At 44.5% G+C, this 288,358-nt stretch overlaps 1 protein-coding gene across 4 annotated transcripts; it reads right to left on the reverse strand.

Moving 5' to 3' along the window:
- Nucleotides 1–18,007: 18,007 nt before the first annotated feature.
- Nucleotides 18,008–220,239, reverse strand: NLK (nemo like kinase). Of its 4 annotated transcripts, none has more exons than XR_012228902.1 (12): nt 218,997–220,239; nt 112,908–113,037; nt 96,132–96,187; nt 85,032–85,138; nt 75,911–75,996; nt 74,676–74,885; nt 65,729–65,830; nt 36,126–36,212; nt 29,248–29,446; nt 23,298–23,391; nt 19,163–19,341; nt 18,008–18,208 (listed from the first exon to the last, which is right to left on the reverse strand). XR_012228902.1 is itself a non-coding variant. In XM_073565610.1 (11 exons), exons 1-11 carry the CDS (start codon nt 219,464–219,466, stop codon nt 19,773–19,775), a joined length of 1,596 nt encoding a protein of 531 aa, XP_073421711.1. In that variant the 5' UTR covers nt 219,467–220,239; the 3' UTR covers nt 19,468–19,772. The 4 variants fall into 4 exon arrangements, 2 of the variants coding, with proteins under 2 accessions (XP_073421711.1, XP_073421712.1); XR_012228903.1 differs by lacking the exon at nt 18,008–18,208 and adding an exon at nt 19,692–19,827 and having other exon boundaries at nt 19,255–19,341; XM_073565610.1 differs by lacking the exons at nt 18,008–18,208; nt 19,163–19,341 and adding an exon at nt 19,468–19,827.
- Nucleotides 220,240–288,358: the final 68,119 nt, after the last annotated feature.

Raw genomic sequence — 288,358 nt, forward strand, 5'->3', positions numbered from 1 at the left:
GGGTTTCAGCTGCAGCATGCACGGGTGAGTCACTCTGCGGAACACCATTTCACCAGTGAGTGAGTCTCCACGCGTAATGTGTGTGCTGTGCGGTGTTGCCTTGCTTTGAGAACTTAAACATGGCCAGCGTTACTCTTCCACTTCTACGCCTACTTGAAAAACCGCTTTAGGTGATGGTTGATGTGGTGGTTACACAGTAGGAACAGGGACCATTCGTAACATTGTTAGAAATCCAACCCCTGGCTCGGAAGGTGGGATTCTGTACCAACAGTGGCCAAGTAAACAACTGTCCAGCCAGTGGACAGTTTTAGAGGATGACGAGGAACAGTGTTAATCATCATTCACAGCAGATGGCTCAGAATGGGTGACATATCCTGAACGATTCACCAAAGTACGATCCCCTGAGCTACAGTTAATTAAACTAAGCCTACCTTCCAGACAAAAGTCACCAGGTGTTTGCTACCTTATCTGAGAGTAGCATCATGTAGGGGGAAGAGACTCTGACCTCAACTTCATGTGTACACTGTGCATAGACAGAAAGCAGCCAATCAGTGGTGGGGGCAGGGCTACACAGAGCTCATGAATATGGAGGACTATGTGGCAGCAGGTTTACTAGTCCTCTAGTGATAAAATACTGATTTTATCAGATTATCAAAGCAGTAAAAAGCTTAGTAAGTGACATCACTGGAATCAGGGTCCATCTTTACATTATGCTGCCCTCAGAATAGGTGGAAAAACACAGTGCCAGATTCCCTTTAAAACTCATCTGTAGCTGTATTTCATGGCATGATATTTATCAGCTGAAAGTCTTACTCCTCCAATCAGTGACTTCAGCTATATTGTCAATGTAAAACCATACATTTTAAAGGGAATCTATCCATAGATTCACATCTGTACTCTGTATCTCCCTCACCTCATTGTAGATTGTACGCTCTCACGAGCAGGGTCGTCTTATTTCGTCTTATTTTGCTTTAATTATTGTATTGTTAGCGTTGTTACTTATGACTTGTGTTTTGAAACTGTTAAACTGTAAAACGCTGTGGAATATGTTGGCGCTATATAAATAAAGATTATTATTATTATTATAGAATCTACCATCCTAAGCAGTCTATATGAGCATGCAGATCATAGAAAGTTGAAAAAAAAAAAAAAATGATACCTTGACCTCAGAACTTGTTGTTCAATTTCACCCGAGCATGTGGATACCCCATTATGAGGAAAACTTATGAATGGGTCACTAAGGAGGGTGGCAGGAACAGGCTAAGCCACCAGAAGACCAGAGAGGTTGGTAACTAAGTGGATTGCAGACCCACACAACTAGCAGTAGCCGTGGAGCGTTCCTACGTTGCCCTAAACGCTTCGTCACAGCCGGAGGACTAACTAAGCCTAAAGACAGAAAGATGAAACCTAAACTGCCCCGAAGCAGATCCCCAAAGGAATAGACAGCCCCCCAAACATATATTATCGGTGAGACAAGATGAGACACAAACACAGGCAGAGAACAGACTGAGCAAACGGTGGGGTCCAAGCTGTCTAGACAGGATAGGACAGAAAAGATACTGTCTGCAATCACGCACAAAACCCTGAAGAAGTCCAACACTACTGATATACAAAAACCTGAGGCCACACGACCTCACCCCCGCTAGATCAGCACTCTGGTATAAACTGGCAGCAAAGCAAAAAGATACTAACATAACAGGGGACTGAACAAGCTGCGACATATGAAGCAGGGCTCAGCATTGCCCCCAGCAGGGAGCACGCTGAACCCTAGCAGCAAGACAAAGCAAAAAAAAAAAAAAAAAAAAGACAACCAGATTAGATACAAAGAATTAGCAAAAAGAATCACTTAGCTGAACCATACAGATCAGGCAGGGGACAAAAGAACTCCAAGTGCACACAGAGGAAATCACCAGCAACCTCCAAGAGCAGCCAGCTCAATTATATGCTCCCAGCCAGTAATCCCAGGTTCCCAATTATTGTCAGGTGGCGAACTTCCATCCACCTGGCCAGCTCCACTACTCTCAGTAACCACCAGAGGGAGCTTCAGCTCAGAACTTCAAGCAAGGGAATTCACAACAGAAAACTGTTTGGGCCATGCGAGGGTTCAGAAGGGAAGGAGCAGTTTGTCTTTTAGAACTCAAAATGAGCTGGAAACAATAGACCCCCATGTAACATTTGCAGAGCCCCTGATGTGCCTAAAACAGTAGAAATACCACCCTCCACACCCCCAAGTAACCCCAATTTGGAAACTAGACAGAAGGAATTTATTTAAATGTGTTGTGAGCATCTTCAGTCCCCCAGGTGCTTCACAGAATTGTATGTTACACAGCTCCATCATACTCACCCGGCCTCCGCTCCCACACCGCAGCCTCTCTCCACCCGACGGCCATGGCGGTCACCTCTGACGGGCGCGCGGCCGACGCCATCTTTGCATGCAATGCGCATGCGCCACAGGCCGCGTCTCCCTTCTGCTTCTTGTGCTCCGACTGTGCCCTGACCCGGAAGCACCTTCGGACCAATGGCAGACCAGACAGGGCCCATATCAGGCCGCTTCCCAGAGGGAGGCGCCTGATCGTTGTGTTACCTTGCACACTGGGCCTTGCTTCCTCCTGTGTTCTCTGCAGCCTCTCGGTTCTGTCCGCGGTGTTTCCTGCAGCAGACTTGCAGCCCTGTCTCTCGTGTTCCCTGCATTATACTCCAGATCTGCTCCAGCATTCCTGTTGCTTCCTACTCCAGTCCTGTTCCTGTGTTCCATTTACATCCTACTCCAGTCCTGCTCCAGCGTTCCTGTTCCATCCTACTCCAGTCCTGCCTCCGGTGTTCCTGCTCCATCCAGCTAGCCATAATCCTACAGTCCTACTTCAGTCCTGTCTCCTGTGTTCTGCTCCGGCCATCTCTCCATATTCCAGCCTTACAGTCTACGCTTCAGTCCCGCACTCCTACTCCAGTCCAATCTGAGCCGCCCCTCTCGGTACCAGCTACCATGGTACTTGAACCCCTGGGCCTGCTCCTACGGTCCCTGTATAGGGGTTGGTTCCACCTGGCAGCTCACCCAGGGCCCCTCGGTGCCACGGTCCAGAGGGTCCACTCCTGGAGATTCCGGCTCCTGACCATCCACGCTAATAATACGATCAGGCCATGGACTCCGCCGGTACTACGGCTGCTACTCAGAAAGAGTTGCTCTTCCTGCGGGAGAATCAGGGACGCATTATGTCGGTCATGAAGTCTATGGACACCCGTTTGTCGGCCCTGCAGGTGGCAAATCCTGGAAATGCCACTCAGCTGGCCAGTCTCCAACAGGAGCTGGGTCAGCAACAAGATACTCAAGCCCACATTTTGTCCTACATGGCCTCCTTGACATTCGCTTGTCGACCCTCCAGGCTGCCACTGCAGCCCCGACTCCTCCCCCGTGTCTACAGCTCTCCCGACACCCCGCCTCGCTTCACCGGGGATCCCTAGCTCTGTAGGGGGTTCTTAAATCAGTGTAGCCTCCACTTTGAATGGTTGCCGCAGCAATATCCCTCGGACCGGGCCAAGGTGGCCTTCATCATCTCCCATCTGGAAGGAGGCCCTGTCTTGGTTGAATCCTCTCTGGGAACGTGACGACCCTGTAGTCTTGAGTCTCCCGGTTTTCCTGGATACTTTTCGTAGGGTCTTTGATGAGCTGGGCCGGTTAGCCTCTCTCACTGAGTCACTCTAACTTACATCAGGGTTCTCTCACGGTCGCACAGTACGCTATTCGCACTATCTCCTCCGAGCTCGGCTGGAATAACGCGGCTTTGTTAGGGGCATTCTGGCGTGGTCTTTCAGGCAGAATAGAAGATGAACTCGCAGGTTGCGATACCCTGTCCACCTTAGAGGACCTTATCTCGCTGGCTACCCGCATTGACTTACGCTTCCTGGAACGTGCTCGGGAGTCAGCGAGACAGGAGGTCCACCTGGCCACTTCCCCTTTTCACCCATTCTACCAGCTCCCGTTCGTTCTCCTCCCTCTTCGGTCGAGTCCATGCAGATAGACCGTCTCAAGTTGGCAGAGTTGCGTCAGAGAGGCAGGCACAAGGTCTGTGCCTCTATTGCAGTGATTCTTTACACTATATCCGCACCTGTCCTAAGAGACAGGGAAACTTCTCCACCTAGGTCAGGTAAGAGAGGCCTCCCAAGGTGATGATGATCCCTCTCAACCCCTTACGATTTCTGTGCTTTTGGTTTCAGGGGAGACGTGGGTCCGAGGTGGCCTACGTGGATTCGGGCTTGGCAGGTAACTTCATTCGGCCTGAAGAGGTGGACAAATACCAAATTCCCATGATTACTCTATCACACCTGTGGCAAACCGCTACAGGTGACCGTCACCTTGGTCACTGAAGAAGTGGAGTTGCACGTCGGAGCCTTACACCGAGAAGATAGCCTTTTACGTTTTGCCTAAGCTCTCTCACGTCATTCTACTCGGTCTTCCATGGTTAAGAACTCATCAGCCTGTTCTCGACTGGTCTTCTGGGGAGATACTCCACTGGGGTCACCCATACCAAGCCCACTGTCTGACTCCTGTCCGCCTGGCGGCCGCTCCTTGTTCACCTCCAGGCCTTCCGGGACTTCCTTCAGCCTACGCCGATGTTTTTGATAAGGAAGCGGAGGTCCTTCCTCCACACCGGCCGTTTGACTGCCCAATTGAACTTGTTCCCGGTTCAACCCCTCCAAGGGATAGAATTTACCCTCTGTCTCCCGCAGAGACCACCGCCATGTCCGAGTACGTCCGAGAGAACCTCGCCAAAGGCTTTATACGGAAATCCTCTTCGCCCGCGGGAGCCGGGTTATTCTTCGTCAAAAAGGACGGAACTCTACGGCCGTGCATTGACTATAGGGGCTTGAATGAAATTACCATCAAGAACAGGTACCCTCTTACACTCATTCCAGAGCTGTTTAAACGTCTCAGAGGGGCTCGGGTCTTCTCCAAGCTGGACCTCAGAGGAGCCCATAATCTGGTCCGTATCCGTGCAGGTGACGAGTGGAAGACCGCTTTCAACACTCGAGACGGCCATTACGAGTACCTGGTCACGCCCTTTGGTCTCTGCAATGCTCCTGCGGTGTTTCAAGAGTTCGTCAATGAGATCTTCCGGGATCCCTTGTGCTCCTGAGTGGTCGTGTACTTAGACGACATCCTCGTCTTCTCGCCGGACCTCTCGTCCCAAAGAAAGAGAGTGTCCGCCAGGTGCTACAGCGTCTTTGGGAGAACTGCCTGTATGCGAAGATAGAGAAAAGTCTCTTCGAACAGACCTCTCTGCCGTTTCTGGGATACATTATCTCCAACGCTGGACTAAGGATGGACCCCGAGAAGTTGTCTGCCAATCTCAAATGGCCTCGGATTCGCCAATTATTACCGGCAATTTGTCTCCCACTTCTCCGCGATCACAAGACCTATTTCTACTCTCACCCGTAAAGGGACTACCCCCAAAGATTGGACTCCTCTGAGGCGGAGGAGGCCTTTCTGACCCTAAAACGGGCTTTCTCCACAGCTCCGGTCCTGCATCGCCCTGAGAGCAATTGACCTTTTGTACTCGAGGTGGACGCTTCCTCAACAGGTGCCGGGACAGTATTATCCCAGAGAACCACCTCCGGTCGCCTGCACCCTTGTGGCTTCTTCTCAAAGGCCTTTTCTCCATCCAAGTGTAACTACTCGATCGGCGACCAGGAACTCCTGGCCATCAAGTTGGCCCTGGAGGAGTGGCGTCACCTCCTTAAAGGAGCTGTCCATCCCTTTGTCATCTTCTCGGACCACAAGAATCTGGCCTATCTCCAGTCTGCCCAGAGACTCAACCCTCGTCAGGCCAGATGGTCCTTATTTTTCGCCCGATTTGACTTCGAGCTCCGTTTTCATCCTGGCAACAAGAATACCAAAGCAGACGCCCTGTCCAGGGTCTTACAGCCACACGAAACCACGGAGGAACCTTCGCACATCATTGATCCCACTAGGATTATCACAGTGGCTCCAGTGAACTGGCTTACTCCTCCTCCAGGCAAGACGCTTGTGCCTGAGATCCTCAAGTGAAAGGTCCTCCTATGGGGGCACTCCTCCAAACTGGCCGGCCATGCAGGAACAAAGACGACCCTTGACCTTATCACGCGTCACTACTGGTGGCCCACGCTTCGCCAAGATGTACTCGACTTTGTGGCTTCTTGTCCATCTTGTGCTAAAAACAAAGTGCCACTAAGACCTCCGTCCGGCTTGTTGCTTCCGTTTCCTGTCCCTGCGGTTCCTTGGGAAAACATCGCCATGGATTTCATCACTGACCTACCCCGATCTTCGGGCTGCAGTCATTTTGGTGGTGGATCGTTTTTCCAAGATGGCCCACTTCGTCCCTCTGCCCGGTCTTCCCTCGGCGCCAGAGCTGGCCAAAGTTTTCATTCACCAAATCTTCAGACTCCATGGACTACCTCAACGCATTGTGTCTGATCGAGGGGTTCAGTTTACCTCCAAGTTCTGGCGATCAATTTGTAAGCTCATGAACGTTTCCCTCGACTTCTCCTCGGCCTACCATCCACAGTCCAACGGACAGGTAGAGCATACCAACCAGATGTTGATGGGGTACCTACGTCACTTCTCCAACGCCCACCAGAAAGACTGGGTCAACTTACTCCCCTGGGCAGAGTTCGCTTATACCATGCTGGCGAGTCCTCGGCCAAGTCTCCGTTCTTCATTGTTTTTGGCAGACATCCTGATGTTCCCCTTCCGATAACCCCTGCCTCCGAGGTACCCGCGGCCAACGCCTTGTCCTCTGAATTTTCCAAGATTTGGGCCGAGACCAATACGTCACTCAAGAGGTCCACTGATCAGATGATGAATTATGCCGACAAAAAGATTGGATCCTCCACCATATAGTGTTGGGGACAAAGTCTGGCTCTCCTCCAAATTCATCCGGTTGAAACTGCCCTCCTACAAGTTGGAACCACGCTACATCGGTCCGTTTGAAATTCTTGGACGTATCAACGAAGTCGCCTACAAATTGAGGTTGCCTGCTTCGCTCCAGGTCCCGGACACCTTCCACATCTCCCTCCTGAAACCTGTGGTGCTGAATCTCTTCCATTCCTTGCCTGATCCTGGTCCTCAGCCGGTGGGTGCCGATGATGTCTTTGAAGTGCAAGACATTCTCGCTATGAAGAGGGTTAGAGGTAGGACATTCTTTCTTGTTGATTGGAAGGGCTTTGGTCCCGAGGACAGATCCTGGGAGCCTCGGGAGAATATCAATGCTCCCCGCATCCTCAAGAGATTTCTTGCTAATCTCCAGGGAGGGTGGCTTAGGGGAGGGGGTACTGTTACACGGCTCCATCATACTCACCCGGCCTCCGCTCCCACACCGCACACCTCCGACGGGCGCGCAGCCGACGCCATCTCTGCATGCAATTCCGCATGCGCCATAGGCCGCGTCTCTCTTCTGCTTCTTGTGCTCCGGCTGTGCCCTGACCCGGAAGCATCTTTGGACCAATGGCAGACCAGACGGAGGCGCCTGATCGGTGTTACCTTGCACACTGGGCCCTGCTTCCTCCTGTGCTCTCTGCAGCCTCTCGGTTCCATCTGCGTTTCCTGCAGCAGCCTCACAGCCCTATCTCTCGTGTTCCCTGCATTATACTCCAGACCTGCTCCAGCGTTCCTGTTCCTTCCTACTCCAGTCTTGTTCCTGTGCTCCAATTCCATCCTACTCCAGCGTTCCTGTTCCTTCGTTCCAGTTCCATCCTACTCCAGCATTCCTGTTCCATCCTACTCCAGTCCTGTACCAGCGTTCCTGTTCCATCCTACTCCAGTCCTGCACCAGCGTTCCTGTTCCATCCTACTCCAGTCCTGCTCCAGCGGTCCTGTTCCATCCTACTCCAGTCCTGCTCCAGCGGTCCTGTTCCATCCTACTCCAGTCCTGCACCAGCGGTCCTGTTCCATCCTACTCCAGTCCTGCACCAGCGGTCCTGTTCCATCCTACTCCAGTCCTGCACCAGCGGTCCTGTTCCATCCTACTCCAGTCCTGCCTCCGGTGTTCCTGCTCCATCCAGCTATCCATACTCCTACAGTCCTACTTCAGTCCTGTCTCCTGTGTTCCGCTCCAGCCACCTCTCCATATCTCAGCCTTACAGTCTACGCTTCAGTCCCGCACTCCTACTCCAGTCCATTCTGAGCCACACCTCTCAGTACCGGCTGCCATGGTATTTGAACCCCTGGGCCTGCTCCCAACGGTCCCTGTATAGGGGTCGGTTCCACCTGGCAGCTCGCCCGGGGTGCCACGGTCCAGAGGGTCCACTCCTGGAGATTCCGGCTCCTGACCATCCACGCTAACAAAAATATTGAGCTGTAAAAATGAAAAATACAAAAATGTTGCTTCAGCCCCATATTCATCTTCATAAGGGTAACAAAAGAAAATGGTCCTTACAATTTGTTGTGCAATTTGTCCTGAGTACGCAGATACCTTATGGTGGAAAACTGTTTGGGCGCACGACAGGGCTCGGAAGGGAAGGAGCGCTATATAGCAGTCGCCATGTCCCATTTGGAGAGCCCCTGATGTGCCTAAAGAGTGGAAACCTCCCACAAGTGACACCATTTTTGAAACTACACCCCTCAATGAGTTTATCTAGAGGTGTAGTGAGCATCTTGAACTCACAGGTGCTTTGCAGAATTGTTTTTTCCCCCCAGAAATGTTGTTTTGTTTTAGCACCATTTTTTTCATTTTCACTAATGTAAAAAGAGGATGGACCTCAAAATTTGTTACGCAATATCTCTGGAGTACGACAATGCCACATATGTGATCAAAAAGCCGGATTACTTACCGGTAATGCTCTTTTAATGAGTCCACGACAGCACCCACTGGAGGTATCGGATCCGCCCATTTGGAACAGGAAACCCTACAGGAAAGATAAAAGGGGCGGTCCGCCTTTCCTCCTCAGTTTTACGTTTCAGAGTACCAGAAGGACCGCCAAGGATTAGGCAATGTTCTCTTATTTTAACATCTTTCTTATCCATTATTTGGTTGATATACTTTAACTATTGATATCTTTAGGGAGGGAAGTGAGCGGGTGCTGTCGTGGACTCATTAAAAGAGCATTACCGGTAAGTAATCCGGCTTTTTACTCTTCGCCACGACAGCACCCACTGGAGAGATTCCAGAGACCATCACCTGGGTGGGACCACCGTGCCAAGGACAGTCCTGCCAAAGCTTAAGTCAGAGGTTGATGAAAGATCAAGTCTATAGTGGTTATAGAAGGTAGAAGGGGATGACCAAACTGCCGCCTTACATATAGTTTCAATCGGAACATCTCCCTTTTCCGCCCAAGAAGTTGCCATTGCCCTGGTGGAATGCGCCCTGATGTTCCCTGGAGGATCTTCGTTTTTTGCGGAGTAGGCTAAACGAATGGCCTCTCTGATCCACCGGGAAATGGTGCTCTTTGTGACTCCATACCCCTTCTTACAGCCCTGAAATGAAACAAATAGGGCCCTACTCTGCCTCCAACTGTTGGACCTCTCAATATATTTTAGGACAGTTCTTTTGACGTCCAGAGTATGGAACTTCTGCTCTTCCGGAGTAGAGGGATTTTTATAGAAGGTTGGGAGGAGTATCTCCTGAGATCTATGGTATTTTGTTGCCACTTTTGGCAGGTAGGCAGGGTCTGGTTTTAATACCAATCTGTCTTGGTATTCTTGAAAAAAAGGTGGATCTATTGACAAGGCCTGGATATCACCCACTCTTCTAGCTGAGGTCAGTGCTACCAAGAGGGCCATTTTAAGTGCTAAGTATTTGAAGGGTATTGTGTCGATCGGCTCAAAGGGGTCTACCGTTAGGGCGTCTAAGACCAGATTTAGATCCCATGTAGGGACGGAGGGTATGTGGATTGGAGCTATTCGTTCACATGCTGTAATGAATCGAGTTATCCACTTGTTGCCTGCTATATTATTGCCATATAGTGCTCCTAATGCTGATATTTGTACTCTTAGCGTATTTACTGCTAAGCCTAAGTCTTTCCCTTTCTGCAGAAATTCCAAGATTGGGATTATCGGAATTTCTGCTGTATGAGGTACTGTATGGAATTGAAGAAATTTTTTCCATATTCTAGTGTAAATTTGGGTTGTGGACGGTTTTCTACTTTGTAGTAGTGTAGTAATTAAAGACTCAGAGAATCCTCTTGTCCTCAATAACTGCCTCTCAAATTCCATGCCGTCAAGTGCAAGCTGACCACTTGAGTGTGGAAAAAGGGGCCTTGGGAGAGTAGGTTGGGAGTCGAAGGAAGGACCCAAGGATCTGTTATTGACATAATTTGCAGCCACGAAAACCACGGTCTTTTTGGCCAGAACGGTGCTATTAAGATTATCCTTGCTTTGTCGTCTCTGATCTTCCGAATTACTTGAGGTAGGAGGATCAATGGAGGGAACGCATACGCCAGGTTGAAATTCCATGGAGCTAGAAGGGCGTCTAGTATGTCTGGGTGATCTGATGGAGATAGGGAGGCAAATGTTTTTATCTGCCTGTTCTCCTTTGTGGCGAAAAGGTCCACCTCGGGTTGTCCCCATAGGGCTACTATGTCCCTGAAGACCTTCTGATTGAGGCACCACTCTCCTTGCCGTAGAGTGTGTCGGCTTAGGAAGTCTGCCTTTTGATTGCTCTCGCCTCTGATATGAAGGGCCGAGAGGGACAAAAAATAGTTTTCTGCTAAGTTTAAAATTCTTGCCGCTGAAGACATCAGAGTCTCTGATCGAGTTCCTCCTTGTCTGTTTATATAGGCCACTGTGGTGGTGTTGTCCGATAGGATCCTGACATGCTTCTGTTGGAGCTGCGGAAGGAAGTTGTATAGAGCATAGAACACTGCAGTCAGTTCTTTTAAATTGGATGAGTACTCGCATTCCTCTCTATACCACCTTCCCTGATGAAACCCATTCTCCATGTGGGCTCCCCAGCCCTGGGGACTGGCATCGGTGGTTACGATACAGGATGGGACTATAACCCATGGAACTCCTGAACATAAATGGTCATCATCTAACCACCACTCTAGAGAAGTCAAGACTTCTTGTGACAGGGTTATTTTGCTCTGTAAATGACCACTATGTCGCTTATCCTCTTGGAGGATCTGGTGTTGTAGTGTACGGACATGGTACTGGGCCCACCGGACTGCCGGGGTGCAAGAATTTAGTGATCCTAATAGTGACATTGCTCCTCTCAAGGACACCCGTGGTCTATCTATAGCTGCTCGTATTTTTTGTTTCGTGAGGGTGATTTTTACCTGAGGTAATAGACATCTCTGGGTCAAGGAATCTAGTTGAAATCCTAGAAATGTCTGGAGAGATTGTGGATCGAGTCTGGACTTTTGGATATTGATGATCCAGCCAAGGCTCTGAAAAGAGGAGATTGCGTCAGTCACGCGTTTGGTACATTGTTTGACTGAATTCCCAATTATTAGGAAGTCGTCTAAATACGGCACGATCAGTGTGTCCTTTTGGCGAAGGTAGGCCATCACTTCTGCCATCACCTTGGTAAATATTCTTGGTGCCGTGGAAAGCCCGAAGGGCATGGCCGCGTATTGGAAATGACGAATCCTGCCCTCGACTTCCACTGCGACTCTTAGGTATTTCTGGAATCTATTGTGAATAGGGAGATGATAATAAGCATCTTTTAAATCAATCCCTGCCATTACGCAATTTGGGAAAAGAAGCTTTATAGTGGATCTAATTGATTCCATTTTGAAGTTATAATTTTTTATAAATGAATTAAGCTTCTTTAAATCAATAATGGTTCTAAACGTACCGTCTGGTTTAGAAACCAAAAACAGGGGAGAGTAAAAGCCTCTACCCTCTTGTTCCTCAGGGACGTCAACTAAAACTTTTTTAGCTAGTAGGACTCGAATCTCGTCTTCGAGAGCCTTTTGCTGAACTGAGGAATTAAGGCGAGTTATAACAAAGAATTCATAAGGGATCTGAAGGAATTCAATCTTTATTCCTTCCTTGATTATGTTCAAAATCCATGGGCTTAACGTAATTTGTTCCCATTTGGTAACAAAAAATTTTAATCTACCCCCAACTGGTGGGTTTAAACTCTTAATTTTTATCTCTCCTATATGTTGGCCCTCTGAAGATGGTACCCTTCTGCTTTTCGTCTTTCGTGGCCCATCTATTCGTTCTGTCCGACTGTCTTCTCCCGAATGGCCGTCTCTTAAAGGTTTTCCTATAAAACGGAATGGGAGAATCACTGAAGGCCTTTTTCCTCTCTTTTGCCTTGGCGAGAATTTCGTCTAAGGCTTTCCCGAAGAGGAACTCACCCTCGCATGGGGTTGCACTAATTTTGGATTTTGATTGTGCGTCCCCTTTCCAGCTTTTTATCCACAGCGCGCGTCTGGCGTTATTCACCAGGGCTGCCGACCTCGCTGCCAGTCTTAGGGTGTCCGCTGAAGCATCTGCCATAAAGGCAGCTGCACCTCTTATCAACGGGATGGCTGCACGCAGTTTCTCCCTTGACACTCTTTGCTCGATCTGCTGGTCTAATTGATCTAGCCATACCAGCATTGATCTAGCAGTACATGTGCTGGCTATTGCAGGTTTGAATACCCCGGTGGTGGACTCCCAGGACCTTTTGAGCGAAGATTCTGCCTTTCGGTGTAATGGGTCTGCTAACAATCCTGCGTCCTCGACCGGGATCGAGGTCTGTTTGGAAGTGGAGGCTATGACGGCATCCACCTTTGGTATTTTTGTCCATTTCAATAGGTCTTCATCAGTGAACGGATACTTCCGTTTTGAGGCTGATGGGAGAAAACCCCTCTGGTCGTGTTTTTCCCACTCTCTTTTGATGAGGTCCTTAATTGCCGGTATCACCGGAAATGATCTCTTTTTTTCTGCCAATCCCGCAAACATAATGTCCTGCGCGGTTTGGGCTCCCCTTTCCTCTTCACACCCCATAGTATTTCTAACCGCTTTTACTAGGTTATCTACGCTGTCCAGTGGAAAACATGCGCGTCCTTCCATCTCTGAGGATGACGATGAGGACGTGAATGCGGAGCCTGAATTTAACTCCTGTTCTTCCTCTGACTCTGAACTAACAACGACCTGTTTCTTATGACTGGACTCTGAGGGAGTGCTGGCGCGGTTGATGGCTTGTATCTCCTCCCTAATTATGGCTCGGATATCTTTAGAAGATATCGTCGACCCCTGCCTGGTTTCTTTCATGCATTGTTTGCAGAGTTTTTTGGGGTAGGAGTCAGGGAGAGGCTCTGAACATAATGCGCATTCTTTATGTTTAGTTTTTTCTTTGACTGAAGTGGGAGGTCAAAGGTAAAGAGGGGGGGGAGGAGGTTAGATTAATAGGTAGAGTATATACTTTGCACACTCACCCAGTGAAGCTTAATACCGGGTCGGATGGCTGAGACGGTCTGGATCTGGTTTCTGCTGCCTTGCTCCTGCGGGCAGTCTCTGTCCTGGCGCTGCGGTCCCTGGTGGAATTGCCCCCAGCTGAATCCCCTGCTGGGGCCTGCGACTCCGTGGGGGACGACATGGTTCCATCGTTGCAGCGCTGTTTTATCTTCACTCCTGTCGTGCCCCCGGAAGTCGCCCTGTGTCAGGGCGCATGCGCCGCGTCATCGCCATCCTACCCCGGAAGTTCAACCATTACTTCCGGGGTATAGGAGCGTCGGGCGCCGGCCGGCTCCTGCGCCACCGCCTCACACGCGCGGTTCGCGCGCTCATGGCTTCACCTCCCACGCTGTTTCTCCACCGATGGGGGGGTGTTCTGCCTCCGGATGCCAGACCGGCCCGCTCCCTGGTAAGACCGGGCGGCCCTCCCCGGACCCGGTCATCACCGTTATGCCACCAGACGAGGGGGGAACCGTCAAACGGAATCTCCCCCGACGCTGCTTCCGGACCGCAGCCCCTGCCGTTCCCGAGGAGACCGCACAGGCGGATGCATGGCCCGGGTAAGATCCTGCAGGATCCTGCTCCATTTGGAACAGGAAACCAAAACTGAGGAGGAAAGGCGGACCGCCCCTTTTATCTTTCCTGTAGGGTTTCCTGTTCCAAATGGGTGGATCCGATACCTCCAGTGGGTGCTGTCGTGGCGAAGAGTAAAAACAACTTTTTAGGCACAGAAGGAATGGAGCACCATATCAGAGTTCAGATTTTGCTGGTGCCAAGTCACATTGGAACGCCTTGGAGGTGTCAGGACAGCAGTACCCCCATTTTATACATTACACCTCTTAATTAAATCATCTAGGGATGCAGTGATCATATTGACTCCACATGTGTTTCAGAAAATTTTATACCAAGGAGAGGTGAAAAACAAACCAACATTGTTACCACTATAATGTGGTTTTATCCCCAGATTTTACATTTTCACAGAAATAGGTAAAAATGACCACATAATTTGTTACACAATTTCTCATGAATGAGGCTATACCCCATATGTGGCTGTACTCTACTGTTTGGCCACACGGTGCGACTTGGGAGGGAAGGAGTGCTATTTGACTCTTGGAGAATACATTTTTGTAGAATATGTTGCGGACTCCATATACAGAGCCCCTGTGCCAGAAGAGCAGAATCCCCCTCAACTGACCAAAATTTTGAAATTACACATCTCTTGAAATTTACGTACAGGTAGAGTGATCATTTTTAACCCCTTCACAACCTTGGATTTTTCAGTTTCCCTTTTTTTGAATTTTCATATTTTTGCTCTGTCTTCCCAGAGCCATAACTTATTTTATTTGGCCATGTGAGGGCTTGGTTTTTGAAGGACGAATGGTACTTTTGAACACCACCATTGGTTTTACTATTTCTTGTACTGGAAAACAGGAAAAAACTCAAAGTGCAGTGAAATTGCAAAAAAGTGCAATTCCACAATTTTTTTTTTACCATGTCCACTAAATGCTAAAACTGTACTGACTTTATGATTCCCCAGGTCATTACGAGTTTGCAGATACCAAACATGTATAGGTGCTTTAAGTGGTAAAAAAAAAAAATCCTGTAGCTTCTCCATTTTGGGGATATGAGGCTGGGTGAAGGCTTATTTTTTGCTATCTACGCTGACTTTTTTATCTATACCATTTTAGGATAGATACGATGTTTGGATCACCTGTTATTGCAATGTTGCGGCAACCAAAAACTTAATTTTGGAGTTTTGATTTTTTTTCCCTTGGTACACTGTTTACTGATTAATTCTTTTTATAGATTGATAGATCGGGCGTTTGAATGAGACAATAAAAATTTTTTTTGATCATTTTATTTTGAATGGGGCAAAAGGGGGGCGATGTTAACTTTTGTATTTGAAATTTTTTTTTTTTTTTCACTTTTCACTGGCTTCAATAGTCTCATGGCAGACTTGAAGCTGCGATCATCCGTTCGCCCGTACTAGCTAAAATGATCACCTCTACTTGGAGCGCCAGGCATAGGGCCACGCTCATAGCATTCCAGCAATGACAACCACATGGGTCTCCTGCAAACCCCGGGTTGTCATGCCAACCACTCATCGGCGACCAGTGGTCTTGTGACACAGACATCGATGGGCTGGATTAGTGACACGCTTTCAGCGCAGCCATGTTAAATGCTGCTGTCGGAGATTGACAGCGGCATTTAACATGTTAACAGCTGAGGGTGGATCGCAATTCCACCCGTGGCTGTTAGAAACACATGACAGCTGATGAGATCAGCGGTCATGTACAGGATGCCGACTCAGCACTGGAGCCTACATGGAATGCTAGGGACATGACGTATGATGTACCTATACGGCATAGCTTGTGAAGGGGGTTAATCCATGGGTGTTTTCCAAAAGCGAGCAACAATACATGTTGTTAAAGTGAACCAGTCATCAGGATTTTGCCAAGTAAACTACAGACACTATCAACTTGGTGCTGTTACACTGATTAAAATGATACCTTGGGTTGATGAAATCCATCTTGTGGTTGTCGTTTAATCTGTTTTTAGTTAGGCTGGGATCACACTACGGTGTGATGCGAGAAACTCGCACGAGTCTCTCGCATCAACATCCAGCACTGCCACTGGCACTCGGACCGGAGCTGCAGCTGCATGTATTTCTATGCAGCCGCAGCTCCGGTCCTGAGTGCTGGCGGTAGCACCGGGTGTTGATGTGAGAGACTTGTGTGAGTTTTTCGCATCACACACGGTAGTGTGATCGTGGCCTTACTGAGATTCTCGTGCTGCGGGGCTTTGTTTGGTGCTTTGGCTCATTGTCATCCTTGTGGGCATAAATGAAATATCATTGAACTTTCAGTGACTTGCCTCCTATTTTAAATATTGTTACAGTTAATATTATGGCGCCATTTTGCTGTAGTTACATTTTTTGTACTATGTGACAAATAATGCAATGTAATAGATTTTATATAGGCCAAGGGTTCTCATCTTCTAGAATATACATTGTACTAAACACAATATTGCCATTTTTATGTGTGGTTCTACCATGAGCCCACAGCATCCTGGCCGCTGTCTTGGGGTGTTATTTGACTCAGATCTTACCTTCATTCCTTATATCCGCTCTATCATTCGCTCACTCATGATATCATAAAGATCTCTAGAATTCAAAATTTTCTTACCTTTGACTCTGTAAAAACATTTGCTGCTTTTCTTATTCATTCTCGTCTGGAATGCTTCCAACTCTCTACTAATTGATCTGCCCCTCTTGATCCTGAATGTAGCAACCAACATTATATTTCTATCCAGCAGTTACACCAATGCCTCCACTCTTTGCCAGTCATTGCATTGGTTGCCCATCCGCTACGGAGTATAATATAAAATTATCATTCTCAACCACAAATCTCCTCACAGTTCTGCACTGCCCTACATTTCCTCCCTCATCTTCTCATCTCCATCTACCTTTCCACCCTCGCTCTCAACCCAGCATACGAGGCAAGACTAACATCTCCTGGCACAGTAAAGGAAAAAAAGATGTTGACCTCACAATGCCGGATCTGCGTATGATGTTTCTGTCAACTGCTGACTTGCAGTACAGTGTGAACTATACAAATGAAATTGGCACATCTACTTGTAGGTTAAATTTAACTTTTATTGTTAATCCATTAAAATGTTACTTCTGTTGTCTTAGTATACACATCTAACATTTCTGTTGTTTATTCCACCCTTTGTGATAGAGATAGGACAAATATGATCAGACTAACAACCTCTATAATCAGAACCTCCCATTCCAGTCTCCAGGAATTCACTTGTACTGCGCCAGTTCTGCACTACCTTGAAAAATCAGTTTTAAGTGTACTCAAAAATATTTCTTTAGACTAACCTATCGCTGCACTTCAATAAATAACTATTCCCTGCTCTCCTTTCCTACCATTATCTGAGAATCTGGTACCTCCCATCATGTTTCTACACCCTCCGTGAACTCTGGAAGCTTTTTGAGCAGGGCCTTCACTTTTCTTGGTATGTGTTGAATTATGTTTTACTTTGTAAAGTCTTATCTTGTTTGAACATGTCCCCTGGAATATGCAAACGCTATAGAAACAAAAAATGATCGTGAAATAAAAAATAAAGCAATTTTATGGTCTTAAGAATATATATTAAAAAAATTACAACTGCTATGCAGAACTGTATGTTTTATGATAGCAGGCCACAATTTATTCTGATATCATATTGTCATTCATCTGTCTCTTGCTTTTTGCTAACCTTCCAAATGTTTGTTAGCAAGTATTAGATGACATATGGGACAAGAATGACTGCAGAACTGGACAACTCAGGGTTTGTCTATGTGCATAAGAGTCTTAGGGAGGAGACAGACTACTGTATAACTGACGAGGATCGCAACGGAATACTCAGACTGGCCGCTGGCGCTCCTGACCAGAGCAGGACAGCATGAATTTCTATGCAGATATCACACTTGTGTAGGGAGAGCCAACAGTCAGAGCATTGCGATTCTTGTCCAAGTTATAGAGCCATCTAACTCTTCTTTTACACTTGCTAATAAAATGGTTTCCCATACACCAAACTTGACAAAAAAAAAAAAAAAGTATAAAACTGCTGTCAATAAATTAAAGAGAGAAACAAAGGTTTTTATTTTCACATTTAATGTTTTCACCACTTTACTTCAAATCTACATTTTACAAAGTGACCATCGAGTGTCTCATATGGCCATTATCTTAAGATATGGCCTTTTAGGTTTTCAGCTCCATCCATTGATTCATTTTGTTGTTGGTAAACTGTCTCAGACGTCCTTGATGAAATGCTTCATTTGGAGCTTATTTGGAGCCACTTTAGAAAGAGAAAAAAAAAAAAAAAAAAAAAAGAAAAAACAAAAAGTAGAAAAAGATTCCATACCATCTCTTAAAATTTGGAATTCCAATATACAGTCTTTCACAGCAAGTTACTTCATTGAAGTTAAAACTTCCCATAAGGTTAAAAACCCAAAAAAACAAATAAAAACATTTTAGTCTCCTCCTATTACAATCCAGCTCATTTTGGATAAAAATATTATTCTAAAAGATAAATTACAATAACTTTAACAATTAATAGACCATTACAAATACCTCTGTCTTCCCCTCAAAACAATAATTATTGGATTCATACAAGGCTAGTCCATCAAAATGTCTTGATCTAGGTGAAAGCAATCTTCTGTTTTATTGTAATGTTTACATATAAAAGTTGGAAGGAACATTCAAGTTTTAAAGTCTGCACACTGAACCTAAAAATAATTTGGAGTGAAACAAGCTGAGCTGTAAACTCCAGGAGGTAGAGGCCATCAGTTTGTATGTACATATACACAGAAAATTCAGTGTTTTTAAAGAAACAAAAATGGGAGAAAAAAAAAATTGTACTGTGACATTTCAACACGTCCACATCCAACTTCTCTTCCCTAAGTACAGATTACAATTATATTCGATTCTAGCTTGTTTTTTTTCTGTCCTTCCTCATGTTTGAACTGTCCAGTGCAAGGGGGAGGAAAAAAAAAGTTCACAAAAACAACTAAAATGTGCCAGCTAGCGCACCTTTATACAGCGGGACATGAAAAGGACCTTTACAAAGAAGCCCATCAATGGAATTATTTACATAGATGAATAATGACGCATGCCCGTGACAGAAAAGGTAAGAAAGAAAAGAAGTCTAAGAAAAATAGATTAAATATATATTTTATATATTTATATAGGGAAAGGTATCCTAGTGTACCCATCCCCTCTAGTCACAGATGCACGCATTCTAACCACAAACCTTCGATCTTCACTATATCAAAATAGCAACACGCTCCTCTTAGCACAGTGCTGCAAAGAAGCCATCAAGTGTCGGAGACTGGACACCGGGTGACATCACCGTCCTGTGGTCAGCTCCTGTTTTTGGGAAGTACTTCATGATTGGTCTCCAAACAATGTCTGTATTCTTCCTTGCAATTGCTTGTATCAACATAAAATGAGGATTTAGGAATGGCTCAGTATAAAAATGCTTTGCACAGTCTTTCATTAAAATATAAATAGAACAAAATACTTAAATTTAAAAGCAACCTCTAAGAGAAACAAACAAAAAAAAAAATCATTTATTATTTCACAATTTGGGGAAAATGTCAATTTGTTCTGAGCCTTCAAACTGCTTTAAATTACTAAAAAAATAACCAATGTGGGTTTAAATTATCTCAAAATACAACCACTTTGTCGGAGTGAAAGTCACTAGAACGCCATTTTGCTTTAAATATTATATAGATTTTACATTTAGTGGATAAGTTAAATCTGAATTAAGAAAATATTACAAGCATGATCAAGCTTCAAGATTGCAATTCCCAGACTCCAGTGGAAAGCTACAGGACACCTTCAGTAGTAAGTCTTCCAAACTATTCCCAAACCAGTGGAGATGGAGGCATCTCAGATGGCTGAGCAACAGTGGAACTGCAATGGTTAAAGAGAGCACAAAAGTTAAACGATAATGACCATAGTTTTAGACATGCAAATATTAAAATTATCAGAATGATTATTACCTAAAGAAATGAGATTTATGAAATTTGACCTGAAGAACCCCTTTAAAAACCTTTACATTGGAGTGCATCCAGCCATACTGACTGACACCCGTCTTGTTACCTGGTGATCAGAGACCAAGTCCTGTCCCCGCAAGTGTCATCACTTACAGGTGCAGATTGCGTCTCTGCTGGGGTTTTTCCCCCTTACAATGCGCACTGATAGTATGCTCTTGCTAGCTTGTCATGACTCATCACAGCCAGCAAGGGAGCGCACTGTCACTGTGCATTAAAAGAGACTCTTGTACAGTGACCCGATCCTACTGAGCATCCATCAGCATTATCAACTGACACATGCTCAGAAGAGCAGGGACTAGCCCAGCTCCTGAAATAGAGGTCACTTATGATGCCTTGTTGCGGGGTGGGAGCAGAGGCTGCAGCAGCAGCTTCTGCCTCTTGATGACGGTCTCATTTGAGTATCCCAGCATGCACTGCGGATTGTCAAACAAAGCTTCAAACAGGAAGTAGGTAACAAATAAAACAGTGTAGCGAGTGAAGGATAGGGACTTTTTAATTAAAGTATATCATTAAAGAGATTAGATTATTACATTAAATATACACAGTCATTTAGGATTAAAATAAATGTTCATTTCAGACCACCCCTGAAACTGGCCACCACTCTCACTCCAAGAGATGTGCCTATTCCCCAGTAACAAGGAAGTAAGGAGACTGCGGAGCTTTGTGCTGCTCAAGACACAGTTTGAGAATAACCTTTTAAGGGTTCCTTTCAGTGGAACCAAAGCAGCTAGGCCAACCTGTGGAAAAAGAAGCCCTACAGTATGATCCCTTCTCCATGAAGCATTACTTTCGGCCTAATGTAGCCAGGCAGGCAACACTCTTGACATACGTCAAACCCAGACTAGAGTATCAGGGGGATATCCACCACTCCGTGGGATAATTGGCATAGAGCTTGGTGATACAAGAGTTGCATGCAGCTGCTCTGCCATGGAAACCCATGCCATGAAGCTCCAGGGTGCACTGCTTTTGGGCCGAGGGTAATGTCAGAGGCTTAGACTCTGCTGTATGGAGACAGCAGTATGTTGGCAACTTAGGTACTATGCGTCTCAGGAATCTGTGACCCCGCTCTGTAACCTTATGTGGTCTCCAATTTGTAGCGGAGATGCTGTGGTTCTTAAACACTTCCCTCCTAAATATTCCACTATCACCTATGAGTGGCATTATTGAAGTGGGAGAGATTTAATCCAATTACTGGACCGTGTTGGTATCGGTGACATCTATAGAAAGCCATTCTGACACAAATGTTAGTAAAAGCGGATGGCATGGAGAGGGGCTGGATATTATACACATGGGGCAATGGGACAGAATGAATTTAATGAGTAAGATACAAGTCCTAATACTTCTTTCCATACAGTGTATATGCTTATTACAGGCCATTAATGAGCGACCAGTGTGTGTCTGATATTCAATAGCCCATAATCAGCAAAGCAGCCCATAAAACCTCACCTAAATAAAACTATTAATGTGAAATCCCATCAATTATTCACTTTACACTGGTGTTTAACTGTTGCATTTTTTGTGGAATTACATAATGCACAACATTTTGTAACACCAGCTCCGACAATTTTCTGAAAAGTGAGTGTAGCTTAGCAGAAGAGTAGTAAGCCTACAACAGCTGAACAGATTCACTGTGAAAATGCCAAAAATGCAGTAAATTATAAAAGAAATGTATTCTAGCTCATGACTGGAAAATTTTTTCTGACCCTGGCAGCCTGGAAGATGGGCCATGCAAAAGAGAACCTGAGTCAGTGCTATATGTCAAACAAGATATAAATTTTGTTCAAAATAGATAATTATTACACACAACACAAAAACATGTTTCAGAGCAGACAGTAGAATAAAACATGACTATAGTGGTTAGTGACGACAAACCCAAAATAACCATGAGTGTCAGGTAAAAACAGCAAAACACAAACGGTTAAGTAAAGGCAAGTAATACTGACATGTTGCCAAAAATCACTATCTCGGATAGTCAATCACCTATCTAATTGCAGGGCCTATCCAGTGATAAGTAAAGCACCAGATGGGGGTAGTGTATGGCTTCCAATTAAATTACCTGAATAAATATCCTCATAGGAGCCAATACCTCCCTTGTACCATACCTAGATATAACAAATCCCACCAGGCTGTATATCATTAGTGATGCATAAGTGATTCAGTAAAAGGCAGCACCTTAAAATAGTAGGATAAAGACATTAGTACCAGTCATTATGAGCCGTGGTGTCTGGTGCTTTACTTATCTCTGGATAGGCCCTGCAATTAGGCTACTTTCACACATCAGGTTTTTTCCGACAGGCAGGATCCGGCCATTTGCTAAAAAACCGGATCTGGCGTAAATTTTGGAGAACTGAAGTGGATCCATTTTTCTGCCGGATACGTTTAGCAGGTTTATATCTGTCTCCTGGGGGCTGACCAATTGAATCTGAGCATGTGCAGACTTAAAAAACCGGATCCGGTGGCCAGATCCGGCGCATTCCAGGGCCCATAGGCTTCTATTATAGCAAAAAAACGGAAGCGCCGGATTCGGCGCTGTCCGGTTTTTCGCTGCAGACAAAAAACGTTACTAGAGATGTTTTTTCCAGAAGCCGGAATGAAACCTGAAGAAAAGGAAGGCCATGCGGCACGATCCGGCGCTAATACAATTCAATGAAACTGGATCCGGCAGCAGCTTTCGCCGGATCTGGTTTTTTAACAAATAGCCAGATCCTGCCTGTCGGAAAAAACCTGATGTGTGAAAGTAGACTTAGATAGGTGATTGACTATCCGAGATAGTGATTTTTGGCAACATGTCAGTATTACTTGCCTTTACTTAACTGGTTGTGTTATGCCGTTTGTACCTGACACTCATTGTTATTTTGGGTTTGTCGTCACTAACCACTATAGTCATGTCTTATTCTACTGTCTGCTCTGAAACATGTTTTGTATTGTGTGTAATAATTATCTATTTTGAATAAAATTTATATATCTTGTCTGACATATAGCACTGACTCAGGTTTTCTTTTGTATGGTATATTGTAATGAGTCGCTATTTTTCATATGCAGTTGGCATATAGATGCAAATTCAGGCATCATTGAATTGTGATATGATGTTTTGGAGAATATATGTGCCAGCCTGAAAGATGGGCCAGATTAAAATAAATGGTGAGCACCTCTTAATGAATTTGACAGACCTTACTCCTTTTGGTCAAGACAGGAGTAGGAAATGACACGTCTTTTCAAATTTTCTCTTTTATGGGGGGTACAAGACTCCTCAGATAACAAGGATGACTAGCACAATGTCAGATATAAGCAGAAGCCTTACTGATAGAGTACAAGGAGTACACATACCTTATAAAGCTTTTAAAAGCAGCAGACTGAGGGTTAATGCAGAGAGGCACTCTGTTCCCTTTTTGCTGCTCCAAAATGAACTGATGGATGATTTCTGCACAAAAAAAAAGATAAAAAGCAAAAAAAGAAAGTAATGTTACAATGAACTTATTGTAATTGTCAATAATATTAGCTACATAAGCATTCTGCATCTTTGTGGCAAACTCTCAATAATGTATTTCTGATTTTTCCTTAAAGAAGCACTCCTCCTCCCATCAAAATTTGTATCCCGCTAATATATTGCAGTCACCATATTATACAGCACTGTGTACTTACAATTGCTCATTTTGCCTTTCTACGCAGGTAATTTTTCTGTTCTTTAGGTCTATGGACATCATGTGATTGAAACTGACTAGCTGAATCCTTCTAAGCTCTATGTAGAAACAGGAAGTCAATTTTCCTTGTATGACTCATAAGTCACTGAGAAAAAGTCTCTGGTAGTGGAAGGAGGAAGCAGCTGGGTCAGGAGTTGAAGAGGGAAATAAGTGAAGGGACAAGAGAGTTCCTGTTTCTACATAAAGAGAAGAGAAGAATTAGCTGGGTAGAAAGGCAAAATTAGCAACTTATGAAATGTTTATAATTGTACTTCAGCAACCATAGAAATAAGTTTTATATACAAATTCTAATATATATGAATATATATATATATATATATATATATATATATATATATATATATATATATATATATATATTTTTTTTTTTTTTTTTTTTTGGATGTGCCTATCCACTTTTTCTTGTTGCCATTTTTGTTGGTCAGCAGTTTTGGAATGGCGCTCCCGAGGATAAAGACGGGGGTTTCTTCAATGTGAGTCCGAGGGGATGTTTTTCCTTTTCTAACCATAGAAATAGGTAATACATCTAAAAATACTGAAGATGGCCATGGCTTTGACAAAGATCGTTCAGATCGAATCGCGTTGCCGTGTCCGTGATTATGGCACACACTATGGAGAGTTCTTTGTATTTTAAATGGTGAAATAAAGAAGTGATTTTACGCAGCTGGAACAAAATAACCTCATTTTGATCAGAAAATGAATACAGGCATGAAGATCGCAGACGTATAACCTCCATCCTCTAACATATGTATAAATCATTTTTCCATGTTAAAATTGTTCCATAAAGTACATACACTGTGTTCCAAATTATTATTCAAAAAATATTTCCTCATATTTTCTCTAAATTACCTATATGATTTGCAGTCATTGTTATTTTCCAGTCATCTAATATTCTAGTATAATTGCAATGTTTTTGAACAAACTGCCTATGAAAACAGTATATTTTTAAAAAGAATAAAACACTCAAAATGCATGTTCCAAATTATTATGCACAGCAGAGTTTTCAACCTTTTTATTTTGAACAAAAAAATGATCCATTGTGAAATTATAAGCATTATCAGCTTATTACAAAATGAAATCAAACTGTTTTCAAGTCAAAACTTTCATCTAGGTGATGTTACATTTGCACATAGGACCCCTTGTTCGAAAGAAGCTTCTGAACTCTCTCGTCTATTGAATTTGCCAGTTTTTGGATGGTTTGTGCTTCAATTGTTTTGCATGTGGACAGAATACCCTCCCAGAGCTGTTGCTTAGATGTGAACTGCCTCCCACCATCATAGACACTCCTTTTGATGATGCTCCAGAGGTTCTCAATGGGGTTGAGGTCAGGGGAAGATGGTGGCCACACCATAAGTTTGTCCTCTTTTATGCCCATAGCAGCCAGAGATGCAGATGTGTTATTTGCAGCATGAGACAGTGCATTATCATGCATGAAAATGATCTTGCTGCGGAAAGCACGGTTCTTCCTCTTGAACCATGGCAGGAAGTGCTGTTTTAGAAACTCCACATAGATTATGGAGTTCATCTTTACCCCTTCAGGGATCCTAAAGGGGCCGACAATCTCTCTCCCCATGATTCCAGCCCAAAACATTACTCCACCTCCTCCTTGTTGGCGCCTTAGCCGTGTTTTCATGGGGTGTCCATCAACCAGCCATCCTCCACTCCATCCATCTGGACAATCGAGCGTTGCACGGCACTCATCGGTGAACAAAACAGTTTGGAAGTCAGTCTTCATGTATCGTTTGGCCCACTGGAGCCGTTTCTGCTTGTGTGCAGTGGATAGAGGTGGTCGACAGGATGGCTTACGCACAGTTGCAAACCTCTGAAGGACCCTGCATCTTGTGGTTCGGGGGACGTTGGAGGCACCAGCAGCTTCAAAAACTTGTCTGCTGCTATGACAAGGCATTTTTGCAGCTGCTCTTTTAACCTGACGCAATTGCCTGTTGGAAAGAGTCCTCAATTTTTCCTTATCAGCACGCACACGTGTGTGCTGGGAATCAGCTACATACTTCTTGATTGTGCGATGATCACGATGAAGTGTCTTGGCAATGTTGATTGTAGTCATGCCTTGACCCAAATACTCCACAATTTGTTGCTTCTCAGCAGCCGACACATCCTTTTTCTTTCTCATTTTGGCAAAAAATGTAGGCTGCTTAATAATGTGGAACAGCCTTCTTAAGTAGTCTTGCCTTTATTTGGACACACCTGCCAAACTAATTTGCACAGGTATCTGCAATTGCTTTCAGTGATATAAAGAGCCCTGACACACATCACCATCAATGAGTTTAAATGACAAACAAAAAAATTCTAACCTTATCACTCCTAAACTCTTTTTGCATAATAATTTGGAACACAGTTTAATGAATCTATTACATGGGCGGACATAACCCGACTGCAGGATAACAGTAATCTAATATACGAGTATAAAGCTCAATGTGGGTGTGTGGGTGTGTGTGTGTGTGTGTGTGTGTATGTCCGGGATTGGCATCTGCACCGTCGCAACTACAGCCACAAAATTTTGCACAGTCACACGTCTGGACCCCGAGAGCGTCATAGGCTATGTTGTGAGGCGAAATTTTAACCCCGCGCGTTCCAATTCACCAAACAATTTTGCCCCTATCTACATAATGGGGAAAAAGTGAAAGGAAAGTGTTGGGAGGCAAATTGACAGCTGCCAGATGTGAACAAGGGGGACTTAAAGAATGAGAGCGATGGTGCCAAAGAGTATATACCGTACAGTTGCTAAGGTGGGGCCCTGACACGGGATACTCACCACACACAGGGATATGAACACACACAAAATGCGCCACACACTACCACGTGCTTCAACACATATACCACCCTCAGCACACGTCTCCATACATACACCAACCTCGCCACATAAAAGTCGAAACACAAAAGTCACCACTCAAAACTTGCCACGCTGTCCCAGAGCTGTTTAAAAGATGAAAAATGAGCTGTGATTGGTTGCTATCAGCAACAGTTTTCTTTGTAGACAGTTGTGGTAACTGAGGCCTATTATTCTTATAATTTCTATGGTGTTATCGTCCTTCTGTAAAGCTGGAAATAACACAATTTATTACCGTGCCAACACAGACCACCCTCTGACACAGACTGCAGGGGGAACCCAGTATCACACAGGATAGGATTAGATACACGGCTCAGCAGGCAGTATCACACAGGATCGGATTAGATACACGGCTCAGCAGCCAGTATCACACAGGATAGGATTAGATACACAGCTCAGCAGCCAGTATCACACAGGATATGAATAGATACACGGCTCAGCAGACAGTATCACACAGGATATGAATAGATACACGGCTCAGCACACAGTATCACACAGAATAGTATTAGATACACAGCTCAGCAGACAGTATCACACAGAATAGGATTAGATACACGGCTCAGCAGTCAGTATCACACAGGGTAGGATTAGATGCACAGTTTTTATGTGCAATATAATCATTATAATTTGTTATAACTAACCACAGTTGGATACTATGCCCGGGCAAGGCTGGGCTCTTCAGCTAGTAAATGTAGAATAAGATTCCAGTGATTGTGAAATGATCAACTGCCATTATTTCTCATAATAACTTTGGGAAAAGTAAATTCTTTCTATGTGACAGTTGCCTGGGTATCGGTGGCCTGGGTATAGTCTCTCAAGCACTCACTGTCACTTTAAAGCGAATCTGTCACCTCATTTTTGGCATATGAGATGCGGCCACCGCCATCAGAGGCATTCTGTTAAGCTGTACATAAGCCCCTGAAAGAGAAGAAAAACGAGGCACTCTATACCTCAGCTACTTAGATAATTTACTTAATGGATATTACAATTCATCCTTCTCACTGCACCTGCATGTTACAGATAAGTGACTGCACATTACTCTCTATTTTGATCAGTTCCAGCAGTTCGGTAGCATTGCTATTACTGCTTCTTAGTTGGATGTTACATGCATTTGTGGAATACCCTATTTGGGGCCATGCGCCATTGTGTCTAGACGTAGAAGCCAGATGTGGTTGGCAAAGTATTAATTGCTTTTATAAGTGTGTATATAGCGAGTGATAAAATTTTACACAAAATTATATATTCTCCCATTACAGGTGTACGCACGGGTTTGTGTGTTGCCCATTGTACATGTACAAGTGATAAATTCTCGCACATATTTAGCACCCTGCGGTGGAATTTGACCAGTGTTGCTTCGGACTAGCATAGTCGGCAGAGATATTCTTACCTTCAAAAACTAAAGAACTGAAACCTGATTATGTCAATGGGATCTATCAGGATTCATTTGTTTCTGTCTGAAAACAGATTCAAAGCAACAGTCATTGCCCTATTAAAGGGGTTGTCTGGTAGAAATTGATAAGTCTGTAGTCACTGGCTGCGAGGATTTGCCAGTTTAGACCCAGGACCGGAGGGGATGTATGGGATATACATACCCCGACCAGTAGGCGTGGCCTTGCTCCTTTCACTTGCATTGACGCAGCCATCTAGTGTACGGAACGAGGGGGTGCCCACTGTCCGGGAGTATGTAACTCTTACATACCCTCTTGGTTTCAGATCTAAAATCTGCAAAACCCTGCAGCACACTGAGTGACTGCAGACTTGTCAATTCGGATCCGACAACCCCTTTAATAGTGAAAGCCATAAAAATGTGAAAAATTTTTTATCTGGAGATGGACCTCATCTTATTTGAAAAATATTAGGCAGAGCTTAAAACGAACCTGTCAGCAGTTTTGGCCAATATAAGATACGGCCACCGCCTTTCAGGTCTTATTTACAGCGTTGTATAATGCTGTAGATAAACCCCCGATCCGACCTGAAAGATAAGAAAAACAAGTTTTATTATACTCACCCGTGGGGCGGTCCAGTCTGATGGGTGTTGCAGGTCCGGGTCCGGCGCCTCCCATCTTCTTGTGATGCCGCCCTCCTGCTCCTGCACAGGCATACTTCTCTGCCCTGTTGAGGACAGAGCAAAGTACTGCAGTGGGCAGGCGCCAGGAAATGTCAGAGGCCCAGCACCTACACACTGCAGTACTTTGCTCAACCCTCAACAGGGCAGAGAAGTACGCCTGTGCAGGAACGCGATGCCGGGGAGCCATGAAGCAAGCAGGAGGGCGGCATTGCAAGAAGATGGGAGGCGCCAGACCAAGACCTGCGACACCCATCTGACTGGACCGCCCCCCGGGTGAGTATAATTAAACTCATTTTTCTTATGTTTCAGGTCGGATCAGGGGCTTACCTACAGCATTATTAGAATGCTGTAGATAAGCCCTGAAAGGCAGTGGCCGCATCTTATATCGGTGAAAACTGCTGACAGGTTCCCTTTAAGAAAAAAAAAAAAGTTCTGCTAAAAAGGCTTAGACTATTCCAGGCGATATGCCAAGATATTCTGATTGGAAAAGATCCGACAACTGGGACCCCCATCCATCCCCCAAACAGAGCAGTGCAGCACATTTTAATGAGTCCATATTACATTTTCTAGCTAGGTGGGTGCCTAAAAGGTGCAGACATGGTTTATACACCCCACCCCTTGATCCAAGCATATCTCCACTCTACAGAAGACACCACTTACCCTTCACCTGCCGTACAGAACTAAGGTTCTTTTCAAAAGTGTCATCAAATTTTGGATTTGTGATTGGCTCAAAGTCACTGGTGTAGACCCTGCCCGTAGAGGTGGAGAAACAACATTTGCACATGCAGGTATGATATCGCAGACGTCCTTCATCCAGGTAGGGGTGAGCCAATGCATCTTTAGCAGATATCCGTTTGGACTGTAGCAAATAAAGATGTGCATGATTAGTTCTCTTCTGGTGTTAATAAACCAAAAACATTCTGACTTAAGGGGTTTAAAAAGCTGTTTCCGCTTCTTGCGGAATTCAGCCAAAAGCTGTAATGCACCAAAGACTTGAGAACAGGAGCCATTCTTATATATTGCAGCTTTTCCTTTTGTCTCAAATAGGGGTGTCCCTGTGATGTGCAGATGCTCTATTAGGGTATATGGACAGGGGACTAAAATTTTGTATCACACTTTCTAGTAGACCTAAGTCTCTGTATAGTTCAATGACATAGTCCTTGGATGTGCTTGGGGTAAAGCAGCCATGGGCCGAGACTAAACATAGAATACGATATACCACCTCCTCCATAAGTGACAGGTCACATAAATGTCAAGTTTAGTCCTATTCACGTTAGTCCATGACGGAAACATCCAGGGTGTAAGCAGAGCATTTTATTCTAATGTATAGCAGAAAATATCACAGTTCCACATTTTATAAATTCTAAGACAGGAGACTGTTCACTAGAGCCCTTCTAGGACCTTTCACATAGTTGAGCAATCTGTTGATTCTATGGTGGTACAATTAGAAGCATCTCATACATCAATTAGTAACAAAGTCCAAACCAGGAGACTGACGGACCAAGCATGAAAATTTCGCATAGGAAATAATGAAGTGTTTCAGGTTCAAAGCTCAGCTAAGTGACTGCAGAAGAGGAGTCAGGCGCATTGGGAACTGTTCATTTAAGGTCTGATATGTTAATAGACTTCCTATGAGCATGCGTGCTCCACTGGTATAGTGAAATTAAAGTGAAATTAAAGTGAAAAATTCCCAATAACAGACAAAGCAAGTGGAAATAAGTATTGAACACATCACTAATTTGTATATTTCTAAAGGTGCTATTGACACAAAATTCTCACCAGATGTCGGTAACAACCCATCCAATCCACACAGGCAAAAAAATCTTATAGATGTCCATAAATTAAGTTCTGTGCAATAATGAGAACTGGCACAGGTAAAAAGTATTGACCATGCTTAATAAAATGTAATACTTCATGCAAAAGCCTTTGTTGCTGATGACCCCTTCAAGACGCCTCCTGTATGGAGAAACTAGTCAATGCATTGCTCAGGTGTGATTTTGGTCCATTTTTCCACACAAACACTCTTAAAGTCCTGAAGCTCCAGTGGGCTTCAATGAACTCTGAGCTTTAGTTCCTTCCATACATCTTCTATTGGATACAGGTCTGGTGATTGGCTCTGCCATTCTAGCAACTTTATTTTCTCTCTCTGAAACCAACTGAGAGTTTCATAGAATGTTAGAGTTGGAAGGGACGTCAAAAGGTCATCGTGTCCAACGCCCTGCCCAATGCAGGATTCACTAAACATATCAGACAGATATCTGTCCGGCCTCTGTTTGAAGACTTCCATTGGAGGAGAACTCACCACCTCTCATGGCAGCCTGTTCTACTCATTGATCACCCTCACTGTCAAAATTTTTTTCTAATATCTAATCTGTATCTTCTCTCAGTCTCATGTATCCATGTGCAAATAAGAATAAAGGATGATCCCTCTACACTGTGATATCCCTTCAGATATTTGTAGACAGCTAATAAGTCTCCACTTAGCCTTCTTTTTTGCAAGCTAAACATTCCTAGATCCTTTAACCATTCCTGGTCTGGCATGATTTGCTTGCTACAAAGACATGCTGTCTATGGTTAATTACTATCCAAGTACTTGCATACATGTAGTTTAATAATTTATTCTAAGATCTTTGCTGGTATAGAAGTAAGGCTCACTGGCATGTAATTTCTTGGCTCCATCTTCTTTCCTTTTTTGAAGATAGCAACAACATTTGCCCTTCTCCAATGTTCTGGGACTTCTTTTCTCCAGGATTATTTCAAAGATTTTGGCTAGTGGTTCTGCCATTTCCTCTGCTAATGCTTTCAGTACCCTAGGATGTAATTCAACTGTACCAGGAGATTTAAACTCATGTAAATTAGCTAAGTTTTCCCTCACCATCTCTCTGTTTATAGAGTGGATTCTTTTATTCTTTGATGGCACCATGAAGATCAGTGGATGTTACTTACAATTGCGAGCACAAATGCAAAATAGGAATTTAAGTTTGTCATTCTCAAGAACATTTTTGAGCACTTCACCCTTTTCATCATGTAAAAATCCTAGATTATCTTTGACATTTCTTTTGTTCTTGACATACCCCCAAAATCCTTTTTTTTTTTTTTTTTTTTTTAACTGCTTTTGATCTCAGTGGCAAGCCTCACTTCATTACTGGCTTTAGCTCTTCTTTCCTTGGCTGGTAGATGGCAGCAAATTTTTATCAAGAGTCTCTCGGTACATTTTTACATTCATCCTTCCTTCAATAATATGAAATTTGCCAGTGCCGTATGCTGAAAAACAGCCCCACACCATGATGTCCCCACCTCCAAACTTCACTGTTGGTATGGTGTTTTTGGGCTGATATGCACTACCTTTTGGCTTCCAAACGTGGTGTATATTATAGTGTAGGGACTCGCAAGTATGAGGACCTTTGACAGATTGCGAGCTTGCCTATTTTGGCCAAAATATTGACCAATATCGTTCATAGACATATTTTTTGCCCGTTATATGTTTATTCAGGGTGCAGCCAAGCCCATCAATGTTGGCCTTGTAAACTAGGGTGTATGTCATCATGGGGTGCACTTCGATAGATTAGGCAGGCTGTCCAGCACATTACACTGTGTGTGACCAGCACCCTATGCAAGCCTATTTTGTGTGCAATTTTAAATACTAAGCCATTGCCCCATCCATGAATTGGTAGGTTCTGAGTGGTTGTCTCATCAGTATTTTGCAATTTTGCATCTGTGTTGCCTTCATCTTTATTAAGTAGGTATGCTGCATCCTGATGCATTAGTTTTGGGTCCTCGGCAGCTAAATACTGTTGCTCTTTTTTCTGGGTTAATTAATAAATGGTGTGTATTATGGCATCCAAAGAATTCAATTTTGGTCTCATCTGACCAGGCTATATTCTCCCCATATTTCACAGGCTTGTCTAAATGTCGTTCAATAAACTTTAAACGTACTTGAACATGCTTTTTGTTGAGCAATGGAGTTTAGCGTGATGAGTGTGTACATACAGGCCATCTAGGTTGAGACATTAGTTATGGTTTTCTTTGAAAAAATTTACTTGCTGATCCAGGTCTTTGTGTAGCTCTACACAAGTGGTTTTTGGCTCTTGGACAACTCTTCTGATAATTCTTTTCACTCCTCTGTCTGAAATCTTCCGGGGAGCACCTGGTCGTAGTCCGTTTATGGTGAAATTATGTTATTTGCACTTCCGAAATATTGCCTCAACAGTGCTCACTGGAACCTTCAGTAGTTTAAAAATTCTTCTGTGACCAATGCCATCAGTATGTTTGGCAACAATAAGGTTGTGAATGTCTTGAGACTGCTCTCTGAATTTGCCCATGAGATGTTTCTTATGTGGCATTTGCTAATGAAACCTTTTTATAGTCCATCAGCTGAACCAGCTGAAATTATTTTTCACAAAGTTCCAGGATTTATTTCAAATTACTGGCAGATTTCAGCTGGTGTAATGATTTTCCATGGAGTTTTGCACCTCTCTCTCTCTGCATTATGGACATCTATTTTTTGCTTTCTTTGTCCGTGTGGATTGCATGGGTTGTTACCGTATATAATAGAATATAAGCCGAGATTTTCAGCCCGTTTTTTTGGGCTGAAAGTCCCCCTCTCGGCTTATATTTGAGTCATATACACCGGGGGGTCAGAGGGGGAGGGGGGGCGGGGGTGTCAGGTCATACTTACCCATCCTGACGCTGTGTCTTGAGCCCCCAGCTTCTCCCCGTGCTCTCTCTTCCTGCCTTCAGCGGTCACGTGGTGCCGCTCATTAAAACTCATGAATATGCGTATATTCATGAGTTTTAATGAGCGGTACCACATGACCGCTGAAGGCAGGAAGAGAGAGCGCGGAGAAGCTGGGGGCTCAAGACACAGCGTCAGGACGGGTAAGTATAGCGATACTCCCCTGTCCTGCGTCCATGGCTGCTTGCTGCTGTCTGTCATCGGTCAGTGACTTCAGACAGCAGAGGGCGCGGTGACGTGATTAGTGCGCGCCGTGCCCCCTGCAGTCTGAACGTCACTGACTGATGACGTGGCAGATAGCGGTGAGCAGCCATGGACGCAGGACAGGTGAGTATCTGACACCTAGCGACGGAGAGGTGAGTATGTCATTTTTTTTATTTTTACATGCTGCAGCAGCAGCAGCACATGGGGAAATAATCTTAAGGAGCTTCTAATGGGGGCAGCACATGGGGGAATAATCTATGGAGCTTCTAATGGGGGCAGTATATGGGGGAACAATATGGAGCTTCTTATGGGGGCAGCATATGGGGGAACAATATGGAGCTTCTTATGGGGGAACAATCTATGGAGCTTCTTATGGGGGCAGCATATGGGGGAATAATCTATGGAGCATTTCCCACCCTAGGCTTATACTCGAGTCAATAAGTTTTCCCAGTTTTTTGTGGCAAAATTAGGGGGTCGGCTTATACTCGGGTTGGCTTATACTCGAGTATATACGGTACTTAGAAAATTGATGACTTCTTTCCCCTGCTGTATATAAATAACCCCCAGTCTCTATCATATTGGAACTTCAATGGATGATTAATAAACAGATGACATTGTTCACTGCTGAAGAGCTTACATTAATGGCACAAACCACAAGGGGGTGCTCAATCCACACAAAACCAGCATTACATAATGAGAATTTAGCCCGTCATGCTGTGGCCCCGTTTAATAAAAAAATTAAGTGTGCCCCTAGGAGGACGATGATGTCCACAGGCTGTTCTATAGGGAACAATTCCTAGCTTGTGTCTCTTAGATTCTCCTAACTGGACTAATGGTTAGCAATTTACACTGCATGGAGGATAATGCACATGACCCTTGTACACCGGGCTAAGCGTTACTTTACATAGCACAGGGACGTCAGAGAATACACTGGTCTTCTAGCACTTCAGTGACCGGCTGAACACACAATTTCTACCATTTTATATGTCAATACAGCAGTCTATTTCTATAGGTAGACTATCTAAGTAAAAGCAGCGTCACCACACCATAAAGGCTGCTATATACTAATGTCCAGGGTGTCACTAAACTGGCGTTTCAGGATGTTCTCCAGTCATTTGGTTTAAATTCTCAGAAATATCTAATTACAAAAGCCAGAGATGCAAAATCCATTAGTGGCTGGCGCCATCCTCCTCCACTTCTTAAAGAGGCCCTGTCGCTTAGCCAAAAGTGGCCAATTTTGCTCTTAATTTATTCCCAACACCTCCCTGAGTATACAAATTTTATAGTAATTACCAAAGGGATGGTGCTCAGAGGTGAATAATGCAGAATAGCTTAAAGACACCCCCTAAAGAATCCAGAAAAGAACATCCAAATTAGCACAAAATAAAAAGGCCCATATCCATGGATCCATATGGCTGACGTAAAAACAAGAGACTGAATACTCAGGTGAGCAGAAGGAATAAAATTAGAGAAAAAACTACCCACTTTAGACCCAGTAACCAGTACTCTTTAAAAGTGGGTACAATTTTTTTTTTTTTTTTTTTTAGAAAAAAGTCAAATTTTGTGACACAATTTTTAGTAAGCTAAAATCTGGATTTTTGTCATTTAATTTTTTTTTTTTTTTTTACAAAAACACTAACACCACATATGGGGATTCAGTAGAACGATGCAATATACTATTACTAGTTTGAACTTCTGCCTGTATTAATAATCACATCACTGTTTCTTATTGTTGTCAGAACCCCTCGTGTAGTTTTGTGGGATGGTCTGTTCCACAAGGATGCAGTCATTTGGTAAAGATGTGACCTGTGTGCTCTGGAGCAAACCACTGCACACAGATAATAGAGGGGTTCAGACTACACTAAAACATTTTAGTGAAAGTACTGAAGATTTTTCTCGGTTCGGTCATTGGAGTGCATGACAACAAAAGCTTGATCTGCAGCACAGTATATATTACCCAATGTGGTGTAAAAAGAGGATTATACATTCAAAAGGGAACGTCACCAAATATGTCATCTGTGTCTAATGTTCAAAGGAAACCTGTCAAAAATACCATTCCTAAACTGCCACCATAACAGTAATAGTTTCCTACATAAGTCTCACTCGGAAATAGATCTTAGATCAAATCGGGAAAATATAAGGCTATAAGGTAGTGCATGCCAGCGGTAAGAGTCCATGAGGCGGTCCCAGGCTCCTACTGATAATGCAGTTCCCCGATGTTACAAGGCAGTCCAAGTGCCATCCGGCACATGCATAGGCTGCGGCACATGCATGCATTGGCTGCAGCTTCTCCTGTTGTACGCCGCATACGGCAGATGCCACTGGAGCTGACAGGTATCAGTACTTAATGGCTCAATGGGAGACTGCAACAGCCCCTTTATCCTTTACAGGTAGTGCCCCCTACTTTATAAGAGGTCTCCAATTTTGAAAGGGAACAGGTTTATAATGCTTTAGTCAATATGCAGAACACTATATAGCGGTGTTTAGGGATGGTATATTTGACGACTTTACATTACGACCATGCATCAATTAAAAAAGTTCATAAAGCGACCACTTACAAGCCGATCAATGATCTGTAGTGCGCTGCAAAAATACTTACTGGATCAAAGACCAACATCCTGCAGAGCAGATGAACAGCTTCATGAGTGGCCTGGCTGGACAGTGTATACAAGACCGGAAGAGATGGCTGCAAGAACAAAAGCAAAACACAAGAGATGTAACATGTCAGACTAGTGCAGGAAAAGTGCTGAGTTGCTTCTGAGCCCTGGAGTTATGCAAGCAGACTGAAATTACCAATTTGGGTGATAGATGCCTGGAGTCAGCCAGCACTGCAGTTCTGTCTGCTCAGTTTAATGTCAGCCCAGCGCAGTATCACACTGAGGATCTTGCCACTCGGAAGGAAATCTGCCCTTGAAAAGAACTACTTTTACTTTAGGTAATATTTACACTGCTGCGACTACAGTAAAATTGGGCCAATGCCTGGCACTGATTTTTTGCACAGGGTGGGCTGTCAGCACTTTGTGCCCCTGGTGATGCATGGCTGGTACATATAGCGGACAAGCTGCCAGCATATTTGCTGAACCCACTTAATCACCAGAGTCTGTAGTGTGACAATTACCACACAGTAAACAGACTGCTGGAATAATGTCACCACTTAGAGAACGTGGTGAGAATTAGAAAAACATGCCCGTTTCCAGGGCTGTGGAGTTGGGAGTCCATTATGGTGGAGTCACAGTCATTATAGAGGTCAGACTCCTATAATAAATTGGGTACAGTAGTACAATGCAGGATATGATGTAATTTTTTCACAAGAAAGTTTTGAAATGTCCTTTAAATGTTTGTTCTGTTCCTGATCTAAGGATCTCAGCTCTTAGTTGATTGAGATGAATCTGTGCTGCACTTTATGTCCATGCTCAGTAGTGACCAGTGCTGTGGGGCCACAGATGAGATGAATCTGTGCTGCACTTTATGTCCATGCTCAGTAGTGACCAGTGATGTGGGGTCATAGATGAGATGAATCTGGGCTGCACTTTACGTACATGCTCAGTAGTGGTCAGTGCTGTGGGGTCATAGATGAGATGAATCTGTGCTGCACTTTATGTCCATGCTCAGTAGTGATCAGTGCTGTGGAGTCAGATGAGATGAATCTGTGCTGCACTTTACGTACAAGCTCAGTAGTGACCAGCGCTGTGGGGTCATAGATGAGATGAATCTGGGCTGCACATTATGTACATGCTCAGTAGTGACCAGTGCTGTGGAGTCATAGATGAGATAAATCTGTGCTGCACTATATGTCCATGCTCCATAGTGATCAGTGCTGTGGGGTCATAGATGAGATGAATCTGTGCTGCACTTCACGTACATGCTCAGTAGTGACCAGTGCTGTGGAGTCATAGATGAGATGAATCTGTGCTGCACTTTACGTACATGCTCAGTAGTGATCAGTGCTGTGGAGTCATAGATGAGATGAATCTGTGCTGCACTTTACGTACATGCTCAGTAGTGACCAGTGCTGTGGAGTCATAGATGAGATGAATCTGTGCTGCACTTTATGTACATGCTCAGTAGTGATCAGTGCTGTGGAGTCATAGATGAGATGAATCTGTGCTGCACTTTATGTACATGCTCAGTAGTGACCAATGCTGTGGAGTCATAGATGAGATGAATCTGTGCTGCACTTTACGTACATGCTCAGTAGTGACCAATGCTGTGGAGTCATAGATATAGTGCAGCACAGATTCATCTCATCTATGACCCCACAGCTCTGGTCACTACTGAGCATGTACGTAAAGTGCAGCACAGATTCATCTCATCTATGACCACACAGCACTGGTCACTACTGAGCATGGACATATAGTGCAGCACAGATTCATCTTATGTCCATGCTCAGTAGTGACCAGTGCTGTGTGGTCATAGATGAGATGAATCTGTGCTGCACTTTACGTACATGCTCAGTAGTGACCAGAGCTGTGGGGTCATAGATGAGATGAATCTGTGCTGCACATTATGTACATGCTCAGTAGTGACCAGTGCTGTGGAGTCATAGATGAGATGAGATGAATCTGGGCTGCACTTTACATACATGCTCAGTAGTGATCAGTGCTGTGGAGTCATAGATGAGATGAATCTGTGCTGCACTTTATGTCCATGCTCAGTAGTGACCAGTGCTGTGGAGTCATAGATGAGATGAATCTGTGCTGCACTTTATGTACATGCTCAGCAGTGACCAGTGCTGTGGAGTCATAGATGAGATGAATCTGTGCTGCACTTTACGTACATGCTCAGTAGTGACCAATGCTGTGGAGTCATAGATAAGATGAATCTGTGCTGCACTATATGTCCATGCTCAGTAGTGACCAGTGCTGTGTGGTCATAGATGAGATGAATCTGTGCTGCACTTTACGTACATGCTCAGTAGTGACCAGAGCTGTGGGGTCATAGATGAGATGAATCTGTGCTGCACATTATGTACATGCTCAGTAGTGACCAGTGCTGTGGAGTCATAGATGAGATGAGATGAATCTGGGCTGCACTTTACATACATGCTCAGTAGTGATCAGTGCTGTGGAGTCATAGATGAGATGAATCTGTGCTGCACTTTATGTCCATGCTCAGTAGTGACCAGTGCTGTGGAGTCATAGATGAGATGAATCTGTGCTGCACTATATGTCCATGCTCAGTAGTGACCAGTGCTGTGTGGTCATAGATGAGATGAATCTGTGCTGCACTTTACGTACATGCTCAGTAGTGACCAGAGCTGTGGGGTCATAGATGAGATGAATCTGTGCTGCACTATATGTCCATGCTCAGTAGTGACCAGTGCTGTGGGGTCATAGATGAGATGAATCTGTGCTGCACTTTACGTACATGCTCAGTAGTGACCAGAGCTGTGGGGTCATAGATGAGATGAATCTGTGCTGCACATTATGTACATGCTCAGTAGTGACCAGTGCTGTGGAGTCATAGATGAGATGAGATGAATCTGGGCTGCACTTTACATACATGCTCAGTAGTGATCAGTGCTGTGGAGTCATAGATGAGATGAATCTGTGCTGCACTTTATGTCCATGCTCAGTAGTGAGGCAGGGATGTGGGGTCAGGAGTCAGGGAAATTGAAGAAAGAGAGGTTTGGCTTACTGACTCCACAGTCCTGCTGCTTTCTGCCTACAGATTGTGCCTGGTACTGCAGCTTAGCTCCATTAACATGAATGGGATGAAGCAGTGAAACCACACAAAACATGCAGAGAACTGTGGTGCTGGTTTAATGGACAACCCCTTTATAAAAGCATTCCAGCTAAGCTAGAGCTGACCAGGGCCAGTGATACCACATCTACTAATACTACTAATACCTGCTGAGGTGCATGCATAATCAGAAGGTATTGTGCACCTGTCCAGGAATCTGGTTCTGCTCTACATGAGGAGGCGAGTGAAGCCGGTGACCGTGTCTACAGATACCTGGTTGTTTGCTAATCGGCAGGTTTCACCCAACAGTCCTGGAGTATGACACCTTCCAACTGCACATGCGACTCAGCTGATGTGATGTCAGAGCCCAGCTCACCTCCTGATGCCGGTCTAAATACACCGAAAAACTAATTTATAATTTAAAAGTGGATTTTTCATGAAGCCATTTGCCACCAGTAGTTGAAGGAAGACGTACAAAGACACAATGCGGCAGTAGATAAGCTTTCCTGACTGGCACTTTAGGAGGCCGTTTTGTAGGTTTGTCCCTTCCATCTCAGTTTTATAATGCAACAACATTTAGGAGCAAGAAGAAGACAGCCTTTTAGAAATGAAAACCAACTTTCCTCTGTCTCAGCCATAATTCAAGACCAATGTCATAAAAGAACTCAGCCGATATGTGAAAGTACAAGCAGTGTGTAGAGGAGCACAGGCTGCACTTTATCTAGCCACTGATTGCCAGAGCCAGGCGGAAATGATGAGTGGTTTGTGATGGGAGAGAAATGACATCTCAAATCTCACATCATTCCGCATTCTCAGTCCAAAATAATAGAGTTGGCAAGTTAAAAAAGAAAAACTCCAGCAGGGGAACACAATGTTCCCTGCCGTTTTAAAAGACTTCCTAATGGTCAAAAGCAATAATTACCAGAAACAGCATCAGCACATCTACTGTAGTTTCCTAAAGGTGTAGCTGTGTGTGTGTGTGTGTGTGTGTGTGTGTGTGTGTGTGTGTGTGTGTGTGTGTGTGTGTGTGTGTGTGTGTATATGTGTGTATGTATGTATGTGTGTATATGTATGTATGTATGTGTGTGTGTATGTGTATGATTTATATATATATACAGTGCCTACAAGTAGTATTCAACCCCCTGCAGATTTAGCAGGTTTGATAAGATGCAAATAAGTTAGAGCCTTCAAACTTCACACAAGAGCAGGATTTATTAACAGATGCATAAATCTTACAAACCAAAAAGTTATGTTGCTCAGTTAAATTTTAATAAATTTTAAACATACAAGTGTGGGTCAATTATTATTCAACCCCTAGGTTTAATATTTTGTGGAATAACCCTTGTTTGCAATTACAGCTAATAATCGTCTTTTATAAGACCTGATCAGGCCGGCACAGGTCTCTTGAGTTATCTTGGCCCACCCCTCCATGCAGATCTTCTCCAAGTTATCTAGGTTCTTTGGGTGTCTCATGTAGACTTTAATCTTGAGCTCCTTCCACAAGTTTTCAATTGGGTTAAGGTCAGGAGACTGACTAGGCCACTCCAACACCTTGATTTTTTGCCTCTTGAACCAGGCCTTGGTTTTCTTGGCTGTGTGCTTTGGGTCGTTGTCTTGTTGGAAGATGAAATGACGACCCATCTTAAGATCCTTGATGGAGGAGCTGAGGTTCTTGGCCAAAATCTCCAGGTAGGCCGTGCTATCCATCTTCCCATGGATGCGGACCAGATGGCCAGGCCCCTTGGCTGAGAAACAGCCCCACAGCATGATGCTGCCACCACCATGCTTGACTGTAGGGATGGTATTCTTGGGGTCGTATGCAGTGCCATCCAGTCTCCAAACGTCACGTGTGTGGTTGGCACCAAAGATCTCGATCTTGGTCTCATCAGACCAGAGAACCTTGAACCAGTCTGTCTCAGAGTCCTCCAAGTGATCACGAGCCTTGACATGACGCTTTGAAAGTAAAGGTACCTTACGGGCTCGTCTGGAACGGAGACCATTGCGGTGGAGTACGTTACTTATGGTATTGACTGAAACCAATGTCCCCACTGCCATGAGATCTTCCCGGAGCTCCTTCCTTGTTGTCCTTGGGTTAGCCTTGACTCTTCGGACAAGCCTGGCCTCGGCACGGGAGGAAACTTTCAAAGGCTGTCCAGGCCGTGGAAGGCTAACAGTAGTTCCATAAGCCTTCCACTTCCGGATGATGCTCCCAACAGTGGAGACAGGTAGGCCCAACTCCTTGGAAAGGGTTTTGTACCCCTTGCCAGCCTTGTGACCCTCCACGATCTTGTCTCTGATGGCCTTGGAATGCTCCTTTGTCTTTCCCATGTTGACCATGTATGAATGCTGTTCACAAGTTTGGGGAGGGTCTTAAATAGTCAGAAAAGGCTGGAAAAAGAGATAATTAATCCAAACATGTGAAGCTCATTGTTCTTTGTGCCTGAAATACTTCTTAATACTTTAGGGGAACCAAACAGAATTCTGGTGGTTTGAGGGGTTGAATAATAAATGACCCTCTGAATAAACTTTTCACAATTTAAAAAAAAATTAAACAAAGAAATAACATTCTTTTTTGCTGCAGTGCATTTCACACTTCCAGGCTGATCTACAGTCCAAGTGTCACAATGCCAAGTTAATTCCGAATGTGTAAACCTGCTAAATCTGCAGGGGGTTGAATACTACTTGTAGCCACTGTGTATATATATATATATATATATATATATATATATATATATATATATTATATTATTATTATATTATTATATTATATATATTATTTATAATATATTATACATAATAATACTCAGTTTCTTCCTGAAAATGATTGCAAACACAAATTCTTTGGTATTATTATCCTCATTTAATTTGTCTTGAATGAAAAAACACAAAAAGAATTGTCCTAAAGCCAAATTAATATAATTCCACACCAAACATAAAAGAGGGTGGACAAAAGTATTGGCACCGTTCGAAAAATCATGTGATGCATCTCTAATTTGTGTAATTAACAGCACCTGTAACTTACCTGTGGCACCTAACAGGTGTTGGCAATAACTAAATCACACTTGCAGCCAGTTGACATGGATTAAAGTTGACTCAACCTCTGTCCTGTGTGCTTGTGTGTACCACATTGAGCATGGAGAAAAGAAAGAAGACCAAAGAACTGTCTGAGGACTTGAGAAACCAAATTGTGAGGAAGCATGAGCAATCTCAAGGCTACAAGTCCATCTCCAAAGACCAGAATGTTCCTGTGTCTACCGTGCGCAGTGTCATCAAGAAGTTTAAAGCCCATGGCACTGTGGCTAACCTCCCTAGATGTGGACGGAAAAGAAAAATTGACAAGAGATTTCAAGGCAAGATTGTGCGGATGTTGGATAAAGAACCTCGACTAACATCCAAACCAGTTCAAGCTGCCCTGCAGTCCGAGGGTACAACAGTGTCAACCCGTACTATCCGTCAGCATCTGATTGAAAAGGGACTGTATGGTAGGAGACCCAGGAAGACCCCACTTCTTACCCCGAGACATAAAAAAGCCAGGCTGGAGTTTGACAAAACTTACCTGAAAAAGCCTAAAACGTTTTAGAAGAATGTTCTCTGGTCAGATGAGACAAAAGTAGAGCTTTTTGGGCAAAGGCATCAACAGAGTTTACAGGAGAAAAAAAAGAGGCATTCAAAGAAAAAAACACGGTCCCTACAGTCAAACATGGCAGAGGTTCCCTGATGTTTTGGGGTTGCTTTGCTGCCTCTGGCACTGGACTGCTTGACCGTGTGCATGGCATTATGAAGTCTGAAAACTTCCAACAAATTTTGCAGCATAATGTAGGGCCCAGTGTGAGAAAGCTGGGTCTCCCTCAGAGGTCATGGGTCTTCCAGCAGGACAATGACCCAAAACACACTTCAAAAAGCACTAGAAAATGGTTTGAGAGAAAGCACTGGAGACTTCTAAGGTGGCCAGCAATGAGTCCAGACCTGAATCCCATAGAACACCTGTGGAGAGATCTAAAAATGGCAGTTTGTAGAAGGCACCCTTCAAATATCAGGGACCTGGAGCAGTTTGCCAAAGAAGAATGGTCTAAAATTCCAGCAGAGCATTGTAAGAAACTCATTCATGGTTACCGGAAGCGGTTGGTCGCAGTTATTTTGGCTAAAGGTTGTGCAACCAAGTATTAGGCTGAGGGTGCTAATACTTTTGTCAATGTTTTGCTTTTTGCTTCATTCTCTTTTGTGTTTTTTTCATTTAAGACAAATTAAATGAAGATAATACCAAAGAATTTGTGTTTGCAATCATTTTCAGGAAGAAACTGAGTATTATCTGACAGAATTGCAGGGGTGTCAATACTTTTGGCCACAACTGTATGTGTGTGTAATTGTATGTATAAAATACACACACACACACACACACCATACATATATACACAGACACACACATATATATACTAGATGTTGGCCCGATTCTAACGCATTGGGTATTCTAGAATATATGCAGTTTATTTTTGAAGATTTAATAATAATACAATAATGAACCCCCCAATCCTGATATGCATGGTCCCCTCACCCCCCCAATCCTGGTATGCATGGTCCCCTCACCCCCCCAATCCTGGTATGCATGGTCCCCTCACCCCCCTAATCCTGGTATGCATGGTCCCCTCACCCCCCTATCCTAGTATGCATGGTCCCCTCACCCCCCCTATCCTGGTATGCATGGTCCCCTCACCCCCCCAATCCTGGTATGCATGGTCCCCTCACCCCCCCAATCCTGGTATGCATGGTCTCCTGACCCCCCAATCCTGGAATGCATGGTCCTCTCACACCTCTTTCCTGGTATGGTATGCATGGTCCTCTTACCCCCCTTTCGGGGTATGCATGGTCCCCTCACCCCCCAATCCTGGTATGCATGGTCCTCTCACCCCCCAATCCTGGTATGCATGGTCCCCTCACCCCCCTTTCTTGGTATGCATGGTCCCCTCTCCCCCCTTTGCTGGTATGCATGGTCCTCTCACACCCCAATTCTGGTATGTATGCTCACCGTCACCCCCCTTTCCTGGTATGTATGGTCCCCTCACCCCCCAATCCTGGTATGCATGGTATCCTCACCCCCCTTTCCTGGTATGCATGGTCCCCTCACCCCCTCTATCCTGGTATGCATGGTCCCCTCACCCCCCAATCCTGGTATGCATGGTCCTCTTACCCTCCTTTTGGGGTATGCATGGTCCCCTCACTCCCCAGTCCTGGTATGCATGGTCCTCTCACCCCCCAATCCTGGTATGCATGGTCCCTTCACCCCCCTTTCTTGGTATGCATGGTCCTCTCTCACCCCAATCCTGGTATGCTCACTGTCACCCCCCTTTCCTGGTATGTATGGTCCCCTCATCCCCCAATCCTGGTATGCATGGTCCCCTCACCCCCCAAATCCTGGCATGCATGGTCCCCTCACCCCCCTTTGCTGGTATGTATGCTCACCGTCACCCCCCTTTCCTGGTATGTATGGTCCCCTCACCCCTCAATCCTGGTATGCATGGTATCCTCACCCCCCTTTCCTGGTATGCATGGTCCCCTCACCCCCCAATCCTGGTATGCATGGTCCTCTTACCCTCCTTTTGGGGTATGCATGGTCCCCTCACCCCCCAGTCCTGGTATGCATGGTCCTCTCACCCCCCAAATCCTGGTATGCATGGTCCCTTCTCCCCCCTTTCTTGGTATGCATGGATGGTCCTCTCACACCCCAATCCTGGTATGCTCACCGTCACCCCCCTTTCCTGGTATGTATGGTCCCCTCATCCCCCAATCCTGGTATGCATGGTCCCCTCACCCCCCTATCCTAGTATGCATGGTCGCCTCACCCTCCTATCCTGGTATGCATGGTCTCCTGCCCCCCCAATCCTGGAATGCATGGTCCCCTCCCCTGTCTTTCCTGGTATGGTATGCATGGTCCTCTTACCCCCCAATCCTGGTATGCATGGTCCTCTCACCCCCCAATCCTGGTATGCATGGTCCCCTCACCCCCCTTTGATGGTATGCATGGTCCTCTCACACCCCAATGCTGGTATGTATGCTCACCGTCACCCCCCTTTCCTGGTATGTATGGTCCCCTCACCCCCCAATCCTGGTATGCATGGTATCCTCACCCCCCTTTCCTGGTATGCATGGTCCCCTCACCCCCTCTATCCTGGTATGCATGGTCCCCTCACCCCCCAATCCTGGTATGCATGGTCCTCTTACCCTCCTTTTGGGGTATGCATGGTCCCCTCACCCCCCAGTCCTGGTATGCATGGTCCTCTCACCCCCCAATCCTGGTATGCATGGTCCTCTCACCCCCCAATCCTGGTATGCATGGTCCCTTCACCCCCCTTTCTTGGTATGCATGGTCCTCTCACACCCCAATCCTGGTATGCTCAGTCACCCCCCTTTCCTGGTATGTATGGTCCCCTCATCCCCCAATCCTGGTATGCATGGTCCCCTCACCCCCCAAATCCTGGCATGCATGGTCCCCTCACCCCCCTTTGCTGGTATGTATGCTCACCGTCACCCCCCTTTCCTGGTATGTATGGTCCCCTCACCCCTCAATCCTGGTATGCATGGTATCCTCACCCCCCTTTCCTGGTATGCATGGTCCCCTCACCCCCCAATCCTGGTATGCATGGTCCTCTTACCCTCCTTTTGGGGTATGCATGGTCCCCTCACCCCCCAGTCCTGGTATGCATGGTCCTCTCACCCCCCAAATCCTGGTATGCATGGTCCCTTCTCCCCCCTTTCTTGGTATGCATGGATGGTCCTCTCACACCCCAATCCTGGTATGCTCACCGTCACCCCCCTTTCCTGGTATGTATGGTCCCCTCATCCCCCAATCCTGGTATGCATGGTCCCCTCACCCCCCTATCCTAGTATGCATGGTCGCCTCACCCTCCTATCCTGGTATGCATGGTCTCCTGCCCCCCCAATCCTGGAATGCATGGTCCCCTCCCCTGTCTTTCCTGGTATGGTATGCATGGTCCTCTTACCCCCCAATCCTGGTATGCATGGTCCTCTCACCCCCCAATCCTGGTATGCATGGTCCCCTCACCCCCCTTTGATGGTATGCATGGTCCTCTCACACCCCAATGCTGGTATGTATGCTCACCGTCACCCCCCTTTCCTGGTATGTATGGTCCCCTCACCCCCCAATCCTGGTATGCATGGTATCCTCACCCCCCTTTCCTGGTATGCATGGTCCCCTCACCCCCTCTATCCTGGTATGCATGGTCCCCTCACCCCCCAATCCTGGTATGCATGGTCCTCTTACCCTCCTTTTGGGGTATGCATGGTCCCCTCACCCCCCAGTCCTGGTATGCATGGTCCTCTCACCCCCCAATCCTGGTATGCATGGTCCTCTCACCCCCCAATCCTGGTATGCATGGTCCCTTCACCCCCCTTTCTTGGTATGCATGGTCCTCTCACACCCCAATCCTGGTATGCTCAGTCACCCCCCTTTCCTGGTATGTATGGTCCCCTCATCCCCCAATCCTGGTATGCATGGTCCCCTCACCCCCCAAATCCTGGCATGCATGGTCCCCTCACCCCCCTTTCTTGGTATGCATGGTCCCCTCACCCCCCTTTGCTGGTATGTATGCTCACCGTCACCCCACTTTCCTGGTATGTATGGTCCCCTCACCCCCCAATCCTGGTATGCATGGTATCCTCACCCCCTTTCCTGGTATGCATGGTCCCCTCACCCCCCAATCCTGGTATGCATGGTCCTCTTACCCTACTTTTGGGGTATGCATGGTCCCCTCACCCCCCTTTCTTGGTATGCATGGATGGTCCTCTCACACCCCAATCCTGGTATGCTCACCGTCACCCCCCTTTCCTGGTATGTATGGTCCCCTCATCCCCCAATCCTGGTATGCATGGTCCCTTCACCCCCCTTTCTTGGTATGCACGGACGGTCCTCTCACACCCCAATCCTGGTATGCTCACCGTCACCCCCCTTTCCTGGTATGTATGGTCCCCTCACCCCCCCCCAATCCTGGTATGCATGGTCCCCTCACCCCCCCCCCCCCCAATCCTGGTATGCATGGTCCCCTCGCCCCCCCCCCAATCCTGGTATGCATGGTCCCCTCACACCCCCCCCCCAATCCTGGTATGCATGGTCCCCTCACCCCCCCCCCCAATCCTGGTATGCATGGACCCCTCGCCCCTCCCCCCCAATCCTGGTATGCATGGACCCCTCGCCCCCCCCCCCAATCCTGGTATGCATGGACCCCTCGCCCCCCCCCCAATCCTGGTATGCATGGTCCCCTCACCCCCCCCCCCATCCTGGCATGCATGGTCCCCTCGCCCCCCTTTCTTGGTATGCATGGTCCCCTCACCCCCCTTTGCTGGTATGTATGCTCACTGTCACCCCACTTTCCTGGTATGTATGGTCCCCTCACCCCCCAATCCTGGTATGCATGGTATCCTCACCCCCTTTCCTGGTATGCATGGTCCCCTCACCCCCCAATCCTGGTATGCATGGTCCTCTTACCCTACTTTTGGGGTATGCATGGTCCCCTCACCCCCCTTTCTTGGTATGCATGGATGGTCCTCTCACACCCCAATCCTGGTATGCTCACCGTCACCCCCCTTTCCTGGTATGTATGGTCCCCTCATCCCCCAATCCTGGTATGCATGGTCCCTTCACCCCCCTTTCTTGGTATGCACGGACGGTCCTCTCACACCCCAATCCTGGTATGCTCACAGTCACCCCCCTTTCCTGGTATGTATGGTCCCCTCATCCCCCAATCCTGGTATGCATGGTCCCTTCACCCCCCTTTCTTGGTATGCATGGTCCCTTCACCCCCCTTTCTTGGTATGCATGGTCCTCTCACACCCCATTCCTGGTATGCTCACCGTCACCCCCCTTTCCTGGTATGTATGGTCCCCTCACCCCCCCCCCCAATCCTGGTATGCATGGTCCCCTCACCCCCCCCCCAATCCTGGTATGCATGGTCCCCTCGCCCCCCCCCAATCCTGGTATGCATGGTCCCCTCACCCCCCCCCCAATCCTGGTATGCATGGTCCCCTCACCCCCCCCCAATCCTGGTATGCATGGACCCCTCGCCCCCCCCCCCCAATCCTGGTATGCATGGACCCCTCGCCCCCCCCCCAATCCTGGTATGCATGGTCCCCTCGCCCCCCCCCAATCCTGGTATGCATGGTCCCCTCACCCCCCCCCATCCTGGTATGCATGGTCCCCTCACCCCCCCCCTATCCTGGTATGCATGGTCCCCTCACCCCCCCATATCCTGGTATGCATGGTGGGGTGAGGACCCCACCTATCCTGGTATGCATGGTTCCCTCACCCCCCCCTTTCCTGGTATGCATGGTTCCCTTACCCCCCTTTCCTGGTATGCATGGTCCCCTCACCCCCCCCCCCCAATCCTAGTATGCATGGTCCCCTCACCCCCCCCCCAATCCTGGTATGCATGGTCCCCTCACCCCCCCCCCAATCCTGGTATGCATGGTCCCCTCACCCCCCCCCCCTATCCTGGTATGCATGGTGGGGTGAGGACCCCACCTATCCTGGTATGCATGGTTCCCTCACCCCCCCCTTTCCTGGTATGCATGGTTCCCTCACCCCCCTTTCCTGGTATGCATGGTCCCCTCACCCCCCTTTCCTGGTATGCATGGTCCCCTCACCCCCCTTTCCTGGTATGCATGGTCCCCTCACCCCCCCTTTCCGTGTAGCCGCGACCAATCAGCAACGCGGCCCTGTAGCCGCGACTAATCACTGCCGTGGCCCTATACAAAAATATTTAAAAATAAAGAATTCTCACCTTCCGACGGCCTCCTGACTTCTTTCCACGCGCCCGGCCTCGCGTTCCAAGTAATGCTTTGCGGCTAAGACCGTTGATGACGTCGGTCTTCTTTCTCGCTCTCGCGAGTGTGACGTCATCAGCGGTCTAAGCCGCAAAGCATTACTGGGAACGCGAGGCCGGGTGTGTGGAAAGAAGACAGGAGGCCGTCGGAAGGTGAGAATAACTTTTTTTTTTATTTTAATTCTCTCTTTTTTTTTTTTTTTTACAGATTAAGGTCTGCGCCTGCTGCTGATTAGCGGCAGGCGCAGCTTACCGTTACAAACAGCTGCGCCTGTCGCTGATTGGTCGCGGCCGCCAAGCCATCAAACAAAGGAGAACTGCTTACATTTTTGTACTCGGAGTGGCATAAGGTCACCCAAAAGCAGTGTGAAAGACTGGTGGAAAGCATGCCAAGACGCATGAAAGCTGTGATTAACAATCATGGTTATTCCACAAAATACTGATTTCTGAACTCTTCCGGAGTTAAAACATTAGTATTGTTGCTTCTAAATGATTATGAACTTGTTTTCTTAGCATTATTTGAGGTCTGCAAGGACTGCATTTTTTTTTTTTGTTATTTTGACCATTTCTCATTTTCTGAAAAAAAATACAAAATTTAGCGCTTGGAAATTGGCAGACATGCTGTCCGTAGTTTATACTACATATACAGTCACAGACTGTCACCAATATATAGTCTCAACATTAGAGTCTGATCTATCAGTCTATGAGGGGAAAATAAATAAAAAAAATATCCAGAGTCTAAAGTATACACGTGACAGAGCCTTGAGAATGGAGGGTTTGGATAGCAGTATATTTCCTCTTGAGTGTTACATATTTCTGCAGCTCACAGTGATTTGCAGGACAGCTCAAGTGCTCTGGATGTAAGATGTGACTTCAATGGAGTCGTGGAAATGTATAGCTGTCTAGTCACAGCCGTCCCACTAATGTTTCATTCTACTAGTTTTTAATACTTCCACCGCTTCCCTCAGTATATAACCACCCAACAATCCTTGTGCAAAAGAAATATATCTCTCCGTCCATGTGAAATATCAATGACTACAGTCGTGGCCAAATATTTTGAGACTGACACAAATTTTTCTTTTTCCCAAAGTTTGCTGCTTCAGTGTTTGTAGATCTATAAGTCAGATATTTCCATGAAGTTCAATTAGCATTCTATATATTTTAAAACTTTTATTGACCAATACATGAAGTTTGTGCAAAGCCTCAATGTTTACAGAGTTGACTTATTTTTCAGAACTTCTACAGTGGGCAGCTGGATATCAGCTTCTGGGCCAGATCCTGACTAATGGCTGCACATTGTAGCCTAAATCAGTGCTTGAAGTGTTTGTCCATCCACTCTGAAAACTGACAATAGCTTTTTTGTGAAAAAAAAAAAAAAAAATCTTCATCATACTCTGCCAGCAAGATGAATGAGATTTCGGTAATCTTGTACAGATTTTTCTTTTTACATATTTTAACAAATTAGGTTTTTTTTTGTTATTTTTAAATTTTCAGCAAGTCAATTCTTTTAGTGTTTTTCACCCATTCAGATGAATGCAACAAAAAAGTCAAAATGCAGCAGTGTGAAGCAGGACGGGGTGTTAGGCAGCATGCGAGCCAACAGGCTACAGCAGGGACAGGGGGAAGATGATGTGTGATCTTCTCCTGTCTCTTTGTAAGAATATATGTGTATAAAACCAGCAAAGGAAAACAAAAAAGTGTAGAAATCAAGGCAAAGGAAGAAAAAAAAAAAAAAAAAAAAAAAGATTATTTCAATTATTTCACATGATTTTATTTTAAAGTCCCTTATTATTGGAAAAATAATAACACAGATTTGGTATTGTCACGAACAACCAAACCATAAAAAACCCTTCACCTAGATTTTGCAATGAACACCACAAAAAAGCCAGAATCCATGAAGGTCCCAAACTATGAAATGAGGACACTCACAACAAGTAAACGCCATAAAAAGAAACAAAGCTAGAATTACTGTTTTATGATCACTAAAAATTTTAATTAAAAAATTAAAATAATGTCTCATTAACCCCAAAATACTAATACTACAATTCATCATGCAACAAACAAGTCCTTGCACAGTGGAGTCCAAGAAAAATAAGTGTTACAAGTTTCTTGTTTAAAAAAAAAAAAAAAAAAAAAAAAAGTGTCTACACATTTAATATCACTGTGTTGGTAACAACTCCAACTATATAATGAGTGTAGTTTCCAGACTGGGGTCACTTCTGGGGAGGAAAGTTCGCTCTATGATTATCTCATGGGCTCTCCAAATGCAATACGGCGTATGAAAATCAATGCAGCATAATTTGCATTGATTTCTTGGGGAAAACAATTTGACAATCTATTGCTATTCTTGTTTAAAACATTTGTTCTTAAAGGGAAAGCACATTTACCTGCAGATATGGGGTTAATCTTCAGGTCAATAGCGCCCTGAAGTTGTGCAGCTACTGCACTGAGAGCCCCGCTGCCAGGAGGAAAATAACTGACATTCCCAGCAGCCTTGGGCTTTCAATCATAGGTGCACGGGTTCAGTCACCGCTTAGTAGTCCGTGAGCGGTGGCTGTAACAGCACCCTGGTACTAACTTGACAGCCAGATCAGCAGTATATCAATACACAGCCGGCTGTCAGTCAGGGCTGGACAGTGGTTACAGCTGCTGCTCACCATGTACTGAGCGGTGACTGTAGCCGTGCCATTATGACAAAGCCAGAACCTATTGGGAAGATTAATGTTCATTTCCTCCCGGCAGTGGGGCTCTCAGCGCTGTGGCCGCACGGCTTAAGAACACTATTAACCCCATATATAAGGATTAATAGCTTTTTTTCTCTCCTTTACTAAAGAAAAAGTAAAGAACCTGATGAGATCTGTGTAGAGAGATGCTGGCATCTCTGTAGGACACATCTCACTGCTTTACCTCCCTGGTTTTCGATTTAAAAGCAGTGATGCAGAGAATTCCTGATGATCCGGTTTGACCATTTATTTTCCTGGCTTATATACAGTAGACCATGGATGGAAGAGGCATACATCGTAAGGCTTCTTTTACCCTTACCAGGTTTTTTGCATCCTGTTATTGCGGGCCGTATCGCTGTAATTTTCACGGTCTGCCGCATTAACTGACCGCAAAAAACTTGCGGATCGCCATTTTTCGGGTTTCCAATACTATGGCAAAAGTATTGGAAAAAAAAGCTGCCTTCCGCAAAACTGTAAGTCGCGGTGCACCGCAAAAACAAACTTCCGTTGTTTTTACGGGTCCATTGATTTTCAATGGGGGCCGTGTCCATAAGCCGTGAAAAAGATCGAGCAGGCTCCATTGTTTTTCACAACCGTAAATACGGCCCTCAATCAATTGAGGTCACAAAAAGGGGACGCAAAATCACGGTAACAACTAAAATAAAGAGGGAAACTGAAGTGTAGACTTCCCTTTCCAACAACTTCTGATAGTCGCAGTTAGCGACACCTGCCATCAGAGAGGCTTTTAAATCAAACGGGGTAATCCGGTGTTGACAATACATTTTGTATTGTTCATCCTAATATAGATTGTGTTACATATTTTGCATTACTATAGCTATACAGTACTGTCACTATCATCATCATTCAGGGGCAGAGGACGCCCACATCACTAGCATCTCGAAATAAATAAAGTGGATTCTTAAGGCCCCGTCACACATGGCGATCTCGCTAGCGAGATCGCTGCTGAGTCACAAGTTTTGTAACACAACAGCAATCTCACCAGCGATCGGCCCCCCTGCCGGTATCGCTGATCGCTCTTGGAAACCTCTGGACAGTTCTTCCATCGCTGGTCTCCCGCTGGCCAGCAAGCATCGCTGCGTGTGACTGACGGGAGACCAGCGATCAGCTGGTAACTAACATACACATCGGGTATCTAGGGACGCACGTCGCTGTGCTGATCGCTGGTGAAGCTGTCTGTTTGACAGCTCACCAGCGATCATGTAGCGACTTACCAGCGATCCGGACACGTTGATATCGTTGTCAGGATCGCTTGTGAGTCGCTATGTGTGACTCCAGCTTTAGAGCAAAGTTCTCACATCACACATGTGCACAAGTGCAGGACTTTTACATGGAGCCGATAGTATGCCAAATTATGGAGAGCATAGAACGCATCCGGTGCAATAGACAACTGGGCTATTCACATTTTTCCTTGGTACGGAGCTGCCTTCTTCATGAGATAAACGAGCGCTTCACTTTCCATCAGGCTCTATTTCACTCATCCTGTAATGGAGGCAGGCACAGTATAAGTGACAGCTTGGCAAACACAGGGAGCAATCATGTCCCCGATGTCACATCAAGTCTAAGGATTCTGCCGTCATGACATCCCAACAAGACTGAATGTTAGAGATGTGTGGAGGCGTTCCAGGAATCTGCAGTGGAGCGTGCCCTTTGGCTCAAAAACATAGAAAAAGGCAACCCTGAACAAAGATCACAACATCAATAGACGACCGGCTCTATAAAAATGAGACATTTTCTGTTTCCTTATTAGACTTGGACTTGAGTCTCCTGCAGTATGTGACCTTGCTCTACAAATGGGATCTACCACTGGGTTTGTCCCAACTCAAGTTAAAGGGTTTTTCCACATGCTTTAAAAAAAATGCTCATACAAAAAAAAAACACAAATGTCCCATTAAGGATGTGTGCACACGCTGTGGAATGCTCTGCGGATCTTTCCGCGCAGATTTAGTGAAATCCGCAGGTAAATTCGCAGGTCAGAAGACCTGCGGTTTATCTGCGGGTTTGCCCTGCGGTTTATCATCTCTACAATGGAGCAGATGGCAAACCACAGCGGAAATCCACAGAAAGAATTGACATGTCAATTCTTTCTGCGGATTTGAAACCGCAGCAAATCCGCACGGAAAATTCCACACCATCTGCACTGCGGTTTTCATTTTGCATAGAAAATAAAGGTACTGTACAACACAGCAGAAACTGCTGCGGATCCGCAGGGCCAAATCCGCTGCGGATCCGCAGCAGAATCCGCAGGGCCAAATCCGCTGCGGATCCGCAGCAGAATCCGCAGCGTGTGCACACAGCCTAAATCTCCCCCCTTGTAGCACTGTATCAGGTCCCCCTGCCAGTACTCTGCTTAGCTGGTTGCTGCATCTCACCACTGACCTCAGGCGTCTCGTGCCTTACATCACGCAGACCAGTGACTGGCGGCTGCAACCACGGGAGGTGTAAGAGGTCTCCACTGCCGCCAGGTACACTGAAGACTATCAGAGAGGACTGGTGACATAGCAGGGATTAAATGGGCAAGCATGCATTTGTTGTTTCAGTTACTTTCACCTGTATTGGATCGTGTGAAATGTTTTGAAGAACATAAAAAAAACCTTTGACTGTCATTCATATTAAATGGCGAAATACTTATTAAAACTGGTGCAAATTAATAGCAGAAGAAGCCAGATTTACATTTGTTCAAAATCCCATTGAAAATGTATGAAGCAACCCAAGAGGATGCTATGAGCATAGTCTCCATTTCACAATTGCATCAGGTCAGATAAATGTAGGTATGGCAACCTATGCGTTGAGGACAGGGGTTATCACCCTGCTTTCCCAGGATTCAGACTATCAATATGCCAGTGTGCGATATGAGGGAAGCGGTGTAACTCTGCAGCCCAGCTACAGTACGGGAATGAAGGCACACATCCAGCGGATCGGCATGTCGGGCTGGATTGATCAGTAATGACTTATACTCCCCTTTCTCCCTGCTGTCGGTTTTATGACCTGTTAATATTGCAGAGCAGCCATAACGCTCCACTTCAATTTGGAAGTATAATAGACCTTTTTTTCTTTTCATTGGCTTCAATAATCTCCTAAAGTAGCAGACCAATCCTGCGCGCCTGGAAAAACTAACTGGCTTATTGAATTTCTACTTTCTTGTGCTTACTGATTAAATTGTCGGAATTGCTGTCCTGGATGACGCGTTTTCTGCTCTAATGGCTTCACTGAACCTCTCCCTTCACCAAGGGTTTCTCCTGCAGCTCGGGAGCTTCTCAGCGCTGACAGATGGGAACCGTGGCTTAGGGGTTAGCAATACTCTGGGCTTCTTTGCCTTCTGGGAAATGGATTTCTCTTATTTTCTTTCCTCCATGGAACTATGCTTTTGTTTGCAGAATGACCCATGCTTGGCTTATGACAAGGCTTCTGGTTACATGGCAGGGATATTGTGGTTTGGGCATGGTGCCAAACTGATGCCCTGCATTATCTGTCCTGTCGGGGAATTAATGGAATCAGATCACAATAAATGGAAGTGACAGCACGATGCATTCCACAGTGAAGCACAACTGGGTCAGCGGAAAACAACGCCAGAATAACGCTCTGCACACCCGTGAACACAAGACCACCCTCTTTACAGATTCAGGTTTTCGTTAAGGAGAAAACACCCTTTTACAAATTGCAAATGTCAATTTCTTGGCAGCCGCTTCCCTAATGCAATAATGGATTTACCCCTTCTTAACCAAAACCCACTTTTTTTCAAATCTGGAGAGTTTTCTGACCAGACCCGGGATGTATGAAATCAGAGTCATTCTTCTGAACTCAAAAGCAGCCAATATGGGAATCTGGATGAAAAGTGCTTTGAAGAGGCTGAGTGAAAAAGCTTCTAAAAAGCCTGAATGCCGGAGGAGCGTCTAACAGAAGCCATTAGCTGGCTCACTATGCAAATAAACAACAGTGACCCAGCTATGGCATAATCTGCTTTTTAACATTTGGAGAGAGAACAAATACATACTACGGGGGAAGAAAAAAATTAAAACATGGATGGCAAGCATTTACAATTATGCATCACACGCTACTAACTGAACCCTTACTATGCAGATATTACAGATTATCTATGAGAAGTGACGCATCCATTTATTTCGGTGTCATAGCTGGAAATTTTGAAGGGTTTGAAGGCACAGAATGAATATTTACAGCAGATGAGTGACATGCTGTGCAGAAGACTGTGCGCTCATGACCGTCAGTCACATCTGGCCTGCAGCGACTGTCATATCAGTGTCCCGCTTCCACTGATCTGATGACATACATGTCCCCGAAGTAGCTGTGCCGAGGATTAAAGGCAGCAAAACTACACCTAATAGCCACTGCGCAAGTATTCGACAGCTGCCCGGTCAGGCCGCCATATGTTCGCCTCTGATGCAATTTGTTGTGCACATTGCCCGTAATCAGGTTTACAATAATACTTGGTCATAGATTTTTATTTCTATGCTCTGCTAATATATAAAGCAAGAGAGATGTAGGAAGAATAGTAAATTTCTATAAATCCTCCGCCTATAGAAATTCAGATCTCTTGGGATAGTAGCATACTATATCTTGAGGAGAGACGGACAGTTTCTGGACAGAAATTAAATTTTCTTTTTCTGTGTGCAAGATCATCGAATATACACTATGTCCAGGTTAGGCTTATACATAATGGAGATTTAGGAGTACGGCTACTCCATCTTTCTGGAACAATTCCATCAAGAAGAAGGTGGTTTTTACCAAACGCTGTATGTATTCAGGCCCCTGATATTTTTACCATTACAACAGTTGTAGTTTGTGGCATTTTATCTCTTATCGAGTGGTACGGATTTATAAAGCCTTGTTACTGGTAAGGAATATTGGGGGTGAGAATTCAGTGGCGGCAGTCTTACAGGGGCTTTAGGGTGGACATTTTGCTTCTGCAGCCTTTCTTAGAGCCTCCTGAGCGGTCCCTCTAATTTATTCACAACTAGTCCACCAATGGTTTTACCGTTACAGGCAGCCTGTCAGCACACATTGCCTATGGAAGTAAAAATAATGTGGCTGTATAGCCACTTGTTCCCCCAATAAAAATTCCTTTTTTTTGTAGATAACCAACTTCAAATCATGCTTGAAGTGCACCGGGGTAGTCAATGAATTTGGACGGCTTATTCCAAATGCACGGACACGCCCCCAATGCACTTATAGCTTCATTTGCATATGACTTTTACACTAGATTTATCATGACAGGCACATCTCATCGCTACACAGAAAAAAAAAATAAAACAAATGCTTCACCATCGTAAACTTTGGATATTTACACTAAATGGGTTATGCCTACAAAAACAAGAATGTACCGCGCACCCCCCTCAAAAAAAAAGAAAAAAACAGCACCACACTTGTCCGCAGACTGTGCGATATTGCTGATCGGCAAGCTAAGCCACATTACCAATGTACAGTGGTTAAAGGGGTTGTCAGTGTCTTTTGTTGATATTAATACCGTGAGGTCCAGAAATTTGGGACAGTGGCAGAATCTTTGTGATTTGGGTTCTGCATTCCGCCATTTTTTTTTATCTATGTAATGTAAAATGTCTATAAAGTATGATGTTTGTAGAACCTTCTAGAAATCTCCCACTTCACTCTGATGAGAAATTCAGCCTGTCAGCTCCTACAGCTTCCCTCCTTCCCCCTCCTAACAGCCTGTATCCGCACTGGTAATAGGACACTTCCCCTATAGCATTTGGCCCATCTCCACCGAAAGGAATGTTAGTTAAGCTAAAGTCCTTTGTTTTCTGGGACATGTGTCTGAAATAAAACTATGAGAGATATTAAAATAGGCTAGCATGGGCTCCAATTGCGACAGAAAAACGAAATAGACATTTCTGTGATCTGCGCGGACCCGACTTCCCTACGGTGGCTCTTGCAAAGTTCTATCACCGCCAGAACCTGAGATATGGATTGCTCCCAAACGGAGTGTCCTAACTATGGCATGTCTGATGCTGCTTTATTGCATTCGATGAACTACAACCTGTGAGGCCCTCAGTGTGTTGATACGAGCTTCCCTTGTTGAGATATGGTTATCATAAGTTATTCTAAGTTTTGTAGCCAAATCATAACTTAGAGAAAGGGGGGTTGGACCTCACCAGATCACCCATTTCGTGAGGTCACAGACCCTAGGCTATAGGTATTCCCTACCAAATTCCAGTCAGTTCAGCTGGAGTCCTCCTGCCAGAGAGACATGCCGATGAGTGGGGACGTTTGGTTAAGCGCCCCTCCCCCAGCCACATGGTCTGCCTAATACCAACTACACACATGTGAGTGTTACTTTCTGTTCTTTCATCCACTTTGTTTTATATTTGTACATATGTAATGTCTCAACTTTACAGCGACTTATCTATGTAATCACTGCCCGCATTCTTTTGGGAGTAAATGATAAAATCTATTAGCTCTGTCTCCATGCTCTAAGAAACAAACTATGCGCCTTTTTTAGATCATCGCTACTAATTTCAGGGGTTTGCCGCAGACCCTCTTAATTAACTCTGATTAAGTAAAGCGTGGCTGGTGGCAGCGTGGAGTGCGCGGCTGGCGAGGCTAGCTGGCAGTACAGAAGGGTCTTATATTGCCGAATGAGTGGTTGAGGCCACAGCATTGATAATTCCCTTACTGCAGTAGTCTAATTGACCGTGCACAACAAGCAGCCCGTCCAGGGACTAATTATCCTAGGTGCAGTTCCCTGACCTGAGGGTAAGGGGGGCGCTGGAGAGCTGCGAGTTCCAAAGTGGAACTGAGAAAGTGGGATATACATAAATCCCCACAGTTCTTGGAAGGTTGTTAGCAGTGGTGGGGCAACCAAAATACCCCCCTGCGATAAATTGTTAGAGCAAGCTTAGCTTGCTGTGTTTTTGCCACATGGTGCCAGTGGTGGGATAACTAAGATAAGCCCCCACTGTACCTGTGATAGCCGTGTGCCGGCAGTGCGTCACATCCCTCCATCCACTGACAAACCCGTGTCGGTGGTGGGATCGTGACCTATTGGTGGCACAGGGTCCGCTGTCCGTCACAATTTGGCGGCAGCCGTCCGCCGTTCCTCACATATTGGTGGCAGCAGTGGGATGTTCCTCACACTCTAAAATGAAACAACAGAGTTGCAGTTGAAGGGGAGACTTTCAAGTTTAATTAAAAAGAGTTAGATAAAAAAAATATCCCATGAAATATTTAGAAATTGGAACCCCTTTTTCTACAACACCTCCTCATTCCAGGGGCTCATAAATAATTGAACAAATTAAACTTTAAAATAAATAAAATGTTCATTTTGAATACTTAGTAGAGAATCCTTTGCAGGTAAAGACTGCCTGAAGTCTGGAAGCCACTGACGTCACCAAACGCTGGGTTTCCTCCATTGTGATGCTTTATCAGGCCTTTACTCCTGTTGACTTCAGTTGTTTCTTGTTTGTAGGTCTTTCTGCTTTAAGTTTTCTCTTAAGCATATGAAATGCTGCTTGATAGGGTTGAGATCTGGTGACTCGGCCATTGCAGAATATTCCACTTCTTTGCTTTCATATGTTTTTGGTCATTTTCCACATGTACTGTGAAGCGTCGTCCAATCAACCTTGCCGCATTTGGTTGAATCTGAGCAGAAAGTCTCGCCCTGTACACTTCAGAATTCATCCGGCTGCTTCGGTCTTCAGTCACTTCATCAATAAACACTAGTGACTCAGTGCCACTGGATGCCATGTATGCCCATGCCATTACACTGCCTCCACCATGTTTTACGGAGGATGTGGTTGGTGTGCTGTGAATCGTGAGTCATTCCAGGTCTTCTCCATACTTTCTTCTTCCCAGCATTCTGGTTCAGGTTGATCTTCGTTTCATCTTCTTTTCGTAAACTGGACAGCTTTTTTGGATGTTTTTCGGAAAAGTCTAATATGGCCTTTCTACTTCTAAGGCTGATTGATGGTTTGGACCTTGTTTTGAACGCTCTGTATTTACCCTCATTAAGTCTTCTCTTTACAGTAGACTTAGATACTGAAACCCCAACTTCCTGGAGAGTGTTCTTCACTTGAATGGATGTTGTGAAGGGGTTTTACTTCACCAAGAAAAGTATTCTGCAATCATCCACCACTGCTGACGGGATAGTACGTCACAGCGATCAGCGGCGCCCACATGGTGAGCGCCGCTGATCGCGGCCGGGTGTCAGCTAATTATCACAGCTGACACCTGGCACTATGTGTCAGGGGCCGTCACGGACTGCCCCGACACGTTAATCCCTTGCACACCACGATCAAACACGATCGCGGTGTACCGTGTGTTAAAGGGAAGCATCGGCAGGGAGGGGGCTCCCTCCGTGCTTCCCTGAGCCCCCCACCGCAGCACAATGTGCAGCGCTGCTGCGGGGGTCTCTTTCCCTACAGGTCCCCGGATCCAAGATGGCGACGGGGACCTTCGGGGGCCTGTAGGGAGCGGACTTCCTCAGTGCCTGCAAAGCGCAGGCATGAGGAAGTCTGCATCTATGCCTGTGACAGATCGCTGATCTGTCACAGGACAGTGATGTCCCCCCTGGGACAACCTAATAAAGTTAAAAAAAAAAAAAAAGTGTAAAAATAATTTTAAAAAAAATCGCTAAATTAGAAAAAAAAAATATTCCACAATAAACTCATTTTTTGGAAATAAAAAAAGAAAAAAAACAATAGAAGTACACATTTTGTATCGCCGCGTCTGACGACCTGCCCTATGAGGCTAAGTGCACACGTACCGGAACTCTCGCGGAAATTACCGCGAGAATTCTGGAATTCCAGTCCGCGGGAAAATCGCATTTTAAATTCCCGCGATTTTCCCACGGAAAAACTAACATTTTACAAGCGTAATTAGCTTGCAAAATGCTAGCGTTCTCCAAGCGATCTGTGGCATCGCTTGGAGAACTGATTGACAGGTTGGTCACACTCGTCAAACATAGTGTTTGACAAGTGTGACCAACTTTTTACTACTGAGGCCGCCTATGCGGCATCAATAGTAAAAGATAGAATGTAAAAAAAAAAAAAAAAAAAAAAAAAAATAGTGTTATTCTTACCCTCCGACGTCCCGCGCAGGCGTTCCCAGTAATCCTTTGCGAAAATGCCAGCGATGACGTCAGTTCTCGCGGGATCGCGACATCTCGCGGTAATTCGCGATGACGTCGCGCGAATGACCGCGAGACTTCGCGATCCCACGAGAATGGACGCCATCGCGGGCATTTTCGCAAAGGACTACTGGGAACGAGAGCGTGAAGAGAAGCAGGAAGACTGCGCGGGACGCCAGAAGGTAAGAATAACAATATTTTTTATTTTTAAATTCTATTTTTTACAGGGATATGGTACCCACAGCCCGGAGGACAGTCTCCTCTACTCCGGACCGTGGGTACCATCCGCAAATGTTCTGCTTACTTTCCGCATGGTGGGCACAGCCACTTGCGGGAAGTAAGCGGAACAATGCATTCCTATGGGTGCGGGATCGCCGCGATTCCGCAAATTAATGAGCATGCTGCGGTTTTTACCGCAAAGCGATTCCGCCGCGGTAAAAACCGCAGCATTAGTACAGCATTGCGGAATCCCATAGGAATGCATGGGATGCTTATTTTTCGCGTTTTCGCGGCAAAATCGCGCGGTTAAAACCGCCGCGGAAACACGAAAAAAACGCCACGTGTGAACTCAGCCTAAAACTGTCCCATTAGTTAACCCCTTTAGCGAACCTTTAAAAAATAAAAAACGAAGCAAAAAATAATGATTCATTATCATACCGCCGAACAAAAAGTGCAATAACGCGCGATCAAAAAGACACATATAAATATCCATGGTACCGCTGAAAACATCATCTTGTCCCGCAAACAACGAGCCGCCATACAGCGTCATCAGCGAAAAAATAAAAAAGTTATAGCTCGCAGAATAAAGCGATGCAAAAATAATTTTTTATATAAAATAGTTTTCATTGCATAAAACCGCCAAAACATAAAAGACCTAAATGAGGTATCGCTGTAACCGTACTGACCCAGAGAATAAAACCGCCTTATCAATTTCACCGCACGCGGAACGGTGTAAACGCATCCCCCAAACGAAATTCATGAAATGCTGGTTTTCATTCTGCGTCCCAAAAATCGGAATAAAAAGCGATCAAAAAATGTCACGTGCCCGAACATGGTACCAATAAAAACGTCAACTCGTCCCGCAAAAAATAAGACCTCCCATGACTCGGTGGGTCAAAATATGGAAAAATTATAGCTCTCAATATGTGGTGATGCAAAAACTATTTTTACAATAAAAACAGTCTTTTAGCCTATGACAGCTGCCAAACATAAAAACCCACAATAAATAATAAATCAAACCCCCCGTTATCACCCCATTAGTTAGGGAAAATAAAATTAAAAGAAAATGTATTTATTTCCATTTTCCCATTAGAGTTAGGGCTAGGGTTAGGGCCAGGGCTAGGGTTAGGGCTGAGATTAGGGTTAGGGGTGTGTAGGGGTTCGGGTTGGAGATAGAATTGGGGGTTTCCGCTGTTAGGGCACATCAGGTGCTCTCCAAATGCAACATGGCGTCGGATCTCAATTCCAGCCAATTCTGCGTTGAAAAAGGTCAAATGGTGCTCCGTCCCTTCCAAGCACTGCCGTGCGCCCAAACAGTGTTTTACCCCCACATATAGGGTATCAGCCTACTCAGGACAAATTGCAAAACAACTTTTGGGGTCCAATTTCTCCTGTTACCCTTAGGAAAATAAAAAATTGGGGGCAAAAATATCATTTTTGTGGAAAAAAATGATTTTTTTTATTTTCACGCCCGGGCGTTATAAACTTCTGCGAATCACTTGGGGGTTCAAAGTGCTCACCACACATCTAGATAAGTTCCTTAGGGGGTCTAGTTTCCAAAATGGGGTCACTTGTGGGGGGTTTCCACTGTTTAGGTACATCAGGGGCTCTCCAAAAGCAACATGACACCCGCAGACCATTTCATCAAAGTCTACATTCCAAAACGTCACTACTTCCCTTCCGAGCCCTGACGTGTGCCCATACAGTAGTTTTCTCCCACATATGAGGTATAAACGTACTCAGGACAAATTGGACAACATCGTTTGGGGTCCAATTTCTCCTGTTACCTTTGGGAAAATAAAAAAATTGGTGACTAAAAGATCATGTTTGTGGAAAAAATACGATTTCTTTTATTTTCACGCCCAGGCATTATAAACTTCTGTGAAGCACTGGGGGGTTCAAAGTTCTCACCACACATCTAGATAAGTTCCTTGGGGGGTCTAGTTACCAAAATGGTGTCATTTGTGGGGGGTTTCTACTGTTTTGGTACATCAGGGGCTTTCCAAACGCGACATGGTGTCCGATCTCAATTCCAGCCAAAAACGTCAAATGGCGCTGCTTCCCTTCCGAGCTCTGCCATGCGCCCAAATAGTGGTTTACCCCCACAAGTGGGGTATCAGCGTACTCAGGACAAATTGCACAATAACTTTGTGTCCTGTTACCCTGGGAAAAATAAAAATTGGGGGTGAAAAGATCATTTTTGTGGAAAAAATATTTTTTAATTGTACCGTTGCACGTTATAAACTTCTGTGAAGCCCTTGTGGGTTCAAAGTTCTCACACCACATATCTAGATAAGTTCCTTGGGGGGTCTAGTTTCCAAAATGGGGTCACTTGTGGGGGGTTTCCACTGTTTAGGTACATCAGGGGCTCTCCAAACGCGACATGGCATCCGATCTGAATTCCAGCCAATTTTGCATTGAAAAAGTCAAACGGCGCTCCTTCCCTTCTGAGCTCTGCCATGCACTGAAACAGTGCACATATCAGGTATCAGCATACTTAGGACAAATTGCCCAATAACTTTTGCAGTCCAATTTCTCCTGTTACCCTTGGTAAAATAAAAAAATTGAACCTGAAGTATTTTTTTTGTGAAAAAAAGTTAAATGTTCATTTTTTTTTTAAATATTTAAAAAACTCCTGTGACGCACCTAAAGGGTTAATAAACTTCTTGAATGTGGCTTTGAGCACCTTAAGGGGTGCAGTTTTTAGAATGGTGTCACTTTTGGGTATTTTCTATCATATAGACCCCGCAAAGTGGCTTCAAATGTGATGTGGTCCGTAAAAATAAAATGGTGATGCAAAAATGAGAAATCGCTGGTCAATTTTTAACCCTTATAACTTCCGAACAAAAAGAAAATTTTGGTTCCAAAATTGTGCTGATGTAAAGTAAACATGTGGGAAATGTTACTTATCAAGTTTTTTGTGTGCCGTATCTCTGTGATTTAAGGGCATAAAAATTCAAAGTTGGAAAATTGCGAAATTTTCGCCAAATTTCCGTTTTTTTTTTTCACAAATAAACGCAAGTTATTTGAATTAAATTTTACCACTAACATGAAGTACAATATGTCACGAGAAAACAATGTCAGAATCACCGGGATCCATGGAAGCGTTTCAGAGTTATTACCTCATAAAGGGACAATGGTCAGAATTGTAAAAATTGGCCCGGTCATGAACGTGCAAACCACCCTTGGGGCATAAGGGGTTAAAGAGCTTTTCAGATAACTCTCCAAGTACTTTTGCTCCCTTTAAAAAGAGACAGCTACAGGTTAAAGAGCTGTAAAAACTTACTTAAGACGTGAATACCTCAAATTAAAGATGAGAGTCTGCACTTTAATACCATATTGATTATATAACTGATAAAATGATAAAACTTGTGTCACTGTGCAAATATTTTTGAACCTAACTGTACTTACTAACCTGGGACTCCCTGAAATAAACAATTCATCTCCATAGGCAATTTGGACACATACATTAAATAGAGACAAGACCCATGCTTGAGACATTGTTAGCCAGAGCAAGAGGAAAGAGCACCTACTGCTCTGGAGGGTCAGACTGCATGTCCGTCCATCTTTGTAGTTGTGCACAGAAGAAGGGCCCACAAAGTGTTCTTATAAATGAACACACAGTTGTTGCTATGTTCCTCTGCCGGATAATCGCCTGCCTGTATGACAATTTTGGCCCAGATGGTGAGAACATTTTCAACACATTCTGTAACGTGTAAGGTGAGTGGTAATGATAGGGTTGAAGATTTGAGACAAGAGTAACTGCACTTATTTTGGCCCCGGCAATAACGCGCTTCTTTGGACATCAAGACCGAATCAACTGTTTTGATTACAAATCAAAGTACATTGGGTGCCAATCCGAGGTGCCTGCTAAGGCCTCTTTCACACTTCAGTTTTTTGCATCAGTCAAAGTCCGCCAAAAGGACGGATGGCGGATCCGTTTTAGTACTGATGACAACGGATGCCACCTGTCCGTTTTTTTGACGGATCCGCAAAATGAAGAATTTTAAAGGGGAGAGAGAGAGAGAGAGAGAGAGAGAGAGAGAGAGAGAGAGAGAGAGAGAGAGAGAGAGAGAGAGAGAGAGAGAGAGAGAGAGAGTGAGTGAGTGAGAGAGAGAGTCCGGCACCCAGAAAGAATTTAAATCAGTGTCTGGAGGATCCGCCAGAGGAAAAAACGTTGCAAGCTCCGTTTTGAAATGTTTGAGGATGGTGACGGACAGCAACTTTTGGCGGATCCTCAAAAAAAACGGATGCAACGGACGGCTATCCGTCACAATCCGCCATTAATGAAAGTCAATGGGGGAAAAAGACGGATCCTCAAAAGAAAATTGAGGATCTGTTTTTTTCAAAACCTGGCGGATTGTGACTGATTGTAAAAAACTGAAGTGTGAAAGAGGCCTAAGGGATTTGACTGATACATGTTGGCATCTTACTCGTTGTAATTTTCAGCTGAAATTTTATCATTGAGAACTTGGCCACAAAGAATATAAGTTGAAGTGGTAATTTTTTATTTTGTCATTTTTTTTTCTTTATTTCACACCCACATTGACTCGTCTTTTTTTTGACAATATGAATATGCACCATTTCTAATCATTATTAATATTTTGGACAAAAAAAGAAAGATCCGAGTTACCTGTTTATGAGGACCCCTGAGTATATGTGCCTTGGCGCCTTCACAAGCTGTCCTCATTGCTTCAAGTGACGGTGTACCCAACAAATCTGTGATTAAGTCCAACTGCAGAATCAAGGAAAACACGAGACGTCATTAGTTTGCAAAACGGTTGGTACAGAAGAGTCAGAAAAAGAATCAACACAAAAAGTTAGGAACTTCAACACCTACCAACTACAGAGATACCCCATGCTCAGGTAAAGGCTTCAGACTGATTAGATATCACGTACAAGTGTATGATTATCGGCTAGTGTAGACGTGTAGAGATTGCATGACCAACGTGCGACTGCTAGCTGGTCTGTCACAATCTTTTATGAATGTCAAAAACTTGATTTGCCGGGTGACACCCACTCATGTAAACGCGCATTGGCCGGGGACATAAGATGGCGAGGAAGAAGGAAGAGCTGTGATCAAGAGCCGCAAAAAACATGACTACTGCATAAAGATGCATCATTATATAGAGGATCAGCAGTCGCTCCAGGTCACATATTACACCATTAACCCCCTGTGAAACTGTCCAGTGCTAATTATTTTAGCTTGAACTGCATTATTTCCAACTCTTCTTCTGTGAGTGAAGCTTTAACATCTCTTGACTGAACACTTGCCAACCAACACTAAGGAGAAATAATCAGTAGTAAACTGCATTCACTGTGTGGTGGACTTCATGTCTGACTTCAATGGTCCCTGTACATTCAGACAACTTGATTTAATTTGCTAGCTAATATGATAGACAATCTGCAAATCACTACTTATAAAAAATAAAATACAAATATGAGTAATATAATAAAATTATTAAAATAAAATATTAATGTTATTTTACACCCAAAAATCACTCAATTCCTTGCCGCTTGTTGTCTCCCTTCTGTGTAATTTGTTATCCACGGCCTGTTATGAAGTGACCCAGTCTCTAGCAGCAGAGTTACCAAGACGGATTACTGGAAGTGGGGACAAGTCTTCAGATCTCTGTTCCTACTTTATCAAAGACAAGCTTTATGTTCAGAGATGGCAAGCCAATGGACAATGACATGTGTAAAGCATGCTGGGAAATTAGAATTCCAGCGCATATAGTACTGGCAGAATTGCTGATTAAGATGAATAACCTACTCGCAAGTTACAAAACAGGAGAAATGAGCCAATCCTGGGGCATATTAAACTAGTGTGTGTACCAAAGCAGCGCTAATTTGAGGAGAATGAGGACAGCATCCATGCTTTTCTGAAGGTTTGTGTGAAACATGTATCCTTTAAGTTTTACCTTAATGTCTTAAAAATTCCTTAAGCACCTACCATCTATGCAGTTGTCCTATGGCAAAAATGCCAAGGTAGAGGGTGTTAGGCATGTTGCCAGGTAAATCTCCTTTCCTGTACACTGTGGGAATATGTTGAGGGGTTGTCCACTACTAGGACCACCCCTTCTTACGCTAAATGTTGACCTCCTGTGCCATTCCAGTGATGTCGGCACTTGCTCTCCGAGGCGCTGTGATGTGGTGTTGTGACACGTGATGCCCGGTGCCCAATCAGCGCTGGCATCACTGTCTCTGTCTTTGGACAAACTGAACATGAAGAGGGAGTCTGGGATCAGCTGCAATCCTGGCTTCCTCTAGGTGCTCAGTTTGTCCAAAGGCAGAGACAGTGATGCCAGCGCTGATTGGGCACCGGCGTCACAACAAAGCATCACATCCCCAGGGAGAGCGAATGCAGACACCGCAGGAGCAGAGCCAGTACGGGGAGGAGAGGGTTCCATGACAATTGTGTACAAGATAATTGTGTACGGACAATTGTGTACGGACAATTGTGTACAGGCCAATTGTGTCCAAGGACAATTGTGTCCAAGGACAATTGTGTACAAGGACAATTGTGTCCAAGGACAATTGTGTACAAGGACAATTGTGTACAAGGACAATTGTGTACAAGGACAATTGTGTACAGGGCAATCGCCTTGTACACAATTGCCTTGTACACAATTGTCGTTGTACACAATTGGCCTGTACACAATAGTCCGTACACAATTATCTTGTACACAATTGTCCTGTCACCGGAGGGGAGAATAGGCTTTTTTTTTTTTTTTTTTTTATTAATCAGGGACGAACATTAAGTTTAAGAAGGAGTTGTTCTAGGATTGGACAACCCCTTTAAAGGGAAATTGTCATGTTGTAAATGGTTTATGAACTACAGGCAGGATGTTATAAAGCAGGAAAAGATTACCAGATTGATATACACTTATGAGAAACAATTCAGTAAAACTTGTGCTTTATTTAGTGAAATTCTTCTGGCTTTAATGCACACGTGTCCAGTGGGCGGTCCTATTCTGTGTATGCAAATATAGCTGTCCATCACAAGTAGGACCACCCACTGGACTCCAACACGTGCAAACACCAGGGTTTACAATGACTAAAATACAAGTTATACTGCTTTTTTTATACAACGAACTTGTATATCGCTCTGCTCAGTTTCTTCTCTATAAGATACCACCCACAGAATGGACTGTACAAACATCACAGCTAGATAACACTCAAACAGCAAAATGTGCCAAGTATATGAGACTGGTGCGCTTTAAGACATCAGAGTGAAAAATATAAGGCAAAGCATTTTTCCTAGGTGCCAAAATGAATCCAAGGCTGCCTCTATAAAACACAAAAGCTTCTCTATAAAAAGATCTCGGGCAGCATGTTACTAGGTGGAAGGTGTGTCGGATGAGTCACAGTGCAGGCAGCGCAGAGTTAAAGCGTTCAGTAGGCAAATATACCTGTCAAGTAAAGAAAAGGGTATAATTCAACCTTTATCAGTAGGGGTTTGTGCACCTGGTCCTCAGAGCTTGCCAAAGGATTGTTGTGAATGCTGCAGCTGAAGTAGTAATCGGAACAAATTCTCCCCCGGGAACGGTAATTGCTACAAAACTGTTGGTGCGTCGTTGCTTAGGAGAAAGAGGCACCTGGGTATCATGTTCTTTTGAAGGGCTAAAGAAAATTAATAACATTTGTGACGCAGAATTGCCTTATTCCTGCTTAGAGACCTTTTTATGCTTGGGCACTTCCAGTGCATCGATGTCACCTACTAACAAGCTCTGAGACTGACACAGGATTGTTGCACGAAAGCTAGATCTGCATTATGCAAAATAAAGCAATTGTCGCACCAAATCTGCCAGGGAAAACCCACAGCTCTGATTATACTGGGGTCTAGACAGCCACCCATGGTAGGGAAAATATTCTGTATGTGAACACTCAAAAAAAGAAACACCTTGTAGATTCTCTTTAATATAGTTTTTAATGGTTAGATCAACCCTCCTAATCCGTCTATACGGCCATGCAGGTCACAGGAAGCTAAATGAAATGATACCTTGATGTCTGATCAGATGTCTTAATCCAGAGAAAGACAATATTTTTTTCATAAAAATAAGCTGTTAAGATCTATGTGCCGGACACTGATCTAAATGAGAATCTGCCTCCAGTGCTTACGTTACATAACATGGGATGTTACCAGTGTGAGACATGTAGATCAGGAGGGAAGGCAGTCAGACATTACATGTCTCATAGGTAACGCCCACTTATGTAAAATAAGCTGTGGAGGCAGATTCTCGGGGAGATCTATGTAGGGCCCATAGATCTTAACAGCTCATTTACATATTGAAAACAATGTGGATTTTTCTGGAACAAGATACCAGATCGCAGATACAAAAAGTATCATTTTATTCAGCTTCCTATGATTTACAGGCCCATATAGTCGGCTTAGGACACAGACTCCATTTAAGTGTAACTCCTGGAGGCTATTTGCATAAGGAGCTAAATTTCCAAAGTAAAAGAAGGACTTCAATAAAAAGCTTTTTTTAAAAAAAATAAAAAACATGAACAAAACAACTTATGTCAGTCACAGAATACACCTCCCATGAGTGATATCACTTACATGGCCACTGTACTTTCAGACAACTTGATCTAATTTAATTCTATAGTGTGCTAAACAGAATCTGCAAATGTCTTACCACTGGACTATCACTAAGGCTGGAGTCACACTTGCAACTGCAATGCGAGAAACTCACGCAAGTCTCTCGCCTCGATACCCGGCACTGCCGCCGGCGGTTCGGACTGATGCGTTCAGCTGCATAGAAATACATGCAGCCACACACTCCGGTCCCCAGTGTCGGTGGCAGTGCGGGCTATTGAGACGCGAGTTTCTCGCATTGCAGTTGCAAGTGTGACCCCAGCCTAAAGCACATGTCAAACTCTGGCCTTGAAGGTGAGTATATTTAGCTTGAGACGCCGGTTAGGTCCCCAGCCCCGCATTTCACTTTGCTGAAAGCAATGATGGAGGAAGGAGTGTCAAGTGATGCTCCCTCTCCCATCATTCCCCCTCTGCGTCTGACGTCTCAGCGCACCGGCTGTACTGAGATGTGCAGCGGAACAGAAGACACCATGAAGAGACTGGAGCATGGGGGCGAATGGGCAGAGATATTTATTTTAATGTGGGGGCCATTATACTGCATGGAGCACTATGTGGGGGCCATTATACTGCATGGAGCACTATGTGGGGGCCATTATACTGCAAGGAGCACTATGTGGGGGCCATTGCACTATATGGAGCACTGTGTGGGGGCCATTATACTGCATGGAGCACTGTGTGGGGGCCATTATACTGCATGGAGCACTGTGTGGGGGCCATTATACTGCATGGAGCACTGTGTGGGGGCCATTATACTGCATGGAGCACTATGTGGGGGCCATTATACTGCATGGAGCACTATGTGGGGGCCATTATACTGCATGGAGCACTATGTGGAGGCCATTATACTGCATGGAGCACTATGTGGGGGCCATTATACTGCATGGAGCACTATGTGGGGGCCATTATACTGCATGGAGCACTATGTGGGGGGCCATTATACTGCATGGAGCACTATGTGGGGGCCATTATACTGCATGGAGCACTATGTGGAGGCCATTATACTGCATGGAGCACTATGTGGGGGCCATTATACTGCATGGAGCACTATGTGGGGGCCATTATACTGCATGGAGCACTATGTGGGGGCCATTATACTGCATGGAGCATTATGTGGGGGCCATTGTACTGCATGGAGCATTATGTGGGGGTCATTATACTGCATGGAGCACTATGTGGGGGCCATTATACTGCATGGAGCACTATGTGGAGGCCATTATACTGCATGGAGCACTATGTGGAGGCCATTATACTGCATGTAGCACTATGTGGAGGCCATTATACTGCAAGGAGCACTGTGTGGGGGCCATTATACTGCAAGGAGCACTGTGTGGGGGCCATTATACTGCAAGGAGCACTGTGTGGGGGCCATTATACTGCAAGGAGCACTGTGTGGGGGCCATTATACTGCAAGGAGCACTGTGTGGGGGCCATTATACTGCAAGGAGCACTGTGTGGGGGCCATTATACTGCAAGGAGCACTGTGTGGGTCCATTGTATTGTATGAAGGGCTGTGTGAGCATCACAGTTGAGGAATCATGGTGTGATGGGGTCACCATACCATGCGTGTGGGGGAACTTTTATTGTCATCATACTTTATTATTCAAGGTTTTCAAGCCTTTGTTTTTACATATTTAAATTAGGCAATGGGACCACATGATTTTTACTGCTCTTACATAACATTATTCTAATATTTTATTTTAAGATCTACCGTAATAACTAAAGTGTACTTTGTGGGACAACCACTTTAAGTTTGTTTCCATATGAAAAGGTTAAATCGCTATATTTGTTAAGGAAAAACTTCTTCAGTTGTAGACTTTTAAAAAGACAAAAAATTAAATAAAAATAAAAGGTTAACCCACGACTTTATCCAGGCTTTTAATATTGGCCCTCTGTGTATTTGAGTTTGACATCCCTGCGTCTAAAGCGTTGGCTACTAGGCATCTCTCCCTTCTGTGTAACTTCCTATTCACTGCCCATTGTCAAGTGTAATCCATCACTAGCAACAAAGACACAGAGATGGATTACAGGAAGAGAAGCAGAGTCCATTTCTCTGGACCTACTATGTCGTCAGTCAAACTGCACAAGATGTAACAGAGGCCTCAGTTCAGGGCAGGTATGATAGTGGTCAATGACAGATGCAAGGACAGTCATGGGGCAGACTGGTAAGTCCAGCAGTTTTAAAAGAGGACCTTTCACCATATTTTTTATGTTTAACTGGATACACAATGTATTAGTGGCTGCAGAGCTTAATAAAAAAAATGTTTTAATTTCACAATGTTCATAGAGGGCATTTTTGTTGTGGCGACTGCCACAAGTGCCATATTGGCAAGTGGAAAGTCATCAATTAACACCACGCTGCCTTTACACGTAGTTTTTGTGTGGTGTTTATGCATGGTGGCTCTGTGTCTAGCCGTGGGTCCTCCAGACCTGGGGCTCAGTGTTTCATATCAATTATGGATAACATCTCAAGGGCAAAAATACACTGACTTCAAAAGAAAAAAGGTGGCTAGAAAACATGAGATCTTGATCAAACCAAAAGGGCATTAGATCAACCAATCAAATGTGGAAAATCAGCTTTAATTAACGTCAAGAGTAGAGCTAATTATCTGTTCTCACCGGATCCCGGCCAATATAACAGGGCCGGTTACCAGTCTGCATGATACAGGCAGTCGGCTCATCAGCAGTCATTCAAGTGGTCCGAGGACGGATCGTTCCCAAGATTTACACTGATGAATTAATTTGCTAATTCCTTCCTCTCCTTCAAAAATGTTTGAGGAGACTAATAAGTTACAGATCAAAAGTACCTGAGGAATTGTACAAATGCCGTCTGAAATCTTTGATCTGGTTTCAAAGCTTCCTTTCCACATATCCAAACAACGGCATGAGGAATCACAAGCGGAATAAATACTTTGCTACTTTGATATGTTAGATCTTAGGTGAAGGAGAGAAACCACCGAAGAAGACGCTAATGAGCAGGTTTTGGAAATCTAATTATTTTTTGATTTGTCAATTTCCTGACACCCTGTATACACGGCAGTCACACTTCAATAGGTAGAGAGGTAGTGCTTTCATATCCATGACATGATAGTGATTATTCTTGCTTAGTCATCTTACATGTCAGGTCAGCGTCACTTCAGGGATGGTGGGTACGGTTTTGTAAGAAACATTTTAGGAGTTAGATATTTCATTTCTGTAGATTACAGTTCAACAATATATTACATGCATAAAAAGAGGTGTAAGGCGTAACATTTCTCCTGGTGCCACGGTAAGGAGGCTTATTTGCCATGAAATGCTTCTCTGGGACAATTGCTTCTTTAAAGAGCTAAATTAGTTCTCATACTTTGCACTGATGAGAGGCAATACACCGAAACAGTGTTTGCAAAGTGATTAAGCTTTTATCTTAAGTCATATTGCAAGGCTCATTAAAGGGTCGATTGTGACTTGCAGGATTGCTGCTTCCAACACATGGTGCTATAGAGTCAAAAAAGTGCTTAAACCTTGCTACACAGTACATTTTGGGGTATTTCTCAAACTGGGTGTTATCTTTTTCATTCTAAGCCTGTATAAAAAGATTGATTGTTTTACAGGGGCTTTTGCCTCTTAAGATATATGAATGTGTAACAAAGCTTGCTTGTAGAACATTGTCGTTACATTTTTGGAAGTCTCCAAAATTTCCAACCCCCACCTAGATTTATAAAATCATTCTTGGAATTAAAAATTCTTGCTTACGTTTGTTACAAAAGGTCATCATCAATAGTTACACAATGTAACACATCATATCACAAGAGTACGTTCATAGATGGTAGAACCGATGCCAAAAAATGGCAGGAATTGAAAATGGTTTCTGCATATCAGAACGGGATTCGGTTATTTAGCAGCCTCTGCATGGAGTTTTATAAACCCCTTAACGGATGGAATACACAAATTTCGGCAACAAACCTAGAGATTCTGGACAACTCAAGAGACAAACCATCAATGCATTATTGGGACAAGAACAAAAGGCGACTCATGGCATGCTGCTGTAAAAAAATCATTTATGACCAATCCAATCCCATAAATGTAAGCACAGACAAAAATCGAACATCAAGGCAGAACTGGATTGGTCGTTTTGCCAGATTTGTCATTTTAGCTTATGTCATACTTGCCAAAGATGGCAACCTATTACAGAGCAAAGCCAGTTCATAGAGGACATGGATCGTTTTTCCCCTTCTACGGGATCATCTTGCACCCATGTCTCATTTATTCTTCTTAGAAAATTTAAGACCTAATCAAAAGATCTTTCACTGAATTGGCTCCGTGAACGTACTCTGCCATTTAGTGCATCTCTTTAAGTTAGCGGATAAGAGGTATTGGTGCAGCCTGCTCCATGACTAAGGCTGGTTTCACATAAGCGTTTTTCAGCGCAGCGCATCATGCGCGTCCATGCGCCCCTATATTTAACATGGCGGGCGCATGGTCTAGCATTTGCACGAGCACGTATGCGTTTTCGTGCACATGCATTTTTTTTGTAGTGTGCGCCTAGGCGTGCCCGACGCAACCTAACTATCCTTAATAGTGTTTTGGAGCCAACAGGTCCAGGTATTTCATTTTTAATAAAAGCTAGTAATATAGTTGTCTGGTTTGCATTGAAAATCCAGTCTGGTTACTCTATATTGCCATTATCCTTGAGGGGAAGGAAAAACCAAAAAGGGCAGACAAACAAATATGTCCAAGTAAGAGTAACAGCGGCGATGATGACTGATCCAGTTTTACAGCCAGAGATAATTACATTTTGTTTCAGATGTAGTTATATATGCCAATATGCCAGATGCTTTCTTCTACCAATAGATGACATTGAGGTACTGCCTGGAGGCGCTATAACCATTTGGCATACAACAGGACCTTACCACAAAAACTGGAAAGTGTAAATGACCATATACACAGTGGACACTCTGCAAAAGTACACTGGCTTTATATATCTTACAGTAATAAAAGTTACCTGCTGTATTGGACTTTGCGCCTGAAATAATATTCTTCGCCCAAGCAGCTCTGCAAAGATGCAACCTACAGACCAGATGTCTATAGCATTAGTGTAATGACGACTCCCCATTAGGATTTCAGGAGCCCGGTAATACTGAGTGACAACTTCCTGAGTCATGTGCCGAGATTCATCAAGCTCTTCTACCCTTGCCAATCCAAAATCACAAATCTAGTAAGGGAGGAAAAAGATTATAAAAAAAAAAAAAAAAAGATTTCACATAACCAACAAATACACTATTATGAAGGAGGCAGTCTGGCAGCAGGAGAGAGAAAGGAGGCGCTGCAGGCCATCAGTGCCGCACACAAGGTGCTACTGCAGTCTGATCACTCCATCGAGGATTTACAAAAGTAAGAAATGTAGGCTCCCAATTCCAGGAAAAGCGGGAGAAGGCTTAGACAGAACTTGTCACCTTTAGTGTTGTGCCAGCTTTTCCTGCCGACGTACCAATATAAAGTTGAGCTGTTTTTCAAAGTTACTACAACTTTATTCACTGCCCTCTGTGTTGTCATTGCAGCATATAACATACATTAGGAAAGGACAATAAGTTATTGGGGGTGATCCTGCACTAGGCTTAGGAGGTCTTGCAGGACTTTTCAAAGAAAAAGGATTGTGGAAAAATTTCTTCATACACAAGTCCAACTCTAACGGTCTTGGACACGAAGTAATGACGCCCGAATGCAGAGGCCACTGACTGGTTACAGTGGTCATATACAGGATGAATAGGATGTAATCCTGTCCATCAGTTACATGACCGCTGCAGTCAATCAGTGGCCTCGGAGGTCAGGTGACTGAATCAGTACATGACTTCCAGTGCCAGTGGAGACCACGGAAGTGAAGTGGCAGGGAATATGTGATGGGTAAGTAACTCATTTGTAATTTTATAACTTTCCCCTCCACAAGCTTTGAAAAAGTCCTGGAAAACTTCTAACATTTGGGCAGAAAGTAACAAAATCAAGATTCACATAAGACAAATCGCTCAGATGCTTACTGCTGCTGCAATCTGATAATGAATAGGGGCTAGGGTGGCTAGATACATACTAATCATAAGCTGGGAGAAATATTCCTTTTTGATCTGATTAACCAGCATTATATTTTACGTAGCCTTGTACAGTGGAGAAGATCACATGAGCAGCGTGTAATATTACAAGACCGGCAATTACATTGGCATTAGAATAATCTAAGAGGAAAATTACCTTGAGCACACAATTGCTATTCACGAGTAGATTCCCTGGTTTAATGTCTCGATGTAAAATGCCAGCTGAATGTAAATACTTCAGACCTAATGTCAAGAGAGGGGTAAAAAAAAAACGAGAAGAAATGCTAAAGTTTTAGGACTGCACTTTGGGTTTCAGTAATGGAGACACTCATTAATTACACAAAAGCCAGCGCCATCCCATGGTGAGGAATTATTTCACCGTAGTGACAGAAGCTGTGGGATGGTGCTGCTGTCACTTACCCTGCATCTATCACCGAACTGATTAAATCTTGCTTCAGGGAAAGAGGCTTTGGTGTCAGAAGCAGGGACTGTGGTGAAGGCCACTGAAGATGAGGGTGGCAGGAATAGCTGTGGTACTAACCCTTGTGAAACAGGACATCAGGGGGTGACAGAAGCTGTGGTAAGATACTGCAGCGCCGTCCCCTGATGATGGCCTGGTTTAGGAGGGGTGACAGAAGCTGCAGAGAAGTGACTGCAGCCCCAGCCTCCCATGAGACGTCACGTTAAAAAAAAACAAAAAAAAAAAAAAACACATATTGGCTTTAGCTGTATAGGGAGGTTTTACAATAAAGGTAATTACAAAAGTGACCAGGGCTTAAAGATAGATATTTATAAAGGGTAATATAGCTCCTGGACAACCCCCTGAAAGGATTGTCCATAAATACCGTCTGCACTACCACCAATCGACCCTACATGGTATTCATGATTGCTCTATGGCAAAGTGTGCCTGGATGGTGCCTCTAAATAATCTCCCCTAAAACAGTTGCCTTTAGGGGAGAGTACCTCCAATATCAGCCACACTGCAGAGAGGACCCTCAGCTAGTGATTGCTAAGCAGCAATTCTAGTGTTAAAATGGGACAAGGAAGTGGAAACTATGAGGCATCGCGGCAACGCTGGAGTAGGATTGGAAGCGGATCGGTAAGGTTATTGCTTTTGATTTCATATTTTCTTTTTTTGCCACTTTGAACCTTTTTTTAATGTGGTGTATGGGTTGTATTTGTGGGATTCGTCAAACAAAATCAGTGCACAATCAGAAAATTATACATGTGGTCAGACAACCATTGCTTAGTTTTCAAGTAAAACGTTGATTGGAACTAATGAACCTCTTATATGTGCAGTATTACAGTCAGGCCTTGCTGTAAGGAGACGTTGCGGCCACCACTGTGATTTATTTCTAGCTTCCTCCAGCACGTCACTTAATAGTAATCGCTATAGTTCCCAGTAACAGGTAATTAAGACCTATTATAGCATGGCCGACTGGTTGTTCCAGATCACTCCCACATTCTCCTCTGTGGCAGGGATTCAGTTTCAATCCTCTAGTCTTACCTAGATTTTTGGTCCTACCCTATAACTACACTGCGGTAACGTTGATAATACCCACTGCACCTCTCCGCCCATGGTGGGACAGTGTACTGGAAATAGTATAATGCTTGCCTAATTTAACTAGACATTCACAGCAATTATTCACTCTGTATTATCCCACACTGTACAATGAACTGGTTAATTTTATTTTAGCCATCTGCGCTGTGGGGAATCACTGAATATTGTATACAGCATATCTGTTGCAATGTAACAGGGAGCTGCCACTGGTGCAGGTGTCCACAGCGTGTAGGTGCAATGTCCCAGCATAGTCAACACACCGGCCTCATGAAATCCACATCAAGGTGAAAGGAGCGCAGGAGGACTGTAGATGAACTTTACATGGTGTCTGCACTGTATAGTCGTCTGCTTAGGAGATACAAACAGCTTGCCTTCACATTTTACAACCTCAAAAATACGATACTATAAAAATGAGAAGAAATAATCCAAAGACTTTAATGATTACGTTGCACAACCCAGGGACAGCAACTGCTCCCACCAAAGACGACCGTGCATAAGGCCTCATTCAGACGTTCATTATTCACTTTTTAAAAATAAAATTGGATTCTATTAGCGAGCTGGATCACATTTGTTTGCTCAATTTTTTTATGTTTATCCAAGACTCTCCTACCCATTACAGTGCTAAAAACCTGACAAAATGCAGATCACACACCATTGGCATGTGTGTGTGCGGTCCGTGATTTCCGCAGACCTCTAGGTCAAAAACAGACAAATCTTGTGACGTTTTTGTACATACAAAGGTCACACACACAAAAAAACATGGATTTTTGTGATAACTCACCGAAAAATCATTTTCTCCGAGACGCTCATTGGGGGACACACACACTGTGGGTGTATGCTTCTGCCGCTAGGAGGCTGACACTAAGTGAAAAAAAGAGGTTAGCTCCTCCTCCTCGTATACCACCTCGCCCCTATTGCGGGCAGAACTCAGTTTGGTGCCAAAAGCAGTAGGACGACAACAAAATCAGCCTTAATACAGGTACAACATGTCCAGAAAAGGACCACCCTTATATCACAAATAAATGCGTATTAAACAAAAACAGAGCCAACTGGCTAATAGGGTGGGTACTGTGTCCCCCAATGAGCGTCTCGGAGAAAAGGATTTTACGGTGAGTTATCACAAAAATCCATGTTTCTCCTTCGCCTCATTGGGGGACACAGATACTGTGGGACGTCCTAAAGCAGCCCCTGGGTGGGAGAATTGACTCACCGATCCAAGCTACATGCACCTCTTGTTTAAAAGGTGCGCCACCGCTGCTTGGAGAATCCTTCTACCCAGGCTCGCATCCGCGGAGGCCTGAGCATGGATATTATAATGTTTGGCAAATGTGTGCAGGTTGGACTAGGTTGCTGCCTTGCAAACCTGTTCCGTCGAAGCCTGGTGCCGAAGCGCCCAAGAGGCGCCCACTGCCCGGGTAGAGTGCGCTCTGATCCCTGCTGGAATCGGCGTGCCTCTAATGCAGCAGGATTCCTGAATAATCAAACGAATCCATCTGGCTATGGTTGATTTTGAGGCAGAGAGTCCCTTCCTGCGCCCTTCGGGGAGCATGAACAGCGAGTCCGTCTGACGAAAGGGTGCGGTCCGCGACACGTACCTCCGGAGGGCTCTTACCAGGTCTAACGTGTGATTTTTTTCGTGTTCCGGCACTGGAACAATGACTCCGTTGTGCTGTAGCGATTTGATAGCTTCCAATAGAGCCCTTGCCTGGGCATCCACTCTGGGAAGCTGGGAAAGAAAAAACCGTCTTGGCGGGCATCTGATAAATTCTATTTTGTAACCTGAGCCCACCAATTCCTTTACCCATGCATCGTGAGCGACATTGGCCCAGACGTGGACAAACCAGAGTAGGCGGCCGCCCACCTTGCCGGTGTCGTCTGGTAAAGGCCTCGAGTCATTTGGCCGACGATCTTTGGGATCTGGATCCCCTCGATCGGGGCTCCTGAGTACGCAATCTCCCCAATGGGTTGGCTCTACATGAGGCCTGCCACTCCCTATCCTGGTTGGGGCGGCCTGAGGCGGCGGAATTGGCGCTGTAGTCCACCCGGTGTTGCGAAAGGCCCGAAAACGTGCCTGAAACGGGTGACGAAAAAGCGGTTTGACCCTTTGTTGAGGGAGAAACCCACCTCTTCCCTCCTGTGGAGTCGCAGATAAGTTGATCCAACTTCTCCCCAAATAGGCGGCCGCACTGATAAGGCAGGGAAGTCAAGGACTTCTTAGAAGAAGAATCGGCTCGCCATGTCCTTAACCATAGGGCCCTTCTGATCGAAATTGCATTAGCGGCAGCAAATGCCGAGTAATTGGCCGCATCCAAAAACGCATTGATTACATAGTCTCCGGCCATCGCCATCTGACCTGCGACCTCCAAAATCAGCAGGTAGCTCCTGCGCGACCCTGTTTAATGTTTCTGACCATGATATCATAGCCTTGGCTACCCAAGTTGCTGCGAACAAGGGAGCGAGTGCTGACCCTGACGCCTCATATACTGAGCGAGCTAAGCTCTCTATAAGGCGATCCGTGGGATCCTTAATTGAGGAACCACTAGGGACGGATAGCAGGGTCTTAGTGGCTAGGCGTGAAACCGGAGGATCTACCATCGGGGATTCCATCCATCTTTTACAGAGGTCCGGAGCAAACTAATACCTTGTTTTGAGTGCCTTTTGACCCGAGAAATGCCTGTCTGGATGTTCTCTGTGCCGCTGCACTATGTCCTCAAACTCTGGGTGAGAGGAAAAAAACTCTGTGCGGGCGCTTCACTCGCTTAAATGCCATTTTATGCTCCGCAGCCGCTGCGGGATCATCCTCAATCCCCAGGGTCTGATTGACGGCTTCTATGAGGCTGTCCACTGTTTCCAGTGACCCTGGAGCATCCAGGTCAAGGGGCTCGTCTGAGTCGCAATCTGATGTCTGCTTGCTATCAACCACTGGTGACGGGGAGTGAAAAGCAGAACTTACGGATGCTAAGGCACCGGATGGACTGGGCGACAACGTGTGGATTAGTTTCCTCTTGGTCTGCCTGGAGAGCGGCCCCAGCAGGCCGGAGGCTTCCTCTAAGGCCGGTGAGCCATTGTCCCTGCCCCTATCTGGGGCTTGAAGGGACGCTATTGCTCTCGTAAGCGACACCATGGACTGTGACAGTGATCGGGCCCACTCCGGGGGATTTGACACATTGGTCACACTCACAGGGGAGGGCTCCTGTGCGCATTCGGATTCGCAGGCTTTGCATAATCGCTTGCTCTGCGCCCGCGGAAACGCAGCCTGACAAATGCATGCAGCGTAAAAGAAAGTGTGCGTCTTTGCCTTTTCGGACATGCTGTATCTGTCCGCTGCTGGGGATGTGGGGAGGAGGTAGCACCTCGTTTTCCCTGTAGCGTGGCCTCTCGGGCAGCACTTACCCCAGTCCTGCGCCCCACCCCCGTCCTGGCTGCTTCCTTCAAATCGCGCGCCACCAGCTGGGAGTGAACCAGCATGTAAAACTGCTCTAGGGGCGGTGTTTCCGTTCTGCAGCCTAGCCGCGCTCCGAAGCCGGGGCCTAAATTTCTTCGCTGCCGCCCAGTGCGGGGCGGGCCGCCGGAAATGACGCGCGGCTCCAGGGGCGGGACTTCCGGCTATTTTTCCCCTACCCGACCGGTACACGTAACGGGTCCAGCCACTCTCAGCCTTGCATGGCTGGTGGCTTCCGTCGCCTGGGGGCTCTAGCCCTGAGATCTTCACAGGAGCCCTCCCAGACCCTCTCCTCACCGATGGATCCTCTTCAGCCTGAGCGCAAGTATGTGAGGGGGTCTTGATGAAATAGGACGGTGCAGGCACCCTAGCTCCATCTAACCCCTTCAGGGGGTGAGGAGAGGGACCATCCGCCACCTTGCAGCACCGCAGTCTGAGCATTAGTGGAGCAGTGGGGGCCGCACAGACTAGTCTTGTGCCTCTGTACAGCCCATAGTTTCAATACCTAGGGGTGGTCAGGGCTAAGTCCGGCATTGTGTCCCACGTCGCGGGAGAGAATACGTGGAGGGACACTCGCACGTGCTCGCCCGTTGTTGGTTTGGGGAAATCAGACCCTTTCAATAGGATCCGTTGCCCCTGTATCATCTTCATAGATTGTAAAAAAAAAAAAAAAAAAAAAAAAAAAGTTCTGGGGAAAACGGCCCAGATATGTCCCACGGTGCGGGAGAGGATACGTGGAGACGATACTCAACACTTGCTCGTCCGTTGATGGTTTGGGGAGATTGGACCCTTTCAATAGGGTCCGTCGCCCATGTCTCATCTTCATGGGGGAAAAAAAAAAAAGTCTGGAGCAAAACCAGACGTGTGTGCCTCCATGGACACTAAACAAAAAACTGAGTTCCACCCGCAATAGGGGCGAGGGTGTATACGACGGAGGAGCTAACCTTTTTTTCACTTTGTGTCAGCCTCCTAGCGGCAGAAGCATACACCCACAGTATCCGTGTCCCCCAATGAGGCGAAGGAGAGAAACCAGACAAGTGAATGGCACCATAGATAATGGGTGCATAGTTGGTCCGAAAAAAATCCAAACAGAACACGAACATGAAAAACGGACGTCTGAATGAGGCCAAAGCATCATTACACGGTCTCATTTAAACTAATGGGCAAACTCTGCAATGCACAGACATGCCACGTAGTGCTGGTGTGAACCAATTCACAGGACCCGGTCCATCGGCCACAGGCGGGGAGGGAGTCCCATCGGCCACAGGCGGGGAGGGAGTCCCATCGGCCACAGGCGGGGAGGGAGTCCCATCGGCCACAGGCGGGGAGGGAGTCCCATCGGCCACAGGCGGGGAGGGAGTCCCATCGGCCACAGGCGGGGAGGGAGTCCCATCGGCCACAGGCGGGGAGGGAGTCCCATCGGCCACAGGCGGGGAGGGAGTCCCATCGGCCACAGGAGGGGAGGGAGTCCCATCGGCCACAGGCGGGGAGGGAGTCCCATTGGCCACAGGCGGGGAGGGAGTCCCATCGGCCACAGGCTAATGTCACAGCAATCAATGATGAAGTCAGTGTCAATGATGCAGTTGTTCTCAGGACTCCCAAAAGTACCGATTACTGACATGGCTGATGTACCTGATTCTGAAAACTGATTTGCACCAATGCTAATGCAGGGTCATCGGGACAGAACTAGCAGCTTTTACATCGGCTAACAGAATTTACCCTAATTGCCTTCATATGCCATATAGCAATAAAAAAACTGAAAATAAACAAAACATAATTGGTAGCTGCTGATAAACTAGGTAATATCTTAGCGTTGCTAATCAATGATGGCCACTTCCTTATGTCTCTGCTGCGCACAAAGAAAGTGTCAGATCTCATTGTAACGGAATCAACCCCATCACACAGGGGGTACTTAAGTTTTTCAATCATCGGTAGATAAGAGAGCAGTATAAAAGTATGATATCTACATACATCTAAGTGATAAGCCGACATGCAGCATACTGCTGATGAGTGTTGCCATATGTACTCTGTATGAACAGTGACACGTGGAATATATAGACCCTGTATAATGGGATCTGCTACACCAGATAGTGTTTAGGCTCCTGCATGTTTCCTTTTTAAAGGAGCGAAGCCAGTTTTTATTTAAATTGATATGATCCGTTTTAGGTGCAAAACATTTTTTTTTTTAAATGTTAAATTTATAGGTTTTAATTGAATGGGTTTATTTTTCCTAAAAGGTCATCAATTTGCAAACCTTTGGTCTGCGATCTAAATCATGTAAAACCCTTTTAATACTGATGGCAAGGTCGAGTCTGGAGTCGTGTAGATTTCGATCCCTTGCATTCAGGTTCCCAACGGTGCTTCTAATGGTTAGAGTATGGGATAAGCTGAGGCAGCTGAGAGGAATACGCGGTCTTACAAAGTACTCCCCCATATGGGACAATCAGCATTTGCCATGTATGAAAACGCTCAGAGGCTTTGCTCACTGGAGGCGGATTGGCATATGGTGGGTGTCGCAGCTGGTGGAGGGAGGGGTTTTTAAAACTTTCGAGCAATTGGGACGGGAATTTCCCCTCCAACGTTCTATGTTTTATCAATATTTGCAGCTGCGTCACGCGTATATGGTGCAGAGCAAAAAAGTTGACCTAACCATACACCACGACGTCCTTATCCATAGGCTTGGTATGCAGGGGTCCACCAGGGGACTGATTTCAATGGTGTATGGTGGCTTACTTGGATAGGTCCTGTCAAGGCATCCTATTAGCGCACTGATAAAGTGGGAACAACAGCTGGGTACGATATCAGCGGAACAGTCGGACTCGACTCTACAGATGATTTCCAGATTATCTCATAGTGAGCTTGGCCGCCTGTCTCAGCTATATGTCCTCTATAGGACATACAGGTCTCCCGAATGGTTGTTCAATAGAGGGTTGCGGTTGGATTCAAGGTGCCCCAAGTGCACGATAGATAATGCGGACATTTTACATATGTTGTGGACATGCTCTTGCCTGCAGATATTTTGGATCGTGGTCCTTGGCCTTATACACTTGGTCAGGGGACAGGATATTCCCAGGGACCCCACGATTTGTGTTCTGGGTTATGTTGATGAGGTGGGAGGGGATCAATACCTTAAAATTGCTGTGGCCAGAATGCTATTTGTGGCCCGAAAGCTGATAGCTAATCACTGGATTTCTGCCAAAATCCCCTCAAGAAAAGAATATATTAATAGGTTGAACCAAATATTATATAGGGAAAAGTCTGTGTACCTTAGGAGGGGTGTGCCGCATATTTTTGGGAAAATATGGGAGGGATGGTTGAAGGTTCCCAGCCTGGCTGCCTCGAATCTTCTGGATTAGTGGGTGGGCCCTGGAGGTGGTCTCCTGTCGGTTGTTGCTCGCCGTTTCTCATATGATATGGTTGTGTGATAGAATTGGGTTTATTCGCTATGTACCAGTCCATGCCATCGGACAAAGGGAGGGGGGTGTTATGGGGGAAGGGAATGTTTGACAACATGTTGTAAGTTGTACATGCCTGTCATTTCCAAAACTTTTAATAAAAACTATCTGATTAAAAAATACTGATGGCAAGACAAGTTTTGTAGACTCCTAGAAATCTACTAGTAACATATCAATTTGACAAATAGTTCATAGAAGACCAAAATCCATGAAGACCACATAGAACATCTTCTAGCAGCTGGCAAGATTCTGGAACTTTGTATGGTTTCTATGATTATGTCCGTTCAGCTCTATTATGGGGTCTGATTGTTAAAGGTACAATATTGCCACCAAGATGGAGCTGATGGAACTTCATAGTATCAAATATATATGGAACGTCTAACAAAGTTTGGGTAAAAGAGAATTGCACATGTTGAATTTCAACATGTCCAATCTTTTGTTCTCACGGGAGATTAGCCACCACTCTTCCTTCCTTCAGAACACATTACATTAAGGTTGTATAGACACCCTAAAACCCTTCATACACAATTGACTATTGTCGGCTGAACCCGCCGATATTGGCAGATGATTGACAGGGGGAGTTACGCATCAGGCATGTCAGATTTCAGACTGCTGATCCTTCTGTTCTCCCTGATACACACCGCAGGTGAGTGCTCCCGTTTATAGGAGATACGGCCAAGATGGCTGAAGCCAAATGATTAGCTGATCTAATCATACGACCAACAGCCATCTAAGGTCTATGAGGGGCTTAAGTCTGTAAAAATCTGATTATTTCTGTTATTAAGTGACATCACAGAATATTGAGAAATTAAAGACTTACCTCTCAAAATCTGATACAAAAAAACCTTGACATGATCGGAGCTGAGCGGCTGAGGGGAGACGATGATCTTATGAAGGTCACTCTGCATTAACTCGGTGACAACATATCTGATCAATCAGTTAAGGTGAACACAGGAGGAAACACATTTACCAGACATTCATCATTCCCCACCTTATATCATTATCACGACTGCAGCTGAAATGTCATGCATATTTATTTAGGTTACAAAACCACAAATTTACTATACATGTTTAGAGATTTCAAATCACCTATTAGCTGATTTTTGCTGTGCAATCTCAGAGAAATATAATGTAGTGGCTGAGACCCTGATTCCAGCAATGTGTCACTTACTAGGCTGCTTGCTGTTTCAGTAAATTCAGTGTTTTATTAGCAGTTTATTGTCAGAGGACTAATTGCCTTGTGCCTCCTGGTCCAAATTAATGAAAAGGGAATGTATTAGCAAAAAACTGACCAGTGTGTTTAAATTAAGCTTTTGTTTCACATGTATTTTTCTTTAATATTTCAATTCTCCATATAACCATCTATATAAAAAAAAATAAAGAGATCTTAAAAATTTCACACTGGCCACTAGGCTTTAAAATAAATGCACACTTCCTATTTTGTGGAACAGACTAAGCAGACGTCTCATAGTAATCCTGTCTGTGATGACAATCAAAGGTAATGCCTTTATATACAGCAGATAACACAGGATTCCCCATTCACAAGAGATGTTACAGCTCACCTCCTCCCTTCACAAGAGATGTTACAGCTCACCTCCTCCTCCTCCCATCACAATGACCCTTGCCCAGATTAGAGCTTGATCAGATAATGTTTCTATAAAATTGCCATCTGAGTCAATCTATTGAGTTTAATACATAGTGACCACTGTGAAAATTGAAAGACATTTTTGTAATTTTCTGCTGACAAATTTGCTTTATGCAAACTAAAAATAAATAAATGCTCTACAAGGATCCCCATCTCAATGATTGCATGCTTCTTAATTATAAAATATGCCCCTGTGGATGAACCCAGTATCCAAACATCTCATGTCAGAAGTTGCCATCAATAACACACGGGTAGTAGTGGAAGGCAAATAAAATCCAGGAAAGGAAATAAGAAATAAACCTAAAGACATTATGTTTGTCAGCAGTGAATACAGATAAGAAAAAAATCCCTGAAAAGAACAGGCAAAAAGAAAAATAATTACTGCATCTGACAGACCATTACGTCGCGGCTCTGATGCAATTAGGTCCAATCAGAAGCCAAAAGCTTCTTTAAAGAAGGGACATAATCAAAAGAAAAATGTTCTGTTTTTTAGTTGGTCAGATGTCAATTACTACAGAAGGACCAAATTGTACAAAAGGGGTAGTATTTTTTTTTTTTTTTTTTTTTTTAATGGGGGACTGAATAAAACTAGCATGCTTTAGACAGCTGGCACAAATATGGCACAATGCATACCCTTTAGTCTTAACAGATATTCACTCAAAGAAAAAAAACAAAACAAAAACAAAAAGCCTCCTTAAGTAAAAGTATGCCCAAACGTTGCAAGGCAGTTGGAATTACATGAAGGGCTAAAGGCACCTGCCCCTCTCCACGCTCGAGCTCCACTAAGTGGCACTCCCCTTGAAAGAGACTTGGAGGTGCCATTGATGCGAGAAGAAGCAATGTGATTGTCTGTGGGTAATTTAATGAGGGCATCAGAATAGGAATGAGTGACGAGTGCGTTTGATGTTCCTGCTTGCTTCTAGATGTGACAGCCTCTCGAACAGATGGTGCCCAAGTGGGTTAAAACTTCCGTTCAAGCCCGCAAATGTGAAAAACAGACAAGAAAGCTGGCATCGTCCTCGCAGCAGATTTCATTCACATGCCCTCGTATTTTATTTAATGGCTGGAGTAACAGGTGACGAGTGAAAATAAATGATCCGTGTTCACAACTTCAGAATTAGATCATTTCTGGGCGCTCTACCCACATATTAATCATAGTTCTGTGAACTTAAAAAAAAAAAAAAAAAAAGGCATTAAAGTTCAACTTGTTCTCGAGGAGAAACGTGGGCCAATTATTTCTGCCGGGGACATATAAAACAAATGGCCGTATACTGCAGAGCAGCGGGGCTTGACGTTTCTTGGGAGAACGAGTACTGGGTGCGCAGTTATTCCGACTGATACCACCGTCAGGTTTTCAACATTTAGAAAATTTGGGGGAACATAAAAAACCCCATGAGAAGAACGAGAGTCTCAAAGTCTGCAATAATCGCCAACTTGTCATTCATTCTTCTTATAGTCCTGTACCTTAGAAATCACCCCAGTTTTAGGTTTAAATTCAAGGTACTTTAAAGAGTTTTTAAAAGGGATTGTTCAGGATTAAACAAAGGATAACGCACTGAGACAATGAACGATATTGTAACTCACCCCATCCACCCTTTCACTAGTCTCAAATGCCCCCTTTAAAAATGTTGTAATTGGATAGATGAAGTTCAGGAGAAGAGGCAACCCTAGACGAACTCCATGAGCTAGGCCACAAAAGTAATCAAGGCAATGGAGCCTTTTTGCACGTGTGCAATCCCCAAAAGGATTGAGAATCTATGTTCTGTTAACAGAATTAGTATGAAAAAAAAAAAAAAGGATAAACCCCAAAGTCTAGGAAGCAATCCCAAGAAAATGTGTCTCTGTAAGGCATTTTACAGTGTTTAGTGTTGACCAAGTATATTATTAATCTACCTATTGATCACCAACCTCTCAGTTTATCAGCCCCATTCCGACCCTCATCCACATGATCATTTCTGAGACTAGCTGGATCACATGGCGTCTAATATATTGGAAGTCGCTATCTCAATGTATTTCTAATAGCGCCTTGATGTGACTTTCATAGGCTACATTCACACATTCATGTGTCACAAGTCTCCTGATCCGAAGTCAACAGCCTCATAGGCATATATTTGGCTTCCAAGTGTGAGTCAGGAGCCCCGCAGCTGGTCCATGCATTGCAGTACTAATCCCAAAACACACGCCTGTGTGAACGTAGCCTTAAGCTGGTCATACACATGAGATTGCCATCAGCCAAACAAAGTTTCCGCCATTCGTTTGGCAGACGTCCATCTCAGCTGACAACTCCCATATTCAAGTGCTCGTGTTCTTTATGAGAGTCGCTATAAAATGAGGTGTAGGTCAAACCTGTCGATGCCAGCGGGTGCGGCCCACGTTAGTCTAATGTGTATGGAAGCCTTTACACCGAAAAAAAGACCGCCACAAAGACGACGAGGTGTAATCTGGCTAGTTTCATAGGCGGTCACGAGGTTTAGAATGGCACTGATAACAGAAGGCTGTAAGCATATTAATACAAGCTCTGTGTGCACAAAGATTAAACAGGGGCAAAGAGAGAAAAATTCATGGGAAAACTTGGATCTTCCCAATTCACCCATAGGCGCAACATTTGTCTTGCTCACTGGGCCGTTGTGCACAAATGTACATACAAGTAATGGATATCGACCGTAATAACGTTGGGGTGCTTTTTTATCTTTTTATTTTTCCTTTCTCCATCCGTATATACAGTTTATACCTGTTAAGTTTTTTTTTTTAGATTTTTTTTATTTTTGGTGCTTGAGGGACAATAGGAAAAACAAGTGATTTGTTTAGTTTTGCATCGCTGCTTTTCTTTCTTATTAGCAATCTGCAGGTTTTTGTGTAACGTAATTAACACCAATGTACACTACGGTCACGCTGTTAGCAGGGTGTGTGATATTTTACTCCGTTCTGCACCACTTGTCAGAGAAGTCTCCTTCAGACAGATGAAATGCATTGATCTCTTTAGAGTAAGGAATAATAAAGTCCGTAAATTCCACCAGAGCATTAACTACACAGGGATTACAACAACTCACTGGATAATGGACATTTACACTAAATGTTAGCTCATCTTATGCTACCAGGACCGACCCTGAAAAATAAACTTTTATCCCTTACAATCGAATACTGCTGTCACTAAACAATTACAAGAGAGCAAGTTTCTGCAGCTGCATCTCCCCTAATTTATTAGCTTTATATTACTGTAGATCAGGGGTGGGCAATTAATTTTCCCGAGGGGTCACATGAAAGACCGTGACTGTTGTGGAGGGCCGAACCAATGGGCGGAAATTAATTATGCTCAATATTAACATAATTATAATTATTTTATAAAAATGTTATCACTTAATATTGAATCATAGAATCGTAGAGTTGGAAGGGACCTCCTGGGCCATCTGGTCCAACCCCCTGCTCAAAGCAGGATTCGCTAAATCATCACAGGTCAGATGTCTGTCCAGCCTCTGTTTGAAGACTTCCATTGAAGGAGAACTCACAACTTCTCGTGGCAGCCTGTTCCACTCATTGATCACTCTAACTGTCAAAAAGTTTTTTTTAATATCTAATCTGTGTCTCCTCCCATTCAGTTTCATCCCATTGCTTCTAGTCTTTCCTTGTGCAAATGAGAATAAAGTTGATCCTTCTACAATGTGACAGCCCTTTAGATATTTGTAGACAGCTATTAAGTCTCCTCTCAGTCTTCTCTTTTGCAAACTAAACATTCCCAAATCCTGCAACCTTTCCTCATAAGACAGGGTTTGAGCAGAATTGAGTACATCAGCCGCCCTGAGCCCCCACAAAGCCCCCAAGATACAGAGAGAAAGTCCCAAATTCCTCTTTCAAGGTCCAGGAATTGTTTGGCAGTATGATTTGAAGCATGGAAGATATTTAATTGTCAGAGGTCTGGGTAGGGGTAACAAATTGTTCAAATGATCGGCACCACCATTTCTTTGTTGGTCCTTAGGACAGGAAATTCAGGAGCCACCAGAGAAAATAAAATATGATTTAATGTCAGTGCCAGTAATTATGGAGTACGCAGAGTATTCTGCCTGAAAATACAGCTGTTAAAGGGAATCTGTCACCCTTTTTTTCGACTATGAGCTGCCGTCACCGACATCAGGGGCTTAGCTACAGCATTCTGTAATGCTGTAGATAAGCTCCAAATGTAACCTGAAAGATAAGAAAATAGAGTTAGATTATACTCACCCCGGCGTTCGGTCTGGTACGATGGGTGTCGCCGTCCGGTGCCTCCCATCTTCATACGATGCCATCCTTTTTTTTACCTTCCCGTCGCGGCTCCGGCGCAGGCGCACTGCCCTGCCCTGTTGAGGGCAGGGTCCTGCAGTGCGCAGGCGCCGGGAGAGGTCTGGTGCCTGCGCACTGCAGTATTCTGCTCTGCCCTCAACAGGGCAGAGCAGTGCACCTGCCCCGGAGCCACGACAGGAAGGAAAGAAGAGGATGTCACCGTTAGAAGATGGGAGGCACCGGACCGCAACACCCATCGGACCGCCCCTGGGTGAGTATAATATAACTCATTTTTCTTTTCTTATCTTTCAGGTTACATTGGGGGCTTATCTACAGCATTACAGAATGCTGTAGCTAAGCACCTGATGTCAGTGGCGGCAGCTCATAGTCGAAAAAAAGGGTGCCAGATTCCCTTTAATGTACTGTACACGGCTGACATCAGATCACAGCCTTACGCTTCAAACGAGCCTATAAATAAAGAGTTTCACCCAGAACAAATAAAATAGGTGATTTTCATCTCAATTGTAATCACCTTCCAATCTTTTTTTAATTCATCAGTAGTTATTAAACATTTTCAAGACCAAATACAGTTTCCTTGTTAAAGAATAGCAATGTAAAAATTGGATGGTATAGGGTTGATCCAGATGTGATACGATTATTTTTTACGCACCCACAAACTTGAATATAGTCTTTACTGACACGGAAGAAACTAGTACATGCTGAGATTTTTGAATGTACAGATTCGGTCCATATAAGAAAAAAAAAAAATAAAAAAAAGGAGAATTTGAACAAGCCCGATGTGAAACTATCACCAACAGCAATCTGACCGAAATTAAAGCTGTGTGAACTTGGCCATCATGTAGTGACAAGGGACTGTGGGCACCTACCCAACTGCTCAAACTAGGGGCACCATAGGCTATCCCTGTCTCCCAGATGGTGGAGATGCCGGGGTCTCGTACCTTGCTATACTCCTATCTTACCCTGATCTGTTCCCTCCCCCACCCAGGGAGGTGTGAGGCCGAAGCGTATCGGCAAACACTAACCAGAGAGGGATAAAAGAAAACTACAACCATACAAATACACCCACAAGGCAACAGAGTGGGAAACAGAGGAAGAATGGGAAAGAAGAAACCAAATGGTAGATCAGGATAAACATGCAACTCAACTACATGCAGAAATCTCCTGAAAAACTCTCCAACCGCCAACTCCAAACACTGAACTCTCTCCTTCAAGTCCAAACCAGGTAGTGGCAACCATCACTGGCAAGGCCAGAAGCAAGGAGGAGGGTTCTTATACCTACAGGGAGTAACAAACTCAGAACAGCTGAGAACGCCAGGAGTCCACCTAAGCAGCACCAAAGCAAAAAAAAAAGCCAGAAGAGGATGGTGAAGCCATTCTAACCACCGCAGGAGTATGTGTCACCAGACGCTGCGATCTTCTGATCCCACTCTGTCGCAGTATCCCCGAGACATTGGCCTTATTCAGAGGAATATTTGGATATTTATTGGGTTCACTCCAGTATTTTTCACAGTGAATCTATACCACATTACCGCCTGCTATTTTCAGCTCATATATTGATTTTACAGCTTGGCTCCATTAGAAATGTGAAGGTCTATTTCACTACTTCTTACCATTAACACCCCATTACACTTGTAGCACAGTAATCAACAGGGAACACGCTTACAACGGATAAAAGGTGGCTTCTAGCTTAAAAGCTGCCAGAGAAAGCCATGACATTAATTCATCAAAGGCTTCACTGGCACTAGAGGGGTCCACCTTGAGGGGAGAGGCTGCACTCACAAGTAAGAAAAACCCAACTTATCTAACTATATCTAATATAGTGATAATATGAAAGTGGAATCTCTCCAGATACCCGAGCTTTGCTTTTCCTACTCTCCGGCAGTGCATTTGTCACCATTGCTAGATACGGCCAAGTTCACACTACATATACAGTGCTGACCCCTGACCACAGCCATTCAATACGAGGCCAACAAAAGTCACTTTGGACTCTGAATGGCCTCAGTCCCACAAGTTCATATGAGGATGCTTGGAGAGGAGATGCTACTGAAGAATAAGAGTTCTTTCTCTGCAGAAAGAAAATGCTGCAAAAAAGCACAGCGCGGACATCAATAGCCTTTTCTCTACTTTTTCTTTAACTGGAAAGCACTTTCACTTTATATTTTCACATTGTCTACAACAACATGGTCAGCCACATTTTTGTGTACAACTCTGAACAGAAAAACACTGCCTGCATGGAGGCTATTTGAAGTCCAAAGTAGACCCTTCAGCCTCATTAGTGAAAGGATTTTTTACGAAAACCCAAAAAAACGCACCAAAATACGCAGCGTTTTAACTGCAGAGAGCAGGTTTTTGCTGTAGAAAAAAACGCTGCATGTGAACATAGCCTAACAGTGGAAATGGAAAAGTTTAATTTAGTAAAGAAAAGTTGCAAAAGGATGGAAAAAAAAATCAATCAAAAAGATGGAAGGGTATGTAATGAGGATCTGTCAGCAGAATAGATTGTCCTATTTAAAGACAGGTACAACTTCCCCACAGACTAGTTACCGAAGGTGCCCAAACCTTGAAAGCGACTGTCCATTTAGTTAGATACTGTTGCATCCAAGTCAGCAATCTTAAGGGCTACACAGCAGTAATCAGGCTCATCTCCGATCAGAGGTTGCAGGGCGTGTCCGCTATATAACACACCCCATATGGCACGTATGAGGCCACTGATTGGCTGCAGAAGTCACATGATTGGTGCCTACAGGAATAGGAGTATTATTTTTTATACTTTATCATTTGTTGCCGGTTTTCATTTTGAACGACGGTCGGCTAGCCGCTCTAAGTAAGAAGACCATATTCCCAGTAATACAGTGCAGATGGTGATTCATGTAGTGTGCAATATTTGCACATTTCACGTGCTATTAACAATCTACATGTAGGCAAATGTGTAAGGAACGGATGTACGGTCACACAATGAATAATCTGCACATGCAAATATTACACATGCAGCGAACGAGGAGCAGCTGAAACGGGAACAGGACAGATTCTACGCTGCACTAAGAAAGCGAATGGCAATTTAATGTTGTTCGTTTCATGTTCCATTAACTCGCTGATGAACCTGACACTGAAGATTCACCATTTACTTTATACTGGAGACAACCCCGCAGTATTCAACATGAAAGACATCAGCTATTTTATACAACATAATTTAGCCATTAAATGGATCTGAAGACTTACTGCTATAAATAAGCATTTCAAGGGGTTTTCCGTAATTACATTTTATTTATTCTATAGGCTTGGGGAGTTAAAAAAAAAATAAAAAAAATTGAAATATTTACCTATCATTGACACAGCGATGCCTCTATGTGAATGGGCCTAGTTGATGTGGCTTCAGCGGTGACACCATGACTATACTGCCAATCACTTGGCTCAGTGATCTCGTGCCGCCTATATCAACGAGACTGCTACTCCTCGCCAACAAAGGCCAGCAGACCAGCATTGCTGGGCCACTATAGTAGATTCTGTTATTTTTGCCCCCATGTGAAACTGGAGAGTCACTCACAGGAAAAAAATTAGTGCAGGTAGACATCGGAGTCCATATATAATATGGACCAGTGGGGTTGACAGCAATTTTTTCGGGCAAAACCAGTAGACAGCGCCATTCAGATCTAGTAATGAAAAAAAGGGCTGCTTTCTATAAAACACGTAAAAAAATCCTAATGCACTAACAATTGTTCAGCTGTACCAAGACTGTCACCACTCACATCAGGGATCACAACTTAATTTCTCTGTCCAAGATACCAAAATACAAGGGTCAGTCTCATTGGAAACCAATCTATCCATTAGAATGTTCTTGGCATCTGGGAAGAAATCATGCAAAACACAGGAGATATGGATGGCATGTGACTATTGCCCTTGGTTTGCTTAAAAACCAAGACCCCAAGTTTAGTAAAAAGCGCTAACCACTGAGCCGTCATGCTGCATGTAATATATCAGGCGTGGATGTAATGCTGCGGACATTAGAACCAGTTACACTAACCCATGACCCAGAATGACTGTCTTTTTGTCATCACCTATAGAATATATTGTTTAGAGAATAACTTAAAGGGAATCTGTCACAACATTTGACCCATCTGAACTATTAATATGGGCATACAGGCTATAGAATGCTGAGGAGAGTAATATCTGTGTCTCACATCAGATGTGGTGTTGTTAAACCTTTTATCACTTTATATAAATGACCTCTTCCAGGCTCTGGGGAGGACGCTGTCTGGAAGATAACTCTGCCTCCAGAGATTATTATACATAAAGGGGAGTTACCAGTGTGAGACAAGTAACTAACACAGAACATGAGAAATGAAATTTGTCTTCATGCGAACATATTTTTTACTTCTCTCTAAGCTCTGCCATATTGTGATAATATTAGAAACCTGTCTGCCTGTGAGATGGAAGCTGAGAGGAACCTGCAGATGTGTCAGGTATAATCACACACAGCTCTGCAGTGAGATCAGGAGAGCGGCCATTACACATCACACTGGTAACTCCCCTTCATGTAGAATAATCTCTGGAGGCAGAGACATCTTCCAGACACAGATATTACTCTCCTCAGCAATCTTAGCCTATATTAATAGTTTAGATAGGTCAAATGTGGTGACAGATTCCCTTTAAGTTATTCTCTAAACAATATATTCTACTTCTAGGTGATGCATTGGAGGAAATTTGACTGCTGAGTCCCCGAATGACCCCTATAAACCAAGGGTCCCAAAGCCCCTTGTGAATGAGGTAGTGCACATACATGGCCACTGCTCACATAGGCAGTGAATGGAATGGTGGTCATGCATGAGCACTAGCCCTGCATACACATCAGTAACAGAGGATCATCTGCTACTACTTGAATGTGAATAGGTACTATGCAACACTATCAGCCAAGTTGTTTTCTGGAGCTTTCAAGAGTTAGCTCTCATAATAAAAAGGTTCTTACTGATGGAAAAGGGGCCCTGGGTATTATCCAAAAAGACTAAAACATATATGTGTGTGTGTGTGTGTGTGTGTGCGTGCGTGCGTGCGTGCGTGCGTGCGTGCGTGCACACATTAGCAATTTCATTACTAGTTTCACCAGTTGCCAGCCAGTCTGCCAATTTCACATGTATTTGACAGACAGAATCAGGTGGCTGATACAATGTGAGGTTGTCACCCCCAAATTGCTAATTAAACCACTTATATGGTCATACAGGAAACGTAGTCCCTATAAAATAAAAAATGAAACCTGCAAGTATAGATCTCACTACTTTGGCACATGTAATTTTTTTTCTGGTAAAATTAAAAGGAGTCTTCGGTGCACCATTGGCCTGGCAAAAGGCTCTGTGCATAACTCCATCACCTCATTTAGCAACCTCCACACTTTTTTGCCTGAATTAAATTCCTGAACTGACCCATCCAGATTGACACTGAAGGAGCCCAAGGAACGGGTGCACACAATGTCCGCGCGGGAGCACACTCATCCCCCTCTCCCTTCTGCAGCGGTCGGTTGCTAATGTGTGCAGTGATCAGCCGCTACAGACAGGAGAGGAGGGATAAGAGTGTGTCTGCACCGACACCATGCAGATCCTGCAGTGTCAGTATTGGGGATTTAATTCAGGCAGCACTAGAAACAAGAACTGTAAATCAGGCTAAGAGGAAGTTGAAGGATTCTAATTGAGCTGGTGGAACGGTGGCCATGATATATACACTATGTAAGCTTAGTGAAATCTATACTGCAGGTGTGATTTTTATAGGGGCTACGTCCCTTACAGGACTGTGTAAGTGTCTTACCTTGCGTTTTAAATGCAAAAGTATAACACCAAACTCAGATTCATAGGCCCTAGGACCATCTGTACGCATACAAAACCTGCACAGCTTTTACTTCTTCCAGTTAATAAAACGAATGCACAAACCTCCAGGAAAGGCTCATTAGATCGGCAGTATTACGAGCTGTACATTTCAGTTAGGCGTAGCAAACGCCTGAAACATAGAGGATACATTTCTTCAAAATAATCAATGTGAGGCGGCTGGAGAATATCAAGTGCAGAGAGGACCTGCAAGGAAGAGAAGACACAGTCACTGGAGCAGCCCTGTGCTACATTATCTTTATTACACAGAGCAGGGTAATAATGCGCAGTGTATTGATCATACAAATAGAACACATATTACACTGCTTTATAAGAGACAAGCAGCAGCAAACTGCCATTGTGCTGCGTGAAAAAGATGGCAAAACATTACAGATCTGTCACTTTAGTATACGGCCTTAATTAAGAAAAGCAAATTACATTGGTCTGCTGGGCTCAATCTTACAATAAAATATGCTTTTTTTTCTTTTTAATAAAAAATACAAAAAACATCAAACTTCTATTGGAGAAGCACAACCATCAAAGTTTTTATCCTTATAATATATTGCAATTATCATATTATATGGCGCTGTGTACTTACAATTGCTCATTTTGCCTTTCTACCTAGCTAATCCTTCTCTGTTCTATGTAGAAACAGGAAGTCTCATGTCCCTGCAGAAATCATTCCCCTCTTCAACTCCTGAACCAGCTGCTCCGCTCCTCCCCTGCCAGGGACTTTTGCAGTAACTCATGACTTGTGCAGAGAAAATGTATCTCCTGTTTCTACATAGCGTTTAAAAGGATTCAGCTAGTCAGGTTTTAATCATATGGTGTCATAGACCTAATGGAAAAGAGAAGAATTAGCTTGGTAGAAGGGCAGAATGAGCAATTGTAACTACACAGTGCTGTATAATATGATAATTACAATATATTAAATTTTGATGGGCGTGCTGGTTTAACTGTAAATAAATAGGAAGCAGAGTACAGTAATGGTCAGTCTCTGGCAGTCCCACCAATGAGGAGAGCGTTGGAGCACACTTGGGACCACTTGTACAATGCACTCTAGAACGCCATTGATAAAACTGCTAACTATCCCCGATGATCAGTGACCCAGCACCTCTCCTGCAGACTTTTAAGCAGAGCTAGCCAACGCGCAGGCTCCGCTGCTCATCAACCTGAAGCCCAGATTCTACAAATCCGAACTAGTCCACTGGACATGGGCGCCACGTATTATTGATGGGTTGAAATCTGAATGAAGTTTGTGAGTTGGTGGGCACAGGGTAGTGGATATTGTTATATTCACACAGTGGATTTTTTTCACATGAAAACATTTGCTGTGTATTTGCACTGATGAGCTTCAACACAAACCAAAGATGCCACAACGATGTCTGTTGTGGATCTGCAATCAGAACTGCTGGGAAAACGTGGAGCGGGGTATATGGCTAAGCTTTACCCTATGGGCTAATCTGCAGGTAGTGTTAGTTACCCATCGTGTCTTCTGGCTAGAAAAACACTTAAATGTATGGTCAATAGCAAACTTTTCTGATCAATAGCAGAAAAATCTGCTATTCACGGAACAGCAATGTGTATTTCAGGAGCACGTTTGTGGGCAAGTTTTGGTGGCAAATACCCTATGGCCTATTTCACACATCCGTATTTTACCATCAGTCAAAATCCGCCGTTTTGCAAAAAAAAAAAAAAAACGGATCCGACATTTAGCTTGGTGGATCCCTTTTTTTTTCCATTGAGTTGCATTACCGGCGGATCTTGACGCTTGGCCATCCGTTGGATCCGTTTTTTTGCGGATCCGCCAAAATTTTGGCGTCCGCCGACATGCCTGGACGGACAATGCAACGTTTTTTCGGGCGGCCGGATCCGCATTTTACATTGCGCATGCCCGGAGGATTTGCTTCGGCCGAAAATTTAACCCTAAACCCTGTTCTGGCGGCTGAAAAAAATTCACTCTCTCTCTCTCTCTTCCCCAGGCAGCAGTTCCTTTAAAATTCTCCCTTCGACGGATCCGTTTAAACAACGGTCCGGTGCCAAACGTTGTGGTCAGTACAGGAACGGATCCGTTGTCCGCCATTTTAGCGGATTTTAACTGACGAAAAAAACTGATGTGTGAAACAGGCCTAAGGTGGGGTGATCATCCCTAGCATTGTAATGCACACAGATACTGCAGCAGTTGTTGCAAAGACGTTAAAGCATCACAAAATAATCTCTGTAGAAAAGTTGTTTGTTATTAAATTAAGTTCATAGAAATAGTAAAAGTTTTCTTCCCATAAGGAATTCCACCAAAAACTTTATATTTGCTTAAAGCAGCAGGCTAGTGTTTTTGTTATATCATCATCTGCCCCTAAATCATAGTTATGTGCACAGTATGTATTAACATACTTATCGATCTCCATCTTCCATTCCCAGCGCTATTCGATCCTCCTCTGCACCACGTGACCATAGATCTGGTTAGTCGGATCAAACAGCGTTTTTCCTGTGGACTGGAAGTCACTTTCTCAATGCAAGTCTAAAGGTCCCGTTACATTTAGGTCCACGATATGACCCGGTCAGGATCGCTGGTGCATCGCTAAATGGTCACGAGTGAGCTGCCAAACAGGCAGACCTCACCAGCAATGCTCGGTGGTCGTTACTCACCTGTCAGACGCGGCGATGATGACTTCTTCCGCCCGCATTCATGGCTCGCTCGTCGGCGCCAGCAGGAAGCAGAGGAGAAATGGACCAGGACAATCTCGCGCGATCACAGATATCCAGCGGGGGGGCCGGTCGGAGGGGAGTGTCACATGTAGCGAGATCGCTGCTGCGTCACAAAATCGGTGACGTTTTAGCGATATCGCTATGTGTAAAAGGACCTTAAAACTCACACCAAGTGCTATTTTATAGTGTTTATGCCAAATACAAATTGTAGATGCAAAAATATCAGTGTTTTATCAGCAGGAGATAATCATTGCTAGACTAGATGCCTGTGTACTTCCTGGTCCAACCAAGCCCCCTCCACTGATAAGCAGCTTACTGCCAATTTACAATGTACTCAGAAAGCTGCTAATCAATGGTGAGTGGGGGGGAAGCTTTCTGAGCTCTGCTACATGCCACATCCAAATACTGGATTGTGTCACAACTGCTGCACCCAGTAAACTGACTAATACATCGATAGAATCAGAGTCTCATTTCCTCCATTATTGTGCTCTCAAATGAGGTAGCAAAAACCTGGTGAGAGATTGCCTTTAAAAACACACATACGTGATACACATAGGTCAAAGGTAGACAGACATTTATCTGCCATCACAGGGTGGCACATGGCAGCTCATTCAGGTATACCAGGTACAGAAACACAGAAGTGTTTCCAGCCACATAAAAGGGGCAAATTATAGTGAGAGACAAGAGATCCTTTTAATTAAAAAGGAAACAACCCAATTTCTAGATTCTGACCTGGCTCATCAGTCACTTAGGGAAAAGTGTTACATCAACAGAATTATGTTAGAAGCAGTTACATTTTTTGCTAGCAGCAAAGAGAAAGCCAAGATAAAAATGAGCAGCTTAAAATGACATCGTTCTTCTTTTTAATCACCAGTCAGTGGATCATTTCCATCATCTAAATAGACAGTTAAAGTCAAGCCATCACCGTCCATGTGCCTGCCGTTAACAAGTCTAGTTACAGGAAAATTCAGATTATTAAACATATTGGATAATAATTTGAAATGTTACCAGTAGGAGCAGTGTCACTATACACAGTTTTATCCATTATTTCCATTTCTTCTTTAAATCCAAAATAGCCTACCGTTTTTTGTCTACAGCACCAATGCAGACCCATGCGTCTCCATGGTTACAGACTACAGTGTGCAGTCTGATCCTGCAGTAAAGTGACACTCCTTGAGAAAGCCACTGGGCGAAACAGTAATTGGAGTCAAAGGAGCCACGGGTTAATGACCACTGGTAGATATTTATGCTATATATGCCTTTTCTTTATGCCTTCCATGCACTTGATATTCAGGCAAGTTTGTCATAAAACGCTTTACACTATATAGTCTATGTATATGGGATTTTTACTATATTGATTATTGGTCAATATTTCCTTACTTTATATGTTTTTAATATGATAATAAAATTTGTTATATTTTATTGACTTCAGTTTTCTCTCGGTTCTGTGTAGGTTTACTATTATTCTCTGTGAATATTCCTATTAATGTTGTCTCATAGTGAGCTTGTCTCACATTAGTTGTTGTAACACTGCATTAATACAAAGAGCACAATGTACAGCCCCTCATGTGCCTCAGACCTACATCTGCGGCTCACTGGCATCTTGCTCAAAATTTGGGATGAATAGTTATTTCTACAAACAAGACAGAAAAATTGGACTTCTAACTCTTAAAAGCAAGTCAGGTGAAAAAAATAAAACAATATTTATAGAGCCATAATATTCAGCAGCACTTTACAATTCAGCAGGTACATGTGCAAATAGTACACATAGACCCTGTTCATTAAAGTTGGTGCCTTGCCCAACAGTCTTCCAGGAGTGAGCCCTCTAGTAAGATGCGCCTCTTCAGCATTTTTTCAGCTCTAGAGTGGTGCTCTTAACCTAAGGTATCTGACCCTAGTTTTGTTTTTTTAAAATTGTAATAAATTTATTGAAATTTTTCTAATTTTACAGGAAGAGAAAAAATAGGAAGTGATGTGGAACGTTATGACCTAGTTATAGCCATCTCATAGGGGTCATAAATTTATCATGGCCCAAAAGGAATCCAAAGGAGACCAAACAAGGTTAAATCGCTCTACAGTATTGTCATTAAGGGCTGCCCGGCATTCAAAGTTCTTGATGCGAGAATGTAGATCCAATTTGGGAAGGTGGAGAGGTTTGCTTCCAATGGTAGGAAACTGAACACCGCTGTCAGCATATGTAAAAGCAATCTAATGGATCTCTTGGATATGGTTTCAGGGAAAATATTTAATAGAAGGAGCTGAGGATTCAATGGGAGATCGACACCAAAAAATTGCTTAGAGTTGGACTATCACCCAGAATGGTTTAATCAATGGACAGCCCCCAAAAATTAGAAAAACAGAACCTCTAGACAGGACGCAACGCCAGGAAAGGGAAGGAATAGATTGGTCCATTTTATGCAAAAATTCTGACCCTAGTTTTAAACTTATCCGCCACTATCTTTACCCCTCCGGTCCCACGGCGCCACCTTGTGAGCACTAAACTATAAGCGCCAATACAAGACTCTCAGACTTGCATCAAAGGGGTTGTCTGGTCCAAATAACTCTCCAGTCAGTCACTCTGTGTGACTGAAGATTCATGAATCCCCCTCAGAGCACACACTGGGGGCATTGTGCGCTGTGGGGATTCGCTGGTTTCTGACCCGGGACCAGAGGGTATGTATGAGTTATACATGCTCCCAACCAGTGGACGAGGCCTCTCTCCATACACTGAATGGCTGCGAGGTCACACCCACTAGACAGGACCTGGCCAGGTGTATGTATAACTCATACATACCCTCCAGTCCCAGGTCAGAAACTGGCGAATCCCCACAGAGCACAGGGCATGCGCTGGGAGAACATAAGTCTGCACTCCCCAACTTACAGGTTGTCCTGTCCAAATCAATAATAGGAGTGGTGGAACCACTGTGCTGTGGTCCAAGTAGAGTCTAGCAGAGTGTGACTAGGTGAGTACCTGACTTCACTAGACCCCCACCTGATGGTGGGGTTAGGCTTGGCTTCCCACGAACACCAGGTACTCCAGGTCAGACCACGGACACATGGCCGCTGACCCCCAAGGGACTGATACCTAGAACGGCCAGGAAGGAGAGGACAGCTGATACAGGCAGGCACTAGCAGGTGCAGACTGGTATGGCTGATATATAGGTTGACATTGGCAGGTGCCGGCGGGTCCGGCTGTTATACAGACTGGCAAGGCAGGTGAAGGCGGGTTCGGCTGCTATACAAATTTGCACAGCAAATAGGAAGGAAGTTCGGGACGGACAGATGATATTAGCAGGACTAGCGGTAACTAGCGGATAGGTACCTGAGAACTAGCAAGCGTGTTTTGGGAACAGACTAACAATGTTGAACAAGCACCACTATGCAGGTGCCTTAAATAACAATTGCCTCCTAGTCATTGGCTGGGGACACTTTAGCACAGCGATCTGGGCGCCGTGCGCATACCCCCTGACAGCAGCCAACGAGGAAGTAGGAGGGAGTCCAGGACAGGGGCCGCGACTGAGTGAGTCAGCGTTCCTGCAGGGGGAGAGAGGTAGTATGCAATGACAGTGGCAATACACACCCCCTTCAAAATGTGACCTCTGGCTCACTCAAGCAAACACTGGAGTGTTTCGGCAGGTTACAATCTATTGAAGATCAACTGAGAGATGCTGATAGAAGGTGAAAATGGTGGCGAGTAAGTATTGGCCACATGTTGTATAAACTCTGCTTACTTTTCCAAAAGTGGGTGGAACTGGATTTCCATACAAATGATAATTTACCATTTTTTGTAAACTTTGAGATGTCACAAGTATTTCTATGCAGCAAGGACAATTTTATAACAGAATTGTGTTCAACAATTCAAACCAAAAAGTGAGAGCCCTGATCACAAGAGCTTACATTCTAAATAGAGGTGACACAAAAGGTAAAACCGTGCTTGTGTTGTGTGGTCCAGACATCTTTATATTGAATGAAAGTATTCAACTGAAGCAGCATGACCCGGTCACCAAATACAAAGTGCTACCAACGGAAGATGAAAAAAAAACAAAAAAAAAAACAAGATCCTGAAGAATCAAAGTTGTCTGAAAATAGTATTCCGGTTTGGGTGGTTGGTATAGTTTCATACATTTGGTAGAGTTGAATTTCAATCTATTTTCATTATTATAGCTTATAAATCAGCCACAACGGGCTCACAAGAGAATCACCAACATGGCCTTCAAAGTAGCTCCACAAATAAGCCTGAGAAATCTATATTCATGTTCCAGGGTTATTAGCACTATTTTTAGAAGATGAGTTGTATTTCAGGTCAACTTCTCTGTTAAGAAATCAATCAATTATATAATTATACTGCAGTGTGTAGTCAGTAATGGGCATTATCATTACACAAACAAGCAGGCTATTAATAGGTGAAGGACTGAATGCAGTTGAGTGTGCTGTTAAGCTTTGGGCTTATGCTAAACCTACACTGAAAGTAGGCAAGTTTCTTTTCCCGAATCTCTCAGACACAAATCTTATTGGGCATTTATATTGGTCAATAAAAGTAAACAAGCTTTCCTAGGAACTCATTTTCCAATTATTGGCCTTTCTAAACAGGACGTCAATCCCTCAACAAACAAGGAAAAACACTTGTTCATAGGGCGAAACCAGTTTTAAAGGGTATGATTTATGAACCACACCACATCTGATCTGAGACACACAGGGAGGACAGTTGGAAAAAGTTGGGAAAAGTGTTCCCTTTATTTTTATGAGCAGTATAGTTTAGATAGCCAAACGTGTTGACAGATAACCTTTAAAGGGGTCGTACATCACTAGGTCAACCCTTACTTAACTAAATGTTTGGCCCCATATACACACACACACATATATATACAGAGCACTAAAACATAAAAATGATTATTGTAAGCTAAAAAATTCCATGTTTGTGCTCCCTTTATTGTTTTGAGCAGTATATCTGTATATAATATATATATATATATATATAGATATATATATATATATATATACATATACACAGTGCCTACAAGTAGTATTCAACCCCCTGCAGATTTAGCAGGTTTACACATTCGGAATTAACTTGGCATTGTGACATTTGGACTGTAGATCAGCCTGGAAGTGTGAAATGCACTGCAGCCAAAAAGAATGTTATTTCTTTGTTTAATTTTTTTTTAAATTGTGAAAAGTTTATTCAGAGGGTCATTTATTATTCAACCCCTCAAACCACCAGAATTCTGTTTGGTTCCCCTAAAGTATTAAGAAGTATTTCAGGCACAAAGAACAATGAGCTTCACATGTTTGGATTAATTATCTCTTTTTCCAGCCTTTTCTGACTATTTAAGACCCTCCCCAAACTTGTGAACAGCACTCATACATGGTCAACATGGGAAAGACAAAGGAGCATTCCAAGGCCATCAGAGACAAGATCGTGGAGGGTCACAAGGCTGGCAAGGGGTACAAAACCCTTTCCAAGGAGTTGGGCCTACCTGTCTCCACTGTTGGGAGCATCATCCGGAAGTGGAAGGCTTATGGAACTACTGTTAGCCTTCCACGGCCTGGACAGCCTTTGAAAGTTTCCTCCCGTGCCGAGGCCAGGCTTGTCCGAAGAGTCAAGGCTAACCCAAGGACAACAAGGAAGGAGCTCCGGGAAGATCTCATGGCAGTGGGGACATTGGTTTCAGTCAATACCATAAGTAACGTACTCCACCGCAATGGTCTCCGTTCCAGACGAGCCCGTAAGGTACCTTTACTTTCAAAGCGTCATGTCAAGGCTCGTCTACAGTTTGCTCATGATCACTTGGAGGACTCTGAGACAGACTGGTTCAAGGTTCTCTGGTCTGATGAGACCAAACTCGAGATCTTTGGTGCCAACCACACACGTGACGTTTGGAGACTGGATGGCAGTGCATACGACCCCAAGAATACCATCCCTACAGTCAAGCATGGTGGTGGCAGCATCATGCTGTGGGGCTGTTTCTCAGCCAAGGGGCCTGGCCATCTGGTCCGCATCCATGGGAAGATGGATAGCACGGCCTACCTGGAGATTTTGGCCAAGAACCTCCGCTCCTCCATCAAGGATCTTAAGATGGGTCGTCATTTCATCTTTCAACAAGACAACGACCCAAAGCACACAGCCAAGAAAACCAAGGCCTGGTTCAAGAGGCAAAAAATCAAGGTGTTGGAGTGGCCTAGTCAGTCTCCTGACCTTAACCCAATTGAAAACTTGTGGAAGGAGCTCAAGATTAAAGTCCACATGAGACACCCAAAGAACCTAGATAACTTGGAGAAGATCTGCATGGAGGAGTGGGCCAAGATAACTCCAGAGACCTGTGCCGGCCTGATCTGGTCTTATAAAAGACGATTATTAGCTGTAATTGCAAACAAGGGTTATTCCACAAAATATTAAACCTAGGGGTTGAATAATAATTGACCCACACTTGTATGTTTAAAATTTATTAAAATTTAACTGAGCAACATAACTTTTTGGTTTGTAAGATTTATGCATCTGTTAATAAATCCTGCTCTTGTGTGAAGTTTGAAGGCTTTAACTTATTTTCATCTTATCAAACCTGCTAAATCTGCAGGGGGTTGAATACTACTTGTAGGCACTGTATATATATATATATATATATATATATATATATATATATATATATATATATATATATATATATATATATATATATATATATACACACACACTCACTGGCCACTTTATTAGGTACACCTGTCCAACTGTGTGTTAAGACTTAATTTCTAATCAGCCAATCACATGGCGGCAACTCAGTGCATTTAGGCATGTAGACATGGTCAAGACAATCTCCTGCAGTTCAAACCGAGCATCAGTATGGGGAAGAAAGGTGATTTGAGTGCCTTTGAACGTGGCATGATTGTTGGTGCCAGAAGGGCTGGTCTGAGTATTTCAGAAACTGCTGATCTACTGGGATTTTCACGCACAACCATCTCTAGGGTTTACAGAGAATGGTCCGAAAAAGAAAAAAAATCCAGTGAGCGGCAGTTCTGTGGCCGGAAATGCCATGTTGATGCCAGAGGTCAGAGGAGAATGGGCAGACTGGTTCGAGCTGATAGAAAGGCAACAGTGACTCAAATTGCCACCCGTTACAACCAAGGTAGGCAGAAGAGCATCTCTGAACGCACAGTGCGTCGAACTTTGAGGCAGATGGGCTACAGCAGCAGAAGACCACACTGGGTACCACTCCTCTCAGCTAAGAACAGGAAACTGAGGCTACAATTTGCACAAGCTCATCGAAATTGGACAGTAGAAGATTGGAAAAACGTTGCCTAGTCTGATGAGTCTCGATTTCTGCTGCGACATTCGGATGGTAGGGTCAGAATTTGGCGTAAACAACATGAAAGCATGGATCCATCCTGCCTTGTATCAACGGTTCAGGCTGGTGGTGGTGGTGTCATGGTGTGGGGAATTTTTTCTGGGCACTCTTTGGGCCCCTTGGTACCAATTGAGCATCGTTGCAACGCCACAGCCTACCTGAGTATTGTTGCTGACCATGTCCATCCCTTTATGACCACAATGTACCCAACATCTGATGGCTACTTTCAGCAGGATAATGCGCCATGTCATAAAGCTCGAATCATCTCAGATTGGTTTCTTGAACATGACAATGAGTTTACTGTACTCAAATGGCCTCCTCAGTCACCAGATCTCAATCCAATAGAGCATCTTTGGGATGTGGTGGAACGGGAGATTCGCATCAGGGATGTGCAGTCGACAAATCTGCGCCAACTGTGTGATGCCATCATGTCAATATGGTCCAAAATCTCTGAGGAATGCTTCCAGCACCTTGTTGAATCTCTGCCACGAAGAATTGAGGCAGTTCTGAAGGCAAAAGGGGGTCCAACCCGTTACTAGCATGGTGTACCTAATAAAGTGGCCAGTGAGTGTATATATATATATATATATATATATATATATATATATATATATATATATATATATATATATATATATAGAGAGAGAGAGAGAGAGAGAGAGAGATACACATACATACACACACTAATGTACACTCTGCACCCCATCTTGACTGAATAAAAACAAATGTAGAGGTTTTTGCAAATTTATTAAAAAACAAAAACTGAAATATGACACGGTCATAAGTATTTAGACTCTTTGCTCAGACACTAATATTTAAGTCACATGCTGTCCACTTCCTTGTGATCCTCCTTGAGATGGTTCTATTCCGTCATTGGAGTGAGTTTAGCTGTGTTTAATTAAACTGATAGCACTTGATTTGTAAAGGCACACACCTGTCTATATAAGACCTCACAGCTCACAGTGCATGCCAGACCAAATGAGAATCATGAGGTCAAAGGAACTGGCCAAGGAGCTCAGAGACAGAACTGTGGCAAGGCACAGATATGGCCAAGGTTACAAAAGAATATCTGCAGCACTTAAAGCTCCTAAGAGCACAGTGGCCTCCATAATCCTTAAATGGAAGACGTTTGGGACCACCAGAAGTCTTACTAGACCTGGCCGTCCAGCCAAATTCAGCAATCGTGGGAGAAGAACCTTGGTGAGAGAGGTAAAGAAGAACCCCAAGATCACTGTGGCTGAGCTCCACAGATGCAGTAGGGAGATGGGAGAAGGTTCCACAAAGTCAACTATCACTGCAGCCCTCCATCTGTTGGACCTTTATGGCAGAGCGGCTCGACGGAAGCCTCTCAGTGCCAGACATATGAAAATCGTAGTTACTTACCGATAACGGTATTTCTCTGATCCCATGACGGCACCACGGAGAGAGAGAGGCATCCGCCCTCAGGGACTGGAAACCTACAGATGATAAAGGTGGTACCTCTCTCCCACATCAGTTGGTTTACAGAGCATTACACAGAACTCTCAGCTGCAACTCAAACTGTTATAAAAAAAATCCAACATTAATCAAATTAAGCTTAACAAAGGCACCGCGTGGCTAAGTACTAAAGCTAACTAACTCACTCTTATGTGCACACCTGTGTGTGTGAAAGGGAGGGGATGTACGGGTGCCGTCATGGGATCAGAGAAATACTGTTATCGGTAAGTAACAACGATTTTCTCTTTCCCCCATGACAGCACCACAGAGAGAATTACAAAGATTGTACATCTAGGGAGGGACCCTGCCTCCAGAAGCCTTTTCCCAATGGTGCGATCTGAAGAGGAGGTCAAGTCTAGACAGTAATGTTTGAAAAATGTAGAGGGGGAAGACCAAGTGGCAGCTCTACATATCTGATCTATTGAAGCGCCTGCTTTCTCTGCCCAGGATGATGCCCCTGCCCTGGTTGAGTGGGCCCTTACGTCCTCCGGTATGGCCGCCCCGCAAGAGTAGGATAGGGTGATGGCTTCTCTTATCCACCTCGCCAGTGTGGCCTTCGATGCTTTTTGACCCTTCCGAGGACCCTGAAAGCAAACTAACAGCCCTATCCTTCCTAAACTCCCTCGTGGTTGTTAAATATTGGACCAGGCATCTTTTTACATCTACGTGCTGTAGGTTCCCCATCAGGGACAGGAAACCAACTGATGTGGGAGAGAGGTACCGTCTTTTTCATCTGTAGGTTTCCTGTCCCTGAGGGCAGATCCCTCTCTCTCTCCGTGGTGCCGTCATGGGGGAAAGAGAAAGAGTTTGCTTATTATGAGAAATAAGATTCTTTGGTCTGATGAGACGAAGATAGAACTTTTTGGTGATAATTCTAAGCAGTATGTGTAGAGAAAACCAGGCACTGCTCATCACCTGCCCAAGAGAATCCCAACAGTGAAAAGTGGTGGTGGCAGCATCATGCTATTGGGGTGATTTTCAGCTGCAGGGACAGAACGACTGGTTGCCATTAAAGGTGACATGAATGTGGCCAAGTACAGAGATATGTATACAAAATAGTCCTTAAACCCCAAAACCAACCATCGGTACATTCCGTAATGACTAATAAACACTAGATGCCAAATACAATAAGTGGCACAAGGAATGTGAAATTCAAATTATAGATATTTTTATTCTTACTGAAATTCATATTACATATAGTGATACATACCATACACACTTCATGGATAGATCACTTGCTCAGATAAATATAGCTGGAATAAAGGTACAATCACTGAATGACATTGTAAAACTATAGCAAGGAAATATATGAGAAATAGGACAGTATTGAGAAAGTCGCACTGGAAACATATATGGAGGAAAAACAAACGACCAAGAATCTCACAAGAAAATATAATAATCAAAATATAATTTATTAAACAATCAATAAGACCAGAGCATATGAAAAACACAGTGGCATGGAAAATCCAAGTCTGCTTGTGCATGCAGAAAATACACCAAAGGACACACATATGTCAGGAAGGGGAAGGAAAAAGTATAAAGCACATATATGGTGCCTGTCAGCAAAGATAGATGTAATTATACCTGCTCATAGCAAAATTGCGCATCCCACAATGAGCCTCATGAAATCCACATCACCAGGCATGTATCCATAATGGATAGTAAAATGTAATAAGAATGTAAGGTGTTAAAGTCATACCTGGTAAGGGTAGGAGGCAACCCGACTGGTGTGTGTCCCCCCCGACGCGCATTTCGGCGTGAAATGCCTTTCTCAAGGGAAATTCAAATTATAGAGGTTTTTATTCTTACTGAAATTCATATTACATATAGTGATACATAGTAGCCTCAAAATATAACAAAAAAAAAAAAATCGCTGGCAGCTTAAGGACAAAAAACACTTACGTATTCACTACATAAAACATTGACCCGTGCAAAAATGGCATAACATACCCACTCAATCAGGGAATAATACCGCTAAAAAATCCATATTATATAAAGCGCCCAAATGACAATTCACATTTTAAACATAGTGCCTGGATTTCTACAAAGCGGACAAAGTCCTATCCGTATGGTGGAAAATGAACCATATAAAAGCTACTGAAACATAGTTCAGCAATACCTGAATGTGAGACCGAGCTGTCACCGCGACCTACCCCGACGCGTGTTTCGCCTGTTCTTTCGGGGGCACGGAATCCTCTTGATAAAGCGGCCTGAGGAGCCACGAAACGCGCGTCGAGGGTGGCATAGCCCGGTCCCCCTGCTCCTCTTTCTCCCGGTAAGCTCCCCTGTGGTCTGTATTTTATGTTACCTCACTGCATTATGCTGCGGTACCCTATTACACTGGCGCACTGTCTGACTTTCACCTTTTGATGTCCAACTTTGGACTTCGTATTTGGGTGCATGTCTTTTACACTTGTATGCGCAGTAAACGGGCCTTCATGGGGATGCGGTCAGGGGCTCATTCTCCATCTTGATAGAGGAGTGAGGTATTTTGGGTTGATACTGTCTCTTTTGTCTGGTCAAGCACAGTGTTACCTTTGTATTAACTATAGTACTTTACCTTAATAAAAAATGATGTTTTTACATGTCAGTTACCGCATGCTCTATTTTGTTCTCCCGGTTCTCCTTGTATATTTTGAGCTTGTGCATTTGGCACTGGTGTTTGAGTTGCTCTTCCCCATCTACAATACGCCACATTATGATCAAGGGATTTTTGTTGCTTTTTCCAATTATACTGTACTTTGTGATAACGTAATCTAGTCTGAAATAAAGGACAGAGTAGGGAATATGACAGAGGATCCGACTACACAGCACCTCTGAGGTCGGTTACCGTGGAGTTGCAGAGGTTTGTATTTAAATATGATCCTGTGCCGGGTGCACATGATCCGTAAGTGGCAGCATTTTGGATGCAGCGCATGTTAACAGCGTCCAAAGAGCTGCCGTCTATTGAACGCAGGGGAATCCACATGTGTTTACAGAACTGTGCTGATTCACTGAGTTCACTACTTTCTATGGGTGAAATTTCTCTTGCGGAGGCTCGTGCAAGAGAAATTGACATGCTGTGCTCTGGAGAGATGCACAGCATGTCCTTCTCCGGATACATGGTGGGCATAGGATTTCTTAAAATCCCATCCACTATGCTGTAACATCGGGATGCTGAAGGTTGGATGCTGCACAAGCACGCAGCGTCCATCCTGCAGCGTTTACTGATCGTGTGCAGATGCTTGGTGCTTCATGTCGAGGCCAATCATTTACATACACGTTCCCACCTGCTTGGGGTTCCCCTCTATCTCTGCTCTTCTCGGGCTCTATGAAGCTAGACCTGTCAAAGAAAGGAGGGTGGAGACACATGGAAAACAAGCAGGCGGGAACGTTTATCTAAGCACCGAGCGGCAGGACATTTTTTTTATTTTAAAATGCACTTGGGGAAAAAAAAAAAAAAAAAAAAAAAAGATTAAAAATTCTGCAGAGGGTGGACATAGCATGGACTATATATATATATATATATATATATATATATATATATATATATATATATATATATATATCATGCCAATGATTGTGGCCAGCCACTAGCCTCTCTGTGCATATAACACACCTTGTTTTCTTTTGCTTAGCCTACTTTGCAATGAATGTATCCCCACAATAGATGAACACAGCAATGACCTCAATAGACTTCAATGCTCGATTAGAAAGCCAGTTCTGATGAAAGGACGGGGCAGCTCCATGCAATCATGTTAGGCATTCTCTCCTATAGATCTTTAGCCTGTTCTCGGAGGCAGAGCTACGGATAATATTATAACAAAACCATTTGCAAATATTTTTATGCAAATGAAGGAACAGCTGGTGCTAGTCAATAATACAAAGCAAAACAGAAGTATCACAAACCTGGGATTCGAGGAGACGGGAAACAAGAAGCAAGAGGCTAAACTATGCCGAAAGCAGATGAATTAAAAATGAGAACACTTGAGGTTAGAGTAAAAGAATAAATGAAAATACTACTGCGAGCATGGAAGCAGTCCCTTTGATCACACAACCTGTTTTACAAGTTATTTTGCACATTTAGAAAGCACAAAACTCAATATTTTCTTGCACAAAAAAAACCAAAACAAAAAACAAACAATAGCCATAAAACCCTACCAAGATACAAAGTGAAAGCAGAGGAGTAACATAGCTGCAACACATACTGTGTTTAGCCCACCGTATTTTTTTCCCACTGGAATCTTACCAGCAATACCAAAGCAGTGTCTTTGTCTCACCAATGACCACAGTCTATTACTCAATCATGAGAAGTGGAAGATATGCGGGTTAAAGTGTATGGCCAGGATTGGAATGAAAGTCTGCAGTCATTTTATGTGACTGCAGACTTCTGAATCTTCACAGCACGCACACTGCGAGAAGTCTCCAGGGTGAGAGCGAGCATCAAAGTATCTGCCATTTGCACACTTATGGCCACATTCCGACTAGATGTCTGCTGCCTCACTCAATACAAGTGAATTTATCGAGGCTGACCCATCTAGTCAGCACGTGACTGCACGTTCACAAAATTGCATATTTGCAGTCATTTGACCGCACACTCTCACAGACACTGGAGACTTGCGACGGTGTGCGTGCTATAAGGATTCAGAAGTCTGCAGTTACATAAAATGACTGCAGACTTTCATCACAAACCTGGAATACCCCATGTAGTAACTAGTGATGAGCGAACGTGCGCGGATAAGGTATTATCTGAGCATGATCATGTACTAACCAAGTGACTTTGGGGTGCTCGAATAGTATGTTTGAGTCCCCGTGCCTGCATCTCTCGCACAGCCGCAACACATGCATGGATTGCCTAACAGTCAGCCAATCCCTGCATGTGTTGTGACTGTCAAACAGCTGTGGGGACTTTAACATATTATTTGAGCACACCGAAGTCACTCGGTTATCAGAGTATGTTCGATCACTAGTGGTAACTTGAGTTAAGAAACTTGCACTAAGTTCCAGACTGCATTCTTTCTTCATTTTCAGACTCCCGAGTTCTCTCATGTGGACCTGTCCCTCCCTGCAGTACATGCTGGATCCAAACCCTGTGTGTCAAGGATGCTGCGGTGCTCACTAGATCTCATGTGTCTGCACAGCTTCATTCCTGTAGGGATTTTTGTTGCTACAACTCAAAGGGTCTCTTCTCTCTTGTGTGGGGACAACACAGAGTGGGATTCATCCCTAACCCCAGAGTGTGATCTTGATGCTATGGGTGCTTCTCTGTTTTCCTCTCTATAGTTGCCTTTGACTACCTGCTGCTACCTCTGAAAAAAATATATGGAATGAAGGGTATTACATAATAAGGGGCAACTTGCTGTACAATCTACAACAGCAGCAAGAGAGACATTTATGTTCAGAAGTTACACATCTTTCTTACTTACATTGTCATGCTTAAAAAAACACAACATCTTCAATTCTCGGAAGACCCTTTTGCAAGAGACTAGATTCTGGAAGACGTTGGGCATCTTTTTGAGAGCAACTCTCTTTCCATCTCGTGGATCTGTTACAGACCTAGAATATATATATAAAAAAAAATTACAACAATGACATTGTCCAGACAGTAATAATGAGCAATAAGAAATGCGCTTTGTTCTTTTGTTCGGTGATGTAACCTTGCTATGCTGTATCATTTTACATAAGACGAGAAAAAAAATGACATTGTAGAGTGTAATTTAAGCAGGTACTAGTATATTCCATAAAAATATATTGCAGTTCTCGGTTTGGAGGTGAATTACTTCCATGCGGGAGACTGGACATTTCGTTTGAAAACGGATCAATTCACAATACAAACTTCATACATTATTACAGTTGTGTGAGAAAGCTTTTCCCCCTTCCTGATTTCCTATTCTTTTGCATGTTTGTCACACTTAAATGTTTCAGATCACCAAACAAATCTAAATATTAAACAAAGATTACTTGTGTTATCACAAAATGCAGTTTTTAAATGAAGGACTTCATTAAGGGAAAACGAAATTCAAACCTACAGGGCCCTGTACGAAAAAGTGATTGCCCCCACCCCACCTTAAAACAAATTACCTGCGGTTTATCACATCTTTTGGGAAGCAGAGTTTAAATTCCCTAGCCACACACAGGCCTGATTACTGCCACAATAAATCACTTAAATAGGACCTGAAGTAAACCAAAAGTCCTCAAAAGCTAGGCATCATGCCGCAATCCAAACAAATTCTGGAACAAATGAGAAACAAAGTAAAGGAGATCTATAAGAAGGTTATAAAGCCATTTCTAAATCTTTGGGACTCCAGTGAATCACAGCGAGCGCCATTATCCAGAAATGGTGAAAACATGGAACAATGGTGAACTTTCCCAGAAGTGGCCAGCCGACCAAAGTTACCTCAAGAGCGCAGCAATGACTCATCCAAGAGGTCACAAAAGACCCCACAACATCATCCAAAGAACTGCAGGCCTCACTAGCCTCAGTTAAGGTAAGCGTTCATGACTCCACCATAAGAAAGAGACCATCTTATGGCTTGCATGGCTAAGACGAAGACCACTGCTGAGCAATAAGAGTACAAAAGATTGCCTCAGTTTCTCCAGAAAACATCTTGATGATCACCAAGACTTTTGTGAGAATACTCTCTGGACTGACAAGACAAAAGTTGAACTCTTTCAAAGGTGTATGTCCCATTACATCTTGCACAGAACTAACAGCAATTCAGAAAAGGAACATCATAACAGTAAAATATGGTGGTGGTAATATGATGGTATGGGGCTGTTTTGCTGCTTCAGGACTTGAAGGACTTGCTGTGGCAAATGAAACCATGAATTCTGCTGTCTACCAAAAATTCCTGAAGGAGAACGTCCGGCCATCTGTTCGTGACCTCAAGCTGAAGCAGCAAGACACTGATCCAAAACACATCACTAAGTCCACCTCTAAATGGCTTAAGAAAAACAAAATTAAGACTTTGGAGTGGCCTAGTCAAAGTCCTGACTTTAATCTGTTTGAGATGCTGTGGCATGACCTTAATAAGGCAGTTCATGCTTGAAAATCCTCCAATGTGGCTGAACTACAACAATTCTGCAAAGATGAGTGGACGAAAATTCCTCCAGAAGGTTGTAAAAGACTCATTGCCAGTTATCGCAAACACTTCATTGCAGTTGCTGCTGCTAAGGGAGGCTCAAACAGTTATTAGGTTATTAAGGGGGGGCAATCACTTCCACACAGGGCCCTGTAGGTTTGGATTTCTTTTTCCCTTAATAAAGACCTTCATTTAAAAATTGCATTTTCTGTTTGTGTCATCTTTGTCTAATATTTTAATTTAGTTTTGGTGATCTGAAACATTTAAGTGTGACAAACATGCAAAAGAGTAGAAAATCAGGAAGTGGGCGAACACTTTCACACAACAGTAAATGCATACCCTGGACATAATGTGACTGATGTATGTACTTTGAAAATATCTGAATTACTGTATATTCCAATATTCAGATGACCATTTTATGAATCCAGCTAATTTCAAGTGTATTCAGTCTCCAGCCACCGAGCCATACTGAGTACTCGGCTCCTCACATACGTACATATCAAAACCAGAAATGCTAGATAAAGAGTTGTTGGTCAGGTCTCATATGTTTCTGGACTTCCTATCTAAAATCCATTGTCGTACACTAATAAATACTAAACTGATAGTTAGTGCTAAATAGCTGGGAAACAAAACAAAACAAAAAAAACAAACAAAAGCTCAGATTTAGACTGGCTATAATAAATAATCCAATTAGTTAGAAAAAACCATTAAGTGAATACATGTTCAATAATAAGACTCAAACTTTTAGTACCTAGACCCCTAGCAAGTGACGCCCAACAATCGGTGGTGAAAATAGGCAGATAGCTCAACTGAATGGATTGTTTTGAACTAGGATATAAAATTTATATTACAGTCTGTTTAATGCAACACTCCAGTATAAAACATCCAAATCCTGCATATGACAAAAGCCCCCCCATACATCTTAGATCAGGAGTGGGCAATTAATTTTTCAAAGAGGTCTCAGAGACTGTGGGGCCAAACTCAATTCTGCCTACCATTTTATATTAATTTGTATTATTTAATATTGAGCAGAATAATAATTGTGCAGGGCTGTGGAGTCGGTAAGCCAAACCACCAACTCAGACTCTTCAATTTCCTCAAACCCACAGTATTATTGGTCATCTCATCTATTATCCCACAGCACTGGTCACTACTGAGCATGTACATAAAGTGCAGCACAGATTCATCTCATCTATGACCCCACAGCACTGATCACTACTGAGCATGGACAAAGTGCAGCACAGATTCATCTCAACTATGACCCCACAGCACTGATCACTACTGAGCATGGACAAAGTGCAGCACAGATTCATCTCATCTATGACTCCACAGCACTGGTCACTACTGAGCATGTACATAAAGTGCAGCACAGATTCATCTCATCTATGACCCCATAGCACTGGTCACTACTGAGCATGGACAAAGTGCAGCACAGATTCATCTCATCTATGACTCCACAGCTCTGATCACTACTGAGCATGGACATAAAGTGCAGCACAGATTCATCTCATCTATGACTCCACAGCACTGGTCACTACTGAGCATGGACAAAGTGCAGCACAGATTCATCTCATCTATGACTCCACAGCACTGATCACTACTAAGCATGGACATAAAGTGCAGCACAGATTCATCTCATCTATGACTCCACAGCACTGGTCACTACTGAGCATGGACAAAGTGCAGCACAGATTCATTTCAACTAAGAGCCAAGATCCTCAGATCAAGAACAGAACGGACATTTATAGAACATTTCAAAAGTTTCCCAAATTCTTATGAAAACATTTACACAGCATCCTACATTGTACTACTGAACCCAATTTATTACATACGGTATTTTAGGAGTCAGTCGGTCTTTTTTATACAGACCTCATTTCCGACTCCACCAAAATGAACACCTCCTCCGACTCCACAGCCCTAGTGCAGACGAGCATATTATCGGTCCTAGTGCAATCCGACAAAACATATACCAATGCTAGTCCATGGAGCCATGCACTTACTGTTTATAATAACGTTTATAATAAGCTGTAAATCATTCTGCTCTGGTTATTCATTCTTGATTAACATCTCCCCCTAAATGGTATGATGCTTCACGGCTTCTCACACACAAGTGATAAGGCCCACCACAATCTGAAAGCCAAACAGCCCTCCATAAGTATGTCCTCCCCACTGCCCAACCACACTGTATGATGCACCCCACAAGTATGTGTCCACAGCCCACCCAAACAGCACGACAGCCCCCTTCCACATACACCACAAAAGTATGATAGCCCCGCAATTTCTCACAAGTACTGACCGAAAAAAAATAAAATATAAAAACACTCAATACATTGCACCCAATGTACTGCTTCTGTGCGATGGGCGGACTAAGGCTCTGGGCAGCTGGCATGATCCCGTGACATGGCGCCTGCAGGGCAGAGATGCAGTTGCACAGGCTGAATGGCAGAAGAGGGAGCCGACAACTAGTCTATGTCACCACTGTTGGCATCCTATGGATTCAGATACTGATGAAATGGATACCCCAGGTGGGTAGAGGCCGCATTTTCTGATGCGCTACTGTTTGCACCAATTTGGTTGTCTTGATCTGTGGGCCGCACAGGAACAGCACAATGGCAGGATGTGGCAGGGGTCAGCCTTAAGTGGCCATTGGGCCAACAATTGTCCAGCCGGCAGCTACCTTGACCATCTCTTCCATACAAAAGCAATTGCTCTGCCTAGTGCTACTGTGTTCTCCATGAGAATGGCTCATCTCGGAGTACAAAACAGGATCAGCAGTCCGTGATCAGACAGGACAGATCTTTACTTCCCCGACATAAGTCAGCCGAGGCCCCCCTTGCGCTTCAGACGGTCAGTTAAACCAGACATTAATCTGCGGGTTCGGCTGACATTAGTCTACACTGTGTTCCAAATTATTATGCAAAAAGAGTTTAGGAGTGATAAGGTTAGAATTTTTTTGTTTGTCATTTAAACTCATTGATGGTGATGTGTGCCAGGGCTCTTTATATCACTGAAAGCAATTGCAGATACCTGTGCAAATTAGTTTGGCAGGTGTGTCCAAATAAAAGCAAGACTACTTAGAAGGCTGTTCCACATTATTAAGCAGCCTAAATTTTTTGCCAAAATGGGAAAGAAAAAGGATGTGTCGGCTGCTGAGAAGCAACAAATTGTGGAGTATTTAGGTCAAGGCATGACTACAATCAACATTGCCATGACACTTCATCGTGATCATCGCACAATCAAGAAGTATGTAGCGGATTCCCAGCACACACGTGTGCGTGCTGATAAGGAAAAATTGAGGACTCTTTCCAACAGGCAATTGCGTCAGGTTAAAAGAGCAGCTGCAAAAATGCCTTGTCATAGCAGCAGACAAGTTTTTGAAGCTGCTGGTGCCTCCAACGTCCCCCGAACAACAAGATGCAGGGTCCTTCAGAGGTTTGCAGCTGTGTGTAAGCCATCCTGTCGACCACCTCTATCCACTGCACACAAGCAGAAACGGCTCCAGTGGGCCAAACGATACATGAAGACTGACTTCCAAAATGTTTTGTTCACCGATGAGTGCCGTGCAACGCTCGATGGTCCAGATGGATGGAGTGGAGGATGGCTGGTTGATGGACACCCCATGAAAACACAGCTAAGGCGCCAACAACGAGGAGGTGGAGTAATATTTTGGGCTGGAATCATGGGGAGAGAGGTTGTCGGCCCCTTTAGGATCCCTGAAGGGGTAAAGATGAACTCCATAATCTATGTGGAGTTTCTAAAACAGCACTTCCTGCCACGGTTCAAGAGGAAGAACCGTGCTTTGCGCAGCAAGATCATTTTCATGCATGATAATGCACTGTCTCATGCTGCAAATAACACATCTGCATATCTGGCTGCTATGGGCATAAAAGAGGACAAACTCATGGTGTGGCCACTGGCCACCATCTTCCCCTGACCTCAACCCCATTGAGAACCTCTGGAGCATCATCAAAAGGAGTGTCTATGATGGCGGGAGGCAGTTCACATCTAAGCAACAGCTCTGGGAGGGTATTCTGTCCACATGCAAAACAATTGAAGCACAAACCATCCAAAAACTGACAAATTCAATGGACGAGAGAGTTCAGAAGCTTCTTTCGAACAAGGGGTCCTATGTGCAAATGTAACATCACCTAGAATAAAGTTATGACTTGAAAACTGTTTGATTTCATTTTGTAATAAGCTGATAATGCTTATAATTTCACAATTGACCTTTTTTTGTTCAAAGTAAAAATAAAAAGGTTGAAAACTCTGCTGTGCATAATAATTTGGAACATGCATTTTGAGTGTTTCTTATTTTTAAAAATATACTGTTTTCATAGGCAGTTTGTTCAAAAACATTGCAATTATACTAGAATATTAGATGACTGGAAAATAACAATGACTGCAATTCATATAGGTAATTTAGAGAAAATATGAGGAAATATTTTTTGCATCATAATTTGGAACACAGTGTATTCTATACGAGAGCTTAGGGTCTATGTGCATGAACCGATCGGCTGTGGTTTAGCGTACTCTGTGTGAACAGACTTTTAAACGATGTGCAGACAATCTAACATGTCGCCCAGTGTGCACAGGCTGCCATTGTTGTCGGCAGCACAAGCACACGATACGAAGCACTGCCGAGAACACGAAGCTTTAAGCCTGCTTATAAGTCAATTTGCCCGACAAAGAAAAAAAAAACATTTTGCTCGTTCATCGGGAGGTCGGCAGCCTATTTGCAGTGCAAGATAATCACGAGAGGAGCGTTTCTACAATCCGTCATTCATGATAATCTTGCAATGTAAATGCACCTCGAGTCTCAGCACTCTACCAATTAACTGATGACTTGTCAAAACTCTTCTTGTGAAACAGCGACCCTTTAAGCCAAATCTAGTCTAGTCTCACAATAATGCCAGAAATGCACATAAAACAGCTGTCAGACGCACACTTCTTTGGCAAAGCGCCATCTCCCCCATAAACATGCAAGTTTAGATCAGCAGACTACAAGGCATTTATATGAGGAAGGAAGGAAAATATCATGACCTCCTAGTACAAATAACATTCTTCCCTAAAAAGGGTCTGCTCAACAAGGGGGCTATTGGTGGCGGCCCCCAGCAGACACTGCGCGCCATTAACCCAAACGCCTACTTCAGTTTTGGCAGAATTCCTGTTCTGTGCATACAATGTTGTTATCACAGATCTACAGCTGACAGGAAACATTTGTGTAATGGGGTAAAAATACTGGAAATCATTTACCACATAAGGGCTCGCTCACACTGGCGTGTAACACGGCCCAGCGTTATCTGATGAACTCTCAGATAACACTCGTCCCCAATGTTATTCTATGGGGCAGCTCAGATCTGCGATTATTTTCTCACGCCAATTTGCACGCTGCAAGTGGCTCCGATATTCGGATCACGTACACAAGTCTATGGGGGCATGTGAAACTGCACTCAAGATGTCATGTAAGTGCAGACCAATGTACGTGCACAGAGACAATGGAGAAATTAAGTTCTCCATCTTTTCTGTACTCGTGATACAATCCTCTCGTATGAGAGAATTGCATCACACGCAGATGACACTAGGATCAAACTCAACAGTTCTAGCAGAGTCATTAATATAAATCGTCCCGTTTCTCTTGAAAGAGAGAACACACGCCAGTGTGAGCAATCCCTAAAAGTGAAGCAAAATTAAGCATGTCCGCAAAATCAAAGGACACCTGGAAATCCATGAAGTTTCCCAATGCAGCTTTGTTGGCAGTATATTTAGTACGCGTGCGCTCCACATTGTAGATGGATTACAGATGTGTATACGGCTCCCGTGCTGTTTATTGTATATAATCTGAGATTAGTACATAGCGATTCCATGCCAAAATATCAGGATCAGGGAATCTATAAATTAAAGGTGTTATTACCATCATTAAATGCTACTTATTCAAAAGGACTGGTGACAAACTTGCGGATCAGTCGGGATCTGACCACTGGGATCTCCAACAATCCTGAGAACAGGGCTCTAAAATGCCCTACAGGAATGAAGCGGCGACCACGCGAGCACACCACGAAACCATTCATTCTCTGAGGGACTACCGGAGATAGTCAAGTACTGAATGCCATCTCTGGCAGTGCTATAGAGAATGAATAGAGCAACCGCTTTATTTCTGTCCTTGTCATCAGATAGGATGGCTGAGAACTTAATGACAACAGTGGTTTAAATACATTTATCCTATTTTTAAGATTAAAAGAAATAATTACAGGAAGCATCCAGTTTTATATAAAAAATATATTAAAAAATATTTTATACTACAGTCTCTGATGTGGAGAGGGAGAACTGTGCAGTAACAGATGGGTGCAGATTTCTCTACAACTCATGCTGTGCCATACTAAACAGAACAGGCTGAAGACACCATTACCTGCACGCACCACAGTGCCAACTCTGGCCTCACTTACCGTTATCAGCCCAAGAGAAAAAAAAATAAGTGATGGATACAAGGAAGCTGGAAACAATAGTGGGCACCATGTCACGTTTGGAGATTCCTAGATGTGCTTAAATAGTGGAAACCCCCCCAACTCTAACTCCAACCCTAACCTCAACCCCTAATCACAACCCCGACCCCACATTAACCCCCACCACCACCCTAACTGCAAAAAATGGAAAAAACACTTATTTTATTATTTTTACCTAAGGTATTTAGATCACTGTGATTGAGTCCATCACAGTGATCAAAATAAACCAATAGGAAAAATCTCCTATTGTTGCAGGGTACCGGCAGGCAGATGTCGTCATTTTCTTCCATGAAGACGGGATGGCCGGAGGACAGAGAAGGTCCGGGGACGTCTGTGGTACCAGAGGGAGGGCTTGGGAGACCCAATCTTTCTCTCCTCTGGTATGCTAGACCATATCAGAGGATAAATGAATGGGAAATTGGACTTTTTTTTAAGTAGCGATCGCCGTTATTCAGTGAATAATGGCGATCACAAGACTGGGGACGGTAAAAACAGACCTGAATCATGTACCCCCGGTAGCCGAGACCCCAGAGATTATCTAACGCTGGGGGGGGGGGGAGCTATTCCCTTATTTCTCATCGTCGTTAAAAAGCGTATCGGCAGCCATTAAGGGGTTAAGTTTACATTAGTGTGGTACATTAGGAGACTCTGCATCCTTAATTATAACTAAAGGCAGCATCGCACTCCACCGTACAGGAATACAGTTGGATGTGTGAGGAAAAAAAATCATCAATATACAGCTCTGGCAAAAATTAAGAGACCACTGCACAGTTTTCTAAAAATCAGCTTCTCTGCATGTTTGACAACCATTCCATTCCAGTGTCAGGTGAATTCCAACCAGAGTACACCTCATTCTACTTAATGTGCTTCTGATTAGGTGATCACCTGAACCAAATCTTATTTAATGAAGGAAAGTATAAAAACCCTGCTGTGGTGTTCACAATCCTCCTGCAATAGGACAAGCTGGATGGCAAAACAAGTGCTAGCAATATCCCAGAAGTAATAGGAATGAAAAAATAACTTTTAAAGGGAATCTGTAACCTTTTTTTTGCCTATCAGCTGCGGCCACCGCCATCAGGGGCTTACCTGAGCCCCCGATGTAACCTGAAAGATAAGAAAAACACGTTAGATTATACTCACCGGAGGGGGCGGCCCTGTTGAGGGCAGAGCAGAGTCCTGCAGTGCGCAGGTATCAGGAGAAGTATGGTGCCTGCACACTACAGTATTCTGCTCTGCCCTCAACAGGGCAGAGCAGTGCGCCTGCGCCGGAGCCACTACAGGAAGGGAAGAAGAGGACGGCATCGTATGAAGATGGGAGGTGCCGGACCGGACTGCGACACCCATCGGACCGGACCGCCCCCCCCCGGGTGAGTATAATCTAACTTGTTTTTCTTATCTTTCAGGTTACAGGGGGGGCTTATTACAGAATGAGGGCGGGGCGATCTGCAGAGTCTCCAGGCCTGAGGGCGGGGCCATCTGCAGAGTCTCCAGGCCTGAGGGCGGGGCCATCTGCAGAGTCTCCAGGCCTGAGGGCGGGGCCATCTGCAGAGTCTCCAGGCCTGAGGGCGGGGCCATCTGCAGAGTCTCCAGGCCTGAGGGCGGGGCCATCTGCAGAGTCTCCAGGCCTGAGGGCGGGGCCATCTGCAGAGTCTCCAGGCCTGAGGGCGGGGCCATCTGCAGAGTCTCCAGGCCTGAGGGCGGGGCCATCTGCAGAGTCTCCAGGCCTGAGGGCGGGGCCATCTGCAGAGTCTCCAGGCCTGAGGGCGGGGCCATCTGCAGAGTCTCCAGGCCTGAGGGCAGGGCCATCTGCAGAGTCTCCAGGCCTGAGGGCGGGGCCATCTGCAGAGTCTCCAGGCCTGAGGGCGGGGCCATCTGCAGAGTCTCCAGGCCTGAGGGCGGGGCCATCTGCAGAGTCTCCAGGCCTGAGGGCGGGGCCATCTGCAGAGTCTCCAGGCCTGAGGGCGGGGCCATCTGCAGAGTCTCCAGGCCTGAGGGCGGGGCCATCTGCAGAGTCTCCAGGCCTGAGGGCGGGGCCATCTGCAGAGTCTCCAGGCCTGAGAGCGGGGCCATCTGCAGAGTCTCCAGGCCTGAGAGCGGGGCCATCTGCAGAGTCTCCAGGCCTGAGAGCGGGGCGATCTGCAGAGTCTCCAGGCCTTAACAGCCCAACCACTAAGAAACTTCAAACTCATGCCTGCTGGGGGAGAATCACGCTCGTGCTCAGCTGTGCGGGATAACACACAATCGTGGGCAAACACACAGAACAAACAGGCAGTCCTGGCACCAGACACTTCCAACATCAGGAAAAAAAATAAATAAATAAATTATATATATATATATATATATATATATATATATATATATATATACTGCTCCGTTAAGGGTTACCTTGACGTGGTGGAGTAGCTTGCTATACATTTTTTTGCAAAAAAAAGTATCAACTAAATACCCTGTATTTGTTGCAATCTTTTCACCAGCACTTGCTGATCATTTTTATATGTTTTACTGCAGGGTATTTCTGCACATTTGTCATTCTGTGTCTTCTTTTTGTATTTCAGTCAGTGGGTGGTGTGAACACTGTCCGACCGACTAGTTCACATTTGTGCATGTCACATGTGTTTTTATTCCATTTTCTCCTTGCTTATGCTTGGTTTGAGAGACCCCCACCCCTCTCGTGTGACATGCACATAAAAAGCTGCCTTACACCATGTGCCCATACTATTAAGCGCCTGTCTGGGTCCTGTTCATTTAGACACTGTTCACATGTTCAGGTTTTAAATACATTAGCTAGGGACTGCTCCATTAAGGGTTACCTTGACATGGTGGAGTAGCTTGGTATACATTTTTGTGCAAAAAAAACTTATCGACTAAATACCCTGTATTTGTCGTCATCTTTTCACCAGCACTTGCTGATTATTTTTATGTGTTTTACCGCAGGGTATTTCTGCACATTTGTCATTCTGTTTCTTATTTTTGTATTTCAGTCAGTGGGTGGTGTGAACACTGTCCGACCGACAAGTTCACATTTGTGCATGTCACATATGTTTTTAATTATATATATTTGAAACAGCTTACACATAGCCAAAATAGTGCAGAACTTTATTGCACCAACATGCTAAACACCTGTATATTACCTCCAGACTTCAGTCTGTTTTTAGCAGGATTTTTTTTCAGGCTAGTTGAAGACTGAAGAATCTATTCTAATATTACTTATGTATATATACATGTCTACCTTAGTGTTATTTAAAAAAAAAAAAATTGCTAAGCCAGCCCCCCTCCCCATCACCATCATCTATGATAAAAGGGTGTTGGCTTATCTATTTAAATAAGACCACACACAGCATTAATAACATGCCATCATAAGAAACTTCCTTTGTCGAACACAGAGCTCCCAAAACCAGTCTATGCGTATTTAGCGTTAAAAGGGGTTGTTTCCAAAGACTATGCCATTAATGTCTTATGGCACAACTTAACTCCAGAACAAGGGTTCCCCGATCCCAAACAGACTGCAGGTGCGCCTGGCTAAATTTAGGCCTCCTACAGCAGTGAATGGGGAGATTGAATGTGTACATGCACGTCACATTTCCAGTAATTTGTGCCATAGCTTGTGAAAATGCCATAAAGGTCTGTCATGAGACAAACCTTTAAGTATAATTGTGTAACTGGACAACCCCTATAATACACATTTTAGTCACAGCATGAAGGGTGTACTTAGTACGCTGAGGAGCTGAGCCCGCTTCATCAACAGCAGACATCAACTGTATTACATACAGTGGTAGAAATAAGTATTTGATCCCTTGTTGATTTTGTAAGTTTGCCCACTGATAAAGACATGAACAGTCTATAATTTTAAGGGTAGGTTAATTTTAACATTGAGAGACAGAATATCAAAAATAAAATCCAGAAAATCACATTGTATAAATTATATATATTTATTTGCATTTTGCAGTGAGAAATAAGTATTTGATCCCTCTGACAAACAAGACTTAATACTTGGTGACAAAACCCTTGTTAGCAAGCACAGCAGACAGATGTTTTTTGAAGTTGATGATTAGGTTTGCGCACATGTCAGGAGGAATTTTGGTCCACTCCTCTTTGCAGATCATCTCTAAATCATTAAGATGTTGAGGCCATCGCTTGGCAACTCGGAGCTTCAACTCTCTCCATAAGTTTTTTATGGGATTAAGGTCTGGAGTGGCTAGGCCACTCAATGACCATAATGTGCTTCTTTTTGGGCCACTTTGTTGCCTTGGCTGTATGTTTTGGGTCATTGTCTTGCTGAAAGACCCAGCCACGACCCATTTTTAATGTCCTGTGGAGGGAAGGAGGTTGTCACTCAGGATTTTATGGTACATGGCTCCATCCATTCTCCCATTGATGCAGTGAAGTAGTCCTGTGCCTTTAGCAAAGAAACACCCCTAAAATATGTTTCCACCTCCATGCCTAACAGTGGGGATGGTGTTTTTTGGGTCATAGGTAGCATTTCTCTTCCTCCAAACACCATGAGTTGAGTTAATGCCAAAAACCTCAATTTTTCTCTCATCTGACCACAGCACCTTCTCCCAATCACTCACAGAATCATCCAGGTGTTTATTGGCAAACTTCAGACGGGCCTGCACACGTGCCTTCTTGAGCAGGGGGACCTCGCGGGGACTGCAGGATTTTAAACCTTTACTGTGTAATGTGCTACATATCTTTTTTTGGTGACTGTGGTCCCAGCTGCCATGAGATCATTAACAAGTTCCTTGGTGTAGTTTTAGGCTGATCTCTCACCTTCCTCTTGTTCAAGGATACCCCCCTGGAGGGGAGAATTTGCATTGTGCCGCAGATCGATGTCGATTGACAGTCATTTTGTATTTCTTCCATTTTCTTACTATTGCACCAACAGTTGTCTCCTCACCCAGTGCCTTACGCATGGCTTTGTAGCCCATTCCAGCTTTGTGCAGGTCTATGATCTTGTCCCTGACATCCTTATAAAGCTCTTTGGTCTTGCCAATGATGTAGAGGTTAGAGTCTGACTGATTAATAGAGTCTGTGGACAGGAGTCTTTTATAAAGGTGACTATGTAAGACAGCTGTCTTTAATGCAGGTAATGAGTTGATTTGGAGCATCTAACGGTCTGGAGGAGCCAGAACTCTTAATGGTTGGTAGGGGATCAAATACTGATTTCTCACTGCAAAACGCAAATAAATTTATACAATGTGATTTTCTGGATTTTATTTTTGATATTCTCTCAATGTTAAAATTAACCTACCATTAAAATTATAGACTGATCATGTCTTTGTCAGTGGGCAAACTTACAAAACCAGCAAGGGATCAAATACTTAAGGGCCTTTTATAGCACTAAAGCGTCACCGATTTTGTGACGCAACAGCGATATCGCTAGCGATCTCGCTACGTGACACATACCTCCGAAGGCGCCCCCCTGCTGGATATCGCTGATCGCGCTCGAACGTCCTGGGCCATTTTCTTCTAGTTGGCGTCCCACTGGCGACGCAGGCGGAAGCCGTCATCATCGCTGCTGACAGCAAGGAGCAACCGCCGAGCATCGCTGGATCGTTGCTGCGTCGCTGGTGAGATCTGCCTGCTTGGCAGCTCACTAACGACCATTTAGTGATGCACCAGCAATCCTGATAGTTATCGGGATCGCTGGTGCATCGCTAAATGTAACGGGACCCTTAATCCTCCCACTGTAACTGGCGTCTATCTACAACAGCAGCGGCGGGAGCGAGCTCAGATCGCTGCTGATCAATCATGTAATCACTGACAGCAACACAAATGGCACAACGGTTTAAAGAGTCGACTGGTTAGCAGGGCTGTGGAGTCGGAGTCGTGGAGTCGGTGCTCATTTTGGTGGAGTCGGAGTTGGAGTCGGTATAAAATGGACCGACTCCTAAAATATATAATAAATTGGGTACAGTAGTTCAATGCAGGATGTGCTGAATATTTTTTCATAGGAGTTTGGGAAAGTTATGAAATGTCCTATAAATGGCTGTTATATTCCTGATCTAAGGCTACATTCACACACAGCGTTTTTCCTGTGTTTTTTGAGGATACGTTTTTCAGCTGCAAAAGCTGATCATCTTTTTAAAAAACTGCATCACCTGAAAGGTTTTTGAGCTCATAGATAATGTTTTCAATAGCAAAAGCAGATTAGAAATCTGCTCTATCTATCCATTTATCCATATCTGTCTATCCATACCGTATCTGTACCAAAAAGAATGAAAACCGGGTAGTACACCAATATATATTATGTTCTATCTAAATATCTTGATTATTGGATCATAAAAATGATTAAATGTCTGAGGTTCACATTGTACTACAATAAATTTTTCACTTAAATATAAGCAATATGTGTGGGAGTCGGAGTCGTGGAGTCGGAGTTGGTGTAAGGGAAATTGAGGAGTCGGAGTCGCAGGTTTGGCTTACCGACTCCACAGCCCTGCTGGTTAGGTTACCTTGGTAAACATGGCTGCCAAGAGCCTGCTGAAGGCCCCGCTGACTGCCATTTTACTCCTCCTGGGCAGATTAGCCAGAGGCTGGACTTCATGGGAGAATCACAACTTCTAGTTATACTACAATAAAGTAGTGTCGCAGAATATAAATGATCAACTCAATACAGATTCAACTAAAGAAAAAAAAAAAGCTTTTAAAAACAAAAATAAAGTTTAAATCACCAAACTATTCCCCATACAAGGGAAAAAAAAAAAAAAATTTCTCTCTCTCTCTCTATATCTATCTCTCTATATAATGTGTATATATATTTGGCATTGTTTTGCCTAAAAGTCTGATTTATCAAAACATATTTAATGAAAACAATAGGACAAAAAAAATGTTACATGTCTGAGAAAAATGGTGATACTTTATTTTTCAAGGTTCTGAATTCTTTAACAATTAAAATATTTAAAAAAACCTGATAAAGTTGTATTGACCTGGAGAATCTTGCTGCCATTACTTTACCACAATATACTCTAAAATCAAAACCCAAAAAAAAATTTGCAGCACTGCACTTTTTTTTTTTTTCACCCCACCTGGGAGTTTGTTATCCCGTTTTTCAGTACATTATATGGTAAAATAAATTGTGCCATTGAAAACTACAGTCATGGCCAAAAGTTTAGAGAATGACACAAATATTAATTTTTACAAAGTCTACTGCTTCATTTTTTCTAATGGCAATCTGCATATACCGTACTCCAGAATGTTATAAAGAGTGATCAGCTTAACAGCAATTACTTGCAAAGTCAATATTTGCCTAGAAAATGAACTTAATCCCCCAAAACACATTTCAACATCATTGCAGCCCTGCCTTAAAAGGACCAGCTAACATCGTTTCAGTGATTGCTCCATTAACACAGGTGTGGGTGTTGATGAGGACAGGGCTGGAGATCAATCTGTCATGATTAAGAATGACACCACTGGACACTTTAAAAGGAGGCTGGTGCTTGGCATCATTGTTTCTCTTTTGTTAACCATGGTTATCTCTAAAGAAACACGTGCAGTCATCATTGCACTGCACAAAAAAGGCCTAACAGGGAAGAGTATCGCAGCTAGAAAGATTGCACCTCAGTCAACAATCTATCGCATCATCAAGAACTTCAAGGAGAGAGGTTCCCTTGTTGCCAAAAAGGCTCCAGGGCGCCCAAGAAAGACCAGCAAGCACCAGGACCGTCTCTTAAAAGTGTTTCAGCTGCGGGATCGGGCTACCAGCAGTGCAGAGCTTGCTCAGGAATGGCAGCAGGCAGGTGTGAGTGCATCTGCGAGTGCATCTGCATGCACTGTGAGGCGGAGACTCTTGGAGCAAGGCCTGGTCTCAAGGAGGGCAGCAAAGAAGCCACTTCTCTCCAGAAAAAACATCATGGACAGACTGATATTCTGCAAGAGGTACAGGGAGTGGACTGCTGAGGACTGGGGTAAAGTCATTTTCTCTGATGAATCCCCTTTTCGATTGTTTGGGACATCTGGAAAACGGCTTATTCGGAGAAGACCAGGTGAGTGCTACCACCAGTCTTGTCTCATGCCAACTGTCAAGCATCCTGAAACCATTCATGTGTGGGGTTGCTTCTCAGCCAAGGGAATGGGCTCTCTCAGTCTTGCCTAAAAACATAGCCATGAATAAAGAATGGTACCAGAATGTCCTCTAAGAGCAACTTCTCCCAACCGTCCAAGAGCAGTTTGGCGATCAACAATGCCTTTTTCAACATGATGGAGCACCTTGCCATAAAGCAAAGGTGATAACTAAATGGCTCAGGGAACAAAACATTGAGATTTTGGGACCATGGCCTGGAAACTCCCCAGATCTTAATCCCATTGAGAACTTGTGGTCAATCATCAAGAGACGGGTGGACAAACAAAAACCTTCAAATTCAGACAAAATAAAAGCATTGATTTTGCAAGCAGGGCTGTGGAGTCGGAGTCGTGGAGTCGGAGTTAGTTTTGGTTGGAGTCGGAGTCGGTAGAAATGTACCGACTCCAGCTTTAAAAAAAAAAAAAAAAAAATGTATTAATATTTCATAATTGAACTTTCATATGAATTTTATAAATGTTACTCAAATATATATGTTCTATCAAACTATGAACAACAGTGATAAGCAGTTCTGCTGGAGATAGAGACATTTCTTACTTCTTGTGTCACTGTTCTCCACTGCCCTTATCTAATCTTATACTTGGTTAACCTCATGCTGCCCCAACCCCCCTACTTACAATGTATGAAACTGAAAGTGAAAATGTGTTGCAAATTCTTAGTAGTAAAGCTCCTCCTCTAGACTAGATCATACTAGGTGTGCGTCTTCCAAGCATCTCACAGCTGCCTGCTACTCAGAAGAGGAAGACTGTAAGAAGTATTATCCTTTCAACAAACTTAGCATCATTTAACTGTGAGTACATGAGGAATAATAACAGTATTACTGACCACTATATCAGTTGTACGACCTGGCAATAATTTTGTACAATTGTTTTTAGGAAAAACAATTGTCATTTGGATTGTGAATGCAGAATTAAAAACCTGAGAATGTCAAAGAAGCATCACATTAAATCAGCTGTATTTGAACACTTCACCATCACTCAAGATAGAAAACATTATGTCTGTCAGTGTATGACAAATGATCCAGACGAAAACAAATGCTGTGAAGCCAAGATGAGTGCATATTCAGGCAAAGATAAAAATGCTCCTACCAGAGCTTCTAATCTAAAGAGACATTTACAGCGCTTTCATCCAGAAGTACTGAAAGCAGTGGATGAGAAAGACTGCATCCAAACCAATGAACCAGTGCCCAGCTCTTCCAGCCAAACAAAGGAGCAGAGAACTTTGCAGCCATCAGTTGCAAGATATTTTGTCAGTGACAAAGTTACTGTGACAATGACAGTAGATACATTTAAAAAAACAGATCATAGAGCTTGTTGTAAAGGATAGTGTGCCTATTTCATTATTTTCACGACCAGCTTTTATGTGTCTGAATGGGGAAATGGCCCGCAAGCTTGGTGTTTCTCTGGAGAGAGAGAGTATTAGAAAATTAGTAATCGAAGCTTTTAAACAAAAGGAAGAACTTAAAAAAACTCTCAAGGGACGCTTTCTGTTTCTTAAAATGGATGCCTGCACACGTCACAGAGTGAACTATTTTGCCATCAATGTCCGATTTGTTTGTGACAAAAATGAAATAGTTACCAAGACATTGGCAGTAAAAGACACCAAAGCTCATCACACCAGTGAGTTTCTCCAGGTCTTGGTGGAAAAGGTTCTGCAAGACTATGAACTTAAAGAGCAAGTTCTTTCTGTCGTAACTGACAATGCTTCAAATATGATAAGTACTATTAAGCTAATGAATGAGAGTAATGATGGTGACCAGCAGCTAGAAGAACATTCTGGGTCCACAGACACAGAAATATTTGAAATAGAGGAACACAGTATTGTAACTGAGGAGCAAACTGAAGTTGCTTCAGATGAACAGCAACATGATAGTTTAGATGATCTTGTTGAAACTGTGTCAATATGTTCTTTCATTCATCACATGCGCTGTGTTGTGCATACGCTACAGCTGGCTATAAGAGACAGTCTGCAAGAAGGACATGCTGCTGCACTGATTGGCAAGGTGAGAAAATTGGCTACTGTTGCCAGAACCCCTAAAGTTGACTCAATTTTGAAGAGACGTGCTGGAAAAGGGGCAATTATTGATCAAGCCACACGATGGGGCAGTACTTACTTAATGATTCAGCGCTTGGTTGAACTGAAAACCTTTCTTCTAGACATGGCTAACCCTCAACTGACGCTAAATGAAAGTCAGTGGAATCAGGTGACTGAGCTGGAAAAATTGCTAGAGCACCCATTTACAGTGACTAAAAAATTACAAGCAGAGGACTTAACTCCAGGTATTTTCTTAAAGGAGTGGAAGAACCTGATGTTTCGCCTGTCCCAAAGAGGAGGGTTAATTGCAAGTGGCATTGCTACATCAATGAAACGGAGAGAGGAGCTACTATTACAAAACAACATTCTTTTGGCAGCTGTTTATGTAGACCCAATGCATCGGATTCTTCTAGATGATCAACAGCTAAGTAAAGGAAAAGAAGCTCTGTTTGAAATAGCAGTAAGGATGAAAGGGTTGCAGAACAGTCAGGAGGAACAAGAATTTGGTCGTCCTGCCACATCTTCACCCTCATTATCAACTGATGAAGAATTTAATTTCGAAAAATATTTGGATCACAAGGACCGTGCAAAGCGTTCCCGCATAGAAGAGTCATCCCCATCAAGGAACACAGCCAGTACATTTCAGCAAAATTTTTCATGTGCACTAAAAGAAATTGAGAAATTTGACCGTTCATCAAAAATAACAGTGCAACAAGCGATTCCTCTGTATCCTGACATTGTCAGAGATGTTGCCCGAGTGGTTACTGCTTTGCCACCAACACAAGTTAGTGTCAAGAGGTTGTTCTCTGCTCTCAAAATAATTAGATCAGATTTGAGGGCATCCATGAAGGAGGATCTGACAGAGGCAATACTTTTTCTGAGGACAAATTTATAGATTTCTTCTTATTAACTGCATAAAAGTGTTTATTGCATATTTACTTACAGTTTAGAAAAGTTTAGAAAAGTTATTTGCTATATTCTAATTGTATTCTAATAAATGTAGTTTTTGCTCTAAGTGGTCTGATTACTTACAGTGCCTACAAGTAGTATTCAACCCCCTGCAGACTTAGCAGGTTTGATAAGATGCAAATAAGTTAGAGCCTTCAAACTTCACACAAGAGCAGGATTTATTAACAGATGCATAAATCTTACAAACCAAAAAGTTATGTGGCTCAGTTAAATTTTAATAAATTTTAAACATACAAGTGTGGGTCAATTATTATTCAACCCCTAGGTATAAAATTTTGTGGAATAACCCTTGTTTGCAATTACAGCTAATAATCGTCTTTTATAAGACCTGATCAGGCCGGCACAGGTCTCTGGAGTTATCTTGGCCCACTCCTCCATGCAGATCTTCTCCAAGTTATCTAGGTTCTTTGGGTGTCTCATGTGGACTTTAATCTTGAGCTCCTTCCATAAGTTTTCAATTGGGTTAAGGTCAGGAGACTGACTAGGCCATTCCAACACCTTGATTTTTTTCCCTCTTGAACCAGGCCTTGATTTTCTTGGCTGTGTGCTTTGGGTCGTTGTCTTGTTGGAAGATGAAATGACGACCCATCTTAAGATCCTTGATGGAGGAGCGGAGGTTCTTGGCCAAAATCTCCAGGTAGGCCGTGCTATCCATCTTCCCATGGATGCGGACCAGATGGCCAGGCCCCTTGGCTGAGAAACAGCCCCACAGCATGATGCTGCCACCACCATGCTTGACTGTAGGGATGGTATTCTTGGGGTCGTATGCAGTGCCATCCAGTCTACAAACGTCACGTGTGTGGTTGGCACCAAAGATCTCGATCTTGGTCTCATCAGACCAGAGAACCTTGAACCAGTCTGTCTCAGAGTCCTCCAAGTGATCATGAGCAAACTGTAGACGAGCCTTGACATGACGCTTTGAAAGTAAAGGTACCTTACGGGCTTGTCTGGAACGGAGACCATTGCGGGAGTACGTTACTTATGGTATTGACTGAAACCAATGTCCCCACTGCCATGAGATCTTCCCGGAGCTCCTTCCTTGTTGTCCTTGAGTTAGCCTTGACTCTTCGGACAAGCCTGGCCTCGGCACGGGAGGAAACTTTCAAAGGCTGTCCAGGCCGTGGAAGGCTAACAGTAGTTCCATAAGCCTTCCACTTCCGGATGATGCTCCCAACAGTGGAGACAGGTAGGCCCAACTCCTTGGAAAGGGTTTTGTACCCCTTGCCAGCCTTGTGACCCTCCACGATCTTGTCTCTGATGGCCTTGGAATGCTCCTTTGTCTTTCCCATGTTGACCATGTATGAGTGCTGTTCACAAGTTTGGGGAGGGTCTTAAATAGTCAGAAAAGGCTGGAAAAAGAGATAATTAATCCAAACATGTGAAGCTCATTGTTCTTTGTGCCTGAAATACTTCTTAATACTTTAGGGGAACCAAACAGAATTCTGGTGGTTTGAGGGGTTGAATAATAAATGACCCTCTGAATAAACTTTTCACAATTTAAAAAAAAATTACACAAAGAAATAACATTCTTTTTTGCTGCAGTGCATTTCACACTTCCAGGCTGATCTACAGACCAAATGTCACAATGCCAAGTTAATTCCGAATGTGTAAACCTGCTAAATCTGCAGGGGTTTGAATACTACTTGTAGGCACTGTATATGATGGTGAGAAACTGAATAAGCACGATGTTTAATATTTTACAACAGTAAATTTGTTGTTATGAATTGGCCATTTATGAAGGAGTCGGAGCCTGATAAAATCCAGGAGTCGGAGTCGCAACTGTGGCTTACCGACTCCACAGCCCTGTTTGCAAGAATGGACTGCTATCAGTCAGGATTTGATCCAGAAGTTGATTGAGAGCATGCCAGGGAGAACTGCTGAGGTCCTGAAGAAGGGTCAACACTGCAAATATTGACTTGCTGCATTAACTCATTCTGTCAATATAACCTTTTGTTACTCATAATATGATTGCAATTATATTTCTGTATGTGATAAAAACATCTGACAAACACACAAAAACCAGAGGGCAGCAGATCATGTGAAAATATAATATTTGTGTCATTCTCTAAACTTTTGGCCATGACTGTACATCCATACTCTTCCATTATGGCATGTAAAAATGTGAAGAGTGGTTCTTGAAAAAAGAGAAGGAATAAATGAAAAGTGTAAAAGTTACTATGGGCCAAATTAGAGCAGTCGGCCATTGTTCCCACAATGTTACTTAAATAGCCGTTTCATCAGTGGAACACTCCAGTATAAAAGGATCATTTCATAAACATCATCTTTCCCCCATCTCACAGATCTTCCTATAAAAATTGACGACATCACGCTTTCCCCCGTACCGGAGGTCCACTGGCTCGGAATAACCCTCGACTCTGCCCTGTCCTTCAAACCGCACATCCAAGCTACAGTATCTCCACCTCCTGCCGCCTCCAGCTCAAAAATATTTCCAGAATCCGTCCCTTCCTCAACCCTCAATCTACTAAACTACTTGTGCATGCCCTCATCATATCCTGCCTCGACTATTGCAACATCCTTTTCTAAGGCCTCCCTGCCATCACCCTCACACCTCTCCAGTCCATCTTCAATTCTGCCGTCCGACCAATTCATCTTTCTCTCCTCGCTACTCCTCCGCTTCTCCCCTCTGCAAATCTCTTCACTGGCTCCCATTCCCTCAGCGTATCCAATTAAAATTACTAATACTGACCTACAAGACCATCTATAACCTGTCTCCCTCATATGTCTATGAACTAATCTCCCGATACCTTCCCTCACGTAATCTCCGATCCTCCCAATACCCCCTTCTCTCCTCCACACTTATTCGCTCGTCACCCAACCGCCTCCAAGACTTCTCCTGAATAGCCCCCATCCTCTGGAATTCCCTGCCCCAACACGTCCGGCTATAAACCACACTTGGATCCTTCAGACGGAACCTGAAAACCCACCTCTTCAGGAAAGCCTACAGCCTGCAATGATCCCCGCTGCCCACTCACTACTGGAGCTACCTCCTCACCATCACTGGAGCTGCTGCAACCCCCCAACCTACTATCTCCTTCCCCACCATCCTGTAGAATATAAGCCCGAAAGGGCAGAGTCCTCTCCCCTCTATATCAGTCTGTCATTGTTAGTTTGTTTACTGTAAGTGATATCTGTACTTTGTATGTAACCCCTTCTCATGTACAGCACCATGGAATCAATGGTGCTTTATCAATATTATGATTATTATTAATACAAATACGATTTGCAATAGGACACAGTCGTACACATTGGAAGGTGCGTTCTGGGTGTACATATATATTTTCCCGATGTGGATAACACACATACAAACATGTGGTGTGAACAGGGCCCTTGCACAGGCCTAGCAGCACTCATACTATTCTATACAGTATTGCGCTTTCCTACAGACACCACTGCAGCAATCATAGACGAGCGGCTATTCCAAGGGCTCATCAGCCGTGCCCTCCCTGCAGATTGCATACTATTCATTTCACATGACTGTGTGACAATTTTCTCTAGTGCTCATCAGTCTTGGCAGGCGATACACAGACGTATGATTCTGACAAAAATGTGGAATTCTTGAGATTTAAGTTTTAATTCATATGCAAATGAGGCTTGGGGCCAGTACTAGGACAACCCCTTCTCATACCCCACGCTTGGCCCAGATAAGATTAAAAAAAAAAAAAATCCTATACCTCACCTCCCAGGCCTGCATGTGATTGTTCTGACACGTGAGGCTGTCGCCAAATGCAGTCATTGACTCAGTCTTCAGACAAATCGAACTTCAAGAAGTAGTCAGAGCTGTGACTGCTCTTTCATTTGGTCTTGAAGTTTGATTTGTCTGACAGCGGAGACATGATGGCAGCACCGATGAGCACCAGGGTCATGTGTCATAACAACCGCACAAGCGCCCCGGGACCACAAGTGCCAACATCTCATGAACGGCGCCGGCACAGGAGGAGAGTATAAGCCTTTTAATTTCATCAGCGCCAAACATTTAGATCAAGATGGGGTTGTGATAGTGGACAACTTCTTTAACTTCCTCCTTTTTCATTGCTTTACTAACAAGAAGTACAGAAAGGGTGGTGTCCGTGTGATCATGTGAGAAACTCTTGCAGTTCTCGATGTACCGGGAGGGAGGCAGACAGCAGCATCAAAGCGACGGAGCAGGAAGAGTGAGGAGGGTCGCGGGAGCAGCTGAGGACGAGTATTGCGATGGGTCAGTTCTATATGGCCGTTTTTCAGTCAGAACTCTGGTCGATATTATCGTTCCTATGATGTTGCCTTTTTAGGATGGTACGGCGTCATTGTGAGTTGAAAGTACACACCCACCGAGCTGATCGGAAAAAAAAAAAACACCCAACTGAATAAGAAAGTTAACATATTAGGCACCAGTAGTTTTAATGCCATATATCTCCACAATAGATTGGAGAAGAAGAAAAGAGGGGTGGGGGGGGGGGTGCATTCCTGCTATGTGCAATAATGCACAGTTGTGAAAATTCCTCTATAGTTAGCAAATCACAATCATTTGGTCTACAGCAGAGGTCTCAAACACGCGACCCGCAGGCGGCCCCTGAAGCAGTCATCTGCGGCCCACGCTGCACCACGTCGCACTCCCTGAGGTAGAAGGGGGAAGGCAGTGGCGCGCATTTGGAGCGTGCGATGGCTGTGTGCACAGGACCTGTGATGAGGTCATTGGAGGGGAGGAGTCAGAGGTCAAATGAGCACACAATGGCTGTCTTCTGTGTGCACAGGACCTGTGATGAGGTCACAGGAGGGGAGGAGTCAGAGGTCACATGATCAGGGGCTTCAGTGTATGCAGGACGCTAATGTCTGTGCTGGTTGTCATGGTGCTGGATGCCGGTAAGTTTCGGTGTGGAGTCAGGAGGGTTTTACAGGGTGGATGTAGCAGAGCCGAGTGTGTACGAGGTGTATTTAGCGGAGCCGTGTGTGTACGAGGACCGAGGTGTACGGAGCGGAGCCGTATGTGTATGAATTGTACGGAGCGGAGTTACGCCACTGCTCACGCTAGAAGAGAGGAGTGCGCTGCTCCGTAGTGGCTGTGGCCCTGTGTGATGACATCACGCCAGCGCACAGAGAGCGGAGGCGTGACTTTCCTCCCATTGCTTGATTTTGCAGGTGACTGTGGCTGTGCGTGTACAGCGAGATGATAGCGCCGGCTCACATGCAGAGCTGATACTATCATCCGCTGAGGTTAAGGCCCCTTCACATACAGTGATCTCGCTAGCGAGATCGCTGATTGTGACACCACAGCGATCTCGCTAGCGAGATCGCTGTGTGTGACGGGGATCAGCGACCGGCCCCCCTGCCGGTTCTCGCTGATCGTGCAGCATCAGCCTGGGCCGTTTTCGATCGCTGGTCTCCCGCTGCCCAGCACACATCGCTGCGTGTGGCAGCGAGAGACCAGCGATGCCCAATGCTGGTTTCTAAAGTAAACATCGGGTATCCAGGAGTCGCGTGGCTCTTAGATACCCGATGTTTACATTAGAAACCAGCGTCGTTGGGGCTGTCTTGTGACAGCTCACCAGCGATCAGCCTAACAATGTCCCAGCGATCCCATCATGTCGGATCGTTCGTGGGATCGCTGGGACATCGTTATGTGTAACGGGGGCTTAAGCTGTACATCACAGCTGACAACCTGTTTAAACGGCCACGATCGGTATTAGCACCGATCGCGGCCGTTTAACCCCTTAGATACCGCTATCAATTGTGACTGTTAAGTTTGAAAGGAATGCGGCCCGCCAGCTTAATTTTTTTTTTATATGCGGCCCATTTACTCTGCCGAGTTTGAGACCCCTGGTCTACAGTGAAGACTACTGTAGAATCAAAATGGGTGATGCTTTCTTGCACTGACAGAAACCTGTCCAAGAATGTTAATAGGACAGGGGCCTTTTAGTATGTGCTGTGGACCCGTGACCTGGAGAAACCTTATGCCAGATACTATCAAGCCATGTTCAGCTTACAGCAGCACTCGGCATTCAGCAAAACTCCTGGTATATCTAGTATTTAAACAGATGGGATGGACAGAATGTGAGCAGCCTCTTCTTACCTTAGCACCCTGGTATTTTGAGAACTAGGTCAGATAGACAGGGTGGACAGCAGTGTGAGCAGCCTTTTCTTACCTTAGCACCCTGGTATTAGGTGAGAGACAGGGTGGACAGCAGTGTGAGCTGCCTGTTCTTTCTTACCTCTGGTATTTCCAGTATTGGATCAGAAATAAAAAGGTGGCAAGGGGCTGGTATCCTACAAATGTTGTGGCAGTGTCCAAAACTGAACTCATATTGGATAGAAGTGGGCAATGCTATTGAGAGAGTGTATGGGTGTAAAATGGGGAAGACCCTGTGGTGTCTATTTTGGGGTATGTGGAAGAGATCCAGGTACATAATAGATATAAGTTGGCTATAGCCAGATTACTGTATATTGCACGGAAACTAATTGCCAAATTTTGGATAAACGAAGACCCACCGACATTGTGAGAACTTTTTTTTTTTTTTTTTTTTTTTTTTAAGACAATCTGACCTTATTGTACGAATGGAGAAGGAAATCTAAGATAAAAGAAAGGGGGGTAAAATACTTGAGTCATTGTGTAAATCATGGGTGGAAATGAGATGATCCCATTTGAAGAATATATTGATTACCTGCTGTTTTTACCATGTAAGGGGGGTGGGGTAGGGTGGCAAGTTTGATATATGTGACTGCTTAATTTGACATAATTGAAATTATATGTTGCTTTAAATTTTGTTAATAAAAATTTCTGATTAAAAAAAAAGAAAAGAAAAAGATGGACTGCACTGTGTGCAGCCTCCCTTTATCTCAGCGTCTCTAGCACCTCCAATATTAAATTAATGAGCGGCCTCTTACCTCAGCAATCCTAATGTCTCCAATATTAGATCTGACAGACCCAGTGGACAGCAGTGTGAGCAGCCTCTTCTTACCACAGCACCCCTGGAATCTCCAATATTATCTCTGACAGAACAGGCAGACAGCAGTGTGAGCAGCCTATTGTACCTCGGCTTTCCTGCCATCTCCAGTATTAGATTAGACAGGGTGGATAGCAGCAGTGTGAGCGGCCTCTTATCTCAGCACCTCTGTATCTCCACCATTATGCCAGGTTCGGATTGCGTTAGTGCAGTCCGTTTAACATATGCGTTAAACAGACTGCACTAGCGCAACTGCCTTTTGTGTTTTGCATTATGCGATCCCGCTAGCGCAGATGCTTCATCTGCACTAGCAGTGACGAACCCTCGGACGCTGCAGACCGCGTCCAAGGGTCCGTCACAGAATGACGGCACATCGATAAAGCATGCTGAATATGACATGCGTTAGCAATGCGCTTGTCTATAGTAGTGTATGGCTGCGTTAATGCATCCGTTACATAGCGTTAATGCCGCCATGTCACGGATGCGTTAAACGCATACTCTTAATGCAGTATGAACCCAGCCTTAGATCAGATAGACAGGGTGGACAGCAGTGTGAGAGGCCTCTTCTTACCACAGCACCCCTGGTATCTCTAGTATTACATCAGAATATGTACTGGGGTCACATGTTCCTACACATGAAGTGCACATGCTCACAAGCTCCTGTCCCATTATAATTTCAGAACAGATTTTTATTGGTGTAACAAGATGGAGGCCATTTTAAATGTTCTATAATGATTACTTCCTTAGTTAAAACAATTGTGATTTTCTTATTAAAAAAAATTTAGGAATTTCTTTATATGTGGCAATCAGGGATAAAAGCCTACTTTTCCAAGTAGGGATGCAAACCTCGCCAAAAGGAATTTAAGTGTCCCCAACATTGGAGGAGGAGTAGGTGGTAGAACTAGTCTAAAAGCAACTTAAACACCATGTGTTCCAGATATGTAGTACAGAGGCTTTTGAACAAGCATTCAACACAGACAAAAAAAAAAAAAAGACAATGGCCGAACATTTTTTAATGCAGCCAAGCAACATATTTATAGAGAACTGCAATAAGAAAGTAATATAGAAGAAAAGATCACCAAGAAACACATAATATGGGTTTAAATGGCAAGAGAAAATTGCCTTAAATCTTAGAATATTTAATCAACCAAGTATTGTTATCCCCTGTGTACCCCGTATGTGCATTGGAGAGCACCAGTTGTGCTGACAAATGCTGCAGCTGAGCCCATTCTAATCAGAAACATGCAATTATACGACCTAAAAAGAAACACAAAGAACGCAAAAGAAGCGAACACTGTTACCGCATAAAGACATAGCGGGGAACAATGGCTGCTGATAGAATACAAGCTAAAATCTGTACGACGCACTCTGATGTATCCCCCAATACAACTACTGCAAAACCGCTGCACATAGTGCAGCATAGAGCAAGTCACCAGGGATCAGTGTGTATATACATGGCAGCCGGAGGAAAGAAAGTCCTACTACAAGTAGCTGAAATGCTGTTGTGTGATTAGTATCCACACAATTGTAGCAAGTGGCAAGTACTGGAGTAATATGGGCTGCTTGTTTTAAAGCCCAAAGCACAGATATGCCCCCCGAAGGACCCAGAGAAGCCCGCATTGGCTGCACCTCACTCAAAGAAACACTCCTACTAAAGTTTTTACTCTTAATATTTTAAATACGAGTGATTGAGAAGATTCGGAAATCTCCATATCCCAATGTCAGCACGTCAGGCATATTCAACATTTGTCACTGTCACTAAAGCGGACCAGTAAAAAGTTTTCACAATGCAAACCGCGTATTACCAGGTAGATTTTAGACTTGGTGAGACCGGTGTACTTACTGTGGATCCCAATGTCAGAATAGCCAATAATCACTCCTAAAACTTTAAGATCACTCTCTACCACCTTGCCCGATTCATGGCACTTCCCCATCCCTCCTCCCTGCTGCTGCTATCACCAGACCCCATTTCGTACAAGCTGCAGCTGTCAGGTTGGGCTGGGGGAGACTGGGCTCCTGAGCTCTCACTCTATAGCTGGGCTCAAACTGCTGGTTTTGATAAATCTGGACTATACGACTATTCTGTATATTCTGCCCTGGACTTTGAAATTAAATATCTGTCACCAGGATTTCTGGCACCAATCTATTTGCATTGCTTTTTTTGTTGTTGTTTTGTTTGTGTTTTTTTTTTTTTTCTTTAAAGTTAAGCGCAGCAATCTCTTTAAATCGCCAGTCCGTTCCTCAGATACTGGGAAATCAGTATTTGAAATGACATGCAAACGTGGCTGCAGAGCCATCTGCAGATTTCAAGCCTCCGTCACACCAGCTCTATTGGCCACCCAGCGTTGGCAACTCCTTTAGGAGGTCCATGAAACACGGTCTGAGTATGGACCATGATGCACAAACTGGCTATGGGGCTCCTAATGCAAACTTGAGGGTTATATATGAGACTTGAGATCAGGGCAGGAGGCTCGCAACCAGTCTGTGCATTGCAGTCTGTGTGAATGAGGTCTTTTTAAAAAAAAAAAAAAAAAAAAAAAAGCTGCGGATGGTTTCATCCACTAAAACATCGGACTCCATAACCTTTAAGCTGAAGGCATTTTTCAGGGTTGCATTATACTGGATGAAATCCCTATCTGATTAGTATTACATGTGCTAAGCAGTAAAACTAGAAGTACACCGAAAATGTTGGATACACCCAAAAAGGCGGCCAGTGAGCACCTGGAAGAGGAAAGATAGCAAGGATGGCAGAAAAGTCCATTCTTCTCGTTATCTTTTCTGACATGGTGTGACAGGAAGGCAGGTTTATCTATATTTACCAACCTACCATCCTTCTCTTAATTAATGCAAAAGGTCAATCAAGCCTCTAGCTGGTAACAATCTAGCGCTAATGAATGGGAATTGCAGTAGCGTAATTTCACGCAGTGTTGAGTCTGCTCTCATCTAACAGGGGAAGCAGCTGTTGCGAGTTCTGCAGACACCATGGCAGCATCACTATGACAAGAAGTTCTTGGAGATGTTACAATGAAAGCACCAGGGTTTCCAATTCTACATAACATCATCTATCATAAACAATTAAATATTTCTCAAACTGGTTTGCAAAGCAAACCTGCTAGCAACAGCTAGAACAATGAAAAGGAAAAGAAGGGAAGGACAACATTGGAGAATGCTGGCCGGCAATTTGGAAACCATACCCTTGGATGATATGAGAATGCTGCAGACCATCTGTACAATGTAACCAGGATGAGGAAGACACATCCGTCAACTGATGGCATAGATACACTGAAAACTATAGCGCCCCAAGTGGCCGCTTAGCGATCCCCCTCTACTAGCACGTTGGCCTTCGAAACCACAGCAATTCATCATGGCAGGTGGTGACGAAACAGTTCTGCAGCTACAGTACAGACCAAAAGTTTGGACACACCTCATTCAAAGAGTTTACTTTATTTTCATGACTATGAAAATTGTAGATTCACTCTGAAGGCATCAAAACTATAAATTAACACATGTGGAATTATATAATTAACAAAAAAGTGTGAAATAACTGAAAATATGTCTTATATTCTAGGTTCTTCAAAGTAGACACCTTTTGCTTTGATTTCTGCTTTGCACACTCTTAGCATTCTCTTGATGAGCTTCAAGAGGTAGTCACAGGGAATGGTTTTCACTTCACAGGTGTGCCCTGTCAGGTTTAATAAGTGGGATTTCTTGCCTTATAAATGGGGTTGGGACCATCAGTTGTGTTGTGCAGAAGTCTGGTGGATACACAGCTGATAGCCCTACTGAATAGACTGTTAGAATTTGTATTATGGCAAGAAAAAAGCAGCTGAGTAAAGAAAAACGAGTGGCAATCATTACGTTAAGAAATGAAGGTCGTCAGTCAGTCCGAAAAATTGGGACAACTTTGAAAGTGTCCCCAAGTGCAGTGGCAAAAACCATCAAGCGCTACAAAGAAACTGGCTCACATGAGGACCGCCCCAGGAAAGGACCAAGAGTCACCTCTGCTGCGGAGGATAAGTTCAGCCGAGTCACCAGCCCCAGAAATTGCAGGTTAACAGCTCAGATTAGAGACCAGGTCAATGCCACACAGAGTTCTAGCAACAGACATCTCTACAACAACTGTTAAGAGGAGACTTTGTGCAGCAGGCCTTCAAGGTAAAATAGCTGCTAGGAAACCACTGCTAAGGACAGGCAACAAGCAGAAGAGACTTGTTTGGGCTAAAGAACATAAGGAATCGACATTAGAGCAGTTGATATCTGTGCTTTGGTCTGATGAGTCCAAATCTGAGATCTTTGGTTCCAACCACCGTGTCTTTGTGCAGCGCAAAAAAGGTGAACGGATGGACTCTACATGCCTGGTTCCCACCGTGAAGCATGGAGGAGGAAGTGTGATGGTGTGGGGGTGCTTTGCTGGTGAAACTGTTGGGGATTTATTCAAAATTGAAGGCATACTGAACCAGCATGGCTACCACAGCATCTTGCAGCGGCATGCTATTCCATCTGGTTTGCTTTTAGTTGGAACATTATTTATTTTTTAACAGGACAATGACCCCAAACACACCTCCAGGCTGTGTAAGGGCTATTTGACCAAAAAGGAGAGTGATGGGGTGCTACACCAGATGACCTGGCCTCCACAGTCACCAGACCTGAACCCAATCGAGATGGTTTGGGGTGAGCTGGACTGCAGAGTGAAGGCAAAAGGGCCAACAAGTGCTAGGCATCTCTGGGAACTCCTTCAAGACTGTTGGAAGACCATTTCCGGTGACTACTTCTTGAAGCCCATCAAGAGAATGCCAAGAGTGTGCAAAGCAGTAATCAAAGCAAAAGGTGGCTACTTTGAAGAACCTAGAATATAAGACATATTTTCAGTTGTTTCACACTTTTTTGTTAATTAGGGTATATAATTCCACATGTGTGAATTCATAGTTTTGATGCCTTCAGAGTGAATCTACAATTTTCAGTGTCATGAAAATAAAGAAAACTCTTTGAATGAGGTGGTGTGTCCAAACATTTGGTTTGTACTGTATATTGGTCCCTGTGGACAGGTTAGCTTCTCTCAGTTGTCGCAAAGGTTATAAATGGTGCCAAAGGCATGATGGCTGTTCACAAACACTATGCACCAGCACTCTGCAGTGTTGGGGAGTCATGTACTCATTACAGGGAGTTCGTCACCCCAAAACTCAAAATTAAACCGGTACAGATTTTACTACCTTAATTTTATAAAAAAGTTTGGTGTTTTTTGTAAGACAAATGAACACATACCCATTATAAATATGGTGTTTTCCTTGTTTTTTTTCACAGTTCATGTCTTTTTTCCTGGTATCATGGATGAAAAGGGCCAATAAACTTTTATGGGTCTGTGAAAAACACCAACAGCACATGGATGGCATCAGTGTGTAATCGGAATTTAACATTATAAAGTACAGGAGACGCTTTGTAATATGTTTATCCATCCATCAAAATCACTGATAAAACACTGATCATAAAAACAGACACATGGAGTATACACTGGTGACAAACTGGTCCAAACACGGATGACACCAGTACCATTTTTTTCCCGGACAGGTTTTAACATGGATGTGTGATTGAGGATTGCTGTCGATTGGCAGCGCTCTTTTCAAGCACTGTTTACACTGAATCCCAGCCCTGTACGGTCTGACACTGCGGGAGCCAAGCGAGCGTGCGCAAGGTATGTGCTGCCACACTCTCATCCCTCTCTCCTGTTTGCAGGGGCCGCTTGCTGCACACAGGTCACAGTACCTGCTTCTGATGCCAACAGGGGAGAGGGATGAGAGCACGAAAAGAATATTTAACAGATTCAAAGGCAAGCATACATGACCAGGAACATTCGTGGACAATACTTCCCCGGACCACCGTCAGCTGCTCTCAACCAATGGGCTTTGCATAAATGATCCTGGTGATGCGGATGGGCTTGGAACAGATGTCAGACAATAACAGCCAGTACTCCTCCATGTCCTTTCAAGCTGGATGCCCAGATCAGTATATATTGTGCCAAACTACTATAGGTACAATTTATTCATTGCCTAGCGTTTCATCTGTAAAGTGAAAACACAAAGAAAAAAAAGTATATGCACACAAATAGGGATCACCACAAGGATATGATAATCAAAAAGTATAAATTTTATTAATGGACACAACAAACAGACACTTTGTTTAAAAACAATTAAAAAGTCTGAACAACCAGACACTGATAACAAAACAAAGACAATGGGTCATTTTAATAAATAGTTAAATACTATGGGTCCCAAGGCCAACCATTCAGTATAATGCCAGGTATCTGCTAGTTACCATAACCTAGGGTCTATCAAGTCAATTGTAATGACAATCATGACCTTGGATCAAAAATACCATATTATCAATTCAAGAAAATTGAGTACTTATGTTGCCAACACAAATAAACATACATTAACACTGACCTTGAGAAAGACACATCACTGTGTCGATACGCGTGGGTTTGGAGGTCCCATGTAACCTACCCGATAGCTTGTTCATCCTCAGAAACCAGGTGATGATATGCTAGGGAAAGGGACTTGTTAATGTATGTTTATTTGTGTTGGAAACATGATAAGTATTCAATTTTCTATTCATGGCATATGTAGAATCTCTATGTAACCATAGTAGTTATTGATAATATGGTATTTTTGATCCAAGGTCATGATTGTCATTACAATTGACTTGATAGACCCTAGGTTATGGTAACTAGCAGATACCTGGCATACTGAATGGTTGGCCTTGGGACCCATAGTATTTAACTATTTATTAAAATGACCCATTGTCTTTGTTTTGTTATCAGTGTCTGGTTGTTCAGACTTTTTAATTGTTTTTAAACAAAGTGTCTGTTTGTTGTGTCCATTAATAAAATTGATACTTTTTGATTATCATATCCTTGTGGTGATCCCCATTTGTGTGCATATACTTTTTTTTCCTTATGTGTTTTCATGTCAATCCATTTATATGCACTAGGTGATCCCACCTAAATTGACATTGTGGATGGTGCCCGTTTATTCTATATCTTGTCAGTCATCTGTAAAGTGGATACACTGGACTGACAGTCTACTAGAGCATTTTTGCACGGGGAGGTCGAGCTGTAGCCTTAAAATATTAAACAGCTAAGAGCACAAAATTGTCAGCTAAAGGGAAATACTGCCTTTAGTAAACTGCACTAAAGTAAAAAATAATGGAGACTGATCAGTTACTGTGAGCAACAAGATCATTTTTCCCCAAAAAGGGCAGAAACCTGAAGCTTTTTATTACAAATTATTATGGCATGATATCTTGTATTGCATCTCAAAGAATAATCTTGATACATTGACCTTTCTCACAGTAAGGAAAAGGTAATTTTCTCTCAGTGCCTGAATCCTGTAAAAGCTGAAGCGAGCAGTCATATTATAGGCAGGGAGACGGGGGATTCATTAGAGGAAATGAGCTTGATCTTCCTGAAGGCACATATCTCCATGGCCCTGGCTGAAGGCCTCAAATACAGATCACCTTCTAATAAGGCCCTACTGAAGAGCAAAACGAGGACCATATAGGCAGGTACAAAGAACATATAAAAGGAACCCTAAAAATAAGCTTTCTAAACTACAGATTAGTAAATCCTCAACCTATGGCTCTTCAACAGTTGGGAGAAATAAGGCTATTTTTCATAGATTTTTTTCCAGCAGTGAAAAAACAATGTATTTTGTAGGGGGAATCTCTTTAGGAAAAAGCTTTTTTTGGAATTGATTCCTTAAGACAGTTTTGAAGCATTTTGGAAGCATTTTTTCCTTAAGTTTTAGGTTTTTTTTGCAGCCTTTTGATTGGACGGTACCTAGTTTTCCCACCAAAAATGTATGGCATATACTATTTTCCCACCAGGAGTTTTTCAAAGACTGAAACAGGGGAAAAAAAATGCACAAATCATTGAACACAAGAGCTGCAAAAGCGGTTTTAGAATAGAGATGAATAAAAAGTCTTTCAAGCTGTTTCTGAGCAATTTTTCAGTTTTTGTTTTTTTTCAGCTAAGCCACTCTACAAAAACCTTAAGATCCACTATGTCAAGACAGGTGGTTTTTCACACTGGTCTTGATGAGGGGCAGGGTGGAGTGCAAAGCACAAAGTGGCGTGTGCCTTGCCAAAAATCGTTCTCCGAACATGGACTACATCTGATGAGTGGTCAGTCACATTCCCGTCCTGCCCCAACTTTGCTTATGTTGTCGCTTGTGTCGAAATCATGGCTTGAAAATGGCAAAAGTTGCAAAATTTTTGAGAATTCTCACGTTGTGCAAACATTTAGCGTCTTCTCAAAAGTTTTCCTTTACGAGGCCTAAAGGCTTTGATGAATTGGGGGTCTCGGTGTGCAAATAACCTAAGAGCTGCAAAGCCAAACCATATAGATGTCACCATCTAAAGCGGCACAAATCAAGTGATGTTATATCCAGGCAGGAGACTAGGTATAGGAGGGTCACTACCATATCACCATCTCATCGTGTAACACACTTGCCCTCAGGACAGTTCCCATTACAATTGCTGCAATAGTCAGAAGGAGCAACACCTCCATCCCAATTGTCATCATCCGTGGTGCAGTGTTCCCCCAAATAAGGATTTGGCTCATTTCAATTCTGACCAGAGCACGAAAGACCCCACACAAATAAAACAAGGGCTTTACAAGGCAGACTAGAGGAACTTGACCTCTGCTTCACACTACACCTGATAATAGCCACATTAGTAAATGTGATCTTCTAATTGTATCCAGCGAGCATGATAAAACATTAATGAGATTGTGGAATGCAGAGGCTGAAATCTGGGTCTCATCCGAACAGATGGCAGATTTTTCATTTGAAATCAGAGGTAGTCTGGTCCAAGGCAATAAGTCTGCAGTCACTCTGTATGACTACGAAGCGAGGCCGTGCCTACCCAGGACCGGTATCAGAAACAGGCAAATCTCTGAATCTGTTGCGGCTGTCGAAACATGCAGCCACGGGAACTCGAACATATTTTTTGAGCACACCAAAAACACTCGGTTAGTAGCACATGAGCATGCTCAGATAACACCCTATCCAAGCACGTTCGCTCATCACTAATCTTAAAGTCAGAGATTTGTGGAGACGATCAGACTAAATAGAGGCCGATGGGTGTGCAATGGTTAAACTAGGTTCATATTCACACATAATCACTGACCACTATGGGAGAATGTTTTCAGTGCTATAATACAGTTTGCAATATAAAACATATTGGGAGGATCACAATATATGTTTAAACCAGATATGAAGTAAATGTATATAGCAAAAAGACGACAAATGTGTCTAGGGCTAAAATTCACGTATGCAATGGCAAAATTACAATATCGCAATATAATAGAATGATAGCACCAGCAAGGTTACGGTAAAAAAAATCCTATTCATGTTAATAACGACAAAAATAAAGGGAAAACAAAAAACAGTAAACATTATATAGTAATACCAGAAGAAAAAATGCCAATATGATGAATCTATGCTCTATAAGGAATATATGCAATATACCTATATATAAAAATGAAAGTAAGTGTGTGTGTGTGTGTGTGTGTGTATCCAACCATTCATGAAGCATCTTTCATTTCACCAGAGCTGTTCAAAAGAAGCTGAGCTGTGATTGGTTGCTATGAGCAACAGTTTTCCTTGCAACCAGTCACTAAGCATCTCTCATTTCACCAGAGCTGGTTAAAAGAAGCTGAGCTGTGATTGGTTGCTATGAGCAAGTTTACCCACTTGACAACACCTCAGCAGACACTGACATGGTGGGAGAAATCTAGCATCCCCGGCAACATAAGCTCCCAGCCATTGTCTGCCCCCCTGAAAGGAGCAGAGAGCACATGACAAATGAATCCCCCCTCTCGTGCCCATATCCCCATCACACATCCTCTATCCTTTAGTCACATCTTCCCTCTTAAAGGGATCATTGGTATGGAAGTCAGAGAAAATCCATCCAGCACTTTGCTTTTGACCCCAGGCCTCTTTTAAAGGGATCCCCGGTATGGAAGTTAGGACAGTTCCACTCAGCTCTGTGGTTCTGACCCCAGGGTCTCTTAAAGGGATCATTGGTATGGAATTTAGGGAAAATTCACTCTGCGCTTTGGTACTGACCCCAGGCCCTTCTTAAAGGGATCCCCGGTATGGAAGTCAGGGCAATTGCATTCAAATGCTCTGGTACTGACCCCAGGCTCTCTTAAAGGGATCTCCTGTATGGAAGTTAGGGCAAATCCCTCAGCGCTGATTCTGACCCCAGGGTTCCATTAAAGGGATCATTGGTATGCAAGTCAGGGCAAATCCACTCAGCGCTCTGGATCTGGCCCAAGTCCCCTTCTAAAGGGATCCTCGGTACGGAAGTGAGGGCAAATCCACTCTGCCCTTTGGTACTGACCCTTAGGCCTCTCTTATAGGGATCTCCGGTATGGAAGTTAGGCCTGTTTCACACATCCTTTTTTTGTGTCCGCCAAACGGATCCGTTTCAGTTTTTTGCCGCAAACGGATGCTGCCGGATCAGTTTTTTATGGATCCGCGGTAGCCGCTAATGCAAGTCTATGGGAAAAAAAAACGGATCCGCCAAAAACATGGCGGTTCCGTTTAACGGAAAACGATGGATTTGGACGGATTTAAAAAAACGGATGTGTGATCCAGGCCTTAGGGTAAATCCCTCAGCGCTCTGATTCTCACCCCAGGCTTCTAATTAAAGGGATCATAGGGATTGGAAGTCAGGGAAAATCCACTCAGCACTCTTGTTCTGACCCCAGGCCTCTCTTAAAGGGATCCCCAGTATGGAAGTTAGGACCGTTCCACTCAGCGCTCTGGTTCTGACCCCAGGCTGACGGGATGATGTGGGATATTAATGGCAGTAGTCCGGTGGCTCTGGCTGACGGGATGATGTGGGATATTAGGGGGTAGTAGTCCAGTGGCTCTGGCCAGGCTGACGGGATGATATGGGATATTATGGGTAGTAGTCCAGTAGCTCTGGCTGACGGGATGATGTGGGATATTATAGTGAATGTAGCTATGCGGAGTGGGCAGATCTCAGCAGCGATCAGGACAGCGACACGCGGGTAACAAGCGACGCACATCGCTTACTTACCCGCAGTGTACATTAGATACCAGCGCGCTGGTGCAAGGAGCTGGTAACCAAGGTAAACATCGGGTTTCTAAGCGCCACGCGGAACTTAGAAACCCGCTGTTTACCTTGGTTACCAGCTCCCTGCACCAGCACGCTTGCATCTAACGTACACATCGGGTTTCTAAGTGCCGCTTAGAAACCCGATGTTTACCTTGGTTACCAGGCTCCAGCTCGCTGGTCTCCCGCCTGTCACACGCAGCGATGCGTGCTGGCCAGCGGGAGACCAATGATTAAAAAAATGTCCAGGCCATTTGAGCACGATCAGGGATACCCGGCAGGGGGGCCGGTCGCTGATAAGTGTCACACACAGCGATCTCGCTAGTGAGATCGCTGTGTGTGACAGGGGCTTTAGTTACTATGCCCAGGCAGCGCCGGGCTCTTCAGCTAGTTATAAATAAAACAGAAAGGTGTTAAATGGACATGATTTGATTAGAAGGTTGTGCCATGATTAAACTAGGCCACTGTTCACACACAAAATTGACCACAATTGAGGAATTATGAAATCTAATCAGATTGTCTCTCCTTTTCAGCACCCCTTTCTGTAACCTGTAACCATGCTACGATTTTTTTTCTCACTGCCATTATTCACCAGTAAAGAAAAAAAACATTAAAAATTTATTTTTTTTCAAGCTTGTGAAGCTGAATTTTCTACCTATTCCTGGTACTTATTGCATCCAGGCATAGGCGCTGCCCGTGCTCAGACTTACATAGGAATTCTATGATGGGGAGATTACATTTTCTCTCATTATTAATGACAGATTTTGTGTTTTTGTTTTACCTACCCTTATTCCAAGAGACATTACTTTTTTATTTTACCATCCACATAGCTAACAGAGAAGGTTTTTTGTAGGACGAGTTGTACTTTTGAACGACACCATTCATTTTATCATGAGATGCACAAGAAACCAAGCGGGGAAAAACAACAAGTGCATTCAAATTACAAAAAAAAAAAAAAAAAGTGCAATTTCACAGTTTTTTGGATTTATTCACCATGTTCACTAAAACTGACCTGGCAATATGGTTCTCCAGGTCAGTACGAGTATGCACATACCCAACAAGCAGTTTTTTTTTTGCTTGTTTTTTTAAACTAAGTGGAGTAAAAAAAAAAAAAAAAAAAAACTTGGAAATTTGTATAAAGAAAAAAAAAATTGCTTGTCACCATTTTCTGAGACCCATATGGTTTTCACCTTTCAGATATGGGGCTGTATAGGGTCTTATTATTTATATTTTACTGAGCTGACTTTTTACTGACACTATTTTGGCGTAGCTACGATATTTTGGTCTAAAAAAAAAAAAAAAAAAAAATTTTGGGTTTCGTTTTTTCTTATTATGGTACGCCATTTACTATTGGTATTTTTTGTTTTATTTTTAAATGGGTCAAAATGTGGGTAATTTGAACTTTTGTATTTTTCATATTTAAATTTTTTTTTTTTTTCCAGTTGTTACTGTATTTTATAGTCCCCTCGGGGGACTTGAAGCCGCGATCATCTGATCGCTTGTGCTAAATACAGCAGTTAATCACCAGTGCTATGCATAGCTAAAATCATGATCTCCTATGAACGCCAGCTAAACACAGGCTTTCACAGAATTGTAATGACAGACGCAGGGGTATTCAGCAGACCCCCCGGCTGTCATGGCAACCTATCAGCGCCCTGTAATCACATTTCAGGTGAGCCAATGGGCACATACAGTGATACACCCCCTGCCATCGCATGTTATATGATGTCGTCTAATATCAACATTGGCATTTAACACGTTAACAGCTACAGGCGGAGCTCCGATCCACCCAAAGCTGTTAGAGGCACATGATGGCTGATTAAATCAGCCATCATCTGCTGGGAAAGATACGGGCTCGGCTTTCAAGCCCACATCAAAGACAGGACATTACATATGACGTAACTGTACGTCACTTGTCATGAAAGTTAAATCACATCTCTCACCAGATCAAAAGGGGCCAGTTTTTGCTCTTAGGTTATTTTGGCTGCTTCCCTGAATATTCTGTTTTGTTTTTTTGGATTTTGAAAATCTGCCATACAGTTTCATAGATATGGTCCTTTTGTTATGTTATCTTTTATATTCTTGACAATGAGGTTGAGCCAACAGTAAATAATGCAAAGCAGCCTAAAGACACACCCTAGAGAATCCGATGAGCCACGCCCCCTTGGTTAAAAAATAGCACTCAAAAAGGCCCATATCTCTGGAACCGTATGGCGGATTTTAAAAATTTAAAAAAATCTAAATAGTCAGGGTAGCAGGAGTTTCCACCATGCTAGGGTACATACTGCTACATGTGGTTGAAAGCTGCAGTGGGACTGAATGAGTGCAAAAGTTTGCAGTAAAGCTGAAGTATTGCTGAAAAACTTGTGAACTCATTCCCCCTGCAGGTGCTCCAGGTTTTTTCCTAGATGCTGCAATGCAACCACACCTTTAATGGGTCTTCTGTTATGATCATTTGGGAGACCCAGCAGTGATACCATTGTATTGGGCACAACAGCAGAGATACCGTGGCCTGATCGGTTGCTATAAGCGAAGCCGCCACATTTTGTGAGCTTTGTCTTATTGAAGAGTTTCACAACACATTTTATTGCAGAGATATCAGGTTTATGGGGCTCGGCAGCACAGACATCAGAGGAAATGAGCTGGTTAAACCGTTCAGAGCAGCTGAACTGGGCGCAATCCAAACATTAAAAGTTGGCTGTGCGTAATTTATTGTTAAGTACGCACTAATAAACTCTACCCTTTTTGCACATACAGCTTGAAAGCCATTATTTGGTTTTAAGCAGGGAGTGGAGAGGCAATAATAGCGAGGGACGGCACAGGGAAAATATATTATTTGTAATAACTTCACGAATGTTGAAGTTGGCTGATGTCTATATTTTTGCATCTGCTCCAGGCAGTGTACAATGTGATCTTTAATAACATGCTGATCCCACAAATACAACGTAAAGGCAGCGACAAACCCCCTACTCCCCTTTCCTGCCTCTCCCTGAGTTCAGAAAAGGGACACTGCAGCTTGGATTTTTGTGACACACAATATTTTACAGTAGTTAAATAAAGGGGAAAAAATGTTTTATAGCAACCACCTACATTAACGCATCTGACAGATTGTAACATTTCCTTTAGGCTATGTTCACAAGTTGCATTTTTACTGTGTTTTTCCGCAGACAAAACCTGCTCTCTTGGTAATTAAGAAGCTGCTTACATAAAGCAGGATTTTCTGAGTTTTTGCTGCGTTTTTGTCATCTCTTGTGGATGGTGACAAAGTTTAGTGGTCAAAAAAAGAAATAAAAAACAGCATAATTTAACTACATTAGGTTTTTTTTGCATCAATAATGCAGCAAAAACTGATACCCGAGTTTTTCGCTGCATTTTTGCTTCCTATGGGTGAAAAAACGCTGCAAGTACACTGTAAAAAAAGAAAAAAAGGGACATGATGCAATTTTCAAAATTACAGCAGTTTTCCAAATCAGTCAGGGGAAAAAAAAAGTGTGCATGAGATTTCTGAATTATCAGACTTTGCTGTTCCTGTAAAACGCAGCTTAAAATTAGCATAAAAAATGCAATGTGTGAACATAGTCTTGACAGATTATAGATTTTGACCACACAGCACTATGGAATTTTGGGGACCTGTTAAAAAAAAAAAATAATATATGAGATCTGTCAAAAAGTGAAAGAGGGGAAGAAAAAAATAAAATAATCTTTTCATATCTGATCACAAAGTAGCATATTTTAGGCAGTTGCTTATTTTAGGCTGTCGATCAGATCTTATTTGCCCATCTGATAAACAAGGGTGTGAATTTACCACAAGAGGACCAGAGAATGGAACCGTAATTATATACAGTGAGCGAAAAAAGTTTTGAACGCATCACCAATTTTCTAATTAAATATATTTCTAAAGGTGCCATTGACATGAAATTCTCACTCACCAGAAGACATCAGTAACAACCCATCCAATTCACACAGGCAAATAAATCAATCTATAGATGTCCATAAATTATGTGCAATAATGAGAAATGACAGGGAATAGTATTGAACACGTGATGAAACAGGTGCAAAAGACCATGAAAATTCATTACACCAGCTGAAATCTATCAGTAACTAGAAAGAAATCCTGCAACTTTGTGAAAAATAACATCAGCTGGTTCAACTGATGGCCTATAAAAAAAAAAAAATAAAAAAAAATGGTGTTTAATTAACAAGGTACCACACAAAAAACAACTCATGATGGATAAACCAGTGAGTTGTCTCAAGACCTTTGCAACCTTATTGTTGCAAAAGATACTGATTCAAGCAGTGTGGGAAAATGCATGTCAAACCTGGCTGCTGAAAGATCCAGGATGTCGGCTTAAAGGTATGTGTCCACGGGGCGTATTGGTAGCGTTTTGGACACAGAGGATACCCGGCTCCGCCCAAAGCGCTGCCCCCTTTGTACGCGCAGTGATTCTGCATGTGTTCATTGAACACATGGGAATCATCGCATCCTATACATAGACTGTGCTATTTATCTTACGGAGACTGAGTGTCTCCACAAGATAAATAGACATGCTGCAGTCTATAAAGACGCGCCGCATGTCTGGTTACGCAGGTATGCCACCTGCGTGTTTGTACGCATAGTGGAGATGGGATTTCATAAAATCCCCTCCACTACGCTGTAACACCTGGAGGCTGCGCCCAATCCGCAGCAAATACTCAAGGTATACGCCCCGCGGAAACATACCCTTATTCTTTAAAATCGTTTATTCTGAAAAGGTTTAAAGGTTTAGCAGTCAACACGTTTCAAGGTCACACAAAACCCCTTAAGGTTTATGTCCTGAAGAAGGGGTCCTGTGTGACCTTAAAACACATTGACTGATAAAACTGAACAGAATAATTGATTTTAAAGAATTAAGCAGACATCCTGGATCTTTCAGCAGCGCAGATTTGACACGCATTTTCCTCAACTGGTTGAATCTCTTCCTCAGTCCACAGACCTGTGTTTCGCTGCAGCTGATTTAACTCTTTGCCCATGTTGCTATTTTGCAACCCTGTCAGGTGAGTTAGCACACCATTGGTTTCTCACCGTCTTTAAAAGTTAAGAGCCCATTTGTTCCACAGTTTTCTACGCTAAAATATACTGATTGCATTGGTTACAAAAAAACTTCTAAACTACTGAAGCTTCCATTGAGCACTGTAAGGGCCAGAATCCAGGAGTGGAAAGAACACCATTTCACTATAAACTGGCCACTAACAGATGTACCCCGCAAGTTTTCAGACAGAGGAGTAAAAAGAATAAGAAGAGTTGTCAAATTGCCAGGGAACACCTATGGGGAGCTAAAGAAAGCCCTGGAATCAACAGGTACAATGGTTTTCAAGGAAAACTAAGCAATGCGTTCAACCTCCATGGCCTGTATGCATGCTAACCACACAAGACTGCATTGCTGAACTAAATGCGCCTAAACATGCTTTTTTATTTCCTCAACATTTCGACAAGCCAGTAAAATACTTAGGAGACTCTAGTCTTGTCATATGAGACCAACATTGAACTCTTTGGATGCGATAACACACCATGTTTTGACCCAAAAGGCACTACATATCACCCCACAAACACCATACCAACACAGCATAGTTTTGAGTGGGATCATGGTGTGGGGCTGATTTTCAGAATATGGCACTGGCAAACTTGCTAAAAATCTGCTGCCATCTACCAGGATAATCAAGATGAAACAAGGGTGGTCATTCCAGCAAGACAATGACCCCAAGCATACAGCCGAAGAAACTATCAACTGGCTTCAGATAAAAATAAAGCTGCTAAAATGGCCCAGACGATCACCTGACCTGAATCCTATAGAAAATTTATGGAAGGAACTAAAGCTCAGACTTCATAGGAGCCCACTGGACCTTCAGGACTTGGAGTGTTTGTGTGGAAGAATGGACAAAAATAAATAAATAAATAAATCAATCACACCTGAGCAATGCCTGAGACTTTTTTCTCCACACAGGAGGCATCTTGAAGTTGTCATCACCACACCAACAAAGGCTTTTGCAAGAAGTATTAAATAAATTTCAGTAAGCGTGTTTAATGCTTTTTTGTGCGTTATTTCCATTATTACACATAATTAATGGACATCTATGGGTTGATTTATTTTCCTGTGTGGATTGGATGGGTGGTTACCGACATCTGGTGAGAATGTCAAGTCAACTGCACCTTTAGAAATATATTTACTTAGAATATTGGTGATGAGTTCAATATTTATTTCACCAGCTGTATTTTTCATTTGGTCAGGGGCCTGAAGATAAATCTAACTTTAAAAAGTTTTAAAAAATTATGAAATTTTCTTTACTGTTGGTGTAATTTCAGAAAATCACAGTAAAACTTTTTGCCACAACTGCAGCAAATTGCAACAGGACTGTAGTGTGTGAATGCAGCCTTAGGGCAGGTTCACATAGCGTTATGGCAGTCCGTTTAATGTATGTGTTACAAAGCGGCATTAACGCGATGTAACGCATCCGTTAACGCACCTATAGACTGCCATAACCTAGCGCATCGCTAACACATGTCAAAATTGGCATGCACTAGCGAAGTGCCGTTATGCTGTGACTGACCCTCAGACACGGTCTGCAGCGTTCGAGGGTCCGTCATGGCTGACGCAGAAGGAGCAGCTGCGCTAACGTGATCGCACAAACGCGATCAAAAGAGGACTAGCATTAGGGGAGCCCGATTAACGCATCCGTTAAAAGGACTGCCCTAATGCAATATGAACCTAGCCTTACTAATCAGGGAGGATGTGCGCTTTACTGTCTCACTTGAGAAGGGGAAGAGAAGATCATTTCCACGAAGATGAAGCTGCTCATATAATCACTCCCTGCAGATAATCTGGACATTTCAGGCTTCATAAAGCAAAGGTTTACAGCTAACGGATTATGTGAAGATACAATGTGAAGATATATGTATGTAGACAGAATTTTCCCTCCTTAAAACTCTAAATGGGTAGGAGTTGGTAGGTTTACTTTTATCCTTTAAAACTTTTTTTTTCCTCCTCATCAAATGTGGTTGATGGTCATGTTATGCCAGAAATTTAAAAAAAAAAAAAAATCTCATCTGAGAGATTGTTAGATATAGTCGCTATACATAGTCCGTTACATTCTTAATGTCGTAGTTTCTGCCACTGATAGAAAGCATACACTATGCACAACGGCACTAAATATGTGGACAGCATAAGCCAGAAGTAGTGATGAGCGATTATGCTCGGATAAGGAGTTATCCAATCATGCTCGTGTGCTGACAGAAAAAAATATGTCTAAACAGCTGCGAGACATGCAGCCACGGGGACGCACTCCCGGTAGCAGAAAATCACTTATCTCAGATGGACATTTTAACATATAGGAAAGTGATGGTGCCCACAAGCACCATGGTACCCTGGCAGAGGTTCACAAGCATTCAAAGACACTTGAAACATATGGAGGGTAATTCTGCCCCTATCGTCACTCAGATACATTTTTGTATCTAGTTTAGTTCTCTGCCCACTGCAGTGTCATGACTGTATTTTGTCTGGACCCATAATAAAGACTCCAATCTGACACACAGGCCTATATAGCCTCAGATTTTAAATAGATACACACACACACACACCAGTAAGAATCTGACAGTAAAGCAAAGCATGCTTTGCAAAATAATATTAATAGATATTTTCTCCACTACCGCTAGAAGCATTTATTCCCAAAAGAACAACTGTGTACACGCTGCACCCGATGGAGCACTTGCAGGCGTGTCGATCGTGCCAGTACGGTCTTCTTGCGGCTCACATGGCGACCACTGATGCATACAAGAAAAGTCGTTAATAATTAAGAATATGAATAGACTATGTGTCTGTCCTACTCTAGATAAAAGGTGTTGTGCAGGATGTGCTTTTTTTAAAATTCTTTTAATAAGACTAAAAAGACTGAAGGGGGAGACCGGGTCAGTGACGAGGGAGCAACGGCGGGTAAATACAGGCGAGTAAGGTCAGGGTGGATAACCACTTTAATTGGACAGGTACAGAGGCAACAGCGCACGTCTGCCAGAAGCAGGAAGACTCTGCACAACCCTTATACAGAGACACTTGGCACACAAGGCAAAATGAGGCATTGCATAGATTTTTTCAGGGTTTTTTTTTTTTTTTTGCTTCATTTCACAATCCGTATTACAATTAATGGATAATTTTACTTTAAAAAAAATACACATAGTAGATAGGAATGATTGGGACTGCAACACAGAAAATAAAACAAAATCACCGCACAACAACATATACCAAAAGGTGTCCCCGTCTACATTATGCAAGTCAACTATCGGCCTCGCTACTCATGCTGTACACACATGGAGGGCCGTGTGTTTGTCCACCATATGCACCACATTTTTTTTTTCACGCACAAAGTGACTGCCCGCGTGGATTCAACTCAATGGTTGTGTTAAAACGGATGCCATGCAGGCATCATCCATGTGGCATTTGGTTTGGACGGATCCATTGCCGATGTGGAAATTAAAACAAATAAAAGGGCAACTACATTATTCTACCCACTGATGTATAAAACAGATACCGTACTGCTGTAAAGAATTGGACATGCAGATGACACACAGCACACCATACAGACGAGAAATTATCGATTTCTTCTTAATGAAAAACGGACGTTTTTACGATTCCTCATCAGAACCAGGCACGCATATGGGCGAATGGCAAGTCATCGCTGCAGGAAAGTAATCAGTCTGGCAAGGACCACCACATATGGCGGTGCTGGAGCAGTGGGGGATTTTACAGGTGAATTTTTTTCTTTTTAGTTTAATGTTTGCGCATTACACTGTAAAAATATTGTGCTGATATTCAGCAGAAATAAAAGGGAGTCATCTTTCCATAAACTCAAACTAACTGCTAATTGGTAATACCACCTACCAACTTTCGCTTCCCACCATCACAATCAGAATGAATATGTGAGCACGGCAACAAGTCATGTACAATATGCCATTTTTAAAAAAAAAAAATGCAATGATGCAGAATTTCTCCATAACTATTTTCAGAAAATCAGCGATATTGTCACACATTAAAGTAACTGCTTAAACCTCCCAAGGCGATTATTAATTGCAAAATCAATGTAAAAGTGAAAACATGTATTTCATTATCAATGGTTAGCACTGCAGCGCTGGGGTCCTGGGTTGAAATCCCACCAAGGACAACATCTGCAAGGAACTTGTATGTTCTGCCCATGAGGGCACGAGTTTCCCCCCACCCCAGATTCTAGAGATTTATTAAGCTAAACTGCTGTCGTACGTCGCTTCTGGGTACTCATAGGTTGCCTTCAATCTATGGGCTGCATGTCACAAGGTAGGAGGATCTGAGACGATCAATATTTTAAAACTTTGTAGAAAAAGATTCTGTGCAACTGAAATCCTTGCTCATTTTGTGTTCAGCAGTCCAGTGGGCGGGCCTAATCTGACCAACAGCTTTCAGTGATTTCACAAATAAGGGAATGATGTCACAGATTAGAATGTCCCCTACCTAGGTTACAGAACAAGCAGGCATTCAACGAATACATTAAGTCTGTTTAACCCCTTAGTAACCGAGCCAATTTTGACCTCAATGACCAGGCCAAATTTTAGAAATCTGGCCAATGCCACTTTATGTCGTAATAACTCTGAAACGCTTCAATGAATGGATCTTGGTGATTGAGACTTTTTTTCCTGACATATTGTACTTCATGATACTGGTAAAATCAGGTTGATATGACTTGACCTTATTTGTGAAAATATCGCAATATTTTTCAAAAGTTTTCAAACTTTTGAATCTTTACATCCTTAAACCATTTCAGCACACTGTGCAACATAATTAAACATTTCCTACATGTTTACAACACGTCTGCATCATTTTTCAAACATTTTTTGTTAGGATGTTAGAAGGGTTAAACGTTTAAACAGCAATTTCTTTTTTTTTTTTTTTTTAAACAAAATTTACAAAACCTGTTTCTTTAGGGACCTATTCAGATCTAAATGGACAATGAAGGGCCTGTATATTGGAAACTCCACAAAAGTTATACCATTTTAAACCCTTCACCTACCAAGGGTGGATTGCACGTTAACTCCCGGGCCAATTTTTACAATTCTGACCACTGTCCTTTTATGAGGCCATAACTCTGGAACGCTTCCATGGATCCCGGTGATTCTGACATTGTATTCTCGTGACATATTGTACTTCATGTTAGTGGTAAAATTTCATTCATATAACTTGCGTTTATTTGTGAAAAAAAACAGAAATTTGGCGAAAATTTTGTACATTTCGCAATTTTCCAACTTTGAATTTTTATGCCCTTAAATCACAGAGATACGGCACACAAAAAACTTAATAAATAACATTTCCCACATGTTTACTTTACATCAGCACAATTTTGGAAGCAAAATTTTTTTTTTGCTAGGAAGTTATAAGGGTTAAAAGTTGACCAGCGATTTCTCATTTTTGCAACACAATTTTATTTTTACGGACCACATCACATTTGAAGTCACTTTGAGGGGTCTATATGATAGAAAATACCCAAAAGTGACACCATTCTAAAAACTGCACCCCTTAAGGTGCTCAAAACCACATTCAAGGAGTTTAACAACCCTTCAGGTGCTTCACAGGAATTTTTTGAATATTTAAAAAAAAAAAAAATGAACATTTAACTTTTTTTCACAAAAAAAATACTTCAGGTTCAATTTTTTTTATTTTACCAAGGGTAACAGGAGAAGTTGGACTGCAAAAGTTATTGGGCAATTTGTCCTGAGTACGCTGATACCTGATATGTGGGAGGGAACCACTGTTTCGGCGCATGGCAGAGCTCAGAAGGGAAGGAGCGCCATTTGACTTTTACAATGCAAAATTGGCTGGAATTCAGATCAGACGCCATGTCACGTTTGGAGAGTCCCTGATGTACCCAAACAGTGGAAACCCCCCACAAGTGACCCCATTTTGGAAACTAGACCCCCCAAGGAACTTATCTAGCTATGTGGTGAGAACTTTGAACCCACAAGGGCTTCAGAGAAGTTTATAACGTACAGCAGTACAATTAAAAATCATATTTTTTCCACAAAATGATCTTTTCACCCCCAATTTCTATTTTCCCAAGGGTAACAGGACCCAAAAAGTTATTGTGCAATTTGTCCTGAATACTCCGATACCCCATGTATGGGTGTAAACGACTATTTGGGCGCATGGCAGAGGTCGGAAGGGAAGCAGTGCCATTTTACTTTTTTGGCTGGAATGGAGATCGGACACCATGTCGCGTTTGGAAAGCCCCTGATGTACCAAAACAGTGGAATCCCCACACAAATGACACCATTTTGGAAACTAGACCCCCCAAGGAACTTATCTAGGTGTGTGGTGGGAACTTTGAACCCCCAAGTGCTTCACAGGAGTTTATAACGCCCAGGCATGAAAATAAAAATATCATTTTTTTTCCACAAAAATGATATTTTTGCCCCCAATTCTTTATTTTCCTAAGGGCAACAGGAGAAATAGGACCCCAAAAATTGTTTTGCAAATTGTCCTGAGTAGGCTGATACCCCATATGAGGGGGTAAAACACTGTTTGGGTGCAAGGCAGGGCTTGGAAGGGAAGGAGCACCATTTGACTTTTTCAACGCAGAATTGGCTAGAATTGAGATCAGACGCCATGTTGCGTTTAGAGAGCACCTGATGTGCGCAAATAGTGGAAACCCCCAATTCTAACTCCAACCCTAACCCTAGCCCTAACCCTAGCCCGAAAATGGAAATAAACACTTTTAATTTTATTATTTTTCCCTAACTAAGGGGGTGATAACGGGGGGTTTCATTTACTACTTATGGCGGTTTTTGTTTTTGGCAGCTGTCACACGCTAAAAGACGCTTTTTATTGTAAAAATAGTTTTTGCATCACCACATATTGAGAGCTATAATTTTTCCATATTTTGACCCACCGAGTCATGCGAGGTCTTATTTTTTGCGGGACGAGTTGACGTCTTTATTGGTACCATGTTCGGGCACGTGACATTTTTTGATCGCTTTTTATTTTGCTTTTTGGGACGCAGAATTTACACAAACCAGCGTTTCATGAATTTCTTTTGGGGGGTGCGTTTACGCCGTTCCGTGTGCGATAAAATTGATAAAGCTGTTTTCTTCTTTGGGTCAGTACGGTTACAGCGATACCTCACTTATGTCTTTTTTTATGTTTTGGCGCTTTTATGCGATGAAAACAATTTTATATAAAAAAGTTATTTTTGCATCGCTTTATTTTGCGAGCTGTAACTTATTTTTTCGCTGATGATGCTGTATGATGGCTCGTTTTTTGCGGGACAAGATGACGTTTTCAGCGGTACCATGGATATTTACATGCATCTTTTTGATCGCGCGTTATTGCACTTTTTGTTCGGCGGTATGATAAATTATTTTTTGCTTAGTTTTTTATTTTTTTTTTTAAGGGGTTCGCTTAAGGGGTTAACTAATGGGACAGTTTTATAGGGCGGGTCGTTACGGACGCGGCGATACCAAATATGTGTACTTTTATTGTTTTTTTTTTTTTTATTTCCAAAAAATGAATTTATTGGGGAATTTTTTTTTTTTTTTTTTTAAATTTAGCGATTTTTTTTAAAATTATTTTTACACTTTTTTTAAACTTTATTACAATGTCCCAGGGGGGACATAACTGTCATGTGACAGATCGCTGATCTGTCACATCACAGATCGCTGTCACAGGCACTGCTGCAGGCTTCCTCATGCCTGCGCTCTGCGGGCAGTGAGGAAGTCAGCTCCCTACAGGCCCCCGGAGGTCCCCACCGCCATATTGGATCCGGGGACCTGCAGGAAAGGAGCCCCCCACAGCAGCCCTGCACATTGCGCTGCTGTGGGGGGGCTCAGGGAAGCACGGAGGGAGCCCCCTCCCTGCAGATGCTTCCCTTTAACCCCCGGTACACCGCAATCGTGTTTGATCGCGGTGTACAAGGGGTTAACGTGTCGGGGGTGGTCCGTGACCGCCCCTGACAAATTGTGCCGGGTGTCAGCTATGACAATTAGCTGACACCCGGCTGCAATAAGCAGCGCTCACCACGTGGGCGCCGCTTAATCGCTATGACGTAATATTCCGTCCATGGTAATTAGGGCCCAGGGCACATGGACGGAATATTACGTCCAATGAAGGAAAGGGGTTAAACACCGCACTCTTTAAATACTTCAAATTGTTGTCAGGAAAAAAATTTTAACCTTCTGGTGCTTCACAGGAATTAATGCAAAGTAAAATTAAAGAAAAAAAAAAAAAAAAAAAAATTGTACCTCTAGATTGTTGCTTTAGTCACAAGTTTTTCACTTTTTCAAGAGGTAGCATCAAAAAGTGGACCCCACAGTTTGTTACTCACTTTCCTAAGAGCACAGCAATACCCCACATGTAGTCAAAAAGTTCTGCTTGGACAAATGGCAGGGCTCGAAGTGGAAGGAGCAATAAAAGCAATAAAGGGCACCATGTCGCTTTTGCAGGCTCCCCAAGGTGTCTAAACAGCAGAAACCCCCCCATAACTGATTGCATTTTGGAAATTAGACCCCTCAAAGATTTTATTAAGGGGTATAATGAGCATTTTTAACACAGGTATTGCACAGAATTTGACAACAGTAATTACTTTTATCATAATTTTTTGTCAACTTGGGGAAGGAAAAAAAAAAAAAAAAACACACAACCCTAAACCCAACCCTAACCTTAATGGCAAAGAAAGAAAAATTATAAAACATAAAATAATCTGACTAGGGGGATGACATGGGGTTCTTTTAACCACTGTGATATGGTCCAACCCATAACACAATGATCAATAGCCAGCAACAAATAAGAAAAATGCCTGCAGCCAGGTAGATCTTGGGGTACACACAGCTTATGCGCCCACCATTCTGCTTCATGGGGAAGAGGGCCAGTATACCGTAGGGGTCTTTGGGGCATAATTTCTCTCTCCTTTGACATGTTATTGTCACAGGTTTACCGCAACAGAGGAGCCAGAAGACAGAAGCAACTGATTTCTCCTACTCCTGCACCAATTAGAAGCACTTCACCTTCATACTAAACGGTGTAAATTTCTTTTAGCGGTGCAGGAGTTAATCGGCTCAATTGAGAGCTCCTGGAAGCTTTCCTGCATTAAGGCTCTCAGCTGTGCACTGTTAGCCACTCCCAGCTCCTATATAATCTGGGCCCTGGCTAGCATTCATTGTCAGAGGATAACTTCTGCTGTATGGCTGGAGGTTGTTGGTGATTATTATTGGAGAAAGGCGCTTGGTAGATTTATCTGACTGCTGCTAGGTTTTGAGTGTGTGACAATTCCCTTTCTTCTCCTACTTTGGTTAAAACCCATATCCTCCACTCTCCGGTGTTTACCTCTCTTTATCTGTGTATATTTGTATGATTGGTATTTTCCTTTATCCCTGTTATTACCACCTTGTTAGTCTGGTTGGTGTATTATGGTACACTACTACTCCCCTCTTCCCTGGGTGAGAGAAGGGAACAGACTGAGGGCAGATTCAGGAGCTAAGGCAAGGTTCGTGGCCCCAGCGCCTTCACTATAAGGGTGTGTGCAGACGCTGCGGAATCCGCTGCAGATTAATCCGCAAGGATTTTGCAAAAACCACAGATAAAACCGCAGGTCAAAAGACCTGCGGATTATCTGCGGTTTAGCCTGCGGTTTGGTCCTGCGGTTTCACCATCTCCACAATGGTGGAGATGGGAAACCGCTGCGGATTCGCAGAAAGAATTGACATGTCAATTCTTTCTGCGGTTTCAAAACTGCAGGAAAACCGCGCAGATTTATCCGCACCATCTACACAGCGGTTTTTGGTTACCATTCATTTGAATGGTACTGTACACCGCAGCTAGAACCGCAGCGAAATTCGCAGCGTGTGCACATACCCTTAGAAGTATTCTAGGGAACAGGGCAAGCTAGGGTGCCCATAAAGTTAGAGACAGGGAAGGAGCCCGCCCCAGGTCCCGGGAAACCTGACAGAGTCGTGACAGTTAGGTCAAAAGAGAGATAAATGATTTTACACTGGATCACACTTTTATTTTTACGCAATTGCCATTAATCATTGAATAACAGCGATCATGTGATCGGGAAGTAGAAAAAATTGGTCCTAATAGTGTTCACCTGGTAGCGAGACCCCAGAGATTTCTTGACTCTGGGGGCCACTATTACCTTATTCCCGATGGCAGTCTAAAGGGGGCTTTACACATAGCGATATCGCTAGCAATATCGCTGAAGCGTCATCGATTTAGTGAAGCAGCAGCGATATTGCTAGCGATATCGCTACATGTGATACTTGCTTCCGACCGGCTCCCCTGCTGGCTATCGTTGATCGCGCGAGATCAGCCTGGTCCATTTCTCGTCGTCGGCTTCCTGCTGGCGCCGACAAGTGAGCCATGGACGCGTGCGGAAGACTGACACCCTCGTCGCGTCTGAAAGGTAAGAGCGACCGCCGACCGCTGCTGCATCGCTAGTGCAATCTGCCTGTTTGGCAGCTCGCTAGCGACCATTTAGCGATGCACCAGCGATCCTGACCGGGTCGTATCGTGGTCGGGATCGCTGGTGGATCGCTAAATGTAAAGGGGCCTTTAAAACACTGGTTAAACAGAGATTTGGGGCAGTAAACCACCTCTGATTGGAAGTCTTTTAGCCCCTTCATGTTCCAGCCTATTTTGACCTTAATGACCTGGCCATTGTTTGCAATTCTGACCAGTGTCCCTTTATGAGGTAATAACTCTGGAACACTTCAACGCATCCTAGCGATTCTGAGACTGTTTGTTCGCGACATATTGGGCTTCATGTTAGTGGTAAATAAATTTAGGTCGATAATTTTTGCGTTTATTTGTGAAAAAAATCAGAAATTGAGAATTTTGGAAAGTTCGCAATTTGCAAATTTTTATTCTGTTAAACCAGAGAGTTATGGGACACAAAATAGTTACTAAATAACATTTCCCACATGTCTACTTTACATCAGCACAATTTTGGAAAGAATTTTTTTTTTTGTTAGGAAGTTATAAGGGTTAAAAGTTGACCAGTGACTTCTCATTTTTACAACAAAATCTTTTTTTTTTTTTTTTTAGGGACCACCTCACATTTGAAGTCACTTTGAGGCGTCTATATGGCAGAAAATACCCAAAAGTGACACCATTCTAAAAACTGCACCCCTCAAGCTACTCAAAACTACATTCAAGAAGATTAACAACCCTTCAGGTGCTTCACAGGAACTAAAGCAACGTGGAAGGAAAAAATTGACATTTTAATTTTTCCAACAAAAATTTTCTTTTAGCATTTTTTTTCATTTTCTCATGGGAAACAGGATAAAATGGATCCTAAAATTTGTTGGCCAATTTCTCCTGAGTACACCGATACCTCATATGTAGTCATAAACTACTGTTTGCGTGCACGGCAGGGCTCAGAAGGGAAGGAGCACCATTTGACTTTTTGAATGGAAAATATGCTGGAATATTTAGCGGTTGCCATGTCGCGTTTGGAGAGCCCCTGTGTGCCTAAACATTGAAGCATCCCCACCGGTGACCCCATTTTGGAAACTAGACCCCCCAAGGAACTTATCTACATGCATAGTGATCACTTTGAACCCCCAGGTGCTTCACAAATTGATCCGTAAAAAAAAACAAAAAAAACACACTTTTTTCACAAAAATTTTCTTTTAGCCTCAGTTTTTTTTATTTTCACATGGGCAACAGGATAAAATGGATACCTCATATGTGGTCATAAACCACTGTTTGCGCACACTGCAGGGCCCGGAAGGGAAGGAGCGCCATTTGACTTTTTGAATGAAAAATTAGCTCCAATCGTTATCGGACACCATGTTGCGTTTGGAGAGCCCCTGTGTGCCTAAGCAGTGAAAACCCCCTACAAGTGACACCATTTTGGAAACTAGACCCCTTATGGGAATTATCTAGATGTGTAGTGACCACTTTATACCCCCAAGTGCTTCAAAAAGTTTATAACGCAGAGCAGTGAAAATAAAAAATCATTTTTTTCACCTCAAAAATGATTTTTTAGCACGCTATTTTTTATGTTCACATGGCTAACAGGAGAAATTGGACCACAAAAGTTGTTGTCCAGTTTGTCCTAAGTACGCTGGTACCCCATATTTGGGGGGGAACCACTGTTTAAGCGCATGGCAGGGCTCAGAAGGGAAGGAGCGCCATTTGACGTTTTGAAATGAAAATTAGCTCCAATCGCTAGCGGACACCAGGTCATGTTTGGAGAGCCCCGTGTGCCTAAACTTTGGAGCTCCCCTACAAATGACCCCATTTTGGAAACTAGACCCCCAAAGGAACTTATCTAGATGCATAGTGAGCACTGTGAACCCCCAGGTGCTTCACAGAAGTTTATAACGCAGAGCCGTGAAAATAAAAAATATTCTTTTTCCTAAAAAAGTATTTAGTCCGCAATTTTTTATTTTCACAAGGGTAACAGGAGAAAAGGGACCCCAAAAGTTATTGTACAGTTTATCCTGAGTATGTTGGTACCCCATATGTGGGGGGGGGGGAACCACTGTATGAGCACACGTCGGGGGTCGGAAGGGAAGTAGTGACATTTTGAAATGCTGACTTTGATGGAATGGTCTGTGGTCGTCGTTACGTTTGCAGAGCCCCTGATGTGCCTAAACAGTGGAAACCCCGACAAATGACCCCATTTTATAAACTAGACATTCCAAGGAACTTATCTAGATCTCTGGTGAGCACTTTGAACCCCCAAGTGCTTCACAGTAGTTTATAACGCAGAGACGTGAAAATGAAAAAAAATCATTTTTCCACAAAAATAATTTTTTAGCCCCCAATTTTTTATTTTCCCAAGGGTAACAGGAGAAATTAGTCCCCAAAAGTTGTTGCACAATTTTTCCTGAGTACGCTGATACCCCATATGTTCGGGTAAACCACAGTTTGGGCACATGTCGGGGCTTGGAAAGGGAGGGAGCACCATTTGACTTTTTGAATGTAAAATTGGCTGGAATCAATGGTGGCACCATGTCATGTTTGGAGACCCCCTGATGTGCCTAAACAGTGGAAACCCCTCAATTCTATCTCCAACCCCAATGCCAACCCTAACCCCAATGCCAACCCTAACCCCAATGCCAACCCTAACCCCAATGCCAACCCTAACCCCAATGCCAACCCTAACCCCAATGCCAACCCTAACCCCAATGCCAACCCTAACCCCAATGCCAACCCTAACCCCAATGCCAACCCTAACCCCAATGCCAACCCTAACCCCAATGCCAACCCTAACCCGTTATGAATGGGAAATCAAGGAGGAAAAACAAGAAAACAAGCCAAGTCTCAGAAAACCAGAGAAGTTGGTAACTATGCAGATTGCAGATCCCTGATCTTAACCACACAACTAGCAGCAGTCGTGGAGCGTTCCTACGTTGGTCCTAGATGCCTCGTCACAACCGGAGAACTACATAAGCCTAAAGCAGGAAAAGAGGAAAACTAACTGCCCCAGAGCAGATCCCAAAGGAAAGACAGCCCCCCACATGTATTGACGGTGAAACAAGATGAAAATACAAACAAAGGCAGAAAAATAGGCTGAGCAAATGATGGGGCCCGGCTAACTAAAAAGGACAGAAAAGGAAAGACACTGTCTGCAATCTGCCAAAAACAACCTACAAAAATATTGTCCAACACTTCTGATAGCAAAATTAACCCTGAAGTCACTAGACTTCTAAACCTATATCAGCACTCTGAAATATTCTGAGACAGAGCAAAAAAGAGGCCAATCTAATAAGGGACAAAAAGCAGATTGGCAAATACTGATCAATAGGAGTGGAATTTCAGCATAGCCCCAGCAGGGGCAGGCTGATTACACAAGAAACTGAATTGACCAACAAGCGCAAGTGTGAACATTAGCAAAAAACAAACTTAACTTGAGAAGACTGGAAGAGAGCTGAAGTCCAGGACCTGAGAAGCAGACTGAATCACCAGCACCCGGATAGGGCGTCGGCTGTCTTATATCCAGTCTGATACTCCAGAGATCCAATCGTTATCTTCCTCATCAGGTGGCAGATCACTACCACTTAAACCAACCGCACTACCTCCTGTCACCACCAGAGGGAGAACGGAAGGGGAACTCTCAACTGGTGGAGCAGAAAATGAGTTCATGACACTAACCCCGATTCCAACCCTAACCCCAATTCCAACCCTAATGGAAAAATAAAAATAAAAATATTTTCTTTATTTTATTAGTTGTGCCTACCTATGGGGGTGATAAATGGGTTTATTTACTTTTTATTTCATTTTGATCACTGTGAGAGTGGAATCTGCAGCCGTAGATTCGAGCGGGCGCACTGCGTATGCGCCCGCCATTTTCCAAGATGGCGGCGCCCATGATCCAGGACCACGGGACACCAGGAGCGTCAGCGGCACTCGGAAGGTAGCGGGGGGGGTGATCGGAAGCTGGGGGTGAGCCGAGGGAAGGCGGTGGGAGCAGATGATGACAGTGGCGGGGGGGGGGGGTCAGATAACGGTTTCCAGCCATGTCCGATGCTACTGCAGCATCGGCCATGGCTGGTTTGTAATATTTCATCAAATTTCATTGATGAAATATTACTATCGCTCTGATTGGCTGATAAAAGTGAAACAGCCAATCAGAGCGATCGTAGCCATGTGGAGGCGAAGCCACGCCCCCTGCGAAGTACAATGCCCCCTGTATATGCGGATCGGGTGATCTTTCATTGACCCCGGTCACTCGACCCATAGGGGGGCTTTGAAGTCATGACACAGCATATGCGTCATGGGTCGGATTGGCACCGACTTTCATGACGCATACGCTGTGTCACAGTTCGGGAAGGGGTTAAAAACCTGTTTACCCAGGCCAAACCAGCTTCAGATGTGCACTGAACAATCAGTAGTAGATCGCCCAGTGCGCAGGCTTCCATTGTTCTCAAGCCCAAAAGGTTTTTTGGGTGGTACACAGAGGGAGTAATGGTGTGATATAACCATTGATGGACTGCAGCACAGGTGCAGAATAAAGTCATAGCTTTAGTTGACATAGGACAAGACTCGTGACAGCTTCCCTTTAAAAAGGTCCCATTAAAATCATTTTGAAGCCACAGAGAAAAAAACCCACAAAATCACCAAAGCTCAGAAATGTTTGTTGTGACCCACATTTACATATAAGAGGACAATAGTGAACACAAGCAACACAGAATGACTGACGTTTGCATGATAAAAGTACAAGTCCACATCACTCAGAGAAAAACTATTTCCAGAGAGTCTGGTGTCAGCTATGGGGCTCTGCAATGATTACAGGGAGATAATACATCAAAGCGCAGCCATGTAAACGAAATACAAAATTAGGAGATCTGTGAAGTGTTAAAAGGTCCTTATAACCCCGAACATCTGCATTATTCAGAATGTACAAACCACATTTAGCTCCCTCCTCAAGGCTAATGAGTCCCCTGGGGAGGCTGCAGAATAGACTGCAGTCTGTGGCTGTGAAATGTGGAGACTCCCTGCAGGTTGTCATTGTTGCACATGGGAGCAGGGTATCACCAGTTGGACCATTCTTCTTTATTTAAAGCAGACACTGAGTAATTGGGCTAATGGCTGTATACACGGCAGTTTCTATCTGTATGGATGTTTTTAGAAGATGAAGTCATACAATTAGCCATTCAGACCAACGCTTTATATGACAATACTGGGGCTTAGCACCCGGCCAGTGAAATGAGTATGCTCAGCCAGGACACCATCACTATGATTACTGCGGCCACTATAACCACACACTCATTGGACAAGTGTGTACATACTCTGTAATACAGCCACTTCAGGAGTTATAATTACAGCCAAACATTTTGTTGAATATGCAAATAAAAACGAGAAAACAAAAACACCACCACATACGAGCTCCAAAAGCTTTCATTATATAAGCCAATTTGGATATGAACATTAACCCCTTCATGCCATAATATGACACAGCTAAACTCCGCTGCACTGCCTATCGCCCCCCACACTGATTCATACAGAAAGTTAAAAACCATGAGATCAGAGCTGTATCATTACATCTCTCATACTGAGAAACCTGCTCTGAGCTATGGTGGGGGTGTGGGCTTTCATTTGAGCTGTGCTGCCTGCTTATGATTGGTCGGCATCATACAGGGAGAAGAAGTACACTCCCCCAGTAAAAACTGTCTGATAACACCCACTTGGACTTAACAAAAAATAACTTATTAAAGGGCCAAATACTTTGATTGCTAATATCTCTAGAAGAGGTGAAAAAAAACAAAACCTTTCATTCCGCTCTGCAGTCACCATTCTATCCTGTGCTCAGTTCAACATGAAAAATTTGATGAAAAGTGCCGATGAATTCCGTTTTTTCCCATTGCAGTACATATAACACTATAGATATAAATTATACGATTTGGCGTACATATAACTCCACTTTTCTAGTCCTTTTTTTCATATACCGTAGTTCAAAGTTCACAATGAATAACCTGATTAATTACATCTTCCGGTCGTGTGGATACATATATGCTATATGTAATCTTTTGTATGTAATGCATTTGCAAGACGATGTTTTATACTAACAATGACTAATTGCCCTTACTTGTTTTTGGTACTTTATATAAAATGTTTTTCAATCCAATTAATTTTTACTTTACAATTATACTATATTAACATACTTGTGTATGTCACTACATCAGGCCGTGCTTCACGGATGTGGTTAATCTTGACCATGGTGATGAAGGCATCAAATAGGTCAACTGGCCTTAAAAGGAGTTTTCTGGGAAATTTAAACAAAAATACAAAAGCCCCCACACACCCAAACAATTAAATGTCTACATCATAAAATTAATAGCACCTTCCAAAGTAATTCAAGACCCCGGCGCTGCAGCGCTGCTGGTCTCTGTTCACATACTGCACCAAGCAATCATTGGCAGCGGCAGCCTTGTTCCCTGGTTGCAGCGCACAACTGCTAATTCTGTGTCAGCTGCCATTACATTATGTGCAATGCCTTCACTGGCAATGAGAGAAGTCACACACACAAGCTTAATGAAAGTAGTAAAGACAGGGGTCAGCCAAGGAAGAACAGATTATTAAGAACTACAATGTGGGTATTAGTGAACAGATGGATAAGAAACCACAAATCCAAGAGGTGCAAGCAAAATAAACATAAAAAAGTCACATAACACGGACTAGGAATTTAACCTATTGTGGCTCATTATGGGAAAGCTGATTTGTTGGTAGGGGACAATTTTACCAAGGAGCATCATAATTAGCATAAGGCTAATTACACAACCCAACGTCCCCCATACACATGCGCACCCAGTATGGGCAAGGGTGCATGTGATTTAATGGGGAAAGGAGAACCAGCTGCTGCCAGACACCAAAGCAAAATATTACTCCAGCAACCTTTGATCCCCCCCATACCTATGAGGTGGTCGGCTAATCCCACAATTATGCCACATGAAAACAAAAAGGATTGGAAACTGAAATTTCAATCATCCATTCCATTTCTTCTCTAAGGGTATCGTTACACCTAGCGATGCACCAGCAATCCCGACTAGCGATATGACGCAGTCAGGATCGCTGGTGCATCGCTAGGTGGTCGCTAGTGAGCTGCCACACAGGCAGATCTCACCAGCGACATCGCTGGGGACGGGGATCGCTACTTACCTGTCAGACGCGGCGATCCTGCGTCCTCCCGTCCGGCTCCAAGCGTCGTTCGTCGTCACAGCAGGAAGTGACCGACGAGGAATGGTCCAGCAGCTTCTCGCGCGATCAGCGATAACCAGCGGAGGAGCCGGTCGGAGGCAAGTATCACATGCAGCGATATCGCTAGCAATATCGCTGCAACGTCACAAAATCGGTGACTTTACAGAGATATTGCTAGCGATATCGCAGTGTGTAACGGGGGCTTAATATCTGTTGGAAAAGAGCTGTGAGGCCCTCTATACAAATCAGATGGACACCGATCCTGTTCAATGGGATTTCACTTAGTGTGTATGGTGGCTTTAAGGGTGTGTGCACACGCTGCGGAATTTTCCGCGTGGATTTGCCTAAATCCGCAGGTAAAAAGACTTGCGGTTTATCTGCAGATTTTCTGCGGTTTAGCCTGTGGGTTTCCCCTGCGGTTTGACACCTGCCATGGAGCAGGTGCCAAACCGCAGCGGAATCCGCACAAAGAATTGACATGCTGCGGATTTGAACCTGCAGCAAACCCGCACGGAAAATTCCGCACCGTGTGCACTGCGAATCTCATTTTCCATGGATTATAATGGTACTATACACCACAGCAGAAACTTATGCGGATCTGCAGGACCAAATCCGCTGCGGATCCACAGCAGAATCCGCAGCGTGTGCACACATCCTAAAGAGGCGTTTCCGGCCTTGGAATTTTGAGATCATATCATCAGGATGGGTCATCAATATTTTAGTCTGGTGGTGGTGGCCCAACATCATAATAATAATAAAAAATATATATATCACATACACACAAGCTCCTGTTCACATGAGTAGGAGCCTATCAGCAGTTTTAGGGATCAGCTGCTACACATGTAATGTACAGCTTCCTTCAATGTCTACATCAGGCTGCCACCTGAGATAGTATAACCTGATAGGTGGGGCATTGGACCCCTACCCATCTGAAATTGATGACCTTTCCTGAGAATGCTGAATCAATCTTGCAACCCCTATAAACACTAGGTGGTAAAAACAGATGACAAACCAGGTTCCATCGTTACATATTCTCAGAGAAAAGAAAGTGTATGCACCCTCAACATATGCCATTGGAGAAGCGTTGGCACAGCCCCCTCCCCACCAAAATCAGATCTATGGTGGCATCAGTGGCAGAGCACATGCATAACCAATACAGCTGGCAGATTTTTCCCCTCAACACAAAGCATTTTCATTGTGCTCCATACATCCTGCTGAAATGCCCTTTAATCTCATTACCACCTACACATCAATCGCTGAATATGAATGACACTAAGCAGAATTACTCACTTCACTAGGATTACTTGGTGCCTAATTAATATTTGCAATGAGAAAAAAATTCTGACAAGTGAGCTCAATTCTGAACACCCTCCTACATCAATCCCCAAATACTCTTTGCCTAAAATGATTATTTCCGGTTGGGACACAATAAAAGTCAGAATAAAAGATTTTGGATAGATCAAATCTCTCCAGGAGGAAGAGACGTCCTGACCAATCCACTCACTCCCGGAACGTTCTTGGAAGAGCTGCTGTGAAGATTTCGGCACAGGTCGTGTGATCAGCCAGAAGAGAGGAAACGCAGGCCTTGGCGGGAACATCACAGGAGAGCAAAGTGCACAAAGCTCTTCACAGGAAACACAAATTTATGACTTGTAATCTAACACAGCGGCCAAAAGACAGAATAGTGACCGATTACGACAGCGCTAGGAAAAGCAGACATGCCTTCCTAATGCACAACTAAAAAAGGGAAAAAACTTGCCCCATAACAAGCAGAAATTTACTGTATTTTTTCACGAGAGAGAGAGAGAGAGAGAGAGAGAGAGAGAGAGAGAGAGAGAGATATTAGATAAAACCGACCAGTTCTCAGGACCTGATCCATCGGCCACATCAGTAATCAGTGGCCACTGACTACCTGACATCTTCCTCTGATTAGCCGGCCAGGGGAGATGTCACATGTAGGTAAAAAGGTGTAATAATGACAGCAAACCAGGTCGGCTAATCAAAAGAGGAGTCATGAATGTAGTCAGGCAAGAGTCGATTCTCAGGACTCCTGTCCAGAGGCCACTGACTACTACAATGGCCAATGAACTGGGACCAGCAAATTTATCGCTGCCAAATCTAATACAAATGTATTCCAGTCTGATGGATGCCAAGACGAGACTCATTTGACCTCTAGCAAGTGAACGAAGCCCTTAGGAAATAATTCACATCTACACCAAAGGCATTCATAGCACATGCAACAAATGTAAGGCTTAAACAAGGTGTGAACAAAGTCAAATATAGAGATCAGTGAGGTCCTATCCCCAGCCCTCCATCATCCACCTATGGACACTAACTAGAATAGCGCGTTTCACATTTGTCCCGCCACAGGCCACACTACATGTCACCGATTCTTGTGCGCTCCCCTTTATATTCCCATCTTGGGCTCGCACATGCTTCGCTTTTCCTGTCGTTCCGTGAGGTTTCCTTCTGAACACAAGGATTATATTCTCATGGTTTACACCAGAGTCCTGGAGAGCCGTGTACCTGGCAAGTTCAGTTTTTATTAAATTCCACAAGGAATCAACTCTTCCAGCCGGAGAGTGGATATTCCCCTCCCAAATTAACGGCACAAGGCGAATAAGTAAATTGCGGACGGCCTGATAAATGGGAGCAAAAAGTCAGTTCTGAATGAGTGATAACTGGCAGCGCAGGAGCAAACAGCCGTCATCGGAGCAGCTGCTTATGACAGAAAAGAGATCTGTCTGCCAAGCGGGTCATGAATATTCAAGGCAGAGGGCAGGAATTACAATGAGGACGGTGAAGTCTGCAGCTGCCACATGAGCACCAAGCACAAGCGGATAAATCCAAATACTTAGGAACCTGTAGATGGCAGCGCACCGATGGTTAAAACAACGAGACAAAGAAATACCAACATTTAAAGGCGAGTGCCACAGATGATCCTCCAAGAGGCATCACCGAGGCGGTAGAAAACGGACCCCCCTGCGAATGGCAGATAAGGCCAATTTACTTAGCAATGCTAATGAGCCGCCATCTATTATTTAAGACTAAGGCACAATTATGCATGTAATCATGACCACTTGGTCACAATAATAATAACTAATCAGTCTCAGCGCCCGGCAAGGACTCAGACAAAAACCGCATCTCAGAATTATATTTGATGGAGCACCACAAAGTCCATGCATTCAATCTGTAGCACCATTTGTAGGGCAGAAACATCATAATGGGCACATAAACACTTCTCTGGCTTTGGCGGTTACTGTGTTATCAGCAGCTAGACAGAGGCGCGTTATACGTTAGACTCAAATACAGCAAAGTTTAACGACATGGGCAAAGGAGCCACCAAATCTACATGTAACATAGTAACATAATTAGCAAGGCCGAAAAAAGAAATTTGTCCATCCAGTTCAGCCTATATTCTGTCAGAATAAATCCCCAGATCTACGTCCTTCTAAAGAACCTAATCACTGTAAGATACAATATTGTTACGCTCCAGGAAGACATCCAGGCCTCTCTTGAACCCCTCGACTGCGTTCGCCATCACCACCTCCTCACTCAGGCAAGGAATTCCAGATTCTCACTACCGTAACAGTAAAGAATCCTCTTCTATGTTGGTGGAAAAACCATCTCTCCTCCAGACGCAGAGAATGCCCCCTTATGACCATCACCTTCCTTGGTATAAACAGATCCTTGGAGAGATATTTGTATTGTCCCCTTATATACTTATACATGGTTATTAGATCGCCCCTCAGTTGTCTTTTTTTCTAGCCTAAATCCTAATTTTGCTAATCTTTCTGGGTACTGTAGTTCCCCATCCCCTTTATTAATTGTGTTCGTACTCGCTTTAGTTCCATTATATCCTTCCTGAGCACCGGTGCCCAAAATTGTACACAGTACTCCATGTCCGGTCTAACCAGGGATTTGTACAGAGGCAGTATAATACTCTCATCATGTGTATCCAGACCTCTTTTAATGCACTCCATGATCCTGTTTGCCTTGGCAGCTGCTGCCTGGCACTGGCTGCTCCAGGTAAGTTTATCATTAACTAGGATCCCCAAGTCCTTCTCCATGTCAGATTTACCCAGTGGTTTCCTGTTCAGTGTGTAATGGTGATATTGATTCCTTCTTCCCATGTGTATAACCTTACATTTATCATTGTTAAACCGCATCTGCCACCTTTTGGTCCAAGTTTCCAACTTATCCAGATCCATCTGTAGCAGAATATCTTCTCTTGTATTGACTGCTTTACATAGTTTTGTATCATCTGCAAATATCGATATTTTACTGTGCAAACCTTCTACCAGATCGTTAATAAATATGTTGAAGAGAATAGGTCCCAACACCGACCCCTGCGGTACCACACTGGTCACAGCGACCCAGTTAGAGAATATAGCATTTATAACCACCCTCTGCTTTCTATCACTAAGCCAGTTACTTACCCATTTACACACGTCCCCCCAGACCCAGTATTCTCATTTTCTGTACCAACCTCTTGTGTGACACTGTATCAAATGCTATCAATCTTCGTACCGATCTCACCATGTCCCTACATATGGAGGGAGGAGAGCACGTGAGCTCCGGTCTAGGAATACACCGAATCCATGTCCACAATGAATCAGTGGCATACCCGAGGCAAACAGGAGCAGAGGAGCCCTCCTGACTACTCAGGGGGTCCTCGGGCTCTGCAGCTATTTATTTTCACACCCAAAAACTCTGAAGAATGAAGCAGGACAGGTCTTGAGTAACTTGTAATAACGTTTCTACATCTTCTTGTGACGGTAAAAAAACGAGGGAAAAAAAAGGCAAGTGTACAATTACCATAAATCTGATGCATTGTTAAATGGTCTTTAATCCCTGCCCGAGGGGGCTTGTGGGGATGACTCGTATATAATATACTATTTAATACTACCATAATTAGGCTAATGAAATCCAGTCCAGGAATGAGTCCTTCCGTGCACCAGTTTCTGCTCACAAGGGTGGGGCAAGCAATACAGGTGCACATTTGGGGAACCTGTCCTGCCAAATAAAACAAGCACATGATACACAAGCATTAATTATGAGCGCCCGTACAAGAAACAGACGTGCTTTATATGTGCTCTAATTGTACTTTGAAGAAATGAAATTGCAAGCAGATTACTCTCAGGCACGTAATGTGAAGTCAGGGAGCACATGACTCGGTATCAAAATAACCATCTACTGGAATATCAACCCAAGCTCAGGGTCATAAATGGGTTATGCTAGGGCGACATTGTAGGGTGGCCATTAAGGCTTATGTCGACTTTTCGCCCATTTGGCTTCTGCCCACTTTTGGCTTCACCCAATAATGTAAAACAACCAAGGGCTTCTGGCAGCAGCATGTACAGTCCTAGCCTACGGACAGCTAGTGTTATAAAATGGCTGCATTGAAATAAATGGAGCAGAACTGCAGTAACAGACAACTAATGCATATGTGGTGCAGTTTCTGGGGAAAAAAAATTAAAAAAAATATCTAATCTGTGACTGCGCTGCAATATAACACTAGGAGGGAAGAGATGTGCTGTAATATTATAACACCAGGAGAGAAGATTTGCAGTGACAATGATCATGAGAGCAGTATTTACCCCCCCCATATACAATACTCTGGATTAAAGTGATAAGGAATAATAATGTTGAGTCCTGACCTGAAGCTCCTTGCATACATTTGGGATAAACTGGAACAAAAATTAGGCACCAGGCCTCTCGTCCAACATCACCATCCTCACAAATGCTCTTCTGGGTGAATGGGCCAAAAATCCAAAATCTTGTAGAAAAAGTCTTCCCGGGAGAATGGAAGCTGTTGAACCCAAGAAATGGGGACCAACTCCATACTAATGCCTATGGATTTAGAATGGGATGCAGCATACAGCAGTAGTGGAACAAGTCCATACTCAAATGGGGGGTCCACAATGAAAAAAAAAAATAAAAAAAAAATAAAAAAAATTGAGGTGCAAAAAAAATCAAACCGCTAAAGCTAGCATTCTCCTGGCACTGGGATACATGATGGCTGGCAGTGTAATCTATATACAGATGTAACCTTATAAATACTGCTGATATTACCGTGCTGGTTTTCCATCCACCTTGCGTGCAGCTTTATAAGCTGTAATCTATAGCAGCTGATTGTATAGCTGGGATATATATATATATATATATATATATATATATATATATATATATATATATACATATATATATATATATACACACACACACACACACACACTCACTCAAGACTCAGAATGACTAAAGCAGCGCTTCTATTTCTCTACAGCTACCGACCGCTATTATATTTTATCTTCCCACTATGTCATGACAGAAATATCTCCTCTGAGATCTTGCTCGATGTCTGGAAACAGATCCAGCCTTAGCACCTCGTGTTCAGATCAGTAGCATCCAGCGCAGCTCCAGGGAAGCTGTCAGGAACGGCACAGGAAGACTTTATTATCAATTACAGGATCTATTGCAGATGGGAAAATGCACTAGGATCTCTGCAAAAAGAAAGAAAAGGCTCGAACACTACACCAGACAGGTGATACATGCATTACATGAAGAAGTCTGTAAATGAGGGAGGATCTGAGTATATAACAAAATAATGGAAACACCTAACGCTTTGGCATCATAAGCTTCGAACATGTTATAAACATGCAAAACGTGACATGGTAATGTTTTGTAGTTGATTATTTGTGTTATGTGATATGTGTATGTAAATTAACTGTTTGTTTTGCAGAATTGTAAGAACATTGATGAGAACCTGATACCAATGGCAGACCTCTCGGATTTTCAAAGAAGCCAAATTGTTGGTGCTCGTATGGCAGGCACTAGTGTAACAGAAAGTGCCCGAAAGCTTGGCGTGTCAAGAGGTACTGTCTCCAAAGTAATGACTGCGTTTGAAAGAGAAGGAAAAACGTCCGCAGCAAAGCACAGGTCCGGCCGAAAGTCGAAGCTGACAGAGAGACCGTCGGACTCTAAAGCAAATTGTGAGAGAGGATTGCAAGACCACGGCTCCAAAAATCACTGCTGAGCTCAATGAACACCTACAGAACCCAGTTTCCACGAAAACTGTTCGTCAGGAGCTGCACAAATCTGGATTCCACGGAAGAGCTGCAATTCGAAAACCGCTGCTCTCAGGCTATGTGCACACGTAGCGTTTTAAAACGCTTACTAAAAACCGGACTCCTTCCCAGAAATCGCGCAGTTTTTTCCGCGCGATTTTACCGCGATTATGATCGCGATTTTGCCGCGATTTTCGCGTGCGATATTCAAGCACTTTCCAAGCGATTTGAAGCATCGCTTGGAAAGTAATTGACAGATGGTCACACTCGTCAAACATAGTGTTTGACAAGTGTGACCAGGTTTTTACTATTGAGGCCGCCTATGCGGCATCAATAGTAAAAGATAGGATGTTAAAATGAAAAAAAAAAAAAAAAAAAATCTTTGTATATTTACCTTCCGGCGTCCAGCGATGCATTCCCGGGCCTCAGCGTTCCCAGTAATGCCTTGCGAGACCTGTGATGAGGTTGTCTCGCGTTGCTATAGCGATCTCGCGAGACCGCTAGAGTCACGCGAGACTACGTCATCACAGGACCTTGCCGCAAGGCATTACTGGGAACGCTAGGCCGGGAATGCAGCGCGGGACATCGGAAGGTAAATATACCCCGATTTTTTATTTTTTATTCTTTTTTTACAGGGGTATGGTACCCAGGGCCTGGAGGACAGTCTCCTCTCCTCCACACCGTGGGTACCAACCGCACATGAGACGCTTAACTTCCCGCATGGTGGGCATAGCCACATGTGGGAAGTAAGCGATTCTCATGCATTCCTATGGGTGCGGAATCGCGGCAATTCTTTGCGATTCCGCACAAAGAATGAGCATGCTGCGATTTTTTCCGCGATGCGATTCCGCCGCGGAAAAAAGCGCAGCATTAGCACAGCATGTGCGGAATGCCATAGGAATGCATGGGGGCGTTCTGTACACGATTTGTAAGCGTTTTCGCGCCGAAAATCGCGGCAAAAACGCTTAAAAATCGCTACGTGTGCACACAGCCTCAATGACAAATGTTTCCAAGCGTTTAGAGTGGTGTAGAAACCTCCAGAATAGGTCCCTCGAGCAGTGGAAACATGTAATATTCTCAGACGAATCATGGTTTACCCTATTTCAGACCTCCGGCCGAGTGTATGTTTGGAGACAGCCGAAAGAAGCATTCCATCCAGACTGCCTTCTCCCAACCGTAAAACATGGCGGAGGTTCTGTGATGATCTGGGGTGCTATTTCGTGGAGATCCACCGGGCCAATGATATCCCTTCATGGAAGAATTAACAGCCGCGATTATTTAGGCATTTTGGGCGACCAAGTGCATCCTATGATTCAAGCACTGTTCCCGGAGGGGAACGCCATCTTTCAGGATGATAATACACCAATTCATACAGCTAGAATCATTAAAGCATGGCACAAGGAACATTCTAAAGAAGTTGAGCATCTCATCTGGCTCCCACAATCCTCAGACCTCAACATTATTGAGCATTTATGGTCGATTTTAGAGATTCAAGTTAGACGTCGATTTCCGCCGCCAACGTCGCTCAAAGAACTGGAGGGTGTTTTAACTGAAGAATGGGCTACAATTCCTTTGGAAACAATTCACACCTTGTATGAATCCATACCTCAGAGATTTGAGGCTGTAATCGCCACAAAAGGTGGACCTACACCATATTAAACTAACTTTTGTTGATGTTTCCAGGTATTTCCATTAGTTTGTCCAACCCCTGTGTGTATGTAAATATGTATGCGTGTGTGCATTATATATATATATATATATATATATATATATATATATATATATATATATATATATATATATATATATGTGCAAGTCCGCACTTAAAAAGTTGAGAGAGGCCTGTAATTTACATCATAGGTAGACCACAACTATGGGAGTCAACATGAGAAAACAAATCCAGAAAATCACCTCATTTGATTTGGCAAGATTTATTTTTCAAATTATGGTGGAAAATAAGTATTTGGTCACCTAAAAACATGCAAGATTTCTGGCTCTCACAGACCGGTAACTTCTTCAAGAGGCTCCTCTCTCCTCCACTCATTACCTGTAGTGATGGCGCCTGTTTGAGCTTGTTATCAGTATAAAAGACACCTATCCACAACCTCAAACAGTCACACTCCAAACTCCACTATGGTGAATACCAAAGAGCTTTCGAAGGACACCAGAAACAAAAATTGTAGCCCTGCACAAGACTGAGTAGACTGAATCAGCAATAGGCAAGCAGTTTGGTGTGATGAAATCAACTGTGGGAACAATAAGAAAATGGAAGACATACAAGATCACTGATAATCTCCCTCGATCTAGGGCTCCATGCAAGATCTCACCCCGTGGGGTCAAAATGATCACAAGTACGGTGAGCAAAAATCCCAGAACCTCACAGGGGGACCTAGTGAATGAACTGCATATAGCTGGGACCATCGTAAAAAAGGCTACCATCAGTAACACTACGTCGCCAGGGACTCAGATTCTGCAGTGGTAGACGTGTCCTCCTGCTTAAGCCAGTACATGTCCAAGCCTGTCTGAAGTTTGCTATAGAGCATTTGAATTATCCAGAAGAGTATTGGGAGAAGGTCATATGGTCTGATGAAACAAAAGTAGAACTGTTTGGTAGAAACAAAAACTCGTCGTGTTTGGAGGAGTGCTGAATTGCATTCAAAGAACACCATACCTCCTGTGAAGCATGGGGGTGGCAACATCTTGCCTTGGATCTGGTTCTCTGCAAAGGAACCCGGACGACTGATACATGTACATGAAAGAATGAACGGGGCCATGCATTGTGAAATTTTGAGTGCAAACCTCCTTCCATCAGCAAGGGCATTGGATGAAATGTGGATGTCTTTCAGCACGATAATGATCCCAAGCACATCACCAGGGCAACGAAGAAGTGGCTTCGTAAGAAGCATATGAAGGTTCTGGAGTGGCCTAGCCAGTCTCTAGATCTCAACCCCATAGAAAACCTTTGAAGGGATTTGAAAATCCATGTTGCCCAGTGACAGGCCCAAAACATTACTGCTCTAGAGGAGATCTGCATGGAGGAATGGGCCAACATACAACCACCGGTGTGTGCCAATCTTGTGAAGACTTACAGAAAACGTTTCACCTCTGTCATTGCCAACAAAAGAATATATAACAAAATATTGAGATGAAGTTTTGTTAATGACCAAATACTTATTTTCCACCATAATTTGCAAAATAAATCTAGCCAAATCAGACAAGGTGATTTTCTGGATTTGTTTTCTCATTTTGACTCTCATAGTTGTGGTCTACCTATGATGTCAATTACAGGCCTCATCTTTTTAAGTGGGAGAACTTGCACAATTGGTGGCTGACTAAATACACTGTTTTTTGTTTTTTTTTCTAAATAATGGGAGCCCATTACTGACATCCCACTCCATGCCTATACAGAGGGACAGGATACAATCCTACAGTACTGTTAGTGATCAGGAGGTCCTCCCATATATACTCCAAGAGCACAGCTGCTGCAATCACAAGACCAGGACTGGCGCTGCGACTCCTGACCTGACTCATAGGCATGCAAGTCAGGGGAAACGCTACGTATTTTACGGAAGAGTGACTTTAGTATTAACATGATTAACACAGTCTGAAATAGGTTTTTACTGAAGAACTTACTGGGATACAGGCAATTTCTCGGCTTTGCTGTGGTAGTACTGTCATTTTTGCAACAGGAGAGCAGACAAAATACATATCACAAAAACGTTTCAAAATCAACTTCCAAGAAGCTTCCCATTCTCGTTAGTGCACCTGTAGTGAACTGGTCATGTTTGTTTCAGCAAGTTTTGTAACATGCGAGAAAAAAAACAAACAATCTTGTCAATTCTTGGGAAAATTTTTAATTTTGGTAAAATCTATGATTTTGCAGCAGTTTTTTGGGTTTATTGCTACGCCCTGCAACACAAAAAAAAAAAAAAAAAACGAAAACCACAAAAATAAGTGTGGAAAACACACACATTCTTAAAAAGCCGAGCCACAAACAACTTGTATCTTAAAGGGGTTTTCCCACTAGAATAATCCACATTGAAAAACACTGTGCATACATATATCCCAAAAGCTACATTTACACAGTCATGTGCCATGCAGTCATAAAATTCACAGCAAATCTGCATGTTTTACATGTGGCTTCACCCTGGTGGCTTGTGCAAGTGACAAACTTGTGTGGCTAAAAACCATAGCAGCTCAACAACATGCTGCAGTTTTGGAGCGCTTGGCACCCTGCCTGCCAATGTGAATAAACCCCAAAGCTCCCATACGTATTAGAAGACTGTCAGCCCCATGATGGGCTGACTAGCAGCTATCTCTGCCGTCTCCCTTACACAGGAGCACTCACACAACACCTGAGCGCTTGGCAGAGTATGTGTAATGTGGTACCAATATTCTAAAAGGGCTCTAAGGCTGGGTTCACATGTAGCGGAACTCTCGCGGAAATTACCGCGAGAATTCCGGAATTCCATTCCGCGGGAAAATTGCATTTTAAATTCCCGTGGAAAAACTAGCATTTTGCAAGCGTAATTATCTTGCAGAATTGCTAGCGTTTTCCAAGCGATCTGTAGCATCGCTTGGAGAACTGATTGACAGGTTGGTCACACTCGTCAAACATAGTGTTTGACGAGTGTGACCAACTTTTTACTATTGAGGCCGCCTATGCGGCATCAATAGTAAAAGATAGAATGTAAATAAATATATATATATATATATATATATATATACTCACTGGCCACTTTATTAGGTACACCTGTCCAACTGTGTGTTAAGACTTAATTTCTAATCAGCCAATCACATGGCGGCAACTCAGTGCATTTAGGCATGTAGACATGGTCAAGACAATCTCCTGCAGTTCAAACCGAGCATCAGTATGGGGAAGAAAGGTGATTTGAGTGCCTTTGAACGTGGCATGATTGTTGGTGCCAGAAGGGCTGGTCTGAGAATTTCAGAAACTGCTGATCTACTGGGATTTTCACGCACAACCATCTCTAGGGTTTACAGAGAATGGTCCGAAAAAGAAAAAAAAATCCAGTGAGCGGCAGTTCTGTGGCCGGAAATGCCATGTTGATGCCAGAGGTCAGAGGAGAATGGGCAGACTGGTTCGAGCTGATAGAAAGGCAACAGTGACTCAAATTGCCACCCGTTACAACCAAGGTAGGCAGAAGAGCATCTCTGAACGCACAGTGCGTCGAACTTTGAGGCAGATGGGCTACAGCAGCAGAAGACCACACTGGGTACCACTCCTCTCAGCTAAGAACAGGAAACTGAGGCTACAATTTGCACAAGCTCATCGAAATTGGACAGTAGAAGATTGGAAAAACGTTGCCTGGTCTGATGAGTCTCGATTTCTGCTGCGACATTCGGATGGTAGGGTCAGAATTTGGCGTAAACAACATGAAAGCATGGATCCATCCTGCCTTGTATCAACGGTTCAGACTGGTGGTGGTGGTGTCATGGTGTGGGGAATTTTTTCTGGGCACTCTTTGGGCCCCTTGGTACCAATTGAGCATCGTTGCAACGCCACAGCCTACCTGAGTATTGTTGCTGACTATGTCCATCCCTTTATGACCACAATGTACCCAACATCTGATGGCTACTTTCAGCAGGATAATGCGCCATGTCATAAAGCTCGAATCATCTCAGATTGGTTTCTTGAACATGACAATGAGTTTACTGTACTCAAATGGCCTCCTCAGTCACCAGATCTCAATCCAATAGAGCATCTTTGGGATGTGGTGGAACGGGAGATTCGCATCAGGGATGTGCAGCCAACAAATCTGCGCCAACTGTGTGATGCCATCATGTCAATATGGTCCAAAATCTCTGAGGAATGCTTCCAGCACCTTGTTGAATCTCTGCCACGAAGAATTGAGGCAGTTCTGAAGGCAAAAGGGGGTCCAACCCCTTACTAGCATGGTGTACCTAATAAAGTGGCCAGTGAGTGTATATATATATATATAATATTAATATATATATATATTATATATATATATATATATATATATTTTATTTATTTTATATATATATATATATATATATATATATATATATATATATATATATATATATATATATATATATATATATATATATATATATATATATATTTAATTCTCACCTTCCGACGTCCCGCGCAGCCTTCCCGCCTCTCTCCACGCTCCCGGTCCCAGTAATCCTTTGCAACAATTACCGCGATGACGTCCGTTCTCGCGGTCATTCGCGATGAAGTCGCGCGAATGACCGCGAGAACGGACGTCATCGCTCGCAAAGGCTTACTGGGACCGGGAGCGTGGAGAGAGGCGGGAAGGCTGCGTGGGACGTCAGAAAGTGAGAATAACAATATTTTTTATTTTAAATTCTATTTTTTACAGGGATATGGTACCCAAAGCCCGGAGGACAGTCTCCTCTCCTCCGGACCGTGGGTACCATCCGCAAATGTTCTGCTTACTTTTCGCATGGTGTGCACAGCCACATGCGGAAAGTAAGCAGAACAATGCATTCCTATGGGTGTGGGATCACCGCGATTCCGCGAAACTAATGAGCATGCTGCGTTTTTTTTACCGCGAATCAATTCCGCTGCGGTAAAAACCGCAGCATTAGCACAGTATTGCAGAATCCAATAGGAATGCATGGGATGCTTATTTTTCACGGTAAAAACCGCCACGGAAACGCGAAAAAAAACGCCACGTGTGAACTCAGCCTTAAAGTGGACCTGGAAATTATAGGCCAGTAAGTCTAACCTCTATTGTTGGTAAAATATTTGAAGGGTTTCTGAGGGATGTTATTCTGGATGATCTCAATGAGAATAACTGTGTAACTCCATGTCAGCATGGGTTTATGAGGAATCGCTCCTGTCAAACCAATCTAATCAGCTTTTATGAAGAGGTAAGCTATAGACTGGACCAAGGTGAGTCATTGGATGTGGTATATCTTGAATTTTCCAAAGCGTTTGAAACCGTGCCACACAAGAGGTTGGTACACAAAATGAGAATGCTGGGTCTGGGAGAAAATGTGTGTAAATGGGTAAGTAACTGGCTTAGTGATAGAAAGCAGAGGGTGGTTATAAATGCTATATTCTCTAACTGGGTCGCTGTGACCAGTGGGATACCGCAGGGGTAGGTGATGGGACCTATTCTCTTCAACATATTTATTAGCGATCTGGTAGAAGGTTTGCACAGTAAAATATCGATATTTGCAGATGATACAAAACTATGTAAAGCAGTCAATACAAGAGAAGATAGCATTCTGCTACAGATGGATCTGCATAAGTTGGAAACTTGGGCCAAAAGGTGGCAGATGCAGTTTAACAATGATAAATGTATGGTTATTCGCATGGAAAGAAGGAATCAATATCACTATTACACACTGAAGGGGAAACCCCTGGGTAAATCTGACATGGAGAAGGACTTGGGGATCCTAGTTAATGATAAACTTACCTGGAGTAGCCAGTGCCAGGCAGCGACTGACAAGGCAAACAGGATTATGGGGTGCATTAAAAGAGGTCTGGATACACATGATGAGAACATTATACTGCCTCTGTACAAATCCCTGGTTAGACCGCACATGGAGTACTGTGTACAGTTTTGGGCACCGGTGCTCAGAAAGGATATAATGGAACTAGAGCGGGTACAAAGGAGGGCAACAAAATTAATAAAGGGAATGAGGGAACTACAATACCCAGAGAGATTAGCAAAATTAGGATTATTTAAAATTCAGAAATTTCAGACTCCATTGGGGCTCATTTAGACAGTGATTTCTCTAGTAGCCAAGAAACACTCCATGTTTTATCAGTGTTTGGTCAGGGTTTCAGTTTTCATCATCTGATTTTCTTGTATGGAAAAAAGAAAAATACTGGAAAGCTTCTCCTACTCATCACAACATTGATCGTAGACCGTACTTGGATTGCACACGAATGCCAGCGTTTGCTGTCATTTTCACGGACACTGACTTGTACAGCTAAATTTGAGCCATAACCTGTAAGAAACATTGATAAAACACGTACGTAATTCACAGATGCCTGAATAAGCCCTTATATATTCCAATGCGAAATGCAGTTTTGTAGAGTCCTTAAGAAATCCTTTATGCCCAACATACATCACAGTTTCATGTGGTATTCAATTCAAGCATCATCGAAAGGGTAAAAGAAAATATCTCTGGTATTCTAAAGAGACCAAAAGTTTATCAATTGGGAAAATGATTATGAGGAATTATAACATCATTCTATAATATGAGTTACACCGACAAGACTTAGTCATTTATTATAGTTGCGGTACAGCTTTATATGGAGACCTATTTAGGGCAAAGACAGGAAATCTATCTATTCACCATCCGGTAGGAAGAACAAGTAATATCTCATGCAGCCGACACCTCTACATAAGGAAACACAAGATAAGGCCGAATACCTTCTACTACAGCGTTATCCTTACCAGCCAAACACCCAAGTGCCTGAGATGTATAGGAGCCTAATAATAATAACTCTTTATATAGTGCCAACATATAAATTGAATACAAACACATGGGCTATGCACATACAGTGAACAAGTCGATAAGACAGTGTTCACACCACCAAGTCTTACCGACTTGTTCACCGTATGTGCATGGCCCATGCGTTTGTATTCAATGGGTTTCTTGCTTTTGCAAGTTTTTGGGACGTCTCCACCCCTCTCTTGTGGGCCATGCACATATAAAGCAGTCCTACACAGCATGTCCACATCAGACATTACCTCTCTGAATCCTGCACATATAGGTACTGTTCACATGGACAGATACATTTGTTAGGACTGCTCTGATGGGTATACCTTGGCGTTTGGTAGAGCGCCTTAGTTGATACGTTTTTTGCAAAAAAATGTATACTAAATACCCAGTTTTGTTACCATCTTTTTACTAGCACTTGCTGTTTGTTTATTTTTTTAGGCTTGGTGCACACGTAGCAGAAAATTTCTGCTGAAAAACCTGACTCCCTTCCCCGTTTTTAAGCGTTTTTTCCACGCGTTTTCAAAACGCATAGAAATAGCCAGAAACGCGGAAAAATCCACAAAATTAATGAGCATGCTGCTTTTTTTAACATCAAAAAGTGCAAAATGCATAGAAATGAATGGGAAGCTTATTTTTAGTGGTTTTATTGGAAAATCCGCTACATATACCGCTAAAAAAACGCTGTGTGTGAACACAGCCTTACAGCAGAGAATTTTTTCACGTTTGTTGTACTGTGTTTCTTTGTGTTTCTGCAAACATATTCCGCTTTACAGTTTGCACACATTGTCATCGCTGGGGCTTACAATATAAGTTCCTTATCAGTAGGTCTATAGAATGTGGGAGGAAACCAGAGAACCCGGAGGAAACCCACGCAAACACGGGGAGAACATACAAACTCCTTGCAGATGTTGTCCTTGGTGGGATTTGAACCCAGAACTCCAGCACTGCAAGGGTTACACTGAGCCACCATGCTGCCCCTCAATGTCAGGTAGAATAATAATAATAATAATAATAAATTTTATTTTTATAGCGCCAACATATTCCGCAGCACTTTACATTTCAGAGGGGATTTGTACAGACAATAGACATTACAGCATAACAATAATCACATACAGTAGATTATAACAAATACCAAGAGGAAAGAGGGCCCTGCTCGCAAGCTTACAGTCTATGAGGAAAGAGGTAGACACGAAAGGTGGGTGGTAACAGTTGCCCTGATTGTATGGACCAGCCATGTTAGGTGTGTGACAGTACGGACACAGAGGGCTAATGGATGCATAAAGCATGTGGGAGAATGATGCGGGGAACCTGGTTATGGTAAAACTTTTGGCTCTGCCACACAGGGATAGATTAGGTTAATGTGTTGAGGTGGTAGGCCAGTCTGAATAAATGCGTTTTCAGGACACGCTTAAAATTGTGGGGATTGGGGACTAATCGTATTGACCTGGGAAGTGCATTCCAAAGAATTGGCGCGGCACGTGTAAAGTCTTGGAGACGGGAGTGGGAGGTTCTGACTATTGAGGATGCTAACCTCAGGTCATCAGCAGAACGGAGGGCGCGGGTAGGGTGGTATACTGAAACAAGGGAGGAGATGTAGGGTGGTGCTGAGCCATGGAGGGCTTTGTGAGTGAGGGTAATAAGTTTATACTGAATTCTGGAGTGGATGGGTAGCCAGTGTAATGACTGGCACAAGGTAGAGGCATCGGTGTAACGATTGGTGAGGAATATGATCCTGGCTGCAGCATTCAAGACAGATTGGAGAGGGGAGAGTTTGGTAAGAGGGAGACCGATTAGAAGAGAGTTACAATAGTCGAGACGAGAATGAATAAGAGAAACAGTGAGAGTTTTTGCAGAGTCAAAGGTAAGAAAAGGTCGAATTCTAGAAATGTTTTTGAGGTGCAGATGACAAGAGCGAGCCAGTGATCGAATGTGGGGGGCAAAGGAAAGCTCGGAATCAAGTATGACCCCAAGACAGCGGGCCTGTTGCTGGGGAGTAATAATGGAACCACACACAGAAATGGCAATGTCGGGTATAGGTACATTAGTAGAGGGAGGAAACACCAGGAGTTCAGTCTTTGACAGGTTCAGTTTCAGATATAGTGAGGACATGATATTAGACACAGCGTTTAGACAATCGCCGGTGTTTTCTAGAAAGGCTGGCGTGATGTCAGGAGAAGCAGCATATAATTGGGTGTCATCAGCATAGAGATGGTACTGGAAACCAAATCTACTCATTGTTTGACCAATAGGGGCAGTGTACAAGGAGAAGAGGAGGGGGCCTAGAACCGATCCTTGGGGGACCCCACAGGGCTGTGGAGTCGGAGTCGTGGAGTCGGTGCTCATTTTGGTGGAGTCGGAGTTGGAGTCGGTATAAAATGGACCGACTCCGACTCCTAAAATATATAATAAATTGGGTACAGTAATTCAATGCAGGATGTGCTGAATATTTTTTCATAGGAGTTTGGGAAAGTTATGAAATGTCCTATAAATGGCTGTTCTATTCCTGATCTAAGGCTACATTCACACACAGCGTTTTTCCTGTGTTTTTTGAGGATACGTTTTTCAGCTGCAAAAGCTGATCATCTTTTTAAAAAACTGCATCACCTGAAAGGTTTTTGAGCTCATAGATAATGTTTTCAATAGCAAAATCAGATTAGAAATCTGCTCTATCTATCCATTTATCCATATCTGTCTATCCATATCGTATCTGTACCAAAAAGAATGAAAACCGGGTAGTACACCAATATATATTCTGTTCTATCTAAATATCTTGATTATTGGATCATAAAAATGATTAAATGTCTGAGGTTCACATTGTACTACAATAAATTTTTCATTTAAATATAAGCAATATGTGTGGGAGTCGGAGTCGTGGAGTCGGAGTTGGAGTCGGTGTAAGGGAAATTGAGGAGTCGGAGTCGCAGGTTTGGCTTACCGACTCCACAGCCCTGGGACCCCAACAGTAAGGGGAAGATGAGAGGAGGAGGAACTGGCAAAAGATACAGTAAAGGAGCGGTTGGAGAGATAGGAGGAGAACCAGGAGAGAACGGTATCCTTGAGGCCAATGGAACGGAGCATAGTGAGGAGGAGCTGATGATCCACAGTGTCGAATGCTGCAGAGGGATCCAAGAGAATTAGCATGGAGTAGTGACCATTTGATTTAGCAGTTAGCAGATCATTAGAGACTTTAGTGAGGGCAGTTTCAGTGGAGTGTAAAGAGCGGAAACCGGATTGGAGAGGGTCGAGAAGAGAGTTTTCTGAGAGATAGCGGATAAGACGGGAGTGGACCAGGCGTTCCAGGAGTTTAGAGATGAAGGGAAGATTAGAGACAGGTCTATAGTTAGCGGCACAGTTTTGGTCGAGGGATGGTTTTTTAAGTAGTGGATGTATGACGGCATGCTTAAATGAGGAGGGAAAAATACCAGAAGAGAGAGAGAGGTTAAATATTTTAGTTATGTGAGGGGTGACAGCAGGGGAAAGGGACTGGAGGAGCTGTGACGGAAATGGGTCACTGGTGCAAGTAGTTGGGCGAGAAGATGCAAGGAGCCTGCTTACTTCTTCTTCTGTGACTGGTTCAAAATCAGAGAGTGAGTTAGATGCAGTGGGGGAGGGAGGACAGTGCATGGTATGAGGTGATTGGGAGATAATTTCCTGTCGGATCTGGTCAATTTTTTCTTTGAAGTAATTGGCCAGATAGTCAGCTCGGAGCTCCGTGGTTGGGGCCTGTACTCTTGGATTGAGTAGAGAATGAAAAGTGTCAAAGACGTTTCGGATTATTGGACAGTGACAGTGATGAGGGTGTTGAAATAGGTTTGTTTGGAGAGGTGAAGGGCAGTGTTGTATGTTCTAAGCATAAACTTAAAATGGATGAAATCTTCGGGTAGATTGGATTTTCTCCACAGACGTTCGGCGCACCTGGAGCACCGCTGCAGGAAACGTGTTTGCACCGTGTGCCAGGGTTGTCGCCGTCTGCGTTGTGGTGTTCTATTTACAGGGGGTGCAAATTCATCCAGGGCAGTTTGAAGTGTTTCATTGTAATGCTTCAATGCAGAATCAGGACATGAGAGGGAGGAGATAGGGGCCAATGAAGACTGCAAGTTCTTCATAAGTTTCTGGGTGTTAATGGCCTGTATGTTTCTATAAGTCTGGACAGTGGGGGTGACCTGAGCAGCCTGGCAGTTCTTGATCGAGAATGAAAGAAGATTGTGGTCAGAGAGCGGGAGAGGGGAGTTTGCAAAATCATCCACTGCACAAAGCCGAGAGAAGACCAAGTCGAGGGAGTTTCCGTCTTCATGCGTTGGAGAATTAGTAAGCTGCGAAAGGCCAAATGAGGAGGTTAGAGATAAAAGGTGAGTAGCAGATGGTGAGAGGGGAAGAGCAATGGGGATGTTGAAATCTCCCATGATGAGGGTAGGGATGTCACAGGAGAGAAAATGTGGAAGCCAAGTGGCAAAATGATCCAGGAACTGATGGGAGGGGCCGGGAGGACGATACACCACCGCCACTCGCATGGAGAAGGGGGTGTAGAGTCTGACGGCATGGACCTCAAGAGAAGGGAAGACAAGTGAGGGTACTTGAGGGATAACCTGAAAGGTACATTTTGGTGATAGGAGCAGACCAACGCCTCCACCAGCTCTATTGTCTAGAAGGCATCATAGGCAGACACATGGCACGTCTTATTACCAAGTCGTAGAAGAATCTGCAGATGTTCAGAAGATGGATGTCCGAAGAGACCGAACAGTGACCGACCACACAATTACCGACAGTCACTGCAGCAAGAAGCAACAAAGAGGCCAGCCCCGCAGTATAGATACTTTCCTATGGGGTGACTGTAGTGGCGATGCGTCTGACAGTATCAGCACTACGAGTGAGTCTTCACACGCTACAGAGAAAAGCCACTTTGTAAATTGACCCACGCCGCAGATTTTAAATCGCTCTTAACAAATGCAGAGGGCGGGAGATGGATGTCAGATTGGTGTTAGTAAAGTTCAGCTCCATCCCAACTATGGGAATTATGAGAACAGGGGATTGTGCGGGTGCCGGTCCCAGCAGAAATCAGATAGGGGACTAAAAGTTTAGCATCAGAGTACCCCTACATTAATTCTATCTTGCATCAATGGGACTTTCGGTAATAGACACTGGAAGAATCGGTGATCATTGAAAACAATAAAACAATTACAGGAAAAGAACAGCTATCAGTATTTCCCATTATAACAATTCTATGAGTTTTAACCATGCTTTTCTTAATGCGTCCCAAAACAAACAGAAAGGAAGGGAAGAGGGGGCGGGGGGGGAATCTGCCACCTGCATCTTGATGGCATGTTGTGGCGATGTTGCCACAACTAGCTAGTGGATCAGCAATATTCAACAAAAGTGGTCCAACACATTTTCCCAGGGAAGAAGTGAAAAAGGCGAAACACAGGGTCAAGGAGAAACTGGCGTACCATGCGTTTGACATTTATGCATGTTTATTTCAGTTATTATTCAGAGTATACTGAAACCTCAGTATCAGTCATTCTCTAAGGAGAACTCGGGACCGAATTGTTGGCGGTGATCGCCTGTGGTACTAATAGCAAGAACAAGAGCAAAATCATTGAATGAGGATCACTCAGGAGTGTATACATCGGATGAGTGCTGTACGATGTTTTAGCAGATTAATGGTGGTTCCAATGTTATTCTATGGGGCAACACAGATCAGTCTCCTTTTCCTTATTACGATCCAAAGTTTGATTTCATCTAAGACCGAAACGGTGAGGGCCACTGTGACCAATATATCAAGTTCATTCTACAAACACAGCATGTCAAGGGTCTAGCAGCAGGATAGAGATTTATAAAGCTTTCCATATTTTTTCCCTTTTTGAAGCAGCTTACGCATTTTTTCTATTATCCTTATCACAAACGGAGAAAATAAAGTTGTTCAGCATGTGAGTGTCCTCCTCTACATTGCTGGTCGCAGAATTTAGATACAGCTGAAAAACTAGTGGGCGCTACCACTAACACCAATTCAAGTTTTCTCCAAAAACTTTCAATTTGAATGTATTTATACCGTACACACCATTTTACAGTTTGTTTGTTTTTTACTTTAAATTCAACTTTTTTTTTAATGGGATAATTCCGTCAGGGGCAGACTCATTGAGCGTCAACCATGCAGCATTTAACGGAGTTTTGTGGCTTTCCACCCGGCACAGTAGTTTTATCAGACGTGAACATGAGGTCACTGATCTGTGGGAAAATGCTCTTGATTAGGACTTCACAGAATTGCTTGTTTTCTTAAAATTATCAGAAGAACACAGATGGCATCGGTCTAAATGTGGCACTTTACTGACCAGATGACAGAGCAGCTTTCTAGATCCTTAGTAGAAGAAACTCCTGAGAATACAATGTACAGAGGCTTTAATCAAAGGAGGTCTGCAGTGCAGCATGGAGGCCGGGGGAGTAGTAGGGTCACTTCATGCCATCAGGCGATAACCCTGCTGTACCAGAATCAGAAACGTCCCGTCTGCTCTGCATATAAAAGGGGCCTCCAGCATTTAGACATAAGGGGGAAGTTCCAAATCACAAGTCCGAGACCAACATGTTAGGAGGTTTGTGTATACAGCTTACAGATGGGCTGTCCATGACCCTTAGCTAATGACTTTCTATATGATCTAGCTATAGACACTGTAATCACAAGTTACAGTATCTACTAAGGTGCCATGCTCAGCGCAGTGCCTGCTCCATGCTATATGCCACCACATGGTGACTACTTATGTAACCCACTAGGGAAAGGGGGATCTCTAATATTTTATGGAGCACACCACTAAAAACAAGAAATCTTCTCCTTCAGCTCTATCTACCAATACTTAAGGCCTGTTTCACACTTCCATTTGTCTCCATCGGTCAAGATCCGCCTTTTTGCAAAAAAAAAAAAAAACAAAAAAAAACACGGATCCGCCATTTTTCTTGGCGGATCCGGTTTTTTCCCCCTAGACTTGCATTACCGGCGGATCTTGACGGCCATTGGATCTGTTTTTTTGCGGATCCGCCAAGATTTTGGCGTCCGCTGACAAGACTGGACGGGTAATGCAACGATTTTCTGGCTGGCCAGATCCGCACTTTACCCTGCGCATGCCCAGCTGAATCGCCTTTGCAGTAAATTTAACCCTAAATCCCGATCTGGCGGCTGAGAAAAATCTCTCTCTCTCTCTCTCTCTCCCCCAGACAGCAGTTCCTTTAAATTTCTTCCTTCGCCGGATCCGTCACAAAAAAACGGTCCGGTGGCACACGTTGATGTCCGTACGCAGGCGGATCCGTTTTCCGCCATTTTGGCAGATTACAACTGACAGAAAAAACTGATGTGTGAAACAGGCCTAAGCATTCAGAGGCATATGCAAGTCCATTAGGGCCTCACAGGTGGCATATTCCACCCCTGTACAACTTGAAGGTCAAGTGGCCTTTCCACAAATGCATTTTACGTGCTAAGACAAAGTAGGAAATTACCTATAGATCTCACTGCACCCAGGTACATGCCATTCTGGATGTGTTTTCTTTTAAGTTATGATAGCACAATTACAGAGCAAGGAACTGTGTTTTAAACTAAGCTCTGTCTCCCCACCACCAATCGATTTGCTATATCCATATTTAGCACAGTTTAAGCCACTTGTGCATGTAACTTAGTAAATCAGAAAATAAAAAAAATAAAAAAATTATATATACACATACACACAAGAGTTCTGGTTACCGTAGGATCTGCTAACCTCACATGCCTTGCAGTGCTGGGGTCCTGGGTTCAATTCCCACCAAGGACAACATCTGCAAGGAGTTTGTATGTTCTCGTGTTTGCGTGGGTTTCCTCACACATTCCAAAGAAATACTGATAGGGTTTCTAGATTGTGAGCCCATAGAGAACGGTGTCAATAATGTCTGTAAAGTGCTGTGGAATTAATGGCGCTATACAAATGAGTAAAATTTGAAAAAAAAAAAACAAAAAAAATATAATATATATATATATATATATATTTATTTATTTTCATTCTGTGATCTGTGCTATAGAGCAGCAGATTATTAGGTCAGTATGCCACGCTGCATATGTGCAGTAACAGCAGCCACGGTGACCCCCTGCCAGCCGCCTAGTGTTATTTCCAGACTACAGCTGCGTGATGAATCTGACCTCCGGCCGCAGCTCCATGAATCAGTGTTACCAGTTACATCAATCACATACCCAACAATGGCTCGTGGCCAGTGGGCAAAAGGGGAGAACCAAGGATGGTCCCAGGGATTGGGTATCAGGTGGTTTACACACATCAACCTACCCGTCTGAGACAGACGTCAACCTGAAATCTGTTTGTAGAAGAACGAGCCGGGTGCCAGCGGCCGGGCAGACTGCTGACATACAAATGCAATATTCTGCTGACCTGATGAAATGCCTGGAATTCATTACACAGAAAATTAACACAGGGATGGCTTAAGCCAATATCGCAGCCAGAGGCTCCTGGTAAGACGCAGACGAGGCGCTGCACACCTTGACAAACATTTCAAAGTGTTTCATAACTCCCTGAGGTCCATTATGCTAAACCGGAACACAAAAGATATTTAAGACATTAAATAAGAATCTGAGCAATTGCTGGAGCCCATCAAGATGCCGCCATCCATCCTCACAAAAGAGCCGTCTGTACAGAAGAGATTTCCAGACATCTCCCAGACACCTTATATAGGTCTTATTGTATTTCCGTCAAAAATGCTGCAAGTTTGAAATCCACATTAAAGCCATTACGGTAAACGCCAGTTTTACAGCTTTGATTTTTTTTTTTTTTGTTTGGTTTGGATTTTTTTTCCTCCTCCCTAAAACATTTATCTGAAACAATTATGCTGCTCTAAAAACGAAATCTAGGCAACAACTTTCCCTCCTCCACAAAGATAAAATGATTATAGCTCCTAAAAGGTGTTTAGGGCATGTTAGGGCAATAAATAGGGAGAAAATTTCTGTGCCTTACTGATCGGGTTGTGCTCAATTCCTAAACATTTTCTGCATCTCTTCTTGCTTTAAGTGAATGGAAGAGACCAAACTCAGCATGAAATATCAGACAAGTATACCCAGATGTGTTCCCAGGGAAATATATTAAATTATACTTAAATATTAAAAAAAATTAAAAAAAAATGACAGCATGCGACTGCAGCTGCTGAATTCTTTAAGGAAAAGAATTTCCCTGCCTGTTTATAAACTTGTGTTATCTGAAATAAACAATTCGTAATCCCGTGGTGTCCTGTCTGTATCCTCTGCTTCTCCCATGCCCAGGAGCAGTGGTATGATCAGACCATGTTCCTGCATGGTCAGATACAGCCATTACACAGCACTTGTATAGACTACTAGCTTGGTGCAAGAGCTTACAAGGACATATCAGTAAAGCGCCATCGTATTCCACAGCGCTTTACATACATCATCATCACTGTCCCTATTGGGGCTCGGAATCTAGAACCCATATCAGTAAATCTTGGAGTGCGGGAGGAAACCGAGAACCCAGAGGAAACCCACGCAAACACGGGGAGAACATACAAACTCCTTGCAGATGTTGTCCTTTTGTTGTCCGTTTTGTCTAAGGATTTAGAGATGGGCTTAAAGAGAATCTCACTTCCAGAAATACCATGTACCTGCAGATATAGGGTTAATCTGCATGTAAATGGCATTTAAGTCCTGTATAGCAGGCTTCGCGGAAGCGCAGCTACAGGGAGAAGGCTTATGCGGGGCTGTAATCACTATATCTGCTGATAAATAGCATTCGTGGAAGCAAGACGTTCTTTAAAACAAGAAATATGTCAGTTAACACGAGCCACATGGATGGCAGGAATCAATAGTCTGAAGATGTTCATTGAGATGTATGGCAGTGTTGTGGATATGATCCGTGCAGAGGTCAATGTGCGGGGAGAAGATGAATAGTGACCATCATCTATTGTGAAGGTGTGTTATTCATGTATAGGTGTTATCTTTCATTCTAATCCTGCCTGTGATGATAATGACTGATGAAAAGTCATCAGTACAGAAGACCAATATTGGGTTCAACGTGTTTTTTTTTTTTTATATAAACAGACCGTGTGGAAAATGAAAAGCAGATTACTTTCTAAATGGATGCCCCATCCCCCTGTTAAAACCACAACTTCCCTTCTCATCTGCAGAGGTGTTGGGTAACTATCAAAGTTTGTTTTATGTGGAAGGTGATAAGGGAAGTTTACAGATGGCTGCATGTCATCTACTGCAGGCAGGTATGCGAGACTGTGCTGGGACTTCCAGCTGCGATAGAGGGATAGAGTGCAGCTTCATTCACAGTACAGGCTGTCTGACAGCACCTCTCTGAGACCACAGGAGTACTCCAAAATCTTTGGTGAAAACACAGGATCCTTAACTACCCCAACAGGCATCTATTGTGGGGCCCCATACACAAAGTGATGGTTGAGCTTTTTGGACCGTCAGACATTAGTTCAATATTTATAGAGGTCTTTGGACTCAATAGAACGCGGCTTCAAGACTGCTGCAGAAGCCAAACAATGAAAAGACCAGAAAAAAAATATATATTTATTTATTAGAAAAAAACAGATAGCAGCACAAACTTGAGTAGATTTTGGGTGCACTACTTACTGAGTAATTCGGTTGTCCAATGCAAAATATAAATGGAAAAAAAAAAAAAAAATCAGGCAGGTCAAGGAAAAATTGTGGACTTTAATCCAGCACCAAGTGGTGCAACGTTTCGACCTCACAGCACGGTCTTTGTCAAGCACTTATATATAAACCTTTTTGATTTTTATTCAGAGGTGAGCAAACTTCAGGACCTACGAGCCCAACAGCAAATTAATAGTGGCAGAAGGGAAAGGTATATTAACACGCCATCTCGTGCACACTACAGTGGCCTGTGCCATACAGGGGCTAGTAATATATATCGCTACCATCACCCGCTAGCGGCACACGACTCCGATGTGACTAAAGTGACTATGCTTCTCACTCATCCACTCACCTATCGCAATAGTCTGACACACTGAGCCAAGAATCACACACACATCCACACCACTCTGCCTGAATGAGCGGTGCCTGCCTACCTGGATGACACTAGCATACACAACACCCATCTTTCCCAAGCACCAGAGAGGTACAGTTCTTCCACTCTGGCATGCACAGGGTAACACAACCAGGATACATAGCAGATATAAACTGTCTAAATTACCCTTGTTAAAATGCCAGGCATTTGTGATGTAAAAGAAAATTATGTATCATACGAAGAACCATTCTAGAACTTTTTTCAGCTGTCACCCATAATCTGTACAATTCAGTTGAAAAATAAACTGACATTTTCATGTGGAAACCGAAAAATAAAGAACATATTGCAGCTGCATAAATATGGAGCAATACTTGGTTGATGTACACTTTTGAAGTTATGAAAGCATTCGTTTTGGTCAGGAGCACATCTAAAATTGGCAATCTTTGCCCATTCTCCCTTGCAGTAGCGCTCCACATCTGTAAGATTGCGAGGTAGTCTTCGGTGTACATCGCCTGTTTAGTTCAACCCATACATTTACTGGATTCAGGTCTAGTCCATTCCAAAACCATGATCTTCTCGTGAAGCAGTTTTTTGTTGATTTAGAGGAAGCCGATTCTTTTGCTTAGGGTTGTTGAGCTAAAAGGTAAAATTATCCTTCATCTTCAGGTTTTTAGAAGACTGAGGGTTTTGTTGCAACATTGAATGATATTTGTAACTGTTCATAATTCCCTCCATCTTGACTAAAGCACCATTTCTAGTTACTTAAAAAAGCCCAAAGCCTAATGATGCCTCCATCATGCTTCACTGTGGGTACAGTGTTCTTTAGGTGATGCTCAATGTTGACTTTACTCCAAACATACTTTTTGGAATATGTCCAAAGAGTTCAATCTTGGTCTCATCAGTCCATAACCTGTTTTCCCACAAGCTTTTAGCACACCTGATAGGCTTCTGTCTTACCAACCTACTCCACAGGCCAGATATGAAAAATATTTGAAATTGTTGTCACTTGCAGTATATATTCAGTGCTTGCCAGAAATTCCTGCAGCTCCTTTAATGTTGCTGGCAGCCTCCTGTGAGGTCTTATTTTTTTGCGGGACGAGTTGTACTTTTGAACGACACCATTGGTGAAAAAGGAGGGTGATTTGAACTTTAATATTTTTTTTATTTTTTATTTTTAAAACTATTTTCCTTTAACTTTGGGCATGCTTCAATAGTCTCCATGGGAGGCTAGATGCTGGCTGAGTTGTACTTTTGAATGACACCATTGGTTTTACCATGTCGTGTACTAAAAAACGTCATGTACTAGCCACCAGGGCTGTGGAGTCGGAGTCGGAGTCGTGGAGTCGGAGTCGGTGCTCATTTTGGTGGAGTCGGAGTCGGAGTTGGAGTCGGTATAAAATGGACCGACTCCAACTCCTAAAATATATAATAAATTGGGTACAGTAATTCAATGCAGAATATGCTGAATATTTTTTCATAGGAGTTTGGGAAAGTTATGAAATGTCCTATAAATGGCTGTTATATTCCTGATCTAAGGCTATATTCACACACAGCGTTTTTCCTGTGTTTTTTGAGGATACGTTTTTCAGCTGCAAAAGCTGATCATCTTTTTAAAAAACTGCATCACCTGAAAGGTTTTTGAGCTCATAGATAATGTTTTCAATAGCAAAAGCAGATTAGAAATCTGCTCTATCTATCCATTTATCCATATCTGTCTATCCATATCGTATCTGTACCAAAAAGAATGAAAACCGGGTAGTACACCAATATATATTCTGTTCTATCTAAATATCTTGATTATTGGATCATAAAAATGATTAAATGTCTGAGGTTCACATTGTACTACAATAAATTTTTCACTTAAATATAAGCAATATGTGTGGGAGTCGGAGTCGGAGTCGTGGAGTCGGAGTCGGAGTTGGAGTCGGTGTAAGGGAAATTGAGGAGTCGGAGTCGCAGGTTTGGCTTACCGACTCCACAGCCCTGCTAGCCACGAGAGGCTAGATGCGGGAAGAGTTGTACTTTTGAACAACACCATTGGTTTTACCATGTTGTGTACTAGAAAACAGAAAAAATTAAAAGTGCGGTGAAATTGCAAAAAAAAAAAAAAAAAATGCAATCCCACACTTGCTTTTTGTTTGGCTTTTTTGCTAGGTTCACTAAAACTGACCTGCTATTATGATTATCCAGGTCATTGCGAGTTCGTAGACACCAAACACGTCTAGGTTCTTTTTTATCTAAGTGGTTTTGCGCGCCGAGCTGACGGTTTTAATGATACCATTTTAGGTGCAGATGTGATCTTTTGATCACCCATTATTGCATTTTTTTTTTTTTTTGTAAATTCTTTATTTTCAAAATTTAAACATCACCATTAAACACAACACCAATTCTCAGATACATCTGGCGAAGTATTAATTAGGGGTTGGTTTAGGGCGAGGAGGGAGGAAAAAATAAGGGAAAAGCAGGCGGGGGAGAAAAGGGAAAAGGAAGGGAAGAGGAGAAAGGGTACATAATCATAAACAGTGTCAACAACATTAACAAAATGTGTCTGGCGGCATGAGCACAAGCATTTAATAGGTGCTCTTCTGAAAATAACATAACACATGAGGGCTTTCTTATTAGAACAGTGAAGCCAGGAACACTAGTACAGAAGCTATCGGATCAAGGTAGACTTTAGAGACACTAAATTTCTCTTAAGGAGGATTGTCCTCTAAATATCTAGTCCACGGGGCCCAAGTCAGCACATAAGATCTATGATTAAAAATCTCCCAGCTAGACAGCTCCTCCAAGCGAGCGATTTGATTTATTTTAACGTGCCATTCTCCCAACATGGGGGGGGGGCTACATCTTTCCAATGAGCAACTATTAGCTGTCTCGCTGCGTTCAACATCAATGGAAGAAGGCCATGTTTTTTTGGTAAAAAAATCCTTCGACGGACATGAAAGAAGAGCTTCCGTAGCTTTAAGATTAACCTTTTTTAATTGCAATTTTTTGAGAACTAATTCAACTCCATCCCAAAAATTTCTCAATCTAGGACAGTCCCAGAATATATGTAAGTGGTGTCCTCCAGAATTAAGGCATCGCCAGCAAGCATCATTATCCGCTAGACCCATCTGAAATAGCTTAGCTGGAGTTAAATGCCACCTAGTTAATATTTTATAAGAGTTCTCCTGCAGGAGTACACACCTGGAAAAGCCCCTAGCATTTGACAGCATTTTAGATATTTGGTCCTCTGTAAACATGGTATTGAGTTCCATTTCCCAAGAGTATATAAACGAGGGTTTGAAATGCATATTCGGAGAGATAAGGAGTGAATAAATGCGAGATAAAATTTTTAGTCGTGGAGGTGGAATTTTAAACATAATATCCAACCAGGACCAATTGGATTTAGACGGAAATCTCTGTCTAAACTGTAAAAGTGTACGTCTAATGTGTTGTTTTTGAAGAAAATTTGTTGGTTGAGTCAATGCACCTGTTGGCCAAACCCCTCCTTGCAGGATTCGGTTACCATAAAAGCCATTCAACGTTTCTCTAGGAAGGTTAGACCATAAATTATATGAGTCTTGAAAATCTAACTCCAACAGATAGGGTATTGAGCCGATCGGTGTCAACGTCGAGGGAAAAGTGTCCACCGGGAGCTCTCCCATCACCAATCTTTTAATACGCAATGTAGTTGAAGTTACCTCGTCTAACCTAAGAGTGATTGACGGTTTAGCTTTAGTCCAGAGATACGGTAAACCCCTCAGGCCCAATAGAGCCCAGTCAACACTATCCCCCTCCCCACTCTCAGCACAGGACACCACCTTTAACCATCTACTGAGATGAATAGCCTTATAGTATAAAAGGGGGTCCGGGACCCCTAATCCTCCAGAGGAGAAAGGGTAAGAAAGAAACTTATATGGCAACCTAGCTGTTTTTGATTTCCAAATAAATTTTCCAATTTGGGATTTTAACGCTCCGAAAAAGGTCAGGGGTATCTGAATCGGAACCATGTTCATGGTATACAATATAATAGGCATTATATACGCCTTGAACACATTAATGCGACCCATCCAAGATAAAGTAGGTAGGTTATATTTTTGCATCAGGTTTTCGACCTTTTGGATTAAAGGAATGAAATTACTTTGAAATAAGTTGGCGGGATCTCTAGTTATTGTTATTCCCAAATATCTAATAGAGTTGGTAGCCCAAGAGAATGGAGTCTGCATGCGAATGGTGGAGATCTGAGAGTGGGGGAGAACAACGCTTAACACTTCAGATTTTGTTAAATTAATTTTGAAATTAGAGAGGAGGCCAAATTGATGAAAAGCTTGAAGGATGATTGGGAATGCCTGGGACGGGTTGGAAATAAGGAAAAGCAGATCATCTGCGAAAGCTAAAGTTTTAAATGACCTCCGACCCACCGACAACCCCTCTATGCGTTGGTCTTGTCTGATGCTTTGTATCAGAGTTTCTATAACTAAAATGAACAAGGATGGCGATAAGGGGCATCCCTGCCTAGTCCCGTTATTAATCCCAAAACTGTTTGACAGGGTGCCGTTGATCCTGACCCTGGCCGTCGGTTGAGAATAAAGTGAGAGAACTGCTGTTATATATTGAGGGGAAAGCCAAACTTGATCATTACTTGTTCCATGAACCTCCAGCTCACTCTGTCAAAAGCCTTCTCGGCGTCCGTCGACAGGAGCACTAGAGGAACATCACGGGTCTTAGCAAACATTATGGACTGAATGGCTTTTGTAGAGTTATCTTTCCCTTCCCTGCCTCTCACAAAGCCCGCTCGATCAGCATGAATTAGTTTGGGTAAGAAATTGCTTATTCTGCCTGCTAATATTTTAGCCCACAATTTAATGTCTGCATTAAGCAGTGATATTGGTCTGTAGCTAGCGCACAAATTGGGGTCTCTACCTTCTTTCGGGAGGACTGTAATGTAAGCCTCTAAGGATTGTTTAGGGGGGAGTTGGCCCTCTAAATAGGAATTAAACAAGGCCACCAGTTGAGGTAATAACAGTTTTATAAACTTTTTGTAATAAATAATGGGGAGACCATCTGGGCCCGGTGCCTTTCCATTCGGAATAGTAGAAAGAGTATCTAGAATTTCTTGGGGAGTAACTGGGGCGGTCAGCAGGGAATGGCCCTCAAGAGTTATTTTAGGGAGATTTAGTGGGGTCAGGAATTCTTTGATTTTTACTAAAGCTATGGCTGGCTCTTGCATGCTATCTGGTATATTTAAATTGTATAAACTTTCATAAAAGGTTCTAAACTCCCTGGCAATATCTGCGGTCTCAAAAATTGAAGAGCCATCTAAAGCCCTGAGTTGTCTAATAAACGTCTTGTCTTGTTGTTTCTTAAGTAGGGATGTCATAAGCTTACTACTTTTATTGCCATGAAGATAGAACCTCTGTTTACTTCTCATATAAGTTTTGGCCGATTGGATATTTAGAAGGTTTTTTAGTGAATTTCTCAGATCTGTCAGTTCAGATAATATCTTGTTTACTTGGGATCTCTTATGCAGTCTCTCAAAGGAATTGATTTGATGCAGGATAGACACAACCTGTTTCGTTCTTTTTTTGAGATAGGAGCCTAAGGCTATAAGTTCCCCTCTTATTACTGCTTTATGCGACTCCCATACCATGGACAAGGGCGGGCCTGAATGTAAATTAGTTTGGAAAAAGAAATCAAGAGTGCTTGTCAGTTTTGCAATATGGGAATCAGAGTCCAGCAATGTCTCATTTAGTGACCATGACCCAGCTGGCCGTGGTAGGGTTGTTATGTCTATGTCGACAAAAAATGGGAGCGTGGTCTGAGAGAGAGATGATATCTATATTCGCACTTTTAACTAGTGGGAGATCAGCTGTACGTGTCAATAGGTAATCAATTCTATGATGGCTATTATTCGGATGGGAATAAAAAGTATAATCTCTCCCCGAAGGAAAAAGTGTTCTCCAGGGATCTATCAAATGCAATTTTTGTAAAGAAAGGTGTAATTTTCGCAGCGCCCTTGGAGAAAACCGACCTGCCTGTCGAAGTGTCTAAAGCTGGATTCAAAGATACATTAAAATCCCCTCCCACCAACAACAAACCCTCTGTAAAGAGTTCTAGAGTATTCATTGTTTTGCACAGCCAACCTATCTGATTCCTATTTGGAGCATACAAGTTACACAGGGTGATCTTAGTGTTAGCCAAAAAACCCTTAATTATAACGCATCTGCCTTCTGAATCTGATAGACAATCACTCAAGACAAAAGGAACATTTTTTTTTTTTTTATAGCAATGCTCACTCCACTAGACGCCGAACCGCCCGCACTGTGATACCAGGTCGGGTAACGAGATCTAGACATATCTGGGACTCTCCCTTTCTTAAAATGTGTCTCCTGCAGGAAAACTATACTAGATTTCTTTGAATACAAAAGATTCATTACCTGGCTTCTCTTACACGGGGAACGTAAGCCCTTTACATTATACGAGGCCACTGTCATAGTGGCGAGGTTCACCTTATCACCCATAGCTCAATAAGAGAAGCAAAAAAAAAAAAAAAAAAAAAAAAAGAAGATGTATACGTGTCCTCTGCCATCAAACCACAAAAATTAAAAAAGTACAAAGAAATGAAAAAAAAAAGAAAAAACCTAAAAATTACTAAGTTAAAACAGCAGATATATAACAAGAACCAACTACCTGTCTGTAGCAGAGGCAGGGGGACAAACATGCCTTCCTTAACAGAACACGAAATAACAGTTCCGACACACGAGTGGCACATGGTAACTTATACGGCAATTAAATATCAGTAACACATAAGCAAGTATCAATCCTAGCAAGCTAAAGTGATTTAGAACATATCAGAGTGAAGTGAAGGTTCCAACTCCAGGGGTAATAAAATGCAACCGGAAGAAACACAAGAAAGCTCGGGGGGGTGGGGGGGGGGGGTGGTATCTCTTTCCCCGTTCCAGATTTCCCTCTTTTAGGAGTCGAGCGTTTCTTTCCTGAGGCCCAGTCACCCTGTCCTCCAGCATAAGCATAGACAGGGGGAGGCGTGCGATGATCCATATCCAAAGGTAGCCAGGAAGGAATATCAGTAGGGGCAATATCGAAGGTGTCCCATATTTTGGCTAAATCTTCAGGGATCCGAACCATTATTTGCTTGCCGTCGCCATGTATAGATATACCAAACGGAAATAGCCATTTATATAAAATTTTACGTGAACGTAGCACCTCCAGGAGGGGCCTTAGGACTCTTCGTTTTGCAAGGGTCGACGGCGCAACGTCCTGATAAAGATGAATAACAGATCCCTCATAAGAAAGATTTTTAACATCTCTTGAGGCAGACAAAATATTATTGGTATCCAAATAGCTCAACAAACCGCAGATCACATCTCTCGGGGGTTCAGAAGGCTTCGGCTTGGGTCTAAGCGATCTATGTACCCTCTCTATTACAATTTGGTCACATTTTTCTTGTGGGATTAAAAGGGCAAAGATCTCTTTCGTGGATTTTTCTAATATTTCTGTAGAAACACTTTCCGGCAAACCTTTTATCCGTATATTCTTCCTGCGGCTCCGATTTTCCTGGTCTTCCAAGGCCAGAAAAGAGTTGTTAAGCTGTGTTCTGTGGTAGTCCAGATGCTCTCTCATGGCATTGGAGTGGCTAATGATAGAGGACTGAGATGATTTCAAAGACTCCACTCTATTACCAATATGTAGCAAATCTGCTCTCATGCCAGATATCTCATTAACTAATGGTTTTATAGCTTGAGCTAACAATTTTTTAAAAACTGATCTAGAAAGTTTCCCAGAGTCCGATTGAGTAGCATCGCTGCCTGAACCATCATCGCTGGAATCCGAGTCTTCGACGTGTTCCTCCTCAGCAACCTCCGTAGGAGGCTTTTTAGGAGTGGGCCTAGTCGATGCAGATTTATTTCTCAGGAATTTATCCATTTCACCCTGCTTGCCTCTATATGCTTCAGTAGCCAACGGTTTTGCACGCTCTTTATTGGATTTGACCATTCTGCTTAATTGAAGCGTGTACTTAATTCACCACTCGTGCATCAGGAAAAGTCTAGTAATGCATTTTCCTATGTGTAAATAACCCCATGCAGCTTGGAAGATGAGGAGCCAACATATGTAGGTATCTGTGAGGATCTGTGGGGGTCCGCGGGGACAGTGCAATGCCAACTCCCTACTGTCGAGCACTAGAAATAATACAATGTCCCCCTCATTCGTGGCTCGAAAATCTGCAAACAGCAGCACTCCCAGGAGGGGAGAACGATATCCCCTGACCCAAAAGTGCCTCAGTTCCCAGGTAGACGCCTCACCCAGTGAGACAAAGGGCTGTCAGCAATCTGGCCCCACAGACACAGAGTTAATGGTCACCTCTACTTGCAGCAATATCCCCCGCAGGTTCCACAGGCAGCTCACCGGGAGCACCCAGCGCCGCGGCCCCTTCTCACTGTCTTCTGCTCCGGCGGGCGAGACCGCTCCTTATTCCGCGGCCCCACACCTCTATCAAAGACCTCCTGCGGTCTGGTGTCCAGGCCTTATCCGCCGGCACACCGGGTTCTGGAATCCGTCGGCACGACCCACCAGATAAGCACTGCAGGGAGATGTAAAGATGGCGCCCGTCTCCCCATTATTGCATTTTAATGCAATGTCATGGTGACCAAAAAAAATGTAATTCTGGCGTTTTGATTTTTTCTCCGCTACGCCGTTTAGCCATCAGGTTAAACCTTTATTTTTGCTAGTTCGGGCGATTCTGAACACGGCGATACCAAATGTGTATGTTTGAGGTTTTTTTGTTTGTTTTATTTTGAATGGGGCAAAAGGGAGGGTGACTTGAACTATTATTTTTTTTATATTTTTAAAACTATTTTTCTTTACTGTTGGGCAGGCTTCAATAGTCTCCATGGGAGGCTAGCTGCTGCCATAGCCCTGCTCAGATCGCCTCTATGTAGCAGAATTACAGACTTGCTATGAGCGCCGGCCACCGGGTGGGGCTTATAGGAATTTGGCATCAACAACCATAGAGGTCTCAATGAGACCACTGATTGTCATTCTGACACACGATCATGTGACGCAGGTCACCGGTGAGCGTAATTCTGGCCTGAAGCGCTTGTTAAATGCCGCTGTCAGTGTTTGATAACGGCATTTAACTAGTTAATAGCTGAGGGCGGATCGCGGATATTTACCTAACCCATAAAGGTAAGAAAACTGATAAAACAGGAAGAAAGGAAAACCCCCTTCTTCCCTCAGTGCGACACGACGCATTCATCCTGACATATAGAGGGAGAATCTTTATCCAACTTACTAAAGAATGGGAAATGCTCAAGAGCAAATTTAAGCAAACAGACCCCCACCACCTGCGCACACACAATACAGTAATCCTTCAGGATTATCAGTAACATTAATTTTTGAAAGAAAAAGGTACAGAGTAATTTAACTTATTTCATAAATAAGAGGAAAAGAAACCACCACAACAAAGACACTTCCAAAACTATACACAGATGACATCCCCGCCAAGACAAACAACAAGTGGTAGACTTCTGGCACCTAGACAGAAGATGGTTCTCCAGTGCTCATTCACGCGATTGTTTCAGCCCCTATCGATCACACATTGAAAAAAGCACCGAATTCCCACAGAATATAATTTGACAGTACCTAGATAGTAAATACTGGCATAAACAGTAAACCCATACTGTACCTATCAGTCCAGTGATAAATAAGTCCTTTCGATTATGGACCAATAAATCAATCCACAGGATAGCAGCTCTGGCATGTAGTAGGGTTTCATCACCTGTACCTCCTCCCAGAGGTGCCATAAGGATTTCAGGGAGATTCAGATGTACAGCACCGTCCGAAGTGACTTGCCATCTTCACTGAAACGCATACAGCGATGCCCCACCACCATGCAGCCACGCACTCCTCACCAGGAAGCGCTGCGGAGTACCACCTCCCAACTTGTCTGGCCAGAAGCAGCACACAGTCCGCCACTAAGAAGCCATCCGGACAAGGTCTGGGTAAGTGGTCTTGATCTGCTTCCTTAACAAAATACAAGGGTATAGGTTCCCTATCCAAGGACAAGAAACCACTGACACGATGGAGAGGGTCCTCCTTTATATTCTGTTAGTTTCCAGTCCTTGAAGGGTGGCTATGCTGTCTGGTGCTGTCATAAGTGAAAGGAAAAGATTTATGTGGCAAGTTAATGAGACTTTGGGACCTCAAACTCCTCTAAACTACAGTAACAGATTAATATTTGCCTTGTTCAGAAATACCACTACACTAGTCCAGGAGCTGTGTCGCGAATAGCAGATCAGCACAAATTTGGATGGAGCTGCATTACTTAAAACAACCCAATTGAGAAGTGTGGTGTCACTCCTGTAGAACTGCCTTGTTTTTCTAATCCTAGACAACCCCTTTGAAAACAGCCCATAGCATGGTATAGAGGCTTGGGAGTATTTACAAGTCCTTAAAGGGGGTTTCTATGAGCATATGACACTGATGATCAGTCCTTAGGTTCAGCTCATACTCTCCTGAATAGGAGCTTTGCGCACTGCAGCTCTATGCTTACAAAAGCTGATCCTGATCGTGGAGGTGCCAGATGTTGAACTCCCACCACTCTGTTATTGATGACCTAATGAAAGGATATGTCATCATAGAATGGTGGAGTTGGAAGGGACCTCCAGGGTCATCGTGTCCAACCCCCTGCTCAATGCAGAATTCACTAAACCATCTCAGACAGATGTCTGTCCAGCCTCTTTATAGACCTCCATTAAAGGGAACCCCTTTAACCTGTTTAATAAGGTCAATCTGGTATGTTATTTGATCGTTTTACAGGAATCTGCTTCCCTCCCAATGTAAAATCACTAACAAAACAAATCGCAGTAGCATCTGGCAGAGCCCAAGGTGTTTGAATAGAAATTAGGGTCCTCAAACTAATCTAAAATCTCCCAACTATGGCAGCTTAGCCCTTCTACTAATATATACCTCTTTGAGCGAGCACAATCCTTTTCACATTAGATATAATCCTGGAAAAGACGACAGCGACTGTTTGGGTACAATTCATAATTAGAACAAGATACTAAAATGAAATGGTCACAATTATTCAGCGCATTAAATATTGATGGAGATGGTGTTTATTACAGTGCGGTTCGAGCGATTGATGGGAGCGTGTCCTCCGCTCGACTTGTAAAATTGCATCCTTTAAAGAACAGAGCATCTATTTAGACTGAGAACTTCAAAGCCTCTTATACACTGACCTTGCAGATAACCCTCCTGTGATTAAAGCGCTGGGCTCAGCATGCCGACATGGTACCGACATGTGACTATTCATATCTAGATGTGATGGGGCCCCTCAAACAGGGCTTTTAAAAAGGAATTCCCTTGGGCATACTTTTCCTCAAATGACTCCGCAACCATTAAGGCTAGAGGCCTTGTTTACATTAAAGTAAGAAACAGGATACCAGTAAGACAGTGATCTCCCATTAGCTCGCAGTCCAGAATTACATGGCGTTGCTTATGGCAGGAATCAACCACCATCCCTTATATTTGGTCCTTGCATGATCACACTCCATAAAAAACGATACATAACTATATTAAAGGGGTTGTCCACCCTTGGAAAACTTCATTTACTTAAATGTATTTTAGTATTTTGGCTTCATGAAAACATTTGCACTGTGTTGCACTGCCTATGGCTGTCTGCCGATTGAGTCAACAGAATCCATCAGTGAACTCGTTCTAACGGAAAGATGAAAGGGCTTCCAACTTCCATCTGGTTTATTCTGAGCTCCTCTCAGCAGAATATGTGCAAGGAAACAAAGAGCCTGTAAAAGCAAAAAGGCCCAAAATCTTTAAACCAAATAAAAATAAAAAAAAGTTTTGTTTTTTTTTTACCCAAAATACATCCATTTAAAAAAAAAACAGAATAAAAAAAAAAAAAATAAAGAATTGTCCCCAGAAATGAACAACTCCTTTAAGGTGACACTGCTGTGTGATATTAAAAGGATTTCGCATCATGGGCATTTTCAGCCTACCTATTAATTCAATGCCTGGGGAGGGTCCCAGAGGTGCTTGGCTCTCTGTAATAGATGCTGACAATGAGAACACCCCCTTCTCTGCATTACAAAGGGACAGGACAGTGAGTATATGCGCAACCAATACAACAAATAGTAAAGGCCCCGTCTCACTAAGCGATCTCGGTAGCGAGATCGCTGCTGAGTCACAACTTTTGTGACGTAACAGCGATCTCACCAGCAAGATCGCTGTGTGTGACAGCGATCAGCGAGCGGCCCTCCTGCCGGTATCGCTGGAAGAAACCTCTGGACATTTCTTTGGTCGCTGGTCTCCCGCTGGCCAGCACGCATCGCTGTGTGTGACAGGCGGGAGACCAGCGATCAGGTGTAAAAAATAATTTAAAAAATAAAAAATATAGTTATTCTCACCTTCCGACGTCCCGTTCAGCCATCCTGCCTCTCTCCACGCTCCGGTCCCAGTGATCCTTTGCACAAATGACCGCGAGACTTCGCGCTCCCGCGAGACTGTGACATCTCGCGGTCATTCTCGCAAAGGATCACTGGGACCGGGAGCGTGGAGAGAGGCAGGATGGCTGGCTGAACGGGACGTCGGAAGGTGAGAATAACTATATTTTTTATTTTGATTCTATTTTTTACAGGGATGGCCAGCGATGCCGGGCGCTCGGCATCGCTGTGCTGATCGCTGGTGAAGCTGTCTGTGTGACAGCTCACCAGCGATCACATAGCGACTTACTAGCGATCCTGACACCTTGATATCGGTGTCGGGATCGCTGGTAAGTCGCTTAGTGTGACGGGGCCTTTAGTGTGGAAGCCCAGCTTCAGAGAAAAAGTAAAGTGGCCACAAAAACATGGTGTTATCCAACAATCCTTTAGCCATATCGGCCTATTTTCTCATTTTCAGTCCTATATAACAAAATGGTTTGTCACTCAGGACTCTGAAAAAGGTGGGGACAGGATTTGTAATCTATCCTTCAGCTTTGCAGGGCAGTGCACCAAAATGCATCTTTCACTGGTCTGCGACCGCCATGAGAATAATGAACGAGACGTGAGCTTTCCGTAACAATTTAGGGAGCAAACCACCAGCTCGATGTTACAATACTTCCTAATAACTTTCTAAATATTCCCTCTTAAATCTATAGCACTTGGGAGTCACGGTGCCCCGGATGCTGCTGGGCTCAAGAGTCACGGTGTCGTCATGTCTGTTCAGCCTATACTGACCTTTCACTTGGATGTGGCATAAATGTGAGCTTAAACTCAATGTTAAAATGCTACTGACAAGTTCCCGCTTAATATCTCCATTTTACAACTTTCAGGGTACAGTTCTCCTTCCTATATAGGTAACGCAGATCTGTTACAAAGATATCATAATACAAACTGCTCACATTACTAAACAGATCTCAGACATGATAATGCTGATGTACTTGCATTGAAAATCTATGTCAGATTGAGCTTAGACTTTCATAAAGGAATATACAGCTAATCAATCATCGCCCATTTAACCTAAATAACAGTTCCTCAATGTCCCTCCTCCCTACTGCTACTGAGAGCTCACACTGCTCAGGATAAGCTGCAGCTGTCAGGCTGGGTGGAAAGGCTGAATACACTAGTCTGATTGACGTATGTGGAGTCGGGAAGGAATTTTTTTCCCCAATGTGAAGCTGTTTGCCACGTGGGTTTTTTTTGCCTTCCTCTGGATCAACATGTTAGGGCAAGTTAGGATAGGATATAGGTTGAACTAGATGGACTTAAAGTCTCCCTTCAACCTTAATAACTATGTTACTTGATTCATGAGCCATGTCACTCTGTAGCTGGATACATAAAATACACATCCTAATATCAGGATTCTACATGCATTCTGACAAGGTCTTCCAAAGTAAGTACACAAGCATCACCAGGTCTAATAGCTCTATTTACTAATGCATGCTGTTTGTATTGTGAAATCTGGTGACAGATCCACTTTAAAAGTGTATACATATTGATAAAAAAAAACAAAAAAAAAAAAACTTGAGAGAAGTACAGGTTAAAGAGTCAAGGGTTAAGACATGTTTGGATACACAAATATATAGCCTTGTAAATGGATGTGTAAACTACAGCAGAGGATGATGACTCGAGAACAGATGGACGGGAGAACTTTCCAGAAAAGGAGAGACAAACCACACGAGGAAGAAGACACCTGATCTAAATCATAGAATAATGGTCCTACTCATTTCTAAAGTTTTCCACAGACAAAATTTTCCACTGTCTACACAATCTCCCCCTCCCCCGTCTCTTCCTCCTGTCAATAATCAGGTAACAGACGGTATAAAAGCCAATTCACAGAAAGCGTCAGAACACAATGGATAAAAGCAAAATGGAGAAGAAAAGGGGCGATACACCGGCCTGAATACCCTCTATGGATCATTAAAAGTGAAGCTGGAGGAAGGATTGATAGTCGCCTGTGACCGTGCACCATGTACACAGTGTAGAAGGCTTGTGGTGTGAATGGCTAAACCCATCATATCTGTAGTCTGGCCCTCATATCTTTCATGACCTTGTCTGTCTCATCAGCGTAATACTATAATATCTCTCATACAAGAGCCACAGAATTATAGTGGTGGCGGGATTCATCACTGAAAACACTGAAGATTATATTCTTTTTCCCAGTTCCATTGCAAACTTAGCAGATTTTCATCTGTATGTTGCTGATGGAAGCCCTGCTGTTTTTCTTTTATTTTTAACCCCCTTCAATACAAGTTTCAAATTTCATTAGAAGCCAAAGCAAACTAAAGGACACTTGACTTCTAAATTATTTGCCCAAGGCATTCCAAGAGGTAGCTGATAAAAGGCCTCACTGACAAGAAACACTTATCACACTGGCACTGAATATGGAGGGGAGAGATCTGATCGTGGTTGTCCATTTCAATTTCTTTCACACTGTTTTTCTTCTTTATGCAAAAAGAAGACCGTTGCAGTTGCCCACTGACTCTCTGCAGCTTCCTCTGGTCTTTGTTAGTGTGGCTGCACCAGTGACATCATGTAGAGAACACGTGACCACTGCAGCCAATCACTGGGGGCTCAGCGGTGATCTCAGTGTAGATGATGCTGCACCGCTGACCCTAATCTTTGGCTGCAGCAGTCACATATTGTTAATATGTGATCACTGCATACACAGCCATAAAGAAAGACCAAGGCAGCAACGACAATTGGCAGGTACAGCAGTCTTATTTTTAAAGCATGGGAAACCAAAAACATAAAAAAAAATAACGAAGATTGACAGCTCATTTAATGTGAAATACCAATTAAATCACAGTTAAAGAGTAAATGGCCCTTTAACAGAAATCTTGTAAAATAAGCATCTAACTACTTTCACAAATACATATACAATTTATCTGGTGTTTCACAAAATTACAGATATATGGGATATACTGGACTTCTCAATATTGGAAATCCTTCTTTGACCAGATACCCGCCGATGGTGGAGAGATGGGCTCGCCACAACATACATTAGATTGTCAGCCGATGTAGTGGAAACACAGTGATATCCTCTTCATATGGATACCTTTATTATAAGAGCAAGTACCGTAAATGACAAAGCTTCTACAAATAACAATGTCACGTTCAAAAAAACGTCAAGAAAAGCTGAGAAGTCTCACTGCAGAAACAGAGTCTGGAACAGGTTACAAAGCCAATTCAGTTCTCTAGGACTCAATTGAGCCACAATGAAAGCCAAATGGACGAGACATGAAACAGTGAGGCATTTTCATAGAAGTGGTCAGGCTGCCAATGTGACTCAGAAAATTACAAAATGTCAAACAGATGTCCAAAGGGCTGCAGGTGTATAACAAGACACAGCAGAGGATTGATGGGGGAAAAGCACCAGATACCGGAGAGTTACATCAACGATGGTCTAAAAATGCAAATCGTATCCTGAGGACGTGTCTCAGATCACCAATCGTATCATGTATGTAGCAATTACTGCTAAAATGTGATACAACCATGGGGCAGGTGGGCACTTACAAGGGGATCTGACACCAAACTTCAGAATAAAAGCTGCATACAGGAAATAAGCATCTTACACCTGATGTACTTACTTAGAAAATCCATGTCAGAACACCTGCATAATTTAGATACCAAGAGGAGGCATCCAGCTACAAATAAACGTAAAGGCTCATTTTAATATCTGAATTTTATAGCCATTTTGACAAGGAATACATGGAATTTCAAAGTAAGCATACCAGTCTCATCTGGTCTGAAATCTATCCAGTAACAAATACCATTTTATTTTTAAATCTGGTGACAAACCTGCTTTACAAGAGCTAATATACAATCTGTTACATTTTGCACATTGCATCATGGTGTTTAAAAGCCCTTGTCAGCTCTCCTGACATGTCCCTTTTAGTAATAACTAGCAATTATTTGATATGTCCCTGTACAATCAATGCTTCCCCTTCTCAATCTGCACAGGGGCATACCCCTGGGACAAGGAGCATTACTGGATCAACCCTGGTAGTTTCACAGAAATTTCCAGTAGGAATAACAGAGGAACCACATAACAGGGGCAATGGAGTGATCTGATAAAACAGACATGTCCGGAGAGGTGACAAGTCCTAGAAGCCAGTCCGTATGCTCAATACTGACCCAACCACAATGAACAACCCAGACTGAACAATCGAAACCCCGATATGTTCTATTACCTTGGGGGGGTGGGGGGATGATCTACAGGACCTCATCCGGTTGTAGAATGATAATCCAGATTAAAAAAAAAAAAAAAAAAAAAAAAAAGGACATGTACATCAGTTCTTGAGACCCTGGGTGGCACAAAGCACGACTTGACTCCCCCATCCACAACGAGGGTGCCGCATTATCATGTCAAATGGAGAACAATGTAACTCCTTATTAATAGGCCATTAGCCCGGCTGCCTCCGTCACATCACGAGTTATTATAAGGAACAAAGCTTTAACTCTACATGTGAGATCTACAAGTCCCAATATACAGTCATAAAAGAGAACTACATCCAACACCTGAGCTGATAATATCCTCACACATATGTATGGACACATTTCTGGAAATCCTCAGATAAAGCAGTGATTGCGGAGACAGGGATGTCCTAAATGGTCATGGGTGGGCTTTGACGGGAGATATGGAAGATCCAGTACAAGGTGCGAGGTCTCGGCTTACAGACGTCTCAGTTACACGTCAGCAGATGATTTATTCCTCCGGCAAGTACATAGCTGCAGATTTTGTGATGGACAATCCACAGCATGATACGAAAGCAGCAAGGCAGATGAGATTTTAACAAATGTCACCCACTTGCTGCGTACATTCTCCACGTGGACATTGACCTGCGATGCGTAGCGTCACCATAGATTTCACCCATTTCAATTCAGAGGGGCGAAGTCCACATGTTATACAAGCGGATTAGGTTGCAGATTTGCTGAAAGTAAATACCCCCCTTGTGCCCTTCTTAAAGTTTCTGAGGGATTAACAAAAATTTGGCTAAAGCCAATAAAGGTCATAGAACAAAACAACTATTACATATGTGAAGAATCTCCGTCGCTCTGGCACCACTCCTCCGATGCACCCCACCAGTCTCTGGCTGTCTACCCGTATGACCACTGCAGCCACTTACTGGATTAATACCATCCACCTCAGACACCACTGATTGGCAGCAGTGGTCACATGGGTAAGGTGGTATGGAGAACCGGCGCTGGATTCATTGTTGGCTTATTGCATTTATTACAATTGGACAAATTTCTGTTTCTCTGGAAAACTCACTTATTGGAAACCTCCACATAGTGGTCCGCCTCTCCCCCAAACTGAAATGGCTGATAACAGAGAACAATACCTCGCCTTTAAACAAACATCTACGTATAGAAGTATAGTCTATCGCTTAGGAAGGAAAAAAAAACCAAAAAACTGTATACACTGATGTGATTGAAATACCGAATGTGAACACCATGACACAGGGGTGGGGGGGGGGGGGGTAATTACGTCTTGCCAAAATAATACCAGCCTGTAATAATAAATCTGTTTGAGCATGGATGCGAGGAACCTTCAAAATTTAATAACTGCAATTACCCACAAAAAAAAATGAAAAAAAGGATGTCATCCAGATACAAAGAAACAGACTAGGGCACCATGTCTCCAACGGAGAGCGGCTGCTTAAGGAAGAATGATCGTCAAGAGAACAGAGGAAAACCGGGACACAAGTGACAACATGGACAGGACAAGTCACCCATGAACAGACAGGACACAAACCCATCAGAGCACGGTCCATACACTGACATTACGTTATCGCATTTTTAGCATGTTCACCCTAAAAGCTTCCAATAATAAAAAGCATCTGCCAAGGAGAGAAGTGAAGCTGGCAGCAGATGTGAGACTACGGTGATCAAACGAAAGATGACGATCAACTCATATCCAGCCAATTATCGGACGCTCATCGGAAAAGCTTTAAAACGTTTTACTGATTGTCGACCATAAAAGTGGCAAGTAGCCAGCAGTAAGTTATAAATAGTAAATCACTGAGGAGCATCAGGAATCATGGCTATTGTCTGAGACGACGTTCTACCACAGGACCCCTAACAAAATATTGGAGAGTTCTTCAATTTCACCCTTTACCCTACATCTTCGTCTAAAATTTAGAAAGAACCTTCAAGACGTCAGTGCCTAGACTTTAGACAGCGAGCATGGCATTGGGACACCTGTGGATAAACTCATGGTCTAGTGTTGGTGTCTTCACTTTTCTCCTGACAGGTACAACCCGAACGAAGAGGATTACGTCACGATGAACACTGACCAGGTTATCTCCTCCAAATCCAAAAACCAACCACATCTCTCAGAAGCTGACACCCAAGTCATCCAACATTTATAGGAACACTATACCTAAAAAAAAAAAATGAAAGCCGCAGTACTCTTCCTCCACTGGTTGTCAAGCCGCTGGATTGTCTGCTGGCACCTGAAAGTCCTGTATGAACCCTGGTTAAAGGGATTGTTCAGGGTGCTCATTTTTGTCAGAACTGACGTCGGATGTAGACAGACCTCAAAAACCATATGCAAGAAACCGGCACTGACAATGTCTCTCCACTCCTGATGTCTGAATGTGCAGAAGTGAACCCACAGAAACCTTTTACTCTGTTGCCAACTGTCCCATTTCCAAATGGAGAGCAGCTGACGGTTTGGGCCTAGCTAAGGGATGAAATTGGAATATTTTTTTCTCCTTTGGACAGAATAGTGGGGAGAGGCTCCTGCTACTGATAATTGTATTACAAATAGACAGAGGGTGACAAGTCTGATCTCCTGACAAGATTTTTTTATATCTGTCAAAAGACAAAATAGGAAAGAAAAGGAGGAAACCAGGGAGAAATTGCTGCAATTTTTGATTTTTTTTTTCTTCACTTAGTGGTCTTACAAGCTTAGATTTTGCAATGTTAATACATTCTAAACCACTATTGAGCTTTCGATTACCAACCAAAATAAGGCGTCATTAGCAGGCGGGCCCTGCAAGGGGTGTCAAAGTTCAAAGAGAGTTTGCATCACTTACCAAACTACACCGAAAGCTCCGTAGCCAATGGGTCGGTCGGGTTCAATATCCAGTTGCTGAGCATGATGAGCGTGCTGATGATGATGAGCCTTCACTGCCGCCGCCTGTACCTGGGCAGGTGCCACCGCCGCTGCTGGTCCAGGGGCTTGTCCCGGAGCAGGAGATGGGAAGTATGGCTGAGCCTGGCCAGGGTTAAGCATGGCTGCAGCCGCTGCTGCGGCCGCAGCGGCTGCAGCAGCGGAGGATGAAGAGGAAGAAGCCACATGTTGCTGCACAGGATGCACAGCAGCAGCCGACCCTGGGTGCAGATGATGCTGGGGGTGAAGATGATGGTGATGATGCAAGTGAGGAGGGGGCAAGTGGGCCAGGTGGTGGTGGTGATGGTGGTGGTGGCCCCCAGCCGCTGCTGACGTACCCCCATTGTACGCCGCCATCATTTTTGCATTGGCTGGGGTACTACAAAGAGACATTCACAGAAATGCCCTTGGATGGTTCTTGCCGGCAGCTGGACCTGTCACTGGGCCATACAGACGAGATCACCAGGACTGTGACAACCAAGAAAGATATTTCATCCTAGACCAAACCCGCGCCTGTCGCCGTAACCAGAGTCACCCACAAGGACCCCACGATCAGTGCGTAGCGGGCTCTGTTACCCACCCCCCACCCCCCCAAAGACTGCAGCTCCTCAATAAATACTAAAACTCCATAGTTCTCCTGTTAATTGGGGTGCACAGACGTCTCCCTCCAGCCTGCAGCTACCAGGGGCACCAAACTACAGCAATTAGGAAGTAAATGGCAGCCCGGCCCTTCCATCCCACATCCTCCTGGAGCCTGGCAGAGGGACCCGACCCGAGTGTGTGTAGCCCACCCCCCGGTGCACACATACAGGTGCCAGCTGCTAGACCGGCACCATGGGGCGGCACAGGGACGGCAGGCGGGGACAGCCGCCCCGACTACAGGCAGGTAAAAGCCGGGGCAAGGTGAGCGCTGCGGGAGGGGCTGGGGGCAGCGCACACAAATGGAGGCTACACCGGCCACACCATCCCTGTCAGTCACACGCAGACGGTTCCCGGATGCTCTTCTCCCAGGATGGCGCCAAATATCACCACACAAGCAGAGGACGACGACCGGCACCGAGAACAATCCACAGGGCTCTAATCCGCCACAGTCCGACCAGTCACAGCAAGCACAGACTGCTAGACGCGGGCAGCCCCAGCAGCAGCCACCTGACGCCGCACCTGACTGGCAGCGACGGCAACCAATCACAGCAGCCGATTCATTGACGGCCAACCAATGCAAAAGGAAGTAGGTACAAAATGGGCGGAATTCGCTTGTGGAAGCGAAAGAAAGGAGGGGATAAGAAATGAGCCAATAGGAAAGGAGAGGAGGGCTGATTTCGTGTGACGGATGGGAAGAGTAGCCAATGAACTACTATATTCTACAGACTTGGACACGCCCTCAATGACCTGTGTGGAAGAGGTAACGCGCTTAACCCCTTCGTGCTCTGAGGTGACTGTCAGGACACTGCAGCTGCTACCAGCGACAGCGGACAGGAGACTCGGGACGCGGGAGATGTCGCGTGGTCTGAACACTACGCTATCTTATGGCGGATGGGTGCAGTGTGCTGTCCGCTGTTATCTGCCCCTCGGTCCCTTCATCTGCCGTATCTCCAGCTGCAGGCAGGCGGAAGGTCACACATGACCAGCAATGGCTGACACCACAGCCCCGGCATCCACACGGTAGCAGAGCCGGGGACGCTCCCTCTGCTTCAGCCCCATCAGGATTTGTTTTGTTTTTCATCTTCGCATTTTGAAAGTCAGAACTTTTTATTTTTCAGCCCACTGAGAGGGCAGGAGGAGCAGTAAGGGCCTGTGCACACGGTGCGTATTTTTTTCTGCTCAGATTTGTCACACAACCTAACATATAAGTTCCTGTATGTTCCGAACTTATTTTTACAGCTGTGTGCAACTTTGTCTTTTACATAATAAAGTATTTGATTGTGAAACAGCTTTTTGTTACTTATTTATTTATTTTTTTTACTTTATTTTTCACAAACTAGGGCGCATATCAAATAGTTTTCTTTCCCTGTAACTGTGGCTGGTATTTTAGACCAAGTTCCAGTGGCAATTCAGTCTCCTGTCTAAATAGAGCTCCCAGAGTTTCCTAGGACCCCGCTGCGCCTGTTCCCTTCCTACACTCAGCGATCACGTGACCACTGGGTCCGGCGGAGGAGGCACTGTCAGTACACCCTAACCTGTATGTACAGCTCTTGTTCAGCACTGTGTATACAGCAATCAGTAAGGCAGAAATGGTAATAAACTGTCTCTAGTCAGTGTTTGTAAAAATGTTATTTCTCTTATTCCACCAGAGCCTAACAGGTGTACTAAGACGACCGACATCTGGCCCATTGTTGCTAACCACTTAGATGGTGCGGTCAGCGTTATTTGTGCCATCTAAGGCCATGTTCACACGTTCAGTATTTTACATCAGTATTTATAAGCCAAAACCAGGAGTGGGTGATAAATCCAGAAGTGGTGACGGGTTTCTGTTATACTTTTCCTCTGATCGTTCCACTCCTGATTTTTGGCTTATAAATACTGATATAAAAAGCTGACCAAATACTGATCGTGTGAACGTGGCCTATAAAATGGCCAGGTCGGAGATGGGTTGTGGTGTAATACAAGTGAATGGAGTTTCACTGAAGCATGAAAAGTGACAACAATTTTGAGGTGGTTGAATATTTTGTGTGACTTGCTTGTCGCAGTCGTTGGTGGTCGCCGTGCCCCCCCCCCATCACCTACATTACAGTGCGACGTAGAAGCGTTATACAACACAAACATTCATTCCGGACTGGAGTTCACACTAATGTGGATGGCCAGCATGAGAGGAAGCCACGTCCCTAAACCTGCTTACAGTCACCCACATGGAGCCACAGACATCTAGAAATGACAACCATAGCGAAAACAGAGGTGAGGAGGAGTGCCCCCTGCTGGGGAATCCTAACATTGCCGGGTGGCTGCAGTGAAAGGTTCATTCATCACCGCTGTCATGTTTTGTGGCTTTCTCAACAGGCGAAGGCGCCCCTGTGACACCCACCTACGCAGAGCGCTGGGAGCAGTCTGAAATGTCATATTAAAGGGAAGCCATAAATCAAATAACATTAGTTCCGTCATACATCACTTACATGAGCAGGAACACAACCAGTGACATAGATTACTGGTGATTAAGACATTGCCTGGACCTCATGACATCGCTCAGCTTCTATAGCTTCTCAGATCTATATGTAGCTGCCACGTGATCATAGCACATAACTATATATAAAAATTACTTTCTCACCCCTTCGTGGGGTGGTTGCCCTTCCTCATTCTTGGGTCCTCTACCAGAGGCCTAGGAGTTGGAGGGTTCTGCGCAGGATCTTAGTTTTTCCCAGTATTGCGCTTTTCTGGACAGAGAGCTCAGATATTGCTCCTGGGATCTGTTGTAGCCATTCTTCCAACTTAGGGGTCACTGCTCCAAGTGTTCCTTTCACCACTGGAATCACTGTTGCCTTATTATTATTTATTTATATAGCACCATTGATTCCATGGTGCTGTACATGAGAAGGGGTTACATACAAATTACAGATATCACTTACAGTAAACAAACTAACAATCACAGACTGATATAGAGGGGAAAGGACCCTGCCCTTTCAGGCTTACATTCTACAGGATGGGGGGAAGGAGACAGTAGGTTGGGGGGTTGCAGCAGCTCCAGTAGTGGTGAGGAGGCAGCGGGGATCATTGCAGGCTGTAGGCTTTCCTGAAGTGGTGGGTTTTCAGGCTTCACCTTACACATCGTCTCCTGTTCTCCTTTGAGGCTCTGGTATTTCTCCAGCTTCTCATATTCCTTCTTTCTGATGTTGCGGTCACTTGGCACTGCCACATCTATTATCATTGCTGTCTTCTGCTCCTTGCCTACTATCACAATGTCTGGTTGGTTAGCCAACACCTGCTTATCTGTCTGGATCTTGAAGGCCCACAGGATTTTAGCCCTTCCATTCTCCACCACTTTCTATGGGGTGTCCCACCTGGACTTAGGGGGTCTTAGCCCATATGCTGTGCAGATGTTCCTGTATACAATTCCCGTTACTTGGTTATGGCGTTCAGTGTACGCTATTCCTGCTCGCATTATGCATCCTGCCACTATGTGTTGGACGGTTTCTGAGCTTTCTTTGCATAGTCTGCACCTTGGGTCTTGTCTTGTGTGGTAGATTCCTGCTTCTATGGATCCGGTACTTAGTGCTTGCTCTTGTGCCGCTATGATTAGTGCCTCTGTGCTGTCTCGGAGTTCAGCTTTCTCCAGCCATTGGTAGGATTTCTCCATGTCAGCCACCTCCATTATCTGTCGATGGTACATCCCATGCAGCGGCTTGTCTTGCCATGGCGCTTCATGCTCCTGTTCGTCCTTCCAGGACTGTTTCTGCCTTACAATGAATGAGGAATACGGTGGTTCAAAGTCCTCACTGCCCAAGGTTCCAAGAATGCGATCACCCACAGAGGTGAAGAATGAATCCGGTTTGTCAACGCGTTTCAAGGTTTCCAAACCTGTTCATCAGGACCAAACCACAGTGATAAGATACAACTCAAAAAGCGTGGGAATATATGGACAATGTACTCCAAAAAAGGAGCGCATATGATATCCCGTCATTGTAGCAGATACAAAAGATTGCAAACAGAGTAAAACAAAATATATAACTGTAAAAATAATTAAGAATGTACTTGTGACAAATGTATAAGGATAAAAAATTGAATATGTATGTAGAATTTTTATACATAAATGTTGCCATAAAAATCCTAAACTCAAAAATGTGTGTTGAATATTTATTTAATTTACTCATTTACATAGCGCCATTAATTCCACAGCGCTTTACAGACATCATCGCTGAACCCGATGGAGCTCAAAATCTAGAATCCCTATCAGTATGTCTTTGGAATGTGGGAGGAAACCAGAGAACCCAACGCAAATACAGGGAGAACATACAAACTCCTTGCAGATGTCCTTGGTGGGAAATTAACCCAGGACCCCAGCACAGCAAGGCTGCAGTGCTAACCACTGAGCCACTGTGCCGCAAATATGGTAGCGCAATGAAGGGATCCAATGAATTAAAAAAAAAAATTAATTTAAACATTTTAAAGCATATCAATAAAAAAGCAGAACGTGCCGTGAAAGGGACGCTGAACAAGTCAAAAAGGAGAATGAGACAATACACTTGAAAATAGGGGTCTAGTAACAATACAGTGACTCCCCATGCCGTTGTAACAAAATCTCCCTGAGCTGCAGTACATAGGTATAAGTACAAAAAAGAACATCCAACAGATGGCGGTGGTCTCAGTTACGGTTATTGTATAGAAAAACAGAGTAGGAGCTTGGCGATATCAGATGCCACTATGTATCCCTAAAGTCTCCGATGGCTCTGCTATCAAGAAAAAAAGACCCTAAAGCTAAGTACAGAAATATACAATGTAATAAGAAGGTACCTTAGAGAAAAAACAAGTAAACATTGTAGATAAGTGTAGGGTATACGACCGCCAGTGGAGATAGGCTTAGCGTCCACTCACCCCGATGTGCGTTTCACCGCCAGCTTCTTCCGGGGGCATGAAGAAACTGTTCTAAACTTTTTTCTACTCTAATCTTCTTAATCCCTACTTTTCTCATCCTTGTTCCTCTTTTCTTTTTTTCTTTTCACACTTGTATTAATTTGTTTTGCCCCCGTCCCTGTACCTCGCCCCTTATCTCACACCTCAGTCTCCAGTAGCTCACACCACTAGTACACTTGGTAATTACACCTAAGGCCGGGGTCACACTAAACGACGCAAAATACGGTCCGTAGTTTACAGGCGTAATATGGATGAATGACCCCTAAATAGTGCTCCGTAGGTCATCCGTAAGCAAAGTGTGGTCGCGTATTTTGCGCATGTGAGCATCCGTATGTAATCCGTATGCAATCCGCATGGCGAGATTTTCTCGCAGCTCTGCAAAATGGACATTTAACGGTTTTGAGGCCTGCAAACTATTTAAATCATTAGCCTGCACCCTATTTATTGGCTCAGGAACAGGTGGCTGCCTCCATTCTGTCCATTTGTGACTTTGCCTTCACTAGGTGTGTTGGTGTTGTATGTGCAACATGGCAGAGGGTCTGAGTTTCAATACAACTGAGCAGGTTCTCTTCAACTGGCTTTTGTCACGGCGCTTTGGGCAACCATACCCAGTGATAGTGGATCCGCAGAGGAGGAGACGCATGTGGGTCCATCCACTTTTGAGGCAACGACTCACAAGAGGTCATTTTCACCGCCTCTATTCTTCTCTGCGGGAGCATCCAGTGAAATTTTACCAATACTGTCGCATGAACATTTCCACATTTGATCGACTCTTGGAGACAGTGCGCCCTGGGATAACCTTTCAGGACACAAGGATGCGCAAAGCCATACAGTCATGGCCAAAAGTATTGACACCCCTGCAATTCTGTCAGATAATATTCAGTTTCTTCCTGAAAATGATTGCAAACACAAATTCTTTGGTATTATTATCTTCATTTAATTTGTCTTAAATGAAAAAACACAAAAGAGAATGAAGCAAAAAGCAAAACATTGATCATTTCACACAAAACTCCAAAAATGGGCCGGACAAAAGTATTGGCACCCTCAGCCTAATATTTGGTTGCACAACCTTTAGCCAAAATAACTGCGACCAACCGCTTCCGGTAACCATCAATGAGTTTCTTACAATGCTCTGCTGGAATTTTAGACCATTCTTCTTTGGCAAACTACTCCAGGTCCCTGATATTTGAAGGGTGCCTTCTCCAAACTGCCATTTTTAGATCTCTCCACAGGTGTTCTATGGGATTCAGGTCTGGACTCATTGCTGGCCACCTTAGATGTCTCCAGTGCTTTGTCTCAAACCATTTTCTAGTGCTTTTTGAAGTGTGTTTTGGGTTATTGTCCTGCTGGAAGACCCATGACCTCTGAGGGAGACCCAGCTTTCTCACACTGGGCCCTACATTATGCTGCAAAATTTGTTGGTAGTCTTCAGACTTCATAATGCCATGCACATGGTCAAGCAGTCCAGTGCCAGAGGCAGCAAAGCAACCCCAAAACATCAGGGAACCTCCGCCATGTTTGACTGTAGGGACCGTGTACTTTTCTTTGAATGCCTCTTTTTTCTCCTGTAAACTCTATGTTGATGCTTTTGCCCTAAAAGCTCTACTTTTGTCTCATCTGACCAGAGAACATTCTTCCAAAATGTTTTAGGCTTTTTCAGGTAAGTTTTGGCAAACTCCAGCCTGACTTTTTTATGTCTCGGGGTAAGAAGTGGGGTCTTCCTGGGTCTCCTACCATACAGTCCCTTTTCATTCAGACGCCGACGGATTGTACGGGTTGACACCGTTGTACCCTTGGACTGCAGGGCAGCTTGAACTTGTTTGGATGTTAGTGGAGGTTCTTTATCCAACATCCGCACAATCTTGCGTTGAAATCTCTTGTCAATTTTTCTTTTCCGTCCACATCTAGGGAGGTTAGCCACAGTGCCATGGGCTTTAAACTTCTTGATGACACTGTGCACGGTAGACACAGGAACATTCAGGTCTTTGGAGATGGACTTGTAGCCTTGAAATTGCTCATGCTTCCTCACAATTTGGTTTCTCAAGTCCTCAGACAGTTCTTTGGTCTTCTTTCTTTTCTCCATGCTCAATGTGGTACACACGACACAGGACAGAGGTTGAGTCAACTTTAATCCATGTTAACTGGCTGCAAGTGTGATTTAGTTATTGCCAAGACCTGTTAGGTGCCACAGGTAAGTTACAGGTGCTGTTAATTACATAAATTAGAGAAGTATCACATGATTTTTCAAACAGTGCCAATACTTTTGTCCACCCTCTTTGTTATGTTTGGTGTGGAATTATATCCAATTTGGCTTTAGGACAATTCTTTTTGTGTTTTTTCATTTAAGACAAATTAAATGGAGATAATAATACCAAAGAATTTGTGTTTGCAATCATTTTCAGGAAGAAACTGAGTATTATCTGGCAGAATTGCAAGGGTGTCAATACTTTTGGCCATGACTGTATCTGCAGAGGAGCGACTTCTACTCACAATACGGTATGTACTACACAACCACCTTTTCTATGTTCATAATGTGTGGGCTAAAGTATGTTTTTTTGCCTTCTTGGTCTAAGTTTAATGCCCTCATCTTAGTCCAAATATGGTTCAACTTACACACCAGAATGTTAGGTCTAATATATACTGCACATCACTTAGCCATTGTGCAACCAAATATGTGTGTGTTATTCTATCTCAATTCCTACCATGTTTGGTCGGCATGTAACTGATGTTTTTGGACTTTATGCATTCTAAAATTATCCATTTCTGTTGTTCTTCAGCTTCCTGTCCACTGGCCTGTCTTATGCCGCCCTCCACCATGAGTTTCTCATTGGAAGATCTACCATTTCTGGCATAGTGAGGTCAACATGTAGTGAAATCTGGACAAGACTCCATCAAGTCGTCATGCCCGAGCCCAGGATGGAAGACTGGTTGAGGATATCAAGGGACTTTGAGGTGGAATGCCAGTTTCCTGATTGTATTGGGGCCCTGGATGGCAAACATATCCGGGTGCGTAAGCCGCCGAACTCTGGCTCCCAATTCTTCAATTATAAACAATACTTTTCTGTTGTATTGTTGGCTCTGGTAGACCCTCAATACAAGTTTATAATTGTTGACATTGGGGCCTATGGAAGGACGGGAGACTCTAGAGTCTTCAATACTTCCATAATGGCTTGGCGGCTACGCACCAACCAGTTGGATCTACCACCACCACGCCAGCTACCAGGCTCCACTGAAGAATCAGTCCCTTATGTCCTTGTGGCAGATGAGGCGTTTCAGTTATCGCGCAATGTAATGAGGCCATATCCCCGGCGCAACCTTGACCACAGGCGCAGAATTTTTAACTTGCGCCTATCACGTGCTCGGCGACTGGTGGAGTGTTCCTTTGGCATTCTTTGTGCCAAATGGCGGGTACTCCAGTCTGCCATTCATTTGAGTGAACAAAATGTGAAAGCCTGTGTGGTTCTTCATAACTTCACCAGGATATATGATTGTTCCTCCTCTGCTGGTGTTGTGCGTAGGCCGGACAATGTGCGCAGGGTGAGACCACCTATGAACCCTCAACGTAGACCGCTATCTGGCCTCAAAGTGCGTGATATTTTCACTAATTACTTTATCTCACCTGAGGGGGCAACTTCTTGGCAAGAGCATGCTGTGTCTATGTTATAATTTGTTTCTCTAAGTGTGTCTAAATATATATAACGCAACCCCTTCTGATTCTATGACTGTTTCATTGCATTGGTTAGCGTATGTTAGTATGTTGACAGGGTTTTTGAGAAATCACACAGAGACGTTAACTGTAGTAGACAAATTTTTAGTTTTGCCTTTTTGCTTTTTTTTCTTAAAGGCAAACATAATATTGCCATATGAAAAGTTTGGCAATGGGCCAAATTGCCCTTTTTGCATTATAAAACTTTTTTGAAAAGTAACATTATATACAGTAACATAACCCAAAAAAAATTAGGCAATAACAACATTGCTGCATGAGAATATTTCAATGCAAAGGAAAAAAGAGGTGCTCTCCAGCACCGAAATTATTGCTAAAAGATAACACTCACATTTCTTCAGAATGTTTTCCAATCATATTAATATTCCACCATGACAGGCAAGGCTACCTCACGCCTTTCAGACAGATATTAGATGTCTGTAGAACACACAATATTTAACCATGCTATACTGGTCAAGTGAAAGGATGAAAAAACAATACTCACTTGTTAAGACATAGAGAGAGCGTGATATTCTGAAGGCTGGTCGCCTTGATTTGTTACTATAGATTGCTTGCAAAAAAGGTGACTACTTCACTAAAGCCAGCACGCCTTTCTTAGGCATTAGCAAGTGAGTAGTGTATTTTCATCCTTTGACTTTACAGTATAGCGCGGTTAAATATTCTCTTTTGTACAGACATGTAATCTGAAAGGCGTGAGGTAGCCTTGCCTGTCATGATGGATTAATAATATGATTGGAAAACATTGTGGAAAAATGTGAATGTTCAATTTTTAAACAAAGTTTGGTGTTGGAGACCACCTGTTTTTTCCTTTGGATTTGTATTTGGAGCACCAGTGAAACCGCACTGGACTTGTCCGGCTATCAGACTGATTGTGGCCACATACTTATAAATTCTCATACGTTGGGGAAGGAGAACGTGGAAGAGCAGCCTGTGGTTGCTGCTGGATACAGTGCCCAACATCGCCCTGTGTGGGGCCATACTGATGCCCATAATGTGGGAATTGTCCTGCCTCCTGGGAATGTTGGGGGTACTGGCCAGAGTAATAATGGGGAGAGGCATCTTGTTGGCTGTGGTAGGCACGTGGCTCATACCCACCAATATAGCCATATCGTCCCCAACCAGGTTGGGACCAGCCTCCAACACTGGGTGGGAACAAGTGGCCATATTGGTGGTGTTGGCTAGAGACTGACATTTGTGGCTGCTGAATTGAAGGTTGGGTAGTGGGAGGAAGGGGGTGAGGTGTAGGCCCACGTATTTGAGGATCCACAGATCCTGCTTGAGCTTGCATTTGTGGGGGGTGCCTAAGGCGCATGAGATTTCTTGGTGAAAGCTGCCACCTCTCAATATATTCAAATAATTCGTAGGGCGTAGTGGGGTATGTGCAGGCATCAAGCAAGATCTGAAAGCATCCTCTAATACCGAGCCTGACCTCACGGGAAAGGGCACGGAGATAATTGGCCAGGCTGCGAGAGTATGTCTCCTCCCCATCATCAGTGTTTACTCTGGCTAAATAATTGAGGACCCCAGTGTCCACATTAGTGTGGTTATCAGGGGCAGGTATTTGCCGTCTTCGGCTTCTTCCTCGCTGGGATGTGGCAGCAGGCTGAGGGAAGCCCCGGATGTGGCCAGTTGGGCTGCTGTTGATATTGCCCTGATCCTCTGCTGTTGCTGATGCAGCAGCAGCACCAGATGGTCCTGGTGGTGGGCTTTGGGGCGCAGACAATGGAACATCCTGACTTGATTCCTCACCCCTGCTCCTAGTAGGGGGAGAAGATGGGCCAGCCACCTCTTCCCCTGCAGACCCAGGATCAATGATGGGGTCGGTTTCCGAGCCAGTTCCTCTGTCCGTAAGGTTGGACTGAGTTCTGTGAAGAAATAGAACAGAGCCAAAAGTAAATACCTATTTTTGGCCCTGTAAAGTATCTGTGTAATGTGGTGTGAGGTATCTACTTAGGCCTCTTTCACACATCAGGTTTTCGCCGTCAGGCGCGATCCGGCGGTTTTGACAGAAACCGGATCCGGCGAAATGCAATGTCGGATCCGGTTTCCCCCCCATTGACTTGCATTTGCGCCGGATAGCGCCGGATGGCCATGCGTTTCATCCGGTTTTCTCCGGATCCGGCAATGTGTCGCGATCCGGCGTCTGGAAAAACGTCTACTGTAACGTTTTTTGTCTCCGGCACACAATGAAAGCCTATGAGCGCCGCAATGCGCCGGATCCGGCGAAAGCCTGATCCGGCGGCCGGATCCGGTTTTTTGGTCTGAGCATGCTCAGTAGCTCTGCCCACAAGACATATATAAAAGCAAGACAGTGGGACCCACAGCCACACCCAACATGCCACCCAAGACAGCAACCAGGCGCAGGAGAAGGCAGGAGACATCTGCAGCAGCACCATCAGCACCACCCCAATTGGAGCAGCATGCTGAACAACGGGAGGGGAGTCCAGCAGCAGATGAGAGACGGTAATTATCAAATCACCCATTCCTCCAAACTAGGGCTATTGAATATCAAGATATTCATTGGCCCTTTGTTTCTCTTTATTCAACAGCCGCCCAATAGATGCAGCAGCAGCAGCAATGGCAGCAGCTGGAACACCACCCACAGGCATGGAGTGTGGCCACCAGGAAGACAGCACATCATCTTCTGGGAGCCCTCCCTCGCATCGTCAGCGTTTGACGGTAAGTTTTTATTTCCAAAATCCATCTTCTCTGTAATATATGTCTATTCATGGCCTTTTATTTCAAAACAGGAATCACAAGATGAAGAGGAGCTCCCAGAAGAAGAAGGAAGGGGTGGACAGACACCTGGAGTGGGCTCACAATTGGTAAGTTTTTTGCATCAAACGCAGAAACACAACATCACACTACACACAACACATAGAAAACAATGTTCTGCAGACCACACACAGCAAACAAATGCCTACATCCAAAGACATAACTTTTTTTGTTTTCTTCTCTAGTCTTCCCAATCTGGTGCTTGGCCAAGAGGTCCTCGCAGTGCCTCCCGGGGTCGTCGGCGACAGCAACGCGGCGGTCACCAGCGTGTAAGTATAAATATTTTTGCTTTGTTTTTTTGCACTTTTTATTTCATTTCTTTTGTGGAGGCTAATTATGTTATTTTTGTCTTTTTCTTTAACAGCCTTCACAGCGTGCTCCCGACTCTGACGTTGAGGATGGAGGGATTGATGTGGACCGCCTCATCGATCTCGTCAGAGAAAGGGAGCCGCTCTGGAATATGGCTGACCGCCGCCACGCTGACCTGATCGTTACCCGACGTCTCTGGGAGGAAATCTGTTCGCTCCTTGTGGGCCGCTGGGAGGACCTCGATGTTCGGGCCCAGATTACAGAGCATAAGTATATACAGTACCGGTTGCTTGATTTAAACCAGTGTTTCCCGAACTCCAGTCCTCGTGGTCCCCACGGATCATGTGTTCAGGATTTCTATTTACTATGGAAATCCTGAAAACATGACCCCTGGGGACCATGAGGACTGGAGTTTGGGAAACACTGATGTTGTATACTAACCACTCCTTTCTCGTTTCAGGGAACAGAATTGTGAATCGGTGGCGGTCTGTGAGGGATCGTTTCAAGAAGGAGTTCAATAAAGAGATGCGGGCCCCGAGTGGATCTGGAGGACGCAGGAGCAAGTACAAGTACGCAGAAGCCCTGTCGTTCCTCCGGGAAACAATGGTCACCAGAAGGTAAATATTACACACCACATGTGAAAAAAAATGTTAGATGTAAATTTTTTTTTCAGCCAGGGCCATACCATGTCAGTATTTTAATTGTTTTTTTTTCTCTTTATTCCACAGCACGGTGAGCAGCACTCGGGAGCCGGCACGATTGGACCCTTCTGAGGCGATCCCTGAGGAGACCGGCACCGAGGGACACTTCGACCTCCCCGGTACATCTGCACCTTCCCAGCCTTCCCACACATTCGACCCATCTGTCCCATCCACCAGCACAGGAGCATCGTGGCCGCCTACATTACATGAAGCTGCTGGTGAGGAGATCGCTTTCCCTTTACCCCACCCTTCTGCCCCTGCCACCTCTAGTACACCTGCGGGTACTGGGCGGCAGCGGCAGAGGGGTCAGGAAAAGACTTATGCGCCAGAGTTCTTGCATCTGAATGCATCTTTCCAGAACTGTCTAAAAGTCTTGTCAGAGCAAATCTCCGCAGGCTATCAGCAGATCAACTCCAGCATTCTGGAGGTGAAGACACTTCTGCAAACCATGCATTCAGAAGCAAGATCTTCGCCAAACCACACCTTTTTCAGGTCTGTTGTGGAGCGCATGGAAACGCTCTCTCCTGCCCAGCAGATGCATGTAATGCATTCATGCCACGCTGCTCTCCAGCAAGTTACCTCCCAACCTCCTCCTCCCACCACAGTAGTTCCTCCACCTGCACCCCCTCCAGCCACTTTCCATCCTCCCCCTCCTATTACATCTACACCCCCTCCAGCCTCTTTCCATCCTCCCCCTCCTATTACATCTACACCCCCTCCAGCCACTTTCCATCCTCCCCCTCCTATTACATCTACACCCCCTCCAGCCACTTTCCATCCTCCCCCTCCTATTACATACCATCCACCTCCAGCCACTTTCCATCCTCCCCCTCCTATTACATACCATCCACCTCCCCAGCACCATCCACCTCCCCAGCACCATCCACCTCCCCAGCACCATCCACCTCCCCAGCACCATTCACCTCCCCAGCACCAGCAACCTCCCCAGCACCAGCAACCTCACCAGTACCAGCAACCTCCACAGTACCTGCAAACTCCCCAGTACCAGCAACCTCCCCAGTACCAGACATCTCCCCACTTCCAGCAACCTGCCCCGTACCAGACATCTCCCCACTTCCAGCAACCTGCCCCGTACCAGACATCTCCCCACTTCCAGCAACCTGCCCCGTACCAGACATCTCCCCACTTCCAGCAACCTGCCCCGTACCAAACTCCTTCCCCATACAACTTGCCATCAACATCATCTGCTCCTACAGTCCCTGCCCAACCCTCCACTCCACCACCCACCACCTCTTCTGCTTCCCACATGTCCACCCATTCTGTAGTTTTTTCCACACCTTCACCTCTAACTGTTCCTTCCCCACCACAATCCCAGTCCTCTCTCCAAACTCCCAGTGTCGAAGTGTCCCGCAGCCCCTACAACAGTATTTCCACCACACACTACACAGAATTATAATGTGTGTATTTAAATAAAAATGACCAGTTTTATGGTTTCAGTTTTATAGTTTCAAATTTTTATTAAACATGTTTATTAAAATTTTAAAAAAGTTTACTAAAAAAACATTTTTCAATAAAAGTTAAATTATTTTACACTGGTTGTCTGTCATTTCTTTCTGCGGCGAAAAAGGTTAAATACAGGGTATTTAAAAGGTGAAATGGTATTCAAAACTAGGTATATAACTGTGGGTAAATTTTAGCTTTTTGCCACAGTTGTGTTCCTGGTTGTGTTTGAAGCAAAGTATTTCACCTAAAAAGTTGTGTTTATTGTTGGTGATTTCCTAACAATGTACACAACTTTTGTTAAAAGGTGAAATACTTTGCATAAAACACAACCAGGTACACACCTGTGGCCTAAAGCTAAAAATAGAAACCATGACAAGATAGCCAACTTTGGTTGGCAAAGGTATATACTGTTGGTACAGAAGGTACACAAGTTTGGTTAGGGCACAAATCTTTCACACTCTGTCATCCTGCCAGTGTACTCTGCCTTGAGGTGACATAAAGTATAGTGCAAAATTGTCCCTCATTACTGAAACCGTCACAGAACTTCTAGTGGTAATGTCATGGTAATCTTGCAAGGTGGTTTCTTCAGAGGTGTCCTCAATGGAAATGGGTTCCTTGCAGATAACAAAATTGTGGAGTACCACGCACGCTTTGATCACCTCGTCCACAGTTTCTGTCTTGAGGTTGATCGCAGTCAATAGGACCCCCCATTTGGCTGTCAGAATACCAAAGGTACATTCAACCATTCTTCTTGCTCTTGTGAGGCGGTAATTAAAAATGCGTTTTGGTCTTGTCAATCCTCTGCTAGAGTACGGTTTCAAAAGGTGTTCTGACAGCTGGAAGGCTTCATCCCCTACACAGACAAATGGCATAGGTGGACCAGATGTTTGCGCAGCGGTCTAGGTGGTGGGAACTGGAAGGTGTTTCCATACAGTTTACGCCCCATGGCAGACAGTTTGAAAACTTGAGTCATTGGAGCGGCCATAGGCCCCAATATCAACCGCAATAAATTTGTATTCCGCGTCAGCGATGGCCATGAGGACAATTGAAAAATATTTCTTGTAATTGAAATATTCCGATCCCGATCCAGCTGGCTTTACAATGCGGATATGTTTCCCGTCCACAGCGCCCAAGCAGTTTGGAAACTGACATATCTGTTGAAACTTGTCAGCAATTTCAATCCACCTCTCTGTTGTGGGCTCTGGTAAAAACTCTTCAGCTAAGGAGTCCCACAGTGCACGGCATGTGTACTTCACAATTCCAGATATGGTGGAAATCCCGAGTCTGTACTGGAAATGCAGTGACGAAAGGGATTCTCCAGTTGCAAGAAATCTGTGGGGAATTAACAAACAATAAATTAGTTTTAAATCACAGCATTACATACCAAAACTGACCTATAACACTTGGAGATACAAATTACCACCAACAAGATTGCAGTGAAAGTGTGCTCTGATGCGATCATATCCAATAAATGTGGCTTACCTTAAAGTCACCATCAGACGCTCTGCGGGTGAAACTGAGAAGCGGCAATAGGTGTCCGCTTTTCTTATGAGGTGTGCAATGCGCTCCACCAAGTAATCAAAATTCTCCATTTTCATCCTAACATATCCAAAAAATTTATCCGGGTTTCGTCGAAGGTCCATGCATAGTGTAGAATAGACCCCACGCGTCATTCTCTTGGCTGTGATGGGGTGGATCCACAAACGTCGTCTACGATGCCTGATGCGCTGCTGTCTCGCTCTCTCCTTCTCCAGAACAATCACCCTCAAACGATTTGCCTCCGCTGTAAAATCCGCCAAATTCTTCAAAATATTTCCAATGACAACATCCATCTTCGCCAGTACTTGCTCTTCTCTCCAACCTGCACTTTCTCCTCTACAACCTGTCAAAGAAGGGCTGTAGGAACATGCTATATATAGTTTTCCAGTAGCCAATCCCGTTCGGAAGGCCACAAGGGTCAATTTTAAAAACCGGATCCGGCGTAATCCGTCGAAAAACGGATAGAAAAACGGATGAACCGGATGAGACGGATCCGGTTTTGTCTGTCAAGAAAAAGACGGATCCGGCAGAAAACCGGATCCGTCACATCCGGTTTTACTAAACATTTGCCGGATCCGGCGTTCCGGCACGACGCTGGATCGCGCCTGACGCCGAAAACCTGATGTGTGAAAGTAGCCTTACGGTCTCAGATCCAGAATTGGGGCGAGGAAGGAGGGGCGGTCGTAATATATATATTTGCGTTTTACGTAGCCAGCATCCCCACTCCTGGACCGCTGCTGGCGTTCCCGGCGGTATTGGTCCCAGATGCTTCGCCAGCGTCTCATCACATCATCCACTGCAATGTGACAGGAAATATTGTCAAATTCACATATTTGATAGGTCACATTTGCTACCAGTAGTCTAGGCATGGGGCCTTCTGGGGTGTGCTTTCTACCCATGGTGGCATATCTAATTGGGCAGATACACAGGGTCTCTTTAGTTGATGTATCAAGTAGCTCCTTGTCTAGGAGGATGAGGAGCTTGTGGCCTAAACCCAAATTATGGCTGTGTGAAACCACATGTCACATCCAAATCTAACGGCCTCATGAGGAAAAAACTACAAGCACAGGAAGGGGGGTGCTGATTCTATATTCATTTTTTGTTGTGCGGTACTTTTACTCATTTTTTGGCTTGAACTTACGAATTTTCTGCTGCTCCTCACGTGGCCGATCACCAAAGTCATGGAACATCTGCCTACATATACGCCTCCATGACGCCTCCTTTCTTGCTGGGTTGGCATAATGGGCATCACGTTGGTCCAATAGTTCGGGACGCTCCTGCACCAGGACTATTAACATTTCCACATTAATGTAAGTGGATGCCATGATGCTGCTGTACTCCGTGGAGGCGTACTTCCTGGATGTCTGGAGCGCTTTTTGAGCTCATTTGCATGTCTAGGCTTCCTGATGATGGATTGGCCCATTTCCTGTCACCAGCCAAAAGACCTGCATATTTCTCGCAGGTCACACGTGTGGTCCGTGTGTAATCCGTATTTTTTGCGCACCCATAGACTTGCATTGGCGTACTACGGCCGTAATACGCAGACAATCGCAGCATGCTGCGATTGGCACGGACCGTAGAATACGGATGAAAAATATACGGCTGGTGTGAGGTACCCCATAGAGAATCATTGGCCCGTGTCTAATGCGTGCTTTTAGCGCCTCGCACTCGTCCGTATTTCTCGCTATTGTGACCCCGGCCTAACATTCTAACTTTTCAGGAACAAATACGATCCCCTTCTTTTTACATAACGACATTTATGTATAAAAATGCTACATACATATTTGATTTTTTTATCCTTATACATTTGTCACAAGTACATTCTTTATTATTTTTACAGTTATATTTTGTGTTTTATTGTTTGCAATCTTTGTATCTGCTACAATGACGGGGTATCACATGACTGCAAAGGTTCGTTGCTGCACCCCTTTTTTTTAATACATTGTCCATATATTCCCACACTTTTTGAGTTGTATCTTATCATTGTGGTTTGGTCCTGATGAAGACATTTGGAAACTTTGAAGCGGGTTGACAAACCGCATTCATTCTTCACCTCGTTGTGTGATCAAATTTTTGGAATCTTGGGCGGCGCGGACTTTGAACCACCATACTCCTCATTCATTGCATCTTATCTCCTTGGTGGTCCTGCTGCAGCCTTTACATGCTTCTATAGGTGTTATGGCTGTCACAACCCTATCAGGTGAGTGTACCTATAATATTTTATACCACTTTGCGATCAGATAAGACCCTGTTTGCTCTTTTTGTCTCTTCAGCTTTAGCATTTGTTGTTGCCTTAGACATTCTCTCAGCATCTCATCTTTTGGTGCCATTTTTCTGATGTATTCCTGGATACTCCTGGTTTCATCCGTGATGGTGGCTTGGATGCTTATCAAGAAAACTCATACCACAAAATATGGCCTTCCCAAAACCCTTTCTCATGACAAATGCACATATAGCAGGATGCAGCAGGCCTCCACTATGTTAGCTGTTTTGATATTAGTGTTAGGACTCGCAAATATGAGGAGCCTTGATGCAGCTTGCGGGCTTTATCTATTTTGGCCAAAATATTAACCAAAACCTCATTTAATGTACTCATGGTATGCATTATTTTTTGCACTTATCATATCAGTTTTTGCAGGATGCAGCCGGGCCTCTTTCTGTTGCCTTGGTCTATTGGGGCGTCTGTCACTGTGTGTTGCATATTATAGTGCTGGAGCAGCCCGCCTGATAATACTATGGGCGTCATTAATAGGTTGCAAGTGTGACTGGCATCCTATGCAGGAACACAGCGAAATACTTTCGGGACATAGTGTACCGGCGCATGCGCAATAATGATTTGCAGCTTTGCCCACAGTTGGGCAAAGCATACCGCGTGTGCGCGAAGCAAGATTGCTTTGCGCACGCGCGAACTCTTGAGTTGAACTTCTCTAATACCGGCAAAGATCGTGGACGGGGGCCATGGATGGGGTGGAGAAAGAAGAAGAAACACCACTCATCGGACCGGACACAGGCCATTTACATAGGCCGCCAGCTTCCGGTGACAGATTCTTTTTAAGCAACCGTCAGTGAGCACCCTGGCACCTTGCACATGGAAAGACAAGCGAAGTCCCAGTCATGCGGTACAGTCAGTTGGGCAATGAGAAAAAACTTTGTCCAGCTCCACGATGTAGTGAAAAATATTCTTTATTCACTCAATAGAAATGAGGTTTAAAAGCCAGCATGAGTTACAAGGCATGTGATCGATCATTGGTACAGTCAGTTACCTTCATCACACGTTCACTTTGGTTGCAGGGGTCCAGATCTCATGAAACACCACAAGCCACAGTTCTGTTCCAACGGTAAAACTTTACTGAACAGTCACACCCGTGACACGGTACAAACAAGGCAGTTTCCTGTACTTTCCCTGCGACCTCAGTATGTTGCACGCCACCAGTTCCTATCCTGGTCCCAAACCCCATATTTCTCCTGGGGACGATCCCGCAGTGCCAGTGTCCATCCATGTTGCCTGTCAAGTTAGGGCAGCTTTTATCCCCATGATCGGGGAATCCTTTTTCCTTGCTATAGCGCATGTCTCGCCCTGGGCAAGCCTGCCCGGGCTCTGCTCTAAAAGGCAGAAATCCTCTCGCTATATCCCTGAAGCTTTGCACCATCCCCATCTAACTCCTCCCAACTGTTTAACCCTTAATACCCCATTCTGTCCCTGAGCTAAAGAATGCATTTTACATCACATTATAGTACAGCACGTTAAACAATACAAGAACATTGGAAAACTGCACATTACATAAATAAAATGCTAGGAAGCCGCACGTAACACGTGCTCGTTATTCAGGAGAGAGGAGGCACATGACGGTCCCCGCCACCTCCTTACACTAGCATGGCAGAGATGACTGTGTCTCCTGTGACCCAGCAGCTTCTGCTTTCTTCCTACTACCAGCGATCACATGATCACTGTGTCTGGAAGGAGAAGAACTGTCAGCGCTTCCTATAAACTGTTCACAGCTCTCGTTCAGCTATAGAGAAGGTAAGACGGTAATAAACCATCTCTGCCTTCACTATGTGGAGTCTGGCTGTGTCTCACAGCTTCCTTTCCGCTCCCACAGCTTCAAGATGTCATACAGATGATCTACTATGTTAGGGTGTTACTGCATGATAAAACGTGGACCATCCAAATGTTTATCATGTTGGTCAGTCTTGATGTAGTTAAAAACACACATTCCACCAGCAGCAATAGACTGACTCATACCCTATTTTTCGTATTGAAGTACAAACTAGGCATGTTACAATCTAGGCAAATGTCACTGTGAAGGGAAGGGAATCAAGCGAGCTGTGACATTACCTATTATGTGACATTGCCTGTTATGCATCCTGTACTTAAAGGGGACCTATAATTTAAAAATTGCATGTGATCTGCAGGCAGGAAGTTATAAAGCAGGAAGAGCTGAGCAGATTGATATACATCTTTGTTGTAAAAGTTGCAGAAAAAATGTCATTTATTCATTGAAATTTCTTTGTAATCATATGAGTCCAGAAGGCGGTTCTACTTAGTGACTGACAGTCTTCGCTATATCACTGTGTATACAGGACTGGGACTCCTATGAAAGCAGACACCAAGGATTTCAATTAATAACATACAACTTATACTAAATATTTTCCAACAAACTGATATACCATTCTGCTCAACTTCTCGTTCTATATAACGTGCTGTCCACAGATCGGTGTGCATGTACAATGTAACAGGTTACCTTTAAAATGAGACAAGTACAGGAAGTGTTAATCTAGTATTAGGCCTAATGGCCATTGTGAAAATTACAAGTTTTCTGACATATGCCTATTTTATCCATGTTCCTGCAAGGTGAAGACATTGCACAGATTTCTTTGTATTCCATTCTATTTCAGGAATGTGTCACTTATTAGACTGTGTGCTGTTGTTTCCATAGAATTAATGTTTTATCTCCAGGAGATTATCACTGCCCAGACTAGCTCACTAATGCCAAGTAGTCCAACCACGCCCCCTTCTCTGGTAATCAGCTCACTGTCCATAGACCATGTACATACAAAGCCTGGCGGGGTTAGTTTTCTGAGCTCTGCTACATGCTACATCTAAAAACTCTAACTGTATCACAACTCCTGCACCCAGTAATCTAAGCATACCTCTCAACTTTTGAAGAAGGAAAAGAGGGACAGAGGCTGCATCGTGCGCAGCGTGTTACGGCAAATTTTAGGCCACGTCCCCGACCACACCCATTTCACAACTAGCCACACCCATGTCCATGCCAAAACCGCACCCATTTAGCACTGCTGATCACACTGACTGGTACTGAGGACACAGTGGCTGGCATTAGGGGCACAGTGGCTGGTACTGTGGGCACACTTACCGGTACTGAGGAAAGAAAGAAATAACAGCGAGAGTGAAAAAAGAAAACAGAAAGAAAGAAAGAAAGGAGAGAGAGAGAAAAAAAGAATAGAGAAAGAAAAACAGAGAGAAAGAAGGAACAAACAGAGAGAGAAAGAAAGGAAGAACAGAGAGAGAAAGAGGGGAAAGAAAGAACAGAGACTGAAAGAACAGAGAGAAAGGAAGAACAGAAAGAGAAAGAGAGAGAGAAAGAACAGAGAGAGAGAAAGAAAGAACAGAGAGAGAAAGAAAGAAAGTCCTGTCACGGTCACGTATGTCTGGACGCAGCGAGTACCGCAAGGCGAACCCATGACACACGTGTCCCTGGATACACCGCCTCCAGTAGGGCGAATTTAAATAATAAAACATGCAGCTGGATACACCGCCTCCAACTGGCGAATTTAGGTAATACATGTTGTATATACAGTAGTCTGGAAACCCCGCCTCCAGTAAGGCGAATTTAAATAATAAAGGGGAAACCTGGGTAACAATAACAATGGTGGGCCCTGTGATAGGGAATAGGGATGTGGAGACCTCCTGTACTCCCCTGAGCCAGAGTCCCTGCACTCCTAACGTTCCCTATGCCGGTACCGCACCGGGTGACGCATGCGTACCTCAAACCCTGACTCGCCCTGCACCTAAACTCTCACTAGGGAATTGGTCGGTGTGGAAACTAATCCCACCACTGCACTAAACACACATAAGGGAAAATGATAATACAGGGGGAACACCACTTAGCTTTGCTCTGTTGCGTACGCTCCTAGCAACAGAGCCCACCACCTGCGTGCATCTTCTCCTCCAACCGGATCATCACCATAACCGGATCCATCACCATAGTGCAGCCTTGGAGCAGAGTCCACCACCAGTTGCAGCTGCCCAGTAAACAGAGTCCCAAAGATGAGTCCAGCTTCTGCTAAAAAGTCCAGCATGCTTGAGTCCAACTTTTCTGCCAATAAGTCCAGCATGCTTGAGTCCAGCTTTCAGCAACCAAGTCCAGCATGCTGAGTGCAACTCTCACCATAGTCGCCACTCCACCAAGCCATGCAAGCACTTCCTGCTGTCACCATAAACTGCGACTCCACCATGCCATGCCAGCCCTTCTTGCAGACCACATCGTTGGACTCGACCAATCCATGCCAGCACTCCTTGCAGACTCCATAGCTGACTCAACCCCTCTGGCTGGGCTGCCCAGGACTCTCATTCAGCTCCTTCATCACCCAGGCTTGCTTCCCAAATGACGAACTATCAATATCACCAACAGTGATCAAGCACACCTGACACTCTTTTATAGAGCATCACGCCTGTTTTATAATTACGTGCACATTGAACCAAAGAAACTAAAGTGCACTACCACTCACCACCACCGGGGCAACTTAGAACAAATGACACCACGTGTAATAATTCTAATGGCCACCGGGGGCAATCAACCCACTTTGGCACCAAGCCAAAGGAAAAAAAGTTCACTTTGTCCATTTACTTGTCAGATCCACCTTGGATCATGACAGTACCCCCTCCTTAATGAGGGGCCTCTGGACCCTCAAGACCACTCCTCATAAGGGAAACACCTACAGCGGGAACGCCCAGATCCTGGGTTCACCCCACCACCACCTGAAACTTCAGGTTTATGACAAACGCACCGCTGGTATTGGCAATACATGTTCTGGAGGCACCACTCATCTCCACAGCGTCGACCTGGGGAACGAGTTTATGTATGTGAATGTTTGCTATGAGCTGATCAGACTCCACAACACACTTCCACAAGATGTTTTTTGATGGCCACCCATACATGCTCGTTCACACACAGGTCCGGACCTGAACGTTTATTGCCACACATTCGTTTGTCATATTTTGGTGAACTCATTCTGGACTCGAAAACAGAGGCGTCCCCCTGTGTCACCACACTCACACCCCCACTATTCACCAAGGGACACCACCCTCCAACTCTTTCACCATGAGGTCTGCACCTCCCAGGGTTGGTTAATGGCGAGGGGTGATATTTGTCCCTACCCCCCCGCAGCACACCTGCCGCTCACACCTGGAGGAGAAGGGGACAGGAATATGGAGGAAGTATACACTCGCTGGTCGCCTTTCTCCACACGACCAGGAAGGGGCGGCTTCTTCGGTGGTATAGAAGATTTAGCGTGAGCCCCCCAGACTATACACCAGTCTGCTCACTACAGGGACGTACCCCTTCACCTCGGGGAACCCCAGACAGCACCATGGGGATCACCAACTCCACCCACCTGTCTGGGTGCGTCCCAGATGACTCTAGGGGCTTTTTGCCAGACCGCAGCCGCCATTTGATTTTCTGGTGAAGCCAAAGGGAAGGCCCCAGACCTTGATAACTACTGCTGCAGCGGCTCTAAAACACCATGCCGCTCCTCACTCACCTCAGTGAGGCCCGGCAGCAATTACTCACAGGTCTCCACATGGCCAAGGCTCACCAGAAAAAAAAAAAGTAGGGTTGGTGATAATGTCACGGTCACGTGTGTCTGGGCGCAGCGAGTACCGCAAGGCGAACCCATGACACACGTGACCCTTGATACACCGCCTCCAGTAGGGCAAATTTAAATAATAAAACATGCAGCTGGATACACCGCCTCCAACTGGCGAATTTAGGTAATACACGTTATATATACAGTAGTCTGGAAACCCCGCCTCCAGTAAGGCGAATTTAAATAATAAAGGAGAAACCTGGGTAACAATGGTGGGCCCTGCGATAGGGAATAGGGATGTGGAGACCTCCTGTACTCCCCTGAGCCAGTGTCCCTCCACTCCTAACGTTCCCTATGCCGGTTCCGCACCGGGCGACGCACGCGTATCTCAAACCCTGACTCGCCCTGCACCTAAACACCACTTAGCTTTGCTCTGTTGCGTATGCTCCTAGCAACAGAGCCCACCACCTGCGTGCATCTTCTCCAACCGGATCCATTACCATAAATGGATCCATCACCATAGTGCAGCCTTGGAGCAGAGTCCACCACCAGTTGCAGCTGCCCAGTAAACACCAACAGTGATCAAGCACACCTGACACTCTTTTATAGAGCATCACACCTGTTTTATAATTATGTGCACATTGAACCAAAGAAACTAAAGTGCACTACCACTCACCACCATGTGTAATAATTCTAATGGCCACTGGGGGCAATCAACCCACTTTCGCACCAAGCCAAAGGAAAAAAAGCTCACTTTGTCCATTTACTTGTCGGATCCACCTTGGATCATGACAAGACCAAAGAGAGAAAGAAAGAAAGAAAGAACAGAAAGAGAAAGAAAGAACAGAAAGAAAGAAAGAACAGAAAGAAAGAACAAACAGAGAGATAGAAAGAAAGAACAAACAGAGAGAGAGAAAGAAAGAACAAACAGAGAGAGAAAGAAAGGAAGAACAGAGAGTGAGAAAGAAAGAGGAGAAAGAACAGAGAGCGAAAGAGAACAGAAAAAGAGAAAGAAAGAGGGGGAAAGATGAAAGAACAGAGAGAGAGAAAGAAAGAACAGAGAGAGAAAGAAAAAGGGGACAGAAAGAAAGAACAGAGAGGGAGAGAGAAAGAGGTGAAAGAAAGAACAGAGGGGAAGAAAGAAAGAACAGAAAGAGAAAGAAAGAGGAAATAAAGAAAGAACAGAGAAAGAGAGAAAGAAGGAAAGAGAAATAAAAAGAACAGAGAGCGAAAGAAGGAACAGACAGAGAATGAAAGAAAGAAAGAAAGAAAGCAGAGAGAAAGGAAGAACAGCGAGAGAAAGAAAGAGGGGAAGAAAGAAAGAAAGAGAGTGAAAGAAAGAAAGAACAGAGAAAGAAAAAAGAAAGATTAGAAAGGGAAAGGAACAGAGAGAGAAAGATTAGAGAGGGAAAGAAAGAACAGAGAGAAAGATTCTATAAAGATACTATAGCAGCCCTACTCCCATTGTAATGCCCACCTGAGCTTCCCGATGCAGGATATATCATGATCCCCTCACATGGCCGGCATCCCTGATCCCAAGGCCATTCCGCTGTCCGCACTGTTGGAGGAGGACATGGTGATGGATCCGAAGCATTCCCTGAAGTGCCTCCATGGTTCGGTCACAATCTCCTCCCGAAATTACCTCATTTCCAGTCAGCTTCCAGCACATCAGTTCCGGTGGAACATCACATGCGCGTTTTGAAGTGCTCCTCGGGGCTCCGCCGTGTACTCCTTTGTCCGCGGGAAAAGTAAGCTCCTGTCCGGGACACCTGGGGCAGACTCTCAAAATCGGGACTGTCCCGCTGGATCCGGGACGGTTTGGAGGTATGAATGCTCCACACCATACACCTTGTACACGCACGGCTTCGCACACCTCATACACACATGGTTCTGCTTTGTATGCCTTGTACACACACGGCTCCGTTCCGGACACCTCGCACACACACGGCTCCACTCAGTACACACATGGCTCCACTCCGTAAACCTCGCACACATGCGGCTTTGTTCCGCTACGTACACACACGACTCAGCTCCATACACTTCGTACAAACAGTGCTTTGTTTTGTACACATCGTACACACGCAGCTCCGCTGTGTACACCCCGTACACACACATGGCTTCATACACTTCATACACACAAGGATCCGTTCTGCACACCTCGTACACACGCGGCTCCACTCCGCACACCTCGTACACATGCGGCTCCGCACACCTCGTACACACGCGGTTCTGCTCCGCACACCTCGCACACATGTGGCTCCGCTCCGTACACCAAGTATACACATGGCTCCGCTCCGTACACCTCATACACACGGCTCCGCTCCGTACACCTCGTACACACACGGCTCTGCTCCGCACACCATGTACACACACACAGCTCCGCTCTGCACACCCCATACACACGTGGCTCTGCTCCGTACACCTCGTACACACACGGCTCTGCTACATCCACCCTGTAAACCCCTCCTGACCCCACACATAAACTTCCCCTCATCCAGCACCATGACAACCAGCACAGCAGAGTCCTGCATACATTGAGGCCCCTGATCATGTGACCCCTGACTCCTCCCCTCCTGTGACCTTATCACAGGTCCTGTGCGCACAGAGTAGCCCAGCGACATCTCATGCAGTGAGGAGCTGCAGTGGGTCTCTCTGGGAGGGCAAGGAATGGATGGGGTCGGTGAATGGGGGGTGTGGCGGCTCAGTGCAGTGCAGGAAAAATAAGCTCCCACCCAGCTGGGCAGGCAGTTAAAATCGGGACTGTCTCGCTAGATCCAGGACGGTTGGGAGGCTTGATTTAAGTGATACATCACTGGACCAAGCCGAGATCTCAATCTGTGAACACGCTGTAGAAGGTGACCATTTTGCTGAGGCTGTAGGCCGGGTCAAGATCCCAATCTGTGCACGCGCCGCCTTCGGCGGCCTACGGCTTCAGGAAAATGGCCGCCGGCAAAGCAATGATGCACTCTGCTCACCGCCGATACTGGGCCTGCAGCATTGCCACACTTCTGCTGTCACAGGCCTCCTGAGGAAGTGACCCTGCTACAAGGAACGCACTCTGTTCTGCCTCAGTGCCGACACCGGACCCTCAGCATGACACCGCTGGGTTACCTCTTCCACCCAGGTACCGCAGCATTGCCTCACTTCTTCCACTGCCAGCTTCCTGAGGAAGGGACCATGCCTCCTGCGATCCTACTCCACAGCCTTTGGCCCGCAGGTAAGATACCTTAAATTCAGACTATAAGACTGACCCCATCTTATAAAAAAATCTTTTCTTTTTTTTCCTATTTTCCACCCAAAAATTTGGGGTGCGTCTTTATAGTCTGAAAAATAAGGTAGGCAGTAAAAATAATGTTTTCATTCCTGTGATCTAACTTTCCATTAATGCCAGAAAAGCACCTGAAGAGTTAATAAACTACCTGACAGCAATGTTCAATATATTGAGGGGTACTGTTTTTAAATGGTATCACATTTGTTTATTTTGAATTATATGAGACCCTCAAAGTCACTTCAAAATTGAATAGGTCTCTAAAAAATTAATTTGGTAAATTTCCTCGAAAAAAAATGAAAAATTCCTGCTACATTTTTAAACCTTCTAAAATTCTAACAAATTAAATTAATATTTCACAAATGGTGCTGATGTAAAGCAGAGATGAGGGAAATGTTTTTGGGTGGTGTGACTCTGGATTAAAGAGATAATCAAAGTTTGAAAATTGTAAATATTTTGACGTTTCTGATATTTTTTACAAATAAACAAAACATATCAACCTAAATTTACGATTAACATAAAATATAATGTGTCATGAAAAAAGTCTCAAAATCAATGGGATTTTTTTGAAACATTCCAGCGTTATCACCACATAAAGTGTCAGATTTAAAAAAAAATGGGCCTGGTCACTAAGGGGTTAGTGAATAGTAAATAAAACTTGAGTTACCTAGAACTATTAAGCCGCTGTGCATAGATGGCAAGGGGTGAACTTCTGAAACTAGTGATTATGGCGTTCAAGCTATTTGGGGATTATTTCTGCCTTTCTCCGTGGTATACGAAACAGGCAAGTATTGCGTCACACCTCTCATTCATTCCTGAATCACGTGCCCAGCCTTGGTGTCCATTGTCCTGAGATTGGTACAGGCTGTTCTAGCTGGGAAGAAAATTTAGACTTTTTCTGTGAACCTGTAAATTACATACAGTTAATAGGGCTCCTCTGAAAATAGCTCTGAGCATTATCCTCAGTAACATAAGAGAGAGAACATTTTTATGATCCATGGATAAAGTTCGATGGCGGGGCTGACAAGACCTTACTTTAGCCAGAAGCAAGGCATTTCTATGCATTATATTGTGGTTACACTGCTATGTATTTAGATCTTATCTGTACAATAGACAAATCAAGAAGTCAGGTTTTCGTGACTTGGTTTGGTGGATACAGAATTGGGCGAGACCGCTACTTCTACGGAATGGCTCCAATCACAGGTTTCAAGTTTTCTGCAATTTTAATTGCTCAACATTTTTTTTTTTTACCCAATGGCAGAGAAGAAAAATTTAATTTTACTGTTAACAAATATTGTCCATGGCCATCGATTTCTATGGCATTTCACTGAAGAGTGACAGTGCAAAGAAAAGTGCAGGTGACGTCATATGAAGCCCCCTTTCTAATGCTCTTTTATGCCCAAATGTTTAGAGATTATACTGGCATACAATGCCAAATATTGCTTCTGTACAGTGCCCACTGCCAAGTGACCAACTAATGCAGCCTTAGGGCTTTTACATACGACCATGTTTTCAAACTGAGTGCTGTCCCTTATAAAAAAAAAAAAAAAGCGAATCGCTTTTAACAAAGAGATCACTTTGCTGTGTTGTAAGCTGTTTACAGATCATGGCTATTGTTGTAAAATGCAACTAAAAAATGCCAGTAAAATCCTACTAGAATAGCTAAACATTGCATGGACTAGATCAGAATCGCTGTGAGTGATGGCAGCTGTGTACTGACTACTATTTAAAGGGCATCTGTCACCTCAATTTGGCGGGCTATTTAAATGCCTTGTGTCTGGTCCGATGGGCGGTGTTTCGTCTCCTTTCCTCCACCCCATCCTTGTCCGCCGTCCGCAATATTTTATGGAATTTGACTAGTTGTCCTCCATAGCCGGCGCATGCTCAATGCAATCTTGCCTCGCGCACGCGCAGTATGCTTTGCCCATCTGCGTGCAAAGCCGAAAAGCATTACTGCACATGCGCCGGTGAACTATGTCCCGGAAGTATTTCGCAGTGTCTTGGGACATAGTTCACCGGCACATGTGCAGTAATGCTTTTCGGCTTTGCCCGCAGTTGGGCAAAGCATACTGCATGTGCGCGAGGCAAGATTGTATTGCGCACGTGCCGACTATGGAGGATAACTACTCAAATTCCCTAAAATATTGCGGACAGCGGACAAGGATGGGGTGGAGGAAAGGAGACGAAACACCGCCCATTGGACCGGACACAAGGCATTTAAATAGCCCGCCAAATTGAAGGGAATCTATCATCAGGTTTTTGCTTCCTAATCTGAGAACCGCTTAATGTAGGGTAAGAGACCCTAATTCCAGTTATATACTCATATCAGTTAGTTTACTGGGTGCAGTTTTCTCTGCTGTAGGTATAGCAGAGCTCAAAAGCTGAACCCACCCACACCACAGCTTTGCATGTACATTGTATATTGAAGGTAAGCTGTTAATTACTGCCGATGGCGGGGTTGGACCAGGTGGCATGGAGGCAGCTAGTCTAAGGGTATGTGCACACGTTGCGGATTAGCCTGTGGATTTTTCTGCAAGGAATCCGCATCTCTTGGCAGAAAATGCAGGGTAAAACACGTGCGGTTTTCCTGCAGAATTGATGCAGATTTTTGTGCTTTTTTGCTGTGCGAGTTTGCTGTGAACTTTCTCGAGGGAGAGATATTTTTTTTATGTGCTAGAATGGAAATGGGTCGCCCTCCCAGGGCTGTGGGGTACTCGGTACCGGGCCGGTGTCAGGGGAATGTGTCACAGCAGCGGTGACCCGGTCCGTGGCCCTGGGCGCCCAAGTAATGGGGGATTGTAGTGTATGGAATGGAATAGTTAGTGACGCCACCTGTGGTGTTTGGCAAGGGAGGTGTTAAGCCAATGCTGCAGACAGATCCTCTGGGACAGATGGTGTGATGCAGCAATGGTGGTATAGCCCTCCACAGGCAGGGCTGTTGTCCCAGGGCAGTGTAGATGTGGGGACACTTTGATGGTGTAGTGTCCGGCGCAGGGGATGTAGCAGTGCTGGCGGACGCAAGAAGGAATGGAGGACACCAGTGCTTGCAGTTTCAAGGCTTTACTCACAGTTCGTGGTACACACTGGTGCCCGCTTCCATGCCGTGTCCTCTGGGGCAGAGACTCAATCAACCTCCTGGGCAAGTCAGGATTCTCCTCTCCAACACTCCGCCACCATGTACCTTTCCTGAACGACTCCGCCAATGCGCCTATTATTGTGAAGCTCTCCAGCACCGTGGTACTCTGGAGTTCCTCCTGTCAGATGTTCCTAACAACTCTACTCGTATGGCAGACAGCTGTAGCCTCTATCGGGAACTCCCTTCTCCAGAGTCCTGGCTCTCTATTCAGTTGCTGTTGTGCCCCAAGTCTTAGATGGGAGTAGTGCATTTACAGCCAACTACTCCACCGGTGTCTGCTGCAGAACCATAAGTGTCCATACAACCTCGGGAACCGGGCCCCGGCCTTGCGCTGAGAACCTATAGGCAGGGTTCCTCTTCCAACCCACAACTCCTCTCTGTTCTCGCTACTCCTTCGTTCCGTACTTGTCTCTCTTTCCTATGGAAACTTAGGTTGCAGTTCTACGTCTTTCTCTCTCTTGTTCCTTTCCTGTGCCAGCTGGCTCAGATCACTGAGGCAGCTGCAGCACTCCTTCCTCCATCCCTTCTTCCAGGGATCCCCACTCCTCCTGAGTGGCTTCCTTCCTCACTGACCTCCTGTCAGACTGAACCTCTAATTCTAAACCTTCCCAACCTTTTATATGGGTCTCAACTCCACCCACCTCCCAGCACATCCAGTGTTCCATGCAAGTAACCACCAAAGGTGCTCCTAATGTCTAGGAGGAGAAAGAAACCTACTTGTGGTTGTGCAGAACTACCCTGTTGTGTGGGATGCGAGTGTTGGAGTGTGGAAAGGAGCTCCCAACTTACCTAGGCGGTGGGGCACTACTCCTTAGGAGAAGGTGCAGTACCTCTGTGGCGACTGAGCCTCAGGGCGCCACAGAAACCTCAGCTGTGGATTCACAAAAAGAATTGACATGCTGCGGAAAATAAACTGCAGCATGTGCACAGCGTTTTTGCATTTCCCATTCATTTACATTGTGTGCACTCAAAATCCGCAACGTGTGCACATAACCTAACAGTGATAAAAACTCTTTATCTCCTGCTGATAAAATGCTTATTGTATTGAAACAACAACACACAGTCTAATGAGAGACACATCACTGAAATCAGTATGTCAGCCCCTACCTTATGCTGCCCTCAGATTACAAAACTGCTGACAGATTCCCTTTAACATGAGTTTACCCCTTAACGACCACGGGGATTTTTGGTTTTGCATTTTCATTTTTCCCTCCCCTTCTTTCCAGAGCCATAACTTTTTTTATTTTTCCGTCAATATGGCCGTGTGAGGGCTTGTTTTTTTGCGGGATAAGTTGTACTTTTGAGCGACACCATTGGTTTCACCATGTGGTGTACTACATAATGGGAAAAAAATTCCAAGTGCGGTGAAATTGCAAAAAAAAGTGCAATCCCACACTTGTTTTTTGCTTGGCTTTTTTGCTAGGTTCCTTAAATACTAAAACTGACCTGCCATTATGATTCTCCAGGTCATTACGAGAACATGTCTAGGTTCTTTTTTATCTAAGTGGTGAAAAAAAACTCCAAAATTTGTTAAAAAAAAAAGTGCCATTTTCCGAGACCCGTAGCGTCTCCATTTAATCTTAGGTTGGGTGAGGGCTTATTTTTTGCGGGCCGAGCTGATGTTTTTACTGATACCACTTTTGTGCAGATACGATCTTTTGATCGCCCGTTATTGCATTTTAATGCAATGTCACAGTGACCAAAAAACATAATTCTGACAATTTTTTTTTTCTCGCTATGCTGTTTAGTGATCTGGTTAATCCTTTTTTATTGATAGATCGGGCGATTCTGAACGCGGCGATACTAAATATGTGTATGTGGGGTTTTTTTATATTGTTTTATTTTGAATGGGGCGAAAGGGGGATGATTCAAACTTTTTTTATTTTTTTCATATTTTTTAAAACTTTTAAATTTTGGCATGCTTCAATAGCCTCCATACTTGATTGGCTCTGCTACGTATAGGCGATGAGCAGATCGCCTGTATGTAGCAGAATTACTGCATTGCTATGAGCGCCGATCATCGAGACCTCTGGTTTTTATGCCAACGCATCGCTGACCCCCGATCACGTGATGAGGGTCAGCGATGAGCGCATTTTCAGCGTTTGACAGAGGTGTTTAACTAGTTAATAGGCGCAGGTGGATCGCGATTCCACCTGCGCCTATTGCGGGCACATGTCAACTGTTCAAAACAGCTGACATGTCCCGGCTTTGATGCGGGCTCACCGCCAGAGCCCTCATCAAAGCAGGGGAGACGTCCAATGACGGGTGTTAAGGGGTTAAATGTGATTGGCTTACTATGAACCCAACCATATCCAAAATTACAGGAGGGTGGTCACACTTATGGAATCCCATATTATAGTTTTATTTTTTTGTTTTCAATCTCAAAATGATTTCTATTTGTTTTTTTCAATAGATTTGTACAGGTTGTTGGTAACATTAAATGTGGGAAAAAGTTTTGAAATGATTCTTGTTGGTATGATTTTTTTTTACGTGACGAAAACTTGGCATTTTAATAGGGGTGTGCAGACTTTTTAGATCCACTGTACATTATATAGCATCACATATCAGGTATGCCATGTAAAATAAAATGTGCAGGTTTGTTGGATTTTATGGTGCACTGGATAAACACAACCAATGTTCCTGATGTTTAAAGAGACCTAATTCTGGAAGTGAATACCCAGGGTACAGAGCAGATGGCAACAAAGGAAATCCTCGGGAGCCAGGATTAAAAAGCAATTTTGAGCTTCTTTAAAAATGCTCTTTACATTTAGGTCAGGGAGATTAACTCCTTTACTGCCAGCACCGGTATTACCATTGACTCCCATGCATGTCTGCATGTTATGTGTTACCTCCCTTTCTGCCCCCAAAAATGCATTAATATTAAAGAAGATGCTAAATATAGCGTGAAAGATTATAAATGTACTGTACCGTGATGAAACAAGCAACGCCAACCAATTTCCTTGTGACAGAGACATTAATATATTCAAGACAATAAAAAATAAATGCAGTTTTAATTAATACGGAAATAGGAAGTGACTCATCTTATTGTGACTTATCTGCTTACACAACTATGGAGTCACCTCTGTTAGAAAAGAAAGGTCGGTAAACTATTAAAGTCCATAGTCTTTAGCCATAGGTCTGTGTGGGTAACTTTGGATATAATAGTTTCATGTTGAGATTACACATAAACTTTTTGCAGGAACGGTGCATATAGACTTTGAAAACTTGAGTGAAACTTCTATGAAACTTTTTCTTCACCCCTGGGTCGTTCCCAGTGTATTCCTTTGTACTACATCTGTGTCAGACAGGTAAATTGGAGCTCTCATACATGAAGTGTATGGCCTTAATCCAGGGGTGGGCAATTAATTTTCCACATGAGAGACCGTGACTGTTGTGGAGGACCGAACCAAAAGGCTGAAATGAATTCTACTCAATATTAATATCAATATATTATAATTATTATATTATTGATAATTATATTAATTGTGTCACTTAATATTGAGCAGAATTAAGTATGCTGACATCCCCCTATATATATATCATTTGAACTCGAGTACAGCCCCTTCTGTATATCATATGAGCCCCACACAGCCTCCCTATATACACTGCATGAGCCCCACACTACCTCCCTATATACACTGCATGAGGCCCATACAGCCTCTCTATATACACTGCATGAGGCCCACACAGTCTCTCTATATACACTGCATGAGGCCCATACAGCCTCTCTATATACAGCATGAGGCCCACACAGTATCTCTATATACACTGCATGAGGCCCATACAGTCTCTCTATATACACTGCATGAGGCCCACACAGCCTCTCTATATACACTGCATGAGACCCACACTACCTCCCTATATACACTGCATGAGGCCCATACAGCCTCTCTATATACAGCATGAGGCCCACACAGCCTCCCTATATACACTGCATGAGGCCCATACAGTCTCTCTATATACACTGCATGAGGCCCACACAGCCTCTCTATATACACTGCATGAGGCCCACACAGCCTCTCTATATACACTGCATGAGGCCCACACAGCCTCTCTATATACACTGCATGAGGCCCACACAGCCTCTCTATATACAGCATGAGGCCCACACAGCCTCCCTATATACAATGCATGAGGCCCATACAGTCTCTCTATATACACTGCATGAGCCCCACACTACCTCCCTATATACACTGCATGAGGCCCATACAGCCTCTCTATATACACTGCATGAGGCCCACACAGTCTCTCTATATACACTGCATGAGGCCCATACAGCCTCTCTATATACAGCATGAGGCCCACACAGTTTCTCTATATACACTGCATGAGGCCCATACAGTCTCTCTATATACACTGCATGAGGCCCACACAGCCTCTCTATATACACTGCATGAGACCCACACTACCTCCCTATATACACTGCATGAGGCCCATACAGCCTCTCTATATACAGCATGAGGCCCACACAGCCTCCCTATATACACTGCATGAGGCCCATACAGCCTCTCTATATACACTGCATGAGGCCCACACAGCCTCTCTATATACACTGCATGAGGCCCACACAGCCTCCCTATATACACTGCATGAGGCCCACACAGCCTCTCTATATACACTGCATGAGCCCCACACAGCCTCCCTATATACAGCATGAGCCCCACACAGCCGCCCTATATACACTGCATGAGGCCCACACAGCCTCTCTATATATACTGCATGAGGCCCTACACAGTCTCCCTATATATAGTGCATGAGGCCCACACAGCCTCCCTATATATACTGCATAAGCCCCACACAGCCTCCCTATATACACTGCATGAGCCCCACACAGCCTCCCTATATATACTGCATGAGCCCCACATAGCCTCTCTATATACAGCATGAGCCCCACACAGCCTCTCTATATACACTGCATGAGGCCCATACAGCCTCTCTATATACAGCATGAGGCCCACACAGTCTCTCTATATACACTGCATGAGGCCCATACAGTCTCTCTATATACACTGCATGAGGCCCACACAGCCTCTCTATATACACTGCATGAGACCCACACTACCTCCCTATATACACTGCATGAGGCCCATACAGCCTCTCTATATACAGCATGAGGCCCACACAGCCTCCCTATATACACTGCATGAGGCCCATACAGTCTCTCTATATACACTGCATGAGGCCCACACAGCCTCTCTATATACACTGCATGAGGCCCACACAGCCTCTCTATATACACTGCATGAGGCCCACACAGCCTCTCTATATACACTGCATGAGACCCATACAGCCTCTCTATATACACTGCATGAGGCCCACACAGCCTCTCTATATACACTGCATGAGGCCCACACAGCCTCTCTATATACAGCATGAGGCCCACACAGCCTCCCTATATACAATGCATGAGGCCCACACAGTCTCTCTATATACACTGCATGAGCCCCACACTACCTCCCTATATACACTGCATGAGGCCCATACAGCCTCTCTATATACACTGCATGAGGCCCATACAGCCTCTCTATATACACTGCATGAGGCCCACACAGTCTCTCTATATACACTGCATGAGGCCCATACAGCCTCTCTATATACAGCATGAGGCCCACACAGTTTCTCTATATACACTGCATGAGGCCCATACAGTCTCTCTATATACACTGCATGAGGCCCACACAGCCTCTCTATATACACTGCATGAGACCCACACTACCTCCCTATATACACTGCATGAGGCCCATACAGCCTCTCTATATACAGCATGAGGCCCACACAGCCTCCCTATATACACTGCATGAGGCCCATACAGTCTCTCTATATACACTGCATGAGGCCCACACAGCCTCTCTATATACACTGCATGAGGCCCACACAGTCTCTCTATATACACTGCATGAGGCCCACACAGCCTCTCTATATACAATGCATGAGGCCCATACAGTCTCTCTATATACACTGCATGAGGCCCACACAGCCTCCCTATATACAATGCATGAGGCCCATACAGTCTCTCTATATACACTGCATGAGGCCCACACAGCCTCTCTATATACACTGCATGAGCCCCACACTACCTCCCTATATACACTGCATGAGGCCCATACAGCCTCTCTATATACAGCATGAGGCCCACACAGTCTCTATATATACACTGCATGAGGCCCATACAGCCTCTCTATATACAGCATGAGGCCCACACAGTCTCTCTATATACACTGCATGAGGCCCATACAGTCTCTCTATATACACTGCATGAGGCCCATACAGTCTCTCTATATACAGCATGAGCCCCACACAGCCTCCCTATATACAGCATGAGCCCCACACAGCCTCCCTATATACAGCATGAGGCCCACACAGCCTCTCTATATACACTGCATGAGGCCCACACAGCCTCTCTATATACACTGCATGAGCCCCACACTACCTCCCTATATACACTGCATGAGGCCCATACAGCCTCTCTATATACACTGCATGAGGCCCACACAGTCTCTCTATATACACTGCATGAGGCCCACACAGCCTCTCTATATACACTGCATGAGGCCCACACAGCCTCTCTATATACACTGCATGAGGCCCACACAGCCTCTCTATATACACTGCATGAGGCCCACACAGCCTCTCTATATACACTGCATGAGCCCCACACAGCCTCCCTATATACAGCATGAGCCCCACACAGCCTCCCTATATACACTGCATGAGGCCCACACAGCCTCTCTATATATACTGCATGAGGCCCTACACAGTCTCCCTATATATAGTGCATGAGGCCCACACAGCCTCCCTATATATACTGCATAAGCCCCACACAGCCTCCCTATATACACTGCATGAGCCCCACACAGCCTCCCTATATATACTGCATGAGCCCCACATAGCCTCTCTATATACAGCATGAGCCCCACACAGCCTCTCTATATACACTGCATGAGGCCCACACAGCCTCTCTATATACACTGCATGAGGCCCTACACAGTCTCCCTATATATACTGCATGAGGCCCACACAGCCTCCCTATATATACTGCATAAGCCCCACACAGCCTCCCTATATACACTGCATGAGCCCCACACAGCCTCCCTATATATACTGCATGAGGCCCCCATAGCCTCTCTATATACAGCATGAGCCCCACACAGCCTCCCTATATACTGCATGAGCCCCACACAGCCTCTCTATACACAGCATGAGCCCCACACAGCCTCTCTATATACACTGCATGAGGCCCACACAGCCTCTCTATATACACTGCATGAGGCCCTACACAGTCTCCCTATATATACTGCATGAGGCCCACACAGCCTCCCTATATATACTGCATAAGCCCCACACAGCCTCCCTATATACACTGCATGAGCCCCACACAGCCTCCCTATATATACTGCATGAGGCCCCCATAGCCTCCCCAAGTGCAGCATGATGCCCCCCATAGCCTCCCCATATACTATGAAGAATCTTTATGAGACATTTAATAGGGTAGCTGTTTTTTTGTATAAGTTCTTAAATCCTCATTTTCGAGCCAGATGTACATTATACACAGTAGGTTTGCCTATAAATGAATAAGGGGACATAAGTGAGAAGTTTGGATGAATAGGAAGGTAATCAGCTGCTGATCTGTCACTGTAATCACAGTGAATCTCGTTGATATTGGTGGGATCGGCCGACTGTCTAATGTCTATGGGGACATCCAGACTCTCCCCGGCAAATGATGTCAAGGGAGGGAAGGATCAACATGGTGGCTCAGTGGTTAGTGGGTCGCCCTCCCAGGGCTGTGGGGTAGTCTGTACCGGGCCGGTGTCGGCAGGATGTGTCACAGCAGCAGTGACCTGGTCCGTGGCCCTGGGTGCACAAGTATTAGGGGAGATTGAATGGTGGAATGTAGTTAATGGAATAGTAGGTGACGCCACCTGTGGTGTTCGGCAAGTGAGATGTTAAGCCGACACTGCATGCAGATCCACTGGGACTGATGGTATGGTGCAGCAAAGATATAAAAGCTCCCCACAGGTGAAGCTGTAGTCCCAGGGCAGTGTAGATGCGGATGGCATGGGGATGTAGCAGTGCCGGAAGGGTGAGAAGCAGACAAAGACACAGCGGGGTGCAATTTCTGTACCTTTACTTGATAAATGCAATCCAGGGTCCTGATTACAGATGGTACTGGAGCAGGCTAACCTGGAAGCAGCTCAGGGATTCTCTCTCAGCAGATGGGCTGTGCAGTCTCCTTCTTAGCGCTTATTTGAGTGAAGTACTCCTAGTACTGAGTTACACTGAAGTTCCTCCTAATTCTCTTCTACTAGCACTCCTCGTATGGCAGACAGCTGTAGCCGCTATTCCTCTCTTGGCTCACTCCGTGCTGTTGTGCCTCCGAGTTTTAGATGGGGGTAGGGCATTTACACCGCAAGTGGCCGGTGGAAGGGAGGCAACTCTATTTCCTCAAGAGCCTCAGGGTCTTCTCCTGCATCTGGCAGATTAGGCATTCTGGACAACGCCTCAGCATTGGCATTCTTGTGCCCTGCCCAGTACTTGATGGTAAACTCATAGTTAGACAGCCGAGCCATCCATTGCTGTTCCAGTGCACCTAGTTTTGCAGTGTCCAAGTGAGTCAACGGGTTGTTGTCCGTGAAAATGGTAAACTTGGCTGAAGCTAGGTAATGCTTGAACCTTTCAGTCACTGCCCAGACTATGGCGAGGAACTCCAGGTTGAAGGAACTGTAGTTGTCTGGGTTCCTTTCAGTGGGACGAAGCTTCCTGCTGGAGTAGGAGATCACTCTTTCTTTGCCATTCTGTACCTGCGACAGTACTGCTCCAAGTCCCACGTTGCTGGCATCAGTATACAACACAAAGGGTTTGTCATAATCTGGGTAGGCCAGAACTTCATCTCCTGTGAGAGCCATCTTCAGTCTGGTGAAGGATCTCTCCAACTCCTCAGTCCATTCAAATGTGGAATTCTTCTGTTTGGCCTTCTTGGACTGCCCCACCAGAAGATTTTGCATAGGGGTGGCCATTTCAGTAAAGCCTTTGATGAATCTTCGGTAGTAGCCTACCAGTCCAAGGAATTGGCGTACTTCATGGAGGTTGCTGGGCTTCGGCCAGTCCCAGATGACTGTGACTTTGTCAGGATCTGGTGCCACACCTTCTGCACTCACTACATGACCGAGGTACTGTACCTTAGGCTTCAGGAGGTGGCATTTGGAAGGCTTCACCTTCAGGCCAAAATTAGACAAGGCTTCAAACACTTCAGCCAGGTGCTCCAGATGGTCTTCATAAGTCTTGGAGAAAACAATGACATCATCAAGGTACAACAGGACTGTCTCAAAGTTCATGTGTCCCAGGCAGCACTCCATCAGCCGTTGAAATGTTCCTGGGGCAGTGCAGAGCCCGAATGGCATATAGTTGAACTCACAGAGACTCATTGGAGTGGTAAATGCTGTTTTCTCCTTGTCTGCCTCTGCCACGGGAATCTGCCAATACCCACTAGTGAGATCCAAGGTGGAAAAGTAGTTAGCAGTTTTAAGTGCAGCTAATGATTCCTCAATTCTAGGTAATGGGTAGTCATCTTTATGTGTAATGCTGTTAATTTTCCTGTAATCAACACACATTCTCATGGTACCATCCTTTTTCTTTACAAAAACTATTGGAGCTGCCCAGGGGCTACAACTGTCTCTGATAACCCCTGCTTCCTTCATCTCTCTCAACATACCTTTAGCACATTGGTACTGTGTTGGGGGTATAGGCCGGTACCTTTCTTTAATGGGTGGATGATCTCCAGCGGGGATATGATGTTGAACCCCTTTTGCCTGCCCAAAATCTAGTGGGTGTTTACTGAATACCCTCTCATATTCTTATGTCACTCTGTAAACCCCATTTTTATGGTATGAAGGTGTAGAGTCAGTCCCCACCTGCAGTTTCTGGCACCACTCCTCCATCTGCTTCACAGAGCCATTGTCCTCCACCTGATCGGATGAGACCAAAGGCTCTGCTGCCTGCAAAGAGTAGTTATTAACAGTGAGCAGCTTAGCAACTGTGGCGTACCGAGGTATTGTGGCCTCCTCCTCCCCACAATTCAAAAGGCGTACAGGTACTCTCCCTTTACGTACATCATCCACCCCTCTGGCTGTCAGGACAGTGGGCCTGCTATCAGAATATACTGGTTCTACCAATTCCTGGTAATCCTTCCCTCTAAGGCCTATGGCTCCCCGACACCAAATCAACATTTCACATCTGGGGGATATTGCAATGGGGAAAGCATCACTCAATCTGACACTGCCAATTTCTCCGCCAGAGAGTTCTACCTGTTGTCTTTGCATCAGGGCCTTGATCTCCTTCTGCAGGACTCATTGTTCACTGGAACCAGCAGTCTCAGCCACCTGTTGCAACAAGACAATAACCTCGGAAAGACAATTTTCAATTACATTTGTACCAAGAGTCATCATGGGATTACACTCACGTTGATCAATATCCACAACTATCAGACCTTGAGATTTTAGCTCTACCCTACCCACTTTAACAGTAATTTCTTTACATCCTATCTGCGGCAAAGACTGACCATTACTGGCAACTACTGTTAGTTCATCAGTTGGACCACGGGTGAGTTCAGAATCAGTCCAATACCGCTTGTAGAGGATATAGGGCATGGTGGTCACCTGGGAGCCAGTGTCCAGCAAAGCGTTCATGGGGATGGCGTCAATCACCACAGGAAGGATCGGTCTCCCTCCAACATACTTGGCTTGCCAGTTTGGGCCTTGTGGTCCTACTCCTGGGGGTTGGCCCTCTGCCCCAGGGGTTGCTCGTTTAAAGGACAAAATCTTGCAAGATGACCTGCCTTGTAGCAGCGATGACAGATGGGACGTCCGTTCTGGACATAGCGATCGTTGTTCCTCCCTCGAAGTGGCCGGGCTCTCCTCCTCCTCCGGAGCCACGAGACATCCTCTGGACTGGAAGCAAGCTGGATCTTTTCTTTGGAGGACACCTGCAGGGACTGCACGGTTTTGGTAAGTGCAGCCATACCTTTGGTCAACTCCTGGACCTGAAGACGCAGCTCTTCTGTAGGATCTTTATCCAGAGTCTGTGCATCAGCCTCCACAGGGATGGAAGGAAAAGATGTTGGTTCCTAGTGGTAGGCAGGCCCGGATTGGCAATATAACCAACCGGGCATTTTCCCGCTGGGCCGCTGTCACGTGGGTCGCGGGCGGCAGCGCCCGATCATCTGTCCGCTTGCCAGCGGCTGCGGCCACTGTTGCTCCTGCCGCCGGCCCTCTGCGGGCACAGCGGTGATAGTTTCAAGTTCCTCCCGCACTGCAGGGAGATAAGCCGCCACGCCCCCCCCACGCACCCCATCCTCGCCTTAGCATGAGACCTCCTCCCCCCCCGCAGCCACTCACAGCGTCGCACTCGCTTGCCTGCTCGCTCTGTTCGCAGGACCTGTGATGAGGTCACAGGAGGGGAGGAGTCAGGGAATCACATGATCAGGAGCCTTTGTCCAGACCCCCCGACATGTCACCCCCTGACTCCTCCCCTCCTGTGACCTCATCACAGGTCCTGTGCGCTCAGCCTTGCCTCTACCGTCTGCAAGACTCTGCTTTGCTGTTGTCATGGTGCTGGTTGAGGTAAGTATGTGGGGTTAGGATTTACAGTGTGGATGTAGCAGAGCTGTGTGTGTATGAGGTGTACGGAGCGGAGCCATGTGTGTACGAGGTGTACGGAGCAGAGCCCTGTGTGTACGAGGTGTACGGAGCGGAGCCGTGTGTACGAGGTGTACGGAGCGGAGCCATGTGTGTACGAGGTGTACGGAGCGGAGCTGTGGGTGTACGAGGTGTACGGAGCGGAGCCGTGTGTGTACGAGGTGTACGGAGAGGAGCCGTGTGTACGAGGTGTACGGTGCGGAGCCGCGCGTGAACGAGGTGTACGGAGAGGAGCCGCACGTGTATGAGGTGTACGGAGAGGAGCCGCGCGTGTACGAGGTGTACGGAGAGGAGCCGCGCGTGTACGAGGTGTACGGAGAGGAGCCGCGCGTGTACGAGGTGTACGGAGTGGAGCCGTGTGTATGAGGTGTACGGAGCGGAGCCACGCATGTACGGAGCGGAGCCGTGTGTACGAGGTGTACAGAGAGGAGCCGCGCGTGTACGAGGTGTACGGAGAGGAGCCGCGTGTACGAGATGTACGGAGCGGAGCCGTGTGTGTGTACGAGGTGGAGCCGCGCGTGTACGAGGTGTACGGAGAGGAGCCGCGTGTGTACAAGGTGTACGGAGCGGAGCCGTGTGTATGAGGTGTACGGAGCGGAGCCACGCGTGTACGGAGCGGAGCCGTGTGTACGAGGTGTACGGAGAGGAGCCGCGCGTGTACGAGGTGTACGGAGAGGAGCCGCGCGTGTACGAGGTGTACGGAGAGGAGCCGCGTGTACGAGATGTACGGAGAGGAGCCGCGCGTGTACGAGGTGTACGGAGAGGAGCCGCGCGTGTACGAGGTGTACGGAGAGGAGCCGCGCGTGTACGAGGTGTACGGAGAGGAGCCGCGCGTGTACGAGGTGTACGGAGAGGAGCCGCGCGTGTACGAGGTGTACGGAGAGGAGCCGTGTGTGTACAGAGTGTACGGAGAGGAGCCACGTGTATACGAGGTGTACGGAGCAGAGCCGTGAGTATGAGGTGTACGGAGCGGAGCCGTGTGTACGAGGTGTACGGAGAGGAGCCGCCCGTGTACGAGGTATACGGAGAGGAGCCGCGTGTACGAGATGTACGGAGCGGAGCCATGTGTGTGTGCGAGGTGGAGCCGCGCGTGTACGAGGTGTACGGAGCGGAGCCGTGTGTATGAGGTGTACGGAGCGGAGCCGTGTGTACGAGGTGTACGGAGAGGAGCCGCGTGTGTATGAGGTGTACGGAGTGGAGCCGTGTGTACGAGGTGTACGGAGAGGAGCCGCGTGTGTATGAGGTGTACGGAGAGGAGCCGCGTGTACGAGGTGTATGGAGAGGAGCCGCGTGTACGAGGTGTACGGAGCGGAGCCGTGTGTACGAGGTGTACGGAGAGGAGCCGCGCGTGTACGAGGTATACGGAGAGGAGCCGCGTGTACGAGATGTACGGAGCGGAGCCGTGTGTGTGTGCGAGGTGGAGCCGCGCGTGTACGAGGTGTACGGAGCGGAGCCGTGTGTATGAGGTGTACGGAGCGGAGCCGTGTGTACGAGGTGTACGGAGAGGAGCCGCGTGTGTATGAGGTGTACGGAGAGGAGCCGTGTGTACGAGGTGTACGGAGAGGAGCCGCGTGTGTATGAGGTGTACGGAGAGGAGCCGCGTGTACGAGGTGTACGGAGAGGAGCCGCGTGTATGAGGTGTACGGAGAGGAGCCGTGTGTACGAGGTGTACGGAGAGGAGCCGTGTGTACGAGGTATACGGAGAGGAGCCGTGTGTACGAGGTGTACGGAGAGGAGCCGCGTGTGTATGAGGTGTACGGAGCGGAGCCGTGTGTACGAGGTGTACGGAGAGGAGCCGCGTGTGTATGAGGTGTACGGAGAGGAGCCGTGTGTACGAGGTGTACGGAGAGGAGCCGCGCGTGTACGAGGTGGACGGAGCGGAGCCGCGCGTGCACGAGGTGTACGGAGAGGAGCCACGCGTGTACGAGGTGGACGGAGTGGAGCCGTGTGTGTATGGAGTGGAGCCATACGTGTACGGGATGTACGGAGCGGAGCCAAGTGTGTACAAAGCTTACAAAGCGGGCTTTTCCCACGGACACAGGAGTACACGGTGGAGCCCCGAGGAGCATTTTAAAACACACACATGACGTTCCACCTGAAGTGATGTGCTGGAAGCTGACCGGAAATGAGATAATTTCTTGAGGAGATTGTGACGGAACCAGGAATGCTTCAGATCCATCACCGTGTCCTCCTCCGACAGCGCAGACAGCAGGATCGCCTTGGAATCGGGGATGCCAGCCATGTGAGCGGATCATGATATGTCCTGCACCGGGAGGCTCAGGTGGGCATTACAATGGGAGCCGGGCTGCTATAGTATCTTTGTAGAATCTTTCTTTATTTATTTCTCTCTTTTTCTTTCTTTCTCTGTTCTTTCATTCTCTGTTCTGTCTTTCCCTCATTTTCTTTCTCTTTCTGTTCTTTCTTTCTCTCTCTGTTCTTTCTTTCTCTCTCTAATCTTTCTTTTTTCTCTCTCTGTTCTTTCTTCCCCTCTTTCTTTCTTTTTCTTTCCTCTCTTTCTCTCTGTTCTTTCTTTCTCTCTGTTCTTTCTCTGTCTCTCTCTGTTCTTTCTTTCCCCTCTTTCTTTCTCTCTCTGTTCTTTCTCTGTCTCTCACTGTTCTTTCTTTGTCTCTCACTGTTCTTTCTTTCTTTCCCCTTTCTTTCTCGCTCTCTCTGTTTTCTTTTTTCTCTCTCTCTCTGTTTTCTCTCTTCCTTAGTGTCAGTCAGTGTGCCCATAATGCCAGCCACTGTGCCCTCAGTACCAGTCAGTGTGATCAGCAGTGCTAAATGGGTGCGATTAGGTGTGGACATGGGTGTGACTAGTTGTGAAATGGGTGTGGCTGGACGTGGCCAAAATTTGCAGCGGCGCGCTGCAGTCTTTGTCCATCTTTCCCTTCTTCAGAAGTTGGGAGGTATGATAGGGGCGGCTATGACCAGGGGGTCTGGTTGCCCAATAGAGAGCAGTTCTGCCAGGAATTCTGTCACCATGCGTACAAAAGGGGACAGAGCTTTGGGAGGAGTACTGTACCTAAAAGCAATAAATAGGACTGAGCTGAAATACTGGGCACAGCTGTGACTACATGTTATATAGTCGTGTTAATCTCCTCTCACTTCTTGTAACCTACAAGTGTACAAAGATATTATATAGTCACCATGTGACTAGTAGGCCTGTGTAACTTCAAATGCCAGGGCTGAATTTTAGTCCCAGTCCGGCCCTGGTGGTAGGTGATCGCTGGGCGCCTAGGGGGTGCTGGACGGCTGTCAGTTGATTCCTGCAGGACCCGAAAAGCCTTGTTCTTAAAATCAGCAAAGTCCAGATCAGGGTTTTGCAGGGTTATAATGCGCAACTGTCCTTTGTGGAAAAAAATAAAAAATAAAAAACAAATCTGAACTGAGAAAAGTAAGTTAATGTGTATGCACAATGTAAGTGCATATTAACAAATGACCATTAACCAGAGAAAACAAAAAGCAAAAAACACAAATATCCTGAACTAAAAAGTAAAAAATATACTGAAAATAATGCATAAAGGTAATAATAATAATAAGGGTATTTAGTAAGCATAATTTTGATCAAAATAATGTACAAGCCATCCCGCCACGTCACGGCAACCCTTGTGGGACAGTCCCTACTCTAGTATTTAAAACCTTTTCACTTGCCAAGTGGCGTGAATGTGAATAAGGGTCGAGCGGCTGAACCCTTACTGTTGCCACATGGGGTTTTTTTTGCCTTCCTCTGGATCAACATGTTAGGGCAAGTTAGGATAGGATATGGGTTGAACTAGATGGACTTAAAGTCTCCCTTCAACCTTAATAACTATGTTACTATGTTACTATGTTACATTGTGCATACACATTAACTTACTTTTCTCAGTTCAGATTTGTTTTTTATTCATTTCATTGTGCATTCAGTGCATATATGGGTGTGACCGCCCTATTTCTGAGCTGGGAAAGCCATACAGTCTGGCCTAAGCTGTTACTAGTGGTTCAGCCGCTCGACCCTTATTCACATTCACGCCACTTGGCAAGTGAAAAGGTTTTAAATACTAGAGTAGGGACTGTCCCACAAGGGTTGCAGTGACGTGGCGGGATGGCTTGTACATTATTTTGATCAAAATTATGTTTACTAAATACCCTTATTATTATTATTACCTTTATGCATTATTTGCAGTATATTTTTTACTTTTTAGTTCAGGATATTTGTGTTTTTTGCTTTTTGTTTTAACTGTCCTTTGTGGCTACTGGATAGGAGTCCTTCAATGAACTGCTCCTTTAACAGTTTATCTTCGTCCTTCACACTGTCAGGATCAACTTGTTTAACTGCTCGCAGCGCCTCCTGCAGATTAAGAGCATAGTCTCTTATACTGTCCTGCGCCTTCTGCTTACAGCCAAAGAACCTCATCTTGATTTCAGCTGCAGTGCGAGTGTCAAAGGTGCTTCTCAGCTTGGCCAGGATCTTTGCAACAGTCTCTTTATAAGTGTCCTGCCAGGCTTTCACTTCTCTCTGTGCTGCACCTGTTAGCTGTCCAATCAGGATATTCACTTTCTGGCTTTCAGACAGAGGGTATACCTTAAACAAACTGCACTGAGAAAACAAAAACTAACCATGATGGTCAAAAATGAAACAAAAAGGCACAATGGTGCAAATAAACCCTCCTGGGCAACTAAAGTTAGAGCAAATTTTTAGTGCTGATCCCCTCCTGGGGTTCTGGAAGCTGCTGATGGGGTACAGCTACCAGATGAAATACTTTGGGTGTCTTCATCCTGCTGGTTACTTGCTAGTCACATGTACTCTGCTTCCCAAAGGATGAGATAGGGACTGGTCGGGGTAATGGAAAAGGCCATGGAAACGTCCACTGCCTGCGGAGACGGCATATCCGCTACCTCCGATGGCACTTCTGCCGCTGTTGGTGACTCAGCCGGTGCTGTCGCTGGTTCCTCGGAATCTGATTCTTCAGTATCCATCGGGACCTCGGCGGGCAGCACAGTAACTTGGGGCTGCCGGCGGAGGTCAATTGGGCCATTTCTATTTGTGGGTTCCGTTCCCAAGACTAGGGTTAGGTCGGGGGCAGTGGTCATGCCTTGTGCCTCCAGGCGAGGTTCCAGTCCCGGCACCTGGTAGTGGACAGTGACAGCCGCAAGTCCCGGGGTTGTTGATGGAGTGGGCCGCAATTGGATCCGGGCAGGGGCAAGGCCGGTCTCGGCTGGGGTCGGCGGCGGAGGCCGGTGCAACAGCGCCCGGTCCAGACGGAGATGCGGTCCCGGCCCTCAGTTCTGCTCCAGAGCCCTCATATATCTCCTCTGGATGGGACTCACCCAATGGCAATACCGGTTGTAAGGTGGTGGCGGATGCTGTAGAGGATGTATCAGCGGTCGCAGCCTCCGCAGGGGCGGCCTGGGGGCGAGTGGCTTCTCCTCCCCCCGTTCTTCTGTCTTTTCTTTCCATCATGGCGTTCTGGCGTTCTTCTCCCTCCTCTCTCGGCCCCTTTCCCGCCACTGGCTTCTGCCCCTCCTTCCGGGGGCGGCGTCTTCTTCCAGCGCCTCCATACCAAGCCAACCCCTCGGGGGGTGGGCCATGTTGCTGTCACATAGTAATTCAGGCAGGGGAGGCCCAAGACTCTTCGCAGTCTTTTCCTAGGACCTCCCATCTCTTCACGCCCTTCTTCTCCACGCCAACGGCCATTTTTAATGTTCATTTCACAGTCTATTAAATTGGGCCTTCTACACATTCTCAAAAGTTTTAAGTCCAACAAATCTTAGGCACACAGAACCTGATGACATCGGGTCTCATCATCCTGTTCGTGATGCCAAGTTGGGTCGCCCTCCTAGGGCTGTGGGGTACTCGGTACCGGGCCGGTGTCAGTGGGATGTGTCACAGCAGCGGTGACCAGGACCGTGGCCCTGGGCGCCCAAGTAATGGCGATATGTGTGAATGGTGAATAGTTTGTGACGCCACCTGTGGTGTTCGGCAAGGGAGGTGTTAAGCCGGCGCTGCAGACAGATCCTCTGGGACAGATGGTGTGGTGCAGCAGTGATGGTATAGCCCTCCACAGGCAGGGCTGTTGTCCCAGGGCAGTGTAGATGTGGGGGCACTTAGATGGTGTAGTGTCCGGCACAGGGAATGTAGCAGTGCCAGGCGGACGGACGCAGGAAGGAATGGAGGACACCAGGGCATGTAGTTCCAAAGCTTTACTCACAGTCTGTAGTGCCCGCTTCTGTGCCGTGTCCTCTGGGTCAGGGACTCAGTCAACCTCCAGGCAAGATGGAAAGCTCCCTTCCACACTCCGCCAATTTATGTGCCTTTTCTGAACATCTCCTCTATAGCGCCTTTAAGTGTGAAGATCTCCTAGTACTGAGTTACACTGGGGTTCCTCCTGACAGATGATCCCAAGAACTTTACTTGCACGGCAGACAGCTGTAGCCTGTTCGGGGACTCTCTACTCCTAAGTCCCGGCTCTCTATCCGTATTGCTGTTGTGCCCTCAAGTCTTAGATGGGAGTAGTGCATTTACAGCCCACTACTCCACCGGTGTCTGCTGCAGAACCATTAGTGGCCATACATCCTCGGGGATCGGGCCCCGGCCTTGCGCTTAAAACTTCTAGGCAGAGTTCTTCCTCTAACCCACGTCCTCTGTGTTCCTTTTTACTCCTACGTTCAGTACTTGTCTTTCCCTTCTATGGAAGCTCAGGCTTCAGTTCTATGTCTTTCTCCTTCTTTCCTTTCTTTTCCTTTCCCGTGCCAGCTGGCTCAGGTCACTCCTTCCTCCATCCCTTCTTCCAGGGATCCCCACTCCTCTCCAAGTGGCTCTCTCTCTCACTGTCTGACAGACTGACCTGTAATCCTAAAACATCCCGCTCTTTTATGTATCCTAAAACTCCACCCACCTCCCAGCACGTCTAGTGTTCCAAGCAGGGAACCACCAAAGGTGCTCTGCTTCTCTCTAAGCAAGGAGCCGCAATGTGGTTATGCTGAACTACTCTATTGTGTGGGGTGCGAGTGTTGGAGCGTGGTCAGGAGCCTCCAACTTACCTGGATGGTGGGGCACCACACCTTAGGAGAAGGTGCAGTACCTCTGTGGCGACTGAGCCTCAGTGGCGCCACATAAATATTTCACCACCTTAGATCTTTATTTCAAGGCTTCCAGATTCCGATATAAACATTGGATGTCTTTTTAACAAAGGTGTTTTGACTCACTTGGTGCAGATGATATTTCAAGCCCAAGGTCTGGGTGGGTACACGGCTATCAGGCAGGTGAGACTCAGGAAACAGGCACTTAAGGCTGCAGAATGACAGAAAACCGGGAAGCAGGTAGCAGAGGTGCTGGAGGCCACAGGCAGATCAGAGACTGAGAAGTAGGTAGAAGAGGTGCTGGAGTGCACAGGCAGATCAGAGACTGAAAAGCAGGTAGCAGAGGTACTGGAAGCCATAGGAAAACCAGAGACTGAGAAGCAGGTAGCAAAGGTATTGGAGGCCACAGGCAGACCAGAGAACGAGAAGCAGGTAGCAAAGGTACTGGAGGCCACAGGCAGACCAGAGACCGAGAAGCAGGTAGCAGAGGTGCTGGTTCCACAGGTAAACCAGAGACTGAGAGGCAGGTAGCAGAGGTACTGAAGGCCACAGGCAGACAGGCAACCAAGAAGCAGGTAACAGAGGTTCTGGAGGCAACAAGAAGACCAGAGACCGAGAAGCAGGTAGCAGAGGTGCTGGAAGCCACAGGCAGACAGGGGATCGGGAAAAAGAGAGCGGAGTTGTACTGGTGGCTGCATGCAGGCAGGAGACTGGGAATCAGGTAGCAGAGGTGCTGGAGGCTGCAGGTAGGAGACTGGGAAGTAGGTAGCAGAGGTGCTGGAGGCATCAGGCAGGCAGGAGACTGGGACGCAGGTAGCAGAGGGGCTTGAGGCTGCAGGCAGGAGACAGGGAAGCAGGTAGCAGAGGTACTTGAGGCTGCAGGCAGGAGACTGGGAAGCAAACAGAGGTGTTTGAGGCTGCAGGCAGACAGGACTCAGAAATACTAAAAGTCTTAATACCAAAACACAGGTGTATCTCTTGGTGGGCATCATATAGGCCTAGGCAGATCACAACGGAGTACACAGGGTCACCAGCAACACCTGATGTGGAGCACAACAGAGTTCAGCGGACCAGAGTATGGGGAGCAAAGCCTGGAGACGGGAAAGATGTGAATCTGAAAGTATAAAGATAGTGGTCACATCATATAACCATGTTAAGCTGGGGTCACACTGCGTTTAGGTAGTCCGTTTAACGGACTGTGTTACTCCGCAGTATAACGCTGTGTAACGCAGTCCGTTAACGCTGCCATAGACCCCCATTATGTGGCGCATCGTGACGTATGCCGTAAAGCGGCACGCGTTCGCGATGTGCCGTCAAAGACTGATGGAGCCTCGGACGCGGGCTGCAGCGTCTGAGGCTCCGTCACCGCTAGTGCTGAAGAAGCATCAGCGCTAGCGGTATAGCATAACGCATATCGCGTTATGCTATAGCGTTAACGCAGCCCATCAACGCTATGCATTGAACGGGCTGTGTTAACGCTATGTGAACCTGGCCTTACACTTCCTTGGCTTTTCCCTCCTTAGCATAGACAGCAACATCTCCCAAATCAGTTCCTGCTCAGAAATGGGCAGAGGTGGGGGACAACTTTTCAATCAAGACAAGAAATCGTGGATAAAAAGATTGAAAAAGAATAAGTGATGTTAGTTCTTACAATTTTAAACACATGAAAGTGGAGATAAAATATGTTCCTCTGGTGTCATAATCTATTAATACAAGTGATAGGTCTGTAAATACAAATGTTGCCATATCCAGGCATAAATATCAACAGAACCAAAACTATAAGATGATATTTCAAAAACATTATCACTAGATATGAGATTGTCATGAAACCTGAAAAACTGTGAAATTTTCCTGCAAAAGTAACACCTTAGCCGAGCTAATCCCCCTTAAGAACATCTGACAGCAGATATAGTAAATCTATGTGGGCTAAAAATAACATATTCTCTTCGATAAGTGTCAGAAGCTAAAAATATCAAAACACCGCACAGTAGTCATGTCACTCTGGCTGTGTATATAGTACATGCGTGTGTAATGTGCAGTACACATCAATTTGGACTGGAGAAAGCATTTTAGAAGTTTCGGGTCACTTAAATGACTCCTATGGTACGGCCTATGTCAACAATGAAGGAGCGTCTTAGGCCATGTGCACACGTTGCGGATTCTGCTGCGGATCCGCAGCATTTTTGGCTCTGCGGAACTGCAGAAGATTTAGCTGCGTTATACAGTACCATTGTTTTCAATGGTAAAATGAAAAACGCTGTGCACATGCTGCGGATTCGCTGCGGGTTCAAATCCACAACATGTCAATTCTTTGTGCGGAATCTGCAGCGGTTTCACACCTTCTCCATTGTAGAGGTGTGAAACCGCAGGGCTAAACTGCATTCTAATCCGCAGGTAAACCGCAGGTCAAGCCTGCGGATTTTTCCAAATCCGCAGCACCTTTCACTACGTGTGCACATAGCCTTAGACCTGGCCGAGATCTGGAGATCAAAACTCTCTCACCAATCAAGCATTGACAGTTTATCAAAAAATAGTCTGTGATATTCTATTTTTCATAAGAATTGTTTTCTATTCAATGCCAGTGTTATTGCTACAATGGGAAAACTGTGGTGATGCAGGAATGACGATGTATTACCATAATAGCATATATAGATTACTAATATTTTTTATTCATGCAGTTTGATCTCTTAGTAATTAAATTCCTCCATAAACATTAGATAACTATTGACAAATGATCATTCAGTTAAGAGCCATCTCTCCAGACTCCCGCATAGACAGGAATGTTTTGGATTGGCAGGTCACGTTTTCAGGATTTCCTTAGTATTGCTCAGGTGATAATTGCTTCACCTGTGCAATACACAGGAAATCCTGAAAACATGATCTGTTGGTGGGCCTTGAGGACTGGAGTTGGGGAACCCTGCTCTATGAGACAGCCACTGATAAACTCCTGTAGCCCTGGATTACCTCACGGAGAAATATAGAATTGAGGTTAGAAATTCAATGGCCAATTTATTATTTATTTATTGTGATTTGTTTGTATAGTGCCATCATATTCCGCAGCGTTCTAAGGGTGTGTGCACACGCTGCGGATTCTGCTGCGTTTCCGCAGCGGTTTTGGCTGCTGCGGATCCGCAGCAGTTTTTGCTGCGGTGTACAGTACCATTATTCCCTATGGGAATAAAAAACCGCAGTGCAGACAGTGCGGATTTTTCCGTGCGGTTTTCCTGCGGTTTTGAAACCTCAGAAAGAATTGACATGTCAATTCTTTCTGCGGATTCCACAGCAGTTTCCTATCTCCACCATTGTGGAGATGGTGAAACCGCAGGGCCAAACCGCAGGATAATCCACAGATAAACCACAGGTCTTTTGACCTGCGGATTTTACAAAATCCGCGCGGCCAAATTTGCACCCCATTCCGCACCGTGTGCACGTAGCCTTACAGACATTATCATCATTCTCTTCAAAGGGGCTCACAGTCTACATTCCCTATCAGTATGTCTTTGGAGTGTGGGAGGAAACCGGAGAACCCGGAGGAAACCCATGCAAACACGGGGAGAACATACAAACTCCTTGCAGATGTTGTCTTTGGAGGGATTTGAACACAGGACCCCAGCGCTGCAAGGCCACCATACAGTGCTAATGTGGCGCCCCCAGGAGTATGGCCGCCACAGTGGCTTTGCCTTCCTCCAGAGAGGGTAATGCCAGGCTTGGAAGCAGTGAAGGGTCTCTCTCACAGTTAACCTATACATGCAACACAGTTCCACTCCAGGCCAGCAGGGGGGACTCTGAACCGGAATTAAGGGGAGGAGTGCTCTCTGAGGGCCAAGAGGAAGGAGTGGTCAGTTAGTGTGAGGAGGTCCACGTGTGCAGACGTGTGGAGAGAAGCTGGAGGTTGAGCTGAGGAAAGAGCGCTCCCTCACAGTGAGAGCGCATGAACTGGAGCCTGGTCTCCACGGTTGCACGGATACTAATGGTCCTGCAACAGACACCAGAGGAGTAGGAGGCTGTAAATGCCCTACCCTCATCTAAGACTCGGAGGCACAACAGCACGGAGTGAGCCAAGAGAGGAATAGCGGCTACAGCTGTCTGCCATACGAGGAGTGCTAGTAGAAGAGAATTAGGAGGAACTTCAGTGTAACTCAGTATTAGGAGTACTTCACTTAAATAAGTGCTAAGAAGGAGACTGCACAGCCCATCTGCTGAGAGAGAATCCCTGAGCTGCTTCCAGGCTAGCCTGCTCCAGTACCATCTGTAATCAGGACCCTGGATTGCATTTATCAAGTAAAGGTACAGAAATTGCACCCCGCTGTGTCTTTGTCTGCGTCTCACCCTTCCGGCACTGCTACATCCCCATGCCAACCGCATCTACACTGCTCTGGGACTACAGCTTCACCTGTGGGGAGCTTTTACATCTTTGCTGCACCATACCATCAGTCCCAGTGGATCTGCATGCAGCGTCGGCTTAACATCTCACTTGCCGAACACCACAGGTGGCGTCACGAACTATTCCATTAACTACATTCCACCATTCAATCTCCCCTAATACTTGGGCACCCAGGGCCAGGGACCGGGTTACCGCTGCTGTGACACATCCCGCCGACACCGGCCTGGTACCGAGTACCCCACAGTCCTGGGAGGGCGACCCAACTTGGCGTCACTAACAGGATTATGTGTGCCATAGACTGTGTTTGTGTAAAAGACTGTGTGTGAAATTGGCGCCAATTGCCGCCATTGCCGCGCTGCTTTGCGCACGCGGGAAGAAAAATGGCAGGCCTTCGTGGGCGGAGCCTGCCACAGAGCGCGAAGAAGTGAAGTGCCGCGCGGGAAGAGAGGACAGCGCGCGAGAAGGGGAGGAGCTGAGACCTACAGCCCGGAGCGTCGGGCCTGCAAAGCGGCCGCCGGTGAGCTCACACAACCCCCGGCCCTGGCTAACGTTAACTAAAGTAGGGGGGAAGAGAATGTCTGTGCCAAGCAGCAATGTAGCGGCGGACGCCGTCGCCAACCCAGCAGCGCCGCAAGGAGTAGCGCCTGCCGCAGCAGTCCCCATAATGCCGCTGTCTATGACCTACCTCCCGGGATAGAGCGGCCTGGCTACCGCAGTACTCGGGTGAGTCACATACCCTGAGTGAATTTAAAGAAAGACTGTGCCCTGTGTTGTTGGCAGCCTCCCTAGTGAACTAGCGATCATGAACTTGGAGTGATCCAAAAACTTTTACTTGTAAATAGTTGCACCTCTTTAGGTGCCCTCTCTTGGTTTTACATATGGACACTTTTCGAAGATTACGTCTACCTCAAAGGACACTGCAAGAGATCCCGGCTGGGAGCGATGTCCAGCACTTACAAGAATTATTGTTGAAAGTTTTAATGTGAAGTATTTGATAATGTGTCTTATGATAGCTTTTATATAGAATGAGAAATGTTTTGATACAGAGATGAGAGATTTGAATAAAGAGTTGAAAATGTATATGGTGAACCAGATATCACAGTTGTCACTTGAAAGAAAGTAGAAATTGTGCACTAGAGAGAGAAAAGAAATGTGTACTAGAGATGGAAAGATGAAGAATACTGAAGTGATAGTGAGTAACAGATAATAACCCTTGTAATTGAAAAATTGCACTTTTTGACTTAGAATTTTAGAGAGTTAATTAATAACTGTATGCAACGTTCAAGAATGAGTGCCTCTCATATTGGGAAGTATAGTATAAGAAATGTTTATTCAGCATTATAAATTTTTTTTTTGTATGTTCCTGTACTGACAACTTTGTTTGCCTTGCAGCCCGCGGACGTGCTGTGTTTAATGGGGGGGTATGTGGTGCCCGTGAGGCTCAGTCACTACAGAGGTACTGCACCTTCTCCTAAGGTGTGGTGCCCCACCATCCAGGTAAGTTGGAGGCTCCTGACCATGCTCCAACACTCGCACCCCACACAATAGAGTAGTTCAGCATAACCACATTGCGGCTCCTTGCTTAGAGAGAAGCAGAGCACCTTTGGTGGTTCCCTGCTTGGAACACTAGATGTGCTGGGAGGTGGGTGGAGTTTTAGGATACATAAAAGAGCGGGATGGTTTAGGATTACAGGTCAGTCTGTCAGACAGTGAGAGAGAGAGCCACTCGGAGAGGAGTGGGGATCCCTTGAAGAAGGGATGGAGGAAGGAGTGCTGCAGCTGCCTCAGTGACCTGAGCCAGCTGGCACGGGAAAGGAAAAGAAAGGAAAGAAGGAGAAAGACGTAGAACTGAAGCCTGAGCTTCCATAGAAGGGAAAGACAAGTACGGAACGTAGGAGTAAAAAGGAACACAGAGGATGTGGGTTAGAGGAAGAACCCTGCCTAGAAGTTCTAAGCGCACGGCCGGGGACCGGTCCCCGAGGTTGTATGGACACTAATGGTTCTGCAGCAGACACCGGTGGAGTAGTGGGCTGTAAATGCACTACTCCCATCTAAGACTTGAGGGCACAACAACAATACGGATAGAGAGCCGGGACTTAGGAGTAGAGAGTCCCCGAAGCAGGCTACAGCAGTCTGCCGTGCAATTAGAGTTCTTGGGAACATCTGTCAGGAGGAACCCCAGTGTAACTCAGTACTAGGAGATCTTCACACTTAAAGGCGCTATAGAGGAGACGTTCAGAAAAGGCACATAAGTTGGCGGAGTGTGGAAGGGAGCTTTCCATCTTGCCTGGAGGTTGACTGAGTCACTGACCCGGAATGTTAGGAGTCTGATTTCTTCCTTCCCTATGATGATATCTAAACCCTTACATGCTGCAGTCTCCTGCGTTTCATCTGCGGTAGAGGAGATGGCAGAGGAGAGTTCCTTGCGGCAACTCTCTCCAGAGTCCTCTGGTCCCTCCACTGAGCATGCTCATGGGACGAGCTCCCATTGGTGTTCGGGAGTCACATGCTCAGGTCCTGTGTCTAATCCTATTGGCTCCTCCTGGAGCCTTGGAGACTTCCGGAAGGTCCCGTTTGGTATAAAAAGCGCGCATGGCTGTTCCGCCATGCCCTAGTATTTCATACTTGCTGCTGTATGTATGGTGATGGATGCTTGGACTGGTGACTGACTTATTAAGAAACCCCTTCCCTCTGATAATATGATTGTGTGAGTGTTTGGGTTCAGCCAGTAGCAGCGCTAGCACCAGCGCGCATATGCTCCATCTTGCTCAGCAGCTTAGCGTCTGCATTGCGCCAACGTTTTTGCAGCACCTTGCCAGCGCCTCAGTTCTTGCCACGCTGCAGTTGCAGCTTTCTCTGCATCCGCGGTTGCGACGCTTTGCACCTTATTTGACGGTAGGTCTAAACGGAGTAGTCCTGCTGTTTAAGGTTACTCCTGTGACCGCGAATACCGCGACCATATCGCTGTGTGTCTGTGACTCTGAACAGACTCAGCGTTTAATTTGAGCTTATTTGCCTGCAGCTCTGTGAGTATAACAGAGCTTGCTTTTGTGCACTGGGTGCCGTTTAACCCTTGTGCACATTACCGCCTTGTGCTCTGCCTCTCTAGCAGCGGTTTTTCCATCCACCGCACGGTGGACCCCGGGTGGCGAAGGAACTTTATTTATTTTTTATTTAGTGTCTTCCGCCACTCCTAACATAATACTAGCGCCAGGGTCTGGCTAGAGATGGCAGATCAGCAGCAACTGGTGCAGTGTGTGCGACAGCTCGAGGCTCGCTTGGCCACCCTTGAGAGGACTCTCACAGCTGCGCAGGCCACAGATGCTGCTGTTCAGGCACTCACAGATGCCGTGGGGCGTATGTCCGTGTCCTCCCTTGTGCCGACAGTTACCCGCCTCCCGTTGCCTGAAAAATTCTCTGGGGATGGCGCCTCCTGCAGGGGTTTCATCAGCCAGTGCTCTATACACCTGGAGCTGCTGGCTGCGCAATTCCCTACAGAGCGGGCTAAGGTGGCCTTCATTATCTCCCTACTGTCGTGCAAGGCTCTGGAATGGGCTACGCCTCTATGGGAACGTGGTGACCTCGAGATTCGGACTGCGGTCAACTTGCTAACAGCCATCAAGCAAGTATTTCTCGGTCCTCGGGTCACGCACGATACGTCTCTGCAGCTGCTCGCCCTTACTCAGGGGTCGCTCTCGGTTAGCCAGTATGCCGTCCGTTTTCGGACACTGGTGTCCGAGTTGGAATGGTCTGACAGAGCGCTTATCCCCGTTTTTTGGCGAGGTCTAGCAGATCATGTCAAGGATGCTCTCTCCACTAGAGAGATCCCCAACAGTTTGGAAGAGCTAATTTCCGTCTCCTCACGTATCGACCTCCGTTTTTCGGAGCACGGTATGGAGAGGGCGCACTCCAAGGGAAGAGCTGCCTCAGCTCCTAAATATTTTGTACCTCCTGAGCTGTCTGAGCCAGAGGTTATACCCCCTGAGCCCATGGAGGTGTCTCGTACCGATCTCAACACAGACTCTGATCAGGAATCCATTTGCGGTTGTCCCCATGTATGTGTGGTTTCTCCGGAAGCCAGCTCCCTGCAATGGTCAGAATCTGAACCGGTCACCGAGACTTTTGTCCCTCCTCATTTTAGGGCTCAAGTTCTCGCATGGGCGCATGCTTCCCATGCGCCTCAACATCGAAGTTACATGCAAATCTCGAAGCTCTTGGCCGGAGCGTATTGGTGGCCTCATAGAGCTCGGAATATTAAAAAATTTATCCAGGCTTGCACTTCATGTGCCCAGGTTAACCTTCCTAAGCGGAGAGTGGTGACAGTCGCTGATTCGCGGCGGCGTTCAGTTGCATCGCCAGCTCCTGCCATTTCCCAGGTGTCTCTGTTGAAACCTGGTGACTTTTCTTCCACTGATGCCTTCCAGGTGTCCCGGTTTACTGTAACACCTTCCAGGACATCAAGCTCGCCTTCAGGTGAGTTTGAGCCCAGGTTGATGGTTCGGAAGGCTCAGGGAGGAGGGGGCCCTAGGAGGGGGGGTAATGTTAGGAGTCTGATTTCTTCCTTCCCTATGATGAAATCTAGACCCTTACCTTAGACTACATGCTGCAGTCTCCTGCGTTTCATCTGCGGTAGAGGAGATTGCAGAGGAGAGTGTCTTGCGGCAACTCTCTCCAGAGGCCAAGTCCTCTATTCCCTCCACTGAGCATGCTCATGGGACGAGCTCCCATTGGTGTTCGGGAGTCACATGCTCAGGTCCTGTGTCTAATCCTATTGGCTCCTCCTGGAGCCTTGGAGACTTCCGGAAGGTCCCGTTTGGTATAAAAAGCACGCATGGCTGTTCCGCCATGCCCTAGTATTTCATACTTGCTGCTGTATGTATGGTGATGGATGCTTGGACTGGTGACTGACTTATTAAGAAACCCCTTCCCTCTGATAATATGATTGTGTGAGTGTTTGGGTTCAGCCAGTAGCAGCGCTAGCGCCAGCGTGCATATGCTCCATCTTGCTCAGTAGCTTAGCGTCTGCATTGTGCCAGCGGCTCAGTTCTTGCCGCGCTGCAGTTTCAGCTTTCTCTGCGTCCGCGGTTGCGACGCTTTGCACCTTATGACTCTGAATAGACTCAGCGTTTAATTTGAGCTTATTTGCCTGCAGCTCTGTGTGTATAACAGAGCTTGCTTTTTTGTACTGGGTGCCGTCTAACCCTTGTGCACATTACCGCCTTGTGCTCTGCCTCTCTAGCAACGGTTTTTCCATCCACCGCACGGTGGACCCCGGGTGGCGAAGGCACTTTATTTATTGTTTATTTAGTGTCTTCCGCCACTCATAACACGGAGGACACGGCACAGAAGCGGGCACTAAAGACTGTGAGTAAAGCTTTGGAACTACATGCCCTGGTGTCCTCCATTCCTTCCTGCGTCCGTCCGCCTTGCACTGCTACATTCCCTGTGCCGGACACTACACCATCTAAGTGCCCCCACATCTACACTGCCCTAGGACAACAGCCCTGCCTGTGGAGGGCTATACCATCACTGCTGCACCACACCATCTGTCCCAGAGGATCTGTCTGCAGCGTTGGCTTAACACCTCCCTTGCCGAACACCACAGGTGGCGTCACAAACTATTCACCATTCACACATATCGCCATTACTTGGGCGCCCAAGGGCCACGGTCCGGGTCACCGCTGCTGTGACACATCCCACTGACACTGGCCCAGTACCGAGTACCCCGCAGCCCTGGGAGGGCGACCCATTTACTTTCATAAAAAACAATCATGTTTGGAATATTGCAAATCTTATGAGTCAGTGGCCAACCCCTTTAACTTTAATTGCCCTAAGGATTAGTTGATACACTTTAACTGAAATTACCTGATGTCCATGTTTTTCTCTTTGGTGTTGTGGTGATGTGAACTCTATGATAACTTTGCCTGGTAATAGAAATCAGATTTCTATATACAAGCTTCCTGGTGAACATGTAGTACACTTGTGTTTATACCCAGCAGCCAATCAGGTGAGGCATGGCTGCAGGATGAGGGGGAGGGCAACAGTCTGAACCAATGATGACACAGGAGATGTGTCTTAGGCTACAACAAACCCCTGAAGACACTGTTCTACACACTAGTCCTTGGTCTGACCTCTGCTCCATCTGCCCTGGTCCGTTGACCTTTCTTGTGCTCCACATCCTTCTTTGCAGGTGGTCTGGCGTGTCTCCATGTGATGATCTGCCTGAGACTATTTAAGGGTTTCTATGACACATACCTGGACCTTGGTATTGAATCTGTGACTGACTTGCAGTTTGTGTGTGAACAGCAACCTAGCTGTGGGCTACAGGACATCTCCTGTAGACGAGCAGCTTCTAGAGCTTCTTCCTACTTGTCAGCGGCTTCTAGTGACTCTTACTTTCTGTCGGCTACGTATGCCCGGGTCTCCAGGACCTTTTGCCTGTGTCCACCTGCGGTTTTCAGGACGTCTTCCTGGCTATGTGCAGCTTCCTTGGCTCCTGACTCTCCCATTAGGCTATGTGCACACGTTACGGAATTCCCACGGAAGTTACCGCGTGAATTCCGGACTTCTATTCCACAGGAAAACCGCATTTTAAATTCCCGTAATTTTCCCACGGAAAAACTAGCGATTTGCAAGTGTAATTTGCTTGCAGAATGCTAGTGTTTTCCAAGCGAACTGTAGCATCGCTTGGAGAACTGATTGACGGGTTGGTCACACTCGTCAAACATAGTGTTTGACGAGTGTGACCAACTTTTTACTATTGAGGCTAAATATGCAGCATCAGTAGTAAAAAGATCTAATATTAAAAATAATAAAAATAAAAATCTTGTTTTTCTCACCTTCCAACGTCTCGCACAGCGTTCCCGATCATTGCGATGCTCCTGTTCCCAGTAATGCCTTGAGAGACCTTTAATGACGTAGCGGTCTCGTGAGACCGCTACGTCATCACAGGTCCTTGCCGCGAGGCATTACTGGGAACGGGAGTTGGCGGGAGCATCGGTAAGACTGCGCGGGACGTCGGAAGGTGAGTATAACCCGATTTTTAAAAAAATTTTTTTAGTTTTTTTGCAGTGATATGGTACCCAGGGCCTGGAGGACAGTCTCCTCTCCTCCACCCCCTGGGTACCATCCGCAAATGTTCTGCTTACTTTTCACATGGTGGGCACAGCCATATGCGGAAAGTAAGCAGAACAATGCATTCCTATGTGGGCGGAATCGCAGCGATTCCGCAAAATTAATGAGCATGCTGCGTTTTTTTCCGCGATGCGATTCCGCCGCGGAAGAATCCGCAGCATTAGCACAGCATTGCTGAATCCCATAGGATTGCATGGGATGCTTTTTTTTTTGCGTTTTCGCGGCAAAAATGCACCTTAAAAACCGTCGTGAAAAAAACACAACGTGTGAACGCAGCCTTACTCCAGTTTCCTGCACTCCGTCTGCTTTCCTGAGGTTTCCTGACATTCTCCGCCTGCTTGCGCTTTCCTGCTCTCCACCTGCTTGCCTGCGGTTTACTGATGTCCTCTGTCAGCGTGTGGTTTGCAGCATTTCACCTGTTTTTCTGCGGTTTCCTAACGTCCTCTGCCTGCCTGCGGTTTCTAGTATTCCACCTGTCTACCTCTGGTTTCCAGTCCCTCTACTCACCAGCCTATGGCCCATGTTTCCACCTGTACCTTGGGCTTACAGGAGCCACCTCACCCAGTGAGCCCCTTGAACTTCTCGTAACACAGTGTAACTAAATTGTAGTTACAACAGGTCATATCTGTGCTTTAATGAAGCCGAGCTTATGTCGTTTTGAAGTTGCTTGTGTATACCTACTTTTAAAAGTTGTAAAAAGTAATCAGGGAAGGAAATGTGGGTTAGAGGAGTTTTGCAAATGAGGCAGAAACTGAAGAAAGAGAAATCTGTAGAATACGCCTGCATCATTTTGATACATGTGATGCACATCGCACTATTTATGCTGGTAATTTGCAATATTTCATTGCCATGTTAAATGGAAGCGCTTACATTTTGTGTATAATGTAAGTTGATATACACTATATTGCACACAAGCCATTCATGATAGATTTGTTCAGTGCAGTTTTCCTCAAGAATTAACATCAGTGAAATATACTGAGACTACTGGAGAACTTTCACTGGGTTAAACATGTATTAAGACTGATTTAATCATCTAGCTGATCTTATTTCATTTTCGGCTACACGGTCCTGTTTCTTCCTGGAATGTCAGTTTCTGGCAAATCACAGGCCTAATAACTCTGACATACATATTACAACCTGGCTTTTGTTCTGCATCAACTTCTTGTGTTTTCTAATGTCTTGATTTCTTTATATATGCTTTCTTCTGATTTGTGTATCTTTTCTACAGAAAGTTTTTCAAGATTTAATTTTTTCTCCTTAGAAAGTAGTGGAACTTCCCTTAAGTTGATAATTGATTGTATTGCTTTGACTGCTCATGAATTCAAATACATTTAAGTCAAAATACATTTCTTTGAAGTGAATGCACACAAATAGGGCTTGCATAGGACATCAGTCACACAGATAAGTGTGGTGCAAAGTGTCTGAACAGCCTATTAATGACGCCCCAATGAGCTAATCTGCTTTGGCCAAAATAGTAACTAATACCCCATATCTTTTTGCACTTTTTATCATTTTTGCAGGATGCAGCTAGACCTCTTCCTGTTGGCTTGGTTTTTTTCTGTGTGATGCATATAAATAGTGCTGAGCAGCCCGCCTGCTAATACTACCGGGCCCAGATAACTACTGCGCATGCCCGACATTCCTGCCCCGCAGTGTGAATAAATCATAAGCGACTGCGGGGCCGGATTTCTGGCCGCCGACATCATAACAGAGGACGGGCGCCGGTAACCAAGAATACATAGTACGGCCAGCGCAGGCGCCAGGATTTGAAAATAAAGATTTGGAGGGCGGAGACACAATTCAGGAATACATGACTGACGTATGTGAGGCGTCTCTGTCAGATAGGGAAAGACCTGCCCCCCTGTCAAATATCAGGTATGTCTGACCAATTTTATAAACAATTATTTCTCCGGTGGAAGGTACCCTAAATAAAAGAGCCACCTTGACAGAATGCAGCATTAGTGCTGCAAAAGGTGGCTCTTTTACTTAAAAACGCCTGCAGGGGGTGACAGGTTCTCTTTAGAGGACCTTTCACTAAATGTTTCAAATGTTTCATGTTGACCTAAATAGGTGATGTAAGAGTGGCCGCTGAACGAAAAAAAAACAATATACAGGTGTAAGGGAGGGACAGGACTGTAGTCGTGACCTGAATTACTGCAACATCTATGTATAGTCCTTTCCCTACAGAAAACTGTACTCTTCTCTTCTACATACCTGCATCTCCAAATTCAGCTTCCCCCGGGTACTTCCCAGGCAACGATGGTCCCTCTTCCAGGCGACCCCCAGTCCAAGTTAACTTTAACATTCTCTTTACTGAATACTTCACACGTTACATCCACAGTTAGTACATCATGAAATTTACTTGTTTCCTCATCTTTCCCTTTCTGACTTTCGCTTCTGTGCAGTACACGCCTGGACCGGACAGTCCTAGACTGCTCCCCAGTTCCTTCCTGGCCTGACCTCGCCATGATAACAATACCTTCTGCCTGTTTCGCCCCAGACTTGAAATCATCAGTCACCAGGTTTGGTTACCTCGGGTAAAGCATCCAGCCCATCTGTACCGATCTTGTCGAAGCTCCAACTTCCTTCATCTCCTCATTCCAACTGACTCCTGCCCTAAAGACATCTGCCCAGGTGATGAGTAGCCACATCTTTCTTTTCCTGCTCTGGCCCACTGATATGACACACAGTGGCCATTGAAAACTTGGGCTGCAGTGCTTTAACGTTACGTGGCTGCCGAGCTGTCCGGGCCTATAGCCTATGTGGACACTTGGGCACCCTAGCCCCATCTGTCTTAACTTCCTACAAACTCCTGTCTTACTACCCGGCAGCCCCTCCTACACTTAACCCTCTTACCATCCTATCAACTATATCTAACAGTGCACACTAGTATGTCCCCATCTAGTGGCCCATAAATCAACTACATCTACCCTTATCTATAAGAACTATATACTAAAGTGCCCTCCTCTAATGTCCCCAAAGGATGCACTTTACTTACCCTAAACTGTACATGAACATCAGTCACTTTATATTATACAATATTATACTAAAGGAACACAAAACAATATAATACAGTTCTCTACAGAATGGCAACACATATATACAGTAAATGTGGCAGTACCATAAAATATGAGTGATAATACATATTTCTATGTAGCAGTACCGCAAGCATTTATCATAGACATTATCAACAAATGAAAGACAATTCGAAGAAGGGAATCAGGAAGGTGATTATATCTCACCCTCTTACACAGGTGCTTCTCAAAAAATTAGAATATCATCAAAATGTTAATTTATTTCAGTTCTTGAATACAAAAAGTGAAACTCCTGTATTATATACAGTCATTACAAATAGTGATCTATTTCAAGTGTTTATTTCTGTTATTGTTGATGATTATGGCTTACAGACAATGAGAACCCAAAAGTCATTATCTCAGTAAATTAGAATACTTTATAACACCAGCTTGAAAAAATGATTTTAAAATCTGAAATGTTGGCCTACTGAAATGTATGCTCTGTAAATGCACGCAATACTTGGTCAGGGCTCCTTTTGCATCAATTACTGCATCAATGCGGCATAGCATGGAGGCGATCAGCCTGTGGCACTGCTGAGATGCTATGGAAGCCCAGGTTGCTTTGATAGCAGCCTTCAGCTCGTCTGCATCGTTGAGTCTGGTGTCAATCACCTTCCTCTTGACAATACTCCATAGATTCTCTATGGGGTAAAGGTCAGGTGAGTTTGCTGGCCAATCAAGCACAGTGATACTGTTGTTTTTAAACCAGGTATTGGTAGTTTTGGCAGTGTGGACAGGTGCCAAGTCCTGCTGGAGAATGAAATTTTCATCTCCAAAAAGCTTGTCGGCAGAGGGAAGCAGGAAGTGCTCTAAAATTTCCTGGTAGACGACTGATTGTGGAAACTTCACACTAGACCTTGGAAATTAAGGTCCCAGAGTCAGGATGAAGAGTGGAGAGGCACACAATCCAAGCTTCCTGAGGTCTAGTGTGAAGTTTGCAGAATCATTGATGGTTTGGGGACCCATGTCATCTGCTGGTGTAGGTCCACTGTGTTTTATCAAGACCAAAGTCAGTGCAGCCGTCTACCAGGAAATTTTAGAGCACATCATGCTTCCCTCTGCCATGATAGCAGACACTTTAACCAATCTTCTGAAGGTCACAAAATCAGTGACGGCTAAGCTGTCTACAGAACCTGAGGGAGCCTTACAGGAGCTAAAATTAGCCCTCTGTGGACAGCCACTATTGATAGAGCCAAACTTCTCGTTCAGACAAATGTGTCAGATGTTGGATTGTCATGTCGCAGGAGGTTAGTGGGGAAGAACACCCAATTATCTATTTGACTGGGAAGTTGTCCCCATGTTAAAAAACTACTGCATCATAGGAAAGGAATGCTTGGCCATCAAGTGGGCCCTGGAGGTACTACCTACTGGGGCGGAAATTTTTATTGTTATCAAACCGTGCCCCTCTAAAGTGGATGCACGAGAAGATGGGGAATAATGCCCAAGTAACCTGTCGGTTTCTAACTCAGCAGTACTTTGCTTCACATATAGTACACAAACCTGGAAAGCTACATGGGAACGCTGATGCCTTGTCAAGGGTTCATTGTCTGATGGCAGAAAGTACCCAGCTCCCTGGCTTTGGGCAGAGGGGATGTGTAGGAAGGCAGGTGGTAAAGTCTTAGATCAGAGGTATGTATCACTGAAGTGACTGGTCTCAGTGATGTCAGTCCCAGAAGGAAGGCTCCAGTATTGACAAGTTACTGAGAGTTTTTTTTTTTTTGGTCCAGGATTTAGGAGCAGCCCAAGAGCTTGGTTGGGAATGGCTGCTCCCATACTCCAATTCAGCTTTTGCAGCTTCTATAAAAGGCTGCTAAATTGACTCCGATGAGGATGTGATGTGTATGAGGGATCAGATTAGTGCTGACCCAAACTAAGCAATGAGCACTGCCTGAACTGCCATATGGGGAAGAGGCATGTTGGTAAACTTCCCTTCCCAGAGAAGGGACAGGTTCTTTACTTGCCTGTTATTCAATGAAGCCGGAAGAAGGCTATCTTTTTGTTTCCCGTGGACTTTGTTAATGTTTGTGATGGAAAATAAACATAAGACTGCTTTTGCACGACAACCAAGTTCTTGTGTGTGCCCAATATGCTTCCAGAAAGCATGAATCCTTAATACAAATATATATATATTTATATCTATAATATAATTGGCTAAGCGTCACTCTGTCTGAAGCCTCTATAGGCTGCGCAAGCGCGATGCGCCTGCGCACTACGCAGTCTTGCTCCAGACAGAGTGACGCATCCCTCCCAAGAGATCGCGGTATGCGTAAGCACTGAACGCATACCGCGATCTCTTCAACACCTTACCGAGCTGGTGTTACTGTTGCCGCGGGATCTTGCGCCATGTGACGTCTGGAGAGGGCGTGTTGTGGCGCCGGAATTGGCGCATGCACAGTCCGTGCTTACTGCCGCCATTTTGTAGAAGACACTTCAAGAAAATGGCGTCTTCAAGAAAATGGCGGCGGAAAGCGAGGACTGCGTAGGCGCCGAGTCCGGCGCCACAACCCGCCCTCTCCTGACGTCACATGAATCGGCGCCTGCGCAGTCCGCGCTTACCGCCGCCATTTTGTAGAAGACACACTGCAGTGTGTCTTCAAGAACATGGCAGCGGAAAGCGAGGACTGCGCAGGTGCCCAGTCCGGCACCACAACACGCCCAGAACAGGACAGCGCTGGACACAGGGAAGAAAGGTGAGTATAAATGTTTTTTTTGTTAATATGTGCAGTTTAATAGGGGTGAGGGGGACCATTCATATCAGGATTGGGGGGTGAGGGGACCATGTATACCAGGATAGGGTGGTGAGGGGACCATGCATATTAGCATAGAGGAGTGAGAGGACCATGCATACCAGGATTGGGGGGTGAGGGGACCATGCATACCAGGATTGGGGGGGTGAGGGGACCATGCATATTAGGATAGGGGGTGAGGGGACCATGTATATCAGGATTGGGGGTGAGGGGACCATGCATACTAGGATAGGGGGGTGAGAGGACCATGCATACCAGGATAGGGGGGTGAGGGCACCATGCATACCAGGATAGGGGAGTGAGGGCACCATGCATACCAGGATAGGGGGGTGAGGGCACCATGCATACCAGGATTTGGGTGTGATAGGACCATGCATACCAGGATTGGGGGGTGAGAGGACCATGCTTACCAGGATAGGGGGGTGAGGGGGCCATGCATACCAGGATTGGGAGGTGAGGGGACCATGCATACCAGGATTGCACCATGCATACCACGATAGGGATGAGGGGGTACCATGAATACCACGATAGGGATGAGGGGGGTGTTATGTATACCACGATAGGGATGAGGGGGGTGCCATGCATACCAGGATTGGGGGGTGAGGGAACCATACATACCAGGATAGGGATGAGGGGTGCAGCACATACCAGGATGGGAGACCATATACCAATAAAAATGCCCGCCACCCGGGTGTAGAACGGGTTCATAGCTAGTATATATTATAATCTGCTAAATAAGGGTTCACTGCTGCACTATGTGTATTGTGTAGGGATTTTTATTTTTATATCTGATTTGACATAGTTGTCTCAGCTATTCTGCATTGTTGGTGAGTTGATGCTTTTTGTGGACTTGCCCAGTGGAGTTGCCGCTGGCATTTTAGAAATCCTCTCTGTGCTAAAATTGGATTCCTGAGTGGAAACACAATTTAATATTTTCAGGTTCACTTAGCCAATCCAAGTTCAATATGCAAGCAAAGGAAAGCACATGTCAGATTGCTGAGATAGAGGATATTTGATCGAAGCCTTGTTGTATGTGGCCTGTAAGAGTATACTTATCTATGATGCATCTACACAACAGTGTGCGGAGTGAAAATGAAAAACAATAAAAATTGCACATTAGCATTAGTGCTATGGATTTGCCCATGTGCCATTAATAAAATGTGTATTTGGAAGAAATTCAGGTGCACAAGGCTTTTTGTGATTTTTTTTTTTTAATGTTTGACTTGGTAGCTAATTTCTAAATATGTGCCAATCAGTCACCTCACTCCTCAGTGGGTTGCAATACACAATATCACTCACAATATTCAGTGAACACAAATGCCTAGAAGTGACAGAGTGACAAATGAGTAACAATAGTCGATTATACACAAACACAAGTCAGACTATCAGGCTAAGGATATGTTCACACTTACGTTTGGAACTTTACATTTCAAGATAGACAAAAGACAAATGGAAAAATGACAAACGGATCTCTTGCATAGATGATACAAATGGAAGAAGAGGTAACCCATTGATTATTATAGGCTCCAACTCAGTTCCATTATGTTTTTAGAAGGAAATAAAAAATACGCCATGATGCTCTTTTTCTTCCACTGCTGAATGTCTCAGTACATTTGTCCATTCATTCTACCTTCAATTATATAAAGTTTAACAGTGCTGTATGCTGAAAAACATTCTTACACCATCATGTTCCTACCTCAAAACTTCACTGTTGGTATGATGTTTTTGGGATGATACGCAATATTATGGCATACAAAGAGTTCAATTTTGATCTCATCTGACCAGATATATTTTCCCAGTATTTCTCAGGCTTGTCTAAATGTTGCTTGGCAATCTTTAAACGTTATTTAAAAATGCTTTTTGTTCAGCAACGGAGTCTTGCGGACTGAGCGTGTATACAGGCCATGGAGGTTAAGTGCATTACTTGCAATTTATTTCAAAGAAAATATATCTGATGATTCCAGGCCTTTCTGTAGCTTTCCATTGGTGGTCTTTGACTCTTGGACATCTCTTCTAATAATTATTTTCACTCATAATCTTACGTGAAGCACCTGGTAATGGCTGGTGTGAAATTATGTTCTTTCCACTTCCAGATTATGGCTCCAACTTTGCTCACTGGAACCTTCAGTAGTTTAGAAATTCTTTTATAGCCAATACCATCAGTATGTTTTGCAACAATAAGGTTGCAAAGATATTGAGACAGCTCACTAGTTTATTTTGTGTTGCACCTTAGTAAAGAGATACTTTTATTTATAGGCCATCAGTTGATCCAGCTCTTATTTTGGCATGATTGCTTTCTAATTACTGACAGATTACAGCTGGTGTCATGACTTTCACTGACTTTTTGCACCTCTTTTTTGGAATGTGGTCAATACTTTTTCCCTATGTTATTTCTCATTATTACACACAAATTAATTTATAAACATCTATGGTTTGATTTATTTGCCTGTGTGGATTTGATGGGTTGTTACCAGCATCTGGTATTCAATTTCATGTCAACGGCACCTGTAGAAATACAGCGCTGGTAAAAAACCCTGTCATGGGCAGCCCTTTCTCCAGTCCTGAACCCCATTGAAAACCTCTGGAATGTAATCAAGAGGATGATGGATAGTCACAAGCCATCAAACAAAGAAGAACTGCTTAAATTTTTGTGCCAGAAAGACTGGTGGAAAGCATGCCAAGACACATGAAAGCTGTTTTTAAAAATCATGGCTATTCCACAAAATATTGATTTCAGAACTCTTCCTGAGTTAAAACATTAGTATTGTTGTTTCTAAATGATTATAAACTTGTTTTCTTTTCATTATTTGAGGTCTGAATGCTCTGTTTTGTTTAAATTTTGACCATTTTTCTTTGTTAGAAAATAATACCAAAATTTATTGCTTGGAAATT

The sequence above is a fragment of the Dendrobates tinctorius genome, unplaced genomic scaffold (assembly GCF_039654945.1).
Source record: "Dendrobates tinctorius isolate UK_male_01 unplaced genomic scaffold, ASM3965494v1 ptg000016l, whole genome shotgun sequence".
NCBI lineage: Eukaryota > Metazoa > Chordata > Amphibia > Anura > Dendrobatidae > Dendrobates > Dendrobates tinctorius.

What these genes read in the sequence shown, in the direction of transcription:
- NLK (XM_073565610.1), bottom strand. Translation starts at nt 219,466, where the DNA reads ATGTCTCTTTGTAGTACCCCAGCCAATGCAAAAATGATGGCGGCGTAC. An exon ending in GTTTTTTTAAGCATGACAAT is followed by an intron (nt 96,188 to 112,907) that starts GTAAGTAAGAAA and finishes TCTTCCTTGCAG; the next exon opens with GTCCTCTCTGCACTTGATAT. An exon ending in GGATGTTGGTCTTTGATCCA is followed by an intron (nt 29,447 to 36,125) that starts GTAAGTATTTTT and finishes TATTTGCTACAG; the next exon opens with TCCAAACGGATATCTGCTAA.